General features: G+C 42.9%; 7 protein-coding genes across 17 annotated transcripts; 3 read left to right on the top strand and 4 right to left on the bottom strand.

Annotated features, from left to right (window-relative positions):
• Positions 1-4,137: 4,137 nt before the first annotated feature.
• Positions 4,138-6,015, bottom strand: LOC110505722 (ovarian cancer G-protein coupled receptor 1). Its single transcript, XM_036962397.1, has one exon. The coding sequence runs from the start codon at positions 5,988-5,990 to the stop codon at positions 4,917-4,919; it is 1,074 nt and encodes a 357-aa protein (XP_036818292.1). The 5' UTR covers positions 5,991-6,015; the 3' UTR covers positions 4,138-4,916.
• LOC110505721 (protein Daple) lies at positions 5,978-117,298 on the bottom strand. Of its 4 annotated transcripts, XM_036962396.1 has the most exons (33): positions 116,809-117,298; positions 111,107-111,207; positions 101,173-101,281; positions 56,297-56,366; positions 53,316-53,374; positions 51,711-51,794; positions 49,508-49,648; positions 48,896-49,092; positions 48,597-48,678; positions 47,959-48,117; positions 47,030-47,176; positions 46,669-46,804; positions 46,069-46,250; positions 45,546-45,683; positions 45,112-45,387; positions 44,409-44,954; positions 44,038-44,277; positions 43,158-43,285; positions 36,545-36,686; positions 34,549-34,743; positions 33,737-33,898; positions 33,154-33,431; positions 31,066-31,209; positions 30,263-30,449; positions 29,838-29,983; positions 29,644-29,733; positions 28,471-28,751; positions 24,293-24,496; positions 22,968-23,033; positions 22,737-22,805; positions 22,270-22,517; positions 12,420-12,504; positions 5,978-6,093 (listed from the first exon to the last, which is right to left on the bottom strand). In XM_036962396.1, exons 1-32 carry the CDS (start codon positions 116,866-116,868, stop codon positions 12,421-12,423), a joined length of 5,151 nt encoding a protein of 1,716 aa, XP_036818291.1. In that variant the 5' UTR covers positions 116,869-117,298; the 3' UTR covers positions 5,978-6,093; position 12,420. The 4 variants fall into 4 exon arrangements, with proteins under 4 accessions (XP_036818291.1, XP_021440791.2, XP_036818289.1 ...); XM_021585116.2 differs by lacking the exons at positions 5,978-6,093; positions 12,420-12,504 and adding an exon at positions 16,340-17,662; XM_036962394.1 differs by lacking the exons at positions 5,978-6,093; positions 12,420-12,504 and adding an exon at positions 16,340-17,662 and having other exon boundaries at positions 47,959-48,108.
• Positions 117,299-128,845: 11,547 nt separating this feature from the next.
• On the top strand, positions 128,846-152,114 carry LOC110505719 (stathmin-4). Of its 4 annotated transcripts, XM_036962791.1 has the most exons (9): positions 128,846-129,091; positions 129,944-130,037; positions 130,399-130,544; positions 130,781-130,826; positions 146,648-146,943; positions 148,799-148,891; positions 149,134-149,339; positions 149,564-149,755; positions 150,168-151,417. In XM_036962791.1, the coding sequence occupies exons 6-9, from the start codon at positions 148,813-148,815 to the stop codon at positions 150,222-150,224; spliced, it is 534 nt and encodes a 177-aa protein (XP_036818686.1). In that variant the 5' UTR covers positions 128,846-129,091; positions 129,944-130,037; positions 130,399-130,544; positions 130,781-130,826; positions 146,648-146,943; positions 148,799-148,812; the 3' UTR covers positions 150,225-151,417. The 4 variants fall into 4 exon arrangements, 3 of the variants coding, with proteins under 3 accessions (XP_036818686.1, XP_021440789.1, XP_021440788.1); XR_002470861.2 differs by lacking the exons at positions 128,846-129,091; positions 129,944-130,037; positions 130,399-130,544; positions 130,781-130,826 and adding exons at positions 148,648-148,708; positions 151,521-152,114 and having other exon boundaries at positions 150,168-150,369; XM_021585114.2 differs by lacking the exons at positions 128,846-129,091; positions 129,944-130,037; positions 130,399-130,544; positions 130,781-130,826 and adding exons at positions 148,648-148,708; positions 151,521-152,114 and having other exon boundaries at positions 150,168-150,185.
• Positions 152,081-153,548, bottom strand: LOC110505720 (interleukin-17F). The gene is made up of 3 exons (XM_036962792.1): positions 153,468-153,548; positions 153,049-153,290; positions 152,081-152,643 (listed from the first exon to the last, which is right to left on the bottom strand). Exons 1-3 carry the CDS (start codon positions 153,498-153,500, stop codon positions 152,406-152,408), a joined length of 513 nt encoding a protein of 170 aa, XP_036818687.1. The 5' UTR covers positions 153,501-153,548; the 3' UTR covers positions 152,081-152,405.
• A 16,404-nt stretch (positions 153,549-169,952) lies between these two features.
• Positions 169,953-172,285, top strand: LOC110504334 (interleukin-17A). The gene is made up of 3 exons (XM_021583110.2): positions 169,953-170,247; positions 171,418-171,593; positions 171,830-172,285. The coding sequence occupies exons 1-3, from the start codon at positions 170,176-170,178 to the stop codon at positions 172,059-172,061; spliced, it is 480 nt and encodes a 159-aa protein (XP_021438785.1). The 5' UTR covers positions 169,953-170,175; the 3' UTR covers positions 172,062-172,285.
• A 7,438-nt stretch (positions 172,286-179,723) lies between these two features.
• LOC110505717 (calphotin) lies at positions 179,724-194,910 on the top strand. 5 transcript variants are annotated; one of them, XM_021585110.2, is made up of 8 exons: positions 179,724-179,890; positions 186,319-186,392; positions 187,757-187,898; positions 192,056-192,122; positions 192,402-192,471; positions 192,582-192,695; positions 193,007-193,096; positions 193,215-194,910. In XM_021585110.2, the coding sequence occupies exons 3-8, from the start codon at positions 187,765-187,767 to the stop codon at positions 194,534-194,536; spliced, it is 1,797 nt and encodes a 598-aa protein (XP_021440785.2). In that variant the 5' UTR covers positions 179,724-179,890; positions 186,319-186,392; positions 187,757-187,764; the 3' UTR covers positions 194,537-194,910. The 5 variants fall into 5 exon arrangements, with proteins under 5 accessions (XP_021440785.2, XP_021440786.2, XP_021440784.2 ...); XM_021585109.2 differs by lacking the exon at positions 179,724-179,890 and adding an exon at positions 186,114-186,217; XM_021585111.2 differs by lacking the exon at positions 187,757-187,898.
• Positions 194,911-201,650: 6,740 nt separating this feature from the next.
• On the bottom strand, positions 201,651-203,911 carry LOC118944312. Its single transcript, XM_036962834.1, has 3 exons — positions 202,838-203,911; positions 202,579-202,637; positions 201,651-202,116 (listed from the first exon to the last, which is right to left on the bottom strand). The coding sequence occupies exons 1-3, from the start codon at positions 203,372-203,374 to the stop codon at positions 202,014-202,016; spliced, it is 699 nt and encodes a 232-aa protein (XP_036818729.1). The 5' UTR covers positions 203,375-203,911; the 3' UTR covers positions 201,651-202,013.
• Positions 203,912-231,371: the final 27,460 nt, after the last annotated feature.

Genomic DNA, 231,371 nt, shown 5'->3' with positions numbered 1-231,371 from the left:
GTGAAAAATGAGAACACACAATTTGTTTTATGCCTAAGACATATCAGATGAGCAATCTAAATCAGATGCAAATGATTGCATCAAATCTTGGAGAAACAAATACAGGAAAGCCCTCCCTTCCAGAGAACACAATCCCAGAGGAAGACACCTTAACTCTACAGAAGAATCCTGACACATTATGGCAGCATTTTAATATTGATGTTGTAAATATGAGAGATGTGCTGAGAACATTTCCAATGAGACCAAATGAAAAGAAAAACAGCAAGGGTTCATAACTTCAGCAGAAGTAGAATAAAAGTCATGTAACAGAACTATCCTACGCAACAAGAATGCATTTCCTGCATCACTGAATACAGTGTGTCACTGCTAACGTCAAGCAAATCTTTCAAATATCAAGAATTCAACAAGAGAACATTAAACCCATGAATTGGTTAAGACATATCTACAAAAATAGACTTTGAACATTACTCAACAGATATATCATATGTTCTTATTGTGTGGTTAAAGTGACATGCATACATATACATACAATATTTGATAACATTAAAGACCCTGGGCTGATAGCGACATATGAGTCAACACTATTGTTACACAGTCTCCTACTGTATGAAGTTATTCGCCCATGATTTATGAGCTCTGAATATCTCTATGTTTGCCTTACATGTTCCAATTCATCATCATCCTGAGAACAACCAGTCTATCCTTAGGTGATTTACAACTGCCTCATTCACCATTGAAAAGCCTCTTTTCCTATGTCCTTCTGCTTTGGGAAGATCTGGTACTTAAGAAAGTAAAAATACCAATGTAAGGAGGGGAAAAATGCAGCAGAAAATCTGTGCAGTGTGAAAGGTGAGAGGTCAGCTGTGCTGGTCCTCCTGTGGGTCGTTTAACCTGGAAATACTCAGGCTGTGTGGCCAGGACACAGCCTGGGAAGACATGGGGCTGTTCCAACTAAGACATCCTTAATAGAGGCAGGGCAGGCCCCTGGGAAAGAGAATGCGGTGGAGAACATTGTGATCGACCTATGCTCCACAAAGAAGTCAAGTCAGTCAGGACCTCTGGGTTACTACTGAGCTGGACTCCGCTGGAATAATCCACTTAAAATCTATCTTTTGGTATTTGTTTAATTGGTCCACTGTTGATAGTCAATGTTGTGCCTGTCAGAAATCAAGTTTTCAAGATATAGAACTTTTAAATGATGCATAACTTTTCATACCGGCAGTATTTCTGCCTGCTTGAACGGCAATAGTTCAGATACACATTAAAACATGAAATGACCCGGGAATCAGTAGAACATCACTCAGAGATGCATAAAAACAACATAACATTCAAAATGAATGAATTTCTGCTAAGGCGCTTAACCAATGTATGCATTTATGTGAGCTCCGCTCCACAAGTATTGGGACAGTGACACATTTGTTGTTGTTCTGGCTCTGTAATCCAGGACTTTGGATTTGAAAGGATACAATGACTATGAAGGTTAAAGAGCAGACTGTCAGCTTTAATTTGAGGGCATTTTCTTCAGGTGAACTGTTTAGAAATTACAGCACCTTTTGTACATAGTAGCCACATTTCAGACAACAAATTCACTCATATCTGTAATAAAGTAGTAAAAAGTGATGTATTTGGTCCAATATTCATAGCACATCTTTACTAGGTTAAGATTGTAACTGTATAAACTTGTTTGATTGTAAACTCATTTGCTGTTTGTTTTGAATGTGTTTCAGATTATTTTGTGCCCAATAGAAATGAAAGGTGAATAATGTGTCATTTTGGAGTCCCTTTCATTGTAAGAATAGAATAGGATTCTTAACACTTAACATTACTGTGGATGCAACCATGATTACAGATAAACCTGAATGAATAATGATTAGAGAGAAAGTTAGAGGCATAAATATACCCCCACGACATGCTAACCTCTCACCATTACAATAACAAGGAATAGATATAGTCCTTGGTTCACGCCAGACCTGTCTGCCCTTGACCAGCACAAAAACAACCTGTGGCGTTCTGCATTAGCATTGAATAGCCCCCTTAATATGCAACTTTTCAGGGAAGTTAGGAACAAAAATACACAGGCAGTTAGAAAAGCTAAGGCTAGCTTTTTCAAACAGAAATTTGCATCCTGTAGTACTAACTCAAAAAAGTTCTGGGACACTGTAAAGTCCATGGAGAATAAGAGCACCTCCTCCCAGCTGCCCACTGCTCTGAGGCTAGGAAACACTTGTCACCACCGATAAATCCACTATAATTGAGAATTTCAATAAGCATTTCTCTACGGCTGGCCATGCTTTCCACATGGCTACCCCTACCCCGGTCAACTGCCTGGCACCCTCCACAGCAACCCGCCAAAGCCCCCACCATTTCTCCTTTACCCAAATCCAGATAGCCGATGTTCTGAAAGAACTGCAAAATCTGGACCCCTACAAATCAGCCGGGCTAGACAATCTGGACCCTCTCTTTCTAAAATGATCTGCCAAAATTGTTGCAACCCCTATTACTAGCCTGTTCAACCTCTCTTCCGTATCGTCTGAGATTCCCAAAGATTGGAAAGCTGCCGCGGTCATCCCCCTCTTCAAAGGGGGTGACACTCTAGACCCAGACTGTTATATACCTATATCCATCCTACCCTGTCTTTCTAAGGTCTTCGAAAGCCAAGTTAACAAACAGATCACTGACCATTTAGAATCCCACCATACCTTCTCCGCTATGCAATCTGGTTTCAGAGCTGGTCATGGGTGCAACTCAGCCACGCTCAAGGTTCTAAACGACATCATAACCGCCATCGATAAGAGACATTACTGTGCAGCCGTATTCATCGACCTGGCCAAGGCTTTCGACTCTGTCAATCACAACATTCTTATTGGCAGACTCGACAGCCTTGGTTTCTCAAATGATTGTCTCGTCTGGTTTACCGACTACTTCTCTGATAGAGTTCAGTGTGTCAAATCGGAGGGCCTGTTGTCTGGACCTCTGACAGTCTCTATGGGTGTGCCACAGAGTTCAATTCTCGACACCATTCTGTATACTTCTGGCCCCTCCTTGGACACTGTGTTAACTAACCTCCAGACGAGCTTCAATGCAATACAACTCTCCTTTCGTGGCCTCCAACTGCTCTTAAACGCAAGTAAAACTAAATGCATGCTTTTCAATCGATCGCTGCCTGCACTTTCTCGCCCGTCCAGCATCACTACTCTGGACGGCTCTGACTTAGAATACGTGGACAACTACAAATACCTGGGTGTCTGGTTAGACTGTAAACTCTCCTTCCAGACTCACATTAAGCATCTCCAATCCAAAATTAAATCCAGAATCGGCTTCCTATATCGCAACAAGGCATCCTTCACTCATGCTGCCAAACATACCCTCGTAAAACTGACCATCCTACCGATCCTCGACTTCGGTGATGTCATATATAAAATAGCCTCCAACACTCTACCCAACAAACTGGATGCAGTCTATCACAGTGCCATCCGTTTTGTCACCAAAGCCCCATACACTACCCACCATGGCGACATGTACGCTCTCGTTGGTTGGCCCTCGCTTCATACTCGTCGCCAAACCCACTGGCTACAGGTTATCTACAAGTCTCTGCTAGGTAAAGCCCCGCCTTATCTCAGCTCACTGGTCACCATAGCAGCACCCACTCGTAGCACGCGCTCCAGCAGGTATATCTCACTGGTCACCCCCAAAGCCAATTCCTCCTTTGGTCGTCTGTCCTTCCAGTTCTCTGCTGCCCATGACTGGAACGAATTGCAAAAACCTCTGAAGCTGGAGACTCACATCTCCCTCACTAGCTTTAAGCACCAGCTGTCAGAGCAGTTTACAGATCACTGCACCTGTACTTAGCCTATCTGTAAACAGCCCATCTATCTACCTACCTCATCCCCATACTGGTATTTATTTATTTATTTTGCTCCTTTGCACCCCAGTATCTCTACCTGCACATTCATCTTATGCCGATCTACCATTCCAGTGTTTAATTGCTATATTGTAATTACTTCGCCACCATGGCCTATTTATTTCCTTAACTTACCTCATTTGCACTCACTATATATAGACTTTTTGTTTTCTTTTGTTCTACTGTATTATTGACTGTATGTTTTGTTTATTCCATGTGTAACTCTGTGTTGTTGTATGTGTCGAATTGCTACGCTTTATCTTGGCCAGGTCGCAGTTGCAAATGAGAACTTGTTCTCAACTAGCCTATCTGGTTAAATAAAGGTGAAATAAATAAATAAAAATAAACTGGGGAGGTTATCATTTTTGGTGGGATATGACTTAAAATCCAAAGTGCTGAATTACAGAAATTGTCACTGCCCCAATACTTTTGGAGCTCACTGTTTGTATGTATTTTTGTTTATGCTCTACACACAGTGTCATTTATGAATCTGAGCTAAGTTGAGGAATCCTTTACATACCCCTGAAATGGGAGCGATTCACAGATATTGAGCAGCAAGAATCTAACCCAAGAATCCTAGAGGACCTACGATAGAAATATATTAGGTCACGTGTTGATATGTCTGATCTGTGCTGATAGGTATGAAGTCAGTCACTCCTGAAATCACCGTCTGGGATTTAAAACCCTGAGAATTAATATTAAATAATGTGATGAGAGAGAAACAAAATGTTACAGGAAGAATTTTGCTCAACTATATAGAGTTAGTTTTGAGTTCAAAACTATCTCAAAAGAAAGTGTTGTAAAAATTAAAAACATTACCTTAAAACACTGTTGTAGCACTGCTATAACACTTTTTTTTAATGACATCTCATTGCAGAATGTTCCATGTCACTGTCAGTATCTTTCCCACCATCCCTCTTATCCAAATCTGGTTCCAGCTCCTAGACTCCAGCTTCAAGCATCTTTAGGTCCTTCCAAAGAACTTTATAAAACCCATGTATTATTTATATTACTGCTAGATCATCTGGTTCTGTGTCAGCGGTGTGACGGTTGTTGTCCCCTTCTCGTTGGAGGTGGCCACCTCGTTGGAGTCTGTCCCCGTGGTGGTGGCGGTAACAGGGCTATGCTGTCCCCTGTGGCAGCTGCAGCAGAGGGCCTGGGTACAGGCCTCCTGGGCCTGCTGGATCCCCTGCTGGGCGCTCTCACTGACGAAGCAGTACAGCGCTGGGTCAGCCACACAGTTGAAGCTGGTGAGCAGCAGGGAGAAGTGATAGTAGTTGAAGATACTGATGATGAAGGGGCAGTCCCTCTCAAAGACTGTACGCAGCAGCAGGAACACGTGGTACGGAGAGAAACATACCAGGAATATGACAATGGTGCTGGTCACCAGGTGCTTGATGCGGGTCTTCTGGGCACTCTGAGTGCCAGTGCTCTTCCTGACTGCCCGCAGGACTCTGAAATACGAAACGGAAAGGATGCCCAGGGGGAACAGGAAACCAACGGAGAAACGGTAGTAGTTAATTGGATACTCCCATGGTTGCATGGGGTAGTGCTCAAAGCAAACCGATTGGTTGGTGCGGTCAGTGCTTAGTTCCTTGTGTCGGAAAAAGACCACACCCACGGCAATCTCTTTCAGCCAGATGAACGCGCTGGCCAATGTAGCTGCCCGCATGCTCCGGAATGCTGTGAAGTGGAACGGGTACACCACGGCCAGGTAACGGTCTATAGAGATACAACATAAGAACCCTATACTAATATAGATGTTTTCATAGAGCAGGAAGCCACACAGTTGGCACAGCCACTCTGTTTGGCTCCAGTCATCTCCCTGGAAGATGTACTGCAGCCAGAGAGGCAACGAGGCCAGGTAGAGGAGGTCCGATATGGTCAGGTTGAGCAGGTAGACCCCCAGCTCGTTCTTGGCTCTCAGCTGCAGCCAGGCGTGGTAGAGGGAGAAGGCGTTGGTGGGCACGCCGATCAGAAGGACCAGGATGTAGGCTCCAGAGAACAGGTACTGGTGGATCTCATGGCTGATGGTGCAGTTAATGTAGTCCGACTCAACCTTAAACATGTTCATCGTCATGCCAGACATGGCCCAAATGCCATGTTCCTTTCTGTTAGTACCCACACACTACCAGGCTGAGAGACCCATGGTTAGGTTGACTCAACACAAAGGCCATGTCTCCAACTCAGCTCTGGAAGAGAAAAAAAAAATCAAGTCAATGTCCTGAAATGAAAATACATACGATGAGAGTAATCTGATAGTCCATGTCTAAATATATAATTCTAAGAACAAGGCTTCACCAGCAGACTGTGACAATCTTAACTCAACTGGAAATAGCGATGACCACTCACATCTTGAAATAACATACCAGTATGTTACAGTTGCAACTATTGGCAAATTGTACTCATAAGTGTCATCTTTACTTTATTATAAAAGTGTGCAAAAAAACATTGGCAGTAGACACATACTATTCTCACTGCAGTATTCAGACAGGAAATCTATTGCAATCTGTGAGGTGTTTGGAATCAGGGTGAAGTTACTACTTTATGTGCATCAAATGGCATACCGCCCCAACAGATCCCCAGATGACCCAATCTCTACTGCACTCCACACTGCCCTTTCCCACCTGGACAAAAGGAACACCTATGTGAGAATGCTATTCATTGACCACAGCTCAGTGTTCAACACCATAGTGCCCATGAGGCTCATCACTAAGCTAAGGACCCTGGGACTAAACACCTCCCTCTGCAACTGAATCCTGGACTTCCTGACAGGCCGCCCCCAGGTGGTAAGGGTAAGCAACAACACATATGCCACGCTGATCCTCAACACTAGGGCCCCTCGGGTGTGTACTTAGTCCCCTCCTGTACTCCCTGTTCACCCACAACTGCGTGGCCAAACACGACCCCAACACCATCACTATTAAGTTTGCTGATGACACAACAGTGGTAGGCCTGATCACCGACAACGATGACACGGCCTATAGGGAGGTCAGAGAACTGGCAGTGTGGTGCCAGGACAACAACCTCTCCCTCAATGTGAGCAAGACTAAGTAGCTGATCGTGGACTACAGGTAAAGGCAGGCCGAACAGGCCCCCATTAACATCAACGGGGCTGTAGTGGAGCGGGTTGAGAGTTTCAAGTTCCTTGGTGTCCACATCACCAACTATCTATCATGGTCCAAACACACCAAGACAGTCGTGAAGAGGGCACGACAAAACCTTTTCCCCCTCAGGAGACTGAAAAGATTTGGCATGGGTCCCCAGATCTTCAAAAAGTTCTACAGCTGCACCGGTTGCATTGCCGCCTGCTATGGCAACTGCTCTGTATCTGACTAAGGCACTAGAGAGGGTAGTGTGTACAGCCCAGTACATCACTCGGGCCAAGCTTCCTGCCATCCAGGACCTATTTAATAGGCGGTGTCAGAGGAAAGCCCATAAAATTGTCAGAGACTGCAGTCACCCAAGTCATAGACTGTTTTCTGTGCTACCGCATGGCAAGCAGTACCGGAGTGCCAAGTCTAGGACCCAAAGGCTCCTTAACAGCTTCTACCCCCAAGCCATAAGACTGCAGAACAACTAATAAAATGGCCAACAAACAATTACATTGACACCCCACCCCCCTTTGTTTTGTACACTGCTGCTCCTCGCTGTTTATTATCTATGCATTATCACTTCACCCCTACCTACATGTACAAATGACCTCTAACATGGACCCCCGCACATTGGGGGGTACCCCTTGCATATTGCCTCGTTATTGTTATGTTATTGTGTTACTTTTTAATTTAGTTTATTTGGTAAATATTTTCTTAACTCTTCTTGAACTGCACTGTTGGTTAAGGGCTTGCAAGTAAGCATTTCACGGCAAGGTCTACACTTGTTGTATTCGACGCATGTGACAAATAAAGTTTGATTTGATCACCATAGCTTCTCTCTTTCTGCTGTGTGTGTTTTGTGTTCCCCCACAACTCCAGACCTCCAATTAGAGTGATTTTCCTGTGCTCCTGTGAGGGACATCAGGAGGACTGAGGAGATCAGGGAACAGTTTTCCCCACTTTCTCTGACTAGGGCTATGTCCTGATTTGCCAACCATCTGAAGTGTGCACTTGCACACTTTCTTGCATTAATTTAGCAATGGAGGAAACTGCCTCCTGACAATTCTTACACCCATCCTATGCAAGTGCACACTTCAAGAGAAGGGTGGAGAATTCAGACATAGCCTAAACCTCCACAACAGGCCTGCAGGACAGAGAAGAGATCAAGATAACATCGTCCCAGTCATGACTTCACAGCCATATGCTCATTGTAAAAAATAAATAATTAGCTCTCATCTCAAATCAACATTATGATAATCAAGAATGTAGTGATGAAATATTAAAATGCATCATTACCCTCACAGGTCCTTCCTACTTTGTGATAATATTCCATAATGAAAATATCCATCAGAGTTACTCTGCTCTTACCTTTGTTCTCATAACATGTCTGAATAGGCCCATCTGCAGATGGAGATATAAGTCAACACAAAACCATAAACCATCACAACTGATACTGATGAGTGTAGGAAGGGGTGTGTTCAGTAGGCATCAAATGTTTTGAAGCAGAGTGAAAAAGGGCGGTACTAACTGCAATTATCCAATTACAAACACACGTTTGTTTTTTGATGTAAAATGTTGAATGGTCCAATAAAGAACATTAGCTACTGATTGATATTGGATTAGGATTTCAAGTATGAATATGTTAGATCAATAACAGAATCCCCCCTGTATCTCCCCTGTATCTCCCCTGTATTTTTGTTTTATAGCACTATTAAAATACTACAGGACATGTTTTTCTAGATTTAGAAAACAAAACATTTAAAGCAAGCATTATACCTTAGGTCTAGCACATGAAATACTTCAATAGTTTAAGCATCAGAACAGTACTTCAAATATTTTTCCAGAATATTGACCCCCCCCCCCCCCCCCCCCCCCCCCCTAAAAAAAAAAGGTCAGTGAAGGAGTTGACAATCCACTGACAGAGTTGATTAGATACTCAAAACAGACATATTTTTGCCTCTAAAAATAAAAGTTGAATACAAACATTTGTAAAATATGGAAAACTATTCACATGAAAATCCCTAATAACCATTATCAGAACTATCAGCACTCTTAATGAGTTGATGTTAGACAAAAATCTGACAGTTGATGTCTTACAGTGTTGACAAATAAAACATGTCTTTATTCAAATGGTATACAAAGTAGCGATTGTTTTTCCTCAGTTGCTTTATAACTCTAAAACCGAATTAAATGTGGCAGTGGAGATTCCAATATTTGTTTAAGTCTATCAAAATTAGAGAACTTTACAGACCATGGGTTGTCTTTTTGCACTAAACTCAGCAAAAAAATAAACGCCCTCTCACTGTCAACTGCGTTTATTTTCAGCAAACTCAACATGTGTAAATATTTGTATGAACATAACTAGATTCAACAATTGAGACATAAACTGAACAAGTTCCACAGACATGTGACTAACAGAAATTGAATAATGTGTCCCTGAACAAAGGGGAGAAAAAATCAAAAGTAACAGTTAGTATCTGATGTGGCCACCAGCTGCATTAAGTACTGCAGTGCATCTCCTCCTCATGGACTGCACCAGATTTGCCAGTTGTTGCTGTGAGATGTTACCCCACTCTTCCACCGAGGCACCTGCAAGTTTCCAGACATTTCTGGTAGGAATGGCCCTAGCCCTCACCGTCTGATCCAACAGGTCCCGGGCGTGCTCAATGGGATTGAGATCCGGGCTCTTCGCTGGCCATGGCAGAACATTGACATTCCTGTCTTGCAGGAAATCACGCACAGAACGAGCAGCATGGCTGGTGGCATCGTCATGCTGGAGGGTCATGTCAGGATGAGCCTGCAGGAAGGGTACCACATGAGGGAGGAGGATGTCTTCCCTGTAATGCACAGCATTGAGATTGCCTGTAATGACAACAAGCTCAGTCCGATGATGCTGTGACACACCGCCCCAGACCATGACGGACCCTCCACCTCCAAATCGATCCCGCTCCAGAGTACAGGCCTCGGTGTAACGCTCATTTCTTCAACAATAAACACTAATCCGACCATCACCCCTGGTGAGACAAAACCGCGACTCGTCAGTGAAGAACACTTTTTGCAGGTCCTGTCTGGTCCAGCGACAGTGGTTTTGTGCACATAGGCGACGTTGTTGCCGGTGATGTCTGGTGAGGACCTGCCTTACTACAACAGGCCTACAAGCCCTCAGTCCAGCCTCTCTCAGCCTATTGAGGACAGTCTGAGCACTGATGGAAGGATTGTGTGTTCCTGGTGTAACTCGGGCAGTTGTTGTTGCCATCCTGTATCAGTACCGCAGGTGTGATGTTCGGATGTACAGATCCTGTGCAGGTGGTGTTACACATGGTCTGCCACTGCGAGGATGATCAGCTGTCTGTCCTGTCTCCCTGTAGAGCTGTCTTAGGCGTCTCACAGTATGGACATTGCAATGTATTGCCCTGACCACATCTGCAGTCCGCATGCCTCCTTGCAGCATGCCTAAGGCACGTTCACGCAGATGAGCAGGGACCCTGGGCATCTTTCTTTGGGTGTTTTTCAGAGTCAGTAGAAAGGCCTCTTTAGTGTCCTAAGTTTTCATAACTGTGACCTTAATTGCCTACCGTCTGTAAGCTGTTAGTGTCTTAATGACTGTTCCACAGGTGCATGTTCATTAATTGTTTATGGTTCATTGAACAAGCATGGGAAACAGTGTTTAAACACTTCACAATGAAGATCTTTGAAGTTCTTTGGATTTTTACGAATTATCTTTGAAAGATAGGGTCCTGAAAAAAAAGTTTAAACGTAATTAGGACATGATGGGGTCCATGCTTATGGTATAGCTGACTCTGCTCATGTATTATTCATTGAGGATACTAGTTGACCACATTTTGGAATCACAGTTTTGAAATAAATATTATTTGAATTCAGATAGGGCTATTGCAAGAAACTACATAAGATCCTTTTTCAGTTAATACCCATTTGGAGAGTTTGAAATTGGGATCCTTTGCTCCGGTCAATGTCATTTCCAGTCATAGAGCCGACATGGAATTTAATAAGTATTTAGAAAATTCACAGACAAATATTTTTCCTGATAACATGTTGGTAAATGTACATTTTAATCTCAAATAATGCTACAAAATCTATAATAAAGGTTTCCCTGCCAGACAAGGAGTGTCCTGACTTTCAAGAACCACCCAGGTACATATCCTAACTTTCTCCACCAGTGCCGGTGTTGCGCCGAAAAGCTCCCCCTTCCAGAATTCTCCTCCCCTTCGCGTGAACGTGCACACACTCAATTCTTCATTGCTGCAACTTGCTTGAAAGGGGGACTAATGCGAAGGGAGGGGGGGATTCTGGCAGGGGGGAGCTTTTCGGCACAATAAAGACTGCAGACCACAATCATTACAGCACAATTAGCAGCAATCAGACCTTGGAGGTAATGTCTAACTGAAAAGCACTCCTGTGCTGTGAGTCAGCCATGAGTATAGAGATCAAATTCATGTCGGTTTAATTTCAGCAGTATCTAATCGGCTTTCCAAAGAGCCACTTGCTTGAGGCAAGTGTGTTTGTGTGTGAGTGACTAAATCCGAACCAGTTCATAGCTCAATGCCAGTCAACCTATTCAGTCATAGACCAATCATTCATAGACCAATGCACCGGAGACGAAGACTGGCACCCTGAGGGCATTACTTGGCCCATTTAGAAAAACTTCAAGTCACTGGGGGACCACAAAAAGAATGCATTGGCACATTGACTTGTCCTCTTAGTTTGACTTCCTACTTCTTGTCCTAAACGCCCATAGAATAATTATTCCACCATACTCACTTGCAGAGGTATTGGACAATGACAGCTTGGACAGTGTAATATTTTAAAAGCTAGAATAATTTATATTACCCACTTAACAATATAGACAAACCTTTCCAAACCTTGCACCTGTTACCGCATTGGTCTCCAAGCTGAAATCTGTCCACAATATATATACTCTGGCTAAATACTGTCCACAACACAGCATTCTGTTTTATTCTTTTTTCAGTATAGCCTACATGATGTTTATTTAGATAGTTGCATTAGAAGAAGCTAAAATTGTATTCTATAATATACACAATTTAGGCTACTTCCCTCAGACAAACACTGGAAAGCCTATTGTATAATTGCAATAGCACAGCATTTAGGAATTATTTGCAAAGATGGTCATTTGAAACAATAGTTTTAAAAACCAATTAGAGCGACCAAGGCTTATATATATATATATATATATATATATATATATATATATATATATATATATATATATATATATATATATATATAGAAAGAGAGAGGCAATTGTTTTTATACATAGAATGAGTCTGTGGTGCAATGGACAAGGTTTAGAATATACAGTTGACTAAATAATGCACGTGTTACAAAATAAAGCACGTGTTTGCATTATTATAAAGATAGGATAAATAAAAGAAAAATATGTTTACCTTATCTGCTCCCCTTGTAACAGGCTGGGCGCGCGCTGTCTGATGGTGAGTCCATAGGTTTCTCGGTAGCAACTCCGTCAGTGCTCTGAAGAAAGAATCGCTATTTTTTTACTAACACGAAAGTAACGCTGCTGTACCACACAAGAGTGCCACTGAGGAACGTGAGGCAGGTGGTCCCAATGTGTTTCCCTCAGCGCCACAGAACAGTTTCCCGAGAAATGTGTGGGAGGTGAGTAAAATATATATCAAAAGCACACTTTCATGATAAGAATTCTCGTTGCGCCACTGCAGGACATCTTGAACTGCATCTATGTCACTCATCGTGTGAGTGAATTCCCTGTCCTCCTCCTTCCAGTAAACTACACTCCTACTGTGTCTATTCATGCGATAAATGCTGGGATTGACACTCTAATAAGATTTTAGCAGTGGCATGGTGTGGGTAATGCCATCACGTATTACCCTGACTATTGTCACACAGTAACATAAATTGGCCTACAAAGACAGCCAGGAGAAACTACATTTTACAAAACTTTATTGAAAAAGGTTTCAATTGTTTTTGGACAAAAAAGGTCTGCATCTTCATTAACCTATGAAAACAAATCACAAACATCTGCAATATTTAAATTCCAGTATCTTTGCACGTTTGTAGGTCTGTCATAACTAGTCATTTTTTAGTAGTGTTTTTTAGTAGTGTTTGGTCGCGATTATCAAACTCCAATCTCTAACCTACTGTACAGTATACACAGAACCGACGTACCAGTCGGACAAAACACATGGTGATGGAACACGTATTGTGCATAGAAAAGAGAGGCAAGAAAGGAGGATACCTAGTCAGTTCCACAACTGAATGGATTCACCAGAAATGTTTAACTCTGAATCAGGGAGGTGCCATCCATGTCATCAGCGCCCGAAGAGCAGTTGTTGTTGTTGGTTAACTGCCTTGCTCAAGGGCAGAACGGTAGATTTGTCCACCTTGCCGGCTCGGGTATTCAAACCAGCAACCTTCCGGTTACTGGCTCAACGCTCTTAACTGCTAGGCTACCTGCCTAGGCCTGTGTGTGATCCACAGCAAACAGATGATATTCCTCTGGGGAATGCCAATCATGCCAACCTTTGATCAATCTGTTTGGTATCTGAATAGACCAAGTTGAAGGAAGATCTGAGTGCCAAATATTTTCATGCTCTACTACATAATGTTTACATATCTTACAGTATATACAGTTGAAGTCGGAATTTTACATACACCTTAGCCAAATACATTTAAACTCAGTTTTTCAAAATTCCTGACATTTAATACAAGTAAAAATTCCCTGTCTTAGGTCAGTTAGGATCACCACTTTATTTTAAGAAGTGAAATATCAGAATAATAGTAGTGATTTATTTCAGCTTTATTTCTTTCATCACATTCCCAGTGGGTCAGAAGTTTACATACACTCAATTAGCATTTGGTAGCATTGCCTTTAAATTGTTTTGGGTCAAACATTTTGGGTAGCCTTCCACAAGCTTCCCACAATAAGTTGGGTGAATCGTGGCCCATTCCTCCTGACAGAGCTGGTGTAACTGAGTCATGTTTGTAGGCCTCCTTGCTCGCACACGCTTTTTCAATTTTGCCCACACATTTTCTATGGGATTGAGGTCAAGGCTTTGTGATGGCCACTTCAATTCCTTGACTTTGTTGTCCTTAAGCCATTTTGCCACAACTTTGGAAGTATGCTTGGGGTCATTGTCCATTTGGAAGACCCATTTGCGACCAAGCTTTAACTTCCTGACTGATGTCTTGAGATGTTGCTTCAATATATCCACATAATTTCCCCATCTCATGATGCCATCTACTTTGTGAAGTGCACCAGTCCCTCCTGCAGCAAAGCACCCCCACATCATGATGCTGCCACTCCAGTGCTTCACGGCTGGGATGGTGTTCTTCGGCTTGCAAGCCTCCCCTTTTTCCTACAAACATAACTATGGTCATTACGGCCAAACAGTTCTATTTTTGTTTCATCAGACCAGAGGACATTTCTCCAAAAAGTACAATCTTTGTCCGCATGTGCAGTTGTAACCCGTAGTCTGGCTTCTTTATGGCGGTTTTGGAGCATTGGCTTCTTCCTTGCTGAGCGGCCTTTCAGGTTATGTCGATATAGGACTCATTTTACTATGGATATAGATACTTTTGTACCCATTTCCTCCAGCATCTTCACATGGTCCTTTGCTGTTGATCTGGGATTGAGTTGCACTTTTCGCACCAAAGTACGTTCATCTCTAGGAGACCGAACACGTCTCCTTCCTGAGCGGTATGATGGCTGTGTGGTCCCATGGTGTTTATACTTGCATACTATTGTTTGCACAGATGAACGTGGTACCCTCAGGCATTTGTAAATTGCTCCCAAGGATGAACCATACTTGTGGAGGTCTACAATTTTTTTCTCTCTGAGGTCTTGGCTGATTTCTTTAGATTTTTCCATGATGTCAAGTAAAGAGGCACTGAGTTTGAAGATGTGGATGTATTTCAAGGCCTACCTACAATTGACTCAAAAACCTCTGTCCCACTGGAATTGTGATACAGTGAATTATAAATTAAATAATCTGTCTGTAAACAATTGTTGGAAAATTGCTTGTGTTATGCACAAAGTAGATGTCCTAACCGACTTGCCAAAACTATTGTTTGTTAGCAAGAAATTTGTGGAGTGGTTGAAAAATGAGTTTTAATGACTCCAACCTAAGTGTATGTACACTTCTGATTTCAACTGTACTATAATACACCTCTAATAGACGGACTAGTCATCTACCTAATAGAGGAGTCTAATGAGATTTTTATCCACTGGCTTTTTACTAATACAGAAAACGCATCAATACATTAAGAGAATGAGAGGTTGTGCACAATTCAAAATGACACCACCCTTAGTGAACCACACACTCAACTTCACAACAAACTCATTTAGGTGAGAAGATAAAAACACAAACAAGCAGACATAGTTTTGTCATTTGAGAGGAACATAATAAATACATTGAGTCTTACTGACATTTTAGAGCTGGGTAGCGGTGTAAAAAAATATATACAAAACATAATAATTCCAACACTATCAATAATTAAAAACTAAAAAGACAAGCCTTTAATAGCCTCTTGTTGATAATGTCACCGATTAGCTTTCTGTAATAAAAATGTATCCCGTCTTCAGACACATCTACATATTCATCCTTGTCTTGTCAATCTTTGGATTGTATTTGGAAAATAAGATTTATTTTCTGCACATACAAGACATCACACCGACAGTGTTCTATTGTATAGGGATCAGTTTTCTGGGGCATTAATGGTGGTTAGTCATGGAGAACATTTTACATATAATTTTTTAATTCTTCAACCTGACCAATGTCTCTGAAACTCTCATTCATCTTTCTTAATTGCTCTCTGTCCATCATCACCATAATGTCAATCATCTCCAAATCTCTGTCTTTCTTCATCTTAAACTCACTCAATCCTTTCCTCCAGAAATGGTCCCCTCTTGCTACAAAAAGCCCTGCTTTGTCTCTCTTCATGAGTTGGTCAGTCTGGTGTTCCCTCCCTCTATGGTATATCTGCCTGTTTCGTCCTGCCTCGCGTACACAAAAACAGATATGGGATGAATTACATGCTCCCCACAAGCCAGTTTCACTTTGAGATGAGATATACGCAAAGGCCCATAGTTTGGGTCACCCACAGACGCAACAGAAAACAGCATGTTCAAAGTGGGAGCTGACCCATTTCCAGTAATGTGTCACTGGAGGACAGACCTTACCATGCAATTACTCTGGGAGTGGTCTTTCTCTCCTTCCCCAAAATGTTAGTTTTTCAGATTCAGAATAGAACTCATTGGACAGGGCCAGACCCACTGTGCTGTGCATACAGTGCACATAGAGCAACCAGTGTTGTCCAATAGCAACAAATGTTTTTTTCTCTCTAGTGCTTTTGCCTTCCTCAAAGCATTCCTGTACATGTTAATGTAACTGCGGCACTGGCGGTCCCAAGTACCATGCCCACGTGTTGGTCATGCAAATCAAATCAACCATATGTTGCCAGCTGGGTACAGCACCCTGTGGTGTGGTGGTCTCTTTGGGGTAGAATTTCCTTTATGAAGCGTTAAAAGCAGCTAGGAAGTTTCAAATGGTCAGAAACAGAAAGGACGTGGTCCAGTACAGTGAGGACCAGCCTAGCGGTGCCAGACCAGGCATCCTGTGGTTTAGCAGGAAGAAAAGTTTTTGTAAAGTACTGAGGCCTGCCACTACAATAACGGCTCCTAGACACAGCCGTACTCATACCATACAGTCTGAGGGTCGTTGTTGGGGTCTGGGGAGGCGGAGGTGCTCCTGGGGTGCTCCTCTGTGCTGCAGCTCAGCCCCTCTCCTCCCGCCACCTCTGGTTTCTTCAGCAGCGGGCAGTCAGCCTGGAGCCTCGCATCCCCCTCCTGTGGCTCCTCCAGCCTCAGATCCGGCGCTGCCCTCAACATGGCAACCTCCCCACAGTGGTTCTTCTGGCGGGTGGGCTGTCCTTGTGGCTGCAGTCCGGAGCTGGGGCTGTTGTTCCTGGGAGTGGAGCCTGGTGTTGTTCTCCCTCCGTAGCACTTGGGCTGCAGGGACAGGGAGGAGGAGTGGTGCTGGGGAGGGGCCAGGTTGAGAGGTTCCTCTTTGGGTGGAGCCAGAGACAGTCTGCGGGGGTCGATGTCCAAGGGTCCTGCTAACCTGGCAGACTGGGGGCGCTCCCTGGCCGTGGCTCCAGCCCCAGGCCTCCTGACCACCCCATCCCCACCACCTCGGCTGGGCGAGCCTCCTGCCTCCATGTCTGGCCGGTAGCTACCTGGACCATTGGAGCGCAGCAAGTCAGCGGAGGCCAGGCTGAAGGTCCGAGACAAACTGCTGCTGCCCAGACCTCCTCCATAGGGTGCAAAGGGTCCCAGGGGTAAAGGCCGCCCCCCTGTCCCTAACCCGTTGCTGGTCCGGTTGGGTAGGGTCTCTGAGTGGGACTGGGGCATGGAGGTGGATCCCTCTTGTAGCAGGACACTGGGCTTGACACACTGGCCTGGTTTGGAGGTCCTGCCTGGCCCCTCACCAGCCCGGTGGAGGTCTGTGTCTCTCTTCACAGTGGGCGTAACATAGCTGGTGGGGGTCTTGGCTCCATCTCTCAGAGGAGAGGGCCGACAAAGGGTGGATCTCTCTCTCTGTTCTAATGGGTTGAAGTAGTCCGCCACCAGATCTTCCCGACTGCCTGACAGCACCTGAGGGGAGGGAGAAGGGAGACAGAAACAGTACGTAGACAGGTTCATCAAGGAAATAAACCCTCATCACCCAGGGAGGGAGTCCATCCAGAGCTATAACTCTCCATGCTCAAATTCCTGGATTACTGTACAGACATCAGACTGATCCAATCAGTGTTTGTTTAGATGGTGTCCGTTAAACAGCATTAAAGATTCCCCGGCCTACTGCTCGCAGGGATAACAGCCAATGAGACGATAAGAAAACTAATTTAAGAAATCCTTTTATAAACAAGGTGAAGTATTGATTTGGTCTCACCTACCTGCACCATTAAGAATACAGGGACTGAGGGGCCTCCCGGGTGGCGCAGTGGTCTAATGCTGTGCCACCAGAGATTCTGGGTTCGCTCATGGGGCGGCGCACAATTGGCCCAGCGTCAGCTGGGGTTAGGGAGGGTTTGGCCGGCAGGGATATCCTTGTCTCATCGCGCACTAGCGACTCCTGTGGCAGGCCGGGCGCAGTGCACGCTGACCAGGTCGCTAGGTGTTTCCTCCGACACATTGGTGCGGCTGGCTTCCGGGTTGGATGTGCGTTGTGTCAAGAAGCAGTGTGGTTTGGTTGGGTTGTGTTTCGGAGGACCTCTCGACCTTCGCCTCTCCCGAGTCCGTACGGGAGTTGCAGCGATGAGACAAGACAGTAACTACTACTAATTGCGGAGAAAAAGGGGTAAAAAATAATTAAATAAAAATACAGGGACTGTGAGGTAACGCCACTGCTCAGGTATCAATCAATACAGCACTTTGGGAACAGCACTTTTGGAACAATGGGTGTTTAGGCATCAACAGGGCTCAATCAAAATTAGTTAAGCGTCTTAATTAGTTTTTGTGTTTTAAGTGGTTAGAGGGGCACAAAACAATCAGATTGGTCAATGCATTCAGAGAGATAGAAAGAGAGCAAGGCGTTAATCTCTTTCTCAAGGGGCTTTATTGGCATGGGAAATGTTTACATTGCCAAAGCAAGTGAAATAGATAAACAAAAGTGAAATAAACAATAAAAATGAACAGTAAACATTACTCACAAAAGTTTCAAAAGAATAAAGACATTTCAAATGTCATATTATGTCTATATACAGGGTTGTAACGATGTGCAAATACAGTACCAGTCAAACGTTTGGACACATCTACTCATTCAAGGGTTTTTCTTTATTTAAAAACAATTCTACATTGTAGAATAATAGTGAAGACATGAAATAACACCTATGGAATCATGTAGTAACCAAAAAAGGTGTTCAACAAATACAAATATATTTTATATTTGAGATTCTTCAAAGTAGCCACCCTTTGCCTCGATGACATCTTTGCACACTCTTGGCACTCAACCAGCTTCACCTGGAATCCTTTTCCAACAGTCTTGAAGGAGTTTCCACATATGCTGAGCACTTGTTGGCTGCTTTTCCTTCACTCTGCTGTCCAACTCATCCCAAACCATCTCAATTGGGTTGAGGTTGGGTGATTGTGGAGGCCAGGTCATCTGATGCAGCACTCCATCACTCTCCTTCTTGATCAAATAGCCCTTACACAACCTGGAGGTGTGTTGGGTCATTGTCCTGTTGAAAAACAAATGATAGTCCTACTAAGCCCAACCCAGATGGGATAGCGTAACGCTGCGGAATGCTGTGGTAGCCATGCTGGTTAAGTGTGCCTTGAATTCTAAATAAATCACAGACAGCACCATCACACCTCGTCCATGCTTCATGGTGGCAACCACACATGGAGATCATCCATTCACCTACTCTGCTTCTCACAAAGACACGGCAGTTGCAACCAAAAATCTCAAATTTGGACTCATTCGACCAAAGAAAAGATTTCCACTGGTCAAATGTCCATTGCTCGTGTTTCTTGGCCCAAACAAGTCTCTTCTTATTATTGGTATCCTTTAGTAGTGGTTTCTTTACAGCAATCCAACCATGAAGGCCTCTGAACAGTTGATGTTGAGATGTGTCTGCTACTTGAACTCTGAAGCATTTATTTGGGCTGCAATTTCTGAGGCCGGTAACGCTAATGAACTTCTCCTCTGCAGCAGAGTCCTCATGAGAGCCAGTTACATCATAGCACTTGATAGTTTCTTAAAGCGCAGTTGCAAAAACTTTCAAAGTCCTTGAAATGTTCAAGATTGACTGACCTTCATGTCTTAAAGTAATGATGGTCTGTCATTTCTCTTTGCTTAATTGAGCTGTTCTTGCTTTTACCAAATAGGCCCATCTTCTGTATACCACCCCTACCTTGTCCCAACACAACTGATTGGCTCAAACGCATTCAGGAAAGACATTCCACAAATTAACTTTAAACAAGGCACACCTGTTAATTGAAATGCTTTCCAGTACTACCTCATGACGCTGGTTGAGAGAATGACAAGAGTGTGCAAAGCTGTCAAGGCAAAGGGCTTTCTCAATAGCAAGGCTATGCTCACTGAGTCTATACATAGTCAAATATTTCCCTAATTTTGGGTCAGTCAGTGGTTAGGTATTCTGCTACTGTGTACTCTCTGTTTAGGGCCAAATAGCATTCTAGTTTGTGCAGATTTTTTGTTAATTCTTTCCAATGTGTCAAGTATTTATTTATTTTTTCTCATGATTTGGTTGGGTCTAATTGTGTTGCTGTCCTGGGGCTCTGTGGGGTCTGTTTGTGTACAGAGCCCCAGGACTAGCTTGCTTAGGGGACTCTTCTCCAGGTTCAACTCTCTGTAGGTGATGGCTTTGTTACGGAAGGTTTGGAATTAGCTTCCTTTTAGGTGGTTATAGAATTTAATGGTTATTTTCTGGATTTTGATCATTAGCGGGTATTGGTCCAACTCTGCTCTGCATACATTATTTGGTGTTTTACGTTGTACACAGAGGATATTTTTGCAGAATTCTGCATGCAGTCTTAATTTGGTGTTTGTCCCAATTAGTGAATTCTTGGTTGGTGAGCGAACACCAGACCTCACAACCATAACGGGCATTGGGTTCCATAACTGATTCAAGTATTTTTAGCCAGATCCTAATTGGTATGTCAAATTTGATGTTTCTTTTGATGGCATAGAAGTATTGTTTTAGTGATTCACCATAGTGAAAGCGTAGGCTCAGGTTCAGGGTCTCTATGTTTTTGGTTGGATAAGTTTCTCAATTTCTTTTAGGGTTTTGCATACGTCACAAACCATTTGTCATTGTTCATTTTCTTAGGTTGTCTGAGAGATCAAACATACTGTTTAGGCTTTCTACTGTTCTAAGTTTACACCTTCACTATTACAGTAAAACATTTTGTCCAGGAAGTTGTCTAAAAGGGATTGAATGTGTTGTTGCCTGATTGTTTTTCGGTATTTTTCCACACTACTTTCCTTCCATCTATACCATTTAATATATTCAGTTCCTATGGCTTTGATGAGTTATTGCTCTGTTCCAGAAGACTGTGATTTTGCTGTGATCTGATAGAGGTGTCAGAGTGTAAAGGGTTGACTGAACACAGTCTCTGGGTTGAGCTCAGTGATAAAGTAGTCTACGGTACTACTGCCAAGAGATGAGCTATAGGTGTACCTACCGTAGGAATCCCTCCGAAGCCTACCATTAACTATGCACATAACCAGTGTGCGACAGAGCCTCAGGAGTTGTTGATTGTGTTGTCGTAGTTGTGCCTAGGGGGGCATATGGGGGAGGGAATGACCTGCAGGTAGGTGTTTGTCCCCCTGTGTGTGGAGGGTGTCAGGTTCTTGTCCAGTTCTAGCGTTTAGGTCGCCACAGACTAGTACATGACCCTGGGCCTGGAAATGATTGGATTTCCCCATCTAGGATGGAGAAGATCTCTTCGTTGAAGTATGGGCATTCTAGTAGAGGGATATGCTATAGGTAGCACACAGGAGGACATTTCTCTCATTTCCTTTTGAATTCTTTGCCAAATTTAAAATGTTCCTGTTTAGATTAATTTAATAGAGTTAGGTCTGCTCTATACAAAATTAGCATACCCCCTGAGTCCCTTCCCTGTTTCACACCTGGTAGTTTGGTGGATGGATCTACTACCTCAGGCCTTGGATATTCTAGGATGAGTGCTCTCGCTCTCTCAAAAACGTGCTTTACATAGCATCACTCACCACAGAACTAGACCTTACCTTATATCTGAAACTGGGGACTTAAAGAGAAAAACCTCCTCAGTATTCCTCATTTGCAGATGTAAAAAACAAACTTAGTTCAGACCATTCATATTTTAGAGGCTCTTTTTGGGAGATAGTTAAATAATTCAGCCAACCTAGACTAAATGATTGCACATCATAATTTAAAACATGAGATTTGGCCATAAGAAGCCAAACCGCCTTCATCCATTTCCGTATGACACTGTATGCTTCTAGTGGCTGGTGAAATTTAGCAACCCAGAATATATGTCAAATAAAACTACTGGCTATATCCACAATGCAATTCATGCCAAATCCCCCATACATCACTTTATGGCATAGTATGTGCCAGATCTTCCAGTTATTGATGATTATGTTTAGCCATACTAAGCTAGTACCCCCACATCCCAAACCCTTTATCCATCTCCCCATGACACATTATCTCTCTATGCTTACAGTGGTTGGCACATATGTGTGTGTCAATGCTTACAGTGGGTGGTGACAGGGTGTTGCTCTCTTCCAGGAACTCTTCCAAGGTGACCATCTCGCTGCCAGGGGAGGAGGTCCGGTGGCTGCCAGGCCGGGGTGCACTCCTCTGGACCGGGGTGTGGGCGTGTGTGTCGTAAGGGACAATGGCGCTCCAGGGGAGGGTCAGGGAGTGGGACACGTCGTGACTAAGGCCCACTACGTCATCACTGGACAGACTGGCAGAACGGTCCTGCAGGTGCTCCAGGGAATCTGGATGGACAGAGGGAGGTAGAGATAGATAACTGCCGAAAATGACTTCATTAAGTCCGTAGTTGGGGATAGTACCAAAAAGCAGGCTAAAATAGCGGTTGGAGATATGCTTAGTGTAACATCAAGTCTGGTATAGAAAGCAAAGATTGTTAAAAATAAAAACATCTATTGAATAGGTACTTTTCAGGGTTTGCAGATAGGAATAGATGCTGGTTGTACCTTTGCAGTTGACAGGGGAGTTGCTGTTGGAGGTGTTGCGACTGAGCTCAGCAGAGCCTGGTCGATAACCTGCAGAGAAAGAAATGGTGGGGACTACATTTTCACTATGGTCAGAGAGGTAAGGGAGAGAAAGAATGAATAAGAAAAAAAGAGATTGAGCAAGAATGAAAGAAACCTAGTGAGAGGGACACAGAGCCATCTGAACATGTATTGATCATCCTTGTTCTTTACCTGCGTTTCCATGGACAAGATGAGCATCAGGGGAGTGAACCCGAGAGTCGTCCTCATAGATGAAAGCTGCAGAGGACACAGACAGGAAATGGGGAAGTGAGAGTTACTCATTCACGTCATCACACATTTATAGAGCGATTAAGGTACGTGTTATGAGTCATTGGTCTTAACAGACATTTCCCCACAACTTTACCACATCATTGCACCAACGTCTCTTATTAAACTGTTCCTGTCCCACTTTACAACTGAAAGTGTGCAGACTGAAAGGTCAGGTAGTGTAAAGGGCGATTAAGGGTAATCTCCAAGCTGTAGGAAAAAAACTAAAACGTATTTAAACACAGTAGGAAGTGATCCACCTGTATTTCAAGTATAGCTCGTAAATTTCATTTTACATGAGCATAGCCATAAGCTTATGTCTCTCCACACGCTTCAACCCTATATGACAGCCTATAGATAAACTATAGACAGTCGACTTAGTATCTATATACTGAATCCAAATGTTGCTCCTGTATAATATCATGTAGAAACTGGCTCTGCAAGATGATGTAGCCTAAAACCACAAGGCTCCTTCCTGTAAGTGTTTGTGTATCTATTCCCCAGTTGATGGGACAAGGTTCTGAGATTCGACCAGAAGGTTTCAAGCAAAGTAAACAAACTTTCCATTAGACCGCGACTGTGATTATTGACTGAGGACAGCAGAATTATTCCATTAGAAAGCACTGAACACTGATTGTCAGCCAGATTTTTCAGCACTGTGTAAACAATGCATTCTGGGGGATTAGGGATTTAAGTCACCTGTTTGGTGTTATTCTAGAACACTAGCTAGGTTTCTATCCAATTGGCGACAGAATGTCATGCAAATATTTAAAAAAGATGCGCATTTCCCCACCAAAGGGGTTTCCATCAAACTGACTTGTTGCAGATAAAATGCTGTGCGTGAATACGTAGTGCACATACAAATCACTTTTGTGATGAAGTTTCCATGTACTGAATAACATTTATTTAACCCTTATTTTAGCAGGTAAATGAGAACACATTCTCATTTACAGCAACAACCTGGGTAATGGTTACAGAGAACAAGGGGCATTAAAGCAGAAGTTCAATGTGTTTCCATCGCATTTTCAACTCTCGCAATGGTTTTGTTACAAAATCGGTTGCAGTAAAATTGCAAACTTGCCAAATCTGCCACAAAACTGTGTATGGAAACCTGGTTAATGACTTTAAGTAGAGACTGAAGCAAATTTGTTGGGAACGGACATAATGCGGGCCTATACTATGTCATGGTCATTGAAGATGGCAGTGCATGGGCATTGGGCCCACTGTACCTTTGGGCCTGCGTCCAGGCCTGGAGCTGGGTGTCAGGCCTGAGGTGGAGTTGTGTTTGGCGGGGATAGAGTGAGCAGCAGCCCCCCCTAGCTCCACACCTCTCCGTCTGGCATACAGCTCCTCAGTGCCATTCACACCCTCACTGCTGCCCCCTGAAGCACGGAACAGCTCCCTGCCTTTGGACACTCCACTGTCGTTTAGTGCTAGGGAAACAAACAACAGAGTATCTATGATGGTACCACATCCTTCCAAACAAACCCCATTCTGGACACAGCAGATGCATTTGAGCTGGAGGCTGCTGGACAGTGGACACAGTTAGGGCAGGTGGACTATACATTTGTTAAAGCAGAGAAGGGTTACCGTCATCAAAAGCTTTCTAAGGGAACAAGTTGACTCCTGGCCTTTGGCGTGTTTACTACGGTACACTGATATACAGTAGTCTCAATTATCACTTCTTCAGTCAGACCTTTCCAAATGACAAGGTACGTACACCAATGGTTTTCAGAGGCATTTTGGACCTACCAATGTTGCTATCCGATTAGTCATAACGAAAGAATAATAGGCTAAATCCAATTTTAGTTATTCAGGCTGAACCTTGGCCTGCTGAGACAGAATAGAACACTGACAGTTCTACTTCAACAGGAAGTGAAGGCCTTGGCAGTTTCCTGTCTGATTCGATCTCAGAAGAGAGAGAAAGAACACCAACTACTTCTCTGATAAAGTTCAGTGTGTCAAATCGGAGGGACTGTTATCCGGACCTCTGGCAGTCCCTATGGGTGTGCCACAGGGTTCAATTCTTGGGCTGACTCTCTTCTCTGTATACATCAATGATGTCACACTTGCTGCTGGTGATTCTCTGATCCACCTCTACGCAGACGACACCATTCTGGAAACTTCTGGCCCTTCTTTGGACGCTGTGTAAACTAACCTCCAGACGAGCTTCAATGCCATACAACACTCCTTCCGTGGCCTCCAACTGCTCTTAAATGCAAGTAAAACTAAATGCATGCTCTTCAACCGGTCGCTGCCCGCACCTGCCCACCCATCCAGCATCACTACTCTGGACGGTTCTGACTTAGAATATGTGGACAACTACGAATAACTAGCTGTCTGGTTAGACTGTAAACTCTCCTTCCAGACTCACATTAAGCATCTCCAATCCAAAATTACATCTATTTTTCAACAAAGCATCCTTCACTCTTGCTGCCAAACATACCCTCGTAAAGCTGACCATCCTACCGATCCCCGACTTCGGCGATGTCATTTACAAGATAGCCTCCAACACTCTACTCAGCAAACTGGATGCAGTCCACCACAGTGCCATCCGTTTTGTCACCAAAGCCCCATATACTACCCACCACTGCGACCTGTACACTCTCGTTGGCTGGCACTCGCTTCATACTCGCCGCCAAACCCACTGGCTCCAGGTCATCTACAAGTCTCTGCTAAGTAAAGCCCCGCCTTAGCTCACTGGTCATCATAGAAGCACCCACCCGTAGCACGCGCTCCAGCAGGTATATCTCACTAGTCACCCCCAAAGCCAATTCCTCCTTTGGCCACCTTTCCTTCCAGTTCTATGCTGCCAATGACTGAAACAAACTTCAAAAAAATCACTGAAGCAGGAGACTCATATCTCCCTCACCAGCTGTAAGAGCAGCTTACCGATCATTGCACCTGTACATAGCCCATCCAACTAACTCATCCCCATACTGTATTTATGTATTTATTTATCTTGCTCCTTTGCACCCCAGTATCTCTAATTGCACATTCATCTTCTGCACATCAATCACTCCAGTGTCTAATTGGTATATTGTAATTACTTTGCCACCATGACCTATTTATGACCTATTTATTGCCTTGCCCTTATCTTACCTAATTTGCACACACTGTATATAGATTTTCTTCAACTGTAGTATTGACTATGTTTTGTTTATTCCATGTGTGTTGTTGTATGTGTCGAACTGCTTTGCGTTATTCTTGGCCAGGTCGCAGTTGTAAATGAGAACTTATTCTCTACTAGCCTACCTGGTTAAATAAAGGTGAAATACATTTTTTAAAAGAGAGAGTGCGTTGATACGGTAACAGACAGCAGTGCCTCAGTCAGTAGGGTGTCTGGTAGGCTAATGGCTGGCCAAAGCCTTTGATTCCCTTCCCTGCTCCCTCAGTCAAGCATGAGATTGGTCATTGATTCAAAGCGTACCATGTTTAGTAGTCGCAGACATCAATAGATCCAATAGAACAGTTATTCTGTATTTTAGCACAGCCATTGTCATTAAGGTGGGCTGAGCGAGGGGATGACAAGAATGGTATGGAGGGAAAAGAGATGGATGGTGATGGTAAAAAAAAAGCATGGCAGAGAGTGACAGACACACGGCACACAAGAGTACAGGATATGGAATAAAGGAAGATGTGAGATTGTGGTGTTTGGGTGGGAGACAAGGAGAGTCAGGGAGAGTATAGTGCTAGCTGGAGGCAGTCATTATCACCAATGCAACACAGGCTAACGCTTAACAGGCAACCTAAACACTCAATCACTCCCTAAGTGGTATTTATATCACTCTGGGGGGGAAAAGCAGAAATCCTTTGAACAGCAGTAAATATTGCAGATTGCCCCATCAAGTAATTCTCCTCGCAACATTCCTCCATCCATGTGGAACATGGGATTGATACTGGCTGCCAGACTAAGAGACAGAGCAGACATATGAACTGCCTTTATTGGGATGGTAGGCATCACTCTTCCCAGTTGCCCACTTTACATGATTAAACATATCAGGTGACACACAGATATCTCATTCTCACAGAAGTAGGCAAAGCTGCTGGCTGGCTGCAGTAAGGGGGGGGGGCTCCAATCCAAAACAAGGCTACTTACTGCAGGGTCTACCCAGAGTGGAGTGCCTGGTGTGAGGCTGGAGGCCTCAAACTAGCCTGTTCAGTTCAGTGTGTGTGTGTGTGCGAGAGAGAGACAGTGTATGTTGTGATGGGAGGAAAGCTTGATAAGTCTGTATGTGTGCATTAAGATATCTGTTTTCTGTAAGGAAATAATGACAGAGGGCCAAAAAGTAAAAATGTTACAGATAAAAGAAGGGGTTAAATGAGGAGCAATGAGTGAAGATGGTGGTGTTATGAAGAGGAATGAGTGAAGATGGTGGTGTTATAAAGAGGAATGAGTGAAGATGGTGGTGTTATAAAGAGGAATGAGTGAAGATGGTGGTGTTATGAAGAGGAATGAGTGAAGATGGTGATGTAATAAAGAGGAATGAGTGAAGATGGTGGTGTAATAAAGAGGAATGAGTGAAGATGGTGGTGTTATGAAGAGGAATGAGTGAAGATGGTGGTGTAATAAAGAGGAATGAGTGAAGATGGTGGTGTTATGAAGAGGAATGAGTGAAGATGGTGGTGTTATAAAGAGGAATGAGTGAAGATGGTGGTGTAATAAAGAGGAATGAGTGAAGATGGTGGTGTAATAAAGAGGAATGAGTGAAGATGGTGGTGTAATAAAGAGGAATGAGTGAAGATGGGGGTGTTATAAATAGGAATGAGTGAAGATGGTGGTGTTATAAAGAGGAATGAGTGAAGATGGTGGTGTTAGAACTGTCCAATGATGGGAGGGAGAGACTCGGTGGTGCAGGTGGGGATGTCAGAGGAGGACCAGAAGCGAAGGCGTCTAGAGTGAGAACGTTGTGAGGGAGGCGTCTTGGGAACCTTCTCCTGGCTCCTTGTCCTCAGAAAGCCAAACCGCTTGGCTGCAGTGACAGGGGGTACTGCTGGCAGGACTGTGGGTACTGCTGGCAGTGCTGGGGCAAGGAATGGGGGTACTGAACAGGAGGGGGTTATGTTTTACATACAATGACAAAGAGAAGAGGGAGAAAGAGATTGAGTGAAAGTAGTTAACTGCCTGCATTATATAAATGAACAGGGCCCGAAATTGCCCAACAAAGATGACGAGATAAACTATTAAAATGTTTAGTCATGCAACAGATCCCCATTGAACTAGTAGAGAATGAAGAACAGACGTCAAAAAAACAAAGGCAAGATGAGTTTGAGGGGGAAAACATTTTAGATTTTGTGTAGCTAGTTTACAGCTACCCCTTGTGGAAAAAAAGAGGACTGGGGCAACTTCCATTATTCAGGGATAGAACTACCATGGATGAGTAGACATCCCCTCTGTCTGTCTTACCTCTGCTGGAGTATGTGGGGGTGGGGGTGAGGGCAGGGAAGTGTCCCTGTCCAAGGTGGTTCTCCTCCAGAGAGTGGTTCCATACAGAGTCCAGGCTGAGGCAGGACTGGCGGGGGGGCAGTGGAAGGGGAGGCGTGGGGGGGATGTCAGGGAAGTCCAAGGTGGGAGGTTCGGGCAGGGGAATGTCAGGGGCGCTCCGCACCCTCTCCCTGGAGCTGTCCTGTCTGTTCTTGGGCTTGATGAGTTTGGCCAGAGCCTTGGCCCCGGCCCAATGGTTCCTCCTGACAGACACAGACAAAAAGGAAATCACAGTTACACTGAGACATCCATCTAACATCAGCCCATAGGTCACACTGGCGTAGTGGAAACCCCTGCAGCAAAGCTACCACCTCATCCTCGACAGACGAAACACCATGGCAGGTGGAAGCTAGTCGGCCTACTGATGCAGCACTAGCAGCCTGCCAGTCCCGTCAGAGACCTCACTGCCCTGGCCTGGCAATGACATAACCCCCTCCTGTTCAGTACCCCCATTCCTTTCCCCAGCCCTGCCAGCAGTACCCACAGTCCTGCCTTGTTCCTCCTTTTCTTCCACCTCTCAAGAATAGTGCCAGCCCTCCTCCTCCTCCTCCTCTCCCAGAAAACCAAGCTGATGACTACCAGAGGCCCAGCGGCACTCATGAGAGCGACCTCCCCTTCTGTGAACACTGGTAAGCCTACGAGTGATGAGAAAGATCACCCTGGCAGCGTGGAGTCCAAGTTCCAATGTGCAATATAAAAAAAATATCTGCTAAATACTGTAAATACAGAAGCTATAGATAGGCTAGACTACATTGTCTACATAATGAAACAATCCATAGTAAGCTATTGTTTTGATTGTCTACATAATGAAACAATCCATAGTAAGCTATTGTTTTGATGGTGGACTGATTGTATTTGGCATTAATAGACAGGTTTTATGCAGCACAAACGTTCTATCCAAACTGTGAGAGCACGAGGACAGCTAAGGTAGGCTATAGGCATACAGGACAATTGGGCAGGAGGGTTTACTGACCATGTGACCTGACCAGGAAAAACTCTGGGCTCTAGGGCTTGCTAATGGAGCCATGTGTCATCCTATTCATAGTTCATTGACTAAGCTACATTATTAGCAAATCAAAATGTAACCGTACTAACTTTTTAGGAGATGGATCATAAAACTTGTACTGATCCATGATCTTCTCCTCCAGTTTCTCCTTCTGGCTCCGGAGCAAGTTCAACTTGTCACTGGAAACACAGGAGTTGTTAGATTTATTTGTGACATTCAATTATCAAAATGACTTTCCTCTATATACCTGCATGTGCACACACACACACACACACCTACTTACATGTACTGTTTCTGCTCTTCGTGGTAGAGCTCCTTGCTCTCCATGGTTCTCTCCAGCAGGGTCTGGTTCTGTTGGCTCAACATCTGGATCTGACTCAGTAAGTGGTGGTTCTCCTCCTCCAGGTTCCCCTTCAGACGGGTCAGCAGCTGGAGACAGAACACATAGAGATACACACTGTTGCTAAAACTGCAGCATATACATGTGTCACTACAATTCAATTGCATTATATTCAACTTTAGAAACGCACTAAACATTTCATATGGTTTAAGTCAATGGTAACACTGACCCAGATGAAGTTGTATATTAAAGATTAGGACACAAATTAAGCCTACTTCTGGACAAAACTGCACTTTCAAGTCTCTAAAGCATAAACGCTGTATGTGCAGTAGCTGATTTCAGTCCCCGAGTGTCAGTGGTCTGTGTACCTCACAGTGGTTGTCCAGCTTGGTCATGGAGATGTCCAGGCCCTGGTGCTGCTCCTTCATCGAGTTGTATCTGGCTTGCCAGCGGTTCACCTCCAGCTGAGCTCTGTTCAGTCGGGTCTTCAACTCCTTGGTCTGCACCTGCAGCCCGTCATACTCCGCACACAGTTGGGAGTGAGTCTGGGTCAACCTACACGGTATGTCAAGAGACAGTATGAAGAGACATATGAGGTCCTGGTGCTTTGCAAAATAAATCACTCTTCAAAAGCCTAATTTTAGGATCAGATCGTCAGTTTTGTAGGTAGTTAATTTTGTTTGATTTTTGCGTTGAGTTCAGCCACACTGATTGTTTCAGCCCATTCACAGGCCTTTCCACTTGGCAACAAGAGTTTTATCTGATTGTAGTGTTACATGACACATGGTAGTGTGTGAATACGGAGCAAAATAAGGAGAAAGTCAGCCATTACAGTATGTAACCACCAGAGGGTACCAGCGTCAGGCTGTACTCTACCAGTTTTTCTGCTGCACTCATATTTTCCATTGGAAACACGGTTCTCTACATTTTAGTCATTTAGCACACTCTTATTCAGAGCGACTTAGAGCATCAATTAGAATAATGTGCCTTGCTCAAGTGCACATTTCTTCACCCAGCCGGCTTTGTGGATTCAAACCAGTGACCTTTCAGTTGCTGGCCCAATGCTCTTAACCACTAGGCTATCTTCATTCTCTCCCATATGGTGACGTTTGTAAAGCTGGAGTTAGTAGGTGTGGTTGTATAGAGGTGCTGCTGTGCTGACTGAGCTCACCGGTCCAACTCCCCCCTCAGACTCTGGTTCTCCCCCAGAATCAGCGCATTTTTGTGGATCTCCTCTCTTACACTCTCCCTCTCCTTCTGAAGGGTGGACTCTACTGCCTCCATGGCATCTTTCTGCTTCAGCAGCACTATGTACCTGCACAGACAGAGACACGGAGACTGGGTCAAAGATAGAACCTCTACAGCAGTCACATAAACAGATATATGGTGCCCAGTTAACTGTCCCCAGGTTGTGTGTTGTGTTACATCTAAAATAGGCCATGGTGATCCCATCCCTTATATATTCCTAATGATCACCAAACCACCTAACCTCTTTACACTCAATAAGAAAGAAACAACAATAGCAATGTTAGATTGGACAAGAGTTGGTTGGAAAAGTCATGAGATATTGAGCGCCTGTGACGTGGTGGTGGTTTGTTCTAAGAGCTGCCATGATCACAGACCTTGGCTATCCCATCAGGGTCGTTTCATTCATTTTCACCAAATGAAGAAAAACTCTGACCGAAACAGGGAGGGACTACCACAACCTGTCCAATAACCACTAATTTTAGTTCTGTTAAAAAACATTTGGCTACAGCGTGCCCTAACGAAAACACAACCAAGGGCTTTGAGGCACATATGGACCAGCTAACATTCCAGCTGATTAGGCCCTTGACGGTACAGCAGGCAGACTCTTCTAATCCATGGGCCTCAACCCCAGGCCCTTACTCCATTGTTCATTAAGGAAAGAAGGGTAGGAGGAGAGATTATTAGTCAGCCAGATCAGCCAGCCAGTCCACAGTGCCTCTCACATCACTCCATTTAAACTGAACTTACGGTAAGGTTCACAATAGTGTACCACAGTATGAGTCATAATACCCATAAAACCTAGCGTTCAAACAGGAAAATGGTTCCAATCGCTTTTCCACCATTCATTTTTCCCATAGGGAATTTTAGAAACACTTAATATAAGAGCTGTATTTTGTGTAGGCTTACCCTGTCATGATGTTTTGATAACCATGTAAATCTCTCTAGGACAAGGTGACTTTTATCAATATATTTGCATGTATTTACCCCCCCAAAATGAAACGCTAATTAGCTGCTAATGTTGGCTATCATAAAGAACTACAAATACCATGATGATTTGGACGAGACTGCTGAATCAAGTCTAAGGTAAGAATATCTGGATTAACTATCTAATGTTAGCTAAATGTAGTAATGAATAAATTGTCTAAATGTCTTTAAAATGGACAATTCTGTGAACAGTCTTGTGCAAGTTTTAAATAGACACAATACCTGTTAAGAAAAGGTGTCAGCTACAGATTACATGCAGGTGCTTGCAGTGATTTGTAGTTTTGCATTTTCGAATCTGAGAGTAAATAGAGCTGAATATATTGATAAAAGTCATCTTGTAATACGCCAGAGTAAGCCTACACAAAACGCAGCCCTTATATTAAGTGTTTCTAAAATTCCCCATGGGAAAAATTAATGGTGGAAAAACGATTGGCACCAGTTGCCTGTTTGACCGCTAGGTTTTATGGGTATTATGACTCCACCACTGTGGGGCTCTATAGGATAATCTTTCCAGTACAGGAGGGACGGTGGAAAAACAAGGGTGTGTGCAGACAAAGTGTGCAGACAAGAGAACAGTTTCCATAGAAGAGGGTGATATCTGAAACCACTAGTGTGTGTGTGACCCATTTCAGTCTGACCCATATGTGTGCAATCACTTAGTGTGTGAGGTGTAAATAAATGTAACGAAAAGGATTTATTCTTGATTTATTGCCTTTTTTATCCTTTTGCCCAGCATCCCAGAGTTGCCTCTTCACTGTTGACGTTGAGACTGGTGTTTTGTGGGTACTATTTAATGAAGCTGCCAGTTGAGGACTTGTGAGGCGTCTGTTCCTCAAACTAGACACTAAGTTTAGAGTACTTGTCCTCTTGCTCAGTTGTGCACCGGGGCCTCCCACTCATTTCTACGTGACCCCAAACTTTTGAACGGTAGTGTATATAAATAAATGTGTGTGCCCAGTGGTTTGTGCCTAGTGGTTTGTGTAACCCTTGAGTGTGTGTATGTATGTGTGTTCTGTGTGTGGCCCACTTGTTCTCCAGTGCATGGTGCTCCTTTTCCAGAGCTCTCTGGTTGCCCTTCAGGGCGGTGTGTTGGGTGATGAGCTGCTCGTACTCCGCCGCCTGTCTCTCGTGAACACTCAGCAAGCGCTCGTGGTCCTGCAGCACGCCCTCCCTACCCACCCACGCTTCCTCCCGCTGCCGCTGCCACGCCTCCGACTCGCTCTCCAGAGCCCCCACCTGGCCCTGCAGTACGGCATTCTGGGCCATGAGAGATGCACTCTGGCAGTTGAGGGTGGAGTTCTCCACCTAACGGAAGGATACAAAGGAAGAGTATAACTTTATTAAACCCATTAAGATGTTGTCGGCGTCAGCTGGCATTCAAACACACCACAGAGGTATAATTCTCAGATTATCACAACATCTCCATTTTCTTCATCTCAAATTGGTCATCCTACAACATCTACATAGGCAACAACTGACACAGCTACTCTAAGAATGCAAACAAGGGGGTGAAAAACAAAAAAAACCACCAGGCCACCACACAGCCAAGCTCAGAGCGAGAAGCACAGTAGCATGTTGGAGTAGAGCCACTGTAGTATGTATTTTAGTACCTGTAGTTTGGCTGTCTGTTTGTGCAGGAAGGTGTTGTGCTGCTGCAGTGCTACAGCCTGCCCCTGTAGGGCCACATTCTGGGCATTCAGCTGGCTGTTCTGGTTGTCTAGCTGTCTCAGCTGATCTTTCAGTAGGTGCTTCTCTGTCTGCAAGGTTGCTTTCTGAAAGGAAAGAGGGAAGTGGGTAAGATTATACATGGACAAGACACCGAGTGTACAAAATGTTAAGAACGCCTTTCTAATATCGAGTTGCAGCCCCCCGAGGCTGTTCCCCCTCAGAACAGCCTCAATTCGTCGGGGTATGTACTCTATAAGGTGTCGAAAGCGTTCCACAGGGACGCTGGCACAAGTTGATGCCAATGTTTCCCACAGTTGTGTCACATTGGCTTGATGTCCTTTGGGTGGTGGACCATTCTTAATACACGTGAAACGGTTGAGCGTGAAAAACCCAGCAGCGTTGCAGTTCTTGACACAAACCGGGGAGCCTGGCACCTACTACCATACTCCATGTCTCAATTGTTACAAGGCTTAAAAATCCTTCCTTAACCGGTCTCTTGGTCAGTCATGGAAAGAGCAGAGATGCTTAATGTTTGGTACACTCAGTGTATACCATTTGTATAACAGTTTGCCACATGCTTATGCCAGTATGTTTTGACAGACTGTACTTGTTGTTTAGCTACTCATGTTCTAAGCATTCACAGCCATTACTGAGGAATCCTCATCAGAATCTCAATCAAACATTCAAACCTTGCCCTTAATTGAATCCTATCCTTAATCACCCATTCTATCCCTATAAAAAGAACACCACTCACGTTCTTCTCTATGTCGATGAGGCGATCCTTGAATTTGAGGAGCTCTGCGGTGGCCTCTCTCGTCACTGTCTCCCACTTCTCCTGACCCTGGCTGTGGCCCTGGACCTGACCCTGAACTGCAGCTTGCAGTGTGGAGCTGTGTGAGTGGGTCTCCTCCTCCTGCCTCTGTCTCAGAGCCTCCAGAGTCTTCTTCAACTGATCACCACAGACAGCACAGAGGTCAACCGTGTGGGGGGAAAAAAGATTGTAAGTGAACAAGTTACGGTGGGGCAAAAAAGTATTTAGTCAGCCACCAATAGTGCAAGTTCTCCTACTTAAAAAGATGAGAGAGGCCTGTAATTTTCATCATAGGTACACTTCAACTATGACAGACAAAATAAGGAAAGAAAATCCAGAAAATCACATTGTAGGATTTTTAATTAATTTATTTACAAATTATGGTGGAAAATAAGTATTTGGTCAATAACAAAAGTTTATCTCAATACTTTGTTATTTACCCTGTTGGCAATGACAGAGGTCAAACGTTTTCTGTAAGTCTTCACAAGGTTTTCACATACTGTTGCTGGTATTTTGGCCCATTCCTCCATGCAGATCTCCTCTAGAGCAGTGATGTTTTGGGGCTGTTGCTGGGCAACACAGACTTTCAACTCCCTCCAAAGATTTTCAATGGGGTTGAGATCTGGAAACTGGCTAGGCCACTCCAGGACCTTGAAATGCTTCTTACGAAGCCACTCCTTCGTTGCCCGGGCGGTGTGTTTGGGATCATTGTCATGCTGAAAGACCCAGCCACGTTTCATCTTCAATGCCTTGCTTGTGGAAGGAGGTTTTCACTCAAAATCTCACGATACATGGCCCTATTCATTCTTTCCTTTACACGGATCAGTCGTCCTGGTCCCTTTGCAGAAAAACAGCCCCAAAGCATGATGTTTCCACCCCCATGCTTCACAGTAGGTATGGTGTTCTTTGGATGCAACTCAGCATTCTTTGTCCTCCAAACACGACGAGTTGAGTTTTTACCAAAAAGTTCTATTTTGGTTTCATCTGACCATATGACATTCTCCCAATCTTCTTCTGGATCATCCAAATGCTCTCTAGCAAACTTCCGACTGGCCTGGACATGCTTAAGCAGGGGGACACGTCTGGCACTGCAGAATTTGAGTCCCTGGCAGTGTAGTGTGTTACTGATGGTAGGCTTTGTTACTTTGGTCCCAGCTCTCTGCAGGTCATTCACTAGGTCCCCCTGTGTGGTTCTGGGATTTTTCCTCACCGTTCTTGTGATCATTTTGACCCCACGGGGTGAGATCTTGCGTGGAGCCCCAGATCGAGGGAGATTATCAGTGGTCTTGTATGTCTTCCATTTCCTAATAATTGCTCCCACAGTTGATTTCTTCAAACCAAGCTGCTTACCTATTGCAGATTCAGTCTTCTCAGCCTGGTGCAGGTCTACAATTTTGTTTCTGGTGTCCTTTGACAGCTCTTTGGTCTTGGCCATAGTGGAGTTTGGAGTGTGACTGTTTGAGGTTGTGGATAGGTGTCTTTTATACTGATAACAAGTTCAAACAGGTGCCATTAATACAGGTAACCAGTGGAGGACAGAGGAGCCTCTTAAAGAAGAAGTTACAGGTCTGCGAGAGCCAGAAATCTTGCTTGTTTGTAGGTGACCAAATACTTATTTACCACCATAATTTGCAAATAAATTCATAAAAAATCCTACAATGTGATTTTCTGGATTTTTTTTCTCATTTTGTCTGTCATAGTTGAAGTGTACCTATGATGAAAATTACAGGCCTCTCTCATATTTTTAAGTGGGAGAACTTGCACAATTGGTGGCTGACTAAATACTTTTTTGCCCCACTGTACATAAGAGAGTAGAAGTAAGAGTGAAAGTGTGTGTGTGTGTGTGTGTGCAAGAGTATGATTAGTAGAGAATGTGTGTGCTTCAAATATGTAGGTGTGTGTGTTTGTGTGTGAATGAAAGAGGTGTATAGGTACGTACGGTGCTGAGTTCAGTGCGCAGCTGCTGATTAAGACTACTAGACTCCTCCAGTCGAGACTCCAGACCATGAATCTTCTCCTCACGGATCTCCAGAGTCTTCTTCAGCGTCGACTCGATCTTACTCTCCAAGATCTTGTACTTACTGTGACAGGCATACAGTATGTATAGACAGTCCCAGACACAAATGACTTCATTGATTAAAATTTATCAGGAATGTGGTCCTTTTATTTAGGTGCCATGATCAAACAATGGAAATTCCTGCAGAACAATGCAAATGAACATACATACACTAATGACGCTGAATGTACCATTTATTTGAGCTTATTTCTTCTAATATCAAGAGTGAGACTATGTGTGGCAGATACATCCTTTACTTAGAAAAGACTAGTGGAATACTATGGGATATTGAATTTGTCACAAAGGTTTGCTTGCTGAGGTCATGTTTAAAAGTTTTACAACCATATGACTTTCATCCGTACTAGCGTTGGGCTAAGACCAATATGAGGGGAAAAAACTGGAAAACCCTTGCCAAGAGGTAGAACACAATATCACCATGAGCGTGCAGTGCACACATGAGATTACTAAGCGGTGTTAGAATGTAACTCAGGGTAGTGAATTTATTTGAGGTTAACTGATTAGTGGCAGCTTTGGTTTCATTGAGCACAAATAGCTGGAGAAGGAATGTCTTTGCTTTGTAATCCAACTCCTCTGGGTAACACTCGCTTGGGTCTCTAACTCTCTACCTCTTAACACATCCTCAGATACTCTTTAAGAAAAACCCTCAAGAAGATGCCCTACTTTGGGGTAATAAAAGTATTTTAAAAAGTGTCTTATTTCGTAGTTCAGGAGTGTACAGTACAGCTATTCCCACAGTGCTGTCCTGCTGTGCTCGCCTCATCCGACCTGGGGTTCAAATAGTATTAATTTTCTGTCAAATATTTTAGCTGCACTTGATTGAACTTGTCTGGTACAATTGAACCAATGGAATAGTCCTAAAAGTATAAAACCTCACCCATCTGGCATTCTAGGCAGGCTCAAACAAAGACTCCAATTATTTGAAGAAAAAAAAGAACGTTACTTGAACACAGGTCTGGTGCTCACTGTGACTTGACTGTATGCTACCTCACCCGGCAGGACTAGATTCTCTGTTTTCCATGGAAAATTGAACTGCTGCAAGCCACACAGGAATGGAAACCATCTTTCCCCTGTAATTTTGCTATTCCTCAAACAGTCTTAGAAATTGGTTATAATAGAACATTGCACACGTGCCCCTGTAGTTATTCTGACCACCTTTAGAAAGGAGTATTCAGGGCCGCGTGCGCACACACACACACACACACACACACACACACACACACACACACACACACACACACACACACACACACACACACACACACACACACACACCAGTAGAAATAGAGAGCCAAAGTAAAATATAGAGAAATAAAGCCGGAGATAAATAGAGATTAAACACTTTCAACACACATTTGAACATAAACCCGGACTCACCCACTATACCTGGCACAGGAAGTAGGTAGGTAGGAAGGTTGGGCAGCAACCACTAAAGCAAATAGAAAAGCCCCTTTTCTTTGAGCTTTACAAAACCCAACATGACCCCTGTTCCTCATCCAAAGTGGACATTGGGAACACATATTTTCACAAGGGGCCAAGAAGCATTTCAGCACACACGCACATGCAATAAATTACAAAAATACCAACTACAAAATACTCAAAAACACTAATTTCCCATGTAATAAAATATTACATAATGGATGCAGTTTTATGAGGGTAGGATATTGAGGCCTACACGTGGTTATGTGTCTGAGACAATGGTAGTGTGGTGGCATACTGGGACAGTGTAGATGTAAAGAATTTGGTAGTATGATACCAGTTGAGGCTCACATCCATGGTGCTTGCCTACGAAGCAGCAAGGGGAACTGCCCCTCCCTACCTTCAGGCTATGCTCAAACCCTACATCCCAACTCGAGCACGTTCTGCTGCCACTGGTCTCTTGCCCCTCCCCCAAAATAAAACAAATACATGTCTTTCCCCATCGTAACTTCGCTAAGGAAATCATTTTTTAAATTATTTTTTTTACTTACAGTCGCAACTGTAAGTCGCTTTGGATAAGAGTGTCTGCTAAATGACTAAAATGTAAAATGATGCATTCTGGTATATCAGTGGAGGCTCCTCTGAGGAGGAAGGGGAGGACCATCCTCAGTGAATTTCATAAAAATAGTTTGAAAAAATTAAATTCCTTTTTAGATAAAACTATACTAAATATAAACACACCACCAAAAAATGGATTAAAACACTATTTTGCAATGAAGGTCTAGGTCTAAAGTAGCTTCAACAGCGCTCTGTAGGGTAGCACCATGGTGTAGCCGGAGGACAGCTACCTTCCGTCCTCCTCTGGGTATATTGACTTCAATACAAAACCTAGGAGGTTCATGGTTCTCAACCCCTTCCATAGACTAACACAGTAATTATGACACCTTCCAGATGAGGTCCTCCAACCTATCAAAGCTTTTGCAGCATGAACTGACATGTTGTCCACCCAATCAAAGGATCAGAGAATAAACCTAGTACTGAAAGCATAGGCTAAAGCTAGCTAGCACTGCAGTGAACAAAATGTGGTGAGTAATTGACTCAGCGAAAGACAATAGTTAAACAGTTTTGAACAAATCAATTTCTTCCAAAATAAAGGAGAAGCAAGACAGTAATTTTTCATGTTCAGTTTCACTTACTTAGCTAGCAAATGCAGCTCGCTGGTTTATCCTACTCAAACACCCTGCTCAAATAGAATTAGCTAGCTGTCTATGACTAAACAACAACACTGGAACTCTTCCAAGTCAAGGAATGCTTTTGGTTTTACTAATTTATTGCCACCGGGGCCCACTGGTGTAAGTACTAAACTGCTTACTGACTATACACTAACGTTACTGCATGATTGTAGCTATGTTGACTATGACATGACTTTAGCTAATATGGTGACAACGATGTAGGCTGTGTGTAGCGGTTATGATATGGTTTGGCTTGGAAAGTTTTATTGCCTGGTCACATACAGCTGATGTGTTGTGCATTGAAGTCCACAAGTGAAGGGGAAAGGTGAGAGGAGGAGAGCGTACAGATGCAAGAAGGAGTGCGTATAGATGCGAGAAGCGGATCCTCTGTTCAAACCACCACCCAGGACAATGGAGCTAATTCCAGTAGGCGATCCAAAACAACGACACCGCAGAAGGGGAAGAAAAAGCGGCCACCTGGCCAGGCTCCGTAGACGTGCACATTGCACACCATTCCCGAGTATACTACCAGCCAATGTCCAGTCTCTTGACAACCAGGTAGACAAAATCCAAGCAAGGGTTGACTTCCAGAGAGACATCAGAGATGATAACATTCTGTTTCACAGGATATGTTGTCGGAATCAGTTCAGCCACCAGGCTTCTCCATGCATCATGCCGACACAGATGAACCCCTCTCTGGGAAGAGGAAGGGCGGAGGTGTATGATTATGAATGCATTACACAACCCATGATGTAATAACAACCTACAGGAACTCAAGTCCTTCTGCTCACCCGATCTAGAATTCCTTACAATCAAGTGCCGGTCATTTTACCTACCAAGAGAATTCTCGTCAATTATAGTCACAGCTGTGTACATTCCCCCTCAAGCAGACACCAAGATGGCCATCAAGGAACTTCACTGGACTATATGTAAACTGTAAACCATACATCCTGAGGCTGCATTTATTGTAGCTGGGGATTTTAACAAAGCAAATTTGAGAACATTTCTATCTAAATTCTTCAAGCATATTGATTGCCCTACGTGCATGTGCAACACCCTCAACCACTGCTATTCCAACTTCCGTGATGCATACAAAGCCCTCCCCCGCCCTCCTTTCGGAAATCCGGCCACGACGCCATCTTGCTCCTTACGTCTTATAGGCAAAAACTCAAACAGGATGTACAGTGAGGGAAAAAAGTATTTGATCCCCTGCTTATAAATTGATTTGCATTTTAATGAGGGAAATAAGTATTTGATCCCTCTGCAAAACATGACATAGTACTTGGTGGCAAAACCCTTGTTGGCAATCACAGAGATCAGACGTTTCTTGTAGTTGGCCACCAGGTTTGCACACATCTCAGGAGGGATTTTGTCCCACTCCTCTTTGCAGATCTTCTCCAAGTCATAAAGGTTTTGAGGCTGACGTTTGGCAACTCGAACCTTCAGCTCCCTCCACAGATATTCTATGGGATTAAGGTCTGGAGACTGGCTAGGCCACTCCAGGACCTTAATGTGCTTCTTCTTGAGTCAGTTAGGATCACCACTTTATTTTAAGAATGTGAAATGTCAGAATAATAGTAGAGATAATTATTTCTTTCAGCTTTTATTTCTTTCATCACATTCCCAGTGGGTCAGAAGTTTACATACACTCAATTAGTATTTGGTAGCATTGTCTTTAAATTGTTTAACTTGGGTCAAACGTTGCGGGTAGCCTTCCACAACCTTCCCACAATAAGTTGGGTGAATTTTGGCCCATTCCTCCTGACAGAGCTGGTGTAACTGAGTCAGGTTTGTAGGCCTCCTTGCTCGCACACACTTTTTCAGTTCTGCCCACACATTTTCTATAGGATTGAGGTCAGGGCTTTGTGATGGCCACACAAATACCTTTACTTTTTTGTTGTTAAGCCATTTTGCCACAACTTTGGAAGTATGCTTGTGGTCATTGTCCATTTGGAAGACCCATTTGAGACTAAGCTTTAACTTCCTGACTGATGTCTTGAGATGTTGCTTCAATATATCCACATAATTTCCTCATCTCATAATGCCATCTATTTTGTGAAGTGCACCAGTCTCTCCTGCAGCAAAGCACCCCGACAACATGATGCTGCCACCCCCATGCTTCATGGTTGGGAATGCGATGTTCGGCTTGCAACCCTCCCCCTTTTTCCTCCAAACGTAACGACGGTCATTATGGCCAAGCAATTCTATTTTTGTTTCATCAGACCAGAGAACATTTCTCCAAAAGGTACGATCTTTGTCCCCATGTGCAATTGCAAACCGTAGTCAGGCTTTTTTGGGCGGTTTTGGAGCAGTGGCTTCTTCCCTGCTGAGAGGCCTTTCAGGTTATGTCGATATAGGACTCGTTTTACTGTGGATATATATATACTTTTGTACCTGTTTCCTCCAGCATCTTCACAAGGTCCTTTGCTGTTGTTCTGGGATTGAGTTGCACTTTTCGCACCAAAGTACGTTCATCTCTCCTTCCTGAGCGGGATGACGGCTGTGTGGTCCCATGGTGTTTATACTTGCGTACTATTGTTTGTACAGATGAACGTGGTACCTTCAGGCATTTGGAAATTGCTCCCAAGGATGAACCAGACTTGTGGAGGTCTACAATTGTTCTTCTGAGGTCTTGGCTGATTTCTTTTGATTTTCCCATGATGTCAAGCAAAGAGGCACTGAGTTTGAAGGTAGGCCTTGAAATACATCCACAGGTACATCTCCAATTGACTCAAATAATGCCAATTACCCTATCAGAAGCTTTTAAAGCCATGACATCATTTTCTGGAATTTCCCAAGCTGTTTAAAGGCCCAGTTAACTTAGTGTATGTAAACTTCTGACCCACTGGAATTGTGATACAGTGAAATAATCTGTCTGTAAACAATTGTTGAAAAAATGACTTGTGTCATGCACAAAGTAGATGTCCTAACCGCCTTGCCAAAACTATAGTTTGTTAACAAGAAATTTGTGGAGTGGTTGAAAAACGAGTTTTAATGACTCTAACCTAAGTGTATGTAAACTTCCGACTTCAACTGTACATGTTATATGACTAATTTATTTTATACCATCTATTGCACCTTGCCTATGATGCTCGGCCATCGCTCATCCATATACTTACATGTACATATTCTCATTCACCCCTTTAGATTTGTGTGTAGTTGTTAGGTTATTACTGCATTGTTGGAACTAGAAGCACAAGCATTGCTACACTCGCATTAACATCTGCTAACCATGTGTATGTGACAAATACAATTATATTTGAATACAACTTGGCTGCTATGAAAGTTGACTGTGTTTACGTGTGATCAGGGGTGTATTCTTTCTGCAGATTCAGTTGAAAAACGTTTCTTAACACGGAAGCAAATGGAACAAAACGGGGATAAACATACCTGAATTTGTCTAATAGAAACTCTTGTTTGCAACTGTTGGACTAATAATTACACTCTATATAGACTAGATGCAGGCAAGAGTGCGCATGGCGGTATTGAATATCACCGTCTGTCCCATGTGTCCCTGTCTGTCACCTCGAATTTGTTTCTCGATCTGTGTGCACCTACGTTGTAAACTTTCATTCATAGGCTAGGTTGTAGCAACCTCATGATGGGCATAGGGAAAATTTGAGCATCATGAACCTCTCTGTTACATAGAACTGGTTGAATGGAATATGAATGACAGTCATCCAATATGTTGTAATAGAAATAAGACTATGCTCATGAAAAAAAATCATTGTCTTCCCTCATCTTAAATGACACTGACCGCCACTGTGGTAGATATATTGTAGAAAATCTGGTAGTGTGATGCATGCTGGTAGTGTAAAGCTACTTACTTCTCTTCACAGCTGTTCTCCCCCTGCAGTAGTTTCTCTCTGTTGAGGCCAATCTTCTCCAGCTCGTGGCTCAGTATCTCCAACTCGTTCCACTGCTGCTGCACCTTCAGCTTCTCATTCACCAGGTCCTGGACAGGACACACAATAAAACCCTGACTCTATTGACCTGTCTACCAAACAGTCAGACACACTGAGAAATCTGACTGGCGATAGGTACTTAGCAACTCTGCCCAGTGTCGGCAGTTACCTTGTCGTTGTTCATATAGAAGAGTTTGACCTCAGATTTGCTTAGTTTAATACTCCAGGCCACAATGTGGCACTAGCTTGTTTGGCTTACGCCTGCTACAGCTGATGTTAAGTTAACTATCAACCTACGCTAATTTTGTTGCTAGCCAGCTAGAATTTGTAGTAAGCCCTTGTTGATACAAACCAGATGGCCACAACTAGAGTAGCTAGCAAAATTATAATTAAATCACAATGATTGGTTTTTGACTGAAGTAGCTGCCTGTTAGCTGCCGAGAGTCGGTGGAATAGCTAGCCAGCGATGTTGTGCTAAATGGCAATGCTAACATTAGCTAGAAAGCAGACTGACACTGGCAGTATGGGGAATAGTGAATTAAATTATTTCTTCATCATCTTGCTAACAGTAGATAGCTAGCTTGGTAGAGCATTTAGTGTTGTGTGCATTGTGCTGCACCGAACACTCCATTCATTTCATATGAAGTGTGTGTGACTGCTTAGCTCAGTTAGCAAGCTAACTAATGAGCAGGTGCTTATTATCAAACTGAACCTTACAAAAAAATACTTCAAGCACAAAACTCCTTTGCTAGATGTAAAAGATGTAAATTACATTATCCTCCAACCTCTTCCCCATACATACCTCTCGGAGTGTGGCCAGGGTCCTCTTGTCGATGGTGGCCTGTTTCTGCAGCTCCTTGTTCTGAATCGCCAGCTCTTTGACCATCCCAGCCACCTCCTTTAACCTCTCCAGCTCCTTCTCCTTGGTGTTGCCCTCCTTCTCTAATGAGGCCAGCTTTAGAGCACTCTCCTCCAGCACCTCTTCCTTCACTTCCAGCTGCTGCCATAAACGTTGCGCCTCCTTCTCCAGCTGCTTTCTCTCCTTAAAATCAATTCCGTTCAATTTAGTTGAATTACATTTGTATTATCCCATCAAGGAGGTTCATTGTGCAGCCAGGAGGGCGTAATACTACACAACTACAGTATAAATGTAGCATACAAACACAGACGTACCTTCTCTGACTGGCCCAGCTCCTGTTCCAGCCCCCTCTTCTCCTTCTCCACCACCTCCAGGCGTTTCCCCGCCAGGCGCACCTCTTCCAGCTCCCGTCTCAGAACCCCGGTCTCAGTCTCCGCCTGCCTCAGCTCCCTCACCAGCCCCTGGATCTTAGTGGAACTGTTCTCCAGGCTCTGCTGTAACCTCTGGTTTTCCTGGCCCAGGCTGCCGATGCTCAGCTCCAGCCGCTCCGCCCTCTTCCTCTGGGACCGCAGCTCCTCCACAGAGCTGGTCAGATCCTCCCTCTCCCTCTCCAGCTCACTGTTCTCCTGCTGGAGCTGGGCCAGGCGAACAGCAGCTGGCCGGAGGGACTCCACGGTGCGGCGGAGCTCCAGGTTCTCCTCGTCCAAGAGGCTGTGGTCATTCTCCAGCGTGGCCAGGCGCAGGCTCACGTTCTGGGTTGTATCCACCTGCTTCTTCAGCCTCCGGTTATCCTGCTCCAGGCTGGTGTTGTCTCTCTCCAGGGCCTCAGCCCGGTCACATGTGATCTTCAGGGAGGCCACCTACGTTTACATTTACAGTTCAGGCATTGCAACGATCGTGACATGTAGTCGTTGTAATTACCTAAGTTGAATGCACTGATTGCAACTCACAATTACTGCAAGTAAAACAAAAAAATTGCTGCAAATATTGGCGAAACAAGTGCAAGACCTCCCTCACCTCCCTCTGCAGCTGCTCCTTGCTCCTCTCCAGATGTGTTGTCTTCCTCTCCAGCTCCTCCCCCCTCTCCCTCAGTGTCTCCAGCTCCTTGGTGGCCTGCTTGCCCTGGGCTTCTAGCCGGGCCAGCTTGGTTCCGGTGTTGATGATGGTCTGGTGGAGGACGCGGTTCTCTGTCTCCACCTCCCTGAATCGGGCCTCGCTGTCAACCTGGGCGTGCTGACGCAGGGAACTCACCGCCTGACTCAGGTGCTCCTTCTCCTGCTCCAGCTCTGAGATCTGGCGAACACACATAAAGACAGTCAGGTGGCAAAATGAGGACATAAGAGGGACCACTGAGGACAACATGCCACAGTTAGGACCCGGGAAAGTTTTCCTCCGGGCCATGAAATGGTGCATTTAGCATGTGTAAAGGTAGAAGTACACTTTGTGCCTGCCTGTCTTTTCTTGTCTACATGTAGTCTCTCCAGAGTCTTCTCCAGTTTCTGCTCGTCTTTGAGCAGGTCTTCTTTCAGACCCTCCATGTCCTGGGTGGTCTGCTTCTCCTGGTCCAGCAGGGTCTGCATACGCTCCAGCTATAGAAGACACAAAATGGATGACAATCATGATACAAACCACAGACAAATAGATTCAATTCATCAATCAACATCAAAGACGTCATAAATATGAAAGCTCAATATATCAGAATTATGTGTGAGAGATATGTACATTCAAAACATCCCAACCAGTGCTGGGACAATGACATATACTATGAATAGAGAAAGATAGCACTCAGTATATGCTGCTCTGCTCCCATCCTCATTCAGTTAACTGCACCACAATACATACTGCAATGCATTCTGCTGACTCTCTATATAGGGCATGTGGGACCAGCATAGTATGCCACAACACAGACTGCCATTCTATAAAGCATGTGGGACCAGCATAAAGTAGCATCTGTCAAATCAGTGTGTACAGTACCTTTTTGCTGAGGCCCTGGTTCTCTCTCTCCAACTCCATGGCGTTTAGCTGGTCCTCCTCCAGACTTAGTGAAGCCTCTCTGAGCTCCTGGATGGCGCTCTGCAGACCCTGGTTCTCCTTCTCCAGCTTCAGCAGACGGCTCGACGCAGACTCGTTCAGCTCGAACACAAACGACTTGTGCACTGCACGGGGGGGAAGAGAGGGGTGCTTGTTCAGTTCTGTTTGTGAATACATTTTCTCTTATTTAAAAAAAACTGTCTGGCATCTTGTATTTGGAGATGTTCTGTGCATGTGATCATGGTAGTTGCACACTGTGTAGGTCTGTATACAGTTTGTTGACAGAAGAGTGAGCAATGCTTTGTGATTAATGTAAAACTGAGGCAGATGCAGAGTAATTTTATCACCAAAATATATTTAGTCATTTTATCAACAAAATACATGAAGTCATTTTATCACCAAAATATATTAAGTAATTTTATCACCAAAATATATGAATATATGGTCTGTCTTTTCAGCCCTTTTGCATCCAAAAATGCCATCAACAGCTAACGGAAGAGGATTCATATGGGCTCTCTGCAGTGTGTGTGTGTGTCCCCTTACTGTCGTTGTTCTTGGCCAGCTGCTCCAGTTCCCAGCCCAGGTGGGCAGACTCGTTCATGCTCTGTTTCTGAGAGATCTCCAGCAACATGTTCTCCTCTATCAACCCCTCCAGGTGCTTCTTATCTGTGTCCCGGTCCTGAGAGGGACAGCAGAGTGGGCCAGACACACATATCCTTTTCACACTATTGTGCCAACCCTGACCATATTGTGTTAGTGTTAAAATATTTTCTTGTTACATTTTCAATTCCAGAATAGGTCCAGCAATTACGGTGGATGTGTAACTCAGTATTGTCAAAAGGGCAAAGACACACACAGACCGCGTGATCCAGTCAATGATAGACACCAGGTTCAATTTTCTCACCATCTCCACGTCGTGTAGTTTGGAGCGTAGCTGCAGGTTCTCCTTCTCCAGCTCATGTAGTTTGTCACAACGCCCCCTGGAGGCTCCCAGCTGCTCCTCCAGCAGGGTTTTGGTCTCCATCAGAGTGGCGTTATCTTCTCTCAGCTCCTGTAGACACATTTAATACAGACAGACACAGTGAGATGGAAACAGAGGGACATATACAGCGTGTTTTAGGAGATCGGCCTGAGCAATAAGCTGTACAGATTTGCTCATCTTGATCACATAATGAGTAGTTAATTGGGGATGCAAAGTGATTTGTAGATCAGTGATTCCACTGCAATGTAGTCGATCTCAAACAAGCACACAGTAAGATGGAGTGTGTGAAATATAATGAGTCAGAGGCTGAGATGGAAACAGAGGGACATAGTGATTCAGAGGCCTGCCACTGACAGCTGTGGAGACCCATGCCTGGACAAACCCATAAAACCCTGGGCCTGGTCATTCTGCTGATCAGGAGATGCCATTGTTCCCCTGTGAAAGAGACAGCAGGGGTTCTAGTCAATGTTGCAGTCAATGTAGTGGAACTAATTTGACCCAGAGACATGAAAGACGTGCTGCTAAGGTTTATGGGTCTTAATATGCACCACCAATCACCTCATCCTGTACTCAGTGTGTCTAATGTGTCTTGAGAGATGAGATAGGCTAAACATGTGGATGTGTGTTGATAATGACAAAAATATATGTTGTCCCTTTCAAACAAAAGGTGCATGAACAGTGGAGCATGCTGAAGATACAATACTTTTATTATTAAACCCAACTCGTTTTGGCAAATTCCTTCACCAGGTTCTTTTCCTTAAATGTACAGTATTATTTGATTTCAGGTGTCATTAAATTGATGGTGAGTCACAACGTTTATTCAATGAAATTTAATGATCAGTGTGAATCACCTCGACTCGTGTCTTGTAGAAGTGGACGTCGTGTAGCCTCTCCTTGCAGCGGCTCAACTCTGTGTCCAGTCTGTCCACCTTGGCTGCCTTCTCCCTCAGAGCGTCCACTTCATCCCTGTACGCACGCACCGACCTCGCCTCTGCAAGTAACTGCATGTTCTGCACAGGTCAGAAACACACACAATGGAGCTGGTCTCCGAATGGCACACACACAACACCATGGACTAGATGTGATCTGCAGCGAGGTTATGACAAAACTAGTTATGAAATCTTTCTATTTTAGAATTTGCTGGTCCCATGGGAATATCTTAAAATGGTACTGTCTTTGACAATGTGACATCAGAATGTTCACAGGAGACATTTTTAGCAGAAGACAGAATAAATGTGACATGCTTTCTAGCATGTAATTTGTGGTCAAGATTTGAAATGTCTGGGAACCATTTTTCCTGACTGGAAAAAGAGGGTAAAGTTGGGTCTCAGAGCATGTTTGTGAGCAAGAGAAACCGGGGGAGAGAGTAAGAGGGAAAGAAACGGGGAGAGCATGAGAAGGAGATAAACAGGCAAAGAGAGTGAAGAGAAGAAAGAGGGGGGGTGTGAGGGGGACACAGGGAAGCCAAAGTGAAAGAGGAAATCTCCACCTCCTGCTTGAGTTTCTGCATCTCTAGATCCAGCCTCTCCACCTCATGTTTGTTATCCATCAGCTGCTCAGTCTTCTCCTCCCTGGGAGAGAGACAGTATACATTAGGTTGGCAAATCAATTTGTTCAGACAAATCTACATTGTAATTAAAGAGGGCTTATAGTAAAACTTAAGCTAAAATCTTGGAAAATAATTTGTCTTAATAAAACAAATATGTTAAATGCCAAAATATCCCCACATCTAGCCTCTAGCATCTAACTCTAGCCTGTCATGGTAGAGATTTCCTTCTCCTGACTCACAGTTCCTGTCGCGAGCGTCTCAGTTTGGCTTTAGTGTCAGCCAGCTCCACAGCCAGATGCTGCCGGTCCTCTTTGGACAGCCGGCAGATAGGTCCGCCCAGGCCCAGGTCGGTCCTCTCAGGGTTGGGGTAACCCAGGTGGTTAGAGGGCTGCTGGGACTGGAGGTAGTCCCTCTCCTGGGTCAGCTCCACGATCGCCTGGAGGAGGGTGGAGAAGAACTCTGTCAGCCTATTGGCTGTGTCTAAAAAGAACACAAATCAAGTCTGAATGACATACATATATATATATATATATATTCATTAGGTACATATAAATGTACAGCTGCATCATTAGCCTAGTGGTTAGAGCGTTGGCCTAGCAACCAAAAGGTTGCAAGTTCATATCCCGGAGGTGACAAGGTACAAATCTGTCGTTCTGCCCCTGAACAGGCAGTTAACCCACTGTTCCTAGGCTGTCATTGAAAATAAGAATTTGTTCTTAACTGACTTGCCTAGTTAAATAAAGGTAAAAAAAACGTTTTTTAATTAAATTTACTTTTAAAGGTATTGTGAGTAATACAGTTGATTTTAAAAGTCGTAATTGGGTGTGTTTCAGACCGTCTTCAATACCAACCTCTGCACATTCATCTCTTTCATCTATGAGTTTGCGGAGGTGCAGGGCCATGTTTCTGGACAGGGGGTCCAGCTCCTCAGTGGGCATATCTGGCAGCTCCAGCCACTGCAAGTCCAACACATTCTCCTGGTTTTGGGTCACCTGAAGGGGTAGACAGACAATATCACTACACAGCGCTCTCTTGTATTTCTTCGGCTGTGCAGTGTAACATAACAATATTGCCTAAATAAATATATTACTGTAGCCCTAGGAATGAGACTTGAATGTGTCAGTATATGAAGACGCGCATACATAAATGTGAGAAAAAGATTCACTATAAAAAAAAAGTGGACTGACATGCATGAACATCTGTGTCTAAATGTCAATGGGACACTATTGGAGAGTAGGCCTAGGATTAATACCTTTATGTGTCTTTACTTTAATTGATATATTTGACAGCGACCGTGCACATAAATCAATATTTCTGTAAATGTGCAAGATGCCTAATTTTAATCTGTATTTTCAAGCGTACAGTGGGGCAAAAAAGTATTTAGTCAGCCACCAATTGTGCAAGTTCTCACACTTAAAAAGATGAGAGTGGCCTGTAATTTTCATCATAGGTACACTTCAACTATGACAGACAAAATGAGAAAGAAAATCCAGAAAATCACATTGTAGGATGTTTTATGAATTTATTTGCAAATTATGGTGGTAAATAAGTATTTGGTCACCTACAAACAAGCAAGATTTCTGGCTCTCACCTGTAACTTAATCTTTAAGAGGCTCCTCTGTCCTCCACTCGTTCCCTGTATTAATGGCACCTGTTTGAACTTGTTATCAGTATAAAAGACACCTATCCACAACCTCAAACAGTCACACTCCAAACTCCACTATGGCCAAGACCAAAGAGTTGTCAAAGGACACCAGAAACAAAATTGTAGACCTGCACCAGGCTGGGAAGACTGAATCTGCAATAGGTAAGCAGCTTGGTTTGAAGAAATCAACTGTGGGAGCAATTATTAGGAAATGGAAGACATACAAGACCACTGGTAATCTCCCTCGATCTGGGGCTCCACGCAAGATCTCACCCCGTGGGGTCAAAATGATCACAAGAACGGTGAGCAAAAATCCCAGAACCACAGAATGACCTGCAGAGAGCTGGGACCAAAGTAACAAAGCCTACCATCAGTAACACACTACGCCGCCAGGGACTCAAATCCTGCAGTGCCAGACGTGTCCCCCTGCTTAACCCAGTACATGTCCATTCCCGTCTGAAGTTTGCTAGAGAGCATTTGGATGATCCAGAAGAAGATTGGGAGAATGTCATATGGTCAGATGAAACCAAATTATAACTTTTTGGTAAAAACTCAACTCGTCGTGTTTGGAGGACAAAGAATGCTGAGTTGCATCCAAAGAACACCATACCTACTGTGAAGCATGGGGGTGGAAACATCATGCTTTGGGGCTGTTTTTCTGCAAAGGGACCAGGACGACTGATCCGTGTAAAGGAAAGAATGAATGGGGCCATGTATCGTGAGATTTTGAGTGAAAACCTCCTTCCATCAGCAAGGGCATTGAAGATGAAACGTGGCTGGGTCTTTCAGCATGACAATGATCCCAAACACACCGCCCGGGCAACGAAGGAGTGGCTTCGTAAGAAGCATTTCAAGGTCCTGGAGTGGCCTAGCCAGTCTCCAGATCTCAACCCCATAGAAAATCTTCGGAGGGAGTTGAAAGTCCGTGTTGCCCAGCAACAGCCCCAAAACATCACTGCTCTAGAGGAGATCTGCATGGAGGAATGGGCCAAAATACCAGCAACAGTGTGTGAAAACCTTGTGAAGACTTACAGAAAACGTTTGACCTCTGTCATTGCCAACAAAGGGTATATAACAAAGTATTGAGATAAACTTTTGTTATTGACCAAATACTTATTTTCCACCATAATTTGCAAATAAATTCATTAAAAATCCTACAATGTGATTTTCAGATTTTTTTACTCATTTTGTCTGTCATAGTTGAAGTGTACCTATGATGAAAATTACAGGCCTCTCTCATCTTTTTAAGTGGGAGAACTTGCACAATTGGTGGCTGACTAAATATTTTTTTGCCCCACTGTATCTGAAGATAATGTGAGAAAAATAATCACTATAAAAAAGGAATTGCTGATGCGCATGAATATGTGTTCCTGCTTTGACGTGAACACACCTACACCTGTACTACTCACCTCTTGAATGTGGGAGACGATGGCTGCCTGCCTCTCAATGTCGAGCAGTTTGATCTTCTCAATTATCTCTTCTTTCCTCTCACACTGCAGAGAGAAACAATGACAGACACTTCTATTAGTTTATAGTACCTATAGATATCTATCAGAAACATATTCTGATTCAGACTTGGTTATCCCATTCTCTACAGAACACAAAGACTGGGTGTGTGAATGGTCATAATTACATATAAGCCAGATGAAAAGGTTTAAATAGTGTAGAAATACTGTATAGAGTAACATGGAGAACCTGAGGCAACACGTGTCTAATTGTCAGCTTAGGGCTTGTTGTTGGACTCAGGTCATTTTCATTCAATGGATAGAAAAAAAACAGGGTTAGTGCAATTACAAGGTGCATAGATAACACATTGACCCTTCGATTGTGGTTTAAATCCCATCCATTTTATCACCAAAGCCCCATATACTACCCACCACTGTGACCTGTATGCTCTCGTTAGCTGGCCCTCACTACATATCCGTCGCCCTACCCACTGGCTACAGGTCATCTATAAGTCTTTGCTAGGTAAAGCCCCGCCTTAGCTCACTGGTCACCATAGCAACATCCACCCATAGCACGCGCTCCAGCAGGTATATTGCACTGGTCATCCCCAAAACCAACACTTCCTTTGGCCGCCTTTCCTTCCAGTTCTCTGCTGACAATGACTGGAACGAATTGCAAAAATCTCTGAAGCTGGAGTCTTATATCAACCTCTTACTAACTTTAAGCATCAGCTGTCAGAGCAGCTTTCCGATCACTGTACCTGTACACAGCCAATCGGTAAATGGCACATCCGACTACCTCATCCCAATATTATTACTTACCCTCTTGCTCTTTTCACCCCAGTATCTCTACGTGCACATCATCTGCACATCCCTCCAGTATTAATGCTAAATTGTAATTATTTGCGCCTGTAGGGACTATTTATTGCCTACCTCCCTACATTTGCACACACTGTACATAGATTTTTCTATTTTTCTTTTCTTGTGTGTTATTGACTGTACATTTGTTTATGTGTAACTGTGTTTTTGTTTTTGTCACACTGCTTTGCTTTATCTTGGGCAGTTCCCAGTTGTAAATGAGAACCTGGTTAAATAAAGGTGAAATAAAAAAAAATGTGACTTACATAATGCATTCCATCTATGCCCAACATTGACATTTTTTGATTGTATCATGATTAGAAAAAAATTACTGAGGACATTTCATCAACTATTCAAATTGAGCGAGAGGCCAGGGGATTGGGAGGGAAAGAAAACAATAGCTCTGGTGCCGGCACGGGTGGGTGGTCCCTGTCCTGCACCATTTAACCATTTATATCTCAGAGCCTCTGCCATGCTCTGTGGTTTTGGTGCTACATTGGACATGTCAATTTCAAAGAGAAATTCATCTCAAACATTTGAGGGCCATATTGAGCTTGCCCGAGGACTGTGCCAGGTGGGTGGGCTTTGCATTTTGTCAGACTATTCCATTGCACCAGACAAGCTCAATCAAGGACATCTAAAGTATTTGAAAGAATTGGAATACTATTTGAGTCCAGATCTGCCCGTCTCAATTAGTGTGTATTGTGTTACCTGCACAGCACAGCCTAGGATCAACAGCAGCAGTCTCTTCACCTCTTCCATGCTCTTGCCTGTTGAAGAGAAAGATGAAGACATAACTGATTAAAACCACATTTTCTTTTAGCAGATTGATTTTGAGCTCAGATTCGATTTTGGTTTAATTCCCACAGGTAGGCAGCAAATCCCAAATGACAGCTTTCTGGGTCTCTCCCATCCCCCAGTTCTTACACTAATGGGCTGAAGGTCTCTCCCATCCCTGTTGGTTTGGTTAGGAGCAATCAGTCAGTGGGTCAATCATTAAATCATCCTCAGCTCAGGGTTATGTTTGGGTGTTTTTGTGGATGTAGCAAGCCTTTATGTTTGACGTTTCAAGTTAAGTTCACAAGTACAGTGAAATTCCTTTAATGCAAGCTCCAACCCAACAAAGCAGTAATCAATATAGCAAAAAAAATACCAAGGTAGAACAAAAACACAGAGGATATAAAAAGAAGTACAGGAAAAAGTAAGACACTATATACAGGGTCAGTTCCAATTCCACACTTAAAATGTGCAGGGATACTGGAGTATAGGGGTAAGGGATCAGGATACATGATAAACAGATTAGCAGCAGCGTAAATTATGATTGTATGCACGCATGTGTGTAGAGACAGAATAAATGTGGGTGCATGCTATGTGTGTTGGCTTGTCAGTGTGTGTCAATGTGTACAGTCCTGTGAGTGTGCATAGAGATGGTGCAAAAATAAAATACAAGGGTCAATTCAACATAGTCCATGTAGCCATTCTGTTAGCTATTCAGCAGTATTATGGCTCAGGGATAGAAGCTGTTCAGTAGCCTGTTGGTGTCAGACTTGATGAACCAGTACCGCTTGCCGTGCGGAAGCGCTATATATATATTTTTTTTTAAAGATACATATGATTTACAAAAGTCTTTACTGCTTCATTTTGTACAAGGTTTGTATGGGATCAGCTGTGTGTGTGTGTGTGTGTGTGTGTGTCCCCTTGCCTGGAGGGAACTCCTAAAAAGCTGGATCAGAACTCTGGGGGAAAGGGCCACAAGGTTACCATGGAGACCATGTCTGAGACCCAGCCCTGCCCTTATTCCATTGAGACCAACTAAAAAGACAAGCAAGGTATACACATTGGCGGCAGGGTAGCCTAGTGGTTAGAGCGTTGGACTAGTAACCGGAAGGTTGCAAGTTCAAATCCCCGAGCTGACAAGTTACAAATCTGTCGTTCTGCCCCTGAACAGGCAGCTATTAAGCACTATTCAGATTCAAGTTCACATACCAAGGCTGGCTTACAGCAAAAGCCTCCCAATACTCCCATTCGTAGATCACTATTGTTCTTGACTGCTAAACACATTTTCATATAAGGGCCAATCAAAGGCCTAGATCTAGTTCAATTGGCACCCGGTAGGAAAATAAAATCTGCCAAATCTGTCCTGATAAAAAAAAGAAGTTATTTTTGTGTTTGACAGACAGTTGCAGGAAACATGCAAAACAAGCATGTGCGTGGCAGGGTAGCAGCCCAACCCATGAAAGACCTAGCCACTGGCAGGAGAAGGCACAACAGTTTATCTGGCGGTGAAGCTGAACACTTCAAAACATGAGAATGAGCCAATTTAAGATGGCATCATCCTGGAGATATTTTATCTCTTGCCAGCACAGTCACAAATGCCATGGAAATAACTTGTCTGGTGATCCTTTTATTAATTCCTGCATAGAGTACAGCACTGTACTGCATTAATTATACTGAACATAAATATAAATGCAACATGTAAAGTGTTGGTCCCATGTTTCACGAGTTGAAATAAAAGACCCCAGATTTTTTCCATTAAAAAAAAAAAAAGCTTATTTAGCTTAAATTTTGGGCACAAGTTGTTTACATCCCTGTAAGTGAACATTTCTCCTTTGTCAAGTTGAGTGAGCGTGCAATTGGCATACTGACTGCAGGAATGTCCACCACAGCTGTTGCCAGATAATTTAATGTTAATTTCTCTATTGGAGGTCAATGTCGTTTTAGAGAATTTGTGAGTACATCCAACCGGCCTCACAACCGCAGACAATCTGTAACCACGCCCGCCCCGGACCTCCACATCCGGCTTCTTCACCTGTAGGATCGTCTGAGACCAGTCATCCTGACAGCTGATGAAACTAAGGAGTATTTCTCTCTGTAATAATGCTACTTTGTGGGGAAAAACTCATTCTGATTTCCTGGGCCTGGCTCCCCAGTGGGTGGATCTGGCTCCGAAGTGGGTGGGCCTATGCCTTCCCCTAAGTATACAGAGGAGGCCCCAAGAACCATACTAGCTAGATGTAAACTCTTGTGACAGAGTAGCATACACAATATATGGTTCTGTGTTCGAGATTAAATTAGATAAGGAAACAAAAACAAACCTTCCTTTTCATAAAAGTTTAGTTTGTACTAATTCAGACTATGGTCCCATCAAGGCCCAATACCATAGTAGCATTACGTGAACTATCCCCAGTGGTGCCTATGTCTTGAGGACAGCGGGCCTCTGTATCTTCCCTCTCCTCACCCACTATATCAGGTCTGACCCTCTCCATAGCCCCAAACATACAGCTAGCCATATCAGGTGTGACCCTGAGAGGTTGTCGACACCAGGCCGGAGGCCCCACACACTCAGCACTCTCCATGGTTTGATTAGCCTCCTACATGCAGACAGACAGGCTGCAGGGTTCCAATGGGCCTTTTCCTGCCTTTCCCACTTCCTGACTGAACCCAGAAAAGGGCCACAACATGTGTATCCTTCCCACCCAACAGAGAACATGCCCTCACACAGTACATTAGATGAACTGGCCTGCGATGACAAGGGGATATGTAAGGTAGGTTTTTAACAAATTGGTAGTATGTAGGGGACCATGTAAGCACATGTTGTGAATATTGCACTAGCTAGCTAGTCAACTGGATTGAGGTGTAGCTACCTGAGACTAGTTGTGCGTTTGGGAAAAAGAGACTGAGCACCACAGTACCTGAGAGGGGGTCCTTAGCCATGGTCAGCACATTAGGCAGGGTCATCAGGATGAGCTGCTGGAGACTGTCCTGAAATCACAGAGGAGAACATAAGAGGTTAACTAACAGAAATACCAGAGGAATGAAACAATAGCAGCAGACGTCCTGTGTGCCAGCCTACTTGCCACCATGCACCAAAGCCCCAGCCTCCAGCCAGAACAGAACAGGAATCTTCCACTGGCGTGAATATGGAGGACGAGGTCACTTACAAACCTCGGGAAACATGCAATAGCAGACAATCTTGATGGAAATTAGCCCATTTTCAGCTGGTGGAGAATGTTTTGAGAGGAGGGGAGTTCACACAGCAATCAATGAATCAAATCAAATCAAATGTATTTATATAGCCCTTCGTACAACAGCTGATATCTCAAAGCGCTGTACAGAAACCCAGCCTAAAACCCCAAACAGCAAGCAATGCAGGTGTAGAAGCACGGTGGCTGGGAAAAACTCCCTAGAAAGGCCAAAACCTAGGAAGAAACCTAGAGAGGAACCAGGCTATGTGGGGTGGCCAGTCCTCTTCTGGCTGTGCCGGGTGGAGATTATAACAGAACATGGCCAAGATGTTCAAATGTTCATAAATGACCAGCATGGTCGAATAATAATAAGGCAGAACAGTTTAAACTGGAGCAGCAGCACGGTCAGGAGGACTGGGGACAGCAAGGAGTCATCATGTCAGGTAGTCCTGGGTCATGGTCCTAGGGCTCAGGTCAGTTGAAACTGGAGCAGGCTGAGTATAGCCCACAAAGACCTCCGCCACGGCACAACCCAAGGGGGGGGCGCCAACCCAGACAGGATGACCACATCAGTGAATCAACCCACTCAGGTGGTGCACCCCCTCCAGGGATGGCATGAGAGAGCCCCAGTAAGCCAGTGACTCAGCCCCTGTAATAGGGTTAGAGGCAGAGAATCCCAGTGGAAAGAGGGGAACCGGCCAGGCAGAGACAGCAAGGGTGGTTCGTTGCTCCAGAGCCTTTCCGTTCACCTTCCCACTCCTGAGCCAGACTACACTCAATCATATGACCCACTGAAGAGATGAGTCTTCAGTAAGGACTTAAAGGTTGAGACCGAGTTTGCGTCTCTGACATGGGTAGGCAGACCGTTCCATAAAAATGGAGCTCTATAGGAGAAAGCCCTGCCTCCAGCTGTTTGCTTAGAAATTCTAGGGACAATTAGGAGGCCTGCGTCTTGTGACCGTAGCGTACGTGTAGGTATGTACGGCAGGACCAAGTCAGAGAGATAGGTAGGAGCAAGCCCATGTAATGCTTTGTAGGTTAGCAGTAAAACCTTGAAATCAGCCCTTGCTTTGACAGGAAGCCAGTGTAGAGAGGCTTGCACTGGAGTAATATGATCACATTTTTTGGTTCTAGTCAGGATTCTAGCAGCCGTATTTAGCACTAACTGAAGTTTATTTAGTGCTTTATCCGGGTAGCCGGAAAGTAGAGCATTGCAGTAGTCTAACCTAGAAGTGACAAAAGCATGGATTAATTTTTCTGCATCATTTTTGGACAGAAAGTTTCTGATTTTTGCAATGTTACGTAGATGGAAAAAAAGCTGTCCTTGAAACAGTCTTGATATGTTCTTCAAAAGAGAGATCAGGGTCCAGAGTAACGCCGAGGTCCTTCACAGTTTTATTTGAGACGACTGTACAACCATTAAGATGAATTGTCAGATTCAACAGAAGATCTCTTTGTTTCTTGGGACCTAGAACAAGCATCTCTGTTTTGTCCGAGTTTAAAAGTAGAAAGTTTGCAGCCATCCACTTCCTTATGTCTGAAACACATGCTTCTAGCAAGGGCAACTTTGGGGCTTCACCATGTTTCATTGAAATGTACAGCTGTGTGTCATCCGCATAGCAGTGAAAGTTAACATTATGTTTTCGAATAACATCCCCAAGAGGTAAAATATATAGTGAAAACAATAGTGGTCCTAAAACGGAACCTTGAGGAACACCGACATTTACAGTTGATTTGTCAGAGGACAAACCATTCACAGAGACAAACTGATATCTTTCCGACAGATAAGATCTAAACCAGGCCAGAACTTGTCCGTGTAGACCAATTTGGGTTTCCAATCTCTCCAAAAGAATGTGGTGATCAATGGTATCAAAAGCAGCACTAAGGTCTAGGAGCACGAGGACAGATGCAGAGCCTCGGTCCGATGCCATAAAAATGTAATTTACCACCTTCAGTGCTATGATGGTGTCTAAAACCAGACTGAAGCATTTCGTATACATTGTTTGTCTTCAGGAAGGCAGTGAGTTGCTGCGCAACAGCCTTTTCTAAACATTTTGAGAGGAATGGAAGATTCGATATAGGCCGATAGTTTTTTATATTTTCTGGGTCAAGGTTTGGCTTTTTCAAGAGAGGTTTTATTACTGCCACTTTTAGTGAGTTTGGTACACATCCGGTGGATAGAGAGCCGTTTATTATGTTCAACATAGGAGGGCCAAGCACAGGAAGCAGCTCTTTCAGTAGTTTAGTTGGAATAGGGTCCAGTATGCAGCTTGAAGGTTTAGAGGCCATTATTATTTCCATCATTGTGTCAAGAGATATAGTACTAAAACACTTGAGCGTCTCTCTTGATCCTAGGTCCTGGCAGAGTTGTGCAGACTCAGGACAACTGAGCTTTGAAGGAATACGCAGATTTAAAGAGGAGTCCGTAATTTGCTTTCTAATAATCATAATCTTTTCCTCAAAGAAGTTCATTAATTTATCACTGCTAAAGTGAAAGTCATCCTCTCTTGGGGAATGCTGCTTTTTAGTTAGCTTTGCGACAGTATCAAAAAGGAATTTCGGATTGTTCTTATTTTCCTCAATTAAGTTAGAAAAATAGGATGATCGAGCAGCAGTAAGGGCTCTTCGGTACTGCACAGTACTGTCTTTCCAAGCTAGTCGGAAGACTTCCAGTTTGGTGTGGCGCCATTTCCGTTCCAATTTTCTGGAAGCTTGCTTCAGAGCTCGGGTATTTTCTGTGTACCAGGGAGCTAGTTTCTTATGAGAAATCTTTTTAATTTTTAGCGGTGCAACTGCATCTAGGGTATTGCGCAAGGTTAAATTGAGTTCCTCAGTTAGGTGGTTAACTGATTTTTGTCCTCTGGCGTCCTTGGGTAGACAGAGGGAATCTGGAAGGACATCAAGGAATCTTTGTGTTGTCTGTGAATTTATAGCACCAATGCAGTGCCCAGCTGTAACCCTCTCCTCGTGACAAAATATTGTTATTGTAGCCTAGTGTTCAGCCAAACACATTCACAGAGACCTTTTGGTAAGTTGACTGAGAACACATTCTCATTTATAGCAATGACCTAGGGAATAGTTACAGGGGAGAGGAGAGGAGATGAATGAGCTGGGGATGATTAGGTGGCCATGATGGTATGAAGGCCAGATTGGGAATTTAGCCAGGACACCGGGGTTAACATCCCCTCTTACGATAAGTGCCATGGGATCTTTACGAGACGTGTTTCTACCATCATGTGCATTAGTAGCACAATTTCTAACTTATTTGCATTCGTTGTTACTTAACATACAAGTGTGACTTCTCCATTGATGTTGTTTTTAAGTTTTCGCGGACTTTTCTTAGCGGATGTACAATTGTCGCAAATTTAATTTTGGGAAATTTCAGGCCCCGGAGTGAACATAATTATACACTAGCAAAGCTGACTAAAAACGAGGGCTGATGGTGAGAACTGACACCAAATCAGCAGTACCTAGTCACAGAAGTTGGCCTATGACATCACTCCTTTTCTTTCCCTCCTTTCCCCTCCAGACTCTGGAGGAATTAGATCTGAAAGGCCTTGGGTAGAATCAAAGGGGCTGCCACCCCCCCTTCAAGAGATGAGAGGGGCCTCCTGTATAGAGGGGCTGGGTGGTGTTGTGATGACCACACACCCTTCCTCCCTGCTATTCCAGCAGACCCTTGGCAGAGGACCTGGCCTAGCTACAGCTCTATTGTTAGGTGAAAACTGTTGAACATTCCACTTGTTACCCTTGTCATCATGAGAAGCCTCTAAAACAAAAACCTTCTCCATATCAAATGCTCTGGACTAGAAACCAGGACCGCACAATGAGTTTAGAAAGCGCAGAACAAAGCGGTCTAACTAGAGGTCGACCGATTATGATTTTTCGACGTCGATACCGATTATTGGAGGACCAAAAAAAGCTGATACCGATTAGTTCGGACGATATATATATATATATATATATATATATATATATATATATATATATATATATATATATATATATATATATATACAGTGCCTTATTCGGCCCCCTTGAACTTTGCGACCTTTTGCCACATTTCAGGCTTCAAACATAAAGATATAAAACTGTATTTTTTTGTGAAGAATCAACAACAAGTGGGACACAATCATGAAGTGGAACAACATTTATTGGATATTTCAAACTTTTTTAACAAATAAAAAACTGAAAAATTGGGCGTGCAAAATTATTCAGCCCCTTTACTTTCAGTGCAGCAAACTCCCTCCAGAAGTTCAGTGAGGATCTCTGAATGATCCAATGTTGACCTAAATGACTAATAATGATAAATACAATCCACCTGTGTGTAATCAAGTCTCCGTATAAATGCACCTGCACTGTGATAGTCTCAGAGGTCTGTTAAAAGCGCAGAGAGCATCATGAATAACAAGGAACACACCAGGCAGGTCCGAGATACTGTTGTGAAGAAGTTTAAAGCCGGATTTGGATACAAAAATATTTCCCAAGCTTTAAACATCCCAAGGAGCACTGTGCAAGCGATAATATTGAAATGGAAGGAGTATCAGACCACTGCAAATCTACCAAGACCTGGCCGTCCCTCTAAACTTTCAGCTCATACAAGGAGAAGACTGATCAGAGATGCAGCCAAGAGGCCCATGATCACTCTGGATGAACTGCAGAGATCTACAGCTGAGGTGGGAGACTGTCCATAGGAAAACAATCAGTCGTATTTTGCACAAATCTGGCCTTTATGGAAGAGTGGCAAGAAGAAAGCCATTTCTTAAAGATATCCATAAAAAGTGTTGTTTAAAGTTTGCCACAAGCCACCTGGGAGACACACCAAACATGTGGAAGAAGGTGCTCTGGTCAGATGAAACCAAAATTGAACTTTTTTGGGCAACAATGCAAAACGTTATGTTTGGCGTAAAAGCAACACAGCTGAACACACCATCCCCACTGTCAAACATAGTGGTGGCAGCATCATGGTTTGGGCCTGCTTTTCTTCAGCAGGGACAGGGAAGATTGTTAAAATTGATGGGAAGATGGACAGAGCCAAATACAGGACCATTCTGGAAGAAAACCTGATGGAGTCTGCAAAAGACCTGAGACTGGGACGGAGATTTGTCTTCCAACAAGACAATGATCCAAAACATAAAGCAAAATCTACAATGGAATGGTTCAAAAATAAACATATCCAGGTGTTAGAATGGCCAAGTCAAAGTCCAGACCTGAATCCAATCGAGAATCTGTGGAAAGAACTGAAAAATGCTGTTCACAAATGCTCTCCATCCAACCTCACTGAGCGAGCTGTTTTGCAAGGAGGAATGGGAAAAAATTTCAGTCTCTCGATGTGCAAAACTGATAGAGACATACCCCAAGCGACTTACAGCTGTAATCGCAGCAAAAGGTGGCGCTACAAAGTATTAACTTAAGCGGGCTGAATAATTTTGCACGCCCAATTTTTCAGTTTTTGATTTGTTAAAAAAGTTTGAAATATCCAATAAATGTCGTTCCACTTCACGATTGTGTCCCACTTGTTGTTGATTCTTCACAAAAAATACAGTTTTATATCTTTATGTTTGAAGCCTGAAATGTGTCAAAAGGTCGCAAAGATCAAGGGGGCCGAATACTTTCGCAAGGCACTGTATATATATATATATATATATATATATATATATATATATATATATATATATATGTGTGTGTGTAATAATTACAATTACAACAATAATGAATGACCTATGAACACTTATTTTAACGTAATATTATATAATATATTATATTATATATATATAATATATAGTACATAAATAAAATATATTTATTCTCAAATAAATAATGAAACATGTTCAATTTGGTTTAAGTTTAAGTTCCTTGCTCAGAACATAAGAACATATGAAAGCTGGTGGTTCCTTTTAACATGAGTCTTCAATATTCCCAGTTAAGAAGTTTTAGGTTGTAGTTATTATATTATATTTCTCTCTATACCATTTGTATTTCATAGACCTTTGACGATTGGATGTTTTTATAGGCATTATAGTATTGCCAGTCTAATCTTGGGAGTTGATAGGCTTGAAGTCATAAACAGCACTGTGGGGGTCAAGCATTGCAAAGAGCTGCTGGCAAACGCAGGAAAGTGCTGTTTGAATGAATGCTTACAAGCCTGCTGCTGCCTACCACCTCTGTCAGACTGCTCTATCAAATATCAAATCGTAGACTTAATTATAATATAATAAAAACACACAGAAATACGAGCCTTAGGTCATTAATATAGTTAAATCCAGAAACTTTCATTTAGAAAACGTTTATTCTTTCAGTGAAATACGGAAGCGTTCCGTATTTTATCGAATGGGTGGCATCCCTAAGTCTAAATATTGCTGTTACATTGCACAACCTTCATATGTTACGTCATAATTATGTAAAATTCTGGCAAATTAATGATGGTCTTTGTTAGGAAGAAATGGTCTTCACACAGTTCGCAACGAGCCAGGTGACACAAACTGCTGCATATACCGACTGCTTACACTGAACGCAAGAGAAGCAGTGACACAATTTCAGGCACCGCATTGATTATATGCAACGCAGGACAAGCTAGTTAAACTGGTAATATCATCAACCATGTGTACTGTAGTTAACTAGTGATTATGTTTAGATTAATTGTTTTTTATAAGATAAGTTTAATGCTAGCTAACAACTTACCATGGCTCCTTGCTGCCTGCACTCGCGTAACAGGTGGTCAACCTGCCACGCAGTCTCCTCGTGGTTTGCAATATAATCGGCATCCAAAAATGCAGATTAACGATTGTTATGAAAATTTGAAATCAGCCATTCGGATGAATCAGTCGACCTCTAGGTCTAACTGTATGCTAGAGTTCTCATCTTACACTAATAGCACCTCAGAGATGTCCTGAGAATAAAAAGACAGGTGTGACTTTCCTTAGCTAAGGTTACATGGTTGTTGTGAAAATCTGGGTCTGGGTGCATATTTGGAGATTTACCAATAACTTTTTCAATAGTTAAGGCCTACAACATTACATCTTAATAGTAAGTATACATAACAGCCAAATCAACTGAGTGAGCCTGTTACGAACAGACGCTTGGGTTGAGGGGGGTGTTCACAGTAAATAAACATGGTACATCTGGACTGGATCCTCTCAGAGGGGTTGGGTTAAATGCGGAAGACATTTCAGTTGAAGGCATTCAGTTGTACAACTGACTAGGTATCCCCCTTTCCTATGGCCATAAAACATACCGACTAACTGTGTCTGACTAGAGGACCCCATACGTCTGTTACACCTCATCAATACTCCAACACGGCTTATGTCACACAGTCCTTTTTTTATAAAACACCTTTTAATTGAATGGCTACTTAACTAAATCATTTTAGGGAAGCAACAAAAATGTCCAATTACCAGCTCTTTGTCATGTGGCTAGCACTGGGGCTTTGTGGAGGTGTTACAGGGTGTTACAGGCTTCATTTTTCAGTAGACAGGTGATCGTCGAGAGGAACATGAGGGGGAATGACAGCTCTGATACAGGCTGCTTATCAGTTTACCCTCTGGAGGACAGGCCAGTGAGGACTAGCCAACACCTGAAGTAGTTGCAGGTGTTGGCTATGATGCATATCTAAATATACGGAACACAAATATAAAACGCAAATAAAATAAAGATAAAAGACCCCTGAAAATGTCCATAAAAAAAGCTTATTTCTCTCAAATTGTGTTTACATCCCTGTTAGTGAGCATTTCTCCTTTGCCAAGATAGTCCATTCACCTGACAGATGTGGCATAAAGAAGTTCAACAGCATCATTACACATGTGCACCTTGTGCTGGGGACAATAAAAAGCTACACTAAAATGTGCTGTTTTGTCACACAACCCAATGCCACAAAAGTATCAAGATGAGGGAGAGTGCAACTGGCATGCTGACTGCAGGAATGTCCACTAGAGCTGTTGCCAGAGAATTGAATGTTAATTTCTCTACCATAAGCCGCTTCCTCCAACATCATTTAATAGCATTTGGCAGTACTTCCAACCAACCACGCCAGCCCAGGACCTCCACATCCAGCTTCTTCACCTGCTGAAGGGGGACGACGACTCATTCTGATTGGCTAGGCCTGGCTCCGAAGTAGGTGGGCCTGTGTCCTCCCAAGCCCACCCTTGGCTGTGCTCCTGCCCAGTCATTTGAAGTCAATAGATTAGGGCATCATTTATTTATTTGGATTGACTGATGTCCTTCTATGAACTGTAAAATCTTTGAAAATTGTTGCATGCGTTTGTATTTTTGTTCAGTATAGTTCTTCCCTAACTCTCTCCCTGTTTACATCCAAAATGGCACCCAGGCACTGGTCAAAAGTAGTGGACTATAAAGCAAATAGGGTGTCATTTGGGAAGCACTCTCTTTGCCTGGTCAACTCCTGCAGTCAGCCAGTCCCAACCATCAGCATAATAGGAGAAACCAAACCAGAGTAAATTAAACTTGACAGCAGCCTGGCAGATGATGCCTCTAAGGCTATAACTAACCAAAGAGCACATCTCCATTTTGTTTCTCCAGTACTGGCTCATTAGGCACCAAACTGAAAAAACAAGGAGGGGGAAAAACCCACATTTTCATTTTATTGTTTAAAATCTTTTGCTATGGTGGACTTAACTGAACATGACCCTGTGGTATTAGCCATGTTAGTAGAAAACATTCTAACTGCCTGAGACACACTAATACACTAACAAAAAGAGGTCAATTTTACATTATTGATGAATTTCAGCCTTCAGGTAAGGTCATGTTCAGGTACAAGAGTCACATCTCTCCTATTCTATCCACTTTTCCATTACCCACCTAACATTGACACAAATATGTTCTTTGCTGACCTCATACCATTGTGTGTGATGCAGTAGGTAGGAACGCCCCTTGACAACAGCCATTTCCACTCTCAAATCTACCCTTGATTAAACAGGGAAGTGGGAAGGGGAAACAAATGACTATCAGCAGCAGCAGCTCATTAACAATCTGGAAACATTGTTGGGAGGAATGGCTACTGTTAGGTCAGAAGGTCAAAGTAAGACCTCACTGGCAAGAAATGTTGGACATTTCCCTTTGATGTCAGGGTCCATTTCCTCTTCCCCTGTTGCTATGCAGAACACTGCAATATAGGAAACCCATAGAAATGCATTTTTATTTGGTTTGCCAGACCTCTAGCTTGATGTGTTTTGGTGAGAGATAAGTCTGTTCACGTTAAGCTCAGAGAGGAGCTGTAGACCACAGGGTACTACAGTGCCTTGCGAAAGTATTCGGCCCCCTTGAACTTTGCGACCTTTTGCCACATTTCAGGCTTCAAACATAAAGATATAAAACTGTATTTTTTTTGTGAAGAATCAACAACAAGTGGGACACAATCATGAAGTGGAACGACATTTATTGGATATTTCAAACTTTTTTAACAAATCAAAAACTGAAAAATTGGGCGTGCAAAATTATTCAGCCCCCTTAAGTTAATACTTTGTAGCGCCACCTTTTGCTGCGATTACAGCTGTAAGTCGCTTGGGGTATGTCTCTATCAGTTTTGCACATCAAGAGACTGACATTTTTTCCCATTCCTCCTTGCAAAACAGCTCGAGCTCAGTGAGGTTGGATGGAGAGCATTTGTGAACAGCAGTTTTCAGTTCTTTCCACAGATTCTCGATTGGATTCAGGTCTGGACTTTGACTTGGCCATTCTAACACCTGGATATGTTTATTTTTGAACCATTCCATTGTAGATGATTTTGCGTTATGTTTTGGATCATTGTCTTGTTGGAAGACAAATCTCCGTCCCAGTCTCAGGTCTTTTGCAGACTCCATCAGGGTTTCTTCCAGAATGGTCCTGTATTTGGCTCCATACATCTTCCCATCAATTTTAACCATCTTCCCTGTCCCTGCTGAAGAAAAGCAGGCCCAAACCATGATGCTGCCACCACCTTGTTTGACAGTGGGGATGGTGTGTCAGGGTGATGAGCTGTGTTGCTTTTACGCCAAACATAACGTTTTGCATTGTTGCCCAAAAAAGTTCAATTTTGGTTTCATCTGACCAGAGCACCTTCTTCCACATGTTTGGTGTGTCTCCCAGGTGGCTTGTGGCAAACTTTAAACAACACTTTTTATGGATATCTTTAAGAAATGGCTTTCTTGCCACTCTTCCATAAAGGCCAGATTTGTGCAATATACGACTGATTGTTGTCCTATGGACAGAGTCTCCCACCTCAGCTGTAGATCTCTGCAGTTCATCCAGAGTGATCATGGGCCTCTTGGCTGCATCTCTGATCAGTCTTCTCCTTGTATGAGCTGAAAGTTTAGAGGGACGGCCAGGTCTTGGTAGATTTGCAGTGGTCTGATACTCCTTCCATTTCAATATTATCGCTTGCACAGTGCTCCTTGGGATGTTTAAAGCTTGGGAAATATTTTTGTATCCAAATCCGGCTTTAAACTTCTTCACAACAGTATCTCGGACCTGCCTGGTGTGTTCCTTGTTCTTCATGATGCTCTCTGCGCTTTTAACGGACCTCTGAGACTATCACAGTGCAGGTGCATTTATACGGAGACTTGATTACACACAGGTGGATTGTATTTATCATCATTAGTCATTTAGGTCAACATTGGATCATTCAGAGATCCTCACTGAACTTCTGGAGAGAGTTTGCTGCACTGAAAGTAAAGGGGCTGAATAATTTTGCACGCCCAATTTTTCAGTTTTTGATTTGTTAAAAAGTTTGAAATATCCAATAAATGTTGTTCCACTTCATGATTGTGTCCCACTTGTTGTTGATTCTTCACAAACAAAATACAGTTTTATATCTTTATGTTTGAAGCCTGAAATGTGGCAAAAGGTCACAAAGTTCAAGGGGGCCGAATACTTTCGCAAGGCACTGTACCTACACTATATAAAGCGGTACATTCTGAGACGGGGGATTGGGAATAACTGCCTGTGAAGATATCCTGTACAGAAAACAGACAGAACAGAGGAGACAGAGATATGGAGGAAAGACAGTGATCATTAATTGCAAAGACAAAGAAGCTAAAATAAGAAGCAACAGAGCTATTATATTTCTCATTCAACAATGGATTGAACAAATGATCAAGCTTGTTGACAGAGTGAGTAAATATGCTACCTATATCCTGGTAACCAAAATGGGTGTTTAGGACAGCCAATGAACCATACAGACATCTGACACACCAATCATCAGGTTTCGTTCCATTCTGTCATATCAAATCAAATTTTATTGGTCACATACACATGGTTAATAGATGTTAATGCAAGTGTAGAGAAATGCTTCTGCTTTTAGTTCCGACAGTGCAGTAATATCTAACAAGTAATCTAACAACTCCCCAACAGCTACCTAATACACACAAATCTAAAAGGGGTGAATGAGAATATGTATATGTAAGGAAACGCATGAGCGATGGCCAAGCGGCAAGGTGCAATAGATGGTATAAAATACAGTATATACACGTGATATGAGTAATGTAATATATATAAACATCATTACAGTGGCATTATTTAGGGTGAACTGAATAAAGAAGCCGTTTTTCAATCTCTCGGTCCCAGCATTGATGTACCTGTACTGACCTCACCTTCTGGATGATAGCGGTGTGAACAGGCATTGGCTCGGATGGTTGATGTCCATGATCTTTTTGGCCTTCCTGTGACATCGGGTGCTGTAGGTGTCATGGAGGGCAGGTACTTTGCCCCCGGTGATGCGTTGTGCAGACCGCACCACCATGCGGTAGAGTCATGCGGTTGAGGGCTGTGCAGTTGCCGTACCGGCTGTGACACAGCCCAACAGGATGCTATCGATTGTGCATCTGTAAAAGTTTGTCGGGGTTTTGACAAGCCACATTTCTTCAGCCTCCTCTTCAGCACACTGCCTGTGTGGATTAACAATTTCAGTTTGTCTGTGATGTGTAAGCCGAGGAACTTAACTTTACACCCTCTCCGCTGCTGTCCCTTCGATGTGGATAGGGGGGTGCTCCCTCTGCTGTTTTCTGAAGTCCACGGTCATGTCCTTGTTTTGTTGACGTTGAGTGCGAGGTTGTTTTCCTGAAACCACACTCCGAGTTCCCTCACCTCCTCCCTGTAGGATGTCTTGTCGTTGTTGGTGATCAAGTCCACTACTGTTGTGTCATCTGCAAACTTGATGATTGACTTGGAGGCGTGCATGGCCACGCAGTCGTGAGTGAACAGGGAATACAGGAGGGGGCTGAGCACCCACCCTTGTGGGGCCCCAGTGTTGAGGGTCAGTGAAGTGGAGATGTTTCCTACCTTCACCACCTGGGGGCGGTCCGTCAAAGTCCAGGATCCAGTTGCACAGAGCCGGGTTGAGACCCAGAGCCTCCAGCTTGATGATGAGCTTGGAGGGTACTATGGCGTTGAATGCTGAGCTGTAGTCATTGAGGGTGCAGTTGCACCCCTAAAAACTAAAAACATTTCTCATAAGAAACTAGCTCCCTGGTACACAGAAAATAGCTCTGAAGCAAGCTTCCAGAAAATTGGAACGGAAATGGCGCCACACCAAACTGGAAGTCTTCCGACTAGCTTGGAAAGACAGTACCGTGCAGTATCGAAGAACCCTTAGTGCTGCTCGATCATCCTATTTTTCCAACTTAATTGAGGAAAATAAGAATAATCTGAAATTCATTTTTGATACTGTCGCAAAGCTAACTAAAAAGCAGCATTCCCCAAGAGAGGATGGCTTTCACTTCAGCAGTAATAAATTCATGAACTTCTTTGAGGAAAAGATCATGATTATTAGAAAGCAAATTACGGACTCCTCTTTAAATCTGCGTATTCCTTCAAAGCTCAGTTGTCCTGAATCTGCACAACTCTGCCAGGACCTAGGATCAAGAGAGACGCTCAAGTGTTTTAGTACTATATCTCTTGACACAATGATGAAAATAATCATGGCCTCTAAACCTTCAAGCTGCATACTGGACCCTATTCCAACTAAACTACTGAAAGAGCTGCTTCCTGTGCTTGGCCCTCCTATGTTGAACATAATAAACGGCTATCTATCCACCGATGTGTACCAAACTCACTAAAAGTGGCAGTAATAAAGCCTCTTGAAAAAGCCAAACCTTGACCCAGAAAATATAAAAAAACTAATCGGCCTATATCGAATCTTCCATTCCTCTCAAAATGTTTAGAAAAGGCTGTTGCGCAGCAACTCACTGCCTTCCTGTAGACAAACAATGTATACAAAATGCTTCAGTCTGGTTTTAGACCCCATCATAGCACTGAGACTGCACTTGTGAAGGTGGTAAATGACCTTTTAAATTGCATCAGACCGAGGCTCTGCATCTGTCCTCGTGCTCCTAGACCTTAGTGCTGCTTTTGATACCATCGATCACCACATTCTTTTGGAGAGATTGGAAACCCAAATTGGTCTACACGGACAAGTTCTGGCCTGGTTTAGATCTTATCTGTCGGAAAGATATCAGTTTGTCTCTGTGAATGGTTTGTCCTCTGACAAATCAACTGTAAATTCCGGTGTCCCTCAAGGTTCCGTTTTAGGACCACTATTGTTTTCACTATATATTTTACCTCTTGGGGATGTCATTCAAAAACATAATGTTAACTTTCACTGCTATGCAGATGACACACAGCTGTACATTTCAATGAAACATGGTGAAGCCCCAAAATTGCCATCGCTAGAAGCATGTGTTTCAGACATAAGGAAGTGGATGGCTGCAAACTTTCTACTTTTAAACTTGGACAAAACAGAGATGCTTGTTCTAGGTCCCAAGAAACAAAGAGATCTTCTGTTGAATCTGACAATTAATCTTAATGGTTGTACAGTCGTCTCAAATAAAACTGTGAAGGACCTCGGCGTTACTCTGGACCCTGATCTCTCTTTTGAAGAACATATCAAGACTGTTTCAAGGACAGCTTTTTTTCCATCTACATAACATTGCAAAAATCAGAAACATTCTGTCCAAAAATGATGCAGAAAAATTAATCCATGCTTTTGTCACTTCTAGGTTAGACTACTGCAATGCTCTACTTTCCGGCTACCCGGATAAAGCACTAAATAAACTTCAGATAGTGCTAAATACGGCTACTAGAATCCTGACTAGAACCAAAAAATTTGATCATATTACTCCAGTGCTAGCCTCCCTTACACTGGCTTCCTGTCAAGGCAAGAGCGGATTTCAAGGTTTTACTGCTAACCTACAAAGCATTACATGGGCTTGCTCCTACCTATCTCTCTGATTTGGTCCTGCCGTACATACCTACACGTACGCTACGGTCACAAGACGCAGGCCTCCTAATTGTCCCTAGAATTTCTTAGCAAACAGCTGGAGGCAGGGCTTTCTCCTATAGAGCTCCATTTTAATGGAATGGTCTGCCTACCCATGTGAGAGACGCAAACTCGGTCTCAACCTTTAAGTCTTTACTGCAGACTCATCTCTTCAGTGGGTCATATTATTGAGTGTAGTCTAGCCCAGGAGTGTGAAGGTGAACGGGAAGGCTCTGGAGCAACGAACCGCCCTTGCTGTCTCTGCCTGGCCGGTTCCCCTCTTTCCACTGGGATTCTCTGCCTCTAACCCTATTACGGGGCTGAGTCACTGGCTTACTAGGGCTCTTTCATACCGTCCCTAGGAGGGGTGCGTCACTTGAGTGGGTTGAGTCACTGATGTGATCTTCCTGTCTGGGTTGGCGCCCCCCCTTGGGTTGTGCCGTGGCGGAGATCTTTGTGGGCTATACTCGGCCTTGTCTCAGGATGGTAAGTTGGTGGTTGAAGATATCCCTCTAGTGGTGTGGGGGCTGTGCTTTGGCAAAGTGGGTGGGGTTATATCCGTCCTGTTTGGCCCTGTCCGGGGGTGTCCTCGGATGGGGCCACAGTGTCTCCTGACCCCTCCTGTCTCAGCCTCCAGTATTTATGCTGCAGTAGTTCATGTGTCGGGGGGATAGGGTCAGTTTGTTATATCTGGAGTACTTCTCCTGTCCTATCCGGTGTCCTGTGTGAATTTAAGTATGCTCTCTCTAATTCTCTTTCCTTCTCTCTCTCGGAGGACCTGAGCCCTAGGACCATGCCTCAGGACTACCTGACATGATGACTCCTTGCTGTCCCCAGTCCACCTGGCCGTGCTGCTGCTCCAGTTTCAACTGTTCTGCCTGTAATTATTATTACTTGACCATGCTGGTCATTTATGAACATTTGAACATCTTGGCCATGTTCTGTTATAATCTCCACCCGGCACAGCCAGAAGACTGGCCACCCCACATAGCCTGGTTCCTCTCTAGGTTTTGGCCTTTCTAGGGAGTTTTTACTAGCCACCATGCTTCTACACCTGTATTGCTTGCTGTTTGGGGTTTTAGGCTGGGTTTCTGTACAGCACTTTGAGATATCAGCTGATGTACAAAGGGCTATATAAATACATTTGATTTGATTGAACAGCATTCTTACACAGGTATTCCTTTTGTTCAGATGGGATAGGGCAGTGTGATGGCGAATGCGTCATCTGTGGACCTGTTGGGGCGGTATGCAAATTGAAGTGGGTCTAGGGTGGCCGGTAAGGTGGAGGTGATATCATCCTTGACTAGTCTCAAAGCACTTCATGATGACAGAGGTGAATGCTACAGAGCTGTAGTCATTTGGTTCAGTTAGCTTTGCCTTCTTGGGTACAGAAACAATGGTAGCCATCTTAAAGCGGGGACAGCAGACTGGGATAGGGAGCGATTGAATATGCCTGTAAATACACCAGCCAGCTGGTTTGCACATGCTCTGAGGACGCAGCTAGGGATGCCATGTGGGCCAGCAGCCTAGCGAGGGTGAACACGTTTAAATGTTCAACTCCCGTCGGCCACGGAGGAGGTGGGGGGGGAAGTCATTGTCAGCAAGCCGTGACGGGGGCACTGTATTCTCCTCAAAGCGGGCTAAGGTGGTGTTTAGTTTGTCTGGAAGCGTGATGTCCGTGTTCGTGACGGAGCTGTTTTTAGTCCGTAACAGCCCCGTTACCCTGACACGTCTACAGTAAACTAATATGTCTCTTTTCTGTGTTAAAGACATCTTTATGTGGCCATCATAAACTAAGAGTGTTTTACTAGCTGAAGATGTATTGATATGTGTCTATATAGCACTGCTGGCCAAGTCTTCCCAGCTTCTCAGGCACATGACATCAAACACAAGGCTGACTGGGAGGTTCACCACACTTCTCTTTGTAACCAATTAATCTATAGTCATTCATAAATAAGTGTCAAAAGTTTATTTTTGGCCGTCAGCCATATTTTAAAGCCCAGACTGCATATTGGCCTCTTGCCCAAGAACTGTTGCAAGGACACCACAGCTGACAAAGAACACGACTGAAGCAATGTCTGAGACCCCATAAATAACACTGTGTGTGTGTGTGTGATCCCTCAGAGACAATACACCAACCACTAGGCCTATTAACTCTCCATTCAGTGTGAATGCAACAGCATGTTGAAAGAAAGATGCATTCCTGCCCCACCACCATTGAAAGAATGCCAAGAGTGTGCAAAGCTGTTATCAAGGCAATTTTATTTTATTTAATCTAATCTTTATTTAACTAGACAAGACAGCTAAGAACAAATTCTTATTTACAATGACGGCCTACCCTGGCCATGCCCTAACCCGGACAATGCTGGGCCAATTGTGCGTCGCCCTATAGGGCTCCCATTCACGCAAAGGGTGGCTACACTGAAGAACATAAAATAAAATATTTTTATTTGCCTAACACTTTTTTGGTTACTACATGATTCTGTATGTGTTATTACATAGCTTTGAAGTCTTCACTATTATTTGACAATGTAGAAAATGGTAAAAATAAAGAAAAGCCATTGAATGAGTAGGTGTGTTCAAACTTTTGACGAGTACTGTATATGCATCTTAGCTCTAACTGCAGGACTCAGAAACCACTGAAATGAGCCAGGGTGTACAGAATGTTCAATACGATATGATTTCCCACAGTCAAAGTCCTGGAGTCCTGCAAAGTCCTGAGAATTCTAAAATAGTTTCAAAGAATAAAAATGTAATTACAAAGTCTTTGCATAGGTATTCAGCTCCCTGAATCAATCTACACTGACCCAAAATATAAATGCAACAATTTAAAAGATTTGTGAGTTACAGTTCATAAGGAAATTAGTCAATTTAAATAAATGAGGGATTTCACATGACTGGGAACACATATGCATCTGTTGGTCACAGATACACACCCCAAAAAAGGTAGGGGCGTGGAAAAGAAAACCAGTCAGTATCTGGTGTGACCACCACTTGCCTCATGCAGCACAACATCTCCTTCACATAGGGTTGATCAGGCTGTTGATTGTGGCCTGTGGAATGTTGTCCCACTCCTCTTCAATAGCTGTGCGAATTTGCCGGATATTGGCGGGAAGAGGAACACGCTGTCGTATGCGTCGATCCAGAGCATCCCAAACAGGCTAAATGGGTGAAATGTCTGGTGAGTATGCAGGCCATAGAAAAACTGGGCCATTTCAACTTTCAGGAATTGTGTACAGATCCTTGCAACATGGGGCTGTGCATTTTCATGCTGAAACATGAGGTGATGATGGCGGATGAATGGCATGACTATGGGCCTCAGGACCTTGTCACTGTGCATTCAAATTGCCATCGATAAAATGCATTCATATTGGTTGTCCATCAATAGCTTATGCCTGCCCATACCATAATCCCACCGCCACCATGGGACACTGTTCACAACTTTCACATCAGCAAACCGCTCGCCCACACGACGCCATTCACGCTGTCTGCCATCTGCCCGGTACAGTTGAAACCAGGATTCATCAGTGAAGAGCAGACTTCTCCAGCGTGCCAGTGGCCATCAAAGGTGAGAATATGCCCACTGAAATCGGTCGCATAACTGCAGTCAGGTCAAGACCCTGGTGAGGACGACGCGCACGCAGACAAGGTTCCCTGAGATGGTTTCTGACAGTTTGTGCAGAAATTCTTTGGTTGTGCAATCCCACAGTTTCATCAGCTGTCCAGGTGCCTGGTTTCAGACAATCCTGCAGGTGAAGAAGCCAGATGTGGAGGCCCTAGGCTGGCGTGGTTACACATGGTCTGCGGTTGTAAGGCCAGTTCTCTAAAACGACACTGGAGGCAGATGATGGTAGAGAAATTAACATTATGTTATCTGGCAACAGCTCTGGTGGACATTACTGAAGTCAGCATGCCAATTGCACGCAGGCTCACTCAACTTCAGGCATTGTGTTGTGACAAAACTGCCCATTTTAGAGTGGCCTTTTATTGTCCCCAGCAAAAGGAGCTCCCATGTAATGATTGTGCTGTTTAGTCAGCTTCTTGATGCACAGCATAATTATTAACTTGACCATGCTTAAAACCTTTTTGGGATAGGGGGCAGCATTTTCACTTTTGGATGAATAGCGTGCCCAGAGTGAACTGCCTCCTACAATGTCCCAGATGCTAATATATGCACATTATTAGTAGTATTGGATATAAAACACTCTGAAGTTTCTAAAACTGTTTGAATGATGTCTGTGAGTATGACAGAACTCATATGGCAGGCGAAAACCTGAAAAAAATCAAATTTATTTCTCATTTTGTCTGTCATAGTTGAAGTGTACCAATGATGAAAACGAGTGTTGCTTTATTTTTTATTTCACCTTTATTTAACCAGGTAGGCAAGTTGAGAACAAGTTCTCATTTACAATTGCGACCTGGCCAAGATAAAGCAAAGCAGTTTGACACATACAACAACAGAGTTACACATGGAGTAAAACAATAATACAGTTGAAAAATAAGTCTATATACAATGTGAGCAAGTGAGGTGAGATAAGGGAGGTAAAGGCAAAAAAGGCCATGGTGGCAAAGTAAATGCAATATAGCAAGTAAAACACTGGAATGGTTGATTTGCAGTGGAAGAATGTGCAAAGCAGAGATAGAAATAATGGGGTGCAAAGGAGCAAAATAAATAAATAAATAAATAAATACAGTAGGGAAAGAGGTAGTTGTTTGGGCTAAATTATAGATGGGCTATGTACAGGTGCAGTAATCTGTGAGCTGCTCTGACAGCTGGTGCTTAAAGCTAGTGAGTGAGATAAGTGTTTCCAGTTTCAGTGATTTTTGTAGTTCGTACCAGTCATAGGCAGCGGAGAACTGGATGGAGAGGAGGCCAAAGGAAGAATTGGTTTTGGGGGTGACCAGAGAGATAAGGGGAGACTTTACCTAGCAGGGTCTTGTAGATGACCTAGAGCTAGTGGGTTTAGCGACGAGTATGAAGCGAGGGCTAGCCAACGAGAGCGTACAGGTCGCAGTGGTGGATAGTATATGGGGCTTTGGTGACAGAATGGATGGCACTGTGATAGACTGCTTCCAATTTATTGAGTAGGGTATTGGAGGCTATTTTGTAAATTACATCGCCGAAGTCGAGGATCGGTAGGATGGTCAGTTTTACAAGGGTATGTTTGGCAGCATGAGTGAAGGATGCTTTGTTGCGAAATAGGAAGCCAATTCTAGACTTAACTTTGGATTGGAAATGTTTGATGTGAGTCTGGAAGGAGAGTTTACAGTCTACCCAGACACCTAGGTATTTGTAGGTATTCTAAGTCAGAACCATTCAGAGCAGTGATGTTGGAGAGGCGGGCAGGTGCAGGCAGCGATCGGTGGAAGAGCATGCATTTAGTTTTACATGTATTTAAGAGCAATTGGAGGCCACGGAAGGAGAGTTGAATGGCAGTGAAGCTCGCCTGGAGGGTTGTTAACACAGTGTCCAAAGAAGGGCCAGAAGTATACAGAATGGTGTCGTCTGCGTAGAGGTGGATCAGAGACTCACCAGCAGCAAGAGCGACATCATTGATTTATACAGAGAAGAGAGTCGGTCAAATAATTAAACCCTGTGGCACCCCTATAGAGACTGCCAGAGGCCCGGACAACAGGCCCTCCGATTTGACACACTGAACTCTATCAGAGAAGTAGTTGGTGAACCAGGCGAGGCAGTAATTTGAGAAACCAAGGCTGTCGAGTCTGCCGATGAGGATGTGGTGATTGACAGGGTCGAAAGCCTTGGCCAGGTCAATGAATACGGCTGCACAGTATTGTTTCTTATCGATGGCGGTTAAGATATCGTTTAGGACCTTGAGGGTGGCTGAGGTGCACCCATGACCAGCTCTGAAACCAGATTGCATAGCGGAGAAGGTATGTGGGGTTCGAAATGGTTGGTAATCTGTTTGTTGACTTGGCTTTCAAAGACCTTAGAAAGGCAGGGTACGATAGATATAGGTCTGTAGCAGTTTGGGTCAAGAGTGTCCCCCCGCAGCTGCTTTCCAATCTTTGGGAATCTCAGACGACATGAAAGAGGTGGAACAGGCTAGTAATAGGGGTGGCAACAATTTCGGCAGATAATTTTAGAAAGAAAGGGTCCAGATTGTCTTGCCCGGCTGATTTGTAGGGGTCCAGATTTTGCAGCTCTTTCAGAACATCAGCTGACTGGATCCGGGAGAAGGAGAAATGGGGAAGGCTTGGGCGACTTGCTGTGGGGGGTGCAGTTCTGTTGACCGGGGTAGGGGTAGCCAGGTGCAAAGCATGGCCAGCCGTAGAAAAATGCTTATTGAAATTCTCAATTATAGTGGATTTATCGGTGGTGACAGTGTTTCCTCTCTTAGGTGCAGTGGGCAGCTGGGAGGAGGTGTTCTTATTCTCCATGGACTTTACAGTGTCCCAGAACTTATTTGAGTTTGTGTTGCAGGAAGCAAATTTCTGCTTGAAAAAGCTAGCCTTGGCTTTTCTAACTGCCTGTGTATATTGGTTTCTAGTTTCCCTGAAAAGTTGCAAATCACGGGGGCTGTTCGATGCTAATGCAGAATGCCATAGGATGTTTTTGTGTTGGTTAAGGGCAGTCAGGTCTGGAGAGAACCAAGGCCTATATCTGTTCCTGGTTATAAATTTAGCAGTATGCTTAGGGTCATTGTCCTGCTGGAAGGTGAACCTCTGTCCCAGTCTCAAATCTTTGGAAGACAAACAGGTTTCCCTCAAGAATTTCCCTGTATTTAGCTCCATTCTTCATTCCTTCTATTCTGACCAGTTTCAAAGTCCCTCCAGATGAAAAACACAGTGGGGATGGTGTTCTCGATGTGATGAGAGGTGTTGGGTTTGCACCAGACAGCGTTTTCCTTGATGGCCAAAAAACTACATTTTAGTCTCATTTGACCAGAGTACCTTCTTCCATATGTTTGGGGAATCTCCCACATGCCTTTTGGCAAACACCAAACGTGATTGCTTATTTTTTTCTTTAAGCAATGGCTTTTTTATGGTCACTCTTCCCTAAAGCCCAGCTCTGTGGAGTGTATGGCTTAAAGTGGTCCTATGGACAGATACTCCAATCTCCGCTGTGGAACTTTGCAGCTTCTTCAGGGTTATCTCTGGTCTCATTGTTGCCTCTGATTAATGCCCTCCTTGCCTGGTCTGAGTTTTGGTGGGAAGCCCTCTCTTGGCAGGTTTGTTATGGTGCCATATTCTTTCCATGTTTTAATAATGGATTTAATGGTGCTCCGTGGCATGTTCAAAGTTTCAGATATTTTTTTAGAACCCAACCCTGATCTGTACTTCACAACTTTGTCCCTGATCTGTTTGGAGAGCTCCTAGGTCTTCATGGTGCATCTTGCTTGGTGGTGCCCCTTGCTTAGCGGTGTTGCAGACTCTGGGGACTTTCAGAACAGGTGAGATCATGTGACACATCATGTGACACTTAAATAAAAGTCCACCTGTGTGCAATCTAACAAATGCTGTGACTTCTGAAGGTAATTGGTTACACCCGATATTATTTAGGGGCTACATTGCAAATGGGGGAGAATACATATGCACGCACAGCTTGTCCGTTTAAAAAAAATAACAATTTGAAACAAGTATTTTTTTTAATTTCACGTCACCAATTGTAACTATTTTGTGCATATCCATTACATAAAATCCATTTAAATTACAGATTGTAATGCAACAAAATAGGAAAAACGCCAAGGGGGATGAATACTTTTGCAAGGCACTGTAGCGTCATACCCAAGAAGACTCGAGGCTGTAATCACTGCCAAAGGTGCTTCAACAAAGTAGACTAAGGGATCTGAATACTTATGTATGCAGGTGCTTCTACACCTGCATTGCTTGCCGTTTGGGGTTTTAGGCTGCGTTTCTGTACAGCACTTTGAGATATCAGCTGATGTACGAAGGGCTATATAAATACATTTGATTTGAAAATTTGATTTATGTAAATGTGATATATATTTTTTTATAGATTTGCAAAATTGTATAATAACCTGTTTATGCTTTGTCATTATGGGGCATTGTGTGTAGATTGATGAGGAAAAACAATGTAATACATTTTACAATAAAGCTGTAACGTAAAAAAATGTGGAAAAAGTTAAGGGGTCTGAATACTTTCCGAATACACTGTAAATGTGCCCATTTGGGGATCTGATTATTTCTGATTGGCTTAACCTCTAACGAGCTGTGGAGCTTCTCCAAGTAATGTTTTCACCTCATCCATCAAGCAAATTAAGTCTGTTTATACATCCATGGAGAATGACAAAAAAAAAAAAAAACTGTCCAGCTCTCTCCCTTTCGATAAGCACTCAGCGTGAAAAGGGAGACATGTCATGCTCTGATCCGGTGGAAATGTCAGAAAGATTACTTCTTATCCCTTGCGCAAATAGCCTAGAGCTTTGTCTGTCCCAAGCTCACTGGCATGGGAAACTCTGAAGGCCCAGAATATTTCATACAATGTTACAAGATTGCTAGAGCAAGCTTTGGCCAGACCCAAGTTAATAGTTGATACAATGTTTCAAGTTTGTTGCAGACAGGGCTTGTGTAGCCAATGTGATTTATAGGATATTTATTTTTAAAATCAGCATATTTTCATCCTACAGGCTTCAATGTTTTTATTTGTTGGCTTTATGTAGTCTATTTTTATATAGTTTGCAATATAAGTACATTTTTAGGTTTGTATCATTGTCATTTAGATATAATTTTGATAAACCACATGACCACGATTGAGATATGAAAACATTATAAACTGGCAAGCAGATCAATAGAAGTGGTAAGATAAATTGGCATTCCACATGAGAAAGGACTCATCGTGTACCCTATTACCGGCAACTTCAGGAGAGTAAAGCCAGATTCTGAGAAAGCCAGTAGGAGTGGATGTTGGATGGTCGGGTCAGGTTAAATTTTTCTTCTTCTTGTTATCTTGATCTCAGGCTCCCTCGACTCATGTGTCTTATTTCATCAAACAGTGCGCTTAAAGCATCAGACAAGCTCAATGCATATATAGTTGATTTTAGGGTGTGTATATGAAAACATTTCGACAAAGATTTTCATTTAGGCGGGGACAGTCCTAGATGTGTTAAGCCAAACTTTACTCCATAACTAAATTTATGCTTGCATAAACAAAGGAGCTGAGTACTTATGCAACGACTCGATTTTAGTTGTTCTTTAAAAAAAAACTTAAATATATTAAAAAAAAATCTTCCACTTGACAGAGTATTTACTGTAAATTGCTGACAAAGTCAATCCATTTTAATCTCACTTTGTAACACAAAATGTAAAGAAATCCAAGGGTTCTGAATACTTTTGCAATGCACTATACTGTAGACAAATAGATAACTGAAGCACAAATGCATGCACGCTCAGAGATGAACAGCTCATGAGCTTCACCAACAGCAGATTTCAATTTAACATGGAAAATAAATGTGTTTACGCAACAAATAATAGTGCATTGTGTCACTTTGAATCAATTAGTTTCTCTAATCAAACTGAATTGTTTCAAACTAAAACGTATCGTTCCTATATCATATCGGAGCCCATGTACAGTGGGGCAAAAAAGTATTTAGTCAGCCACCAATTGTGCAAGTTCTCCCACTTAAAAAGATGAGAGAGGCCTGTAATTTTCATCATAGGTACACTTCAAATGACAGACAAAATGAGAAAAAAAATCCAGAGAAATCACATTGTACGATTTTTAATGAATTTATTTGCAAATTATGGTGGAAAATAAGTATTTGGTCAATAACAAAAGTTTCTCAATACTTTGTTATATACCCTTTGTTGGCAATGACAGAGGTCAAACATTTTCTGTAAGCCTTCACAAGGTTTTCACACACTGTTGCTGGTATTTTGGCCAATTCCTCCATGCAGATCTCCTTTAGAGCAGTGATGTTTTGGGGCTGTTGCTAGGCAACACGGACTTTCAACTCCCTCCAAAGATTTTCTATGGGGTTGAGATCTGGAGACTGGCTAGGCCACTCCAGGACCTTGAAATGCTTCTTACGAAGCCACTCCTTTGTTGCCCGGGCGGTGTGTTTGGGATCATTGTCATGCTGAAAGACCCAGCCACGTTTCATCTTCAATGCCCTTGCTGATGGAAGGAGGTTTTCACTCAAAATCTCACGGTACATGGCCCCATTCATTCTTTCCTTTACACGGATCAGTCGTCCTGGTCCCTTTGCAGAAAAACAGCCCCAAAGCATGATGTTTCCACCCCCATGCTTCACCGTAGGTATGGTGTTCTTTTGATGCAATTCAGCATTCTTTGTCCTCCAAACACGACGAGTTGAGTTTTTACCAAAAAGTTATATTTTGGTTTCATCTGACCATATGACATTCTCCCAATCTTCTTCTGGATCATCCAAATGCTCTCTAGCAAACTTCAGACGGGCCTGGATATGTACTGGCTTAAGCAGGGGGACACGTCTGGCACTGCAGGATTTGAGTCCCTGGCGGCGTAGTGTGTTACTGATGGTAGGCTTTGTTACTTTGGTCCCAGCTCTCTGCAGGTCATTCACTAGGTCCCCCCGTGTGGTTCTGGGATTTTTGCTCACCGTTCTTGTGATCATTTTGACACCACGGGGTGAGATCTTGCGCGGAGCCCCAGATCGAGGGAGATTACCAGTGGTCTTGTATGTCTTCCATTTCCTAATAATTGCTCCCACAGTTGATTTCTTCAAACCAAGCTGCTTACCTATTGCAGATTCAGTCTTCCCAGTCTGGTGCAGGTCTACAATTTTGTTTCTGGTGTCCTTTGACAGCTCTTTGGTCTTGGCCATAGTGGAGTTTGGAGTGTGACTGTTTGAGGTTGTGGACAGGTGTCTTTTATACTGATAACAAGTTCAAACAGGTGCCATTAATACAGGTAACGAACGAGTGGAGGACAGAGGAGCCTCTTAAAAGAAGTTACAGGTCTGTGAGAGACAGAAATCTTGCTTGTTTGTAGGTGACCAAATACTTATTTTCCACCATAATTTGCAAATAAATTGATTAAAAATCCTACAATGTGATTTTCTGGATTTTTTTTCTCATTTTGTCTGTCATAGTTGAAGTGTACCTATGATGAAAATTACAGGCCTCTCATCTTTTTAAGTGGGAGAACTTGCACAATTGGTGGCTGACTAAATACTTTTTTGCCCCATTGTATCTAGATACTTATCAAAATGTTTTGAAAGGGAAATATGTAGGTAGGAACATCCTTTAACAGCCATTTCCACTCTCAAATCTACCTTTGTTGTAAAGAGGGAAGTAGGGAGGAGAAACCAATTACATCTGCAGATCAGTTACATTCTGGAAACATCGTTGGGAGGAATGGCTATGAGGAACTTAGGTCAGAAGGTCAAAGTAAGACCTCACTGGCAAGAAATGTTGGACATTTCCCTTTGATGTCAGGGTCCATTTCCTCTTCCTCTGTTGCTAGGCAGAACACTGCAATCTAGGAAACCCAAAGAAATGCATTTTTGTTTGGTTTGATATACTTCTGGCTTAATGTGTTTTGGTGAGAGATAAGTCTGTTCACATTAAGCTCAGAGAGGAGATGTAGACCGAGTGTTTCAAATTCAACATCATTAGGGTGAAATGACTTAACACTATAGAAAAAATTGAAAGGTAGATGAGAATCTCCATCACAGATAAAAGGAGAGAGGAGTGCTCCAGCCATCCCCCTCCCCAAGATCAAGGAGACAACAGAGGCAGGCTGGGTAGTTCTGCTCCGCTCCAGTGCTGGGCTCAACACAGTAACGTCAATCAGAGCATTCCCACAGGCCACACAGCCCTCAGTTGGCCACCCTCTCCCCCATCAGCACAGACCATGGAAACAGCAGGACTCCTGCTTCCATCCACTCTGCCTGGGCTGCTTCAAAGCATCACTTCTATACATACTAATTTGAGTAATTGGGCGAAAGCAGAGACAATTCTCATTCAACAGACATTTAGGTATTACACTTAAAATACAGAAATTCCCTTCCCCATTCTATTCCAACTTATTGTAGGTGTTCAGTGTAAAAAAAAATGGGCTGTATATACAGAGCTCAATGAGCAGGTATTATCAGAGGTGAAACCCTAAACAGTTTTCCAGAGGAGAAGGCAACACTAGTCTTTAGTAAACATTGCTGCTGCTGTTATGTTAGGGGAGCCCTTCAGTGTTCTGCTCTTGTACTATGGGTTGAGGCCCCACAGGCACATAGAAGTCTGCTAGCAGCTAGTCCTGAGCACCAGACTTCTGCAATAGCCTGGGGACACAGCCTCACAGCTAGAGGCCCTTGAAGGTGTCACAGCTATGAACAGTCTGGCGATATAGCAAGCAAGCAAGCAAGCTAGCTACCTAGCTAGCTACCCACCTACCTACCTAAACAAACAGCAGACAGAGTGAGGATATTACCAGGCTATACTGGAAACATAAGACCTCACAGGGAAACACACACTGGCTACCTGGGTTGTTTTTGTCACATTAGAATGAGAACAATGAATGAAGCATGCTAAAAAGGTCCAGGTCCCTCAATATGATTCAGGTTTTGTTCTGAAATTTGCAAAATATTCTGTATAAGGATGTAATGAAATCAAATTGTATTTGTCATATGCGCCGAATACAATGTGAAATGCTTACTTACTAGAGGTCGACCGATTAATTAGGGCCAATTTCAAGTTTTTATAACAATCGGAAATGGAAGCCGCACTGCTTCTTAATTAACACAGCGCGCATCCAACCCGGAAACCAGCCGCACCAATGTGCCGGAGGATACACCGTGCACCTGGCGACCTTGGTTAGCGTGCACTGCGCCCGGCCCTCCACAGGAGTCGCTGGTGCGCGATGAGACAAGGATATCCCTACCGGCCAAACCCTCCCTAACCCGGACGACGCTAGGCCAATTGTGCGTCGCCCCACGGACCTCCCGGTCGCGGCCGGCTGCGACTGAGCGCGAACCAAGAGTCTCTGATGGCACAGCAAGCGCTGCGATACAGTAGACCACTACGCCACCCGGGAGGCCCACCTGTATTTAATCTTTATTTAACTAGGCAAGTCAGTTAAGAACACATTCGTATTTTCAATGACGGCCTAGGAACGGTGGGTTATCTGCCTTGTTCAGGGGCAGAATGACAGATTTTTACCTTGTCAGCTCAGGGATTCAATCTTGCAACCTTACGGTTAACTAATCCCAACGCTCTAACCACCTGCCTCACGAGGAGCCCGCATGTTACGCGAATGCAGTAAGAAGCCAAGGTAAGTTGCTAGCTAGCATTAAACTTAATCAATTACTAGTTATAACTACACATGGTTGATGATATTACTAGTTTATCTACCTACACTATATAAAGTGGTACATTCTGTACTAGCAGCTTCATTAAATAGTACCCGCAAAACACCAGTCTCAACGTCAACAGTGAAGAGGCGACTCCGGATGCTGGCCTTCTAGGCAGAGTTCCTCTTTCCAGTGTCTCTGTTCTTTTGCCCATTTTCATATTTTCTTTTTATTGGCCAGTCTGAAATATGGCTTTTTCTTTGAAACTCTGCCCAGAAGGCCGGCATCCCGGAGTCGCCTCTTCACTGTTGATGTTGAGAAGTGTTTTGCCGGGACTATTTAATAAAGCTGCCAGTTGAGGACTTGTGAGGCATCTGGTTCTCAAAACTAGACTCTAATGTACTTGTCCTCTTGCTCAGTTGTGCACCGGGGCCTCCCACTCCTCTTTCTACTCTGGTTAGTGCCAGTTTGCACTGTTCTGTGAAGGGAGTAGTACACATCTTTGTACCAGATCTTCAGTTTCTTGGCAATTTCTCACATGGAATATCCTTCATTTCTCAGAACAAGAATAGACTGACGAGTTTCAGAAGAAAGGCCTTTGTTTCTGGTCATTTTGAGCCTGTAATCAAACCCACAAATGCTGATGCTACAGATACTCAACTAGTCTAAAGAAGGCCAATTGATTTGCTTCTTTAAATCAGCACAACCATTTTCAGCTTTGCTAACATAATTGCAAAAGAGTTTTGTAATGATCAAATTAGCCATTTAAAATTATAAACCTAGCTAACACAATGTGCCATTGGAACACAGGAGTGATGGTTGCTGATAATGGGCCTCTGTATGCCTATGTAGATATTCCTTTAAAAATCTGCCGTTGCCAGCTACAATAGTCATTTACAACATTAACAATGTTTACACTGCATTTATGATCAATTTGATGTAATTTTAAATGGACAAAAATGTTTGCTTTTCTTTCAAAAACAAGGACATTTCTAAGTGACACCAAACTTTTGAACGGTAGTGTATATATCGTAAATTGTCCATAAATCTTAATAGAAAAATGTAAATATGATTTTCAGGCGATATCGCCCAGCCCTAGTGGGTGTGTACACTCCTGTGTGTGTGTGTGTGTGTGTGTGTGTAGACACTCCTGTGTGTGTGTGAGAGAGAGAGATCCCTCAGAGCTGAAACACCCACCACTAGGTCTACCAATTCACCATTCAGAGTGAATGCTACAGCAGGCTGGAAAAAGGCATTCCTGCCTCCATGTTAACCCCACCCCCCACTACTCTTCTCTCCTTTATTGACAGAGTGATGACACCTCCCCTGAACTCCCACTCCACTCCCCTCACCCTTTCCCAAACCCCCACTGTCCATTTAAGGGATGTAGTCTTGTGGAACCATCCCCTTCCCAGCTGTTCCACTCTCCTTTGCTAGGAGATAAGGCTGAGGCTGACTAAGACAGGGTGACATGACCAAGCCCTTATGAGTGGGGAGTGTGGAGGTCTGGGAGCCGTGATTTTTTTTAAATGTTAATTTCACCTTTATTTAACCAGGTAGGCTAGTTGAGAACAAGTTCTCATTTGCAACTGCGACCTGGCCAAGATAAAGCATAGAAATTCGACACATACAACACAGAGTTACACATGGAATAAACAAAACTGTCAAAAATACAGTAGAACAAAAGAAAACAAAAAGTCTATATACAGTGAGTGCAAATGAGGTAAGATAAGGGAGTTAAGGCAATAAATAGGCCATGGTGGCAAAGTAATTACAATATAGCAGTTAAAACACTGTAATGGTAGATGTGCAGAAGATTAATGTGCAAGTAGAGATACTGGGGTGCAAAGGAGCAAGTCAAATAAATAAATACAGTATTGGTAGGTAGATAGCCCATCTGTAAACAGCCCATCTATGTACAGGTGCAGTGATCTGCTCTGACAGCTGGTGCTTAAAGCTAGTGAGGGAGATATGTCTCCAGCTTCAGAGATTTTTGCAGTTCGTTCCAGTCATTGGCAGCAGAGAACTGGAAGGAAAGGAGGAATTGGCTTTGGGGGTGACCAATGAGATATACCTGCTGGAGCGCGCGCTACAAGTGGGTGCTGCCATGGTGATCAGTGAGCTGAGATAAGGCGGGGCTTTACCTATCAGAGACTTGTAGATAACCTGTAGCCAGTGGGTTGAAGCGAGGGCCAACTAACGAGAGCGTACAGGTCGAAATGGTGGGTAGTGTATGGGGCTTTGGTGACAAAACGGATGGCACTGTGATAGACTGCATCCAGTTTGTTGAGTAGAGTGTTGGAGGCAATTTTATAGATAACATCACCGAAGTCGAGGATCGGTAGGATGGTCAGTTTTACGAGGGTATGTTTGGCAGCATGAGTGAAGGATGCTTTGTTGCAATACAGGAAGCCAATTCTAGATTTAATGTTGGACTGGAGATGCTTAATTAATGTGAGTCTGGAAGGAGAGTTTACAGTCTAACCAGACACCTAGGTATTTGTAGTTGTCCACGTATTCTAAGTCAGAGCCGTCCATAGTAGTGATGCTAGACGGGGGGTAGTGATTGGATGAATAGCATGCATTTAGTTTTACTTGCATTTAAGAGCAGTTGAAGGCCACGGAAGGAGAGTTGTATGGCATTGAAGCTCGTCTGGAGGTTAGTTAATACAGTGTCCAAAGAGGGGCAGGAAGTATACAGAATGGTGTCTTCTGCGTAGAGGTGGATCAGAGCAACACCAGCAGCAAGAGCAACATTATTGATGTATACAGAGAAGAGAGTCGGCCAGAGGATTGCACCCTGCGGCACCCCCATAGAGACTGCCAGAGGTCCAGACAACAGGCCCCCCGATTTGACACATTGAACTCTATCAGAGTAGTAGTTGGTAAACCAGGCCAGGCAATCATTTGCGAAACCAAGGCTGTCGAGTCTGCCAATAAGAATGTTGTGATTGACAAGAGTCGAAAGCCTTGGCCAGGTCGATGAATACGGCTGCACAGTAATGTATTTTATCGATGGAGGTTATGATGTCGTTTAGAACCTTGAGCGTGGCTGAGGTGCACCCATGACCAGCTCTAAAACCAGATTGCATAGCGGAGAATGTACGGTGGGATTCGAAATGGTCGGTAATCTGTTTGTTAACTTGGCTTTCGAAGACCTTAGAAAGACAGGGTAGGATGGATATAGGTCTGTAGCAGTTTGGGTCTAGAGTATCACCCCCTTTGAAGAGGGGGATGACCGAGGCAGCTTTCCAATCTTTGGGTATCTCAGACGATACGAAAGAAAAGTTGAACAGGCTAGTAATAGGGGTTGCAACAATTTCGGCAGATCATTTTAGAAAGAGAGGGTCCAGATTATCTAGCCCGGCTGATTTGTAGGGGTCCAGATTTTGCAGCTATTTCAGAACATCAGCTATCTGAATTTGGGTAAAGGAGAAATGGTGGGGGGGTTGGTGGGTTGCTGTGGAGGGTGCCAGGCAGTTGACCGGGGTAGGGGTAGCCAGGTGGAAAGTATGGCCAGCCGTAGAGAAATGCTTATTGAAATTCTCAATTATAGTGGATTTATCAGTGGTGACAGTGTTTCCTAGCCTCAGAGCAGTGGGCAGCTGGGAGGAGGTGCTCTTATTCTCCATGGACTTCAGTGTCCCAGAACCTTTTTGAGTTAGTACTACAGGATGCAAATTTCTGTTTGAAAAAGCTAGCCTTAGCTTTCCTAACTGCCTGTGTATATTTGTTCCTAACTTACCTGAAAAGTTGCATATCACGGGGGCTGTTCGATGCTAATGCAGAACGCCACAGGATGTTTTTGTGCTGGTCAAGGGCAGACTGGTCTGGAATGAACCAAGGACTATATCTATTCCTCGTTCTACATTTTTTGTATTGGGCATGCTTGTTTAAGATGGAATAGCCAGGCATCATCTACTGACGGGATGAGGTCAATGTCATTCCAGGATACCCCGGCCAGGTCGATTAGAAAGGCCTGCTCGCAGAAGTGTTTTCGGGAGCGTTTGACAGTGATGAGGAGTGGTCGTTTGGTCGCAGACCCATTACGGGTGCAGGCAATGAGGCAGTGATCCCTGAGATCTTGATTGAAAACAGCAGAGGTGTATTTGGAAGGCGAGTTAGTTAGGATGACATCTATGAGGGTGCCCGTTGTCGTGTCTTTACTATCATTAAATTGAAGACTTAGTTTTTATCAAACATTCTCTGTAATTAGTATTACGCTATCAAACTGATTAATCATGTAACCGTAATTAACTAGGAAGTCATTGCACCAAGGAAAATATTCAGATTACAAAGTTATCATTTCCTACAATAACTTTTCAGATATTTTCATATCTGATCCTTAGTTTTCTGATTAATTAACGATTTACTTTACCTCACGTTAGTCTCATTCCAAACGTGGTAAATTGTTGGTCATCTGCACAAACCCAGTCATCCACACATCAATTGTCTTAAATTATTTATTTACTACTAACTAAGTAATTCACAGAAATGCATAAACAAATAAACAAGGTAAATATGGTTACAAGAAATGATAGGGGAATGTGCCCTAGTGGGCTACACCGGCAGAAGTGGTGGACAGAAGGGGGAGTCAGCTGAGAAGTCACTACAGAGTGATAATTATAAGAATTTAAATGCTAATCCTGCACATGAACTCTCACTCATTCGGGAACAATTGCAATCAATATATATATTTATGCTCAGTGTGTCGTCTTGATCGCTGTTGAAAAGTTTGTTTCTGTTGGAGAGTTTCGTCCTCTCTCTCTCCCTCTGTCTTGGTTGGAGGGGATAGTTCAGAGTGACATTCATTCATTCGTTATAGAATGGATGTTTCGGTGGTTGTCGTTCTTCGTGTTCAATGATATCGAATTTCTAGCAGCAGAATAGTAATTAATATCAAAGACTTGTTCTTATTCTGTCGGTATCGATAGTCTAAGAGTTTAACCACGTGGTATGTTTAAATGATTCAGCAATGGTCTGCAACCTTTGTACTCCCGTGATTGAGAGAAACATGGGCTGGTGATAATTTCTCAAAGTTGGGTTTTATTCAGAATTGCAGAAAAGGGGCTGTCCCAGGATGCCTGACCTAACTGGGCTCAGGGGCGGTCCTCTGATTTAGTTAAACTCAAAAGGGAATTGGAGTTTCCTTCATTAAACAGTCCAAAATCACATTGTAAAATTGTGTAAACAGTATCATACTCACTCATTCATCTTATACAACAATTAGATGTAAACCTCATCTGAGGCTATTATATAAACAGCGTTATGGTAATGTGGCCACACCGTCTCCCATGAGCTTCCCCAAGTTGTAACAAACGGTCCAGTTCGTAGCTGGATTCTTCACCAATCTGTTATACTTTCTCCAGAACATGAAATTTGTTCGGACCTCAAGTTCTGTGAGGTGGAAGAAATTCCTTTGTTCTCTATGAAAATTCACTCTGTCTCTTATACTGTGTGGCCATGAGGCAGGTCTTCTCCTCAGGAATTTACGACCTCTCTCTGACCACAGCAGCCTAGTTGAAGGAGGCAGGGGGAGGCAGGGAGAGGCAGGGAGAGGGCTTGCTGTACCCAAAGAGGCCAACGTCATGACACCGTGTTTACGGATTTGGAGTTGTACCTGGTAGGTTCATTGCTAATTTGTGTGAGATTGAGCGCATCAATGATGAGTATGAGATGGGATGAGGGTGAGACTAGAGCTGACAGGGATAGGGTGGCATGATGACCAAGCCCCTCTGAGGGTACAAGCAGGACTCTCCCACACACCCATGTTCCTACAGCCTTGTGGCAGCCAGGCTGCTGATATTCATGCCTGGATCACTGCTTCTATTGCCTTGTGGCAGAAGACCCATTTGAAGATCTATGAGCACAGGAAGCAGTCACTTTTCCACAGGATGTGTGGAAGACCGTACTAATGTGCTAAGCCTTCTTCCAATTTCCCTAACGTCAGTCTAATGTTTGGAACCAATGTCACAGAGGACATGTTGGCAGCAAATGTTGTGCTAAAGTAAAACAGATGCCTCTCCAAGACAGTTAAATAACAGACATGGCAGAACCGTCCCATATGGCAATTAAACTGTGGAGCCACGCAGACAGACGTCGCCCACTTAGCAATCTGGAGCAAAGACAAAGAGTGAGATCACTGAGATACCACACCAGACCGCCCACCCAGCCATACAATCAAAAACACACTGGCTGCCTGTGGCATGAAATAACTTGGACAATAACTCACTCAGTCAGGATGTGGACTGGCTGAATCTAGACTAGAGGGTGTTCTTCATGTGTCTCACATGCAAACCTCATCAGCCATGTTGCGTGTGCGAGCATTGAAAAATAAAAGCACACATAAGTAAAATTTCACTCATGTGTGTGAAGTAGCGTCTGCGTAGCCAAGACCTAAAACAGAACTTGGTTCTATTTGAGACGCTCCACGCGCTCCAAGTTCAAGCCTCATTGGATATGGAAAATACAAATCCACATGGATGCTTCAAAGATAAACAAGGAGCTATTTCTTTAATTAACTAGGTTTCCCTTTTTATTCGCGGATTAATCATCTGAGTAGAGAAAACACACGATTTTGTATGACTCCGGGTCAAAATTCTACAAATAACTAGGGAAGGGAGTTTGAAAAAATTTCACTATTCAAATAGTATCATACATTTTTGTAGGATATCCGGATATTCAAAATACATGTGGCTTTTTAAAAACATACGTTTTTAACCTGATCACAGCTACGCGAGGGAGAGGCTGGTACTCTATTGCTGCAGCTCTCATCTGTGTGATCAGATGGAGTGAGAACTCAGCCACAGTCATAACAGTGTTGACTGGAGTAGCCTAGAGAAGCTAGCTAGGCTTTGAGGCCACATGCTGTGCTTTCTCCCCAACCCCATTTAGTTGTAGCCAACTCTTCCTTTTAAACTTTTAAATCCGTCATTTTTTCCATCTTGCATTGCATTAGTGAACTCTCACTCCACTTGATACACATTGAGCCGCTTTGATTGGCCAACATTACTCAATTAATAATTTGAAATGTCATGGAATATCATTGTATGTAACAGGGTCACATGGATATTTTAATGTAACAATTTGACAAAGAACCATCTAAAAATAGGACCACATGCATGGCAGGTAAAATCACAACCCAGGACAAACTAGCTAGTTAGTTAAATTTCTATGAGTGTCTGTGTTTCCACCTGCCTCTAAATTAATATAGTTGCTTTCGATATTTTAACCTTTGTGTCATGATCGATCTAGTGTGGATAGACAAAATCCATATGCGAGCAATGGCGTACGCACGATCATGGCCCGTGTAGTCAGCATGTCAGACCTGGGGTTCTTTATACATGTCGGATCAGACATGAGCCTCATAACTATCTAGAGAGGGTTCTCCGTGTCTCCCAGACTGTTGATGGAGCATCTTTACAGAGGTCACCATAAATGACTTGGATTAGTGTCTTGGAAATGGAAAAAATCTCAAATGCATACTTCTCGCATCCTCTCCTTAAAACCCATTGGATGAGAAAGCCAGAGGTCTCTCCCCTGACCACCTTCTCCAATGGGTTTTGAGGAGGAGGCGAGGAGAGAGGAAGCAAGGAGGATGCAATCAAGATTCTCCCACACGACCCAAGAACCTCATTCATCAGTTTCACACAGAGACAAAACTGTCTTTAAAACCAACCAGTTACCGCACAGAATGCAGCTTGTGCATTCTGTGACGACCATCCCACTCTGTCTGCCATATTCTTTCTCTTTGCTCTTGTTTTCCTTATTAGGATGTCGGTGGGCGGAGCAGGGAGGGTCATCAGCGAAATGGGACACACGTGGGCCCAGGTGTGTCCTGGGATATATACACCTCTTCCCCATTCATTGAGGCGACTCTCTCCATGCAGACACACTGATTTGGGTTGTGGCATTTTTTAGTTTTTGTTTCGCTTGGGCACCTTTCAACACCCCTCGTTAAAACATCTATGCTTGCAAAATCTCACACTACATTCACCATTGTTTATAGGTCACTTCAGTCATTAAATATTTTTTGTTATTCCTTTTTTCAAGCCGGTTTGTGACAATTCATTTTGTCATATGACTACATTGGCAGGAAGAGGAGAACCAAGAGTGACACCAGGTTGTGAGACAGAGTTGTAACTCATAGGAAAGCAGGTGAAGTTTGAAGGGCACAAGAGGGTGTGTGGTGTGCATCCTGAGTGGATGCAGGGCAAGGAGTGGGAGATGTGTAGAAACCTGCTTTGGGTACTCTACGTGTGCTGTGCCACTTTGCAGGATGGGGCCGAGCTTCCAGAAGTTTCATGACATGTTGTAGGCTGAATGCAAACACTAAAGTGACAGTGTGAAATATGAATGTCCTACAAATCTTTTGTCGCTGAACAATGTTGTATCTTCTCTCGGTCTCTAATACTTGTTATATTCACTGAATTGTTTTCAAAAGTAGGCTACTATTTCAACATTTTGTCAGGCCTCAGCTGTATTTTTATTTTTATTAAGTCTCTGAATAATTAGCATTTTTATGTTAACTTCTTTGGGGTAGGGGGCAGCTTGGATGAGAAACGTGCCAAAATTAAGCTGCCTGCTACTCAGCCGTAAAAGCTAGAATATGCATATAATTAGTAAATTTGGATAGAGAACACTCTGAAGTTTCTAACACAGTTTGAATGATGTCTGTATAACAGAACTCAGGCAAAAACCTGAGAAAAAAAATCCAACCAGGAAGTGGGAAATCTGAGGTTTGTAGTTTTTCCACTCAGCCCCCATTGAAGATTCACTTCCCAAGGCTTCCACTTGATGTCAACAGTATTTAGAACCTGTTTTGAGGATTCTACTCTAAAGGAGGGGCTCATAAAGGCTCTTTGAGTGAGTGGTCTGGCAGAGTGCAACAGCCTCGGTACGGCGCGCTCACGTGAAAGGTAGCTACATTCCACTTCATTTGTACAGACCAAGGAATTGTCCGGTTGGAACATTAATTAAGTTTTATGTTAAAAACATCCTAAAGATTGATTCCATACTTAGTTTGGCATGTTTCTACGGGCTGTAATGGAACTTTTTTAACTTTTTGTCCGACGTTCAGCGCGACCTGAACGCGCTTTTGGATTTGTTTACCAAACCCTCTAACAAAAGAAGATATTTGGACATAACTGATGGACATTATCGAACAAATAAAACATTTATGGTGGAACTGGGATTCCTGGGAGTGCATTCTGATGAAGATCAAAGGTAAGTGAATATTTAAAAATGCTATTTCTGAGTAATGTTGACTACCCAATATGGCGGGTATCTTTTTGGCTGCTTTATTGTCTAAAGGCTGTACTCAAGATTATTGCATGGTTTGCTTACTCCGTAAAGTTTTAAAAAAAAATCTGACAGAGCGGTTGCATTAAGGAGAAGTTTATCTAAAGTTCCATGTATAATAGTCGTCTCTTTATCAATGTTTATTATGAGTATTTCTGTAAATTGAGGTGGCTCTCTACAATATCACTGCATGTTTTAGAACTACTGAACGTAACGCGCCATTGTAAACTCAGATTATTTTTATATAAATAGGAACTTTATCAAACATACATGTATGGTGTAACACGAAGTCCTATGAGTGTCATCTGATGAAGATCAAAGGTTAGTGATCAATTTTCTCTTTCTGCTTTTTGTGACTCCTCTCTTTGGCTGGAAAAAATGATTGTTTTTCTGTGGCTTGGTGGTGACCTAAAAATTGTTGGTGGTGCTTTCGCTGTAAATCCTTTTTGAAAATAGACAATGTGGCTGGATTAACAAGAATTGTATCTTTAAAAATGGTGTAAAATACTTGTATGCTTGATGAATTTTAATTATGACGTTTTTGTTGTTTTAAATTTGGCACCCTGCACTTTCACTGGCTGTTCCGGGGGGGGGGGGGGGGGGGGGGGGGGGGGGGGGGTTCCGCTAGCCAGTCCTAGACAGGTTAAAGACGTAAGTATCGTTGTCACAAAGTCTACTTTGTGTGGGTTTTGAAATACTTCCTGAATATTGTCCTCTGGTCACATTTTGGATAATAATACAAAAAAATGTAAATATTTACAAGTATAATTATACTTGGTGCAATTTAGTCAAATTTACTACAATTTAAATACTGTAGGGTTTTGAGTGTTCGTGTCTAAACAATGGAAGGCTAAATTAGTTACTCCTATTGGCATGAATGTGGTGTCATTAAGAGGTTGTGCTCTTAAACTAAGTTGGCTAAAAAAAAACATTTTGTTTAAGATTTGTTTAAGACTACCAAGAAACACCCTGTGTGACCCTGATTTATCCCACGCCGGTCAGGCACTCTCCCTCTCGCAGACAAACGTCAGAACGGTCAATTAAACACTAGGACTCGTAATCTATGGCACAGGAATGTAAAAAAATCTAACTCCAAGGCCTTGTTTTTGTGTTTCCCATGGCAGCAGTCTCAGGAGGGCGGTTTCCTGTACTCGGGGAGAGGAGACATTGAGGCTTCAGGAGGTAAGCGAGCAAGAAGAGGGGAAGAGGGGTGTGTTAGGTAGAAGAAAATCCAGTGGCTCTTGTCCTGGTCTCTAGAGCTTTACAGATGTTTTGCTAACAGTGAGCAGGTTGAGAAACTGAACACCGCTGGGAACCGGGAAAGCAAGCCAGTTGGGCACCTGCAAAAAAGGAGAGAGGAAGGTAGTGTAGAGCCAGGAGGCCAGCTCAGGGATGCCCCTCCCTCTGCCCCAAACCCAGCTGCAATGCAGAGCAACACACTCCATACTGCACCAAGCTACAGTCAGACAAGCCAAAAACCATCTGCCTAATGCGTTTGCTGGCTAGGCTGTTTTCATAAGATGAATGCCTGTGCCATATGTAGGTCCATTTGCATGTTGATATGAGCATAACATATAAACCAACCTACACACAGCACAGGGGATATATAAACTCAGCAAAATATGTCCTCACTGTCAACTGCGTTTATTTTCAGCAAACTCAACATGTGTAAGTATTTGTATGAACATAAGATCCAACAACTGAGACAAACTGAACAAGTTCCACAAACATGTGACTAACAGAAATTGAATAATGTGTCCCTGAACAAAGGTGGGGGGTCAAAATCAAAAGTCAGTAAGTATATGGTGTGGCCACCAGCTGCATTAAGTACTGCAGTACATCTCCTAATTGACTGCACCAGATTTGCCAGCTCTTGCTGTGAGATGTTACCCCACTCTTCCACCAAGGCACCTGCAAGTTCCCTGACATTTCTGGAGGGAATGGCCCTAGCCCTCACCCTCCGATCCAACAGGTCCCAGACGTGCTCAATGGGATTGAGATCCGGGCTCTTCGGTGGCCATGGCAAAATTGACATTCCTGTCTTGCAGGAAATCACACACAGAACGAGCAGTATGGCTGGTGGCATTGTCATGCTGGAGGGTCATGTTAGGATGAGCCTGCAGGAAGGGTACCACATGAGGGAGGAGGATGTCTTCCCTGTAACGCACAGCGTTGAGATTGCCTGCAATGACAACAAGCTCAGTCCAATAATGCTGTGGCACACCGCCCCAGACCATGACGGACCCTCCACCTCCAAATCGATCCCGCTCCAGAGTACAGGCCTCGGTGTAACGCTCATTCCCTCGACGATAAATGCAAATCTGTCCATCACCACTTGTGAGACAAACCGCGACTCGTCAGTGAAGAGGCAGCAAAGGTGGGTTTGTGCCCATAGGCGACGTTGTTGCCGGTGATGTCTGGTGAAGACCTGCCTTACAACAGGCCTACAAGCCCTTAGTCCAGCCTCTCTCAGCCTTTTGCGGACAGTCTGAGCACTGATGGAAGGATTGTGTATTCCTGGTGTAACTCGGGCAGTTGTTGTTGCCATCCTGTATCTGTACCGCAGGTGTGATGTTCGGATGTACCGATCCTGTGCAGATGGTGTTACACATGGTCTGCCACTGCGAGGACGATCAGCTGTCCGTTCTGTCTCCCCATAGCGCTGTCTTAGGCGTCTCACAGTACGGACATAGCAATTTATTGCCCTGGCCACATCTGCAGTCCTCATGCCTCAGGCACGTTCACGCAGATTAGCAGGGACCCTGGGCATCTTTCATTTGGTGTTTTTCAGTCAGTAGAAAGACCTCTTTAGTGTCCTAAGTTTTCATAACTGTGACCTTAATTGCCTGTAAGGTGTTAGTGTCTTAACGACCATTCCACAGGTGCATGTTCATTAATTGTTTATGGTTCATTTGAACAAGAATGGGAAACCATGTATAAACCCTTTACAATGAAGATCTGTGAAGTTAATAGAATTTTTACAAAATATCTTTGAAAGACAGGGTCCTGAAAAAGGGCTGTTTCTTTTTTTGCTGAGTTTATTTGGTACAAATCATTCCTTAAGTTCTAGACCTCAGCTGAATTTGGTAATGAATGGTGTGGCTGTTGAACAAGTTCAGGAGACTAAATTACTTAGCGTTACTTTCAATGGTCAAACAAATATAGATTCAATGGTTATAAAGATGGGGAGAGGTCTGGCCGTAATGAAGAGATGCTCTGCTTTTTTTGACACCACATTGCAAAAAGTAAGTTCTGCAGGCTCTAGTTTTGTCTAATCTAATCTTGATATTGTCCAGTCTTGTGGTCAAGTGCTGCAAGGAAAGACCTAGTTAAGCTGCAGCTGGCCCAGAACAGAGCGGCATGTTTTTTTCCTTAATTGTAATCAGAGGGCTGATATAAATACTATGCATGCCAGTCTCTCTTTGCTAAGAGTTGATGAGACTGACTGCATCACTACTTTTTATAAGAAACTGTTAAATCCCAAATTATTTGCATAGTCAACTTACAAAGACTTTTCCAACCATCTTTTCAGTCCCCAAATCCAGACCAAATTCAAGAAAGCGTACAGTATTATATAGAGCCCTTATTGCATGGAATATCCGTCCATCTAATTTCTCAAATTAACAGCAAACCTGGTTTAAAAAAACAGACAAAGCAACACCTTGCAGCACAACGCCTCTCCCCTGCTTGACCTAGATAGTTTGTGTATGCATTGATGTAGGCATTGATGTAGGCAACATGTGCCTTAATTTAAAAAAATCTATTTCTGTCTTTGAGCGGCTCTTATCTATTGATGTTCTGTATTATGTTTTGTGTGGACCCCAGGAAGAGTAGCTGCTGCTTTTGCAACAGCTAATGGGGATCCTAATCAAATACCCCGCACACTGACTCGGTACCGGTACCCCCTGTATATAGCCTCGTTACTTTTTATCATGTATTTATTTTATTAGTTAATATTTTAATTCTTCTTGAACTGAGCTGTTGGTTAAGGGCTTGTAAGAATTTAACGGTAAGCTCTACACTTGTTGCGCATGTGACAAAGTTTGATTTGATACTTCAAATTATGGAGTCATGTTACAGTGAGGGGGCACTGCCTGACTCTCCAGACAATAGCTGGGGTGAGTATGAGGGAACCAAAAAATGCTGCCACCCCCCGCCGTGTTCCCATTGTCTGTGTTCTGGTAGGACACTTTATGGTGCAGCACAGAGTGTAATTTGGGAGCTAATCTAATTTGGGGAGAGAATAGAAGGGGTGAGTCAGGGTGACAGACACAGATGATCCCTGTGAGTGAATAGGGGCCTTGCCTGCTGTCTGACCTACAGTGCGTACTGTATATAGGGCTCAATGGGATGAGAACAAGTCATCATAATATCTTCACATGCCTGTCTCCCATTTCTGGATGGAATTGAGGCACCAACAGCCCAGTCTGGGTGGCTTAAGCAAGGAAATGCGAGACAGACGTTAGCCTGGATTTAGGTCTAAACCTATGCTGTATTAGATTTGGCAGTTATAGTTAGTTAATCCTGGATGGGATGCCACAAGGAGGACCCCACCCCTTGCCACACGCACAAATACGGTCACATTCATTCTACACACACACACACACACACACACGGCTGGCCTTTTAACTTGTGAACTGGTGTTTTTAGCGTATTATCAATCCTTACGGTGCATAGTTTAAAGCATTTATAACAGCATAGGGTCTAGATGAAAGGGAAAGATACTACTTTTTGGTCAAGTTGCCAGGTCACCACCACTTGTAGTGTATAGTTAGGGGTTGGTGTGAGGGAATGTAACACTGCCTTCTAGGCCATGCTTTCTATAAGCATGTCAGATGGAAGCTGTGTTTGGTAAAGCTGTGAAACAGTTTTCGGTTTAACTCAACCTAGGCTCATTATCAAATAAATGTCCTATGTGACTAATACACATGCACACATACCTGCACACACACAAGATTGGTGCCTTGGATTTATGGTTAACAAACAACCTCAATAGAGAAGTGATAGGTTGTTGAGAGATTAGTCATTATACTGCCCTCCTACCAATATCCTTCACAACTGAGGAGTGATCTAATCTGCATCCCAAATAGCACACTGTTCCCTACATAGGGCTCTGGTCAAAAGTAGTGCACTATAGGGGAATAGGGTGCCATATGGGACTCAGCCATTTTACTTAGCAACAGTAACCCTCCCTGTTACAGCCACTAACCGTTTCTCTCAGACGGTGGCACACATACAAAAGGCCATTCTGCAGTGACCATTTCTTATCTACCCAGGCCTTCTGGGCATGCGCTTGTGTGGTCAGATCATTGTCCAGACCTCACTGAACTAACACAGGCACCCTAAGGTGATAAATGGGGGGATGGAAGAAGAGAGGCCTGCAACCAGAGAGCTTGATCATTCCATGGTAATTCTATGTAGTATGCTGATTGCCATAGATAAATCAATGTCAGGGTCAATATAGAATCATGGTAAAGCACAATCAGATCTGTGTGACATATGATGGGAACCTGAGGTTAAAAGTTCAATTAGGTTGTTTCTGTTCACTTGGAGCTGTTTCCTGTCCTCCACTCTGCCTTATCTAACTGCGTAAACACAAAAACAGGTAACATCACTTTTGCACAGCTGGCATTTACTTATATTGCCTTGGCTCCAAGTCAGAGCAGGTCCACCAAAGTCATGGTGCAGTGAAACATGGGTGCTGAACCACCTAGAAAAGTCTGAGCCTTTAGGGTAAAACACTGGGGTAAATCCTCAGTGGAAATGTATCAACAAAAGGGAGTTAACAGAGTTTGTGTGAAAGCAGATCAGGCAGAGTAGAGGACAGGACACCACTGGGACCAATTTAAGATCAGTCATCTGAAACTTATGGAGAGATGCATCACGAGCACACTCACAGACGAGGCTGTGATGGGTGTTAAAACAAGAACCTTGTCCTCACCCACCTGAATGAGGGGAGATTAGGCGTTTGTGTATCAGGGACGGCGTGAGCCAGTACAGGACTGGAGTGACTTATACCAAGAGTGTGCAAAGCTGTCATCAATGCAAAGGGTGGCTATCTTGAAGAAACTCAAATATAAAATAGTTTGATTTAAAACTTTTTTGGGTTACTACATGATTCCATGTGTGTTATTTCATAGTTTTGATGTCTTCACTATTATTCTACAATGTAGAAAATAGTCAAACAAAAATGTTTATTTTTTATTTTTTAAATGGAATGAGTAGGTGAGTCCAAACGACTGGTACTCTATACTAAATAATGTGACATTTGTTTTGATTTAGAATGGACCATAATCATGCACCAGTATTGAAACGGGGGGGGGGGGGGATTGGTCCCATGTTTCGAAGAGCTGAAATAAAAGATCCCCAAAATGTTCCATATGCACAACAACCTTCTCTCAAATGATGTGCACAACTTTGTTTACATCCCTGTTAGTGATTATTTCTCCTTTGCCAAGACATTCCATCCACCTGATAGGTGTGGCATATCAGAAGCTGATTAAAATGGCATGATTCTTACACAGGTGCAACTTGTGCTGGGGACAGTAAAATGCCACTAAAATGTGCAGTTTTGTCACAACACAATGCCACAGATGTGTCAAGTTGAGGGAGCGTGCAATTGGCATGCTGACTGGAGGAATGTCCATCAAAGCTGTTGCCAGAGAACTTCATCTTAATTTCTCTATCAATATTATTAGCAGTACGTCCAACCTGCCTCACAACCACGTCAGCCCTGGACTTCCACATCATGTGTGGGATGCTCTGGAGCGACGTGTACGACAGCGTGTTCCAGTTCCGGCCAATATCCATCAGCTTGGCCCAGCCATTGAAGGTCTGGACAACATTCCACAATCAAACGCTTGATCTACTCTATGTGAAGGAGATGTGTCGCGCTGCTTGAGAAAAATAGTGTTCATACCAGATTAGGACTGCTTTTCTGGTCCACGTCCTACTTTTTTTAAGGTATCTGTGACCAACAGATGCATATCTGTATTCCCAGTCATGTGAAATCTATAGATTATGGCCTAATGAATTTATTTAAATTGACTGGTTTCCTTAAATTAACTAATATTTTTGTTCAGTGTAGATGGGAAACCGAGGAGACAAAAGGAGGAATGCTGTTGAAAGAGGTCAACCAAGAACCAAATGGGTCCCTCTTCTCTGCCTCACCGTGTGTGTGTGTGTGTGTGTAGTGGATTTCACCCACTTAATTACAGTGGCCAGAAAGTGTAAGCCTTTCCTCGGGAAGACTAGCAATCATGATTCACAATGAAACTACTTGTCTTCATCTGACGATGGAGATAGAAGGCCTTTCCTCACACTTTCACTTTTTCAAGATTACTTTAACTACAGGTCATGAGTAAAACAGACTACCATTGTTTTCAGTTATGCAAAGATTTCTGATGTAGGCTAATTTTCATTAATGACGGACCTACCCGCCACAAATATTGCAAACATTTCAACATCTTCAGTCATGAAAACACATTGATTTTAGTAGTTGTTTGAGAATCGAGATATCACTGGAAGGACAGCAGACAAAACAATAAGGAGAGAAAGCGATTCCTCCAGGGATAACTACCACAACTCAGCAGCCAGGCCTAATCCCCATGATCAGGACGCACACACACACCGCTGTCTGATCACCAAGACCACACACACCTCCTAACTCTACCCGTGGACAAGGTGCAAGTGAGTGAGTAAGCAGCTATACTTTCAGTTTGATATGGTGAGCACCATTCAAAGTGATCAGGAAAAAAGGAAAGGTGCGTGAGGTGAGTGGGAGGGAAGTGGAGAGAGAGAACTGGGCTCACCTGGTAGTAGTTTTTGACGTGCCTGATTACAATGTTGAGGTTCTGGATTCGTAGGTTCACATCATTGTTCACATTCTTATTCACTCTCTGGTTGGTGGGGCTGGGGTCTCTGGATAAGACGAGACAAGAAATTACATGACAACCTCATAACAACTTTTTAAAACACAAAAACAAAAAATAAACTACAGGATTTTCCTTCACTGAGTATTATTCTGGCCCTCTGAGTGTGGTGTCAGGAAAATAACCTCACACTCAACGTCAACAAAACGAGATGATCGTGGACTTCAGGAAACAGCAGAGGGAGCACCCCCCTATCCACATCGACGAGACAATAGTGGAGAGGGTAGTAAGTTAAGGTCCTTGGCGTACACATCAAGGACAAACTGAATTGGTCCACCCACACAGACAGCGTGGTGAAGAAGGCGCAGTAGCACCTCTTCAAACTCAGGAGGGTGAAGAAATTCGGCTTGTCTCCAAAAGCACTCAAACTTTTACAGATGCACAATCAAGAGCATCCTGTCGGGCTGTATCACCGCCTGGTACGGCAACTGCTCTTCCCACAACCGTAAGGCTCTCCAGAGGGTAGTGAGTAGAGGTCGATCGATTAAATCGGAATGGCCGATTAATTAGGGCCGATTTCAAGGTTTCATAATTGGAAATCGGTAATTTTGGAAGCCGATTTCGCAGATTTTTAAAAATAAATTGACACCTTCATTTAATCTGTATTTAACTAAGCAAGTCAGTTAAGAACACATTCTTATTTTCAATGATGGCCTAGGAACAGTGGGTTAACTGCCTTGTTCAGGGGCAGAACGACAGATTTTTACCTTGTCAGCTCAGGGATTCAATCTTGCAACCTTACGGTTAACCTGTTAGAGCTCTAGGGGCGCTATTTCATTTTTGGATAAAAAACGTTCCCGTTTTAAGCGCGATATTTTGTCACGAAAAGATGCTCGACTATGCATATTCTTGACAGTTTTGGAAAGAAAACACTGAAGTTTCAGAATCTGCAAAGATTTTGTCTGTAAGTGCCCCAGAACTCATTCTACAGGCAAAACCAAGATGATGCATCACCCAGGAATTAGCAGAATTTCTGAAGCTCTGTTTTCCATTCTCTCCTTATATGGCTGTGATTGCGCAACGAATGAGCCTACACTTTCTGTCGTTCGCCCAAGGTCTTAGCAGCATTGTGACGTATTTGTAGGCATATCATTGGAAGATTGACCATAAGAGACTACATTTTCCAAGTGTCCGCCTGGTGTCCTGCGTCGAATTCGGTGCGCAATTGCCAGCTGCTTCTACTTTACCATTTGATTCAGGGGAGAAAGCATGTGTCCAAGAACGATGTATCAATGAAGAGATATGTGAAAAACACCTTGATGATTGATTCTAAACAACGTTTGCCATGTTTTCAGTCGATATTATGGAGTTAATTTTGAAAAAAGTTCACGTTTTGAGGACTGAATTTGGGGATTTTTTTTGGTAGCCAAATGTGATGTATAAAACGGAGCTATTTCTAATACACAAGGAATCTTTTTGGAAAAACTGAGCATCTGCTATCTAACTGAGAGTATCCTCATTGAAAACATCAGAAGTTCTTCAAAGGTAAATGATTTTATTTGAAGGCTTTTATGTTTTTGTGAATGTTGCGTGCTGGATGCTAACGCTAATGCTAACGCTAAATGCTAACGCGAAATGCTAACGCTAGCTAGCTACTTTTACACAAATGATTGTTTTCCTATGGTTGAGAAGCATATTTTGAAAATCTGAGATGACAGTGTTGTTTACAAAAGGCTAAGCTTGAGAGATGGCATATTTATTTCATTTCATTTGCGATTTTCATGAATAGTTAACGTTGTGTTATGCTAATGAGCTTGCTGATAGATTTACACAATCCTGGATACAGGGGTTTTTTCATAGCTAAACGTGACGCAGAAAACGGAGCGATTTGTCCTAAACAAATAATCTTTCAGGAAAAACTGAACATTTGCTATCTGAGAGTCTCCTCATTGAAAACATCTGAAGTTCTTCAAAGGTAAATGATTTTATTTGAATGCTTTTCTGTTTTTTTGTGTAAATGTTGCCAGCTGAATGCTAATGCTAAATGCTACGTTAGCCATCAATACTGTTACACAAATGCTTGTTTTGCAATGGTTGAGAAGCATATTTTGAAAATCTGAGATGACAGTGTTGTTAACAAAAGGCTAAGCTTGAGAGCTAGCATATTTATTTCATTTCATTTGCGATTTTCATGAATAGTTAACGTTGCGTTATGGTAATGAGCTTGAGTCTGTATTCACGATCCCGGATCCGGGATGGGGAGATCAGAAAGGTTAACTAGTCCAACGCTCTAACCACCTGCCTCGAGGAGCCCGCCTGTTACACGAATGCAGTAAGAAGCCAAGGTAAGTTGTTAGCTAGTGTCATGACGTTGGCCTGGGGGGGGTAGGTTTATGACAGTCATAAATACCTCTTCCCCCCTTTTTCCTCTCTACCCTACTGAGGTTACATTTGCAAAACCCTTGGTTAACAGAGATTCTGGGAACATGAGTAGGTGGGGGGAAATGAACTATATTCTGGTAATCCAAACAATTGAACATATGCGGTGGTGGTACTTAATGAATATGATGTCAGTTCGGTTGTCATCTGAGACATTCTCATCAATGATAGGATGACAAACTCTACAGTGGAAAGTCTACACATCAGAGTTATCAGATTCACATGGAATTGTTCAATTTAAATGTTTGAATATGAAATTATTTGTGATGGGATACAATGTGATTTTAGCTTCTAAAATGTGAGATGTGGGTATTCATAAGTTAGGGCTACTCACTCAGTGACCCGCACACGTGAAGAGACAGAGGTTGTAAACTATGAAACACACCACTTTTCTCCCTTCCTATATAAAGCCTTGAAGACAACATAACTTCCTGTTCAGGGGATGTAGGACGGACAGTCCAATGTCAGAATGGTTCAGATAATAACTACAGAACGAAGCCAACCTCAGCGTGAGCTTTGGTTGCGTATGGTATGAACCTTGAACTCTTATTCACTACAGAAGTGATACCTCCTAGCTGTTGAGTTAGCAACCGCAGCTGCAAACGCAGGTTAGGAAGGAACAAACAAAGTATCCCGTCTACCACACAACAACGTTACTATAACGTATCCAATTGACCACCAGAGACATTCTTCAAAAGGACTTGGTTGGGCAACACGGCCTTCCATCTACCACCAACCTACCGAAGCGCAGCTCAGAGTAAAAATGTATTGCATTTTCCTTTTCCAAATGCGCAGTAATTTAGAATACCGTGCTTCTACACCTGCATTGCTTGCTGTTTGGGGTTTTAGGCTGGGTTTCTGTACAGCACTTTGAGATATCAGCTGATGTACGAAGGGCTATATAAATAAATTTGATTTGAATACATAAGATACTGTATTTATGATAGCACAGCTTTGCCTTTGTTCCTTCACTCAAACCCAGCCCCTTTTCTTTTGTGTAACAAGCTGTCATATCTGTTTCGCCCGCTAGGGACGTTTTCCTTTATGACGTAATTTGTAATCAAGTTATGATTGAATTATGTGTATGTGTAATTCTGTGTGATTAGTTAGGTATTTAGTAAATAAATAATTAAGGGTTCGTGCAGATAAGATTTTACAACTTTCAGATGACACTGAAGTAGGATGACGATTGATATTGACTGCTATTGATGTAAAATATTACTAGGTCTTTAAGAGTTTATTCAGAAGATAACAGCTCTAGAAATATTATTTTGTGGTCCCCGACTCTCTAGTTAATTACATTTACATGATTAGCTCAATCAGGTGATAATTATTTTATAGAACAGCATGTCATATCACTTTATCCGGCATAGCCAAAGACACGACACTAGCATTAAACTTAATCATAATCACTAATTATAACTACACATGGTTGATGATATTACTAGTTATCTAGCGTGTCCTGCTTTGCAATTGTTTTAATATATATTTTTTTACCTTTATCCAACTAGGCAAGTCAGTTAAAAACAAATTCTTATTTTCAATGACGGCCTAGGAACAGTGGGTTAACTGCCTGTTCAGGGGCAGAACGACAGATTTTTACCTTGTCAGCTCGGGGATTTCAACTTGCAACCTTCCGGTTACTAGTCCAACGCTCTAACCACTAGGCTACCCTGCCGCATATAATCGATGCAGTGCGCATTCGCGAAAAAGGACTGTTGTTGCTCCAACGTGTACCTAACAATAAACATCAATGCCTTTCTTAAAAACAATACACAGAAGCATATATTTTAAAACCTGCATATTTAGCTAAAAGAAATCCAGGTTAGCAGGCAATATTAACTTATCTTGCGTTTATTGCACGCAGAGTCGGGGTATATGCAACAGTTTGGGCCGCCTGGCTCATTGCGAACTAATTTGCCAGAATTTTACGTAATTATAACATTGAAGGTTGTGCAATCTAACAGGAATATTTAGACTGATGGATGCCACCCGTTAGATAAAATACGGAACGGTTCCGTATTCCACTGAAAGAATAAATGTTTTGTTTTCAAGATGATAGTTTCCAGATTCGACCATATTAATGACCTAAGGCTCGTATTTCTGTGTGTTATTATGTTATAATTAAGTCTGATTTCATAGAGCAGTCTGACAGCGATGGTAGGCACCAGCAGGCTCATAAGCATTCATTCAAACAGCACTTTCGTGAGTTTTGCCAGCAGCTCTGCTGTTTATGACTTCAAGCCTATCAACTCCCGAGATTAGGCTGGTAACGATGTGAAATGGCTAGCTAGTTAGCGGTGTACACGCTAATAGCGTTTCAAGCGTCACTCGCTCTGAGACTTGGAGTAGTTGTTCCCCTTGCTCTGCATGGGTAACGCTGCTTCGAGGGTGGCTGTTGTTGAGGTGTTCCCGGTTCGAGCCCAGGTAGGAGCGAGGAGAGGGACGGAAGCTATACTGTTACACTGGCAATACTAAAGTGCCTATAAGAACATCCAATAGTGAAAGGTAAATGAAATACAAATGGTAGAGAGAGAAAATAGTCCTATAATTCCTATAATAACTACAACAATATTCCCTTACCTGGGAATATTGAAGACTCATGTTAAAAGGAACCACCAGCTTTCATATGTTCTCATGTTCTGAGCAAGGAACTGAAACTTTAGCTTTCTTACATGGCACATATTTTACATGGAACATGTTGCACTTTTACTTTCTTCTCTAACACTTTGTTTTTGCATTATTTAAACAAAATTGAACAGGTTTCATTATTTACTTGAGGCGAAATTGATTTTATTGATGTATTATATTAAGTTAAAATAAGTGTTCATTCAGTATTGTTGTAATTGTCATTATTACAAATAAATAAATAAAAATCGTCCGATTAATCAGAAGGGTCCATTTCAGACGGCACCGCGGTTCCTGGCTAGGCTGTGCTGCATGGAGGGCCTGCTCTGGATAGGCGTTGTTTGTGCCAACCTAATTTACATATGTTTTGTGGGCACACCATGCAAATACTGCCAAGCTTTGCCCAGTATGTCTCTGAAAGGGCTCTAGTTTAAAAACAAGGAACCGTTTTTTTATTCAGGTCAACTTGTGCACCGCTTGCCTTTAGTTGTACCTTTACAGCCTTCTCTGACATGACCCATGCCCATTTCCAGTTCCCACTGGGCGGCTGGGAAAGCAGCACAAGGTCTGTATCCAAAACGCCCCTCAGAGTAGGAGGGCTGATCTAGGTTCAGTGCTCCCCTGTCAATCTAATCTTATGTATTATCTAGAAGGTAAAGCGGATCCTATATCAGCAATAGAACACAGGCCCAAAGCATGCTTGAGTAGTGGAGAAACATTCCCATGATGAATAGAATATATCTGGAAAGATGCAGAGGGATCTTTAACCACATACAGTATACACGCTCATGTACATCTAAAGCTGAGAACATCGACACACATACAGTGCCTTGCGAAAGTATTCGGCCCCCTTGAACTTTGCGACCTTTTGCCACATTTCAGGCTTCAAACATAAAGATATAAAACTGTATTTATTTGTGAAGAATCAACAACAAGTGGGACACAATCATGAAGTGGAACGACATTTATTGGATATTTCAAACTTTTTTAACAAATCAAAAACTGAAAAATTGGGCGTGCAAAATTATTCAGCCCCTTTACTTTCAGTGCAGCAAACTCCCTCCAGAAGTTCAGTGAGGATCTCTGAATGATCCAATGTTGACCTAAATGACTAATGATGATAAATACAATCCACCTGTGTGTAATCAAGTCTCCGTATAAATGCACCTGCACTGTGATAGTCTCAGAGGTCCGTTAAAAGCGCAGAGAGCATCATGAAGAACAAGGAACACACCAGGCAGGTCCGAGATACTGTTGTGAAGAAGTTTAAAGCCGGATTTGGATACAAAAAGATTTCCCAAGCTTTAAACATCCCAAGGAGCACTGTGCAAGCGATAGTATTGAAATGGAAGGAGTATCAGACCACTGCAAATCTACCAAGACCTGGCCATCCCTCTAAACCTTCAGCTCATACAAGGAGAAGACTGATCAGAGATGCAGCCAAGAGGCCCATGATCACTCTGGATGAACTGCAGAGATCTACAGCTGAGGTGGGAGACTCTGTCCATAGGACAACAGTCGTATATTGCACAAATCTGGCCTTTATGAAAGAGTGGCAAGAAGAAAGCCATTTCTTAAAGATATCCATAAAAAGTGTTGTTTAAAGTTTGCCACAAGCCACCTGGGAGACACACCAAACATGTGGAAGAAGGTGCTCTGGTCAGATGAAAACAAAATTGAACTTTTTGGCAACAATGCAAAACGTTATGTTTGGCGTAAAAGCAACACAGCTGAACACACCATCCCCACCGTCAAACATGGTGGTGGCAGCATCATGGTTTGGGCCTGCTTTTCTTCAGCAGGGACAGGGAAGATGGTTAAAATTGATGGGAAGATGGATGGAGCCAAATACAGGACCATTCTGGAAGAAACCCTGATGGAGTCTGCAAAAGACCTGAGACTGGGACGGAGATTTGTCTTCCAACAAGACAATGATCCAAAACATAAAGCAAAATCTACAATGGAATGGTTCAAAAATAAACATATCCAGGTGTTAGAATGGCCAAGTCAAAGTCCAGACCTGAATCCAATCGAGAATCTGTGGAAAGAACTGAAAACTGCTGTTCACAAATGCTCTCCATCCAACCTCACTGAGCTCGAGCTGTTTTGCAAGGAGGAATGGGAAAAAATGTCAGTCTCTCGATGTGCAAAACTGATAGACATACCCCAAGCGACTTACAGCTGTAATCGCAGCAAAAGGTGGCGCTACAAAGTATTAACTTAAGGGTCTGAATAATTTTGCACGCCCAATTTTTCAGTTTTTGATTTGTTAAAAAAGTTTGAAATATCCAATAAAAGTCGTTCCACTTCATGATTGTGTCCCACTTGTTGTTGATTCTTCACAAAAAAAATACAGTTTTATATCTTTATGTTTGAAGCCTGAAATGTGGCAAAAGGTCGCAAAGTTCAAGGGGGCCGAATACTTTCGCAAGGCACTGTAGGTCTCTGTTCACATAGGAAATCCATAAGCTTGCATGTTGCCATGCAGTAGGGCAGGCTATAGCAATAGCCCTGTGGCTGATTATGGAGTCTGATGAGGTCTGGTGGGTAATGAGAATAGGCAGAGGGGTGTGTGGAGTGAGTTTTGCTGCTGGAAATGCTGGCCTTGAGGATTCCAGCTCTCCACTCATCTGTGGAATAGGTTTAATGTAAACAGCTCCGACACCTGTGTGCGTTCGCCAGAGACCAGAGAGGAACTAGGCTATACACTGAGCGTTAAAAACTATGTCACCACTGCTCTTTCCATGACAGCTTTCACCTGGATTCACCTGGTCAGTCTATGATCCCTTATTGATGTCACTTGTAAATCCCCTTCAAATCAGTGTAGATGAAGGGGAGCAGACAGGTTAAATAAGGATTTTTAAGCCTTGAGACAATTGAGGGGGCCTCTCCAGTTAGCACAGCTGGGAACAACACAAAGGGACAGACACTAGGCATGAGAAGAGAATGAGGGAAAGAAGAGAGAAGAGAATGAGGGAAAGAAAAGAGTAATTAAAATAGAGAGGAGAGAGAAGTGGTAGCCCATGTCAGAAACCATCACTTGAATTAGTCAAACTAAACAAATGAGCACATAATTGGAATATAACTGTTGAACTTGATTACTTTAAAGTAAGTCAATGAAGTAAAGAGTGTCAACACTAAAGAACTTGGCTTATGTGATGGAAGCAGACCGAACAACACAAATACACCTGCACTTCAAGATGTCAAATGGGAAACAAGACATCTGTCAAGCTGTTCAATGCAATAGTTCAAGAGAACAGTAGAGTCAGACCTTCTGGATTTACTTTCTCACAGGTTGAATGAAGCTTCTATGACACAGTCACAGCATTACAGGGAGTTTCTACACAAAGTGTGAATGTTCACTGACTGCACAGGCTCAGCCTACAATTCAGAGTAGGCATACATAGCTACCCTTTGATGTTACAGAGCACAGGATGTGGTTCAAAACCCTGAGACCTGTGACGGGTTTGGAGAAAGCCCGAGCCATATCATTTTGTCAGACAATGTCTGGGCAGTCGTTTTGCCAGAAAAGCAGCCATTTCGGTGTCAGAGGAGACTCTCTATCACAATCATTATGTGAAAAATAATACATACTTCAATATATTCACATACATTTCCCCCAGCAGTGAGATGGTTGTTTTCAGTAGACAGACAATTCATCGCTGAGCTCAAAAGTTCTGACGCTGCGAGGGCCTCCTAGTCCTAACCAAACAGACAGAAACTAAATCAATATACCTAAAAATGACAAAAGAACAAATAAACTGTAAAAATCAGTGTTGTAAAAATACTTTAAAGTACTACTTAAGTATTTTTGGAGGGTTACTATTTATATTTTTGACCACTTTTACTCCACAACATTCCTAAGGAAAATTATATATTTGCTACTCCATATATTTTCCCTGACACCCAAAAGTACTCGTTACATTTTGAATGCTTAGCAGGACAGGAAAATAGTCTAATTCACACACTTAAAGAGAAAATCCCTGGTGATCCTTACTGCATCTGATCTGGCGGACACAAATGCTTTGTTTGTAAATTATGTCTGAAGTTAGGGGTGTGCCCTGGCTATCCTAAATGTAATTTAAAAAAATAGTTCAGTCTTGTTTCCTTAATATAAGTTTAAATAATTAGAAATTCCTTTTGATACTTAAGTATTTTTAAAACCAAATACTTTTTTATTTGGACTCCAGTAGGATTTTACTGGGTAACTTTCACTTGAGACATTTTCTATTAAGGCATCTTTACTTTTATTCAAGTATGGAAAAGGTACCTAATTTTTACCACTGTTAGAAATGATAATGGACTTATATTCATACTATAACTCCACTATCATTTCTAAACAGCTTCATTTTCATAAAAATTTCAACACATTTTCTTCCATCACAGTTTCTTGACAATCCAGCTAGACTAGACTGTCAGGAAGCATCAAAAAAATAACAAATACAGATAGAGGGCCTATGTTTTGCCAAAGTTTAGTTCAACCTTCTGGACCACGTTGAAGACCAAATGTGGCCCGTGGGGGAAAATGAGTTAGACACCCCTGATCTAGAGCAAGAGAGGCACAGACAGACACAGAGACAGACAGAGAAAGAAAGAGAGACTTTAGGATCACATTGACTCATGAGGGGCAGGAAAGGAGGTAAAAGAGTGAGTGAGAGTCTAGTCAGTGAGCCATGAAGGCATGGGAAAGGTTTCTGAACAGTCAGATACCAGGGGAAGCCATGCCAGGATGAACACAGTCAGATACCAGGGAAAGCCATGCCATGATGTGGTTACGAAAGGAGGTAGATTGAGGCCACACACTCACATGTGTGTCATGATTTTGTGCAGGAAGACCCCATCCACCAGATCCATAAACATAGAGAGCTTGTCCTCTGAGCCAGAGCCCAGTGGTCCAAAAGTCTTCACCTGCAGAGAGGGAGGAGAGAGGGAAGACAGGAATTGATTACTAAGAGCTCAGCTCAACTATGAAGGGATGGGTCACATCTGGTTGTTAGTACTTTCAGTTTCCAAGAATACAGACATTTCCTGCTTTGACAGCCATCAATGCAAGTTCAATACCCTCTATCTGTCAAAGACTGAGCATGTAAAGATATTTAAACTATCTATAGGAGCCAGGAGGTACTGTAGGTGGGAAAGGGGACACCTAGTCAGTTGCACAACTGAATGCATTCACGATATATCGGTGAGCATATAGGAATCAGACGATATTAGCTAAAAACACCAACATCGGCACAATGTCTAGTTTAACGGCGATGTGCAAAACTGATGTCAAAGCTGACGTGCATACCTATATTATGTAGGTTCATGACATAGTGACACCACATAAAATGTAGCACTACACTTACAACACAGCATTCCTAACCTAGCCCACAATGTCTGCTGTATGGATCGACCAGTCAACAAGTCGATCAGTCATTTGAAAGAGTAAGAAAATTTCAGCAAGACAACTCAAAAGGCAAAATTCATTAACGCCAAGACAATGGAATTCATTGCCCTTGACAATCAACCATTCCCTGTCTTGGGTGACGTTGGCTTTTTCCAACTGGTCGAGCACCAGTACACAGTACCAAGTGCTCTATTTTTCAGATGTTGCCCTTCCGGAGTTACACAGTAATAGCGTCACTGCTATCAGCTTCATGACTGACATTTGGACCAGCGATATCAGCCCCATGAGCATGCCGAGTCTGACAGCACAGTGGGTCGTCAAGGATTTTGTACTGAGGAAAGAAATATTGCATGCTCATGAATGTGCTGGTTGCCATACCGCTGCTGCTATTTCAACGGCATTTGAGAACATGTTTGAAACATGAACACACTAGCTAGCTTCATTCGAACAACTGACTTGAGAAATAAGCTCATCAGCTGCGCCTGCAGCAGACGTGATACCCTCTGTCATGGCATTGAAACGCCTGCTCAACAAAACTGCCGACACATGCTGTGAACAAGCGATTCAGGGGCACTCTCCCTTTACTGTGTCACCACTAGAGGTAGACCGATTAATCAGAATGGCCGACTAATTAGGACCGATTTCAAGTTTTCATAACAATCGGAAATCTGTATTTTTGTACACCGATTTTTACACCTTTATTTAACTAGGCAAGTCAGTTAAGAACACATTCTTATTTTCAATGACGGCCTAGGAACGGTGGGTTAACTGCCTTGTTCAGGGGCAGAACGACAAATATTTACCTTGTCAGCTTGGCGATTCAATCTTGCAACCTTACAGTTAACTAGTCCAACACTCTAACCACCTGATTACATTGCACTCCACGAGGTGACTGCCTGTTACGCAAATGCAGTAAGAAGCCAAGGTAAGTTGCTAGCTAGCATTAAACTTATCTTATAAAAAACAATCATAATCACTAGTTAACTACACATGGTTGATGATATTACTAGTTTATCTAGCGTATCCTGCGTTGCATATAATCGATGCGGTGCGTATTCGTGAAAAAGGACCGTCTTGCTCCAATGTGTACCTAACCATAAACATCAACGTCAACGTCTTTCTTAAAATCAATACACAAGTATATATTTTTAAACCTGTATATTTAGTTAATATTGTCTGCTAACCTGGCTCGTTGCGAACTCTGTGAAGACTATTTCTTCCTAACAAAAGACAGCCAACTTCACCAAACGGGGGATGTATTAACAAAAGCACATTTGCGAAAAAAGCACAATCGTTGCACGACTGTACCTAACAATAAACATCAATGCCTTTCTTAAAATCATTACACAGAAGTATATATTTTTAAACCTGTATATTTTTCTAAAAGAAATCCAGGTTAGCAGGCAATATTAACCAGGTGAAATTGTGTCACTTCTCTTGCATTCATTGCACGCAGAGTCAGTGTATATGCAACAGTTTGGGCTGCCTAATTTGGCAGAATTTTACGTAATTATGACATAACATTGAAGGTTGTGCAATGTAACAGGAATATTTAGACTTATGGATGCCACCCGTTAGATAAAATATGGAACGGTTCCGTATTTCACTGAAAGAATAAACGTCTTGTTTTCGAGATGGTAGTTTCCGTATTCGACCATATTAATGACCTAAGGCTCATATTTCTGTGTGTTATCATGTTATAACTAAGTCTATGATTTGATAGAGCAGTCTGACTGAGCGGTGGTAGGCACCAGCAGGCTCATAAGCATTCATTCAAACAGCACTTTTGTGCGTTTTGCCAGCAGCTCATCGCTGTGCTTCAAGCATTGAGCTGTTTATGACTTCAAGCATATCAACTCCCGAGATTAGGCTGGTGTAACGATGTGATGTGAAATGGCTAGCTAGTTAGCGGGGTGTTAGCGGGGGCTAGCTAGTTAGCCGGGAGTTAGCGGGGTTTCAAACGTCACTCGCTCTGAGACCTGGAGTAGTTATTCCCCTTGCATGGGTAACGCTGCTTCGAGGGTGCCTGTTGTCAATGTGTTCCTGGTTCGAGCCCAGGTAGGTGCGATGAGAGGGACGGAAGCTGTACTGTAACACTGGCAATACTAAAGTGCCTATAACAACATCCAATAGTCAAAGGTATCTGGAATACAAATCGTATAGAGAGAAATTGTCCTATAATTCCTACAACCTAAAACTTCTTACCTGGGAATATTGAAGACTCATGTTAAAAGGAACCACCAGCTTTCATATGTTCTCAAACGTTAGCTTTTTTACATTGCACATATTACTTTCTTCTCCAACACTTTGTTTTTGCATTATTTAAACCAAATTGAACATTTCATTATTTAATTTGAGGCTAAATTGATTTTATTGATGTTTTATATCAAGTTAAAATAAGTGTTAATGCAGTATTGTTGTAATTGTCATTATTACAAATAAAATGTAAAATAATAATAAAAATAAAATGTAAAAATGTTTTAAATTATTATTATTCTTTTTTCTTTTTTCTTTTAAAAATCAGCCGATTCATCGGTATCGGCTTTTTTGGTCCTCCAATAATCGGTATCGGCGTCGAAAAATCATAGTCGGTCGACCTCTAACCTCTAGTCACCACCATGCTCGATGCTAGGTACAAGGACCGCTACTTCGATGCAGACATGAAACAGGGTTTATGTGAAATGTTCATTACACAGCTGGACAAGATGGAAACAGACACAGTGACAGTGTGCATCAAGAAAGAGAGGCCACGGACAGACAGAGCAGAAACTTCACTGCTTTACATGTATGATGAAATCCTGGTTGAGAATGAAACGACTGAACAAACGAACAACGAAACAGCAAGCAAGTAGTGAAAGAAATAGGTTTTTATTATGTTTTACTGGTAATGTAAATGCAGACAAAATAACTTTTGGTCAGTGGGGTGTGTAACCTTTTAACTAGGCAAGTCCGTTAAGAACAAAATCTCATTTACAATGACGGCCTACCCCGGCCGAAACCCGGACGATGCTGGGCCAATAGTGCACCGCCCTACAGGACTCCCAACCATAGCTGGATGTGATACAGCCTGGTTTCGAACCAGGGACTGTAGTGGTGCCTCTTGCACTGAGATGCAGTGCCCTAGACCGCTGCGTCCATGTGTGTGTTTGAACTATTTAACTGTACTAGAAAGCTTAAAAGGCCGCTAAAATTTAAAATATCATTATTGACCAAAAATGTCACATCGGTGCATCACCAGTTTGAACCAGCGACCTTTTGGTTACTGGCCCACGCTCTTAACTGCTATGCTACCTTCCGCCCCTGAATCTGCTTATCAGTCTAAGGTGGGTTAGGGCTAGCAGAAAGGATGCCAGAGCCCAGTGAGAGAACACAAAGACCGTAGGAGAGCAAGTTAGAGGAAAAAGCAGCCGCCAGTCCAGTTGACTTGCCAAACAGGAGGGTCCAGCCAGGGGAAGTACTGCAGGTAATATCTAACAAGTAATCTAACTATTTTATATATTCTTCAAAGTAGCCACCCTTTGCCTTGACAGCTTTGCACACTCTTGGCATTTTCTCAACCAGCTTCACCTGTCTTTTACAACAGTCTTGGAGTTCCCACATATGCTGAGCACTTCTTGACTGCTTTTCCTTCACTGCGGTCCAACTCATCCCAAACCATCTAAATTTAGTTGGGATTGTGGATGCCAGGTCATCTGATGCAGCACTCCACCACTCTCCTTCTTGGACTAATAGCCCTTACACAGCCTGGAGGTGGTAGCCATGCTGGTTAAGGATGCCTTGAATTCTAAATAAATCACTGACAGTGTCACCAGCAAAGCATCCCCACAGCACCACACCTCCTCCTCCATGCTTCATGGTGAGAACCACACATGCAGAGAACATCAGTTCACCTACTCCACGTCTCACAAAGACATGGCAGTTGGAACCAAAAATCTCAAATTTGGACTCATCAGACCAGGGACAGACTGTTGATGTGTCGGTTACTTGAACTCTGAAGCATTTATTTGGGCTGCAATCTGAGGTGCAGTTAACTCTAATGAATTCATCCACTGCAGCAGATGTAACTATGGGTCTTCTGTTCCTGTGGCGGTTCTCATGAGAGCCAGTTTCATCATAGCTCTTGATGGTTTTTGCAACTACACAAACTGATAGACCTTCATGTCTTAAAGTAACGGACTGTCGTCTCTAAGTTTATTTGGAGCTGTTCTTGCCATAAAATGGACATGGTCTTTTACCAAATAGGGCTATCTTCTGTATACCAACCCTACCTTGTCACAACACAACTGATTGCATCAAAGACATTGAGGAAAGAAATTCCACAAATGTACTTTTAAACAAGGCACACATGTTAATTGAAATGCATTCCAGGTGACTACCTCATGAAGCTGGTTGAGAGAATGCCAAGAGTGTGTAAAGCTGTCATCAAAGTAAAGGGTGGCTACCTTGAAAAATCTCAACTATAAATATATTTAGATTTGTTTACCACTTTTTTGGTTATACATGGTTCCATTGCATGATTTCATAGTTGATGTCTTCACTATTATTCTACAACATAGAAAATAGTAAAAATAAAGAAAACCCCTGGAATGAGGTGTCCAAACTTTTGACTGGTACTGTTTATTGAAAGCAGTGGTTTCCACACAGGTGTTGTTACTTAATTAAGCAATTAATGTCCAATCATGCTTATGGTCATGTATAAAAATGCCCAGTTGCTCATTCTTTTGGCTGCCATGACCAGTAGATATCAGTGACTTTGAAAAAGGGGTCTCAAACGAGGATAGGGTGTTTAAAGTTTGTGTCAGTCACCAGATCTCAACCCAATTGAAATGGGAGATTATGGATCAGTGCTTGATATAGCGTTTTCCACCACCATATGATGGAATTTCTCGTGGAATAATGGTAATGCATCCCTTCAATAGTCAGTTACTCTGCTACTGTATGTGAGAAACAGAAAAACGAACAAGTGAAACATATCACCAGGACTGATTTAGGAGACGGACCCGTTCAAAATGTAATACATTGGCTAACAGTAGGTTACTAGGACACACCAACACAGCGGAATTATTCTCAGCCATGGATCACTTGCTCTGAGTGCACTACATTTAGTCTAGGCTACTTACCCACACCACGAGCGAGGTATCCATGAAGTTGTCCATCAACTCTGACACTGTAATATCCATTTTAAGAAACTTCACACGTTTCCTCCCAGTTCTTAAATCCTAGTGGTCACCGCCCAAGCGTTCGCAGTAACTCAATATTCTTCTCAGGGGACCTTGCATGCCTGGTCAAGACGGAACAATGCCGTGAGACATCGAAGATAAACCGCACGTTGTTGTTGGGGCTCTCTCTACCCATAACAAATCATCACGGCGATATATAGTTTCCCATGACCTTAAATAATACTGTGCATGTCACAGTCTTTCAGAATGTAGACGGCGTTTTCGAAGTTCATCTTACACAGCAATAAAAGCAGAACGAAGTAAGCGCGTTCACACCTGCATCAACACTAGTTCCACACACAGCAAATCCTAACTAGTGGGCGCATCATCCAACTATGAATAGCGCACTTCAGTGACAGCATGGATAGCCAATCAAATATGGTATACGACCCCAAACAAAGAACAGCCAATCCACGACCCCAGAAAACTGAACAAAACATTAAATATTTTAAATTGCCCAAGAGTACTCTCCACTGTCCAGAACTAATAACTGCAGTTATTGGCTATTTTCATTACACTTCGGTACAGAAGTTACTTTTTCGTAGCAGGCTAGGGGACTGAGGTTAAGGTTAGAAAATGCTCTCATAACCTGCTACGAAAATCCCAGAAGAGTGTGTCCCTCCCTATTGAGTGTCCCTAATGTGAAAATGTCAAGCAGAGGCTCTGGTAGAAATTTGGCGTCATTCATTTCCAAAAATGTAGGTGTATCACAGCAGCAAAATAATAAATGAAGGGTACACAAGACTTTTGATTCCATAACAGTGACAAAAGAACATACTGTAAAAGTTCATTCTTTCCCAGACATATTTTAGGAAAACCATTTTCAAAATGGAACACGTGGTAAAATAGCAGAATGGGACCTTGCACATAAGGGGATAAACTTATTGGATGGTACAGAAGAAAAAAATTAATTGGGTGAGTACATAAAACCATAATTTAGTCAACCTACCAGGATCCAAGTGGAAGCACTGCTGCTATACTTTCATGTGGTGTCCATGGTGAATCTCACTGTTCAGAGGTTAACATGTCAGCTAGTTTAGTAGAGCTGTGCCACTTGGTAAGCAGTCAGTCTTATCAATAGACAATCAAATAGAAAACAAGGAAAAGAGTTGCACTTTTACACTCACATTATTTAATGCAGTTCTCACAATGTATTAAACAACGGAGATACAATGTGACTTTCTTTTTTTAAACATATTTACATTTTGTTTTCAATATATTTAATTATAAACCAAAGTATGTATGTATGTATGTATGTATGTATGTATGTATGTATGTATGTATGTATGTATGTATGTATGTATGTATGTATGTATATATATATATATATATATATATATATATATATATATATATATATACACATACACACACACACACACAGTACTAGTCAAACATTTCGACACACCTACTCATTCAAGGGTTTTTCTTTATTTTTACTATTTTCTACATTGTAGATTAATAGTGAAGACATCAAACTATGAAATAATACATTTGGAATCATGTAGTAACCAAAAGTGTTTAAAACATATATATATATATATATATATATATATATGCACACACAGCTCAAATAAACTAGGAGAAAGGACAGTCCATTACTTTAAGACATGACGGTCAGTTTGTGCAGTTGCAAAAATCATCAAGCGCTATGATGAAACGTTCTCTCATGAGGACCGCCAAAGGAACGGAAGGCCCAGAGTTACCTCTGCTGCAGAGGATAAAATCATTAGAGTTAGCTGCACCTACAATTGCAGCCCAAATAAATGCATCAGCGGTCAAGTAAGAGACAACTAAACATCAACTGTTCAGAGGAGACCGCATGAATCAGGTTGAATTGCTGAAAAGAGACCACTATTAAAGGACACCAATAATAAGAAGAGACTTGCCTGGGCCAAGAAACACAAGTAATGGACATTAGACCAGTGGAAATCTGTCCTTTGGTCTGATGAGTCCAAATTTTAGATTTTTGGTTCCAACCGCTGTGTCATTGTGAGACACAGAATAGGTGAACCGATGATCTCTGCATGTGCGGTTCTCACTGTGAAGCCTGGAGGAGGAGATGTGATGGTGTGGGGGTGCTTTGCTGGTGACACTGAGTTATTTAGAATTCAAGGCACATTTAACCAGCATGACCACCATCTCCAGGCTGTGTAAGGGCTTTTTAACCAAGAAGGGGTGATGGGGTGCTGCATCAGATGACCTGGCCTCCACAGTCACCTGACCTCAACCCAATTGAGATGGTATGGGATGATCTGGACCGCAGTGAAGGAAAAGCAGTCAACAAGTGCTCAGCATATGTGGGAACTCCTTCAAGACTGTTGGAAAAGCATTCCAGGTGAAGCTGGTTGAGATAATGCCAAGAGTGCGCAAAGCTGTCATCAAGACAAAAGGTATTTTGATATGTTTAACACTTTTTTGGTAACTACATGAATCCATATGTGTTATTTCATAATTTTGATGTCTTCACTATTATTCTAAACTCAGCAAAAAAAGAAACAGCCCTTTTTCAGCACCCTGTGGAACGGTTGTTAAGCACCTGTGGAATGGTCGTTAAGACACTAACAGCTTACAGACGGTAGGCAATTAAGGTCACAGTTATGAAAACCTAGGACGCTAAAGAGGCCTTTCTACTGACTGAAAAACACAAGAAGAAAGATGCCCATCTGCTCATCTGTGTGAACGTGCCTTAGGCATGCTGCAAGGAGGCATGTGGACTGCAGATGTGGCAAGGGCAATAAATTGCAATATCCGTACTGTGGGACGCCTAAGACAGCATTACAGGGAGACAGGATGGACAGATGATTGTCCTCGCAGTGGCAGACCACGTGTAACAACACCTGCACAGGATCGGTACATCCGAACATCACACCTGCGGGACAGGTACAGGATGGCAACAACAACTGCCCGAGTTGCACCAGGAACGCACAATCCCTCCATCAGTGCTCAGACTGTCCACAATAGGCTGAGAGAGGCTGGACTGAGGGCTTGTAGGCCTGTTGTAAGGCAGGTCCTCACCAGACATCACCGGCAACAACGTTGCCTATGGGCACAAACCCACCGTCAGTGGACCCGACAGGATTGGCAAAAAGTGCTCTTCACTGACGAGTCGCGGTTTTGTCTCACCAGGGGTGATGGTCAGATTCGCATTTATCGTTGAGGGAATGAGCGTTACACCGAGGCCTGTACTCTGGAGCGGATGGATTTGGAGGTGGAGGGTCCGTCATGGTCTGGGGCGTTATGTCACCACATTATCGGACTGAGCTGGTTGTCATTACAGGCAAACTCAACGCTGTGCGTTACAGGGAAGACATCCTCCTCCCTCATGTGGTACCCTTCCTGCAGGCTCATTCTGACATGACCCTCCAGTATGGCAATGCCACCAGCCATACTACTCGTTCTGTGTGTGATTTCTTGCAAGTCAGGAATGTCAGTGTTCTGCCATGGCGAGCAAAGAGCCCGGATCTCAATCCCATTGAGTACGTCTGGGACTTGTTGGATCAGAGGGTGAGGGCTAGGGCCATTCCCCCCAGAAATGTTTGGGAACCTGCAGGTGCCTTGGTGGAAGAGTGGGGTAACATCTCACAGCAAGAACTGGCAAATCTGGTGCAGTCCATGAGGAGGAGATGCACTGCAGTACTTAATGCAGCTGGTGGACACACCAGATACTGACTGTTACTTTTGATTTTGACCCCCCCCCCCCCTTTGTTCAGGGACACATTATTCCATTTATGTTAATCACATGTCTGTGGAACTTGTTCATTTTATGTCTCAGTTGTTGAATTTTGTTATGTTTATACAAATATTTACATATGTTAAGTTTTCTTTTTAAGTTTTAAGTCAAAATAAAGAAAATCCATTGAATGAGTTGGTGTCCACATTTTTTATAGTTTTTGGTAATTCTATTCTATTCTATATATTGTATAACAAGACATGACATAGACAGGAACACTTAACATTACATAGTCTCTCGTGTCACCTTAACGAGTAGCTGATTTGGTTATGGGTGTTGGGATTACCTGGGATAACAATAATAGATCATATTCAACATAATATTTTTAACAACAACACAACCACTTACCAACAATTCTACATATATACACACTGACACACATTCACACACATACAAGCACTCACCTACTTGCGTACACACCTACATACTGTACATCCACAGCTCAGTTTTTTCCCTCTGCTATGGCTTTTTCTAGTTGTAGATAATATAACATCACACCCCAGTTCAATGTATGGGGCTAAGTTAATTTCAGGTTTTGGACTATGATTATTGACTAAACAAAGACAATTAAATGTTGTCTTGGAAAATACATGAATAAGGCTTTAGTGTTACTCTAAGTTATTTTTTTTAATAAACTTAATAAAAGTTGTGAGTGCTGGGATGAGTGAAGGCTTTACATGCTTGATAATCCTCTCCTATGGGCAGAGCAGTGTTAAAGGCTTCTTCTATCCTGTACTCTCTGAATTGGTTAGTTTACATGACGCAGTGATGGTATCTCTGATGTTTTCGCAGGTGAACTTTGAGCATACTTAATTGAGAGATACTCACCTAACAGGAGTAAGGGCTTTTCTCCAGTATGTATTCACAGATGTTTTTTCGGGCTACACTGTATTGATAAACTCACCCACAGATAGAACAGGAGTAATGTTTCTCTCTAGTTTGTATTCGCTGATGATTCTTCAGGCTAGACAGTTTTAAGAAACTGTTCCCACAGTCAAAGCAGGAGTTAGGTTTCTCTCCAGTATGTATTCACTGATGTATTTGCAGGCTAGACTGGTGAAAGTATCCCCTCCCACAGTCAAAGCAGGAGTAAAGTCTATCTCTCAGATGAGAATCTTCGAGTACTCCAGACAAAGCTATGGTGAACAAAACAAATGTAACACTTTGTTGGCAAATCATAATGAGATAATATCTACCTCTAACAATAAAATGGGGATATAGTAATTTGGTCGATAAACAGTTTTGCCTCTTCCTCTTCAGCTTTAATAACGTTCAGCCCCAGAATTTGAATGCAGTCTTCCAGCTTCACTGATGCCATCTCTGGATCCTGCAGTGCACACTGGGCTCCACTGTTACAATCAGGACCCAATAGGTTTGGGTGTGGGAGGAGAGCAGCAGGCTGAGTTTGTCCTCAGCACCCTACACCTGGATTGAATTTATTTTATTTTGGGTAGCAGACATATACAAGAATATGTACAATGTGGACACAGAGGATATGACTTGAAAGTAATTGCACATCATACCAATCCTTCAAATAAATACACCTGACCAGAAGTAGGGTGCACAAGGGGCAGTGGATTGGTTTCTCTTACTTGGACAACCTTGTCCAAATGAAAATCTTTGCCTGCTTTTTAAAGCTATTTGACTTTTTCTTTGCTTGATTTCCAAGGGAAGGCTATTCCATAGACAAATGCCTGTATGGAAAAACGTCCTCCTCGCAGTACTGTTTACTCTTGGGATTTTACAAGACATAACACTGGCTCTGATATTGTGACTGTGTTGGTTATAGACCATGTCCATGTGGTTTTTCATGTAACCTGGGGCACAATCATTTAAGATGTCAAACATATGATTAACTTTAAGTTGGTCCACTCTGGATTCCAAAGGCAACAAGCCCACCCCACGGAACTCCTGTACCCCTATGTGGGTCCTAGGGAAGATATTCAGCATATACCTGATAACATTACTTTGCATGACCTGCATTCTTTTTTTCAGCTTTTTTGAAAGCCCACTATACCAGCAGAGCAAGCATAATCAAAATTACACTGAATCAAGGTTGAGACAAGAAGTTTTTTATCTGAAGTTTTTTAACTTAATGTTAAAATATCTAGTGTTACGATATAAACATTTCAATTTGTTTAGAAAGAACTTTAGCAGCAGTCAGGTCTCCATAGAGGGATTGATCAAGGGACACACCACGATAAGATACACTTATTTTAGATTAAATCTCTTTGCCTGCACAGTTTACCATTATCTTGTCAGCCCAAAGCAACTACGTTTTGTTCCAAACAAAATCGATTCAGTTTTTCCCAAATGTAGTGATAATTTGTTGTCAGACAACCAATCTCTAACTAAATGCAATACCTTACTCAGGGTCTCCTCTACCTAAACTGCATCCTTCCCTGATACCAGTAAGGCTGAATCATCTGCATAAAGCAAGAGTTTGCACTTTACTGTATCTGGCATATCAATAACGTATATAAGAAATAAGAGGCCCTAATGCGGTAGTCCACAGGATATTTCTTTGGCCTCTGACAGAATATCATCAACATTACAAACTTGTGTTCTGTTGGTCAGATAAGACCTAAACCAATTCACTGCTACATCATTTAGACCCATGCATTTCAGTTTCACCAGGAGATTATCATGGTCCACAGTCTCAAAAGCTTACTTCAATTCTAACATGACCATACCTGTATAGTTCCACTTCTCACTTTCCTGATTAATGTGGTCAAAAAGGTGGATAAGGCAAGTATCAGTGAAATTAGCTGTTCTAATAGAAAGGTCTACTATATGCGTTATCATTTTAGCAGTGAAGAGTGTATCATATGAACCACATTAACATCCACAGTTTTCTTGCACGTAAAAGCATACCGTATAAAAAATAAATCAATGCAGCTGTGATGGAAATAGGAAGTTTCTGTACAATTTTATGGATGCAGACAGATCATTTGTTAATTTGACATGATGGGATCGTTTGGTATCGGTAAAATATATTATGTGAGAAATGGCGGTAGAAACGCTTTTATGTGCACATACTGATATAATAATCATCATATCGAAGCAAATTTGGAGTGACGCAATGATGTGGTGTGTGGTCCTCCCACTATGACTAGGGAAACCATGCAGTTTATTAGGCTTCTGGAAGTCCTAGACACATCACTACTGACTGATAGCCAATAGTGATAAGTAGCTTCTTCTTCTTCTTCTTCTTCTTCTTCTTCCTTCTTCTTCTTCTTTGGAGTTTAACAGCGTTTGGAATTTGATATGTTGCTTTACTGCCCCCAACTGGACTATAATATAAATCCATTATGCTTTGTGATACAAAATGGGAAAAGGAAAAACTAAACAAAAACACAAAATAAAAAATAAAAAACACCCTTCCAACTAACCACCTGGCACGTTCTGACCTTAGTTCCTTTTTTATGTCTCTATTTTGGTTTGGTCAGGGCGTGAGTTGGGGTGGGCATTCTATGTTTTGGTTCTGTGTGTTATATTTCCAGGTGTTTGGCCTGGTATGGTTCCCAATCAGAGGCACCTGTCAATCGTTGTCTCTGATTGAGAACCATACTTAGGCAGCCTGTTTGCCCACTATGGGTTGTGGGTAGTTGTTTTCCGTTTCAGTGTTGAAACGGACTGATTTGGTTTTCATTTATTCGCTTGTATTTAGTGTTCAGTTAATTAAAGGAAATATGAACACGTACCACACAGCGCTTTGGTCAACTCCTTCTTCCTCAGACGAACATCGTTACACCACCACACCAAAGGACTGGGAAGATGGGACACCACCACTCAACACACCCTGTAATTCTTCTGAAGTCAAATCCTGTATACCCAAATACCGCTCTGCAGCTGCCACCACAAAATCTATTTTCTGTTTCTGTGGTACAGTTGATCACCATTGCTGTGAACGCTAAGAAGCCAACCTTACTGAACCATAGATCACTCCTGTGCTGGCACAGATCTACTACTCACAGGGATCCTCTCCGGAACCCTCACCCTCGACCCTACTCTTTCTTCACTTCTTCAGTATACGACACCTACTGCACTACTCTGACTCTAGACACCTCAACCTGCCTCTCTTGCATCGGACACACCCGATCCCAGGCAACATGGGCACCCCTACAGTTAAAACACACTTTATCCACCGAAACGACACAACCCTCTATCCCATGCCCTCCTGTACACTTCCCACATCTTGGAATCTCCCTCCTACAAACTGCTGTGACCATGACCATAAATGTTGCACCTGAAACAGCACAGTGGATTCGGCACAAAAGTTCTAACAATAAGTAACACTGTATTTCATTTTCAAGACATTTGCAAAAAAAATCTAAAAACGTAGTCACTTTGTCATTATGGGTGTGTGTAGATGGGTAGATGGGTGAGAAGAAAAATAAATGTAATCAATTTTAATTGGTATCCACAAGTTCATCTGACTCTGGGGAAGTAGATACATGGCTTAATTGCCAAAATCCCAAAGTATCTCTTTAATAGAGAGAAGTCTCAAATATCCCTTTCATTTGTATCCCCTGTTGCTTTAGAATTGAGGCAAAGTTGGTTCCCGTTTAAGTCACGGCTTTGGCCATGTTCGCTTGTGTAGAAGAAATTGGTCCGTGAATGCTCTACACGTCCTGATAATCTGGCCCCGCAGCCTTGTGAATGTTGACCTGTTAAAGGGTCTTGCTCAAATCAGCTACAGAGAGCGTGATAACACAGTCATCTGGAACAGCTGGTGCTCTCATGCATGCTTCAGTGTTGCTTGCCTCGAAGCGAGCATAAAAGGCATATAGCTTGTCTAGTAGGCTCACGTCACTGGGCAGCTCACGGCTGGGTTTCCCTTTGTAGTCCTTAAAAGTTTCCAAGCCCTGCCACATCTAACGAGCGTCAGAGCCGGTGTAGTAGGATTCAATCTTAGTCCTGTATTGACACTTTGCCTGTTTAATGGTTCATCTGAGTGCATAGCGGGATTTCTTATAAGCGTTCGGATTAGTGTCCCACTCCTTGAAAGCGGAAGCTCTAGCCTTTAGCTCGTGCGGATGTTGCCTGCAATCCATGGCTTCTGGTTGAGATATATACGTACAGTCACTGTGGGGACGACGTCGTCAATGCACTTCTTGATAAAGCCGGTGACTGAGGTGGCATACTCCTCAATGCCATATGATGAATCTCGGAACATATTCCATTCTGTGCTAGCCAAACAGTCCGGTAGCGTAGCATTCCACGTCAACGGACCACTTCTGTATTGAGCGAGTCACTGGTACTTCCTGCTTTAGATTTGGCTTTTAAGCAGGAATCAAGAGGATAGAATTATGGTCAGTTGCGAAATGAAGAGCTTTGTATGCGTCTCTGTTTGTGGAGTAAAGGTGGTCTAGAGTTTTTTTTTCTTCTCTGGTTGCACATTTGACATGCTGGTAGAAATGAGGTAAAACGGATTTAAGTTTACCTGCATTAAAGCCCCCGGGCCTCTAGGAGCGCAGCATCTAGATGAGCATTTTCTTATTTACTTATCCTCATAAATTCTTCTGTGTGCAATTTTAAGAGGACATATCTGGTGTATAAAAGGCAATTAATTGTTTATTTACATGAAGATTGACCACGAATATTGCCATTTTTCCATTCACTGTAATTGGGGATCCTGTTTTTTGCTAACAATGCCCGCAGTACTCAGGTCGGTCGTGAACTTCCGTGGCTACGATGAGAGGGCGCAGTCATTCTCCCCTGACACACACATACAGACTAGAGGTCACTAATCCGTAGTTTGGCTTGTGTCACTCTGCCTGACACTGCCACACTGTAACGAAGACGCTGAGAGTCGAGAGGCAGGTGCAGATGAAATGTTTAATAAAACAAGACAATATAACAGTAGTGTCTTTGCATAAACACAGGACCAATACTGACTGGGGAGGGACCTAAGGGAGTGCCAGATATAGGCGAGTTAATAAGTGAGGTAATGGAGGACGTGCAGGTGCGCATAATGAAAGATGCCAGGTATTTTGGTATTTTATTAGGATCCCCATTAGCTGTTGCAAAAGCACCAGCTACTCTTCCTGGGGTCCTCACAAAACATGAAACATAATACAGAATGACATAATACAGAACATCAATAAACAAGAACAGCTCGAAGACAGAACTACATACATGCTTTAAAAAGGCAAACATAGCCTACATATCAATGCATACACACAAACTCTCTAGGTCAAATAGGGGAGAGGTGTTGTGCCGTGAGGTGTTGCTTTATCTGTTTTTTGAAACCAGGTTTGCTTTTTATTTGAGCAATATGAGATGGAAGGAAGTTCCACACAATTAGGGCTCTATATAATACTGTACGCTTTCTTGAATTTGTTCAGGATTTGGGGACTGTAAAAAGACCCCTGGTGGCATGTCTGGTGGGATTAGTGTGTGTGTCACTATGCAAACAATCTGGGATTTTCAACACATTAATGTTTCTTACAAAAAGAAGGTGTTGCAGTCAGTCTCTCCTCAACTCTTAGCCAAGAGAGACTGGCATGCATAGTCTTTTTTATCAGCCCTCTGATTACAATTAAGGAAAAAAATGTGCTGCTCTGTTCTGGGCCAGCTGCAGCTTAATTAAGTCTTTCCTTGCAGAACTGGACCACAAAACTGGACAATATCAAGATTAGACAAAACTAGAGCCTGCAGAACTTACTTTTTGGAGTGTGGTGTCAAAAAAAACAGAGCATCTCTTTATTACGGCCAGACCGCTCCCCATCTTTATAACCATTGAATCTATATGTTTTTAAACTCTCTAGAGACAGCAGGTGCGGTAGAGACACTGAATGACCGACTATGAAAAGCCAACTGACATTTACTCCTGAAGTGCTGACCTGTTGCACCCTCTACAACCAATGTGATGAATATTACTATCTGACCCTGCTTGTCATCTAGGAACATTTGAATATCTTGGCCATGTTCTGTTATAATCTCCACCCGGCACAGCCAGAAGAGGACTGGCCACCCCTCATAGCCTGGTTCCTCTCTAGGTTTCTTCCTAGGTTCTGGCGTTTCTAGGGAGTTTTTCCTAGCCACCCGTGCTTCTACACCTGCATTGCTTGCTGTTTGGGGTTTTAGGCTGGGTTTCTGTACAGCACTTTGTGACATCAGCTGATGTAAGGAGGGCTTTATAAATACATTTGATTGATTGATTGAATATAGTTTCAGAGAAAACCAAGAGGATTGGAAGAAAGACAGATGGAAAGCCACCGAATTCAGACAATTCTTATTATACACAGGCCCCATCGTGTTGCAAGACATCCTTTCCTCTTCCCACTACAGCAACTTCTTGACTCTTTCCATTGCCATGTACTTGATGCTCTGCTCTGCCTTGTGCTGTTATTATCTATTGATATTAATCTATCTATTGATAAGATTAAACGTTGACACTGTCTCCAACACATTTTGACCATGATGACATTGTCCCACAGGAGATGTTTAAAACAAGGTCCCTAGTAACTATCTATAACCTTTCCCTACTCTCATGCGGTGCGGCTTTTCACTCTTCCTCATGGACCTGTGACAGGCAGCCCTCACGGTGATTTCGACTGTCAATGTATCTTTGCTAGATACTGTGTAGAAGACATGAATAACAATTATTTTTAGCTAGCAAATATAGCTAAGCAAGCATAACTTAACCAAGCTAACAAAAAAACACATTCTCAGGTAGATTTTGTCAACGTTACGTAATTTACGAAGTAACTAGCTAGCTACAGTTAATACTTAAATTAGCTAGCTAATATGACTGTAGCTAGCTAACTTTATGTCTGTCACTGACTTGGTACTCACCTTTCTATATACATCTTGAACTCCTTTCCATTCTTGCTAGCTGGAATCTCGGAGGCTGATTTAACAATTCGATGTACATCATTAAAATAAATTTGAAGCAAGTCCTGAAGACACCTAGTAAAAAACTGTGACATTGTGGTAGTAATGTTATATCGTCGATTACAACTAGACTGACTTCCGTTCTATATTATGCGCCGCTGGAAATTGCCATATCAGTAGGAAGTGTGTTTAGAACGTTCGATTATGGAATGTGCATAAGAGCTATTGGAACCATTTCCATGTTTGACCTCTAGGTATTGTGGGTATTATGACACCTCTAATGTGGGGCTCTATGGCACTGCCAGTGCTCTCACAAAACCCATTGTGGGACAGATACAATGATGCGATGTCTATTTAAGTCTATGCGCTGGACTGACTGGAAAGGAACAATCTTGAAAATCGTCCTCTTGCCATTTTGTTTTTGTATTATGCTAAAGAAGAAAAAGTATAACATCTCGGCTTGCATCACCTAGCGGTGGAAATAAGAAAGACACGCGGGCTCTTTGCTACAGACTCGACTGCTGGGACGACCTGTCCAGAAGGGGTTTCAGGAGAAAGGAGCGAATGTGACGATGGAACAGAAGAAACCATTTTGTCTCATAGTGCTTGGTATGGCGGTGTCTGGAAAAACAACTTTTGTGCATGTAACCTAAATCTAGCTAACGTTGGCTGCGTTAGCTTTGGGACACATCGGGATCTGTGTATGGTTTAACTCCAACCAATACACAGACTCCCAAAGCTAACCAGTAACTTTACGTTGCATATGTGGGTTATGTAAACTCAACCAAACTAAGCATAATTGCATATTTGTTTTGTAGTTAGGCAGTTTGGTAAAGAAACTGTAAATTAGCAAAGTCACAGCCAATGTTTCTTCTAGGCAACGCAATGTCAGAGCGCAAGGGAGTAGATTTCTATTGGCGGGTAGCCCAGGAGCAGTCTGTCAATCACCCGCAAATGAATGCGCTTTTCAGATCAGAGTCACGCGTGTGGACTTTTGTTGATATTCTTTGCTAGTTAGCGACTTATTAGCCCAGTTCTAGATAAGTAGAGGTCAAAAATTACGATTTACTGCTTCCTACAAGAGCACAAAACGCGTAGGCTAAATTTCAAGCTGTCTTTGAAAAGCAAGTCAGGTAAAAAGCTTGTCTTAATTAAAGGGGCAGTTTTGTATTTTGAGACGGGCTTGAATATGCAAATAAGTTCCATTGGTTTTGTTGGTAGGCCTAAATTATGCTCAAATAGCCACAATAGTATTGGCTACTGTCTAAAACTGTAAGGGTACATTCTCAGTGTTCACTGTAAACACACATGAGAACTTGCACAAAATTCTCACAACTTTCAGTTTTTTCCGCTCACAAGACCTTACATTTGCTCAGTGCCCCCAAAAAGTACATTGGTAACGGCCATCTTGTAACTAACTTAACTTATGCTAGCTCTGACTTTGTTAATGTTTCTTCTCAGCGACTCACTGCCCATCTTCACACCACGAAGTCTCTTCCATATATTATCAACCTAGACCCTGCCGTGCACGAAGTCCCTTTCCCTGCCAACATCGGTAAGAAATCATCATGACCACCACCGTGCATATAGGTGCTTTTAACAACGCGGAATATTAAAATAACTACACTAGTGTTAGTTGCACTAAAACAGTATATGGGAAGTCATAAGTTAAATACAATTACACTTCAACTTACTGTGCTGGTGGGCAGGATTGTTGTTCATGACAGGAACATTTTGTCTCAATTTCCCCTGCCATAATGACCAACAGTCCTTCCCACAGGCAGAGTAAGTTGAAATGGAATTGTATTTAACCTCTGGCTTCTCACTGACTGTTTTTTTTTGCCCCCCCAATCCATTTTTTTATGCAATGGTAGTATATGTAAATATACCCGCATTGCTAAAAGCACCCCTCGTAGATATCTGTGACACAGTGAATTACAAAGATTGCCTGGGTCCCAAGGATGAATGGTCATTGAATCGCTTCGCTACAAGATTGGATCATGGATAAGTCTCGTAGCGTCAACCCCGTCAACTTCATGTCTAACATGCTCTACGCCTGCAGGTATGACACACTAGGGGCCATTTTAGATTTTTGGTACTGCAGAACTGTAGGGACATTACCTATGCATTATCGACACAGGTTTTTCAATAGCTACCACAGCCGTCTGTGGTTATATCATAAATGTGAACACTAGGGTTTCAATTCAACCTAATCTCAAAGTTTTGTGGAATTTTAAGGTCCTGTGTAGGGTGTTGATTTGCTTATTCACTCTGACTCTTGTTTTTTTTTTACTGCAGAATTCTGTACAAGACGAAGCTGCCCTTCATTGTCGTCATGAACAAGGTATGGATTGGCTGAAACACTTTCAACAATCACACTTTCATCTGTAGGTCTGCACTGAGGGCACTGAAGTGTTTAATTAAGTGACCAAAGGAAATGCATGTTTTCCATTTCAAATCAAATTTTATTGGTCGCATACACATATTTAGCAGATGTTATTGCGGGTCTAGCGAAATGCTTGTGTTCCTAGCTCCAACACTGCAGTAATATCTAACAATACACACAAATCTAAAAAGAATGGAATTGAGAAATATTAGGATGAGCAATGTCAGAATCTGGACTATGTATGTGTGATGGGATGTATAGACATTGTGGATAGAATATGTAGTATGTCTGAAGAATACGTAGGATAGAATGGTATATGTACAGCAATAGTTGAATAGGATGGCCTTGACTAGAATACAGTATATACATGTGAAATGGGAAAAAAAGTGTTAACATTACTCACGTGACCAGTGTTCCATGTCTATGTACATAGAGCAGCAGCCTCTAAGGTGCATGGTTTAGTAACTGGGTGGTAGCCGGCTAGTGACTAAGTTCAGGGCAGGGTATTGGGTGGAGGCTGGCTAGTGATGGCTATTTAATAGTTTGACCTTGAGATAAAGCTGGGACAGAGAGACTGAAAAACAGCTTCGAATGCACAGGCTGTTGCTCGGGTGGCTGAGTCCTTGATGATCTTCTTGGCCTTCATGTGACACCAAGTGCTATAGATGTCCTGGAGAGCAGGCAGTGTGGCCCTGGTAATGTGTTGGGCAGACCACACCACCCAGGCCTGCGGTTGCGGGTGGTGCAGTTGCTGTACCAGGCGGTGATACAGCCGACAGGATGCGCTCAATGGTGCATCTGTAAAAGTTTGTGAGGGTCTTATGGGCCAAGCTGAATTTCTTCGGCCTCCTGAGGTTAAAGAGGCACTGTTGCGCCTTCTTCACCACACTGTCTTTGTGGGTAGACCATTTCAGATTGTCAGTGATGTGTACGCCAAGGAACTTGAAGCTGTTCACCTTCACCACTGCGGCCCTGTCAATGTGGATGGGGGTGTACTCCCACTGCTGTCTCCTGAAGTCTACGATCACTTCTTTAGTTTTGTTGAGGCAGAGGTTATTTTTCTGTCACCACTCTGCCAGGGGCCTCACCTCCTTCCTGTAGGCTGTCTTGTTGTTGGTGATCAAGCCTACCACTGTTGTAACATCTGCAAACTTGATGATTGAGTTGGAGGCATGCATAGCCACGCAGTCATGGGTGAACAGGGAGCACAGGAGGAGGCTGATGGATGCACCCTTTTGGGGTCCTTATGTTGAGTATCAGCGAAGTGGAGGTGTTGTTTCCTGCCTTCGCCACCTGGGGGAGGGCCGTCAGGAAGTCCAGGTCCCAGTTACACAAGTCGGGGTTCAGACCCCGGGCCCTGAGCTTAATGATGAGCTTGGATGGTACTATGGTGACAAAGTCTCAGCTGTAGTCAATGAACAGCATTCTTACCAGATGGTTAGGGCAGTCTGTGGTGCGATTGCATCATCCGTGGATGTGGATGTATTGGGGCGGTATCAAAATTGTAGTGAGTCTAGGGTGTCTGGTAAGCTGGAGGTGATATGATCCTTAACTAGCCTCTCAAAGCAATAGTAATTTAGATGTTACTTTTGCTTTCTTGGGTACAGGAAGAATGGTGGACATCTTTACGCAGGTGGGGACAGCAGGCTGGGTTAGGGAGAGATTGAATATGTCCGTAAATACGGGATGCCGTCTGGGCTGGCAGCCTTGCGAGGGTTAACACGCTTACATGTCTTACTCATGTTGAACACGAAGAATGAGAGCTCACAGTCCTCGGGAGCGACCCACGTCTGTGGCACTGTGTTATCCTCAAAGCGGGCGAAGAAGGTGTTTTACTTGTCTGAGAGTACGGCGTCGGTGTCTGCGACGTGGCTGGTTCCCTTTGTAATCTGGGATTGTCTGGAGTCCCTGCCAATTACAGTGGTTCTTCCTGTAAAAGTTGTGTCATACTGCAGCACACCTTGTGGGCTGCCACAGAATTCTAATTGTCAGCCATTGTTACCATATGCTAGTTAGTGCTAGTTTGACCACCAGAGTGCATCTTTGAGAACCATTTGATAGCCTTCAATATTGGATGTACTGGAGAATTTTACTAACAACCTCATACCTATCACATTAGCCTACATTAGCTCAACTGTCCCACTGGGGACCCACTGATCCTGTAAAGGTTTTAACAAAGTTACAAAGATGTCACATAATTTGTATCTACCTTTCCAATTACTTTTAGAGTTTGGGATTTTCAGATGTGCGCTTTTCGTGTCATTTTTCATAAAATCCAGATTTAAGTGTAACTTTTGACTGCCTTTAGTGAGAGGTCTATAATGCTTTAATATTTAATAATTTCTGCCGTCCAAATTCAAATCTAAGGAGTAGTTTTTGCACCATTATTAATTAGTTTGAACTTGCAGACAGGCACTAAGAACAGCGGAAACGTTTCCCTAGTCAGCACCATTATTAGTGTTGCTCTGTGCTACCCAGTGAGGTGGATGATGCAATCCCCCTTCCTTCCCCATGGGCGAAGTCCGTCTTCTGTGCCCTGCTCTGTGGACTGTCCCGTGCCCCCTGCCCTCATGCCTTGAACCTCGTGCGCCCACCACAATCTCAGTGGATAAAGCTGGAAAACTGCAAGGCAATCCCATTGTGCGCCACTCAGGAGCCATGATCAATATGACCAATATATATTGTCCTGCTAATAGCCAATTCTAGAAACGTTGATTGCAGAATGCACAGCCTGCTACGCTTGTGAAAAACAGGGTTAATAATATATCTGTGAGAATATCTAAGGGACTTTTATATAATTCTAAATGAATTAATAATAATAATTGCTTTGTTTAAAAAATAACTATTTTGGAGATTTATTTAGTTTTCAAATCATCTAAAGTGAGCAAGGAAAAATGACTGCGCCATCAACTTGATTATTTAGCAGACCTCACGTGCTTATATTCAGTCTACACATATTTTAAGAATATCATGGAATATAATTGAACATTTTAGTTTCTCTTAGAATAAAAACCTTACTGTAACAACCGTTTTAGTTAGTAATACAAAAATAAGTGTATTTTTCAGGGTGTGTTAGTGCCGGACAGAGGCATGTAAATTCTTACACATTTGTTCTAAATTCAATCACCTTCATCCTCATCATTCCATTAATTGAAATTCAATTTTGAAGTCGTCCACAATTATAAGTTTAAGATGGTTTATACTATGGATAATTTAGCTATTTGAATTATAGGACACCCTTTAGGTATAAAAGGTATAAAAAAATATTATTATTTTATAAAAGTATTGAAAAAATTAGCTTTTACTACTATAGCCCAGAGAAACGCTTTGAATAACGCATTCATAGATGGAAAAAAAAGAGAGTCAAAAAATAAATGACAAGAAACAAGGTTTTGAAGTGTTTGTCCTTGTGGCGGTCGTAGAGCAGAACGGCAATGACTATCATGTTCGTGAGTCTCCATTCCATAGAGCTGTTGTAATAGTTCGGACACGACAGACGTTTTTGTGAGAATACTGATTTTTAGGATGTTTCGTGGTCTGACAAACCCCGCTCTAGCTCTGCCACCTTTCACCACAGATGTGGTAGTGCAACATTGGTGAATCCGGTGGATTGAGACACTGTATCTAGGTTAAACTGGCGGATTTTGATGGGGATTTCTTTATTATGTTACTTAGATTGATGCACCGGTGCGTTAATCGACTCTAGGAGGTTAAATGCGGTGGTTCACGCTTTCAGTTTTGCGCAAATGCTGCCATCTACCCATGGTTTTTGGTTTGGATAGGTTTTAATTGTCACAGTGGGAACAACATCCACTATACACTTCCTGATGAATTCAGAGGCGACCTGGAACATATCCCAGTCCTTTTGTTTTGATCAATCTTAACTTCTTGGCCCACCCATCCCGTTAGCGGGCTCATTTTCGTCAACATCCACTGAATTGCAGAGCGCCAAATTCAAATTAAATGACAAAAAATATTACATTTTCATGAAATCACAAGTGCAATATAGCAAAACACAGCGTAGCTTGATGTTAATCCACCTGGCGTGTCAGATTTCAAAGCTTTACAGCAAAAGCTATCCAAGCGTTTATGTTAGGACATCTCTCTCAGCAGACAAAACATTACAAACAGCTAGCAGCAAAGTAGATTGGTCACGAAAGTCAGAAAAGCAATGAAATGAATTGCTTACCTTTGATCTTCGGATGTTTGCACTCACGAGACTACCAGTTACAAAAATGTTCCTTTTGTTCAATAAAGATTATTTTTATATCCAAAAACCTCCATTTGGTTGGCACATTATGTTCAGAAATCCCCAGGCTCGTGCAGGTCATGACGGGCAGATAAAAATTCCAAGTAGTATCCGTAAAGTTCGTAAAAACATGTCAAACGTTTTTTATAATCAATCCTCAGGTTGTTTTTACAATAAATAATCGATAATATTTCAACCGGCCCGTAGCTTTTTCAATAGGAGAGCGAGAGAAAATGTCTGCTCCAAGTTGTTGCGCATGCAAAACTCTGCTGGCACCCAGCCATCCACTGACACGATGTGATCGTTCTCGCTCATTTTCAGGAATAAAAGCCTGAAACTATGTCTAAAGACTGTTCACAACATGTGGAAGCCATAGAGAAAGGAATCTGGTTGATATCCCTTTAAATGGAGGGGAGGCATGCAATGGAACAGGGAGATTCGTTTCTCTTAGGCACTTCCTGGTTGTATTTTCCTCAGGTTTTCGTCTGCAGTATCAGTTCTGTTATACTCACAGACAATATTTTGACAGTTTTGGAAACTTTCGAGTTTTCTAATTATATGCATATTCTAGATTCTGGGCCTGAGAAATAGGCAGTTTCATTTGGGTACGTTTTTCATCCAAACCTCAAAATACTGCCCCCTACACTCAACAGGTTTAATTGGTCAGACCAGTGTGGAATATACCTTAGCACAGGTACTTCCCCCAACCCCTCTTTTATGCTACTGCTACTCTCTGTTCATCATAAATGCATAGTTACTTTAACCATATCTACATGTACATACTACCTCAATCAACCCGACTAACCGGTGTCTGTATGTAGCCTCGCTACAAGGGCGGCGGAAGGCCTTGTAGCCATCATTAAGGGAGAGTAACAATGGTCGGGAGTTTTTGAAGCACGAGTACTACAGGCCAATGTGTTGATAGAACTTTGGTAGTGTTTTCCTCAGATTTGCTTTGTTAAAGTCATCAGCTGCAATTAATGCAGCCTCACGATATGTGGTTTCCTGGCTGCACAAAGTCCAGTGTAGTTCCTTGAGCCGTCATGGTATCTGCTTGAGGGGGAATATACACGGCTATGACGATGACCGAAGATTATTCTCTCTGGATTATTATTTAATAATACAGTATATCTCTAAATGTGCTGGACTGAACACAGTGTTGTATGATTCCAGCCCAGACCGCAAATGCAGAAGTGCGATTTTGGTGGATGCGGTGGATTGAGAAGCATCCAATGTAAAAAAAAAAAAAAAACATGTCTCTAGCTTAAACTTTTTATTTTACCTTTAACTAGGCAAGTCAGTTAAGAACAAATTATTATTTACAATGACGGCCTACCCCGGCCAAACCGAGACGACGCTGGGCAAATTGTGCGCAGCCCTATGGGACTCCCAATCACGGCCGGATGTGATGCAGCCTGGATTCAAACCAGGTGACGCCTCTTGTACTGAGATGCAGTGTAGACCACTGCGCCACTCGGGTGCACCTAAATTAATGGATTTGTAGTGGGATTTTCCTATGCTAATTAGATTTCCACGGGGGGCAGACAACCCGAATGAGTCGATGTCCAGCCCCCATAAAAATATACCTGTTTAAGATCGAAATATCTGGTTTCAATCCACCAAATCCTCTTCATCTGCAGTGAAAGGTGGCAAAACTACAAGCGGTGTTTGTCAGACCATGAGACTCTCATGTGTTCTCTGTTTCACCCTACGACCCCCACGTCTGAAGTCTGTACCGCCGATCTGCCAACTTCTGTCTGTAGCATCCGAACAGTTTGGGCTACCCCGCTGTGGAAAGGTGAGACTCTCATGATGTTTTTCTCTAGGACACCCACAGGGCACCCACAGGCCTCACAAGACCCGTCTGACCCCGGTACCAGTTGAAAAAAATGATTAAGTACAGTACCAGTCAAAAGTTTGGACACACCTACTCATTTCAGGGTTTTTCTTTATTTTTACTATTTTCTACATTGTAAAATAATAGTGAAGACATCCAAACTATGATGTAACATATGGAATCAAATAGGGACCAAGAAAGTGTTAAACAAATGAAAATACATTTTATATTCTTCAAAGCAGCCACCCTTTGCCTTTGATAGCTTATCACACTCTTGGCATTCTCTAGTAAAAATAAAGAAAAACCCTGGAATGAGTAGGTGTGTACTGTATAATAGAGACTGTTCAGTGCCAAAATTAAAAACATTTTTTTTAATGCATAACTATTGTTTCCTGATCTTCCTGATCTTTGCTCTCTATCCCAGATATAAGACAGACACTTCCTTTTGATTTTTTTTTGGGGGGGGGAACTATCTGTTCCATGTAGAAAATCTGTTATTCAGTGCATTTGTATGGCTAATAGCAGTAACGCAAAATCAAAATGGTAATAAAATCTTTTTTGTTTTAAATCAAAGAGCAAAATGATCCTTGGTGTGACCTTTACAACAATTAAATATTGCTTAGTAGAACCCCCTCTCCCCCAGCCTCAATGGGGATTTTACTTCAGTACACAATGCTATGAACAACTGTATGTACTGTGTGTGTGCTCGAGCTCTCTATCTGATGGTCCCGGTATGCCCTCCAGACGGATGCTAAGAGCAGGAAGCTACAGGAGCAGATTGAGCATTTACAGAAAGACATGGGGGCTGTTGCCATGGAGATGACCCCACAAACAGGTGAGGCAGAATGTGTCCATGTCTGTGTGCCTGTGAGAGCGTGACCCCCATGCATTGTGTGCTTGATCGTGTGTGTATGTGAGTATTAGAGACCTCGTACTGCGTATTATATACTAGAATTGTGTTCACGAGTCCGGTGTTAGTGAAAGAAATAATGAAATTGTCACTTCCTATCCTTCAGAGGAAGCTGATGTGTTGGCCACAGTGACTTTCTCTTCAACCGTGGGAACCCGTATGAGGAGGGGGAGGACAGATCAAGTCACCTTGCATTCCTAAGAAGTCAAACATTAATAAGTCTTACGTAGGAAGCGAAGATTTGTTCCAAAAATATTATTAAACACAAAAATACAGGGAATATAAGTTCCCCTGTTAAGGTTACCCATCTCCCCTTCCAGTGAGTGAGGAGAGCAAGTAGGGCACGGCCTTTGGGAACTTCCTGAAAGAGAGAGAAGGGAATGGGTGGAGGTATGAAACAGGAAGTCTCAGTGACTACCACAGGACCCTGAACTTTCATACTTCACCTGTAAGAACACCCCCCTCCCCCCCTTAATCAAATGAGAAGGGCTGTATGTCATTAGTCCAATGTGGTTCCCTCTTCTTCATCTGCACTGGTCTACTGTAACCACTCAGGTAAGGTGTGATGTAGTATAGTCCGACCAGCTCACTCCATTCAGCAACAGTGAAGGAGAGGATGTAAGAGGCCACTTTAGATTATGAAGATGCACCTTAGTGTGTTGCCTACTGGGAATTCTATCCCTACCTGCATGCCTACTAGTCTCCTCTTCAGAACTGCTGAAGGTCCTTGGACTATTGCAGTGTTGCAGTGCCACTTAAGTAGGTTTTCTGTTTGCTCTTACTGACTGAAACTTAATAAGTTATGTTTTTGCATAAGGGTTGGACAAAGTGAACACCTTGTTTCCTGTTTCTTGTCAGAATCTTGAGCCTCATTTTTTTCAAAAGGTGGGGTAATGACTGATGGAATAATGTGCTTGTATCCTTTTTTTATTTTACAGATGTAGGATCTTAATTTGATGACCCTGTTGCAGGAGAATTTAACTTGTCGTGTGTTTGTTTAAAAAGCCTTCTAAAGTTTGTAATTTCCACTTTGAAATTGCAGACTTGAATTTTTTTTTTTTGAATTTTCAAAAAAATGTATCAACCCATACAAAAACATACATTTTAACTATAATTCACATTTCCTGTTGCCTGATGTAGGAAACTGCCTCAAATAAATATCCTCATCTGTAAATGGGTTTTGTTGTATTTTGTTTAGTGCAAGTTAATTATATTGATGAGTTCTGACTTCTAAACTTGAAATATTGTTAATAACCAGGTATCCTATGGAAATGAGGAGTGCCACAGTCTGGTTTCTACACCATAAGTTAATGGTTATCTGTAGGAGGAATGTATATGGTGGGGTCAATTAAGGTTGGATAAGGGCCACGGGCTTGGACTGTACAGAGTAAAGGAAAGGCAATCACATGGTTGCAGTCACTGATAAAGGTGGAGAGCTGTGGATTCGTGATGAATGGGGGAGGAGGTCAGGTCACATTAAGGGAGAAGGAACAGTTTATTAACCGCCTCACTTATCTTCCTGCCTAGCAATAAAGATGTAATGTTTATAGTGAAGGAGGAGACTTCATCCAAATTTGGGTATTTTTTTTTTATTTTTTTTTTATTTCACCTTTATTTAACCAGGTAGGCTAGTTGAGAACAAGTTCTCATTTGCAACTGCGACCTGGCCAAGATAAGGCATAGCAGTGTGAACAGACAACACAGAGTTACACATGGAGTAAACAATTAACAAGTCAATAACACAGTAGAAAAAAAGGGGAGTCTATATATACATTGTGTGCAAAAGGCATGAGGTAGGCAAATAATTACAATTATGCAGATTAACACTGGAGTGATAAATGATCAGATGGTTATGTACAGGTAGAGATATTGGTGTGCAAAAGAGCAGAAAAATAAAAATAAATAAATAGAAACAGTATGGGGATGAGGTAGGTGAAAATGGGTGGGCTATTTACCAATAGACTATGTACAGCTGCAGCGATCGGTTAGCTGCTCATATACTTGTGGTAGTGGAAACAAACATGTCTTTGCCTGTTTCAGCTGTCTGACCCATTGGGAGAATAAACTTGGTTTGAGCTTTACTAATCGTCTTGAGTTTTTGCTCTTTATTTAGAACCTAACACTATGAAGCTTTTTCTTCAGTGGAAGAACACACATCTGTTAGCCATTCCTACCTGCTGAATGCTCATCAGCAGTCATGTAGAGTCCTGAAAGTACACTACCAGTCAAGTTTTAGAACACCTACTCATTCAAGGGTTTTTCTTTATTTTTCACTATTATTCTACATTTGCCTTGACGACAGCTTTGCACACTCTTGGCATTCTCTCAACCAGCTCCATGAGGTAGTCACCTGGAATTCATTTCAATTAACAGCCTTAAGTTAATTTGTGGAATTTATTTCCTCCTTAATGCATTTGAGCCAATCAGTTGTGTTGTGACAAGGTAGTGGGGTATATAGAAAGCCCTATTTGGTAAAACACCAAGTCCATATTATGACAAGAACAGCTCAAATAAGCAAAGAGAAACGACAGTCCATCATTACTTTAAGACAAGGTCAGTCAATACAGAACATTTCAAGAACTTTGAAAGTTTCTTCAGGTGTAGTCACAAAAACCATCAAGTGCTATGATGAAACTGGCTCTCATGAGGACCGCCACATGAATGGAAGACAGAGTTACCTCTGCTGCAACGGATAACGTCATTAGAGTTACCAGCCTCAGAAATTGCAGCCCAAATAAATGCTTCAGAGTTCAAGTAACAGACAGATCTCAACATCAACTGTTCAGAGGAGTCAAGCCTTCATGGTCGAATTGCTGCAAAGCACCCGCTACTAAAGGACACCAAAAATAAGAAGAGAATTGCTTGGGCCAAGAAATACAAGCAATGGACATTAGACCGGTGGAAGTTTGTCATTTGGTGTGGAGTTCATATCTGAGATTTTTGGTTCCAGCTGCCATGTCTTTGTGAGATGCAGTGTGAGTGAATGGATGATCTCCACATGTGTACTTCCCACTGTAAAACATGGAGGAGGAGGTGTTGGGGTGATTTGCTGGTGACACTGATTTATTTAGAACTCAAGGCACACTTAACCAGCATGGCTACCACAGCATTCTACAGCGATACACCATCCCACCTGGTTTGCGATTAGTGGGACTATCATTTTTTTTTCAACAGGGCAATGACCCAACACAACTCCAGCCTGTGTCAGGGCTATTTTACCAAGAAGGAGAGTGATGGAGAGCTGCATCAGATGACCTGGCCTCCACAATCCCCCAACCTCAAGGAAATTGAGGTGTTTTGGGATGAGTCGGACTGCAGAGTGAAGGAAAAGCAGCTAACAAGGGCTCAGCAGATGTGGGAACTCCCTCTAGACTTTTGGAAAAGCATTCCAGGTGAAGCTGGTTGAGAGAATGCCATGAGTGTTTTGACCATAAGTGTATATACACTGCTCAAAAAAATAAAGGGAACACTTAAACAACACAATGTAACTCCAAGTCAATCACACTTCTGTGAAATCAAACTGTCCACTTAGGAAGCAACACTGATTGACAATAAATTTCACATGCTGTTGTGCAAATGGAATAGAGAACAGGTGGAAATTATAGGCAATTAGCAAGACACCCCCAATAAAGGAGTGAATCTGTAGGTGGGGACCATAGACCACTTCTCAGTTCTTATGCTTCCTGGCTGATGTTTTGGTCACTTTTGAATGCTGGCGGTGCTTTCACTCTAGTGGTAGCATGAGACGGCGTCTACAACCCACACAAGTGGCTCAGGTAGTGCAGCTCATCCAGGATGGCACATCAATGCGAGCTGTGGCAAGAAGGTTTGCTGTGTCTGTCAGCGTAGTGTCCAGAGCATGGAGGCGCTACCAGGAGACAGGCCAGTACATCAGGAGACGTGGAGGAGGCCGTAGGAGGGCAACAACCCAGCAGCAGGACCGCTACCTCCGCCTTTGTGCAAGGAGGAGCACTGCCAGAGCCCTGCAAAATGACCTCCAGCAGGCCACAAATGTGCATGTGTCTGCTCAAACGGTCAGAAACAGACTCTATGAGGGTGGTATGAGGGCCCGATGTCCACAGGTGGGGGTTGTGCTTACAGCCCAACACCGTGCAGTTCGTTTGGCATTTGCCAGAGAACACCAAGATTGGCAAATCTTTTTGTTATCATTTGTTAGTGCCTTAGGTTAGTAATCATTTGTTAGTGCCTTAGGTGAGTCGGCTGGGCCCAATCACACCCTGACTCTCCATTCGGCCCTAACTCTTCAATGTTTCCAGATCTGTACCGTAGATGTAGTTTTCATCTGCTCTGACAACTCTGCTTTTTGCACAACAATAATTGATATAGCCTTAAGAAAGATGGGTGGATTATATCACAGATTGGTCTTTACTCTTAATGGTCAAAGTTTCCCTTAGTTTGTTCAAGATTAATGGGTTTTACCACAGATTCACACACACACGATCCCCGACTCTCAGAAGAGATGAGATAAAAGTGTTGTGGCAATACAAACAATTGCAGCAGCCAGACGCCTCCTGTGTTGCTGTGTTCTTCCAGCGATGGTGACTCACTTCCGCATTGGCATTTACAGGACCCTTCACACTCAGCCCCTGACACCCTCCACTCCCCTCACAGCTCGTGGACTACAAATTCCGCTAGACACAGAACAAAAACAGGATATGGAGAGTGGCAGAGGAATTTACAGCTCAGCAGGAAAATGTCAAAACGCCTACTAGTGATCACGTCTTCAAGGAAAAAGCGAACGCTGTATGAGGAGGATGGTGTAACTACAATCTACAGAAATCTAGTTTGCGCGACAAGTTGACACAACTGAACTCTTTTTGGGGACTAGAAAATGCGGTCAAATGTCATAGAAGCTTTTGTCTGTGCACAACATAGCAGACTTATCTTTTTCATGCAATAACATTAACTTTGTGCTTACTATTTCATGCATTAACTTGCCTTCACGTTTCATTTCTCACGTCGTAACAAAGACCTATGCTTTGTTTTCAGTGAAGAGGATATATCTGTGGTGTCCAATGACGACATGCATTCTGCAAAATTACATCATTATATTGTCCCGCGGGCATATTCGAAATATGAAATAAGGTTTACGTCATAGAATTGATTTCATTTGATTTATCGTTAAGGTAACTTTGGTCCAGCAGTCTCACTTAGCCAGATGACTCATGCCGCCATTACAATATTGAGTCTTACCTTATGACATAATCCTCTGGGTTTGGAGTGTGAGGAGGTTAAGTGGATTCAGGAAGTGTGTTGACCTGGCCCTTTGGAATACAGCATATTAACCTTTCATACTGTATCTGATGGAGATGAAAGGAATAATATGCATTGCTGTGGCATACATATTACACATTACTTCTGTTCTGTCCTCTTCTTCTATTTCCTGCCCTAGGCTCTTTCAGATAATAATTTGATTGATTGAAACCCTGAATTCTAATGAGAGAGAGAGAGAGAGATGACAGTCTAATGACAGTCTAATTTGGTATGGTCAACAACACGGGACTGAAGCAGTGAGTTCATCATCCCACTACACAGAGGCTCGCTGCAGACCGACAAGCCCCCCACACCAACTCCCCAAACAGCACTTATAGATTTACTGCAGACCTCCCCACCCCTTCACAAAAACAAGAGACTGTCCCACCATACCAAGCTAAATGAATATCTTTATCATAAACCTATGTCACCTTTGTGCCAACCCCTTACAAACACGTTATAGCACTGAAAACCTCTGTCCCCCTTCTCCCCTCACAACCCTTATATAGATTTACTGTTAAACCATGTGGGTCTCCACTCCACCCCATGCTAACATGACTGTTGTTGCATCATCTGATGTCTGGTATTTATGAATATTACATTTAAGTGAAATAATGCTTATCTTTCCTTGTGACATTGTCCTCATTGTTTGCTGTGTCATTATGTGATCTATGTGGATGAGGGGTCAGATACATGCACTGCATCTGCAAAGACAAGAAGAAGCATCTGTGATTGGCTGGAAATGACATAATTGGAGCGTTACTGGTGATGATTAGGCTTTCCTTGCAACACATCATCATCTACCCTAGCCCCCTCTCCTCTTCCCATCCCCCTCTCCCCCTTCTAGGAATGTTTATGTCATTGTTTTACACTGAATAAATGTGATTGGGTTTGCTCTGTCACTTCTGCAGACAATGGAGATGTGTAATACAAACAATATCATCCATCCATTCTCGCCATCAATCTCTTTCTCTTTCCTGCCTCCAATTCTGTGGCTCTGTTCTTCCACACATGACCGCTCCCACTCTCTTCCGCCCTTCTCTTTCTTTCTTTCCTTCCTCTTCTTTCTCTCCGCATCCTTTGAAATGCACTGTATCTCTCTCTTCTGCTCATAACCAACACAGGCACATTCTCTCATCAGCATCCACTCTCATCCCCTCCTCTCTCTCTGTCTCTCACATTCTCCCCTCTGCACACGACTCTCCTGCTGGCATGAAGCTGCATGACATCATCTGGGCTGGTGCTAGCAGGATAGCAGATGAGGACACCGTGTGTGTCGGCACCCTCCCTTCTTTGCACCCCCAACACTCTGTGTCTAATTACAATGCACCTTGAGATGATAAAACCACCTCTCTCTACTGCGTGCTGTGTTAATGGGTTTGTTTCATTTGCCTCCTGAATCACTGCACTCTGCAGTCCCTGCCGTCCACCCCTGCCTTACAACACTCATGTATTATGACATCATTCGAATGCAGCCGACTTCTCGCCTTGAGGGCACAATCATCAATATTAATGTTGCCTGCTATTGATGCTTGTTAGTCTTCACACAGAAATGTAGGTTTTAATGTTTAGATAATTAAATTGGTGGATGGCTCAGGTTACTTTCATCCTATTGTATCAAATTCTCCCTCTTTTATCTCTCATATCCTGCCTTTATTTGTTTTCTCTCCAGCTAGTCTCTCCCTGTTTGTGCTGTGAACCCTGAGTGATGACATGGTCATGCTGGGAGTCTGTGTTCCTGACGTGACTGGGATGTTCTTAGAGCACTTAGTGTTCTGTTCCTAGGATTGCAATATTCCAAGAACTTTCAATAAATTCCCTGGTTTTCCAGAAATCCTGGTTGGAGGATTCCAGATTGCCTGCTTATTTCCTCTTGATTCTGGGAATCCTCCAATCCCCCAAAAATATTTATTGAAAGTTCCTAGAAATTTGCAACCCTATCTGTTCCACACTCCGCTTCCAAGCATGGCATCATGGAACATGTAGTTTTGAATGGAATCTAGCGTTGTGGTGTCTCACACTGTCAGTACAGGGCTGGACAGTCCTGGTCCCACAGTGCTGCAGGGTCTGCAGACTTTTGTTCCAGCCCAGCACTAACTAACACATCTCATTGATAGTGAGGCAGGTGTGTTAGTGCTGGGTTGGAATAAATACCTGCACACCCTGCATGTTCTCTAGTGTTTTTCATTATATTATGGAACCAATAAAAGTACTTAAATGAAAGCAAATTACACTGAGTGTACAAAACAGAACACCTTCCTCATATTGAGTTGCACCCCCTTTTGCCCTCAGAACAGCCTCAATTCATCGGCGCATGGACTCTACAAGGTGTCGAAAACATTCCATAGGGATGCTGGCCCATGTTGACTCCAATGGTTTCCACAGTTGTGTCAGGTAGGCTCAATTTCCTTTGGGTGGTGAACCATTCTTGATACAGACGTGAAAATGTTTAGTGTGGAAAAACCCAGCAGCAGTTCTTGAAACACTCAAACTAGTGTGCCTGGCACCTACTATCATACCCCTGTTCAAAGGCACTTAAATATTTTGTATTGCCCATTCACACACTGAATGGCACACACACACAGTCCATGTCTCAATTGTCTCAAGGCTTAAAAATCCAGGAGTTAACCTGTCTCCTCCCCTTCATCTACACTGATTGAAGGTGATTTAACAGGATACATCAGTAAGGGATCATAGCTTTCACCTGGATTCACCTGGTCAGTCTGTGTCATGGAAAGAGTAGGTGTTCATAATGTTTGTTACACTCAGTGTATATTGATCACTATTTAAAAAGTCAATTTACATCTCAACTTTATTTAAATACTATTAAAACTGAGACACTTGGAGGAGAACCAGAAGAACAGATGGACTGTTTTAAATAGCATTTGACAGGCCGCAGCTGATCCAGACACTGTGTGTCTGTGCGTGCACACATGAGCGTGTGTGTGTGGTAGCTGATCCAGACAGGACTGTTGGCAAGGTGAGTGTAGCCTAGACATCAATATCTCTGGGACTGAAGATGATGAGACATAGATCCATCTGTGCTGACAGTAATAGATCTGACATTTACTGCTAGAACCTGACTGACTCAAACCAGCCACAGCCAGCTCTTCATTCAACATTATTGTGATTCTGATTTTGCAAATAACTTTTTGTACAGAGTGCATTGTATGCGTTGCATTGCTTGACTTGGGCAGGGGCTCACTGGAGCTGGATACCTGCACCTCAAATGTTCTACTGCTTAATCTCCTGTTGCTCAAAAGTATTGTGGATGTCCTGCACCTAAATATAAACAGTACCGGCACCCAAAATTAGTACTGGCACCTATTTCAGTCCAAGTCAAGTCCTTATGCGCTGCAAAGGAAAAAGTACATGCAACACTCATGCAAAATCACTGATACGTGTCAGTCAGTGCCCTCCATCAGACGCTCTACCAAAGTGCTAAAATAGTAATTACCCTAATTCATGTGTTGTATAAATACCTCTATCTTGTTTCTCTCACTATTTAGGATGTTGCCATCCTTGCAGCTTGCCTCCACTCAGCAAAGGGTTAAAGAACATCCCCTTAACCCCTGCCTATTCCTCCTCCACGTTACCCCCGTTTGCTCCTCTCCACCAGCTCTCCAGCCAATCAGGGGCCTGGATTCCTCTGGGCCAATGGGATGGCTAGGAGGTGATGTCATGCAGCAATAGCTGGTTGTGGTGCTGATGCTGCTGAGAGCACAGCCCAAACAGTAGAGAAAGAGGGAAGGAAAAAAGCAAGATAAAGATATAGGAGAGTACCACCAGCATTGCTCAGCACAGGGTGAGTCCATCTAAACTACCGAAACAACAAAAAAGTATGGCAGGTTGCATTCTGCATCCAGGATAATTGTCCTATTATATTAATTTCAACAATGTTATATTAATTTCCAAAGCTCTTTTCTTGTATATTTAGCTGATTTAAGTCTGTCTGTTGTTCACTAAATATTGGGCTGTGTCATATTTGAAAAGGCTTTAGCTATCTGAGTGTATGTATGAGATGCCTCTCTGCTGCAGTCAGATGATGGATATTCTGTGCAAGACTGACTATGACATCCCCCGAGATACACAGGGAGTTTACATCACCTCTGCTGTAGAGGTGTGTGCTCAGTGTTTGGCTGAACAGAGTAACCATAGATGGAGATCATACATTGAAATGTAGTGATGCTTACAAGAAACTGTCTGTCCTAGATTATTTTGTAAAGTGGCTTTAATTCACATAATTGCAGTTTATGCAATTCATACAGCGTGCATGGCTTATTATGCATTTATTAAAAAGTGCTTCACTTGGTGACAAAGCAGTTTAATGCGAGAAAGCTGACGTTGATGATCAGTACAAGATGACTGAGATGACTTTATGCATGTTGTTATGCAATGAGGAGATTGTGAGTCTGCAGTGGAAAGTGATCTCTGTGTGTGTGTGTGTGTGTGTGTGTGTGTGTGTGTGTGTGTGTGTGTGTGTGTGTGTGTGTGTGTGTGTGTGTGTGTGTGTGTGTGTGTGTGTGTGTGTGTGCATGTTCACTCCTGTGTGTGAGATAGTGTGGGGTCCTTTGGTTTGGAAGGCAGTGTAAGTCAGAAAAGCATGTTGATTTCAAGGATTTACTTCTCAGTCAATGCTCACAGTAGGCGGGCTCAACAACAGCAATGTTCAATATGGAACAGTAGTCCTACAGCTAGTCGTGACTGACATTTTTTGGGGGGTAGTTTATTAGGATCCCCTCTAGCTGTTGCGAAATCAGCTGCTACTCTTCCTGAGTATGTAGGGGGGGATGTATTGTGTGACCTAGTGGCCTAGCTACTGTTGCGAGGTAGCTTTGTATCAGCATGGCAGTGATAAAGAGAGTGGATAGAGAGAAAGAGGAGAAAAAACAAATAGAGAGCGAGAGAAAATATTTAGATTCTCTGTGTGTGGATTCTATTGTTGTTTTTGTGGTGAAATGAATGTACCACAAGTGAGTCACAGTGATTGCTTGAAGAGCAGGAGCCAACATAAATTGAAATACTTAAGTTATTATCAAGAATTCAATAGGTGTATTTTTCTCTCCTTCCATCACTCTCTTCTTTTTGCTGTAGACAATAAGGCTGGTATGTTATGTGAGCAAGCTAGGTAGGCCCTGCCTTGTTTTATCATAACAATACAGTACCATGCTCTGATAATGAGTGTGATCTGTCCATCTGATTATCACGAGGAGAGACAGAGGGCTTGAGAATGGTTAGGTCACTTCTGCGGTAGAATACAGATGGTACTCTCACCCATTCTCCCTCCACCCCCCTATCTCTTTCACACCCCTCCCTCTCTCGTTTCATGACAAGCGCAGGGCCTCAAGTGCTCTTGATGAGTGGGTTTGAATGAAGGCTTCACAGTAGCTCACGATGGGCCAGTTTTATTGTAATGGTAGTGGGATTCTGTAGCAATACAGGGATTTAACATGTGTTTGCAGATTTCAGGATCTGATGATAAAGCAATTTTCTTTGTCTCGCCTTTCAGAAATATCTGATTCACCACAGTGTCTTTAGAAGAAAAACAAGAGGCAGAATGACTCTTGCAGGTACTGTGTGTGTGTGTGCTCGTGTGTGAGTGAGTGAGAGAGATAGAGAGAGACTAATGCTGATCTCACTTAATATTTTCTCCCCTGCAGCATACAGAGACAAGATGCGGGAGCTCCCTCTAGTGTCCATCTTCTGTTCCTGCATCCTACATGAACCCAAAGAAAAGCCCACCAAGAAAGAAGGTAAACGGTTTTACACAATTCTAACACAATCATCAACCTACCATTCCCACAGCACTTCCTATAAGCCATTTCAGTCAATGAGCCAGTAATCAGATAAATATAATATTGTTTTTTGAGGCCGATAAAAATGGCAGCTACACAAATGGCAACCCCCCCCCGCCGTTTCATTGGTCCCCAATTTCCTTTGGGTTCTTCCTTTATACAATCTCACACTTTGCTTCATCTCTGCCTGCCCTCTGCAGGTGTGGTGGACCTGAACCTGTGCATCATCAGGGATATGGAGGTGATTGAGCTGAACAAGAGAAGGTCCGGCCAGGCCTTCGAGGTCATCCTGAAGCCACCCTCATTCGACGGGGGTCCGAACACCCTCGCCATCACACCCCCACGCAGGGAGCCCTCCCTGGAGGAGATCCAGAGGAAGCTGGACGCCGCGGAGGAGAGGAGAAAGGTGAGGGGTCAGAAAGGAAAGAAAGACAGCATTGACTGTTTCTAGATTGGTATGGTGGAATGCTCACAGAATGTTTGTTGAGGTAGAGATGGAAGTTCTTGAAGTGTTAATTGGGACTGCTTTGTTTTATCGAAGGGATAGAGATTGTGGTGGGGCTCTCTGCCCACTCCGGTCTCTGTTTATCCACTCACCCCACTCTCTTCCACCCCTCTATCCCCTCCTAGTGCCAGGAGGCTGAGCTGCTGAAGCACTTGGCAGAAAAGCGGGAACATGAGCGCGAGGTGGCCCAGAAGGCCCTGGAGGAACACAACAGCTTCATCCGGCTGGCCAAGGAGCGGCTGGAGCTGCGCATGGAGCACAACAAGGAGAAACGGGAGGCACACCTGGCCTCCATGCTGGAACGCCTGCAGGAGAAGGTAGAGTTACACTCAGCTGATACCCTAGGCAGGGTTGGGGTCCATTCCATTTCAATTCACTCAATACAGGAAGTGAATTTAAGTGGAATCGACTCCAACCCTGACTCTAGCTCCATTTTTTTAATCTGCCATGGATATTATCTATATTATGGCAGAACAGTTCTAGTTAGTTGAGATATGTTCTTTTTTGTGATATTAAAGTTCAGAATGAATACTGTGTAACAAAATTGAAACTATTATTGTCCCTATCTAACGTAGCTGGTTTGAGAAACAATCAAGACATACACATGTAATTGAGATACACTCTACTGACTAAACATCCATAGATCATCATTACTTTTGACCAATATTTTCTTCCCTGATATGAAACGGACAGGAAATCTAAAGGGTGGTTCCTGTGTTTCTCTTTCAGGACAAGCACGCTGTGGAGGTGAGGAAAAACAGAGAGCACAAGGAGGAGAGCGGGTAGAGAGAGAGATGGAGAGAGAGCGTGGGGCCTCTGTTTTGTTCAGTGAGAAAAGGAGAGAAGAGAAAATACAACAAAAAAAGACAGTTTCTTAAAATGGAAATGGAATTTGTTTGACAGATGAGAATTCACAGTGATGGAATAGGAGGTGTGCATACAATCTTTTTGTGCTTATAAGTCAACAAAAGCAAAAAATGGAAGTTGGTTATTTTCAGAGCAGGCAGAGGTGGTTTCCTCAGAGCAATGGTGGAGAGACAGAAAATCAAGTTGTAGTTTTGTAGTGCCCTTGAGTGTAGCGGAGTATAACAGCGCTATGCACAATTTATAAACCACACTGAGTGGATATTGGCACATTTTGTAGGCTTGGCATTTATAATAGACCATGAACCCAGGACTCCCTGGAAAACAGTGGAAATTGTAACTTGGTGGACTACCCTGGCTAAATAAACTGAAAATAAAATACAATTAATACATAATTATTTGCAAGAAATGGAAATATATTCTGGTCAATAAAATCACTGACACACATACTTAAATTTAAAGCATTCTACACATCATACTGGATCTTACTTTTCACCAGTATGTTGATATTTTGTACAGATGTAGGATCTTAATTTGATCACTCTTTTGTTGCTGAGAATTTACATTAAAATAAGGGCTTTTAAGGAGAATATTCTCTCTCTGCAGTAGTGAAAGATATAGGCATGGTATGGAATAAATAAATGAATTAACTCAGCTGACTTGCATAATACAGTACTAGGAGCAGAAAAATAAGTTATTACCTCTGACATTTTTCTTAGAGGTTGATGTTTTAGTTAACTAAAACTCCTAGTAATGTATTACGCAAGCTAAAACATGCTGAAATGCAAACTTGAGATGTATTTGAGTTTTAAAAGGCTTCTAAATTTTGTAATTTCCACTTTGAAATGTCAGACTTGATTTGCCCTAATGAAAAATGTATCAACCCCCACAAAATCTCTATGCATTCTAATCACATGAATTATAATCACATTTCCTGTTGCTGCAGGATTATTTTCCTGTTGTGGCAAACTAAGATCCTACATCTGTACTGCTAGTTTCTTTGTATGTTTTCAGACATAGTAGTTGTGATTAGTCGTAGAATAGACTGTGTTGCACGTACATGTACTATGTGATATGTCACTCAATATCAATTAAAAAAGTAAAAGTCAGTGTAAGAGATCCTTGTTGTTTGTATGCTTACTTACATGTGCACTAGTCAGGTGTGTGCGCACGCTTGTGTCTTAGCTAACTGCCCTATCTCTGAACTCTGTGTTGTAGGTGTCATGACGGCCTGATCACAACACAAGCTGAACTTATTTTGGAAGCCATTTTGGGAGGCCATTCGCCAGCCTGTAGCCCTCTGGGTTCAGTTGTTTGGAGAAAAGACTCTGAGACTATGAGATTTTAATGATGACACGTGAGAGGTGGTCAAGTTAACGACTGAAGAGGAATGTTTTAGGATCTGACCAGTACAACAAAAAAGATTGAGCTGAAACAGAGTTCGGCTCAGGATTCTCACTAATGTGCCGACAGTGCCATTGGTGTGTGTGTGGAGTTTGTGGTTGGTGGGCCGGGGGAAGTGGGGGCATGTGTGTGAGCGTGAGTGTAAGTATGAGCATGAGCCAGAGTGTTTATACTTCAGTAAAACCACTTTGATATCACACATTGTGCTTTGAGCTCACACCTTCAGGCAAGGTTTTAACTCAAATTTCATTAATGTGTTTGGTTTGTAAACTTGAGTCTGTCTGAGCCAACATCATTGTAACTCTACTGAGATGAACGGAGGTCAGGGTATGATGTGGTTGTTTGTTACTGTACAGAAATTGTGCTCCATTTTAGATGACAAAAAGGAATAAAAAGAGTTGTTTTGAATTGATTGTGAATTTCTTTATTTAAATCAAATGAAAATGTTATCCAATACATGAAATAACCCCAAAATAAACAATACATAATCAATTGTGTGATTTAAAGCTCAATAGAAAACATATCCATATTTGATTATTCAAATCAATCTTTTAATGACACAGCCAAAGCTACGTAAAACCAACACACAAATACTTTCAATACATTCTACGCACGTAGGGATTGAGCCTTCAACATTGATATTGCCAGCACCATGGCCCAACCAGCTGTGCCACCAGGCTGGACCTCGTCACTCTAATATCAATACTGTTCGATGGTAGGCCTGACACAAGTGCAGCCCACCGAGATGACCTTTGACTCCAGCCGGTAGTGGCATTTCTTCCCACTTCCCATCACCTTCCTCAGGACCAGGATCTGGTAGAAGATGGGTTTGGACTTCAGGTTCCTGTCCTCCTTACCCTTGATGTTCAGACATCCCTTCAGAGAGCACCTGACCTCCGAGATGATGGCGGGAAAGCGTCTATCATCATAGGTAGTGCTGGAGAGAGAGGACGATATTAGAGATGTATTCAACAGAGCACAGTTGATAATTTCTCATACTTTCAAAGCAAGCATCTTAAAGGTATGAACGGTATAAAAACAGTGTGTGTGTGGGGGGGGGGGGGATAGTAAAACAAGAAAAATGTCCGACCTCCCCATGAGGACAAAGGCTATTTTAAGCTTTTAAGGGTTAGGTTTAGAATTATGGTTAGGGTAAGGGGTTAATGGTTCGGTTTAAGGTTAATGTTAGGGGTAAGAAAAATAGGATTTTGAATGCAAATACATTTGAGGTCCCCACGAGGATAGAAGCACAAAACTTGTGTGTGTGTGTCTTGGTGTTGGTATCGATGTCCCCTTGTATTGTGACATTTGCATTGTGTATGTGTAAGCTACATGTTCTTACTTGTAAGTCCATGGGGAGATTGAATGGTTGTAAATAGGTCTGATGGAATGGAAAGGAACCAAGTAATTTGGGTCTAGGTGCAGGGGGAGAATTACTGTGTCGGGACCTGAAGACTCTGACTCTGCAGGCTTCTTGTGTGTCTGCAGTGTGGTCCGTGTGTGGCTCTCTGTCTTCTCTGGATGGGCACGGGGGGCCGCCTCTGCCCCCATCATCATCACCAAAACCCCCTTCATACACAGCACCTGAGGAACCGAGGGACTGTTAGTAGCCTGGTACCACCTCTGAAATGGATCTTTACCCCAGGTTTTATTGGGACTCTTACTTTTCAAACAGCACACATTTTAATGTCTTCCCCAGCTTATACAGACACCAGTGGCAAAATCCAGTAATATCTTGAAGAAACTAAAGTCATCACTTACCGTCAAAGACTGGAAGCTTAAAGTAGATACCATGATGCTGCTGTGTTGTACTGTGGTCTGGTTGTTCTGTTGCTGTGTTGTGGTCCTGGTCTGGTTGTCTGAGGTGATGCTGTTAGTTTTATACTGTAGTGGCCTAGTGGCCGTGTGAATTCGTCACTTGGTTCACTTCCTGCGATGCTGCGATTGATTTTCATCCTGTGCTTAGTAAGCACTAAGTAACCACACAGCATGAAAAGTAGTGCACATAGTTACTGCTGACTTATATGGAAAAGTTATTGTCTTATTTTGGGAATTTCAAGTCCATTGTGTGGTCCATATTTGGGCCAGATAACTTTGTTCCATGACAAAGTCAGTGGCAAAAGGATAATATCAGTTGAGGACTTAGTTAATGACAACAATTAATTAACGGCAAGTATTATCATTTTTATCACTATCATTGCACAGGCTCGATGTACACTCACTGGACTCTAGCACTCACACATACTACACACACACACACACACACACACACACACACACACACACACACACACACACACACACACACACACACACACACACACACACACACACACACACACACACACACACACACACACACACACACACACACACACACACACACACACACACACACACACACACACACACACACACACACACACACACACACACACACACACACACACACCACACACACACACTGCTACGCTCTGTTTATTATCTATGGACATTCACTTTACTCTTACCTACATGTATATTACCAGTCAAAAGATTGGATACCTACTCATTCAAGTTTTAATTTTTTTTTTTACTATTTTCCACATTGTAGAATAATAGTGAAGACATCAAAACTATGAAATTACACAGATGGAATCATGTAGTTACCAAAAAAGTGTTAAAATAAAAATATATTTGAGATTCTTCAAAGTAGCCACCCTTTGCTTTGATGACAGCTTTGCACCCTCTTGGCATTCTCTCAACCAGCTTCACCTGGAATGCTTTTCCAACAGTCTAGAAGGAGTTGATAAACAAATGATAGTGGGACTAATTGTAAACCAGATGGAATGGCATATCACTGCAGGATGCTGTGGTAGCCATGCTGGTTAAGTGGGCCTTGAATTCTAAATAAATCACTAACAGTGTTACAAGCAAAGCACCCCCACACCATCACACCTCCTCCTCCATGTTTCACGGTGGGAACCACACATGCGGAGATCATCCGTTCACCTACTCCTCGTCTCACAAAGACACGGCGGTTGGAACCAAAAATCTCAAATTTGGACTCATCAAATAAAATAAAATTTGTCACATACACATGGTTAGCAGATGTTAATGCGAGTGAAGCGAAATGCTTGTGCCTCTAGTTCCGACAGTGTCACACCCTGATCTGTTTCACCTGTCCTTGTTATTGTCTCCTCCCCATGCAGGTGTTGCTTGTTATCCCCAGTGTATTATCTCTGTGTTTCCTGTCTCTCCGTGCCAGTTTGTCTTGTATGTCCAAGCCTACCAGCGTTTTTTCCCATGTTTTCCTGCTTTGCATTTCTCATTTTACTAGTCCTCCCGGTTTTGACCCTTGCCTGTTTTCTGTACTGTACCCCCCTGCCTAACCATTCTGCCCGCCCTGACCTCGAGCCTGCCTGCCACTCTGTACCTCCTGGACTCTGAACTGGTTTTGACCTTTTGCCTGTCCACGACCATTCTCTTGTCTATTCCTTTTGGATTTATTGAACTCCAACCATCTGCCTCCTGTGTCTGCATTTGGGTCTCGCCTAGTGTCATGATAGACAGTGCAGTAATGTCTAACAACTACATAATACACACAAATCTAAAAGGGGTCAATGAGAATATGTAAGTATATGGATGAGCGATGGCCGAGCGGCATAGTCAAGGTGCAATAGATGGTATAAAATACAGTATGTACAATTGAAGTCGGAAGTTTACATACACTTAGGTTGGAGTCATACAAATCTGTTTTTCAACCAATCCACAAATGTATTGTTTACAAACTATAGTTTTGGCAAGTTGGTTAGGACATCTACTTTGTGCATTACAAGTCATTTTTCCAACAATTGTTTACATACAGATTTTTTCACTTAATCACAATTCCAGTGAGTCAGAAGTTTACATACACTAAGTTGACTGTGCCTTTAAACAGAAAAATATGTAATGGCTTCTGATAGGCTAATTGACATCATTTTAGATAATTGGAGGTGTACCTGTGGATGTATTCAGAGCCTACCTTAATTCTCAGTGGCTCTTTGAATGACATCATGGGAAAACATAGAATAAATCAGCCCAGACCTCAGAAAAATGGTAGACCACCACAAGTCTGGTTCATCCTTTGTAGCAATTTACAAACGCCTGAAGGTACCACGTTCATCTGTACAAACAATAGTACGCAAGTATAAACACCATGGGACCAAGCAGCCGTCATACCGCTCAGGAAGGAGACGTGTTCGGTCTCCGAGAGATGAAAGTACTTTGGTGCGAAAAATGCTAATCTATCCCAGAACAACAGCAAAGGACCTTGTGAAGATGCTGGAGGAAACAGAATAATAATCTCCACCTGGCACAGCCACCCCACATAGCCTGGTTCCTCTCTAGGTTTCTTCCTAGGTTTTGGCCTTTCTAGGGAGTTTTTCCTAGCCACCGTGCTTCTACACCTGCATTGCTTGCTGTTTGGGGTTTTAGGCTGGGTTTCTGTACAGCACTTTGAGATATCAGCTGATGTACGAAGGGCTATAAAAATACATTTGATTTGATTTGACTTGATTTGAACAGGTACAAAAGTATTTATATCCACAATAAAAACGAGTCCTATATCGATATAACCTGAAAGGCCGCTTAGCAAGGAAGAAACCCCTGCTCCAAAACCGCCATAAAAGCCAGACTACGGTTGCAACTGCACATGTTGAAAAATATGATACTTTTGGAGAAATGTCCTCTGGTCTGTTTGGCCATAATGACAAAAATAGAACTGTTTGGCCGTAATGACCATCGTTATGTTTGGAGGAAAAAGGGGGCGGCTTGCAAGCCGAAGAACACCATCACAACCGTGAGGCACGGGGGTGGCAGAATCATGTTGTGGGGGTGCTTTGCTGCAGGAGGGACTGGTGCACTTCACAAAATAGATGGCATCAAGAGGTACAAAAATTGTGTGGATATATTGAAGCAACATCCCAAGACATCAGTCAGGAAGTTAAAGCTTGGTCGCAAATGGGTCTTCCAAATGGAAAGTAACCCCAAGCATATTTCCAAAGTCGCTGCAAAATGGCTTAAGGACAACGTCAAGATAATGGAGTGGCCATCACAAAGCCCTGACCTCAATCCTATATGAAATTTGTTGGCAGAACTCAAAAAGCATGTGCGAGCAAAGAGGCCTACAAACCTGACTCAGTTACACCAGCTCTGTCAGGAGGAATGGGCCAAAATTCACCCAACTTATTGTGGGAAGCTTTTGGAAGGCTACCCGAAAGGTTTGACCCAAGTTAACAATTTAAAGGCAATGCTACCAAATACTAATTGAGTGCATGTAAACTTATGACCCACTGGGAATGTGATGAAAGACATAAAAGTTCAAATAAATGATTCTCTCCACTATTATTCTGACATTTCACATTCTTAAAATAATGTGGGGATCCTAACTGACCTAAAACAGGGAATTTTTACTAGGATTAAACGTCAGGAATTGTGAAAAACTGTATGTAAACTTCCGATTTCAACTGTACATATGATATGAGTAATGTAAGATAGGTAAACATTATTAAAGTGGCATTATTTAGTGAGCATTGTATGAAGTGACAAGTGACCAATTTATTCAATTGGCCAGGGATTTGGTCTCAATGTAGGCAGCAGCCTCAAATTCGTTTTTCATTGCTGTTTAACAGTTTGATGGCCTTGAAGCTGTTTTTCAGTCTCCTGGTCCTAGCTTTGATGCACCTGTATTGACCTTGCCTTCGGGATCGTAACGGTGTGAACAGGCAGTGGCTTGGGGGGGTTGATGTCCTTGATGATCTTTTTGGGTTTCCTGTGACATCGGGTGCTGTAGGTGTCATGGAGGGCAGGTAGTTTGACTCCCGGTGATGCGTTGTGCAGACCGCACCACCCTCTGGAGAGCCTTGCATTTGAGGGTGGCGCAGTTGCCGTACCAACCTGACAGGATGCTCTCAATTGTGCATCTGTAAAAGTTTGTCAGGGTTTTGTGTGACAAGACAAATTTCTTCAGCCTCCTGAAGTTGAAGACGCTGTTGCGCCTTCTTCACCATACTGTCTGTGTGAGTGGACCATTTCAGTTTGTCTGTGATGTGTTCGCCAAGGAGCTTTAACATTTTTAAAACACTTTCCACCATCTCCACTGCTGTCCCTTCGATGTGGATAGAGGAGGGCTCCCTCTGCTGTTTCCTGAAGTCCACGATAATCTCCTTTGTTTTGTTGATATTGAGCAAGAGTTTGTTTTCCTGACACCACACTCCGAGTGCCCTCACCTCCTCCCTGTAGGCTGTCTCGTCGTTGTTGGTAATCAAGCCCACTACTGTTGTGTCGTCTGCAAACTTGATGATTGAGTTAGAGGTGTGCATGGAGTACAGGAGGGGGCTGAGCACGCACCTTGTGAGACCCCAGTGTTGAGGGTCAGCGAAGTGGAGATGTTATTTCCTACCAGTTTCATCATAGCGCTTGATGGTTTTTGCGACTGCACTTGAAAAAACTTTCAAAATTCTTGAAATCTTACGGATTGACTGTCCATCCTGTCTTAAAGTAATGATGGACTGTCATTTCTCTTTGCTTATTTGAGCTGTTCTTGCCATAATATGGACTTGGTCTTCTACCAAATAGGGCTATCTTATGTAGCCCTATTTGGTATCAGAACTAATTACGAAGAAAATAAATTCAACAAATTAACTTTTAAGAAGGTACACCTGTTAATTGAAATGCATTCCAGGTGACTACCTCATGAAGCTGGTTAAGAGAATGTCAAGAGTGTGCAAAGCTGGCAAGGCAAATGGTTCCTACTTTGAAGAATCTCAAATATATTTTGATTTGTTTAACACAGTTTTGCTTAAAATATTCCATGTGTTTTTTTTATAGTTGTGATGTCTTCCCTATTATTCTACAATGTAGAAAATAGTACAGATAAATAAAAACCCTTGAATGAGCAGGTGTGTCCAAACTTTTGATTGAGGTATTGTAACATTACCTCGACTAGCCCGTACCCCTGCACATTGACTCGGTACAGTTACCCCTTGTATTAAGCCTCGTTATTTTATTGTGTTACTATTTTTCCTTTATTTATTCAGCAAATTTCCATATTTACTTTTTAAAAATGCTACATTGCTACCTTGCTAGGGCTTGTAAGTAAACATTTCACGGTAACTGTTGTATTTGACACATGACAAATAAAAATGTAGTTGATTTTATTAGTCACATACATGTGATTAGCAGATGTTATTGCGGGTGTAGCAAAATGCTTTTGCTTCTAGGTCCGACAGTGCAGTAGTATCTAACAAGTGATATCTAACAAATTACACAACATATACCCAATACACACAATACACACAAAGTAGGAATGAATTAAGACTATATACATATGAACGAGCACTATCAGAGCGGAACAGACAGATACAGTAGAATAGTATAGAAAACAGTATATACATATGAGATGAGTAATGCCAGATATGTAACATTATTAAGTGAATGAGATATAGTGGACTAGTACACACATGAGATGAATAATCCCAGATATGTAAACATTAAGATACTGTAGAATAGTATAGAGTACAGTTCAGTATATACATATGTGATTAATGCAAGATGTGGAAACATTATTAAGTGACTAAGATACAGTAGAATAGTATAGAATACAGTATATACATATGACTAAGGCCAGATATGTAAACATTATTAAAGTGACTCGTGTTCCATTCCTTAAAGTGCCCAGTGATTTCTAGTCTATGCCCAGAAATCACTTATGTAGGGCTCAACAAAATGTTTGCCAAATCATTTTATACTGACATTAGCCAACCAGCCAGATGTGGCAAGCTGTATGGTTATGGGCCAGAGTTAGTCATGAATAGCTCTGATAGGTATGAAGATATCTATGTCACAGCAACAGTATGCCAGTTTAAACAGCCGTTATCAAGCCATTTGAGTCTGACTTTTTGGAGATCAGATCAACTTTATTATCCCATCAGGGGGAAATTAATTTGGTCTTGAGCTTCAAATGATGATGTATGTCTGTCTGCAATTTGATATCAAAATATTTTTGAGGACTCAATGTTCACTGTCCTGGGAAAATAGCAAAGTTAAAATTGTATCACAGTAATAATACAACTGTGCAATCATAGACACCGTACGAATCCTCGCTCTTGATACTCCCACGCGTCAACACTCAGAACATAATAAAACCAGCCCCTGACCTGGATTGTCATGCCGATCACTATGTAACCAAAAGCAGAGATTCAGAAGGACCGCACAGTGACTTTCCATCCTTCCATTTCACATTGCTTTATCATGGTTTTGCACTCCCGGATCGTGTTCAACATGATATCAAGACAATGTAGTTATATTTTGGTATCAATTGGCATTTACAAAACGGCAAGGGTAGATTCCCAAATATTCATGCTAGATAATATCTAGATGCGTTTTGGATGATTCATTTCACTGTACAGAGCTGAACCCTAACACAGTGTGTCCCAAATAGTGGGCCCGGACATAACTAGTTCCCCTTTGGTCACAACAAAGGACTGAGTTCAGGCCAGACACATTGGTTTGAATCAGTTACAAGAAAAAAATTCTCATAGTTGCAAAACTGGAACCGGTTTGATATTCAGTTCTCGATACATCAAGTAATGGAAAGCTAGAGATCTTGGAGTGACAGTTCAGGTACTCCAGAAAGGCTTGCCTGTGTTTTATGTGGCTCAGACCTTCTAGGACTTTCTACTTGTTATGTCAACACAGTGCGACAATCTATGACACCACCGTCAGAGGAAATATGGACGTCAGGCCCAGGGTTAAGCTACATGGGGGTTTCTAAACATCCAGGAATCTCTGAAGTTGCTTCTTCTTCCTCCACTAAACCTACCAGTGTGGGCTAAGTAATATCTAGGAACCACAGGGGAATACGTCACCTGACCCCAAAAACAATTGTAAAACATATTTTTGAACTATTGCAATTTATATCAATTATATGGATTTAAAACCTGTTTATCTGTGGCTTACACTGGTCAATCAATAGCTGAGAACAAGTCACAAATATCTCTTTCCTTTCCTGACTTCTCTAAGTGGACAGCAGCCATCTTACAGGCTCCTGACCAATTCCGCTATTTTGTGTTTTCTTTAAGCTGATCTTAACGTTTTTTGTACACAATGTCTCTGCCATCATTTCCTATAACCGAAAACAGCTTCTGGACTTCAGACAGCAATCACTAACCTCAATTTGGATGAGAATTTCTACTTCAACAAGTTGGCAGCTCTGGATGTTCTGCTTACTCCAGACCAGGCCCTAATGCTCGAGACTTGAAAGAGGAAGTAGCGGCAAAAAAAAAGAGGCAGGTGAAATGGCATGCTGCCGAGACTATGTCATCAAACAAATAGACGCCATTGACCTCCGTGCTGTTGGCAAATGTGCAGTTACTGGAAAACAAAGTGAATGAGCGTTGTTCAAGAATATCATATCAAAGGGACCTGTGAAACTGTAATATCCTATGTTTCTCAGAGACGTGGTTATAAGGGCACAAGGCGAGACCCAGATGCAGACACGGGAGGCAGATGGTTTGAGTCTTTGATATTTATTACATCCAAAAGGTGTAGGCAAGAGAATGGTCGTGGACAGGCAAAAGTTCAGAGTCCAGGAGGTACAGTGTGGCAGGCAGGCTCGAGGTCAGGGCAGGCAGAATGGTTAGGCAGGCGGGTACAGAGTCCAGAAAACAGGCAAGGGTCAAAACCAGGAGGACTAGTAAAATAGAATAGAAAAAGGCACTGGAAAAACACACTGGTTGACTTGGAACATACACTATGAACTGGCACAGAGAGACAGGAATCACAGGGATATATACACCAGGGATAACAAGCTACACCAGGGATAACAAGCGACACCTGGAGGGGGTGGAGACAATAACAAGGACAGGTGAAACGGATTAGGGTGTGACAGTGGTTGTACGAGGTTTTCAGTTTCTTGGCAATTTCTCGCATGGAATAGCCTTCATTTCTCAGAACAAGAATAGACTGACGAGTTTCAGAAGAAAGTTCTTTGTTTCTGGCCATTTTGAGCCTGTAATCGAACCCATAAATGCTGATGGTCCAGATACTGAACAGGCCCTGGCTCGGGTGGTTGATGCCCTTGATGATATTTTTGAACTTCCTGTGACATCGGGTGCTGTAGATTTCCTGGAGGGCAGACACCTTGCCCCTGGTGATGCATTGGGCACTGCAGTTGCCATACTAGGTGGTGATACAGCCCTATAAGATGCTCTCAATTGTACATCTGTAAAGGTTTGTGAGGGTCTTAGGGGCCAAGCCAAATTTCTTCAGCCTCCTGAGGTTGAAGAGGTGCTGTTGCGCCTTCTTCACCATACTGTCTGTGTGGCTGGACCATTTCAGATTGTCAGTGATGTGTACGCCGAGTAACTTTAAGCTTTTCACCTTCTCCACTGCGGTCCTGTCTATGTGAATAGAGTCGTGCTCTATCTGTTGTCTCCTGAAGTCCACGATCAGCTCCTTCGTTTTGTTGACATTGAGGGAGAGGTTGTTTTCCTGGCACCACTCCACCAGGGCCCTAACTTCCTGCCTGTAGGCTGTCTTGTCATTTTTGATAATCAGGCCTACTACTGTTGTGTCATCTGCAACCTTGATGATTGAGTTGGAGGTGTGTATGGCCACGCAGTCAAGGATGAACAGGGAGTACAGAAGGGGGCTGAGCACGCACCGTTTTGCGGATCAGCATAGTGGAGGTGTTGTTTCCTACCTTCACCACCTGAGGACGGCCCATCAGGAAGTCCAGTACCCAGTTGCACATGGCGGGGTTCAGACCCAGGGCCCCAAGCTTAAGGATGAGCTTGGAGGGTACAGTACTATTGTGTTGAAGGCTGAGCTATAGTCAATGAACATCATCCTTACAAAGGTATTCCTCTTGCCCAGATGGGATAGGGCAGTGAGCATCATCACTGAGCTAAAGACTAGAGCTGCCGCTTTCAAAGAGCGGGAAGCTAATCCGGATTCTTATAAGAAAGGTCGCTATAACCTCCGATGAACCATCAAACAGGCAAAGCGTCAATACAGTACTAAGATCCAATCCTACCACCTAAGCAGCTTCTTATGGCTATTGTAACTATACTACTGAGTCCGTGGCCTCTTTGCAACGACAACAAAACATGTTTGTTTCTCAACCTAATTTATTCACAATTTGGATTCTAATATTATTTTATTTGCATGTACTTTTTTGGCTCTGACGATCAACGGGTGTGTCAGGGCTTGCAAACTATTGTGGATTACAAAAGGGAAACCCAGCCGCGAGCTGCGCAGTGACATTAGCCTACTGTACCAGACAAGCTAAATGCCTTCTATGCTTGCTTCGAGGCAAGCAACACTGAACCATGCATGAGAAAATCAGCTGTTCCGGACTACTGTGTGATTTCGCTCTATATGAGTAAGACCTTTAAACAGGTTAACATTCGCAAGGCCGGGGGCCAGACGGAATACCAGGACGCATACTCAGAGCATTCGCTGACCAACTGGCAAGTGTCTTCACAGACATTTTCAACCTATCCCTGGCCCTGTTTGTAATACCTACATGTTTCAAGCAGACCACCGTAGTCCCTGTGCCCAAGAAGCCAAGGAAACTTGACTAAATGACTAACGCCCCGTAGCATTCACATCAAATAGTCATTGAAATTCTTTGAAAGGCTGGTCATGGCTCACATCAACACCATCATCCCAGACACCCTAGATCCACTCTAATTCGCATACCACCCCTACTGATCCACAGATGAGGCAATCTCTATTGCACTCCGCACTCCAAATAAAATGTTTATTTTATTTTTTGTGTTTTGTTGTCTCATGGGTAGCAGATAAATAAGCCGCATTTTATTTATTGACATGCACACATCTTCTCTCCAGACAAAATGGGGTCACAGAAGTGCTGATACGCTTCCAAGCCATACAGGCCCTGAGCAACACGCAAGACTCTAACCAGTCACTGCAGCAGACTCAGAATGACACCTCGACACCTTCTGACAGAGACCTCAACAGGGGACGCAAGGAACCACATCACACAGGGTGACAAGGACTAGCAGGAAAGACACAGGAAGTTGGTGAAGTCCCTAAAGGAAAGTACTGTATTGTACAGTACCTTTAAGAGCTCTCTCTCCATCTCTCGCTCTCGCTCACGTTCTCTTATGTAGGTGGTGGTAGATGCAGCCTGTTCTAAAATAGGACAGTGGCTGGATGCAGTCAGCCTCTCACTCATCTGTGTGATGTTGTGCAGTGGTTGAGTGGTGGAGAGCACATGGGGAAACCATATCATTGGAGGCATCTATCTAGAACAGAGTTTCGTCTAGATGGAGAGGTAGATAGCAAAGCTGTTGTGTAGTTCATAGCCTAGCGTGTACGGGAATGACTAGACAACAACCGGGTAGGAGGAGGTAGGAGTATCACACAACCGTTGCTTATCTGATATAATCTTTTCAACCTATGTGGTTGATCATTAAGATAAGAAGATAGATGCATGCAACTGGCTACAGGAATGACCATCCATTGTACTATAACCGCTGTGTGTGCAGGCTTACGTTCCAGCCCAGCAATAGTACACGATTTACCTTAACAAGATCTTGATGATGAGTTCACTAGTTGAATCAGGTGTATTTTTTGCTGAGATGGACCCGGCTCCTCAAAAGCATTTTAAGGCTAAGTTCATAGTTAGAAACTTCATAAGAGCATCATTTAATCTCCCAAAACCATTGCTTTTAAGGTTTCACTTGAAAACCCTTTAAATTTACTGCCTGCCTCAGACCACTCATAGAACAGTGCATCGTTAGATGCTTTTTTGCCCTCCCGCGTCATTTTATACATAGAAGATCTCCGCTAATCATGGAATCACATGGTTTATCCAGCACTCTGTGACAGCTGATAACTTCAGAACAAAATGTACTATAAATACAGTTGCCAATGTCTTTGCAATTGATACAAACAAGCATGAATGAAGTGAAAACCGAGATGACTGTGTTAAAATGTAAATACAGTAGGCTATAGGCCTATTTCAATCATATCGAAATACATCTCATGTTCAATCAATTGAGTTCTATTTTCCTACTTGTAGGCTACTGTTTGTAATTTGTCTCAATATATTTCATGATGTGTAATGTGTAGCCTAATGGTGACTTAGTGCATGTTATTAGGTAAGCATTAGAATAAGCGCCCTCAATATTTGCAGCTGTAGGTGGTAATAGGAACTGATCCGTAATCAGTATTGTGAAATAAGGTAACATTTAAATTGAGATCAGCCCTGACTTTCTTTCGATCCTATCAGTTTCGAGACATGCTCCAACGATGCACTTAGCAACTGTCATCTCTGTGTGATGCTTTGGGAAACGTATGTTACATCTTCGGCCATTGTAAGAAAGATGCATCGTTAAAACACTCCCAAACCTAAATTCCATCGCTATCATGAAACTGGGCCCTGAGCTGTAACTAATGCATACACAAACTGTAGGTCCCCAGGACCAGTAATTAAGAACATTGCACTAGGAGAAGCAAACAGAGCCACACAAGAGATAATATAATCTAGTCATGCCTTCTAAGAATCACTGCTCCTCTAATTTACGTGATGCATACAAAGCCCTCCCTCCCTCCCCCACCCTCCCTTCGGCAAACCCGACCACGACGCCATCTTGATCCTACCGTCTTATAGGCAGAAACTGAAACAGGATGTACCAGTGACAAGAACCATTAAAAGCTGGTCTGAGCAACAGGAATCCACGCATCAAGATTGTTTTGATCATGCGGACTGGGATATGTTTCGGTCAGTCTCAGAGAACAACATCGATCTATACGCTGACTCGGTGAGTGAGTTTATAAGGAAGTGCATTGGAGATGTTGTACCCACTGTGGATATTAAAACCTACCCTAACAAGAAACCGTGGATGGATGGCGGCATTCACGCAAAATTGAAAGCGCGAACCACTGCATTGAACCATGGAAAGAGGTCTGGGAATGTGGCTGAATATAAACAGTGTAGTTATTATTCCCTTCGCTAGATTATAAACCAAGCAAAATGCCGGTACAGGGACAAAGTGGAGTTGCAATTCAACGGCTCAGACACGAGATGTACTGTATGTGACAGGGTCTACAGGAAATTACTGACAACAAAAATAAAACCAGCCACGTCACAGACACCGACGTCACGCTTCCAGACAAACTAAACACCTTCTGATAATACTGATTTGAGGATAATACAGCGGCCCGCTAACGTGGACTGGCTACAGTGCCACCGTTGCGTGCCACCCCCCTCCCCCTCTTTCTCCGTGGCCGACGTGAGTAAAATATTTAAACGTGTAAACCCCCGCAAGGCTGCTGGCCCAGAAGATATCCCTAGCCGCGTCCTCAGAGCATGTGCAGACCAGCTGGCTGGTGTGTTTACAGACATATTCAATCACTCCCTAACCCAGTCTGCTGTCCCCACATGCTTCAAGATGGTCACTATTTTTCCTGTACTCAAGAAGGCAAAGATAACTTAACTAAATGACTACCGCCCCGTAGCACTCACCGCTGTCATCATTAAGTGCTTTGAGAGACTAGTCAAGGATCATATCACCTCCACCTTACCGGCCACCCTAGACCCACTACAGTTTGCATACCGCCCCAACAGGTCAACAGACGATGCAATCGCCATCACAACTGCACACTGCCATATCTTATCTGGACAAAAGGAATACCTATGTAAGAATGCTGTTCATTGACTACAGCTCAACATTCAACACCATAGTAACCTCCAAGCTCATCATCAAGCTGGAGGCCCTGGGTCTCAACCCCGCCCTGTGCAAATGTGCCCTGGACTTCCTGACGGGCCGGCCCCCAGGTGGTGAAAGTAGGAAACAACATCTCCACTTCGCTGACCCTCAACACTGGGGCCCCACAAGGCTGCATGCTCAGCCCCCTTCTGTACTCCCTGTTCACTCACGACTCTGTGGCCATGCACGCCTCCAACTCAATCATCAAGTTTGCAGACGGCAGAACAGTAGTGGGCTTGATTACCAACAACGATGAGAGCCTACAGGGAGGTGGTAAGGGCACTCGGAGTGTGTTGTCCGGAAAACAGCCTCTCACTCAACGTCAACAAAACAAAACAAAGGGGATGATCGTGGACTTCAGGAAACAGCAGAGGGAGCACCCCCCTATCTACATCGGAGGGACAGCAGTGGAGAAGGTGGAAAGTTTTAAGTTCCTTGGCGTACTCATCACAGACAAACTGAAATGGTCCACCTAACAGAGCCTCTTCAACCTCAGGAGGCTGAAGAAATGTGGCTTGTCACCCAAAACCCTGACAAACTTTTACAGATGCACAATTGAGAGCATCCTGTCGGGCTATATCACAACCTTGTATGGCAACTGCACCGCCGTCAACCGCAAGGCTCTCCAGAGGGTGGTGCAGTCTGCACAACTCATCACCAGGGGCAAACTACCTGCCCTCCATGACACCTACAGCACCCGATGTCACAGGAATGCCAAAAAGATCATCAAGGACAACAACCACCCGAGCCACTGCCTGTTCACATCGCTACCCTCCAGAATTTGAGGTCAGTACAGGTGCATCAAAGCTGGGACCGAGAGACTTAAAAGCAGCTTCTATCTCAAGGCCATCAGACTGCTAAACAGAAATCACTAACTCAGAGAGGCTGCTGCCTACATTGAGACCCAATCACTGGCCACTTTAATAAATGGAACACTTGTCACTTTAAACAATGACACTTTAAATAATGCCACTTTAATAATGTTTACATGTCTTACATTACTCATATCACATGTATATACTGTTTTTTTTACCATCTATTGGACCTTGCCTATGCCGCTCGGCCATCGCTCATTCTTATAATTAAATGTACATATTCTCATTCACCCCTTTAGATTTGAGTGTATTAGGTAGTTGTTGGGGAACTGTTAGGTTACTTTTTAAATATTACTGCACTGTTGGAACTAGAAGCACAAGCATTTCACTACACCTGCGTTAACATCTGCTAACTATGTGCATGTGACCAATAAAATTGTATTTTATTTGATTTACAGGATGCACAATATCCGTGAGGGAAATTAGTAATCCAGTTTTAAAAGGCAACTCAACCACTTTTCAACCTCATTTTAATTTTCTACACCACATTTTCAAACACTATGAGATCTGCGGTGATGTGGGGAGCAAGAAAATACCCTCCCTCTGGCTAGAAACTCGTTACAAGTTTTGAAAATCACAGTTTTTCTTACTTTTAATCCTACCCTGTGATGTTACAGAGAGTGGCGATTTTAGCATATAAATCTTGGTGGGGCAAGTGGTTAGGAGGCTATCCGTAATTTTGATTAAGACATTAATGAGCGAGCTAGGACGGACATAGTCAATATAACTATTTGTTTAGCACTTTTGAAATGTACAGCGACAGAATTGAGAACAAGGGCCATTCTTACAATGTTCTCCCTGTACACCAAGTCAGAACCGTAGGATAAATAGAAGGGGAATAAGCAGACAATGAAAGCTCTTACAATATTCAATGATTACATTTCTCTAAAACAGGTTATAGGCTACATGTGCACCACCAAGTCAGAACAGTAGGCAAAATTAAGAGGGGTAAATAGACCAAATTAGGCACATGGGCTACTAACATCTTACTACACAACATACACTTAGTATTACTTTCTTAGATACTGTATACATACCTTCCTGGCATATTACATCATTTATGCAGTAGCTTACAATACATTTTTGGACTCACCTTCCGGTACTGTTCTCACTTGAACAGGAAGGTGGCGCGGCGGTCCTTCATGGGAAAATTTTGTCATCAAAGTCAGGCTTTATCTGGATTTATGTGCTTTCAAAACAACTTGGAACTTGGAAAACAATAAACATCGAACCTTGACGAGGTCATTGGTTGTAGCTCTAGAAAAAGGCCGGAATTTCAAGTCCGAGTTGGATAACCGTTCAAAATGTATTTTCCCAGTCAGTTGGAGCTTGTTTATTTTCCAACTTCCCAGTTGTCTTGAACTCACTGAAGTCAAGTTTTCGCAGTTCCGAGTTAAGTTGTTTTGAGTGTGGCACAAATCATGCCTCATTGACAGTATGGCCAATGTCAATGTAGTTGTTTATAATTTTAAACTTGGAAAAGAGCCCATTAATCCCAGATTTGGGACCACACAGCCACTATCACAGATTCCTTCCAAACCACTCATTGTTGAACTTGCGATTTCCACCTTGCTGTGTAATGTTTACGTCCAATGGATGATGAGCACCAACACATTTTATCTATAATTTCTCTTCATTATTTCTCTTCATGTGACAAGGATTAAAAAGGATTTGCCAGTCGATTGTCGACTTGATTCATGATGATGACTGCTAGGTAAGATTTTGAAAGTATGATGTTGACATATCAGTCCAATCAAAGCTACTGTCGATATAACGGGATTTGATGTCATTTTAACTGTGGCCAATGACCTTGAGCCTTCTTGGATGGGCACTTCTAATGTAACTCTATGGCAGCACCCAAGGGCTACAATTTCCGATGTCTACGCTTACACGGAACCCAAACCGACTGTGCGCGTGCGCTATCGTGCGCCATCGTGCGCCATCGTGCATACATTTAATTTGTCCCCCTACACCAAACGCGATCACGACATGTAGGTTAAACTATCAAAACAAACTCTGAACCAATTACATTAATTTGGGAACAGGTCGCAAAGCATGAAACATTTATGGCAATTTAGCTAGTTAGCTTGCACTTGCTAGCTAATTTGTCCTATTTAGCTAGCTTGCTGTTGCTAGCTAATTTGTCCTGGGATATAAATATTGAGTTGATATTTTACCTAAAATACACAAGGTCCTCTACTCAGACAATTAATCCACACATAAAACAGTCAACCAAATTGTTTCTAGTCATCTTTCCTCCTTCCAGGCTTTTTCATCTTTGGACTTATATGATGATTGGCATCTAAACGTTCATAGTATTACTACACCTACCGGCAACACAGTTCGTCTTTCAATCACCCACGTGGGTATAACCAATGAGGAGATGGCACGTGGGTACCTGCTTCTTTAAATCAATGAGATGTGAGAGGCAGGACTTGCAGTGCGATCTGCGTCAGAAATAGAAAGGAGTTCTATTTTAGCCCTTGGCAAACACATTTTATTGTATGACATAAGTATTTGATCACCTACCAACCAGTAAGAATTCCGGCTCTCACAGACCTGTTAGTCTCACAGCTGAAGTGCACCTATGATTCAAATTACAGACCTCTACATGCTTTGTAAGTAGGAAAACCTGCAAAATCAGCAGTGTATCAAATACGTCAAAGACGTTGGTAGTAGATTAGGTGATAAGGCCAACTAACTTAGATCTGCAGAATCTCCCGTTGTTTACAATGGTCTGCCACCGATATGCAGGTCAAAGATAATATCACATTTTTATCACTTTTCTAATCAATAGTACTTGCAGTTCTTCCACTCAAGACAATAATATAAATGCACCACTCAGACAGAAGGATGTGGAAGACATCAGAGATGGAGCTCAAGAACAATGCGTCAAAATACCTGGTGAGTAAAACAGACAGCATGTGTGAGAAAGCAACTAATAAGGTTTTTTGTTAAACTGAAAATCATATGTAATAGTTGATTAATTTGCCATACTTCTGTTGCCATATACAGTGGGGAGAACAAGTATTTGATACACTGCTGATTTTGCAGGTTTTCCTACTTACAAAGCATGTAGAGGTCTGTAATTTGTATCATAGGTACACTTCAACTGTGAGAGACGTAATCTAAAACAAAAATCCAGAAAATCACATTGTATGATTTTCAAGTAATTAATTTGCATTTTATTGCATGACATAAGTATTTGATACATCAGAAAAGCAGAACTTAATATTTGGTACAGAAACCTTTGTTTGCAATTACAGAGATCGTACATTTCCTGTAGTTCTTGACCAGGTTTGCACACACTGCAGCAGGGATTTTGGCCCACTTCTCCATACAGACCTTCTCCAGATCCTTCAGGTTTCGGGGCTGTCGCTGGGCAATACGGACTTTCAGCTCCCTCCAAAGATGTTCTATTGGGTTCAGGTCTGGAGACTGGCTAGGCCACTCCAGGACCTTGGGATGCCTCTTACGGATCCACTCCTTAGTTGCCCTGGCTGTGTGTTTCGGGTCGTTGTCATGCTGGAAGACCCAGCCATGACCCATCTTCAATGCTTTTACTGAGGGAAGGAGGTTGTTGGCCAAGATCTCACGATACATGGCCCCATCCATCCTCCCCTCAAAACGGTGCAGTCGTCCTGTCCCTTTTGCAGAATAAAATGCAAATTAATTATTTAAAAATCATACAATGTGATTTTCTGGATTTCTGTTTTAGATTCCGTCTCTCACAGTTGAAGTGTACCTATGATAAAAATGCTACATGCTTTGTAAGTAGGAAAACCTGCAAAATCGTCAGTGTATCAAAAACTTGTTCTCCCCACTGTACTTCTGATGTGCTGGTTGATTTATCTTTTCTTTTTTTTTTTTTTTGCCTCATGTATTCATTAGTACAGTGCAGCATCACATCTGATTTGGACAAATATATTCATTTAATTGATGAAAATGCAAGTAGAATCATTTCTGTCCCGTGGTTTGTGATTATCCTGTCTGTTTCTACTTAAGTTTCAGCACTATTCATTTGTTACATAACTTGTAATATTTACTTGTATTTCCATCTCTTCCCATCCTCAGGTTGTGTGCTGTGTGTCTATGCTGCTGGGCCTGACAATAGCCAAAGGGGAGGTAGGGGAGAAGGAGAGGTGTGAGGACATACTGACCATTCCTTCAGACTACTACAAGACTCCTTCAGAGGAATCAGAGGGAAACGGGAACATCAACACACGCTCCCTGTCCCCCTGGACCTGGAAGTAAGTTTACAGCAACACATACACTAAAGTATTTGATACTGTACTTAAAGGGATAGTTTTCAGAAATGCTGACCTCGGGAGGAGTTATGCGACTGTCTAAAAATATTAATTTCAAGCTCCAAGGAAAGCCTGTGAAAACTATCCCTTAAAACTGTATTTAGTAAGTTCTACTGTTTAAATATTTGTTGTTGATTTATTGCCTAAGGGGTTTTCCTCTCTTTCTGTTCCATCTCCAGACCCATTACAGTGAAGAACCGTATTCCTCCGACCATTTGGGAGGCCAAGTGCAGCTCTATGTACTGTGTCTACCCCACCAACAGCAGCCAGGCCGTGGGCTACCAGCAGAACTCTGTACCTATCTACCAGCAGGTCATGGTGCTCCATAGCTCAGCCACTAGGAAGTGCTACAACGTCGCCTTCCTGTCCGTGGCCGTGGGGTGCACCTGTGCCTGGGCAAGAACCTCTTGATGTTGTCTGCAGAACAGTATGTCTATGGTCTTTCTTTGTTTGGCTATTCATTTAATTCAATCAAAATGTTATTTAATGTATTTTAATTTAAAGCTTCCAAGAAAGTCCAATATTTGTTGATCCCACAAAGCCAGAAGAATTGACTGTGAATAATTGAGTAGAATTCAAGAAAAACATATTTATAAATGTTTTCCACTTGCGCAATAAAAGCATTTTAAAACCCCACTTGTCTTACACTTTTTTAAACATATATATGTTTAGAACATACTATAATAGTATTGTATTGTGGAATCTACATGGAAAATACACTGGATTTTATTCACGTCTCCATCGCAACCAAAAATCTATGTTGCTTTGAGGGTGGAATTTCAACCACATGATTACAGTATGTCATCATTGTAACCAGTGCTGTGTGTAAGTTTACTAAGCAAACAATCTGGAATTTCGAAACACATGAATGTTTCTTATAAAAAACAGAAGTAATGCAATCAGTCTTTCCTCAACTCTTTGCCAAAAGAGACTGGCATGCATAGTATTAATTTTAGCCCTCATTAAAATGAAGAGCAAGAAGTGCCGCTCTGTACTGGGACAGCTGCAGCTTTACTAGGTCCTTCTTTGTAGCATTTGACCATATACCTGGACAATAATCAAGATAAGATAAAACTAGAGACTGCAGGACTTTCTTTGTGGAGTGTGGTGTCAAAAAAGCAGAGCATTTCTTTATTACGGACAGACCTCTCCCCATCTTTACAACCATTGAATCTGTTTTGATCATGACAGTTTAGAAACTAAGGTAACACCAAGTAATTTATTCTCCTGAACTTGTTCAATAACCACACCAGATTCAGCTGAGGTCTAAAACACAGGGAATGATTTGTACCAAATGCTCAATGCTCTTAGTTTTACAGATGTTCAGGACCAGTTTATTGCTGGCCACCCATTCCAAAACAGTCAACTCTTGATAAAGGGTTTCAGTAACTTCATTAGCTGTGGTTGCTGATATGTTTGAATGAATCATCAGCTTACATGGACACATGCTTTGTTTAATGCCAGTGGTAGGTCAATGGTAAAAATAAAAAAAGAGTAGAGGGCCTAGAGAGCTGCCCTGCAGTACACCACACTTTACATGTTTGACATTAAAGAAGCTCCCATTAAAAAAAATCATCTGAGTTCTATCAGATACATAGCTGTGAGTCCATGATATGGCAGAGGTTGAAAAGCCATAAAACATACGTTTTCTCAAGAACTACCAGGTTTGAAGGTAAGACCCCAGGTGCAGACGGTGTCGAAGTAACAAAAGTTTATTAAATCGAGCACAGGCAGGCATAGGTACAGGAAGGCATGCAGGCTCAGGCTCAAGGCAGGCAAAAAGGTCAAAACTGGGAAAATAGGAACTATAGACAAGACAGGGGCAAGGGAAAAGCAGGAGACAAAGGGCCGTGAGACATGGATTTAACTGTACACATGAAAGGTGGGATGTATACTTTCAGGCCTAAGGACAAAGACTTTCCTCAAGGCTCAGATTAAAGATATGACAGATAGGAGTGGCTATAGTCAGCTACCTAATAGCTTTCCATCTAAGTTCTCAATGCCAGGAGGTTTGTCATTATTGATCGATAACAATAATTTCCCCACCTCTCCCACACTACATTTGCAAAATTCAAACTTGCAATGCTTTTCTTTCATTATTATAATTGTTATACATTAGTATAATGGCTCACTGTTTGTTGTTGGCATTTCATGCCTAAGTCTGTCCACTTTAAGTATTTCTAACACCATCCACATAAGAGTCACATCTAAATATTTTGTATAATCTCTTACACACCATTTTAGGCCCATCTTTTGGGACTTTCCTGGATATAGCCACTGTGATCACTGCATCCAATGGGTACAGATACAACTTTAGAACAAAGTTCTACAGTATTAGTAAAAATGTGATCAATATATGTGGATTATTTTGTTCCTGTAGTGTTTGTAAACACCCTGATAGGTTGATTAATAACAGAAACTAGATTTCAGACACTGGTTACAGCAAGAAACATCCTCTTGAGTGGACAATTTGATGAAAACCAGTCAATATTCAGGTCCCCAAGAAAGTAGACCTCTCTGTTTGAATCACATACTGTACACTATCAAGCATTTCACACATATTATTTGGATACTGACTGTTAGCACTTGATGGCTTATAGCAAAACCCCAAAAGAAAAGGCTTTAGATGTGCCAGGTGAACCTGCAAACACAACACTTCAATAACACTTGACATAAGATCTTCACTAGGAATTACAGGGATATGACTCTGAATATATACAGCAACACCTCCCTCATAAGCAGAACTGTCTCTTCTTGTAACGGTTTTCTGTATGTGAAGGAGAGTCGGACCAAAATGCGGCGTGTCTATTGCAATCCATGTTTAATGAAGTAACACACTAAACACAAACACGATCAAAACAATAAACTTAACGAAAACCGAAACAGCCTATACTTGTGTCACCTAACACAGAACAATGACATCAGGACAATAAGGACACTAAGGACAATCACCCACAACACACTCAAAGAATATGGCTGCCTAAATATGGTTCCCAATCAGAGACAACGATAAACACCTGCCTCTGATTGAGAACCACTTCAGACAGCCATAGACTTAGCTAGAACACCCCACTAGCTACAATCCCCATACATACACACCACATACAAAAACCCATGCCACACCCTGGCCTGACCAAATAAATAAAGATAAACACAAAATACTTTGACCAGGGTGTGACAGAACCCCCCCCCTAAGGTGCGGACTCCCGAACGCACCTCAAAACAATAGGGAGGGTCCGGGTGGGCGTCTGTCCATGGTGGCGGCTCCAGCGCGGGACGTGGACCCCACTCAATCAATGTCTTAGTCCCTTCTCCTCGCGTCCCTGGATAGTCCACCCTCGCCGCCGACCATGGCCTAGTAGTCCTCACCCAGAACCCCACTGGACTGAGGAGCAGATCGGGACTGAGGGGCAGCTCGGAACTGAGGGGAAGCTCAGGAGTGAGGAAGCTCAGGCAGGTTGATGAATCTACCAGATCCTGGCTGACTGGCAGATCCTGGTCGACTGGCAGATCTGGAAGAGTCTGGTCGACTGGCAGATCTGGAAGAGTCTGGTCGACTGGCAGATCTGGAAGAGTCTGGTCGACTGGCAGATCTGGAAGAGTCTGGTCGACTGGCAGATCTGGAAGAGTCTGGTCGACTGGCAGATCTGGAAGAGTCTGGTCGACTGGCAGATCTGGAAGAGTCTGGTCGACTGGCAGATCTGGAAGAGTCTGGTCGACTGGCAGATCTGGAAGAGTCTGGTCGACTGGCAGATCTGGAAGAGTCTGGTCGACTGGCAGATCTGGGAGAGTCTGGTCGACTGGCAGATCTGGGAGAGTCTGGTCGACTGGCAGATCTGGGAGAGTCTGGTCGACTGGCAGCTCTGGCTGCTCCATGCTGACTGGCTGCTCCATGATGACTGGCAGCTCTGGCTGCTCCATGCTGACTGGCTGCTCCATGCTGACTGGCAGCTCTGGCTGCTCCATGCTGACTGGCTGCTCCATGCTGACTGGCTGCTCCATGCTGACTGGCGGCCCTGGCTGCTCCATGCTGACTGGCGGCCCTGGCTGCTCCATGCTGACTGGCGGCCCTGGCTGCTCCATGCTGACTGGCGGCCCTGGCTGCTCCACGCTGACTGGCGGCCCTGGCTGCTCCACGCTGACTGGCGGCCCTGGCTGCTCCACGCTGACTGGCGGCCCTGGCTGCTCCACGCTGACTGGCGGCCCTGGCTGCTCCACGCTGACTGGCGGCCCTGGCTGCTCCACGCTAACTGGCAGCTCTGGCGGCTCCTTGCAGACTGGCAGCTCTGGCGGCTCCTTGCAGACTGGCAGCTCTGGCGGCTCCTTGCAGACTGGCAGCACTGGCGGCTCCTTGCAGACTGGCAGCTCCTTGCAGACTGGCAGCTCCTTGCAGACTGGCAGCTCCATGCTAACTGGCAGCTCTATGCTAACTGGCAGCTCTATGCTAACTGGCAGCTCTATGCTAACTGGCAGCTCTATGCTAACTGGCAGCTCTGAACAGGCGGGAGACTCCGGCAGCGCTGTAGAGAAGGAAGGCTCTAACAGCGCTAAACAGGCGGGAGACTCCGACAGCGCTGGAGAGGAGGAGGGCTCCGACAGCGCTGGACAGGCGAGGCGCACTGTAGGCCTGATGCGTGGTGCTGGCACTGGTGGTACTGGGCCGAGGACACGCACAGGAAGCCTTGTGCGGGGAGCTGCTACCGGAGGGCTGGGGTGTGGAGGTGGTACTGGAAAGACCGGACCGTGCAGGCGCACTGGAGCTCTTGAGCACCGAGCCTGCCCAACCTTACCTGGTTGAATGCTCACGGTCGCCCTGCCAGTGCGGCGAGGTGGAATAGCCCGCACTGGGCTATGCAGGCGAACCGGAGACACCGTGCGCAAGGCTGGTGCCATGTAAGCCGGCCCAAGGAGACGCACTGGGGACCAGCTGCGTAGAGCCGGCTTCATGGCATTAGGCTCCACGCTCAATCTAGCCCGGCCGACACGCGTAGCCATACTCCCTGTTAGCCCCCCCCCCCCCAAGAAATTTTTGGGGCTGCCTCTCGGGCTTCCTTCCGCGCCGCCGTGCCTGCTTCGCCAACTCCATTCTCTGATAACCTTCCGCACACTGCTCCATCGAATCCCAGGCGGGCTCCGGCACTCCCTGGGTCGGCCGCCCACCTGTCGATCTCCTCCCAAGTCGTATACTCCATACTGTACTCCTCTTTGGGCTGCTCCGGTTGTTTCCTCTCCCGCTGCACCTTTGGGCGGCTACACTCCCCTGGTTTAGCCCAGGGTCCTCTCCCGTCGAGGATTTCCTCCCATGTCCAGAAATCCTTATTGCGCATCTCCTCGTGCTGCTCCTGCCTGTTGACACGCTGCTTGGTCCTTTTGTGGTGGGTGATTCTGTAACGGTTTTCTGTATGTGAAGGAGAGTCGGACCAAAATGCGGCGTGTCTATTGCAATCCATGTTTAATGAAGTAACACACTAAACACAAACACGATCAAAACAATAAACTTAACGAAAACCGAAACAGCCTATACTTGTGTCACCTAACACAGACCAATGACATCAGGACACTAAGGACAATCACCCACAACACACTCAAAGAATATGGCTGCCTAAATATGGTTCCCAATCAGAGACAACAATAAACACCTGCCTCTGATTGAGAACCACTTCAGACAGCCATAGACTTAGCTAGAACACCCCACTAGCTACAATCCCCATACATACACACCACATACAAAAACCCATGCCACACCCTGGCCTGACCAAATAAATAAAGATAAACACAAAATACTTTGACCAGGGTGTGACACTTCTATAGATGTTATTTCCTTGTATTGCTACTGCTCTGTCATCAAATTAATTATCTAAGTGAGTCTCAGAAATGCCTAATATATGAATGCTATCTGATGTTAGCAAGTTATTGATTTGATTAACCTTATTTCTAAGTCTACATATATTAATATGGGCTATTTTCATCCTATGTCTAGCTTATCTGAGATAGACATACAATGGAAAATAGCAAACAAAGCAAGATAAAAAATATATACATTCATCAGTCCATTCATCAGTTGATGTGTGTAAGTGTGTGTGGGTGTGTGTGCTGAGGGGTTTAAGCTATGAACCCATAGGCTTGGCTCTCTCATCTCTTCAAGGCTTTTGGAAGGGAGGGTGGACAATGAGCCCGTCATAGCGGATGTAAGCAATGTCCCCACGCACTCTGGCAGCTTTCCTGGCTAGGATAAGTTCTTCCCTCTTCTGGCACACAACTTCAGGATAGTTCTCATTGAGGAATATATAAGTTCCTCTCAAGTTCTTGGCTCTTTCCAGAGCAGCTACCTTGTCCTTGAAGAAAAGTGATAACACATTAAGTGTTGTATAAATACAACATATTGTATATTGTATTCCCATTTGAACTTTGCTGTGACTTTTGAGTGGCAGGTAGTCTAGTGCTTAAGAGCGTTGGGCCAGTGATCGTAAAGTAGCTGGTTCGGATCCCCGAGCCGGTTAGTTGAAAAATCTGTTGATGTGCCCTTGAGCAAGGCACTTATCCCAAATTGCTCCAGGGTCACCGTCAATAATGGATGATCCCTGGCTGTGACCCCACTTTCCGAGGGTGTCTCATGGGGGAGTGGGATATGCAAAAAACAATTCACATACTGTATAATACACATTTGTACATGTGTGAAATATGACAAATGTAAGCACCCACCCAATTATTATTAAATGGTTGAAAGTGCTGTAATAACTCATTTAAATGACATATAAACCAAAAATCTGACATTTTTCTATTATAATTTGGTTGTGCTTTTATACTGAACAAAAATATAAACCCAACATGTAAAGTGTTGTCCTATGTTTCATGAGCTGAAATAAAAGACCCCAGAAATGTTCCATATGCACAAAAAGTTTATTTTTCTTAAATTGTGTGAACAAATTTGTTTACATCCCTGTTAGTGAGCATTTCTTCTTTGCCAAGATAATCCATTCATCTGACAGGTGTGGCACATCAAGAAGCTAATTAAAAGGCATGATCATTACACAGATGCACCTTGTTCTGGGGGCAATAAAAGGACACTAAATAATGTACAGTTTTGTCACACAACACAATGCCACAGATGTCTCAAGTTTTGAGGGAGCGTGCAATTGGCATGATGACTGCAGGAATGTCCATCAGAGCTGTTGCCAGAGAATTGAATGTTAATGTGTCTACCATAAGCCTCCTCCAACATCATTTTTGAGAATTTGTCAGCAACCGACCTCACAACCGCAGACCTTGTGTAACCATGCCAGCCCAGGACCTCCACATCTGGCTTCTTCAACTGCAAGATTTTCTGAGACTAGCAATCTGGACAGCTGATGAAACTGAGGACTTTTCCTGTCTGTAATAGACCCGTTATGTGGGGAAAAAAATCATTCTGATTTGCTGGGCCAGGCTCCCCAGTGGGTGGACCTGGTTCCCAAGTGGGTGGCCTATGCCTTCCCAGGTCCACTCTTGGCTGCGCCCCTGCCCAGTCATGTGAAATCCATAGATTAGAGCCTAATGAGTTTATTTCAATTGACTGATTTCCTTATACGAACTGTAACTCAGTAAAATCCCTCAAATTGTTGCATGTTAGAGTTATATGTCTATTCAGGACATCTAAAAGTATGTTTACTGCTAAATGTTAGCATATTCTACAATATTCACAAAGTTGACTTTCTTGTCTGTCTTTGTGATGTCACTGTTGAGAAGTAACCTGATTAATCAGTAGCATGTTGAAGTTGTTGATGTTGTTTTGAGCCGGTTGCTGTGGTACCCGTGCTTGATAGGAGAAAGGCGCAATGTATGCCAGAGCAGAAAATGTAGAGATCATGTACAACTCTTATTGTGTTAACAATGTTTTTGGCCATGCAACACCTCAAAAAACGCTACCTAACTCAGTATGTCACAGTGTTTCCCAAACTCGGTCCTCTGGACTCCAAGGCATGTTTTGTTTTTTGCCGTAACACTACACAGCTGATTCAAATGATCAAAGCTTAATGATTAGTTTATTATTTGAATCAGCTGTGTAGTGCTAGGGCAAACAACAAAATGCTTGCTGCCCTGTGTATGCTGCTGCTTTGCCAAACTCTGTTACCGCTGCCCGTACCCGCTCCGCCGCAAGCTATTCCAGGTTATGAAAACCGGTCTGGCATACATGCAAACTTCAGTCCCCTGGCCTGCAGTACCTAGGGAGAGACTCTGCTATGACCCCACACACAATTCAGGTGAGAGAGAGAGAGAGGGGCAGGGGAATGAGAGAGAGGGGCAGGGGAATGAGAGAGAGGGGCAGGGGAATGAGAGAGAGGGGCAGGGGAATGAGAGAGAGGGGCAGGGGAATGAGAGAGGGGGGCAGGGGAATGAGAGAGGGGGGCAGGGGAATGAGAGAGGGGGGCAGGGGAATGAGAGAGGGGGGCAGGGGAATGAGAGAGGGGGGCAGGGGAATGAGAGAGGGGCATGGGAATGAGAGAGAGAGGGGCAGGGGAATGAGGGAGAGAGAAAGAGGGGAATGAGGGAGAGAGAAAGAGGGGAATGAGGGAGAGAGCGGGAGGGGAAGAGGGAGAGGGAGGGAGGGAGAGAGAGGGAGGGGAATGAGGGGGGGAATGAGGGAGAGAGAGAGAGAGAGAGAGAGAGGGAAGAGAGAGGGAGAGGGAGGGAGGGGAATGAGAGAGAGAGAGAGAGAGAGAGAGGGAAGAGAAAGAGGGAGAGAGAGGGATGGGAATGAGGGAGAGTGAGAGACAGAGAAAATGGAGGTTGACGAGAGGATTGGCTATGCAGACGCTCATTGACATGCGCGAGCAGTGTGGGTGCAATGATTGAATAACATGTATGTGTACATTTATTTTTCAATGCGAGAGGTGTGGTCAGCATTTTAGAAAATGCTGAGATGGTTGAAAAGGTTGTTTAATTTGTAGTGTGCACCTTTGGCCACAGGGAGGCAGTGTCTATTGTCATAACTATCTACTGCAGCGAGCGTTGTGAAGCAAATATAAATTATTTTTCACCAAGAACAATGATTCTGTGACTATACTTGGCACTGGCTACCCCTCGGTTTATTCCTATGTTCCTGCCTGTCTCGGGAGTTTGTATTAGCCACTGTGCAATGCTCTGTGCAATTGCTCTTTGTGGTTTTAGGCTGGGTATCTGTAAAGCACTTTGTGACAACTGTTGATGTAAAAAGATCTTTATAAAATACATTTGATTGATTTACTATGTTTCTCCTCTACAACATTCTAGCTTCGCCTCAAACACACAGCCACTGTATTAACCTCACATAATGGTACACTGACACTAGATGGGTCAGCTGCAAAGTCAGAACGGTCTATATTGTAAAAATTCATGAAAGCTTCTTGGTCTTAATTTAAGGTTAGGGTTAGGCATTAGGATTAGCAGTGTGGTTAAGGTTAGGGTTAAAATCAGATTTTATGACTTTGTGGAGCTGCCTCCAGGTCAAGATGCATGACAATAAATGCCAACCTGCACACTGTATTCACCTCTTACATAATGACACTGGGCTTTTACTGCTTTTAAAGATTTACTTACTTTTCACTGCTGTAAGCACAGTGCAACAATGCTTAATGAACTTGTTGCACTGTTTTAAGAGTAAGACTTTCCCAGTAATAAAAACACTAATGTAAGGGTTGAATGTAAAGTGTTTCATAAAATTACAATATCTGTGCAGGTCTTAACATATAAAATATACATAAACTTAACGTAATAAAGTTGAGCTGTGATAGTTGTGATTCTGAAAGCTAAAGGCAGACATGTTAACTCTTATCAGGAAGGTGATAAGGGTGAGAGAAAGGGATAAAGCATGCTAGAATATGACTAGTGTGTCACATTGAGTGAGAAAGAGAGAGTTGGGAATGAGGAAGTCAAGTTCAAAAGTTACTTGCTGCTGAGTGACACATGGAATCAGATATCAGTGAGAAGCGAACAGTGAGACAGAGACAGAGAAAGTTACTGTGACAGAGACAGACAAAGAGGGAGAGAAGTGGGGGCTGTAGTGTACCATATACAAATAAAATCAGATTTTATTAGTCACATGCGCCGAATACAACAGTGAAACGTTTACTTACAACCCCCTAACCAACAACACCATTTAAAAAATACAAAAAAGAATAAGAAATAAAAGTAACAAAAAATAATAAGAAATAAAAGTAACAAGTAGTTAAAGAGCAGGAGTGAAAAAACAATAATGAGACTGTATTCAAGGGGGTACCGTTGCAGTCAATGTGCGGGGGCACCGGTTAGTCAAGGTAATTGAGGTAATATGTAGAGTTATTAAAGTGACTATGCATAGATGATAACAATAGAGAGTAGCAGTGGTGTAAAAGACGGAGGGCAATGCAAATAGTCTGGGAAGCCATTTGATTAGATGTTCGGGAGTCTTATGGCTTGGGGATAGAAGCTGTTTAGAAGCCCCTTGGACCTAGACTTGGGGCTCCGGTACCGCTTGCCGTGCAGTAGCAGAGAGAACACTCTATGACTAGGGTGGCTGGAGTCTTTTACACTTTTTAGGGCTTTCCTCTGACACCACCTGGTATAGAGGTCTTGGATAGCAGGAAGATTGGCACCAGTGATGTACTGGGCCGTACGCATTACCCTCTGTAGCGCCTTGCGGTCGGAGGCCGAGCAGTTGCCATACCAGGCAGTGATGCAACCAGTCAGGATGCTCTCGGTGGTGCAGCTGTAGACCCTTCTGAGGATCCATTCCAAATCTTTTCTGTCTCCTGAGAGGGAATAGGTTTTGTCGTGCGATCTTCATGACTGTCTTGGTGTGATTGGACCATATTAGTTTGTTGGTGATATGGACACCAAGGACCTTGAAGCTCTCAACCTGCTCCACTACAGCCCCGTCGATGAGAATGGGGGCGTGCTCGGTCCTCCTTTTCCTATAGTCCACAATCATCTCCATGGACTTGATCACGTTGAGGGAGAGGTAGTTTTCCTGGCACCACATTGCCAGTTCTCTGACCTCCGCCCTGCGGCCTTGTGAATGTTGACCTGTTTAAAGGTCTTACTCACATCGGCTGCGGAGAGCGTGATCACACAGTCATCCGGAGCTGGTGCTTTCATGCATGTTTCAGTGTTATTTGCCTCGAAGCCAGCATAGAAGTAGTTTAGCTCATCTGGTAAGCTCGTGTCACTGGGCAGCTCTCGGCTGTGCTTCCCTTTGTAGTCTGTAATGGTTTGCAAGCCCTGACACATCCGACGAACGTCGGAGCCGGTGTAGTACGATTCGATCTTAGTCCTGTATTGACACTTTGCCTGTTTGATGGTTCATCACAGGGCATAGCGGGATTTCTTAGAAGATTCCGGGTTAGAGTCCCGCTTCTTGAAAGCAGCAGCTAAACTTTTGCTCAGTGTGGATGTTGCCTGTAATCCATGGCTTATGTTTGGGGTATGTACGTACGGTCACTGTGGGGACGACGTCATTGATGCACTTGTTGATGAAGCCAATGACTGATGTAGCGTACTCCTCAATTCCATAGGAAGAATCCTGGAATATATTCCAGTCTGTGCTAGCAAAACAGTCCTGTAGCTTAGCATCTGCTTTATCTGACCACTTTTTTATTGACAGTCACTGGTTCTTCCTGCTTTCATTTTTGCTTGTACGCAGGAATAGGGAGGATAGAATTATGGTCAGATTTGCTAAATGGATGGCGAGGGAGAGATTTGTATGTCTCTCTATGTGTGGACTAAAGGTGGTCTAGAGTTTTTTTTCTGCTCTGGTTGCACATTTAGTATGCTGAAATTCGGTAAAACACATTCAAGTTTCCCTGCATTAAAGTCCCTGGCCACTAGGAGCGCCACCTCTGGATGAGTGTTTTCCTGTTTGCTTAATTCAGAATACAGCTCATTGAGTGTGTTCTTAGTGCCAGCATTGGTATGTGGTGGTATGTAGACAGCTACGAAAAATACAGATGAAAGCTCTCTAGGTAGATAGTGTGGTCTACAGTTTATCATGAGATACTCTACCTCAGGCGAGCAAAACCTTGAGACTTCCGTTGATATCATGCACCAGCTGTTGTTTACATATATGCATAGTCCGCCACCCCTTGTCTTACCAGACACCGCTGTTCTATCCTGCTGATACAGCGTATAACCAGCCAGCTGTATGTTGTCGTTCAGCCACTACTCCGTGAAGCATAAGATATTAGTTTTTAATGTCCCGTTGGTAGTTTAATCTTCCTCGTAGGTTGTCGATTTTATTTTCCAATGATTGCACATTAGCTAGAAGAATGGAATTCGCCTACGAATTCTCAGAAGGCAGCCCGACCTCCGTCCTCTTTTCCTCCATCGTCTCTTCACGCATATTAGGGGGATGTGGGCCTGTTCTCGGGAAAGCAGTATGTCGTTCATGTCGGGCTCGTCGTTCTCGTTAAAGGAAAAAAATCTTCTGCCGTTTGACATTGACATGGCACATTTGGGTGAGGAGGTGTTGCTCTCTGTTGACCATATGTGACAAGGTCAGAGGTCAAGCTGTCTGACCCTGCAAAAGGTTTTTAATCTGTGAGTAATAATTTATCTTCACCTGTGTGTTATTTTTTTTTTACGTGTGTGTGTGCTTGTGGACCTTTTGTGTGAATACTGTATATACTCCATGAACACTGTATATTCTTGTTCGCATTTTAAATCTCCTCAAACTGTTGTCATACACAATATCAACTGGTATTTATCATCTCCTTTCTCTCCCTCTATCATCTCAGTGGCACACACAGCTGGGGTCACAACACACTTCGCACCACCAGTGATCAAGGGTTTAACGTCAGTTGGCGGCTGCTGTGCACTGATAAAATAGTTGTCAGTTTGATATCATTGTACAGTAACCCCTTATCTGTCCCAAATGCATGCACAGCAAGAGATACTTTGTCGGTCTTGTATGAGAACATCAACAACTGCTTGATCACAATTCCCAAAACACGAGACACACAACAAAACAAGAGCCTCTTGAAAGAGATGAATGAAAGAAAGAGAGAGAAAGATGGTGTGTTTCAGGATTACAGCCTTCAGTCTGTACAGTGAAAGTTAGTCATGTCCCTTTAACACATACAAATGGCAGTATTGTTCAGTATTTGCCCTCTGTCCTGTGTGGCTGTCAATGAGTAAACTGTCTGGCTTTCGAGGAGGGAGGATTCTGTTTCGATACAGTGGCGCGGTCACATTGTGAATTGTAAGATTGCCATAGGCTACAGTCAAAGCTTTAGGTGTCAGGGAATACCTGTTCATTAACACTGTTCTTTAGGTGTCAGGGAATACCTGTTCATTAACACTGTTCTTTAGGTGTCAGGGAATACCTGTTCATTAACACTGTTCTTTAGGTGTCAGGGAATATCTGTTCATTAACACTGTTCTTTAGGTGTCAGGGAATACCTGTTCATTAACACTGTTCTTTAGGTGTCAGGGAATATCTGTTCATTAACACTGTTCTTTAGGTGTCAGGGAATATCTGTTCATTAACACTGTTCTTTAGGTGTCAGGGAATATCTGTTCATTAACACTGTTCTTTAGGTGTCAGGGAATATCTGTTCATTAACACTGTTCTTTAGGTGTCAGGGAATATCTGTTCATTAACACTGTTCTTTAGGTGTCAGGGAATATCTGTTCATTAACACTGTTCTTTAGGTGTCAGGGAATATCTGTTCATTAACACTGTTCTTTAGGTGTCAGGGAATATCTGTTCATTAACACTGTTCTTTAGGTGTCAGGGAATATCTGTTCATTAACACTGTTCTTTAGGTGTCAGGGAATATCTGTTCATTAACACTGTTCTTTGGGTGTCAGGGAATACCTGTTCATTAACACTGTTCTTTAGGTGTCAGGGAATATCTGTTCATTTAACACTGTTTTTTAGGTGTCAGGGAATATATGTTCATTAACACTGTTCTTTGGGTGTCAGGGAATACCTGTTCATTAACACTGTTCTTTAGGTGTCAGGGAATACCTGTTCATTAACACTGTTCTTTAGGTGTCAGGGAATACCTGTTCATTAACACTGTTCTTGGAAGTGGGCGTTTTCTGGTGTGGTCGAAACAACCTGCTCCTTGTGCAAGCATGCAGGATGTGTGTGTAAGGATTACAGTATTTGCTCATGGGTTACATGGACAAAATGTTACATTTCAATATTATTTAAATATTTATCTGCAATACACTGTATGTTGTTTGGATTTTGTGATTGTTTGGATTGTTCCCATCAGGGGTGTAATCATTAGTCCAAACTGTTGAAAACAGTTGTGTTTTACAACAAAAACTTTCTATTTTACAAATGTATGTAGGCACTTCCCCATTTTGTTCCCTTTGTTTTGTTTGGTTTTGTTTTGTTCCTAGAGAATACACCCCAGGTACAGAGCGAGGAGTAAAACAAGCGCCCTACTTTTTATGAGCACTGGCTTATATCATCCTATAAAAATGTGTTTCAATGAACAGCATCCCATTTTGATTGGCTCAAATCAATGGGTCATTGATTGGCAGTGGCAGTGAGACCCCTCCCACCAGGTGAAAGTGTTTCAGAGAACACAGAATGGAACTGACATTAGGTCACACTTGGAATGGTAGTATAGAATATAAACCATCTTAATGATATCAGTTGTCAGATGTTTATTTGATCTGAATGTTAATAACTGAGTATTTTTCTTTCTGCTATTGGACACAGGATGTTGACAGATGGCCTTGGGTTATGCGTTTGATTGGATTGTAACAGTCAAGGTTATCCCTGTGAATCACAAGGTAAGTTATTTTGTATGAAATACTGTGGCTTTGTTACAAGCGGTCTGTAGAAGCCATGTATATAATGAACATGTGTTTATCACCATTTCCATTTGTTTTAATTTGATTAGAATGATTTGCACACTGCATTTACCTACAGGCATTGTTTTTGCTGCTATCACAATCACTGATTGAGCAAGTGCAGTAAGTGATTGGAAAAGGCAGCTACTCTTACTTAATCATCAGTAAGTGATGTATTTGATGTGGTCCGGGAGTTAATAATGTGTGACCGGACTGTATTGTTGTCTCTGCAATCTTCAGTGCCCTCTTGTTTGTGCAGTGAATCTGTCAATCCTGTCCTTATTTTTGTTAATGTGCACGTTTATTCTTTTAGGCCCATCTTTAATTTGTATTTTTTTTTAAATATACATTTTTAAATATTGGTGCTGAATTACTGCCAGCAATATAAATCCCTCACTATTTTGTTTAAAATAGTGGCAATGTTTTTGGTGTCTTACCATCTACTGTAAGGGGCTAAGCAGGCCTCTCACCCTCAAGTGCATAAGCAAGCAGCCAACACCGCCTTAAGTAGATATGGGTGCAGACAGGGAGGGTTTTGCATGACAATAGGGTGATTCCTTACTAAACTAGGGCAAAAAAAGTCTGTTACATTTTCCTTTGGAAAAATAATTGACATTTGTATCCGGAATGTTGAAATGCCTGTAGAGTATATTATGTTCACCAATTTATTAAAAATAAGCCAACTTTTTAAAAAATATATTATGTTTACTGTAAGGAAATTTTAATTGAAATCAAAATACTACTCATGTTAGAGCAAGAGGTAGATCTTCACATGACACCAATGTTTGCTTTGTAGCAGCTACAGGTGAACCATTATGGAGTTTTAAAGGAAGCCTGGGTAAGGCCAGATGTCAGAAATATGTCAACTTTTATTATTTCTTAATTATGCTTTTAGATCTGTCAACAATCCTTCATCCAAAGGACCATTCTTGGATTACATTTTGTGAAAATCCTCAAAACATGGTATTTTTGTCCTATACCTTTGTAAGGAATCACCCATTGAGAATTTAGTCAACATTGTGAATATACAAAGAACTCTAAACATGACTTTAATAGTATTATGTGCAAACTGTACATGGGTGGGGCTAAATCCTCTGTGTACAAATGTGAACTCTGCTTTTCTTTGGTCATGTAACCATAAATGTGTCCATAAGTACATATTGACATCATCAATTCAACTAGACACACACTAAACACTTATTTCAGTAGATGAAACGCTTGTATGTCAACCAAGCACACGAAAGCATGTATTCACCTACCCACTTTCTCTCCACCTCACTCACTAACGTGTCCCCCTAAAACAGCAGTTGCCATGTTGCAGGTGAGAGAGGTCATGGGGCCATGGGCAGCTCCAGGGTTGGGGTCATTCTCTTCAGACTTCGTCATGTTCTCTCTGCTCTTCCTCCTCCTCTCCATCATCCTCGCCCTCTGCACTAACTGTAGAAGGTCAGTGATCAACTATTTTGCATTTCTAAAGGAACACATTTTGTTGCATAAGAGAGAGCATTTGATGCCTGAGTATATGACCATACATGGTAGGCGAGAGAATACACATACCTTCAAACACTGCATTCCATGCATGATTTTATAGTGTCAGTGCAACAGTTCACACTCCACCTTCCCTCACGAAACTATACCAACAAAAAAATACCATGATTTTATAGTGTCAGTGCAACAGTTCACACTCCACCTTCCCTCACGAAACTATACCAACAAAAAAATACCATGATTTTGGGGATTTTCACTAAATTGTATCCATAGAAGGGTCCTTTGGTGGCAGGATTGTTGACATGTATTTGACATTTGTATCTGGAAGCATAATTGAGAAATAATTCATCAAAGTCTGCATATATGACATTTTGGCCTAATCCAGGCTTCCTTGAACTCTTATGTTTAATTTGTAGGTGCTACAAAGAGAAAGTTGGTGTCACATGACGCTTTACCGCTTGCTCTGTAATATGAGTAGTATTTCAATAACACATTTCTTACATGCATGTATCAATATAAATAATATAATCATGAATATTGAAAATATAAATGGATTTGAATAATTTTTCAATATATTGTTGAGCATAATATACTTTACATATCAAAGTTCCAGAGGGTGATCTCTGCTACTTTTAGTTATCACCGTGACTACCTATAGCTCCATGACCCCGGCCACAGCAAAGTTCGCAAAGATATGTATAATATTCCTTTATCACGTCGTCTTTCACATAGCGCACGAATACGGCAAGCTGGCTTAGATTGGAAATGTCTGTGGTCTTGTTGAGTTGAAGGCTGAATTTTGCCGGGCTTGAAATCAGATCCGCAACTACTTGAGCCAAGATGTCTTTGCTCATGTCCTCTATTCTGTCGCTGATGGTGTCATTTGGGATAACTTCAGCCTCTTTTCCCAGCATGATATTTGCCATCTTCAACACAGCTGGTTTTATGAGTGTTTCACCAATGGTGTGTGGTTTGCCCTGCTTTGCGATCAGGTAAGCAACTTCGTATGATGCTGTGAGGATCGGTTTGTTGATGGGTACAAAGCCGAGAACAGGCAGAATAACGTTTTCATCGAATCTGGCTCTCTTCACCTTGAATTCAGTGAGCGTTGTGTTCTTGTATTTTCCATCTCCATGCAGCTTAAGGAAGTGTTCTCTTAGTTTTGCCAGTGCAAGACTAGAATTGCTCAACTTGGCATTGCAAATCATGCAGTTAGGACGCTGACTCCCATCACGTTCCGTTATACATGTGAATCCATATTGTACATATTCGTCCGACCCCTTTCTTTTTTTGCTCGACATAGTAAGTATGAAGGGATTAAAATATTATGAAAGAAATCACAAGACGTACCATCACGACAGTCACAAGTCGACTACTGAGCGCACCAAATTCCCTGCAGCACAGATAGGCCAAGCGATGTAGCGTGATCACCTGCAGCCAATGATGAGACTGACTCACCAAAACCCTGGGGTTCGATCGAACCCAGGTTAAGAACCACTGCACTAGACTGACTTTGTGTCCAAAATGATCCTATTTACACTTTGTAGTCAGTGTAAATACTGATACCAAAGGCTGTTTTCTAAATGAGAAGTTGGTTTTTAGGGGAAGTTGCTCTTCAACCCCTAAGGTCGATGCCCTTGCGGAAATCTAATTAGCATAGTAATAAAAATCTGTCAGTTTAAGCTAGAGATGTTTTTTTTTGCATTGGATACATCTGTCCACTGCATGCGCCTGTCGCACTTCCGCAGTGAAAGGTGACGGAGCAAGAGCGGTGTTTGTCAGACCATGAGACATCCCAAAAATCAGTCTTCTCACAATTGTCTATAGCGTCCGATTTGGCCTACTAATTATGACCCATCTATGGACCAATAAGACTCTGTTCATTAATCTTCTTCTGCGTCTTGGGAATTGTCTGAAGTAGGTACAGCCGATCTGCCAACTTTCTGCGGCATCTGAACAGTTTTGGATACACACTAACATGACCCCATCTGTGGTAAGGTATGTCAGTTGCTTTGCTCTAGGATACCAACAGGCTTCCCAAACTTGTCTGAAGGTCCCCGGTACCAGCTGCAAAAATGTATGAAGTACAGTGCATTCGGAAAGTATTCAGACCCCTTGACTTAATCCGTATTTTGTTACAATTCAGTCTTATTCTAAAATTGATTAAATGAATGTTCTTCATCAATTTACATACAGTACCCCGTAATGACAAAGCGAAAACGGTATTTAAGAAATTTTTGCAAATGTATAAAAAAAACTTATGTAAATAAGTATTCAGACCCTTTGCTATGAGATGTGAAATTAAGCTCTGTTGCATCCTGTTTCCATTGATCATCCTTGATGTTTCTACAACTTCATTGGAGTCCACCTGTGGTAAATTAAACTGATTGGACATGATTTGGAAAGGCTCACACCTGTCTATTCAAGGTTGCACAGTTGACAGTGCATGTCAGAGCAAAAACCAAGCCATAAGTTTGAAGGAATTGTCCGTAGAGCTCCGAGACAGGATTGTTTTCGGGGCACAGATCTGGGGAAGGGTATCAAAAAATGTCCGGAGCATTGAAGGTCCCCAACAACACAGTGGCCTCCATCATTCTTAAATGGAAGAAGTTTGGAACCACCAAGACTCTTCCTAGAGCTGGCTCCCCGGCCAAACCGAGCAATCGGGGGAGAAGGGCCTTGGTCAGGAAGGTGACCAAGAACTCGATGGTCACTCTGACAGAGCTCTAGAGTTCCTCTGTGGAGATGGTTGACCTTCTGGAAGGTTCTCCCATCTCTGCAGCACTCTACCAGTCATGCCTTTATGGTAGAGTAGCCAGACGGAAGCCAGTCCTCAGTAAAAGGCACACAGCCCATTTTGGAGTTTGCCAAAATTACATTAAGACTCTCAGACCATAAGAAACCAGATCTAGTCTGATGAAAACAAGATTGAACACTGGTCTGAAGGCCAAGTGTCACGTCTGGAGGAAACCTGGCACATCCTTACAGTGAAGAATGTTGGGCAGCATCATGCTGTGGGGAAGTTGTTCAGCGGCAGGGATGGGAGACTAGTCCGGATCGAGAGGAAAAATGAACGGAGTAAAATATAGAGAAATCTGGGATGAAAACCTGATCAAGACCTCAGACTAGGGCAAAGGTTCGCCTTCCAACAGACGGAAGCCACCCTAAGCACACAGCCAAGACAATGCAGGAGTGGCTTCAGGACAAGTCTTTGAGTGGCCCAGCCAGATCCTGGACTTGAACCCGATCGAACATCTCTGGAGAGGCCTGAAAATGGCTGTGCATCGACGCTTCCCGTCCATCCTGACAGAGATTGAGAGGATCTGCGGAGAAGAATGGGAGAAACTCTCCAAATACCGGTGTGCCAAGCTTATAGCATCATACCTAAGAAGACTTGAGGCTGTAATCGCTGCCAAAGGTGCTTCAACAAAGTTCAGAGTAAAGGGTCTGAATACTTATGTAAATGTAATATTTTTAATACATTGGCAAACAATTCTTAAAGCAAAAAAAGGTTGTCATTATGGCGTGTGTGCTGAGGATTTTTACATTTTTTTAATCCATTTTAGAATAAGACTGTAATGTAATAAAATGTCAAGGGGTCTAAATACTTTCCAGATGCTGTGTGTATAGTTTAGTAGAAGCAGAATGCTCACCACACATCAGTTAATATGGTGGAGAGGTGAAGAGTGATCTATGCCAATTAGTAATGAGTAGGATTATTAGGTGGCTATTATGGAAATGCGACCAGGTTGGGAATTTTGCCAGAACACCGAGGTTAACAACCCTACTCGTGCGACACGTGCCATGAGAATTTTAATGACTACAGAGTTAGGGGACACGTTTAACATCCCATCCCAAAGATGAATGTGCAATGTCCCCTTCACTACCCTGGGGCATTGGGATCTTCTTAGACTAGAGGGGATAGTGCCTCCTACTGGTCCTCCAACACAACTTCCAGCAGCATCTGGTCCTCCATCCAGGGACTGACCCTGCCTACCTTCAGAGGCAGGCCAGCACTGGGATGAAGGGTGGTATGCTGCTGGCTAAGCATACTGAAAGCATTGGTAGATAGCTCTTGTACAAGTTCTGATTCTCTAGTTTGTGTTGTTCCACAGGCATTCCTTTACACTCCGGGATGGTGGTGAGGAGGTGGACAGAACCCAGTCACAGCTGGTCAGAGTGGTGAGAGATGGGCCAGGCAACAACAATGATGACCGCTATGTCCTGTCCAGGGTTACACTTGGGGTGGGGGTAGGCGCTCAGAAGTCGGTTAGATTGGAGGTAGGGAGATGCGGAGGAAGCAAGGAATGAGTAGAAGGGACAAAAGGGGGCAACGGGAGGGATGCAATGGATGGAATCCTTTTGTGAGTACTTTGTCTAGAGACCAGTGGTGAGAGATGGGTTATTCTGAACCCAGTATAGCTGTGATGTCATTTGCTGATGATGATATTTGATTGACAGGTGAAGCTAGAGGATGCCCTGGCCGCCAGGGAGAATCCAATGATCAATGACATCAGAAAAGATGAGAGTGGTGGGAAACCCAACTGTTCTACTTTTTTTCAGTTATCTAATTACAACGAGCAGAGAGGAGAACTGGTTGTTTTACGATGTATGTTCGGTTTTCATCTCCTCCTTGGTTAGATTTCAGTCCCAGACCTGAGGACAGTGTCATTGGAGTCCCAGAGCAGCCTCCTGCTGATCAGGATGTCACCTGGTTGAAACCCTGGAGGAGCCACAGGGAGGCACCTGATCAAGGTGCTACCTTCACCAATCTCTTTTTCACTCTCTAAGTTCCTCTCCCTCCCTATTTCTTACATATGTCTGGTTGCATCCCAATCTCTCCTACTTCCCAATATGTTCACTTCCCTTCACTGACTTGAAAGGAAATTACTGGCATAAGGAATATTGATATAAACTCCCTTGCCTCCACCAATCCAATGCTATTAGATTTGTGGGAAGTAGAACAAGTGATTAATTTTTTTTTATTTTTTAGAAAAAGTCATATTATTGGGACACAGCACAAGTGTAGTGGGTGAGTTTAACAGGTGTGTTTTGATGCCCTGCAGGTGATTCTCCAAGTGCCTTGCAGATTGCCAACAGAACCCCCCTGGCCATGACGGTTATATCTCCTTCGCCTCCCACAACCGTCGACATTGGTAGGCTATCACAAATCATCCATGTGCATTTCCTCAAACTAATGGGGCTCAATCTCTTTGGCCAAGCTTCAGGTTAAGTGAAAATTCTCAATTATTTACTACTTCTCTCACTTTGTAGGTGACCTGAGTGATGTCCTGAACTTCACACCTGAGCTCCACTTTATCCCAGCCCCCGTTGCCATAGTGGAAGTCGACACCCGCCTTGAATCTTTATTCCCACCTGTCTATTCAGAGGACACCCTAGATGCCACCATCGTGAGCAGCTTTGAACCTGTTGATGTCCCCATAATGAGCAGCTTTAACCCTGTTGCTGTCCCCATCCTTGAACCTCTGGTTGTCCCCATCGTGAGCAATTTTGAACCTGTGGAAGCCCCCATCGTGGATCTCCCCATCATGGATGTCACCATTGTGAACAGCCTTGAACCTCTGCAAGCCCCAATCGTGGATGCACCCATCGTGAGCAGCCTTGAACCTGTTGAACATGCGGATGCCACTGTCATTAATGACCTTGATATCCTGAATGCTCCAGTTGGCTTAGAGAACCTGGATGCCCCAGTCATCAACAGTCTTGACACACTGGTGCTGGACGCCCTCATTGTAAACAGCCTTGAACCTGTGGACATCCCTGTCATCAATGACCTTGGAACTCCAGATCCTCCAATCGTAAATATTCTTTACACCCTGGAGCTGGATGCTCCCATCATAGATGTCACCATCGTGGACAGCCTTGCACCTATGGAATTCCCCACCATGAATGACATTGACCTCCTGAAGGCCCCTGCGGAGTTCAGCTCCAGCTTTAACCCTCAGCTTGACGTAGAGGTTAATGTGGAGGGTGAGGGCCAGAACCAGGGGCTTTCTCTCTATGTCGGACCCCAGCATACCTATGAGATCATTGGGGAGCCCAATCCTAATGAACACTCTGTGGAAGTGGACCTGGCAACAGCAAGCTCTCAAACCATAGCTGAACTGGTCAATAAATCCACCACACATTCTGACAATGACACAACCACAGTCACTGAGCCAGCGGACCTGGCAGGCCCCGGCTACGAGACTATAGCTGAACTGGTCCAGGATTTGAGTGCAACCACACTGCCTGATGATGACCCTATCACAACCACAGTCACAGAGCCAGGGGATCTGATAACCCCTGAGTATGAAACCATAGCTGAACTGGTCCATAAATTGAGTGCAACCACACTGCCTGACGATGAGCCAATAACAACCACAGTCACAGAGCCAGAAGGGCTTGACCTTACAAGCCCTCTCTCATTGGTAGAGGAGGGTTTCTGTGACAGGGGGTGGAATCCAATGTACGCTAGAGTGAGAAGGAAGCTTAGTAAAAGTACCACCCCACCCCCTGTGCTTCCATCGGAGAATGAGGAACCGGAGGGATTTTCACCTCCATTACCAGAGAGAAGTGGAGAGATGGAGGGATGATCATCGTGAATATCTCATAAGACTTCAAATGTGTGTTACGTCATCAATTATATTTATATAGACTCAGCTGTGTCATTTCTAGATGTAACATGACTCAGATGATGAAGATAAGGGTTGTACCCAGTCCACAGCTTAAACAATCTCATATGAGACAGGTATCTCACTGTCCTATCCTTCACACTATTTCCAGTCCTTTCATTAGCTTAGCATTAAACTCTGTACAATGCTATGCTACATATTCCATAAGGAAGGACCCTAAGCCCAGAGTAGAACTGGGTCACCTAACATGTTCCAGAGTAGGCTTTATGTTTGTATTTACTAACACATTACAGGGTGAAGTGGCAATTACGCAGTAATAAACCATTGCGTTACTAGTTTCTTTGAGATTCATTCAAAAGGGTCCACTTAAGACTCTTTCCCTCTCTGGAATTACAAACATTATACTTTAATGACAATAGTGGTGCATTCTTAATAAATAATTAACGTATATCAACAAAGTAAAGGGACAACATTATGGGCGTGTCCGAATACCCATACTTAAATAGAAGGCTTTTTGGGTATGCAAAAATGTGTTATATTATGTGTCATTTCGAAAATGTAGTATGATTTAAGTGCAAGGATGTCATACTAATTTAGGCTTTAAATCAATTAGAATTTGCACGTAGAGAATGACAGAGGACTCCAGTGGCCAAAAACTTGTTTTATCATGGGCATTGAGGACTTTCACCATTTTGAAGTAGTTAACTGGGTGGGATATATATCATATAATTCCATCCAGGTCCAAGGATGGATCAGCCAATGAATTATACTTGTGCGCAAACATTCCATAACTGTTGTGGCAGTAAATCACCAACCTTGGCTTTATATCTGTTCAGACAACACACTCCGGATGGCAGTATGCAACCTTTCAGTTTGTTTACCAACTGTACTAAAATGTACTACTTTAAAATTGAGATGCCTCAATGGTGCCATAATAGGACAGATACAATGTTGTGTCCTCTAACTATCTCTATGAATTTGCTGCACATGATTGTGGAAGATAATTGTCTTTTCACCCAAATATAACAGGTGAAAATCAGAATAGGGGACACGCTCTACAGAAATGTACAAATAGCAGGGAACAAGTGCATTTGAGCATTCAATGACACCTTTTCAGTATGGCTGAGTGGTATGTTGATATTTGTTGCTTACTGCATGCATTTCTACTAAACAGTACATTATAAATAGTATGTTGTAATATTAGTACACAGTATGTAGTTTTAGTAAATAGTGGGCAAGTAGGCATTTCCATTTATTTATTCAAAGCTTTACAGGCGAGGGGTAAAACCAATCATTTAGAATTTATGAACAATATAAAACAAATATAAATTCAGTGTTGTAAAATGTCTATTGTCATTATTAGAGCATATAGGCTGAGCAGAATGAAATACAAGAGGACAGATGAAATACACCATTACAATACCACATTGAAATCTGTACCTCATTCATTACAACAATTTAAACACATATCAGAATTCCAATTCAAAATATTGTGGAAGTGCTTCTGTGTGCAGATGCAATTAATTTTTCTCACCACAGTGGGGAAGTACAACTCACTATCTCTTACTGGATTTCTCTCTCTCAGTGGAAAGTGAGATGCCAAAGAATGTGCCACATTCAGCCCCTCTAAAACCCTGCTGAATACTGTGCATTCCTTCTGAGGAAGGGTGGGGACACTGCTAGAACTGTGGTCAGGAAATTAAACTTAAATACACATCCCTAGCACATACCTTTTTAAAAGTAGGCATTGAGAGAAAAATATGCCTTTTGCTCAAGTATTATAGCATGCCCATAAGCCTTGTTGAAATAAGTGAAGTCTTTCAGCTGTTTTACTCTAGACAACTGGGAAATTGAGAATAAATTAGCTCCGACTGGGAAAATACATTTTGAACGGTCATCCAACTCAGAATTGTAAATCCGGCCTCTTTCTGGAGCTACGACTTGAAGATCAATGACTGTTATCATGATTCAGCCTTGTTTGTTTCCGAGTTTCCAGTTGTTTTGAAAGCACCATAAATCCAGAGAATGCCAGACTTTTAAATTCGCAACATTAAGACTACAAAACTACAAGGACATTGCTCAATGCCAAATGTTTTGTAAGACCGAATTGTTTCTGCAGCAATTTTGTGCACTGACACAATGTTGAATCCCACATTGGAATAGACCACTGGATGATTCTGTCTATTACACATTGACAGACATATCCATGGAGATAATTAATAGTTTATTAGATTGGTTGGTGTCTGTAGCCCTGCATCGTGCTGCAAATGCAGTATTTAATTTATTTATATATATACAGTATCAGTCAAAAGTCTGCACACATCTACTCATTCAAGGGTTTTTCTTTATTTTTGGTATTTTCTAAATTGTAGAATAATATTGAAAACATCAACACTTTGAAATAACACATGGAATCTTGTAGTAACCAAAAAGTGTTAAAACAAATCAAAAATAAATGTTATAATTGAGATTCTTCAAAGTAGCCACCCTTTGCCTTGATGACAGCTTTGTACACTCTTGGAATTCTCTCAACCAGCTTCATGAGGTAGTCACCTGGAATGCATTTCAATTAACAGGTGTGCTTTGTTAAAAGTTAATTTGTGGAATTTCTTTCCTTCTTAATGCGTTTGAGCCAATCAGCTCTGTCAGCCCTATTTGATAAAAGACCAAGTACATATTATGGCAAGAACAGCTCAAATAAGCAAAGAGAAATGACAGTCCATCATTACTTTAAGACATGAAGGTCAGTCAATCTGGAAAATGTCAAAAACTTTCTTCAAGTGCAGTCGCAAAAACCATCAAGCGCTTTGATTAAACTGGCTTTCATGAGGAGCGCCACAGGAAAGGAAGAACCAGTTACCTCTTCTGCAGAGAATAAGTTCATTAGAGTGCACCTCAGATTGCAGCCCAAATAAATGCTTCACAGAGTACAAGTAAGAGACACATCTCAACATCCACTGTTCAGAGACTGTGTGAATCCAGCCTTCATGGTCGAATTGCTGCAAAGAAACCACTACTTAAGGACACCAATAATAAGAAGAGACTTGCTTGGGCCAAGAAACATGAGCAATGCACATTAGAATGGTGGAAATGTGTAATTTGTTCTGATGTGTCCAAATGTAATTTTTTTGGTTTCCAACCGCTGTGTCTTTGTGAGACGTGGAGTAGGTAAACGGATGATCTCAGCATGTGGTTCCCATCGTGAAGCATGGAGGAGGAGGTGTGGGGGTGCTTTGCTGGTGATATTGTCTGTGATTTATTTAGAATTCAAGGCACACAACCATCATGGCTACCGCAGCATTCTGCAGCGATACGCCATCCCATCTGGTTTGCGCTTAGTGGGACTATCATTTGTTTATCAATAGGACAATGACCCAAAACACACCTCCAGGCTGTGTAAGGGCTATTTGACCAAGAAGGAGAGTGATGGAGTGCTGCACATTTTTACTACATTATTCCATATGTGTTATTACATAGTTTGATGTCTTCACTATTATTCTACAATGTAGAAAATAGTACAATTAAAGAAAAACCTTTGAATGATTAGGTGTGTCCAAACTTTTTACTGGTACAGTATATATATATATATATATATATATATATATATATATATATATATATATATATATATATATATATATATATATATATATATATAGATAGATATGTGTCAATATGGCACTAATCAAGATCTTAAAGTTCCTCTGTGCCCACATCACTAAAGAATTAATTAACATGGTTCACACACACCAACAGTCGCGAAGAAGGCACGACAATGCCTCTTCGATCTCAGGAGACTGAAAATATTTGGCATGGGCCCTCAGACCCTCTAAAAATTCCACAGCTACACCATTAAGAGCATCTTGATTGGCTGCATCACCACTTGGTATGGCAACTGTTTGGCATGTGACCGCAAAGTGCTACAGAGAGCAATGCGTATGGCCCATCACTGAGGCCAAGCTCCCTGCCATTCAGGACTTCTATACCAGGCGGTGTCAAAGGAAGGCCCTAAAGATGTTCTCTCTGCTACCGCACGGCAAGCGGTACCGATCCACCAAGTCTGGAAGCAACAGTACCCTGAACAGCTTCTACCTCCAAGCCATAGGACTGATAATGAGTTAATCAAATAGCTACCCGGACTATCTGCATTCACCCTTTTTGCTCATCACATACACTGCTGCTACTGTTTATTATTTATCCTTTTGCCTATAGTTACTTTACCCCTACCCAGTGTTGTAGTTTATTTTTAGTTAACTAGGCAAGTCAGTTAAGAACAAATTCTTATTTTCAATGACAGCCTAGGAACAGTGGGTTAACTGCCTTGTTCAGGGGCAGAACAACAGATTTGTACCTTGTCAGCTCTAACCACTAGGCTACCCTGCCGCCCCAGTACTCACTTCATCTAGTCTCTGTGTCCGATACTTATTTATTCGATCTTGACTTGGTCTCGGACAATGAGGACTTGTAATTTCTTCCTGAGACCTGCTGAGACCAGCCGAGTAAAACCTCCAGATGTTCGGCTCCCATTCAGTCAGCGCATAAAGCCCCTTTGCCAGGCTTAATATCCACACCCCTTTTATGACAATATCTTATCACCTATCGAAACCAGGGCTTCCTACATACTGTCCTTAACTTTTGTTGAAAAATATCCTCAAACTTTGTAGCGTTTGTCAGAACTTCCTTAATTCGCTGTTAGGGAAGAGTGGTGGGAATGATTTAAAGTTGCGTCCTCACTATTAGTAAGGGGAGACTGGAGGAAATTGTATTTTTATCTATTATAGATCTGTTTGGGTTAGTGATCATTTGTAGAGTGGCTCCCTATTTGCACTCAGCAGGCATTTTTTCACCATTCTGAGTGTCTAAAGCAGCCTTTGTTAAAGTATGGGTTGCAGATGTGTTTTTTTTATTAGCAACTTAGTCAGGGTCTCAAATTACTGTTGAGAGTTAGAAAATATGCCATTTAGCAGAAGCTTTTATCCAAAGTGACTCACAGTCATGGGTGCATACATTTTATCTATGGGTGGTCCCAGAAATCGAACCGCCTACCCTTACAAGCCCCATGCTCTACCAACTGAGCTATAAAGGACCACATATTTCATGTAGAATAGTAGAATACACAAATTTGGTTGTGCACCAGCAGTTTTTCTCTTTTTATGTTTGTCACTCAACTAGCCATCTCAGCTAACAGATTTTAGATTGGTAAGTTTGTTTAGCCAGCTATCTAAACTTGTAGTTATCATGGACGAATACCGACCGGACAAGCAGGGCATGTGCCCATGGGCCCTGACCTACTGGGGGCCCACATTGATTTTGTTAGTCACTCTCACTCAGATATCATATTAACAAGGCATAAGTCATGGCCCAATGTGTAGAATTGCAGGAAATTTGCTTTAAAAATGCAATTTTCTTATCTCTGCCCCATGGCAAAATGAGTAGAATTGCATGAAATGTATTATAAAAATTATAAATGCTCTCTCCCTCTCATGGCAAAATGTTCAGACTTGCAGAACACGTGCTTTAACACTGCAGAATTTTCTCTCCCAATTGCCGAATGTGTAGAATTGCTGGAAATTAACTTTATTTATTTTGTCTCTATACAGTCAAGAAAAAGGCCACTAAAGGCCACTAAAGGCCCCCCCTCACTTAGGACTCCCAAAAGGGGGCATGTTTTCGTAAGGTTGGGTCCCAGGAAAACACAGAAATTCTCATTTGGGTCCCAGGCTGAAGAAGTTTACGAATCCCTGGTCTAAAGAATCCATATGTTCTTCTGAAATATGAACACAGAAGTACTGGACATTTTTAACTTGTATTATGGTGGCGATTTTACACAATTACAATCATGGTCTTGAATTGGTCATTTTTCTGGTCTCGGTCTTGACTCAGTCTCGAATAAAACACTGACCCTACCTATATGAACTGTACATATCTACCTCAATTACCTCGTACCGCTGCACATCGACTCGGTACTGGTACCCCGTGTATATAGCCAAGTCATCATCACTCATTGTGTATTTATTCCTTGTGTTATATATATTTTTATTTTTCTATTTTTCTCTCTGCATTGTTGTTTTTACGAAACATGAGAAAAATACAATTTGATTTGATCAATAGCGGACATGCATAAAGAGTTTGCTATATTGTATAATGCTCTCTATTACTCTTTTTGTATCTGCTTTAGCACAGTAAACTTGATCCCGATTTTAGCTCCAAGATGGCGGCAATTGGAAAAAACTGAAAAGTAGATTGTGCTGATTTATTGGCACATTGAACCATGTCACGTGTCTTAGTTTAAAGTAACTATCCTGTGTAAATCTCACTTTTAAAAGTTAATATTCTCTTAACTGAAATGTCGTTGACTCATTCTATACTCTTATTTTTGGCCAAAGCATAAATTGGAAAAAAACCCCACCTCAAACAGACCGTCTATATTTTTTTTTTGCTATTTCCTCATACAGGAAGATGTCAGCTGGGCAATCAGCAGTCTACTCACCTTAACATTTTTAATGAATGGTATATGCCCACACAATTCTGTTGTTGGAGTACGCCCACACCATTCTGTTGTTGGAGTACGCCCACACCATTCTGTTGTTGGAGTACGCCCACACCATTCTGTTGTTGGAGTACGCCCACACCATTCTGTTGTTGGAATACGCCCACACCATTCTGTTGTTGGAGTACGCCCACACCATTCTGTTGTTGGAGTACGCCCACACAATTCTGTTGTTGGAGTACGCCCACACCATTCTGTTGTTGGAGTACGCCCACACCATTCTGTTGTTGGAGTACGCCCACACCATTCTGTTGTTGGAGTACGCCCACACCATTCTGTTGTTGGAGTACGCCTACACCCTTCTGTTGTTGGAGTACGCCCACACCATTCTGTTGTTAGAGTATGCCCACACCATTCTGTTGTTGGAGTACGCCCACACCATTCTGTTGTTAGAGTACGCCCACACCATTCTGTTGTTAGAGTACGTCCACACCATTCTGTTGTTGGAGTATGCCCACACCATTCTGTTGTTGGAGTATGCCCACACCATTCTGTTGTTGGAGTACGCCCACACCATTCTGTTGTTGGAGTATGCCCACACCATTCTGTTGTTAGAGTACGCCCACACCATTCTGTTGTTGGAGTACGCCCACACCATTCTGTTGTTAGAGTACACCCACACCATTTCAACACAGAAAAACTGCTTTTTAACATACTTAATTGCCATTTTTTTGGGGGAAAATTATTAAATTCATATTGTAGTTAATTATAGGTCCTATTTCATATAAATCTGGAAACACTGGCCAGTTCCTTAAAAAAAATTGTGGGTAGTGCTAAAACAATAGCATCATATCTGAATTCCTCCATCATTATGCACCTTCACCATTCATTCAAAAAACAAATATTTGGTTGAAAAGTTATCCTGCTATTTTAGTCTCTCCTGTGAGGTCAACTAAACTCCCTCTCTATGGTCTCCATCAGGTCCACTTCTGATCCATCATACAGAATGACAGGCATGGAGAGAGAGGGACCATTGCCATCGTCCAGGACTCTGGAGGGGGGGGGAACCGATAGATATGTCAATAATTGTAAGAACAATAAAATAACTGGCAGAGGGGGTTTCAGACATAGCCTGAAGAAATAGCTTGAATGAAACTGTGGACCAAATTCTGATGCGCAAATGGGCTCAGTCAGTGAGCCATAGAGGCAATATATATATAGCCACGGTCTATTTCCAAATTATTCCAAATTACAATTAGATATGTTATTACAGTCTTCATTTTCAGCATATTTCCATGTTTTAAATAATATAAATAAATTAGCCACAATAAAACACCTGTTTGTTTCCAAGTTGTTTGCAGACGTGGAACTAATCTGATCAGCCCAAAGCACAATGGCTTGGTATTTTGATATGCTCAAGGTGAATTTGATCTTGCCCGATCTTCAGTTACTACAGAAATCGTGTGTGAGCTAAAAATGAATAATTTATGAAAGAGCAGGATAGGCTACTTACGAGTCTGTTTCTGCTCGAGGCACTGACTCCACACAAGCTGACCCCGTTGTCAACAAGTCCTGTTAAGAGTTTTGACAATAGAGTTGGCAGAAAACAATATATAGTTTGCAGATAACTTAAAACATACAAATGTTTTAATATGTTACCCATACCATTGGTTAAGTAATTTTAAAACAGGAAATCGTAGATCAACATTCTGTCAATTTGATTATCCTTGTCCATCACCACTGACCAGAACAAGAAAAAATAATATTCTTACATTTTCCTGAGTTCTGCTTGAGAACTGAATCTGTGTATTTTTGCAAAACTGGTTGAAGACCGGGGTGCCTTTCTTGTCCTTGACTCCAACAGAACCGTTATCTGGACAACATGCCCCAGGCCCCTCCGACAATTCAGAACTCTGCCAGTGAGGGGTTGAATTGAAAACGCTTTCATTGTGGACTCGACTGGAATAACATAACCCATATGTATTAGACCTTATGAAAGGTTTCGTTTGATACGTTTTCCTCTTGGAACGCAATTCCCGATTGTCATATTCCTGTAGAACTTGATTCAGTTCCACATCAATGTCATCATCCTCTACGGAAAATTCAGAATCGTGTCCTTCACTGTGGCAGTCTTGTTGCGCTCTATTTCGTGACTGACTTGAATTCGTAGATTTTGTTATTTTCAATGGTTTGAACAAGTGTCTTTCCTCTTTCAAAACGTGGACTGTGTTGTCATCTCTTCTGAATGAGTTTATCTCGTTGACACTGGCAGGAGCAACCTTCTTTCCTCGACTACTACCGCTACCCATGTTGTTGTTGTTGTCCCTTGGCACCAGGCTGTAAAAATTTACAAGGCACAGCAAAGGCACGCTCCCATTTCCAGTTCGCGTTGCCCCCCCACCAAAAAATCTAAGAACTCAGAAGTGAAACATTAACTTGTCTCCACGCAGTAGCTCGTACAATAATTAGGCTAATTTATGCACGGGCTGAAATCAGTCATTATCTCTGTGGCACAATGGAATCATTTAAAAAATCGAAATCTAAAAATGTGTGGCAGAATTGCCGCCTAGATTAGAGTCCTCTGAGTACCGAGAGGGCATTTTGTGAAACTTTCCAAATGTTATTGTGTACCGAGAGGTCCATGACGTCTCCATCCATTTAAGGACACTGTCTAAAAGCCCACTGTTTACAATCCTACAATTGCATCGCCGAGAGTCGTCACCATCAGAAGTTCTGTAGATAGCCTTCTAGCCCACTGTAAAGCTTTTACGGTGCCTGCCTGAGTCTCATGGGTGTCCGGATGAGAACAGCTGGACTGGACCGAGATGCTCAATAACAACCGCTCACAATCCTATGGCGAGGAGACTGAAAACTCCTCCCTCTCCATCACGTTTTATAGAGGACAAATAAGAAACCGCACAGTGAGAAAATTCCAGTTGGATAAAACCCCTCCTTTTAAATCTTTTTTTCAACTTTTCTAAGTAGCCAACACAGACCTACAGCGAAGTTGATAACCTCACCTCTAAATTGGCTTATAAACATGAATAGCCAACAATTCTGAAGCAATTGATTGTTTTATTCCAAAACTTCAAAAGAAAAATCAAATGAGTTGCAGTGGAAAACGTGACATGAGAAAAGTCCATGTAACTGAGCTATAGCCAAACAGATGCTACCCACCAATGGTCCTGACTCTTTTCCTAACTCGGAGCACAATAAAATGGGGATGATTAGTGACAAAAAGAATGGAGCAATTAGTTTGATATATATATTGGCCATGTCTTGACAGCAGCATTACCTGTCTGTGTTAGACTAATATGTTTTATTGAGGCAAGGGAGGACAGTACACAAAGGATGTGAGGCTCCGGCACAGATCAGTAGTGTGTATAGGAGACTCAGAGACCCTATAGTGAGTGATTATAGGTCCAGTGCTGAGCCACACAAGAGAGGGGCATTCCATTCCAACATAACGGGCTTCCAGGAGATTCTTCAATAAGTCATTGTTTGGAGTTGTTCTCTCTCTCTCTCTCTGTCTCTCTCTCTCTCTCTCTCTCTCTCTCTCTCTCTCTCTCTCTCTCTCTCTCTCCTCCACAAGTCATTGTTTGGAGTTGTTTTCTCTCTCTTCTCTCCTCCATAAGTCATTGTTTGGAGTGCTCTCTCTCTCTCTCTTTCTCTCTCTCTCTTCTCTCTCCTCCATAAGTCATTGTTTGGAGTGCTCTCTCTCTCACTCTTTCTCTCTCTCTCTGTCTCTCTCTCTTCTCTCTCCTCCATAAGTCATTGTTTGGAGTGCTCTCTCTCTCTTTCTCTCTCTCTCTTCTCTCTACTCCATACGTCATTGTTTGGAGTACTCTCTTTCTCTCTCTCTCTCTCTCTCTCTCTCTCTCTCTCTCTCTCTCTTCTCTCTCCTCCATAAGTCATTATATGGATTGTTTTTTCTCTCTCCCTTTCCCTCTATTTATCTCTCTCCAGACTATGCCACCTGCTCATGCTGGAGAGCTACCAAGTCAAAGACACCTGGCCTAGAGGCCTTTTGCTGGGTTCTCATCTGTTTGGAATCCAATAAAGAAAATGTTGGGCGTTTTCTTCACATGAGAAAGTTAAAGAACATAGATGCATTATCACAAGTGTGACATAAAACAGTATCCTTTCCAGACCTTGCACCCGTCCTGGAATGTCACAGAGAGGATTCATATGGTTCCCTATCTAACATTCCTCCTACTGTATATCATTGAATGTTCTTTTCTAGTTGTGTTTGTGTTCCTGAGCAGACCCCTCTCTGTTATTCACTGTTACATTCGCATGTCCCAGAAGGGTTGAGAACATCTGGATCTCAGCTCAACAGCTTCCAGACAAGAGAGAGAGGGGAGTCACTTCTGCAGCTGTGGCATCCAGAGAACAGACCAGCTACATAACTGAGGTTTTCCTTTACTCTATTTTGGACAGAAATAACCCCTACATGGAGACACTAGTAGAGTTTTTATTTTTCATATATTTTTTTTCACCTTTATTTAACCAACAATTGTGACCTGGCCAAGATAAAGCAAAGCAGTGCAACAAAAACAACAACACAGAGTTACACATGGGATAAACAAACGTACAGTCAATAATACAATACAAAAATCTGTATACAGTGTGTGCAAATGAAGTAAGGAGGTAAGGCAATAAATAGACCAATAGTGGCAAAGTAATTACAATGTATGTGCAGATGAGGATGTGCAAGTAGAAATACTGGTGTGCAAAAGAGCAGATTAACAAATATGGGGATGAGGTAGGTAGTTGGCTGGATGGCCTATTTACAGATGGGCTGTGTACAGCGGCAGCAATTGGTAAACTGCTCTGATAGCTGACACTTAAAGTTAGTGAGGGAGATATAAGTCTCCAACTTCAGTGATTTTTGCAATTCGTTCCAGTCATTGACAGCAGAGAACTGTAAGGAAAGGCAGCCAAAGGAGGTGTTGGCTTTGGGGATGACCAGTGTGGTGGCTTATTTCTGCTTTACCAAATGAGGAGAGTTACAAACTTCACACACCAGTCAGAGTTATACTTTAACTACATTTTTAATAATAATAAGAGCTTTGCAATAGCATTTTGACTTTCAATGATGCACCATCTCTAATAAACCATTGAAAGTGACATCAGAAAAGTACAAATATCTTTTATAGCCAAGATACACCCCTCTCAACCTACATGACGAACCACAGATCTTAGGAACAGTTCACAAAGAAAGACTTTTACTTGAGAGAGAGGAGTATCCCTTAGCCAGATAACATTCGCTATAAATTATCGTTCAGTTTGGTCCCTCAGACGAGGTTCTAATCTCATTCCTGGTACTTCATAGCACAAAAACATTACCTCATGTTATCTGGAATGCTCTTTAGGTTTTATCACCCAAAGAAATCGTAAATCTCTCCTGTCAGTGCTATCTCATAGAGGCCCATCCTCAGTGGAACACACACACAATACTCTATTCTGTCGAATAAAACAACCATTATAATGCAATACAAGCATTATATTATAATCTTACAATTTTCCACGACACCAGTGAAATATAACTGCTGGAGCGCATGCTATCTGTGGGTGTTGCTACGGTGACCAGTGAGCTGTGATAAGGCAGAGGTTACCTAACAAAGACTTATAGATGACCTGGAGCCAGTGGGTTTGGCGACGAATATGTAGCGAGGACCAGCCAACAAGAGCATACATTTCGCAGTGGTGGGTAGTATATGGATGACAAAATCTATTTGGTGAGAAAACGGATGGCACGGTGATAGACTGCATCCAATTTGCTGAGTAGAGTGTTGCAGGCTATTTTGCAAATGACAAGGATCGGTAGGATAGTCAGTTTTACGAGGATATGTTTGGCAGCATGAGTGAAGCAGGATTTGTTGCGAAATAGGAAGCCGATTCTAGATTTAACTTTGGATTGGAGATGCTTAATGTGAGTCTGGAAGGAGAGTTTACAGTCTAACCAGACACCTAGATATTTGTAGTTGACCACATATTCTAAATCAGAACTGTCCAGAGTAGTGAGTTGGGCGGGCCATAAACACCTCAGGTACACAGACAAACCCCACAGTGAAACACATTACATACACTATATATACAAAAGCATGTGGCCACCCCTTCAAATGACTGGATTCGGCTATTTCAGCCACACTCGTTGCTGACAGGTGTATAAAATCGAAGTAAGAATATATAAGTATAAAATATATGGATGAGCAGTGACAGAGCTGCTAAGATGCAATAGATAGTACAGAATATTTTTTTATTTTTTTATTTTTTTATCTCACCTTTATTTAACCAGGTAGGCTCGTTGAGAACAAGTTCTCATTTACAACTGCGACCTGGCCAAGCTAAAGCATAGCAGTGTGAACAGACAACAACACAGAGTTACACATGGAGTAAACAATAAACAAGTCAATAACACAGTAGAAAAAAAAGAGAGAGAGAAAAAAGAGTCTACATACATTGTGTGCAAAAGGCATGAGGAGGTAGGCGAATAAATACAATTTAGCAGATTAACACTGGAGTGATAAATGATCAGATGGTCATGTGCAGGTAGAGATACTGGTGTGCAAAAGAGCAGAAAACAGTATGGGGATGAGGTAGGTAAATTGGGTGGGCTATTTACCGATGGACTATGTACAGCTGCAGCGATCGGTTAGCTGCTCAGATAGCAGATGTTTAAAGTTGGTGAGGGAGATAAAAGTCTGAAGGATACAGTATAGACTATATACAGTTGAAGTCGGAAGTTTACATACACCTTAGCCAAATACATTTAAACTCAGGTTTTCACAATTCCTGACATTTAATCCATAGGAGTTGCAATTTGGATGAACGACAAATGGGTTTCCAATAGGTTTCCATAATAAGAGCCTGGGATCTGAAAACCCCCCAATTCTGGTTGGAAATTCTTCGGACTGTCGCCTGACATATCAATTCTGGTCTAGTCTCCGACATTATTTCAACAGTTTTAGAAACTTCAGAGTGTTTTCTATCCAATGCTACCAATCATATGCATATCCTGGCATCCTGGCATCTGGGATAGGCAGTTTACTTTGGGCATGTCAGTCAGGCAGAAATTCAGGAAACTGCCCACTAGCCCTAAGAGGTTTTAAGAATGTGAAATATCAGAATAATAGTAGAGAATGATTTATTTCAGCTTTTATTTCTTTCATCACATTCCCAGTGGGTCAGAAGTTTACATACACTCAATTAGTATTTGGCAGCATTGCATATAAATTGTTTAACTTGGGTCAAACGTTTCAGGTAGCCTTCCACAAGCTTCCCACAATAAGTTGGGTGAATTTTGGACCAATCCTCCTGACAGAGATGGTGTAACTGAGTCAGGTTTGTAGGCCTCCTCGCTCGCACATGCTTTTTGAGTTCTGCCCACACATTTTCTATAGGATTGAGGTCAGGGCTTTGTGATGGTCACTCCAATACCTTGACTTTATTGTCCTTAAGCCATTTTGCCACAACTTTGGAAGTATGCTTGGGGTCACTGTCCATTTGGAAGACCCATTTGCGACCAAGCTTTAACTTCCTGACTGATGTCTTGAGATGTTGCTTCAATATATCTACATAATTGTCCTGCCTCATGATGCCATCTATTTTGACGGCTGCGTGGTCCCATGGACCTGATTTCTTTTGATTTTCCCATGATGTCAAGCAATGAGGCACTGAGTTTTAAGGTAGACCTTGAAATACATCCACAGGTACACCTCCAATTGACTCAAATGATGTCAATTAGCCTATCAGAAGCTTCTAAAGCCATGACATCCTTTTCTGTCATTTTCCAAGCTGTTTAAAGACACAGTCAACTTAATATATGTAAACCTCTGACCCACTGGAATTGTGATACAGTGAATTATAAGTAAAATAATCTGTCTGTTAACAATTGTTGGAAAAATGACTTGTGTCATGCACAAAGTAGATGTCCTAACCGACTGCCAAAACTATAGTTAGTTAACAATACATTTGTGGAGTGGTTGAAACATTTGTTTTAATGACTCCAACCTAAGTGTATGTAAACTTCCGACTTCAACTGTACATATGAGATGACTAATGTGAGATATGTAAACATTCCTAAAGTGACATTGTTGAAGTGAACAGTGTTCCATTTATTAAAGTGGCCAATGATATTAAGTCTGTAGGTAGGCAGCTGCCTCTCTGTGCTAGTGGTGGCTGTTTAACAATCTGATGGCCTTGATATAGAATCTGTTTTTTAATCTTTCTGTCCCAGCTTTGAAGGACCTGTACTGACCTCGCCTTCTGGATGGAAACAGGGTGAACAGGTAGTGGCTCGGGTGGTTACTGTCCTTGATGATCTTTTTTGCCTTCCTGTAATATCGGGTGTTGTAGGTGTCCTGGAGGGTCGGTAGTTTGCCCTCGGTGATGCGTTGGGCGGATTGCACCACCCTCTGGAGAGCCCTGCGGTTTTCCGTACCAGGAAAATTGGAGTGGGTCTAGGGTGACAGGTAGGGTGGAGATGAACACACCAGCCAGCTGGTCTGCGCATGCTCTGAGGACGCAGCTAGGGATGCCGTCTGGGCCGGCAGCCTTGTGAGGTTTAACATGTTTAAATGTTTTACTCACGTTGGCCACAGAGAAGTAGAGCCCACAGTCTTCGATAGCGGGCCGCGTCGGTGGCACTGTATTGTCCTCAAAGCGCGCAAAGACGTTATCTAATTCGTGTGGGAGCAAGACGTCAATGTCATCGATGGGGCTGATTTTCTTTTTGTAATCCGTCAACGCCAAACTGTGTGACATTCTGTTGACTTTACTTTACTTTACAGATGGTCCTGGTTGGACAGTGTGTAGGTTACTGTTTGTTACCATGTAATCGGCTGAAGAAATGAGCAAAACAAGGCTGTGAAACATATTTTATCCCCTTGACATAGTGATATAAGGTTGTCAGGGTAACTCCCCTTTCAATGTTGAAGAGAGTGCAGTTTTGGTGAAAGAGAGAAACTGGCAGCCCATTCATCACTGAGCTTTCCCCCCAGCTACATTACTGCTGTGTGATTTAAGGGGGGATTGATGTAATTGTAACGTTGGTATTTACCACAGGAGACTGCTGAGGGGAGTACTGCTCATAATAATGTCTGGAATGGAGTAAATTAAATGGTATCAAACACGTGGAAACCATGTGTTTGTTGAGTTCGATACCATTCCATGAATTCCGTCCAAGCCATTACTATGAGTCGATCCTCCCCAATTAATTAAGATGCCGCCAACCTCCTGTGGTGTGTACGTCATTGGGAAGTAAGGGGATCTACATATCTTACAAGAGGAAGTTAGGCTTGCATTCCTTGTGAGGGAAACTGCACACAAAAAGTGTATTTGATGTAAGGGATAATGTTTAGTTCAGACATGCAGACCTTTTTAAGATGTTACTTTTTGTGAAATGGATGTGTTGCTGAAACCACTCACCATTCAAATAGAGTCCTATGGAGGCAAAAACAAGGCATTACTTCAAAATATATAAATTATTTATTTTACACAACTCAGTCATATATGCCTTTATTTTTCACCACCACCAGATGGGGCTATCATGCAGACAGACTATAGCCTCTCAAAGAACAAGGAGAGAGTAGTTTGTAATTGTTGTCCATGTTATATCGCTTGATCTTGACCGCATTATATGGACTTAACTTAACTGCTGAGAACTATGGGAGGTGTTGCTGCAGTGACCAATTGAGTTCTTTCTGCCAAAGGTCAAGCAATAGGCAACAATATAATATCTCTCAATGCCAAGTTTGTTATATGTAGATTTTGGGGGGGATCTCTGAGAAACAGAAGGTAATCATTCTTATTATTATGCTGTTTGCCTGTTTCTCAATGCTCAATGCACAATGTTTTAACTCTTCTTGGCTGCCAACTGAGGTACTGTATTTAGTTTACTTCAAAGAACATTTCTCAGACTGGCTCTCAGGCGAATGCTTACTTGTTTTTAAACTCAAACAGGCATTGTTATATCTATATGTCTCTTCTTTATTCTTAGTGCTGTGTTTGTGTTCCCAGCTATTTGGGATTCCACCCATGGCAGACTGTGTCACATTGATTAAAAAAAGTTCCAGCAAAACGTTGCCTCAGTCAAGTGTAGAACGAATACTAACATTTTAAAGCTGGCACCAGAAGACAACCCCTCCAGGTTTATTTGGTCTTGTCTGCTTTTTATGTCTCAATTAATAATGCAGGATCACAAATATTTCACAAAAACAAACTTTTGTGGTTGGAAAGACCAATTGTGGATCGTTGATGTCAGGTGCGTGAATGAGGACCCAAAAGCGAATTAACAAACAGAGTTTCTTTAATGATGAACACACGTGGGCTCAGATGGACAGGTAGATTCCGACAGGACAGGACAAGGTTGCAGCAAACACGATGATAGTCTGGTTCAGGCATGAGACACACAAACAAGAATCCGACAAAGACAGGAACAAAAACAGAGAGAGATATAGAGGACCTAATCAGAGGGAAAAAGGGAACAGGTGGGAAAAGGGGTGAATGAGGTAGTCAGAGAAGACAAGGAACAGCTGGGGGAAAGAGGGACAGAAACGGTAACCTAGTACGACCAGCAGAGGGAGACAGGGTGAAAGGAAAGGACAGAAACAAGACACAACATGACAATACATGACAGTTGAATTAAGTGGGTTTAGAAACGTCTTACTCTTTCACTTTTTGGGAGGAATTTTGTCTGATAGTAGTATACCGGGAACTCTAACAGCATTTATTTGATTTTCAATCAGTTGATAGAGGGCAGAGCGGTCATGGAAACATTTGACTAGGATAACGCTGTGAGTACAGTACTGCACAGTCCTTGGCTTTACAGAAGGCTTTGTGAGCTCCAAAGCCGTTCTGTCACCCTTTTACTGCTTTGATGATAGCATAATCAGCACCACTGGCAGTCTGGACCATGGACAGCGCCGTACCTGATATTGACAAGATAGTCGAGTGACTGTACATGGTGCTGAAAGGCTTTGGGCCAGTCGTGAGGTGCTGAATGGACAGCTCTACTGTATCACCTTGTCCACACCTTTACACAAGCTGGAGCTTCCTGGAATCCCACAGTGTAGCATTGAGAGATTTAAAACATTCAATTTAATCATATTAATTTGTAAATTAGCATTAATAATACCGTAGTATACACTGCAGGTTACCAATGAAGCTGTGGAGAACCACCAAGTAATCCTAATCAGAAGTAATCCTAATTGCTCAATAAGCAAAACCGTCTCTGTGAAGTTTCTGGGAGTGTGGGGAGAGAGAGGAGAACACTGTCGGATACTGTACTTTACATCATTAACACATAGGGGGCATATGTGCCATACGTTGCTCCCCATTGTGTAATAGAGCAGTAATTGGCAACCATCATCTGTTCCTGACATTAATAAAAATACTGTTTAATGGAAATACTACTCAACAGAATGTGGCATTTATGTAACCGGCTAGAGGACAGGGTATTCAATCACAAGCTGTTTCTCTGCTCTGAGAAACGAGAAAAAGTGTCTGTGGGTGCAGGTGTGTGTACGTCGGTGCTTGTGTGCATGCCATTCAAGTTTGTCCAAAAGCAGATTTGTTCAAACAGGAGTTTCTTTACCTCACGCAGAGAGACTATTGATTACCTGTGTAACATGCATGACCATGAAATCATAAAGTGAAAATTAAATGAAACTGCCATTAAAATAAATGAAATTATGAAACTATGAAAACTATTAACATAATGGGCTACTGTATTGAAGTGCCTATTGAGCAGGTGTCGCTGACGCATGCCTGATCTTACATTGCCATGATAGGTATTTTAAGTATCAGCTAACCACATCATATGATACAGCAATCTGTCATTCGATGACACAGTCGATGACGTAGCACGCAACCAAAGCATTGCAACTTTTGGATTTCTGTGGAATATTGACGCTGAGAATTTCTATTGGATTACATCTATTTACTTGGATTTGGATTTCGTTTCAAAGTCAAAGACTCAAACAAGGTTCAAATCAAATCAAATCAAACTTTAAGTGTAGACTTTACAGTGAAATGGTTACTTAAAAGCCCTTAATAGTGCAGTTCAAGAAGAAGAAAATATTTACCACGTACGCTAAAATAAAAAGTTAAAATAAAAAGTAACACAATAAGAATAACAATAACAAGGCTATATACAGGGGGCACCGGTACCAAGTCAGTGTTCAGGGGTACAGGCTAGTTGAGGTAATCTGTACTTGTAGGTCGGAGCGAAGTGACTATGCATATGTAACAAACAAACAGCTAGTAGCAGCAGTGTACAAGGGGGGGGGGGGGGGGGGGCTCTAATCACTGTTGTGTCGTCAGCAAACTTAATGATGGTGTTGGAGTCGTGTTTGGGCACGCAGTCGTGGGTGAACAGGGAATACAGGAGGGGACTAAGTACACACCCCTGAGGGGCCCCAGTGTTATGGATCAGCGTGGCAGACGTGTTGTTGCCTACTCTTACCACCTGGGGGCGTCACTTCAGGAAGCCCAGGATCCAGTTGCAGAGGGAGGTGTTTAGTCATAGACTCTTTAGCTTAGCGATGAACTTCGTGGGCACTATGGTGTTGAACGCTGAGCTGTAGTCGATGAACAGCATTCTCACATAGCTGTACCTTTTGTCCAGGTGAGAAAGGGCGATGTGGAGTGCGATTGAGATTGCGTCATCTGTGGATCTGTTGAGGCGGTATGCGAATTGGAGTGGGTCTAGGGTGTCTGGGAGGATGCTGTTGATGTGAGCCATGACCAGCCTTTCAAAGCACTTCATGGCTACCGACATGAGTGCCACGGGGCAGTAATAATTTAGGCAGGTTACCTTTGTTTCCTTGGGCACAGAGACTATGGTGGTCTGCTTGAAACATGTAGGTATTACAGACTCGGTCAGGGAGAGGTTGAAAATATCAGCGAAGACACTTGACAGTTGGTCCACGCAGGCTTTGAGTACATGTCCTGGTAATCCATCTGAACCGGCGGCTTTGTGAATGTTGACCTGTTTAAAGGTTTTGTTCACATCGGCTACTGAGAGCCTTATCACATATTTCAGCGTTGCTTGCCTCGCAGCAAGCATAAAAGGCATTTAACTCGTCTGGTAGGCTCGCGTCATTGGGCAGCTCGCGTCTGGGTTTCCCTTTGTAGTCCGTAATAGTTTTCAAGCCCTGCCACATCCGACGAGCATCAGAGCCGGTGTAGTAGGATTCACTCTTAATCCTGTATTGACGCTTTGCTTGTTTGATGGTTCGTCTGAGGGCATACCGGGATTTCTTATAAGTGTCCGGATTAGTCTCCTGCTCCTTGAAAGCGGCAGCTCTAGCCTTTAGCTCAATGCGGATGTTGCCTGTAATCCATGGCTTCTGGTAGGATTTAGGTTTTCTTTTACATTGTGCATTTGTTCTTTGGACTGTTGGCACCGACAGGACTATTCATTTGTTGAACACTGAATCATTATTTTGTTGCTTATGTTGAACCCCAATTATTTTCCGATCAATATACTATTAGTGATCTGGCCAAGTTCCCCAGTGTTTTATGTCTGGCAAGTTTGTGGTTTATGCAAGTTTGTTACACTGGATTCTCACCTGCTCTTGCTACACGGTATGAAAATCAATATGTTAAACTTGCTTAACCCACATTCTTCAATATCATCGAATTACTCTTATAGGTTATTGCATCGTGCAGCCTCCCTCTGTGTTGAGGTAATTACTTAACCATCAACATGCTGTTCTGTTCTATAGTGTAGTCATATGGCTGATGCTCCAGGGACTAAATCAACTCCACTGTAATTACAGCAGTGATATTGACTAAATGTTTTCCTTTATTAACATGCTGTTACAGTCTACTCCTAGACCTCAGTTTAATTTGTCGCTTCCATAAGGCTTTCCCTGGTCAACATTTCTGTCACAGTTCCAGCATGCTAACGAGGGCTCGGCAGCGGCGGCCAGCTGTGTGTGTGTGTTTGTGTGTGTGTGTGTGTGTGTGTGTGTGTGTGTGTGTGTGTGTGTGTGTGTGTGGGTGTGTGTGTGTGTGTGTGTGTGTGATAATGATAATGTAGTTTACGAATGTTCAATCAGAAAGGCTTGTCTGAATGCTCATTTACCTTCATCAAGTAAGCATAACATAATTCAGTCCATTTCCGGACGCTCTGGAGTCCGGAAACGGGGGTCCCCTGCGAGGGTCCCCGCTCCAGAGGGTCCCCGCTCAAGACTGAGGTAGAGCGGGATCCACATCCTGCACCCGAACCGCTGCCGTAAAAAAGGCCCACCCGGACCCTCCCCTTTAGATTAGGTTTTACGGCCGGAGTCCGCACCTTTGTGGGGGGGTACTGTCACGCCCTGACCTGAGTATTCCTTGTTTTCTTTATTGTTTTGGTTAGGTCAGGGTGTGACATGGGTGAAGTATGTGTTTTTGTACTGTCTAGGGTTTTTTGTAGGTTTATGGGGTTGTTTATCGTCTAGGTGTTTATATATGTCTATGGTAGCCTAGATTGGTTCTCAATTAGAGGCAGGTGTTTATCGTTGTCTCTGATTGGGAACCATATTTAGGCAGCCATCTTCTTTGGGTATTTCTTGGGTTGTTGTCTATGTCTAGTTGCCTGTACCTGTATTAGTATTATATAGTGTCACGTTCGGGTTGTTGTTTTGTATAGTTTGTTAAGTGTTCTTCGTCTTCATTAAAAGTATGTATTCATCTTACGCTGTGCCTTGGTCTCCTCCATTCGACGAACGTGACAATAGCAAGTAAAACACTGGAATGGTAGATTTGCAGTGGAAGAATATGCAAAGTAGAAATAGAAATAATGGGGTGCAAAGGAGCAAAATAAATAAATAAATACAGTAGGGGAAGAGGTAGTTGTTTGGGCTAAATTATAGATGTATAGGTGCAGTAATCTGTGAGCTTCTCTGACAGCTGGTGCTTAAAGCTAGTGAGGGAGATGTGTTTCCAGATTTTTTGCAATTCGTTCCAGTCATTGGCAGCAGAGAACTGGAAGGAGAGGAGGCCAAAGGAAGAATTGGTTTTGGGGGTGACCAGAGAGATATACCTGCTGGAGCACGTGCTACAGGTGGGTGCTGCTATGGTGAGCAGCAAGCTGAGATAAAGGGGGGACTTTACCTAGCAGGGTCTTGTAGATGACCTGGAGCCAGTGGGTTTGGCGATGAGTATGAAACGAGGGCCAGCCTACGAGAGCGTACAGGTCGCAGTGGTGGGTAGTATATGGGGCTTTGGTGACAAAATGGATGGCACTGTGATAGACTGCATCCAATTTATTGAGTAGAGTATTGGAGGCTATTTTGTAAATGACATCGCCTAAGTCGAGGATCGGTAGGATGGTCAGTTTTACGAGGGTATGTTTGGCAGCATGAGTGAAGGATGCTTGTTGTGAAATAGGAAGCCAATTCTAGATTTAACTTTGGAATGGAGATGTTTGATGTGAGTCTGGAAGGAGAGTTTGCGGTCTAACCAGACACCTTGGTATTTGTAGTTGTCCACAAATTCTAAGTCAGAACCATCTAGAGTAGTGATGATGGACGGGCGGGCAGGTGCAGGCAGCAATCGGTGGAAGAGCATGCATTTAGTTTTACTTGTATTTAAGAGCAGTTGGAGGCCACGGAAGAAGAGTTGTATGCCATTGAAGCTCGTCTGGAGGGTTGTTAAAAGTGTTCAAAGAAGAGCCAGAAGGATACTTGCTTGACCGCTGACCCATTACGGATGCAGGCAATGAGGCAGTGATCGCTGAGATCTTGGTTGAAAACAGTAGAGGTGTATTTAGAGGGCAATTTGGTTAGGATGATATCTATGAGGGTGCCCGTGTTTATGGCTTTGGGGTGGTACCTGGTAGGTTCATTGATAATTTGTGTGAGATTGAGCTTCGATTGTTGGATGGCTGGGGTGTTAATTAAGCATGTTCCAGTTTAGGTCAGCTAGCAGCATGAGCTCTGAAGATAGATGGGGGGCAATCAGTTCACATATGGTGTCCAGAGCACAGCTGGGGGCAGAGAGTGGTCTATAGCAGGCGGCAACGGTGAGAGACTTGTTTTTAGAGAGTTGGATTTTTAAAAGTAGAAGTTCAAATTGTTTCGGTACAGACCTGGATAGTATGACAGAACTCTGCAGGCTATATCTGTGAAAGGGAATTCCAAGACGCGAGTGTACAAGTGTCTCTGACCAGGCTGGTCGTTCATCCTCCAATGCAGCGCTGCAGCCACCTCCACCACCTCGACCCGAGCACCTCTCGCTGCTTCTTCAACCAACTACCTGGCACTGTTAGCTATCCAGATGTCTTTAAAACCTCTGATCCCAGGCTACAGCATAGTCTTTTCATCGCAGAGTTTGTGGTAGCATTTATCTTCACTGTGATGTTTTGCTCCATGTTTACACATCTAGGAGAAGAGAGCTTGATAAATTACATTTCTATGATTTGTGGCTGTGGTTAGCTGTCATCCCACGTTGATATTTAATATTCATTTCAGCCATCAGATCTGGTCAGATTTATTGAAAAAATTGTTATTTTACGCATAGTTTCTCCAGGCTATTTATAGGGAAAACTCAATCATATCGGCTTTCTTGACATCCGGATTTCATATTCACTATCATGAATCTAATGCTTTTCTGGTGTAAAAATAACAATTGATTGTTACTCAACTTATTTATTAAAACTCCGATAAAGAATACATGTTGTGCTTCCCGCACTCTCACCAGTAGAACAACGACACGGATAATATAGAGCTGGCGGAATTTTCCATGCAGTGGGAGGCCCCGGTGCACAACTGAGCAAGAGGACAAGTACATTAGAGTGTCTAGTTTGAGAAACAGAAGCCTCAAGTCCTAAGCTGGCAGCTTCATCAAATAGTACCCGCAAAATACCAGTCTCAACGTCAACAGTGAAGAGGTGACTCTGGGATGCTGGCCTTCAAGGCAGAGTTCTTCTGTCCATTGTCTCTGTTCTTTTGTCTAACGTAATCTTTTATTTTTATTGGCCAGTCTGAGATATGGCTTTTTCTTTGCAACTCTGCCTAGAAGGCCAGCATCCCGGAGTCACCTCTTCACTGTTGACATTGAGAATGGTGTTTTGCGGGCAGTATTTAATGGTGCTGCCAGTTGAGGACTTGTGAGGTGTCTGTTTCTCAAACTAGACACTCTAATGTACTTGTCCTCCCACTCCTCTTTCCATTCTGGTTAGAGACAGTTTGCGCTGTACTCAGAACTTTGTTGAAGACTCGAGTCTTCTTGGGTATGACGCAACAACCCTGGCACACCTGTATTTGGGGAGTTTTTTCCAATTCTTCTCTGCAGATCCTCTTAAGCTCTGTCAAGTTGGATGGGGAGCGTCTCTGCACAGTTAATTTCGGGTCTCTCCAGAGATGCTAGATCGGGTTCAAGTCCGGGCTCTGGCTGGGCCACTCAAGGATGTTCAGAGACTTGTGCTGAAGCCAGTCCTGTGTTTTTTTGGCTGTCTGCTTAGGGTCGTTTTCCTGTTGGAAGGTGAGCCTACACCCCCAGTATGAGGTCCTGAACGCCCTGGAGCAGGCTTTCATCAAGGATCTCTCTGTTTCTACTACTTCCGGCGCCGACAGAGATGGCCGCCTCGCTTCGCGTTCCTAGGAAACTATGCAGTTTTTTGTTTTTTTACGTGTTATTTCTTACATTAGTACCCCAGGTCATCTTAGGTTTCATTACATACAGTCGAGAAGAACTACTGAATATAAGATCAGCGTCAACTCACCATCAGTACGACCAAGAATATGTTTTTCGCGACGCGGATCCTGTGTTCTGCCTTACAAACAGGACAACGGAGCGGATCCCGTGCAGCGACCTAAAAAAACGACTCCGAAAAAGAGGGAAACGAGGCGGTCTTCTGGTCAGACTCTGGAGACGGGCACACCGTACACCACTCCCTAGCATTCTTCTTGCCAATGTCCAGTCTCCTGACAACAAGGTTGATGAAATCCGAGCATGGGTAGCATTCCAGAGGGACATCAGAGACTGTAACGTTCCTTGCTTCACGGAAACGTGGCTCACTGGAGAGACGCTATCCGAGGCGGTGCAGCCAACGGGTTTCTCCACGCATCGCGCAGACAGAAACAAACATCTTTCTGGTAAGAAGAGGGGCGGGGGCGTATGCCTTATGGCTAACGTGACATGGTGTGATGAAAGAAACATACAGGAACTCAAATCCTTCTGTTCACCTGATTTAGAATTCCTCACAATCAAATGTAGACCCCAGCAAGGTGTCTGGTAACATGACCGAATACAAACAGTGCAGCTATTCACTCCGCAAGGCTATCAAACAAGCTAAGCGTCAGTACAGAGACAAAGTAGAATCTCAATTCAACGGCTCAGACACAAGAGGCATGTGGCAGGGTCTACAGTCAATCACGGACTACAGGAAGAAATCCAGCCCAGTCACGGACCAGGATGTCCTGCTCCCAGGCAGACTAAATAACTTTTTGGCCCGCTTTGAGGACAATACAGTGCCACTGACACGGCCTGCAACGAAAACATGCGGTCTCTCTGTCTCTCTCGGTCTCTTCACTGCAGCCGAGGTGAGTAAGCCATTTAAACGTGTTAACCCTCGCAAGGCTGCAGGCCCAGACGGCATCCCCAGCCGCGCCCTCAGAGCATGCGCAGACCAGCTGGCCGGTGTGTTTACGGACATATTCAATCAATCCCTATACCAGTCTGCTGTTCCCACATGCCTCAAGAGGGCCACCATTGTTCCTGTTCCCAAGAAAGCTAAGGTAACTGAGCTAAACGACTATCGCCCCGTAGCACTGACTTCCGTCATCATGAAGTGCTTTGAGAGACTAGTCAAGGGCCATATCACCTCCACCCTACCTGACACCCTAGACCCACTCCAATCTGGTTACCGCCCAAATAGGTCCACAGACGATGCAATCTCAACCACACTGCACACTGCCCTAACCCATCTGGACAAGAGGAATACCTATGTGAGAATGCTGTTCATTGACTACAGCTCGGCATTCAACACCATAGTACCCTCCAAGCTCGTCATCAAGCTCGAGACCCTGGGTCTCGACCCCGCCCTGTGCAACTGGGTACTGGACTTCCTGACGGGCCGCCCCCAGGTGGTGAGGGTAGGCAACAACATCTCCTCCCCGCTGATCCTCAACACTGGGGCCCCACAAGGGTGCGTTCTGAGCCCTCTCCTGTACTCCCTGTTCACCCACGACTGCGTGGCCACGCACGCCTCCAACTCAATCATCAAGTTTGCGGAAGACACAACAGTGGTAGGCTTGATTACCAACAACGACGAGACGGCCTACAGGGAGGAGGTGAGGGCCCTCGGAGTGTGGTGTCAGGAAAATAACCTCACACTCAACGTCAACAAAACTAAGGAGATGATTGTGGACTTCAGGAAACAGCAGAGGGAACACCCCCTATCCACATCGATGGAACAGTAGTGGAGAGGGTAGCAAGTTTTAAGTTCCTCGGCATACACATCACAGACAAACTGAATTGGTCCACTCACACAGACAGCATTGTGAAGAAGGCGCAGCAGCGCCTCTTCAACCTCAGGAGGCTGAAGAAATTTGGCTTGTCACCAAAAGCACTCACAAACTTCTACAGATGCACAATCGAGAGCATCCTGGCGGGCTGTATCACCGCCTGGTACGGCAACTGCTCCGCCCTCAACCGTAAGGCTCTCCAGAGGGTAGTGAGGTCTGCACAAAGCATCACCGGGGGCAAACTACCTGCCCTCCAGGACACCTAAACTACCCGATGTCACAGGAAGGCCATAAAGATCATCAAGGACATCAACCACCCGAGCCACTGCCTGTTCACCCCGCTATCATCCAGAAGGCGAGGTCAGTACAGGTGCATCAAAGCTGGGACCGAGAGACTGAAAAACAGCTTCTATCTCAAGGCCATCAGACTGTTAAACAGCCACCACTAACATTGAGTGGCTGCTGCCAACACACTGACACTGACTCAACTCCAGCCACTTTAATAATGGGAATTCATGGGAAATGATGTAAATATATTACTAGCCACTTTAAACAATGCTACCTTATATAATGTTACTTACCCTACATTATTCATCTCATATGCATACGTATATACTGTACTCTATACCATCGACTGTATGCTTATGTAATACATGTATCACTAGCCACTTTAACTATGCCACTTTGTTTACATACTCATCTCATATGTATATACTGTACTCGATACCATCTACTGTATCTTGCCTATGCTGCTCTGTACCATCACTCATTCATATATCCTTATGTACATATTCTTTATCCCCTTACACTGTGTACAAGACAGTAGTTTTGGAATTGTTAGTTAGATTACTTGTTGGTTATTACTGCATTGTCGGAACTAGAAGCACAAGCATTTCGCTACACTCGCATTAACATCTGCTAACCATGTGTATGTGACAAATAAAATTTGATTTGATTTGATTTGATTTGTACTTTGTTCAGCTATGTTCAATTGTATTCTTCATAGTATGAAATAATTAAGCATTATACAATGGGTGGTTCCTCTGAAATAGGCTGCATTTCTTCATATCATGTTTCTTTAGACGTGTCTAAAATAAATAATTAATTTATTGTGATTGTGTAGTCTATATTAAATGAATTTATTAGACTTTTTAATTTGTAGGCTGGATGTTCCAACAGTAGGCTATGCGTGGAAGCCAGGAGATGCTAAACATATTTATGTTAATTAACGGTCAATTACTGTGAGATTGGCAGTTATTTGCATGACAATTGCCAGCTGACTAAATTTCATGACCACCACAACCGTAATGAAGTGTGCACTCGCATTGATTAGAGAGCAATAGAGCACGGCTTGTGCTGTTTGTGATAATGAGGTGCTGACTGCCAGTTTAAATACAACCCCCTACAATTAGCAGCACATAAAGGTAATCCTGAGGCCATCAATCAACCAAGATGAGCCCAAAAGCCCCTAAGCAGTTCACTGTAATTATACGACTCACTTGGATACTTTACAGCAAGGGCCTAATTTTGTGACTAACCATTAATACCCCAGTGATGGGTTGAGCTGTGAGTAAGATGTTATATGTGTGTATTACTCTACATAATGGCACATAAACTTGAGCTTTTTTCTTAGAGGAAGGATTTAGAAAGAGACCTTTGTGTAACTGAGACTTTTCTGACAAATTACACAAGATAAGCAACTTTGAAATAAATGACCACAGTGTTTTTGAGATTTATGTGCACGTCTGCATCTATACCTAATTTGCCTGGATCTGGCAAACAAGGCCGGAAAGTCGTTGACAAGAAAAACACCTAAACAGATTTCGTCAACATATTTAGTGAGAACGTGTGCACTTCTCCGGTTGTTCAGATGCGATCATAAAAGTTAATAACCTGTGCATGATAAGAATGTAGCAAATATATCCATAACATATGGCGTTATGGGATTTTAACATAGACGGTTATTTCAGCATTTTCTTTTACATGACTTTATGACATCCTTGTTCAGGTGGTATGTAGGGATCACATTTTGCAAAAAGCAAGTTGAATGCATGCATTTTCAGGAGGTTTTGTTTATAACTGTATCTAATTGCTCATTAATTGTTTTTGTTCTATATTACTTCTGAAAAACATGGAGGATGTAGACCTGGGCTCTCCAACACTGTTCCTGGAGAGCTACCATCCTGTAGGTTTTCATTCCAACCCTAATCTAGCACATCTGATTAGTTACAACTGGGGTTGGAGGGAAAATCTACAGGAGGGTAACTCTCCAGGAACAGGGTTTGAGACCCCTGATGTAGACCACGCCCCTCTAAACAGTATAGCTCCTCATATCCGCAATCCTTATGGGGCTACAGTACACACTCAACGGCTAAACAAGAAATGCATGTATCTACAATTCCGAATTCATTTAAATCCCTCATTGTTCAAATTATTAATTTTCAAAATCAGATTTCTTTGACGTTTCCACAATCCTTTAAATTGCATGCTTATCCTTATCATGATTGAACATGAACATACAGGAATAGGTACCTGCCTCATACTGATGTTGTGGTATGAGAAGTAATGTGTGACAAAACTGTGAATGCTGAGCCAGCAATTTTAAACCCAACATAAACAATCCTCTGTCACCATTTACACACTGCTCGTACAACTCTTTTTCCACGCTATCACTGAATTGGAAAACCAAAAAATACTATTTCTAGTCATCCATGGTATCATCCTCTCTGCTTTTGTGGAGTGATTTCGCTCTTCTTTCGTCTTACACCAGGTTCCGCACTCCTGTTGTTCTACTTGCCAACCGGAGCGCAGTGGAGCATTTGAATTATTCAGGTTCCCAGCAGTGCCTCTCCTCTACACAGGCCCAGTTCACAGTGACAGATGCAGGGGGTACTACTACTGCTTCACATCAGCCTTGTTCAGACGCCTGGCTCTGATAGCAGAAGTTAACACTTCTTTGACAGCCTTTAAAGAACAGTAAGATGATGCATATTTCCCATATCCCAATTTTCAACTACAGGTTTGTCCCTCTACTTAGAGTAGTTTAGCATTCTAATGTTTATTTTTTATTACGGTGCTGTAATAAACTGTCTCTTTTATTCAGATTACAACCTCTTACTTTCAATTATTTGAAAATGAAATAATCTCCAAAATATTGCTATGTTTAAAATAAACCATAGAAAGCTGTCTGCAGTTTAATCCACCAGAAAAGATAGAACAAATATTACAACAAATATTATGGTTAAACTAAAATATAGTTATTGATAAGAAACTATTCAGGGGAAAAAAACATATATATCATCTTTGTCAATTATATCATAAATAGCACTGGTGGAGTTATTTCACACATGCAGTTTACAAAAATATATGGAAATGTCTGCATTACCGCAAAAATGGAGGAGGCAAGAGGAAGGGGGAGGAGTTAAGGAACTTGCCTGTCGGCCCTGCAAAATGAAACTTCTTAGGGATAGGCATCCGGTCAACGGGACAGTTGTAAATCTTGCAGCGCCATGTGTCACGATCACAGATTTTAGAGAAACAACAAATGTTGGTACATATAAGTGTCTTATATTTGCTGAAAGCTTAAATTATTGTTAATATAACTGCACTGTCCAATTTACAGTAGCTATTACTGCGAAAAAATGCCATGCTATGCTTACATTCTGAAATCTTGCTCTGATTTATCATCCCAACGGTCCCAGAGATGACATGAAGTGTCATTTTGTTAGATAAAATCATTTTTCATGTCCTAAAAAGGTCCATATAGCATGCACGATCGATTTTGTATTTCCACTCGTTAAATTTGCAAAGAAAGGAATCTGTGAAAATCTAACGCTAAACGTTGTTTCAACCAGTCAAATTACATTCATTTTTAATCCTCAGAGATCCTAGAACATAACCAGACTTCACTATATCATTAGGAGTGTAGTATATCCTATAGGACACCACATTTGGTCAGAGAGCGACTCCTTCATGGCATGTTGATGACACGAGAGGTATTCATTTAATTGACTGTAACTTTGTCAAATAAGCACTAATCGGGGTTGGTGCTACCTGTCCCAGACCTATTATTTGACCATGCTGGTCATTTATGAACATTTTAACATCTTGGCCATGTTCTGTTATAATCTCCACCCGGCACAGCCAGAAGAGGACTGGCCATCCCTCATAGCCTGGTTCCTCTCTAGGTTTCTTCCTAGGTTTTGGCCTTTCTAGGGAGTTTTTCCTAGCCAACGTGCTTCAACACCTGCAATGTTCATCATGCGATTTTAAACAAATATGAGCAGGCAAAGTTAGGCCCAATACCAACTCATCACCGAAACCAGACACTCTGCACTTGTGGAAAACTGAGACATTTGTTAACATTCTGATAATAACTACACCTTGCCTTCCTTGCTGGTACTTACACCATATTGTGTATACCAATCAAATCCTCTCAGATCTCAATAAATGCGTAGGGTTTAGGGGACAATTTGCAATTGGCCCTTTGTAACCTTTAAGCAATAGATAAGGCCCATAAGCAAGATACATACAGTACCTGTGCAACACTGTGAATACCAGCCAGGACCTTGGCTCCTTCAATGCAGATCCCATGCTCTGAATCCCAAAACAAAGTAAATGTACATATTGTATACAAGGTCAAATCATTATTTATTTTTTTAAATAGAAAATAAAAAAAACATTTCTCTGGTATTCCTTGATCATTTTAAACCCTTTCGCCGAGGTATATCATCAGGCTACGGATCACCCAGTCTCTCTATGGAGCTGCGCTGTCATTCGGGAATAAAAATAGTTGTATTTACTACAGGTAACTAAATAAATGTTACCAATTGTAATTTTTTACTGTTTTTCTCTTCATAGAGTTTACATCCAGCTCTTGGCATCCAAATATTCTCAGTTTTGCTCTGTAATTTCCCATCTTATACTTCAGGCTGCATTGCCACCCGTACATGCCTGAGAAGGACTTAGGCTCCTTAAGGCATGGATGCTTTTGTACCAGGCTTCTGCAACTTGGCACATCTGTAGACTTGAAGGCTGTAAACTGGAATATATATTCAGACAGTCTCTCCAGGATGTCGGACTTCCCACCCAGACTGTTGAATAGTGTTCTATCCTGTCTGTATGACATGGCCATAGATGTAAACGTTGGGATGAGGTGCACTCTGGAGAGGACAATATCACAGTGTCATGGGACCCAGAGGAGAAGGTGTCATCCGATAGCATGGTAAAGCTGGTGTCCAATAATGATTGTTTATTCAGACTAAAAACCGTGGGGGGGAGGGGTCAAGGTAATCCACGTTGATGGTGTCTTTGTCCTTAATGTCATCAGTATCCATCAAGGAGAAAAACTGATTCACTGTCCATGTACTGTAGACTAAAATCCCCTTGAAGCTGAAATGTCTCTTGCACAATTGAGCTATTTTCAGCAGGTATTCTAGAGGGCAATGATCAAAACTCATTCTGACAGAGTAATTGGTACCACTGCTGGAAATTGTATTTGCCAACTGAACACGTCTCATCTGGAAACGTTCTGTGCACTACTTCCTTTATGTCGTCCTTTAACACTTCTAAAGCCACGGTGGACCGCTTTGTGACAGAGGGCAGGTTTGTGACAGAGAGGACCGCTTTGTGACAGAGGGCAGGTTTGTGACAGAGAGGGCCGCTTTGTGACAGAGGGCAGGTTTGTGACAGAGAGGACCGCTTTATGACAGAGGACCGCTTTGTGACAGAGGACCGCTTTGTGACAGAGGACCGCTTTGTGACAGAGAGGACCGCTTTGTGACAGAGGACCGCTTTGTGACAGAGGGCAGGTTTGTGACAGAGAGGACCGCTTTGTGACAGAGGGCAGGTTTGTGACAGAGAGGACCGCTTTGTGACAGAGGGCAGGTTTGTGACAGAGAGGACCGCTTTGTGACAGAGGGCAGGTTTGTGCCAGAGAGGACCGCTTTGTGACAGAGGGCAGGTTTGTGACAGAGAGGGCCGCTTTGTGACAGAGGGCAGGTTTGTGACAGAGAGGACCGCTTTGTGACAGAGGGCAGGTTTGTGACAGAGAGGGCCGCTTTGTGACAGAGGGCAGGTTTGTGACAGAGAGGACCGCTTTATGACAGAGGACCGCTTTGTGACAGAGGACCGCTTTGTGACAGAGGACCGCTTTGTGACAGAGAGGACCGCTTTGTGACAGAGGACCGCTTTGTGACAGAGGGCAGGTTTGTGACAGAGAGGACCGCTTTGTGACAGAGGGCAGGTTTGTGACAGAGAGGACCGCTTTGTGACAGAGGGCAGGTTTGTGACAGAGAGGACCGCTTTGTGACAGAGGGCAGGTTTGTGCCAGAGAGGACCGCTTTGTGACAGAGGGCAGGTTTGTGACAGAGAGGACCGCTTTGTGACAGAGGGCAGGTTTGTGACAGAGAGGACCGCTTTGTGACAGAGGGCAGGTTTGTGACAGAGGGCAGGTTTGTGACAGAGGGCAGGTTTGTGACAGAGAGGACCGCTTTGTGACAGAGAGGACCGCTTTGTGACAGAGGGCAGGTTTGTGACAGAGAGGACCGCTTTGTGACAGAGGGCAAGTTTGTGACAGAGAGGACCGCTTTGTGACAGAGGGCAGGTTTGTGACAGAGAGGACTGATTTGTGACCGAGGGCAGGTTTGTGACAGAGAGGACCGCTTTGTGACAGAGGGCAGGTTTGTGACAGAGAGGACCGCTTTGTGACAGAGGGCAGGGTTGTGACAGAGAGGACCGCTTTGTGACAGAGGGCAGGTTTGTGACAGAGAGGACCGCTTTGTGACAGAGGGCAGGTTTGTGCCAGAGAAGACCGCTTTGTGACAGAGGGCAGGTTTGTGACAGAGAGGACCGCTTTTTGACAGAGGGCAGGTTTGTGACAGAGAGGGCCGCTTTGTGACAGAGGGCAGGTTTGTGACAGAGAGGACCGCTTTGTGACAGAGGACCGCTTTGTGACAGAGGACCGCTTTGTGACAGAGGACCGCTTTGTGACAGAGGACCGCTTTGTGACAGAGGACCGCTTTGTGACAGAGGGCAGGTTTGTGACAGAGAGGACCGCTTTGTGACAGAGGGCAGGTTTGTGACAGAGAGGACCGCTTTGTGACAGAGGGCAGGTTTGTGACAGAGAGGACCGCTTTGGGACAGAGGGCAGGTTTGTGACAGAGAGGACCGCTTTGTGACAGAGGGCAGGTTTGTGACAGAGAGGACCGCTTTGTGACAGAGGGCAGATGCAGATAGTGCGCAAGCATTAGTTGATGCTTAGCTGCAAGTGACAGTAAAATACTTTGAAAGCTGTTGGTCTTCGAAGCGCATAGTCCACAAAGCTGTAAGGGGTCCAAATGCCTTTATTAGTATTGGGTAGAGTTCAATGAAATGATGCATCGGGATAAGTCTTTCCTTAGGGAAAACCTCCAAGAATCTATGCCTGTGTTCAGGTATCTTTGTGTCAAGGTACCAAATAGTCTCCTCTGTGTGTATCTTTGAGGTTCAATATTATCTGCCATGATGGTTCACCTACAGGTATTTTTGTTCCGATTATGAATGGAAGTAGACGGAATAAGCACCAGTTTTCATGAGCGTTTCCTCCAATGCTCCTCCAGGCGATTGTGGGCAGTCATTTTTTTATCACTCCACTTATATGGGAATTGCTTGAATTAGATTGTTAAGTTCCAACAAAGTAAAATATTTATTATTGATTAAAATGTTTAAGCACAATGCCAACTCCAGAGGCAAAACTCCCTCAAAAAACGAATGAAGCACATCTGACATATCTTATATTTCAGTTTTACAGTTAACACACACTGCTTTTTCACACCATAACAATGTGTTAAAGTGGGATTTTCCCAAAATGTTTGAACATGTTCAGAATGTTGCTGTTTTGTTCTGGGTTGGAATGCTCCAGTTCTTACTTCCTTTACATGGAGCTCAGAAAGCTCTCCCAAACACAACCTGCAGATATGTGATACACTAAAACTTTCCACAAATCCACCAGTGGAGTGTGCTCCAAGATTATCTGCTGCCATACTAAAAACAGTGCCCATAATGATCTTTCCCAGCACAGGAATAAAAAGTCCTTCCTCCACTAATTGTGCGAGGTCCTTTAAAAGTGGCTTTAGCACCTTCCCATATCCATAGTTCTTCACATCAACAACCTTGCGGAGAATGGCTCAGTAAATAGATGTCAGTGTAGACCTAAACTGTGAGGCCACATTCGCCAACATTCAATAGGCTGCAGTGATTTTGTGTTTTTTGCGGGATGTTCCAAGAAGATTGCACACTTCAAGGTCATCAACACAGAGAAGTACAGAAAGTGTTAGTTCATCTCCTGATAAACACTTGTTTTCTTTTAAATGTGTGCCATCGTAAAATTACTTTTACAGAGACACACCCGTATTTCTACTTTAAGAACCTTTTAAAGCTTTCTCCTGAATATCCTTATCGCTTATGACTTGTAACAGTGACGGCAGAACAGGAACATACTGGAAGCTTCTTCCTTCCTTTGCATCAAGTATATATTTTACAGGCTCAACTACAGACATTTTTTTCAAAAAATATCCTTTCTCTTGTTTGCTGTGTTAAGGGGTCCATCCGCCCCCAAGTTTATGGGGTTTGTCTCACAGACATCTAACCAAATCTGAGATGATGGAATCATCAACAACACAGCCATGTTTCCTTAAACAGGAATTAACAATGTCTCTTGTGACTGGATCTGACACTGAGCATGATATGAACTGCAGCTCCTCTACCACCGCAACGATACACTTATTAGACACATTGTAAATACTCTCCAATTTCAGGTAAAGGTGGCCTATCTTCTGCACAATTACATTTTGCAATTCTTCTGATTCTTCTAAGGTATCCTCCTCTTCAAGGACTAAATCGTAATTTTAGATATTTCACAGGTCAACATACTTTTGCAAGAATGCAATTCTAAAGTCCTCTATGAGGATTGTGTTTTTGGATCCTATGAAATCAAATCATATTTTATTTGTTAAATACACATGTTTAGTAGATGTTAACGCAAGTGTAGCGAAATGCTTGTGCTTCTAGTTCCAACAGTGCAGTAATATCTAACAAGTAATCTAACAATTCCCCAGCAACTACCTAATACACACAAATCTAAAGGGGTGAATGAGAATATGTACATGTAAGTATATGGATGAGCGATGGCTGAGTGGCATAGGCAAGGTACAATGTAAAAAATACAGAATAATACAGAATATACTCATAAGTGATATGAGTAATGTAAGATTAAAGTGGCATTATTTAGAGTGCATTGTATAAAGTGACAAGTGATCCACTTATTATAGTGGCCAGTGATTGGGTCTCAATGTAGGCAGCAGCCTCTCTGAGTTAGTGATTGCTGTTTAACAGTCTGATGGCCTTGAGATAGAAGCTGTTATTCAGTCTCCTGGTCCCAGCTTTGATGCACTTGTACTGATCTCACCTTCTGGATGGTAGCGGTGTGAACAGGCAGTGGCTCAGGTGGTTGATGTCCTTGATGATCTTTTTGGCCTTCCTGTGACATCAGGTCCTGTAGGTGTCATGGAGGGCAGGTAGCTTGCCCCCGGTGATGCGTTGTGCAGACCACACCGCCCTCTGGAGAGTCTTGTGGTTGAGGGCGGTGCAGTTGCCGTACCAGGCGGTGATATAGCCCGACAGGAAGCTCTCGATTGTGCATTTGTAAAAGTTAGTGAGGGTTTTGGGTGACGAGCTAAATTCCTTCAGCCTCCTGAGGTTGACGAGGTGCTGTTGCACCTTCTTTACCACACTGCCTGTGTGAGTGGGAAATTTCAGTTTGTCTGTGATGTGTACACCGAGGAACTTAAAACTTCAACATTCTCCACTGCTGTCCCTTCGATGTGGATAGGGGGGTGCTCCCTCTGCTGTTTCCTGAAGTCCACGATCATCTCCTTTGTTTTGTTGACGTTGAGTGAGAGGTTGTTTTCCTGACACCACACTCTGAGTGCCCTCACCTCCCTGCAGGTTGTCTCGTCATTGTTGATAATCAAGCCCACTAAGGCGTGAGGCGTGCATGGCCACGCAGACGTGGGTGAAAAGGGAGTACAGGAGGGGGCTGAGCACACACCCTTGTGGGGACCCTATGTTGAGGGTTAGCGAAGTGGAGAAGTTGTTTCCTACCTTCACCACCTGGGGGCGGCCCGTCAGAAAGTCCAGGACCCAATTGCACAGGGCGGGGTTGAGACCCAGGGTCTCCAGCTTGATGATGAGCTTGGAGGTTACTAAGGTGTTGAATGCTGAGCTGTAGTCAATGAACAGCATTCTTATTCCTTTTGTCTAGATGGGATAAGGCAGTGTGCACTGTGATGGCGATTGCGTCGTCTGTGGATCTGTTGGGGCGGTATGCGAATTGCAGTGGGTCTAGAGTTTCCTGGATGATGGTGTTTATGTGAGCCATGACCATCCTTCAAAGCACTTCATGGCTACCGATGTGAGTGCTACGGGGCGGTAGTCTTTTAGGCAGATCACCTTCACTTTCTTGGGGACAGGGACTGTGGTGGTCTGCTTGAAGCATGTAGATATTACAGAGTCGGTCAGGGAGAGGTTGAAAATGTCAGTGAAGACACAGCACATGCTCTGAGTCACGTCCTGGTAATCCGTCTGGCCCTGGGACCTTGTGAATGTTGACCTGTTTAAAGGTCTTGCTCACATCGGCTACAGAGAGCTTGATCACACAGTAGTCCGGATCAACTGGTGCTCTCATACATGCTTCAGTGCTGCTTGCCTCGAAGTGAGCATAAAAAAGACACTTAGCACCTCTGGTAGGCTCGCGACACTGGGCAGCTCGCGGCTGGGTTTCCCTTTGTAGTCCCTAATAGTTTGC

Source organism: Oncorhynchus mykiss, chromosome 25 (genome assembly GCF_013265735.2).
Source record: "Oncorhynchus mykiss isolate Arlee chromosome 25, USDA_OmykA_1.1, whole genome shotgun sequence".
NCBI lineage: Eukaryota > Metazoa > Chordata > Actinopteri > Salmoniformes > Salmonidae > Oncorhynchus > Oncorhynchus mykiss.
This window is presented reverse-complemented; position numbering and strand designations above follow the sequence as displayed.

Coding starts and splice junctions, on each gene's coding strand:
- LOC110505721 (XM_021585116.2), bottom strand. CDS start 116,868: ATGGATATTACAGTGTCAGAGTTGATGGACAACTTCATGGATACCTCG. Junction 44,955..45,111: donor AGGAGCAGCTGCAGAGGGAG/GTGAGGGAGGTC, acceptor ATGTAAACGTAG/GTGGCCTCCCTGAAGATCAC. Junction 31,210..33,153: donor CACCATGCACTGGAGAACAA/GTGGGCCACACA, acceptor CTGTCTGTGCAG/GTACATAGTGCTGCTGAAGC.
- LOC110505719 (XM_021585113.2), top strand. Junction 148,892..149,133: donor AAAGCCCACCAAGAAAGAAG/GTAAACGGTTTT, acceptor TGCCCTCTGCAG/GTGTGGTGGACCTGAACCTG. Junction 149,756..150,167: donor TGGAACGCCTGCAGGAGAAG/GTAGAGTTACAC, acceptor TTTCTCTTTCAG/GACAAGCACGCTGTGGAGGT.
- LOC118944312 (XM_036962834.1), bottom strand. CDS start 203,374: ATGGGTAGCGGTAGTAGTCGAGGAAAGAAGGTTGCTCCTGCCAGTGTC. Junction 202,638..202,837: donor CAAGCAGAACTCAGGAAAAT/GTAAGAATATTA, acceptor AACTCTTAACAG/GACTTGTTGACAACGGGGTC. Junction 202,117..202,578: donor CCTCGAGCAGAAACAGACTC/GTAAGTAGCCTA, acceptor CCCCCCCTCCAG/AGTCCTGGACGATGGCAATG.
- LOC110505720 (XM_036962792.1), bottom strand. CDS start 153,500: ATGGTATCTACTTTAAGCTTCCAGTCTTTGACG. Junction 153,291..153,467: donor TAAGCTTCCAGTCTTTGACG/GTAAGTGATGAC, acceptor TCGGTTCCTCAG/GTGCTGTGTATGAAGGGGGT. Junction 152,644..153,048: donor ATCTCCCCATGGACTTACAA/GTAAGAACATGT, acceptor CTCTCTCTCCAG/CACTACCTATGATGATAGAC.
- LOC110505717 (XM_021585110.2), top strand. CDS start 187,765: ATGTTGCAGGTGAGAGAGGTCATGGGGCCATGGGCAGCTCCAGGGTTG. Junction 192,123..192,401: donor AGTCACAGCTGGTCAGAGTG/GTGAGAGATGGG, acceptor TTTGATTGACAG/GTGAAGCTAGAGGATGCCCT. Junction 193,097..193,214: donor TCCCACAACCGTCGACATTG/GTAGGCTATCAC, acceptor CTCACTTTGTAG/GTGACCTGAGTGATGTCCTG.
- LOC110504334 (XM_021583110.2), top strand. CDS start 170,176: ATGCACCACTCAGACAGAAGGATGTGGAAGACATCAGAGATGGAGCTC. Junction 170,248..171,417: donor ACAATGCGTCAAAATACCTG/GTGAGTAAAACA, acceptor TCCCATCCTCAG/GTTGTGTGCTGTGTGTCTAT. Junction 171,594..171,829: donor CTGTCCCCCTGGACCTGGAA/GTAAGTTTACAG, acceptor TTCCATCTCCAG/ACCCATTACAGTGAAGAACC.
- LOC110505722 (XM_036962397.1), bottom strand. CDS start 5,990: ATGTCTGGCATGACGATGAACATGTTTAAGGTTGAGTCGGACTACATT.